We start from the raw sequence: 288,358 nt of genomic DNA, 5'->3' as shown, positions 1-288,358 counted from the left end.
GGGAACTGCCCTCATATACCCTCCCAGGTTATTGGGACAATGGAGGTTTATGCGCATAGTGCTCGTTTCAGGTAACTGCCTCTCCACACACATTGGGCACAAGAACTTAAATGTTACAAGTTAAAGCAAAACGAAAAAAGTTTACTACCAGGTTAGCCAGTAGAGCAAAATGTGACTGTTCTCAGCAAGTGAAGCCAAATACAGTAATCTTGTAGATATGATACCTTTTAATGACTAACGAAAATACATGAATCATAGAATGCTAGAGTTGGTCCAACCCCCTGCTCAATGTAGGATCACTAAATCATCCCAGACAGATATTTGTCCAGCCTTTGTTTGAACACTTCCATTGAAGGAGAACTCATCACCTCCGATGGCAACCTGTTCCACTCATTGATCACCCTCACTGTCAGAAAGTTTTTTCTAATGTCTCATTTGTGTCTCCTCCCTTTCAGTTTCATCCCATTGCTTCTAGTCTACTATATATATAAAATTGAATGTATGTCTGTCTGTGTGTCTGTCTGTCTGTCTGTTTGTCCTTTATGCGCTACTACACCATTCATCTGATCGCCATGAAACTTTGGGAAGTTGTTGAGTACACTCCTGGGAAGATTATAGGCATAGTACATTTATGCTATGATAAATGACGTGTGTGTGAGCGTCGTCGACAGTTACGCCCCCCCCCCACATAGATCGTTTGATTTCCATCATTGACACTAATTCTCTCACTTCCCGATGTCGTAGAAACATGAAATTTGGCACGAGCATTGATTATGTCATAATAGAAAAAGCTAATAGGTCCCAACTTGATTACTCAATTCTAAGCGCAAAAGAATTAGCATACAAATTTTACGTACGGAATCTAATTCTGTCACTTCCCAATGTAATAGAAACTTGAAATTCGGCATGAGCATTGATTATGTCATAAATAGGAAAAGTTAAAGGGGTTGTCCCGTGCCGAAACGGGGTTTTTTTTTTTCAACCCCCCCCCCCCCCTCCCCCGTTCGGCGCGAGACAACCCCGATGCAGGGGTTAAAAAAGATCACTGGACAGCGCTTACCTGAATCCCCGTGCTCCGGTGACTTCTTACTTACCCGGTGAAGATGGCCGCCGGCATCTTCTCCCTCCGTGGACCGCAGGCCTCCTGATTGGCTGGAATCGGCACGTGACGGGGCGGAGCTACACGGAGCCCCATTGAGAAGATAAGAAGACCCGAACTGCGCAAGCGCGTCTAATTTGGCCATTAGATGGCGAAAATTAGACGGCAACCATGGAGACGAGGACGCCAGCAACGGAGCAGGTAAGTGAAAAACTTTTTATAACTTCTGTATGGCTCATAATTAATGCACAATGTACATTACAAAGTGCATTAATATGGCCATACAGAAGTGTATAGACCCACTTGCTGCCGCGGGACAACCCCTTTAATGGGTCCCAACTCGATTATTCAATTCTAAGCGCCAAAGAATTAGCGTCCAAATTTTACGTATGGAATCTAATTCTCTCACTTCCCAATGTCATCTATATATATATAAAAAGGAATGTATGTCTGTCTGTCTGTCCTTTTTACGCTACTACACCATTCATCTAATCGTCATGAAACTTTGGGAAGTTGTTGAGTACACTCCTGGGAAGATTACTGGCATAGTACATCTATCCTACGATAGGTGGCGCGCGTGTGAGCATCATCGACAGTTATGCCCCCCAGACAAAGATCGTTTGATTTCCATCTCAAGTACAAAAGCAAAAGGCATTACGAGCAACGGGATACGTGTTCAACTACAAAATGATGCATCCGCCGAACGTTTCGCAAGACAATTGCTGGATATTGAGAATGCTGAGGTAAAATGAAAGCTGTGCTGTGATTGGTTGCTATTTCTTATACTGCTGAGGCGACATGAAAGCTGTGCTGTGATTGGTTGTTATATATTATACCGCTGAGGTAACTTGAAAGCTGCGCTGTGATTGGTTGTTATCTAGATATATAAAAACAAATGTATGTATGTCTGTCTTCGCAGCAACGCGCGACGGGTAAGCTAGTTTCTTGTATAAATTGGAATAGGGCTGATCCCTCTGCACTGTGACAGCCCTTCAGATATTTGTAGACAGCTATTATGTCTCCTCTCAGCCTTCTCAGCTAAACATTCCCAGATCCTTTAACCGTTCCTCATAGGACATGATTTGCAGACTGCTCACCATCGTGGTAACTCTTCTCTGAACTTGCTCCAGTTTGTCTGTGTCTTTTTTAAAGTTGGGTGCCCAGAACTGGACACAGTATTCCAGATGAGGTCTGACTAAGGAAGAGTAGCTGGGAATAATTACCGTACATGATCTAAAAGTGATGTAGACTGTATGATGTTAACATGATGTTATAGCGAGCTTTCAAACCTACTTCGGGTTCTTCTTAAGGCTTAATGGAATAGATCTGAAGATGCATACATATAAGAGTATATACACATACATATGAAAAGGATGAGACACACAAAAAGGAACTTATCCGTGTAATGTAAGGAGCTGCAAGACCTGCTCATATGAACTGATCGCGGACAGGATGCAAACCCCCAACACACAGCAGGACTATAAGATACCGGGGACATTCACATGTTCCATGTCCAATGTTTTGTACCTGATTCTGTGCAGTAAATGTCCTGTTGGGGGCCTTTTTGTTGGAGAAATGGGACAAAAACTGAAAGCGAGGATGAGGTCTTATCGCAACACAATTAAAGAAAGACAGAATTACCTGTGGCGGAGCACTTTTCTCATCACGGACACAACATAGAACATATGAAAGTTACTTTATTAAAAGGCAACTTCAAATCTCAACGTCATAGAAGAATTTGGGAGTGCAAGTTTATAACCATCTTTGACATTCTCAAGACAGGAATCAACATAGCAAAGTGGCTTCCATTGAAGAAAATGAGAAATCTATAGCAGAGATAACACACAGTCCTGCTGACCCCCTAACACCAATTCAGTGACAATAAAACTTTCACATCCTTATCAGTGGACTAATTAAGTATTTACTCCTCTACTCATCCTGTTCTAGTATTGTTTTAAGTGCAAATTAATCACACCATGTCTGTGCCTTTTCATATACATATACATATATACACACACACACACACCTCTTCAGATCTATTCCATTAAGCCTGAAGAAGAACCTTAAGTAGGTTTGAAAGCTCGTTGTAACATCATGTATTTTAGCCATTAAAAGGTCTCATATCTACAAAATTACTTGGTTTCTCTTGCTGAGAACAATCACAAGATAAAGCAATAAACTATAACAGACATGGCATTAATTATCATTAACAGACAGGCTCTAACCGGTACCCCTCTACTCCAGAAAGTCCTACAAAAGAAGCTTTGCGTGTGTTGAGGGACTACCAGCTGGAGCAGTATATTATGTGGCTTTGTTGTATCTCCAAAATTAGAGCTGATAGGACAAAACTGGTGCTATTTTTGTAATCAGGACCTCAAATACTGTATTCCCCCAAAACAGGTCTACCTCCCAAGGCACCAAATAAAACATTAAAATTTCTTGGGCTGTGTAATCAGAATCGCAATAAGTAAGAGAAGTCAAATTAATAATGATCATAATTACAGAAGTTTGACGATTTGGTAAATTTCTGCAGTAAAATGTCATTTTTTGCTGTCACTTTCTACAGGCGACCTTTGTGAGCTGATGACTGCCGCTGCTTTATGTTGTTGATGTTATGTGATTAATTATTGTAACTTTCCTGGAATTAAAGGGAGGGTGTGATTGATTATGTCACCGGGATAACAAATGTAATTAGTGCTCAACTACTTTGTTAAAATAGGAAGATGAAGGTAATTATATCAACACATTTATCAAATAAAATAGAAAAAAACCCTACAAAACATGCATATAGTGCGGTGTTAAATGCTATATAAGAATGAGACAAATGCAACCCTAGAGAGCAATGTACATGGTGCAATGGCCTGGCGTGGTACTGCAGACAGAGCTACCATTCCCTTCAATGATTGCTATGTCTTCAGTACCATTCCAGGCAGTTTGCTATCTGCTCCTTGCACCAAAACAATAGCCCAGCAAACAGCTGATCGGCCAGGGTCCTGGGCGGCAGACCCACGATAATGAGCTACTGATGACCTATCCTGAGGATATTTAATTATTGTATCAGTTTGAGCTTAAAGGGGTTGTCTCGCGGCAAACCTCAAAATTTTACCTTACCCCATTCCCCCTGTCACCCCCCTGGCATAAAATAGCAAAGAAAAGCGGTTTTTAAGCCGCTTGCTACTTACCGATCCGACGAAATAAGGACTTTAAAAAATCTTCTCCCAAGATGGCCGCCGGTCCTTTCCCAGGGATGCACTGCGTTTTTCTCCCATGGTGCACCGCGGGTCTTCTCCCATGGTGCACCATGGGCTCTGTGCGTTCCATTGCCGATTCCAGCCTCCTGATTGGCTGGAATTGGCACACGTGACGGGGCGGAGCTACGCGATGACGCGTAGAAGGGGGCGGAGCCAGAATGCCGCTCGTGCCTGGACCGAGCGGAAGGGGAGAAGACCGCACAGCGCAAGCGCGTCTGAAAAAGCAAGAAGACATCAGAATTAGACGGATCCATGGAGACGGGGACGCCAGCAACGGAGCAGGTAAGTGGATAACTTCTGTATCGCCAATATTTAATGCACGATGTACATTACAAAGTGCATTAATATGGCCATACAGAAGTGTATAACCCCACTTGCTGCCGTGAGACAACCCCTTTAAGTATGCATTTGGTCTTCTATGACTCTGATAATAATATTGACACCCCCCAGCGGCCCCCCAGCAGTAATAATAGTGACCCCCCAGAGCGGCCCCCAGCAGTAATAATAGTGACACCCCCCAGCGGCCCCCCAGCAGTAATAATAGTGACACACCCCAGCGGTCCCCGAGCAGTAATAATAGTGACACCCCCCCCCAGGAACAACAGGGACACCCCCCAGCGGCCCCCAGCAGAACTAATAGTGACACCCCCCAGCAGTAATAATAGTGACACCCCCCCAGCAGCCACCCAGCAGTAATAATAGTGGCACACCCCCAAACAGTCCCCCAGCAGTAATAATGCCCCCCAGCAATCCCCCAGCAATAATATTGCCCCCCCCTCAGCGGTCCCCTAGCAGTAATATTGCCCCCCCCCTTCACCAGCGGTCCCCCAGCAATAATAATGCCCTCCCAGCGGTCCCACAGCAGTAATAATGCCCCTCCCCCAGTGGTCCTGCAGCAGTAATGCCCCCCCACCAGCAGTAATATTGCCCACCCCAGCAGTAATAATGCCCCCCCTTCCCCAGCGGTTCCCCAGCAATAATAATGCCCCCCCAGCAGTAATAATGCACACCCCCAGCGGTCCCCCCAGCAATAATTATGCCCCTCCCCCCGAGACCCACATACTTACCCCTCCTCCTCGTGGAAGCGACTTTCCTCTTCTGTCTGATCACTGGTGCACACTGACGTTATTGTGCTGCCAGACGCTTTCTCCCCCTGCTCTCGTGGAACCAAGTAGGAGACGTCGGGGAATGGGGGAGGAGGATCCCGGCTATACACTGACATCACAGTAATGTAGTGAGCGGCCGATGGTGACGCGTGCCAGCAGGAAGGCCTCTACGTGCCGCCTCTGGCACGCGTGCGATAGGTTCGCCACCACTGCTCTAGAAAGAACAGAGAAATGGAAAGTCCTAACAGAACCCTAGCACAGGTGTGAATGGGCCCTTAGACTACTGATGCACTACACCTGATCTCTGATTGGCCAGTCCTGCAGATATGATCACTGTTGGCCAATCAGAGACCTGCACAGTAGTTAGTTGGTAGGAAGTTCGAAAATTGCAGTGGCCACCTTAGATGACTAAAAACAGGGTCCGAAACTGGCGTCTTGGTGGGACAACGGCACAAAGCAACATACCCTTCAGACAGGGGATACAATTTTATCCTGGGCCTGGAAGGTCATTTTTAAAATATCCCAACAACTGCTGGGCCACATTGTATTCACTAAGCCAGCTACCTCTGCAAAAAGGAATGCAACTAGGACTGGCTATTGCCTTAGATCTCTTTTCTGTCTCATTCGCTCTGTCTTGCACTAAACATATATAGATATATAATGCAACGACCTTGTGTTCTGACCCAGCACATCCTGCACATCATAAAATTTACCAAAGTAATGAAAATGAGTAGGCAACAGGATAATAAATCCCGTGCAGTGAGTGCTGAGGAGCTGAGTAATGCTGCACGCCTTGATTTCATTTTATTATATTACTAACTATATGCAGAGTATTTATCTTTGTTTTTGACAACCAAGACTCTAATAACCACAATTCCAGGAAGCAATTTATTACTAATTCATTGCACTGCAACAGTATCTCGCAAGTATGATAGAATCTCTGGGGCATATCAGTTTTACAGTCGACATGAAAAGTATTTTGTAGAAGTCTTTAAACTTTCCTCTTGCCCCTGTGCCTTGATGCTGCAGAGATGACCCTTTCACGCTCCGACCTCTAGCCACATGTGTCTTTATGCTCTGAAGTTCCGACCAGCGTTATCATCACACATCTTTGCTGTACAAAAACATTAAAGGACAAGGGACTAGTGGGACGCTGCCACATCAAGCTTATCCGTGCACAGCAGGTGAGCGGAAAGTAGGAAGATCCATTCCACTTGCAAAATATTTGTCCAGTAGTCTGCATGGTTTAAGTATATACCGTAGAGCGTTTACTTTTAATGTTTCCATTGGTAATAATATAGTCTTCATTCATTCTGGATTTCTATGACTATTTGTTACGGTATTGTAATACAGTTTTATAATAAGGTTAGTAAAAGACACAGATCCCCAGTGCAAATCCAGTTAAAAACTATGGCGGAACAGAGAGCCATTGACTATGCTGCTAAGTGTGATGTAGCAAGTAGTTGTCTGATGTCACTGCATCGCGCCACCTGAGCGTGGCTACAGACAGCAAGAAGAGGACCTGCTCACTGTGGGAATGGAGTAGGTGAGTTTCAGTTTTTTTTATTTACTCCATGGGGTAGAATGGGGGCACTATTTTTCTATGGAGCACCATGGAGGCGCTACTGCTCTATTGTGACACAATGGGTACAGATGAGCAAATCAGACCAGTAGAACCCGAATTCTGCAAGAACCCTAACTTCAGCTGAACTGACAGTTCATTAAAACTAGCAATAAACAGTAATGGCGGCAGTAGTGGTGGTGACAGCAACGGCAGTGGTGGTTCTTCAGTGGATGCAGCCAAGTGGTTAGCACTGTTGCCTTGCAATTCTCGGTTCCTAGATTATAGTTTGACAGAGGACAACATCTGCATGCAGTTTGCATGTTTTCTTTGTGTTTCTTCTCCTTTTTTCACCTCCTCCAGAGACATAAGAAGCATGGTGACTCAGTGTTGCTTTGCAGTGTCTGGAGTACTAGGTTCAAATCTGACCAAAGACAACATCTGCATGGAGTTTTACAAAGTCAATGCAAACATTGTCCGTGGTCAGATTTGAACCTAGGACCCGAGCACTGCAAGACAACAGTGCTAACCACTGAGCTACATCCATTGAAGAACTGGCCTGGCCAAACCAAACTTTTGAAAAGTTCACCCATTTCTAATAATGGGGGTACTGTTAATCTATGGAGGCACTATTAACATATAGGTGTACAAAGTAGGTAGTATTAGTGTGTGGGGCACTCAGAACAACATCATTACTGGGTGGAGTCTATAGAGGGAACTATTACTGTTTAGGGAGTAATATTACTGGAAGTGGTACTATGGAGGAAGCGTTTGTGTAGAGGTGGGGATGTACTGAAAGAGCGAGGAGCCAAAAAGGTCTGTGTATTAAATTCTAAAAAGATGAGTTGTGGCTGAAAAAGGTCATCATGGCAACCTGGGCCAGATGGAGAAAACTGAAAGTGAATGACTCCAATCGGGGTAGACGTCTCCCATGAGTCACTGAATTTAGCTGCACTGTAATCACTAATAAGGTCTGCAGAACATATAGAATTATGCATATTTGCTTTTGTTTTTATGGGGATTTATATCTCTACAGACCCAAACAATGCCACTGGGACAAGTGTCTCCAAGCAGCAAGGAGGAGGCAAGTTAAAAATTGGCCCTGGGCCTATAGGACTCTAGTTATGCCTCTGGTAAAGTAGGGTATGTGAGGGGTGGATTCTGTTGTTTCCCAATTCCTCACCTGTGGATCAAAATGGAAGTTACAAAGTGACCAAAAATGCTCTGGGAGACAGATCTACACATGGAGGTACAAAGGTCCACATTTCCCTAGGACTAATACATAACAGCCAACCTGATTCAGTAGAGCTGCAGCATACATTGTGGGAAGCAGAGTTTCAGCATCATCTAATTTATGAAGCATTCCAGGGAAAAGCCAATCACCTATCTATTGTGTATGGCTCTTCTTTCAATACTATAGACTATGAACGGAGCGGTAGGACATATGCTTCACTTTCACTTCATTCAATGATACTACGGTAGTTGTGAGTATGGGGCTGTGGAGAACATGTGGCTGGCAGTCAGAGCCACAGCAATCCACCATTTATTACCTATCCAACAAAAAAGTGATGAAAGCTGTTAGCTCGAATACCCCTTTAAGCTTGTGCCTGAACAGAAGGGCACCATTAAAAAAAAAAGAAAACATAAGACATCTATTATAAAACTAGAAGCAGATAAGACTCGATCACACCATTGGTTTTACAACAAGCAATCGGAACAGCTCACCTCCTCCCTCTCTCTGTACATGTCAAAGAGCATGCCCACTACACTCTCTGATCAAAGTCTTCTTTTAGTCTAGGTGTCTTCTGTAAAGCTAATCTATGGAATTGTCAATTTACAAACTTTTAGTTGTGTGCAAAAAAAAAAATCACACGAACAATTTAAATAACTCAACACAACTAATATAACAAGTGGTTTCTCCATGTTTAACACAAAATGCTACTTCTAATGACTGCTGCAATCTCAGAATTATTCAGTCCCTTCATGACGAGTGTCTTTAGTATTTAGTAGAGCACCTTTTGCTGTTATAACCTGCTGCTAACATGATACAAAGCTAGACAGCTGCTTCTGGCAGTATTCTTGAGGATTCCTAGCCCATTTCTCATGGGGAATGGCCTCCAGTTCACTAATATTCTTTGGTTTGCATACTACAACCACCTTCTTCCCATCTCTCCAAAGGTTTTGTATAAGGTTCAAGCCAGGAGACTGTGACAGCCACTCCAGACTCTTCCAGGTATTCTTCTAAAAGCAAGCTTCGGTGGACTTTGAGGTATACTTCGGATCATTGTCCAATGACGCCCAAGCTTCGGTTTCCTCACTGATGGCATGATATTTTCTCTTAGGATAGCCAATACTTGATTGCTCTCCACACGCTGCAGGTTTCCAGTGCCAGAGGAAGGAAAGCAGCCCCCGAGCATCATGAGCCACCGCCATGCTTCATTACAGGCATTCTGCTTCTGCCTCCTCTAGACTTATCACTGATGCATAGGCCTAAAAAGTCCTAGTTGTGTTTCATGGTTCCAAAGAACAGACTCCTAATACTTCTATGACTTATTTATGTGGTTTTGAGCATATTGGAGCCACATTTTCTTGTGCTTTTGGGTCAGTAGAGCTGATGTCTTGGAGTTTGAGCAAGAAGACCTCAGTGCCTGCTGCCACCAGATCTTGCTGCAGATCTTTTGCGATCACGCAAGGATTTTTCTTACCACCTGCCAGTGATAGCTTCCTCTTTCTACCAGAGGAAGTGTTTATTCAAAGGGGTTTTCCAAGGAGAATACTATTGATGACCTATTTGGGACCCCAACCAATCAGCTGATCGTGCGCCCGCAGACAGCACTGCAAATGCACAGGGGTCAGAGCAGAAGCAGCGGTGAAGTGGCCGGCGCTTGTAACTGCAGACAAGGCTCCATTTGATTTCAATTGGACCTGTACTTGCAGTTATACACAGAGGTTGGAGCAGAGACATCTGTTTGGACCCCTCTGTAATTACTGCACTGTCAGCCTGCGCACAATCAGCTGATCAATCGGGGTCCCAAGCGACAGACCCCAGACGATCGATTATTGAACTTCTTCCAACTGTATCTATAGGAACGTTAAGCAAAAGCCGCTCCTATGTTTTTTGCACACGAGCGAGCATCACTCACTGCATGGAAGTAGAGCAGGCCAGGAATTCTCTTGCCCACCCACTTCCATTTACAGCAAACAGGCAGTCGTTCATCTATGAATGACTGCCTGTTTACACAGGCCAATCATCATTTGATTTTTAGATCTGTGCAATCCGAATGACAAACAAATTATCGTTCATAGATTCCTGCGATCCAGTGAAAATCTAAATGATAATTGTTCAGCCTAAAAGGGCCCCTAGCCACATTTCTAACATGCAATTAAGCATCACAGTAAACAACACCCTATCCAGATCAGGTGTTTATGTGTTTTATCTCAAGCACACCTGATGCAACTAATGAAGCTCTTGATTAGTTACAGCAGGTGTGCTTGAGACAACACCTGATTCACAAATGTGTGCTTTTATGAGAAATTAGGTTTAGAATAATTCTGATACAGCAGTAGGAATTTTAAGTTGACTTTGGAGAATCCACTTGTGATATTAGTTGTGTTGAGCAATTTAAATTTATTCTTCTTCTTTGACTGTTTTTGCAAACAGCTGAAAGTTTGTAAATTTGGCAAAAAAACCTAATGTGCAATGGGGGTTGAATCATTTTGATTGCAACTGTATATTAGTATACTAGAATATATATAGTAATTTGTTCCCGTTAAGAAGCAAATTGGCTGCATTTGGACATACTAGCGGTGCAGACCGGACAATCAGTTAAGATCCTCGTGAATCATTTCTCAGCTGTGTTGTTTTTACAATAAGCTCAAGAGGACATTTATGCTGATAGGTCCCAAAAGGAAGAAGAAAGCTGCAGACATTTATATGATAACATCTGTTAGGCAACGATAACAACCAGTAAAACTCATTTTTCTAGTGATCATGAATCGCAAACCTTTTCTGTTTGGGTTCATTCCCTAATTTTTGTCATGTACAGAGGATGACATGCATCACAGAGCAGCATACTAGATGTGACCATATGGAATATTACTTAAAACTAATAGGCATTTGCTAACAAGGAGCCCAGTGGATAAAGTTTCTTTAATTGCATAACCAGATGAAGATTGAACAAATGAACACCTCTCATACATACATCACATCCAGGACTATTCACTGGTGTTTTAGTGATTCCTGTCACTTTAAGATTATCCGTGGAAGCATTAAATATAGAAGGAACAAGAAGGTATTCTTTCGAATGTTTTGTCAACGTTGTATTGAAGGTGAATTCCGTATCAGCAATAAATATTACTTTTTGTATAACGAAAAAGTTATACAATTTTCCAATAAACTTGTTTTTGTATCAATTCCCTACGGCATTCAAGATCTCTGCTTGCTGCTATACAATAGGAATTTGCATTGTTTAATTCCATAGGCTAAAAATCTATCCTGGTCTTTGATGAACACTTAGCACGGCTCGAAACAGAGAGGAGCTCTAATAACTGTAACTGAACCAAGCAGCGCACCTCAGCGTCTATCACATGACCAGGATTGGTTCTCGTTAGAGATGAGCGAGCATACTCGATAAGGCAAACTACTCGAACAAGTAGTGCCTTATGCGAGTACCTGCCCGCTCGTCTCTAAAGATTCGGGTGCCGGCGGGGGAGAGCGGTGAGTTGCGGGAGTGGTCAGCGGGTAGCGGGGGGGAGAGAGTGAGAGAGAGATCTCCCCCCCCCCCCCCCGTTCCTCCCCGCTCTCCCCGCCCCCCGCCGCTCCCCGCATCTTTTGAGACGAGCGGGCAGGTACTTGCATAAGGCACTACTTGCTCGAGTAGTTTGCCTTAGCGAGTACGCGCGCTCATCTCTAGTTCGCGTCCATTTAGAACTAAACAATGAAGGGTCCAATTTAATGACAGCAAGCAGAGTTCTTAAATATTAACATTTGTTAGCTTGAGGCTGCATTCACGCGGGCGATTTTCACGCACAACATCTGACTGATTGTAATGTGGTCAGATATTGCACATGAAAACCAATAATTGATTTAAATGGGGTTACTTGCTAGAGCAATTTTTCTTTCAGATTGATGGGTCCTATTTTTGGGTGATTCTTGTGTATCTTATGGCAAACAAAAAGTAAAAAATTGCATCACGCTGGCATGTAACTGTGAGTTTCATGCAATTTTTCTATCTTTACTTTTGAAAAAACATGCTAAACATGCGCGTCTAATCCAGGCAGAAGAAGGCTTCGGTCGGCGCCATGGAGACGGGGACGCCAACACCGGAGGGGGTAAGTGTATAACTTCTGTATGGCCAATATTTAATGCACGATGTATATTACAAAGTGCATTAATATGGCCATACAGAAGTGTTTAACCCCCCTTGCTTTCGCGGGACAAACCCTTTAAGGAGAGATGATACCCCTCCCAACCCTTATATAAAATGCATCACGCAAACAGCAAAAATCACAGGTTAAAGAGTGCGAGATCAGTCCGAGTTTCTCAGATCCATATCTCACTTGTCTAGGTGAATGCACCCTACACTTGAAAAACAATTTAAAGACACTACGGACAAAACAAATACACTGTGTTATTAAATGGGTTCTCCATGACTTTTAGTATGGATGATATGTCCTCAAGATTAGCATTGAGGGATTATTGAAATATTTGGGTCAGGAGTACCCGAGTAGCTGACCAACTGATCCCAAATCCCACTGATTTCAATTGCAAAAAGTGAATGTGTGTCTTTGTGTATGTGTGTCTCTTCTTCAATGACTCATGGGTGACTCCACTCTGAGTGGTGTCATTCACTTTCAGTCTTCTCTATCTGGCCCATATTGTCATGATGACTTTTTTCAGCCACGATTCCTCTCTTTAGAATTTAGTCCACAGACCTTTTTTGGCTCCTCGCTCTTTCAGCACAGCCTCACCTCTACACAAACACTCCATCTATAGTAGCCCAGCCAGTAATAATGCCCCCCAAACATTAATAGTGCTCTGTATAGGCCCCACACAGTAATAATCCTCCTCTGAGTGCCCCACACAGTAATACTATCTCCTTTGTGCACCTATATGTTAAGGCAACAGTGCTAACCACTGAGTCTCCATGCTTCTTCCTTCTATGGAGGAGGTAAAGAAGGAGATGAAAGACAAAGCGAACATACAGACTGCATGCAGAGTGTTACATTCCTGTTTCAAATTCTATCAAGGGTAACATCTGCATGGACTTTGCAAAACCCCATTCAGATGTTGCCTTTGGTCAGATTTGAACCTACAACTCCAGCACTGCACAGCAGCCATGCTAATAACCGAGCCACCAAATGTGTCTGTTCTACTCCAGAGGATGAGAAGAACAACAGTAAGAATAAACACTAAGAAAACAGAAAAACCCCATCCAGATGTTGACCTTGGCCAGATTTGAACCAACCACTCCAGCAGTGCCAACAACTGATACACCAGCGTGCCAGCAAAAGAAAGTCGCCCTAGGGCAGCAATAGACTTCGGTTATGACCCCATTAAACTATTACAACATTATATTTATTAGCAAACTATTAAAATCTGTTAAGACCGATGAATTTAAAATCGCTAATGCATGCTAAAGTGTGTGAGAGCGCTAGACATGGAGATAATCCCCATGCACAGTCAGCGTGTAGAAGCAGCCTCACAGATCAATCATAAGGCTACTGCTGAAAAGTAGCATTAAGTCCTTTATCCCACGGCGTATTTGCGCACGCAATATGCAGAAAATAGAACTCATTGATTTCAATAGTTTCATTAGCAAGCACATATTTTGCGTGCGCATTTGTGTTGCACAAAAAAATGCAGCATGCTCCACTTTACTGCGCATTTGCACAGGAAAAGAACATATCTTGAACTCATTAACCCCTATGCAATCCAATTTTGGATTCAAGGTTTCCTAGGGGGCTTCCTCTTTCTGCCATTATACAATGGTGCCATCTGCTAGCTAGAGCCAGTACTACAGTATGTGATATGCTGGAGAGGCCCCTGACAACAGAGCTGCCAGTAATCTACAGTAAGAATACCCTGCCGAACGTCTTCCGACATCGGAGCTGTACAGCCTTCAATCGGAATGTCTTTAGACGTCCGACAGTGGATTGGAAAGGGTTAAACGAATTGGCCATTTGAATGGCTGAGAGCATCGGTGCGTGTTTTTTGCGTTTGCAAAAAGTACAGAAAAAAACGCTGTTGCCCATGCAAATACGTAACGCCGCATGCGCAAAAATGTCAATGCGCTTGGAAATCTGTATGTGCTTCTGTGACACAAGCTTAAGGCCACTCTCACACTCCCCCCCCCCCCCCCCCCCCCGGGGTATTTTTACAGCATTTAGCGCAGTGTTTTAAATGCCGCACTAAACGCTATAAAATGCCTACATTGATTTCAATGGGGCTTCTCAGACAAGCATTCGAACACCGTCTGCTCATTGCAATGAGGGGGTGCATTTAAAAACGCTGTAGAACGTGTTCGAAAATCCCGTTAGAAAACACGTTAAAACGTCGCAATTAAAACGCAGCATTTTAACAGACGCCTGTGTGAGAGTGGATTAAGGCCTCACATCCACGAATGTATCAATCAGGGGCGTAACTAAAGGCTCAGGGGCCCTGATGTAAAACACGAGCTGGGGCCCCCCCTCTATCTGTATCTGTACCCGTACCCATACCTAAACCATGCTGCACAGAGACATAACATGAAGCTTCTGGGCCCAAATGCAAAACCTGTAGCAGGGCCCCCAACTATAATGCATTATTCATAGAACTGGGCTCCCTATATGGAGAAGAGAGGCCTTATGGGCCCCCAAGGCTCCTGGGCCTGGGTGCAACCGCATCACCTGCACCCTCTATAGTTACGCGCATGGTATCGATTAAACGCTGTGGGTCTGCCGGCAGCACTTTACCGATTTTGTAAACACGGGGTCTGCCAGCAGAGATCCGGCAGAGATCAATCATGTATGGCTGCAGACTGCACTGCGCATTACGCTTACATGTGTCTACACGCCTGTGTGCATGGATCAATGAAAGTCCATTGACTAGTAGACTACGAGAGCTGTCTTCTGTGTACATAATGCCTATATCACATAGGGCCATTTAAGGCATTCCTTTGGTTTTCTACATATCAGCACTCGGCAGTAGATCAGGCTCAAGCTGCGCCAGTTTTCTTCTTTTTAGAGGAAAGGCTTTTGAACATCAGGTCATTCTGAAAGACAGAGCGCTGGCAGGTTCAATAAATATTTGTAACACAAACTTCTAGATTGACTGGCAATTTACTTTCATCCTTAGTAATTAGGTAAGTATGAAATTTGAGTTCAATTATGCGCCGTTCCAACATCCCTTTTCAGCTATAAACAGCTCCGTAATTTTACTTTTGTATGTCAGAAGAGTCTTCCTAAACCATGGATTACAGGAAAGTACATTTTTCCACATCATGCTCCTTGTACAGATCATTTCTAGGCATACAAAACAGCTTTTATTTTCCTTACCGGCACTTTTTTTTTCAGTTCTGTGCTTCATAGTATCTTGAAAATCTTTTAACCACTTGTGAGGAGTCCTCTGATATATTATTGGTGTATTAGATTCTTTGTTACTAATATACTAATTAGAGATGAGCGAGTATACTCGCTAAGGGCAATTACTCGAGCGAGCATTGTCCTTAGCGAGTACCTGTCCGCTCGGAAGAAAAGGTTCGGCTGCCGGCGCGGGTGACAGGTGAGTTGCGGCAGTGAGCAGGGGGGAGCGGGGGGGGGGGGGGAAGAGGGAGAGAGAGATCTCCCCTCCTTTCCTCCCCGCTCTCACCAGCCGCTCTCCCCCGCCGCTGGCAGCCGAATCTTTTCTTCAGTGCAGGCAGGTATTCACTAAGGGCAATGCTCGATCGAGTAATTGCCCTTAGCGAGTATGCTCGCTCATCTCTAATACTAATTAATGGAATCATTGGTTTCCCTGAATTAATTTTTCAGATTTTACGTATTTATTGGATAGTCCACATAAATAATGTTAAAAAGTGTTTTTTGTAGGTCTAGGCCGATACAAGCAGCAGATAACAAACGTTTTTAAAGCTGACGATAGCCCCCCACTGGACCACCAGGGGTCTTGTCTTACAAAGCCAGTAGAGATCAGGATACTCTGAACTAACACATTATGATTTCCGCACATGCGTTGTCAGTGCTTCATTTAGTTCAATGGGGCTGACGGAAATACCCGAGTGGGTGCCGCTAGGGAATTTCGGCAGTCCACTGAAAGTAAATGGAGGACTGGTGCACTGGCACGGCCAACACTTCATTTATGTTCCTATTCATTGCAGGGGTGCAGTAAACCTGCAGGGAGGAGGACTGGGGATACGAGATCCCTATTCTTGAGCTCGACGTGGGTCTCAACCACCACCAAGCAGCAAGTTATCCCCTATCCTTTAGATAGGGAATAATTTGAAATTCTGGTACAACCCCTTTAACCCATTTCTCTATCATCCCGGAGGACCTTATCACGCACAGTGGTGATTCCTACTACTTCACGATCACTCTAAACAATCAACCACCTGAAAATCTGCATTAAGTTCCTGACTTGACCAAGAGCTGGTCATCCAGATAAGATGGACATATGAGCTGAACAGCCATGTCTTCACTCCATCTCACTCTGGTTGAGCATTCTATTCTCAAGGACCATAAATCAAGTACATTTCCCCTTTATCGAAAATATGACATGATTGTGTAACTGATACTTGTCTTGTAAAGCTGGAGGGTGCGTCCTATGAGTAATTTCCTCTAATGGACCCAAGATGCCTCAATCAATATGTTGGAAATTCTGACTCTTATCATTGATCTCACTAACAATCTGTTCTGTATTGTTGTAAGACGTAAGAGGAACATGACTAATATCTTGTATTCTTCAGTATTTAGGTTAGTTTGGAAAGGAGTGTAATATCCTGATCTCATTACTGGGTTCTAGAACATTCTGTGTTCATCCTTGGATGGATGCTCAGTAACAACATGACGCTTCACATAAAGCTCAAGTAGATCAGGATGTTTTCTTGGATCCTCAAACATATGTGAAATAAATCAAATTTCTGCATCCAAATTTGAATAACACAGAACCACAAATGCTTTGTGTAATATTGTCCAAAAGCCCCAAGTGAAGAGTTGGAGAAGAAGCATGTTGCTCTGACAACCATTGTCATTTATTAATCATTCTCATTCCATTTAATTAAGACATTACATCAAAGTTATGATTTTTCAAGGAAATATGTCCCATTTGTACGACTGCTAACAATAGGCTCTACTGTGATTTCTTGCTAATTTGTCCAAATGATAACTAGTAGTTACCCTGCTCACAAATTTGTTTACTCTGCGTTTATTTTACTTGCTGAAGCTGCAGTTTGAGCTCCAGAGCTGCTGCTCCTACTCGAAACCGCAAACTATACAAGTATGCATAAACTTTTTCTTGGTCCATGTCTTTCAAGCTTCAGTGTGTTACCTCCATAGCATATAGGAGAAGCAGGTTCTGCTCCAAAACGCGTCACACAAATAAAGCAATTTACGTTACAGAAGTCTGTTGTTCTAGTCGTTTCTTCTGCAAGCATCTGCACATAAGGTATATTACAGTGTTTCTTCTGTACCTGCTGAGCCATTTCCATGACTAATACATTTGGATATCAGCTGTGCGTGCCTTAACCCTTTCCATTCCACTGTCTGACATCAGAAGACATTATGATTTAAGGCTGTACAGCTCCGATGTTGGAAGACGTCCGTTGGGGTTCTCTTACTGTATATTTACAGCCTCTCTGCTGTCGGAGCCTATCCAATGTGTCATCTCATGCAGTACTGGCTTTAGCCAGCAGATAGCACCATTGTGTAACGGCAGAAAAAGAGTAAGCCCCTTAGGAAAACCAGGATGCAATTTGGATTGGGAAGAGTTAAATTAGATAGCACCCTGTGCAGAATTGTTTTTGGCACCCCTGTCATAAGAAAAAAAACTATACATATTTTACTGATAGGCAGTCTGTCTGTATTTTATGCGTGCAGAAAGCAGAAAGATAGCAGCATACCCACACCAGAACAGCAAGGTGAATAAATACTGTACCAGAACCAGGTCATAATATATGTACATCACCAGTACCAAGTTCATAATACAGCACCAGAACCAAGCTAGTAACAATACATCATTTGACCCAAGCTCATAATATATATAGACCTATAACCAAGTTCAGCACATAAATACAGCACAAACCAATGTCAGTACAGTACCAGAACCAAGCTCCTAAGATAAATACGGCATCAGAACCAAACTCGGTATATAGAAACAATACTAGAACCAAGCTAGTAGCATAAAGACAGCTAGTGAATAAATACTGTATACAAGAACATGCTTGTAAAGTAAAGTCCTGTGTGTGCAGCTGAAGAGCCAGCAGGATGAAGTTTAAAGGGCCAGGAGGCCGAAGTCTTTGGTTACCATGGGCTAAAGACGACAGCGGGCGGCGAGTGCCAAGAGACAGATGGACGGTGTTGTGAGGTGCGACCATATGGACTGTGGTGCGCCAGAGAATCCAGTGGCCAGGAGGCCAGTGCAAGTGGAGGTGAGAACCTGCCAGCTAGTAGTGGGTGGGATCCCACTGTTGGTGGAACTGGATCCACAGCAGGACAGGTCAGCAGTTATGCCAGACATCTTGGCATTCCTTCATTGCGGTCCAAAGACTGACAAAGTGGTGAGTCTAACCTTTGAGACCCCATGTGGCGCTGTGGCATGGAACTTGACTTAATATGAGAGTCTACAAGTGGAGTTTGTGTTGGACACAAACTTTTCCCATTTTTTCAGCTGTGGGAGGGAAAGGATCCACTGCAGTTGCATACAAAAACTGCAGGTGTGAACAGGGGTCAAGGACTGTCACCTGTGTGTCCAGAGGAGCAGCTGCAGTGCCACACATCAACTCGGGGGAGTGAGGAGAGCACTCCAAGGACTGATGAAAGGGGGCCAAATGGACTGGAACATTCTGATAATGTGGTTTTCTTGCAGGATAGGGGAAAACATGATGATGCAAAGTTGTATGAAGTACCTAATATGTCTTTGTTGCAAGTTGGTGCAGGGAAATGTGCACAATATGAACACGTCTAGTAGAAATGCTTATGATGATGAAGGGGAATCTGCACAATGTGAACTGGTGTCTAAAAATGCATATGTGGGGAATTGCTCAGGCATGGTTAGACTAGATAGTAAGCATGAAAAGGTGCTGTGTGGCACACCTAGAGTTAAAAGGATTAACCCCTCAGGTTCTGACACTTCAGCTGCAGGAAGAAGAAAGGTTACTTTCTGCTGCTAGAAATAAAATTGCTTTATTGAAGGGTCAGTGTAGTCAACTCAGGCAGGAGTTATTAGTGGAGAAACAGGAATCCAACATGGTGGAAGCAAATGCAAGAGAACGCATCAGCTGGTTGGAGGAAGTATTGAATAATAAAAACAGCCGCTTAGGACACAAGGTTGTTCGTGTGAATGCGGTATGGCAGAAACGTATGGAGGTTTCCAGAGAATCCTGGGAGCAGCAGACTGCTGGGCAAGAGCAGAAATGGAAAGCTGAAGTTGCGCTGCTGAAAAGAAGTCATGAGCAAGAAGTGCAGCAGTTGTGTTCAAGACCAAACATGGAGGAACAGAAGCAAGAGAGGTTTCTTGAGAGAAAGTCAGAAGACTTAAAGGGACAGCGTGCGATTGTCCAAGCATTGCAAGAAGACCTAGCTCAGGTGAAGCTCCAGCTGTCACAGGTACAAGCAGAGATGGAGACTGTCAAAGCTATGGCGGCAGTGTCTGAGAATGCTAGGCAGGAAGCTGAAGGTAAAGTGAAAACCCAATGGCAGGATGAGGTATCCCAGCTACACAAGAGCTTATATGAGGAAGCTAAAATAGGTGAAGCTCAAGTCCAGGGGTTGAAACAGAAGCAGATGAAACAAATGGTGAATTTGCAGCAGGACATACGTGTTCTACAACAAGAAAACAAAGGTCTTAAGGAGTCTGTTGTTGACTTGCAAGACAAATTCAATCAAAATCTAGAAAGGTTTGCTTTCACTCAGAATGTGTTTTTTGCAAAAGGATAGAGACCGTGTTCTAGAAGAATCGAGAACATGGAGTGAGACATTCACAGATGCAATGCAGAAAATGGAAATGGAGATTGGGGTATTGAAGCTGAAACTTTCTGACATTGAAGAGTTGAAGAGAGAGTTACATGAAGTATGTCGTCCTCTGGAGCTGGAGAGGTGGCAGCAGAATCAGTTGAAAGAGACCTGGCAAGAATCTAGTGAACGGTTTGCAGAGACTCGGGGCTTGATGAAGTGTAAAGAGGCTGAAGTCCAGAGGTCGCACAGAAAACTGACAGACATGATGGTGGCCAACCAGTAGATGGAAGTATAGATGACCCGTATGCAGGAAGAGCTTGCAACGGCAGAATGTGCCAGAAGATAACCTCAACAGGAGACAGATGAACTCACTGCTGAGACTTCAAGTAGCAGAAGTAAAGATGCTCTAGTTGTGAAGGAAAAGGGATGGTTAGAATCCAGCATGGCACAACTAGAGGAAGATGGAGTAACTGGGAGAGTGTTAGCCATTCTCACTATCTCATATGTGGATACAATTCATAGGGGAACGGTTCTCTATATAGCGAACACAGAAGCTGTGCAAGACGCACTCTCAATGAATGAGTGTAAACATGGCCTGAAGACACAGCAAGGGTTCCTGAACATACACAGGGAAGGCGAGAAAGAGGCCATTGAAGGGTTCTTGGCCATTCATCAACTGATTAGAAATATCAACAGCGGCTGAAGGGACTGATTGAGAATGAAATGAACGTATCGTCTGCAGAGAGTGAAGAGACTTCAAGAAAGTTGTGCAGAATACTTCTCCAAGAGCTAAGTGTGACTATAGAAAGTCACATGTTGGAGAAAGCATGTTCCATGCCTGGACAACGTTAGAAGTACTTAAGGGAGAAGGTTAATGGAATGGAAGCTTATCATATGAGGTCACAAAAAGGTGTAAAAGCTTCTGAAAGAATAAAGAAGTATGTCTGTAAAAGAGACACTGAAGCTGCCACCATTCAAGCTGCTGAGGCCCTGCCTGAGCCAGGGGAAGAGATTAGGTACCAAAATAACAGAGAGGGCTGGCAACGTGTGAGTGATGGCCGTCAGATGATGGAGAAGAAAGCCATGCCTGCTGAAGATGCAGAAGAATCTGACCTTCTGGAGCAGATGGAGAGAGAAATGGCTGACCAGTATGAAGCTGGAGCAGAGGCTCCTGAAAACATAAGCAAAGCACTTGTCTTGAATGTACAAGAAGGAAAAGTGAAGATGCAGTTTGAGGATGAGTTGCCAGTTGCAGGGAATGCCAAGTGGCACTGGGAACTTAACCCAAACCCTGTGAGGGCGAAGTTTGAGAGAGATGTGCAGAGACCTGATAAGGCTGAAGAGAAGAAGAGACAGCTTATCAGGCAAATGAAAGAAAAAGTTGCAGGACAGCATAGGCCCCTTGTTAGAGTTCAGCAAGTATTTGATCCTGGAGGGTCTAAGTTGCTTATTAAAAGACTGGTCTTTGTCACGGGAAGGGGGATATGTGACAGTGCAGTAGCAAGAGTGGCCTGTAGAGGGCTTCTGAGCACAGTCATTGTGTTTGATTTAGTTAACCTGCACCTGCGAGGGTGCGGCTACACAGTTTAAATTTTCCCTCCCTCACAAACTCAGGGTCCTTGAAGCTGTGGGGCTTAGGTCCATGGAGGCCCGTGGGGCCTGAGGTCTATGTAGACCTGGTGCTGGTCTGTGAAGGACCTGAAAGCACGGAGCAGACAGGGGGTAGTCGGCCCCTCGCCTGTCGGGGCAAAGTCACCTTCCTGTAGGGTCTGCTGGAAGAAGCGGTATGCGTTGGTGTGTGCACTGTGACGGATAACAATGTGAAGTTGCATATGACATGCTGGACTGTATATATAAAATAAATGCTGGAGGAAACAGCATTTGGACTTTACCCTGTTTCTCCGTGTCATTGCGGTGCTTCCACCCCTGGGCAGGAGAAAGTGAGCAGGAGATCCCGGGCCATAACCCCAACTTGCCACAATATGTGTTAGCAAGCAGAAGTTAACAAAGCCAAAACTACTAAATAAACATGAAACCTTTACTACGACGTAATGATTCATGTCTGGTACAAAAGGTGGGGGGACATTCGGGACTCAGTATTCCCCTCTGTTTATCATTCGCTTCTGTGCTCTTATCCAAGTGTCTCATCTGAATTCCTATTTGTTGATACATTTACAATGTACAGGGCTAAGTACATAATAACTTCTAGTGTAAGAGGTGCCCTTCATGCTATTACAACCAGCGCCGGCTTTATTATGGTTAGTAAGAACCTCCTTGAAAAAACAAGATGCATTTGGTGAACCATGACTTGTCCTTTGTTCTGACGAAGCCGTAATTATTTTCCTTTTATTCCTACAAAAGCAGCCGGAGAAAAGGATCCTGGGAGCTCTTAGAGGTATTATATGAAAATGCTAAAAGAGGCCGTAATAATGCCAATGATTATTTTTCCCATAATTACACTAATGACTTCTACACAATCATTGTAGGAAGGCATCATTCGTATTGCAGCTTTCAATGGCATTGATCCTGTGTTTTGCATACACAGCATCGCTTCCAGGCCGTGCTGTATGGTCGGCCATGACTGACAGGGTCTATGTGCTTGATAATCTCTATCTCCATGGTATGGTATAATTAAATTGGACAATCAAAAAATTCTGTATGTATGATCTAATAAAGTTTTTATAGAAAACTGCAAGTCAGGAGGGGTAATGGTTCCCCTTGTGAAGCACCAAGTAATGAGACTTACAAGTCATGAAGTGCTTTTCTGGGAAAGTTGGTATGCAAATAGGAGATCATCTCATGCCTCTGTAGCGCCACCTACTGGAAGGTACTGTAGCTTCCCTATATGTTAATAGAGCTGATTTGTACAGGAGGCAGACAGATCGGTTCCCACTGTAGTGGCTAGGATTGTATTGCAGGTCAAGTTCACATTCATTTTAATGGGAGATCTGCCTGTAATACCAAACCTAACCACTGCAGTGAGAACAGAGCTGTCTGCTTCCTGCAGAAATTAACATAGTGCAGTGGTGACGAACCTATGGCACGCGTGCCATAGATGGCGCACAAAGCCCTCCCTGCTGGCATGCGCCGCCGTCGGCCACTCACCACGATAGTGATTACCAGCTGGCAGCACTGATACCGGTGCACAATCTGACGTCAGTATGCACCTGGGAGGAGCAGCGCTGACTACAAGGAGAAGGTGAATTAAAATCACAGAGGTGAGGGAGAACACAAAAAAAAACATTTTCACTGGAAAAGAGCTAGAAATGCAGTACCTGATAAAGTGCAGAGCAGGCACAATCGCCATAAGGCCGGCACAATGGCCGTAGAACCCAACAATATGCAGCAAGCCAGGCTATAAACCAGAGGAGCTAAATTGTCCACTGCAGACTTATATGCAGTCACCCACTCAACCCAGCCCAAATTGGGGAGGGGCGACTGCAGACAACCAAATCTGCAATGTGAACCATACCACAGAAGCCAGCCAATACATGGGTGTGTCCCACAATACAGGATTACAAATCGGTGGGGTACTGTGGGGTTATTATTACTGAGGCTATTGAAGTGAAGTAGTGAATATTACTACTGAGGGGGTTACTATTATTACTGGGGCTGCTGAAGGGGTTACTATTATTACTGGGGCTACTGAATGGGTTAGTATTACTGAGGCTGCTGCGGGTGTTATTATTACTGGGGCTACTGTGGGGTTAATACTGCTCCTGAGGGGGTTATTATTACTGGCGCCACTGTGGGGTTAAATTACCACTGAGGGCCACTGTGGGGGTCACTATTACCACTGAGGCCACTGTGGGGGTCACTGTTACTACTGAGGCCACTGTGGGGGTCACTGTTACTACTGAGGCCACTGTGGGGGTCACTGTTACTACTGAGGCCACTGTGGGGGTCACTGTTACTACTAAGGCCACTGTGGGAAGCACTATGACTACTGAGGTCCATGTCGGGGTCACTATTATTACTGGGGCCACTGTTGGGGATACTGTTACTACTGAGGTCACTGTGGGGGTCACTGTTACTACTGAGGTTACTGTGGGGGTCACTGTTACTACTGAGGTCACTGTGGGGGTCACTGTTACTACTGAGGCCACTGTGGGAGGCATTATAACTACTGGGGTCACTATTACCGGGGCCACTGTTGGGGTTACTATTACTAATGAGGCCACTGTGGGGGACACTATCATTACTGAGGCCACTGTGGGGGACACTATTGTTACTGAGGCGACTGTGGGGGACACTATTACTACTGGGGCCACTGTTGGGGTCAGTATTGCTAATGAGGCTACTGTGGGTGACACTGTTACTACTGAGGGCCACTGTGGGGGACACTTACTACTGAGGGCCATTGTGGGGGACACTGTTACTACTGAGGCCACTGTGGGGGACATTGTTACTACTGAGGCCACTGTGGGGGACATTGCTACTACTGAGGCCACTGTGGGGGTCAGTATTGCTAATGAGGCTACTGTGGGTGACACTGTTACTACTGAGGGCCACTGTGGGGGACACTTACTACTGAGGGCCATTGTGGGGGACACTGTTACTACTGAGGCCACTGTGGGGGACACTGTTACTACTGAGGCCACTGTGGGGGACATTGTTACTACTGAGGCCACTGTGGGGGACATTGTTACTACTGAGGCCACTGTGGGGGATATTGTTACTACTGAGGCCACTGTGGGGGACACTGTTACTACTGAGGCCACAGTGGAAGGCACTATGACTACTGAGGCTATTGTTGGGGTTACTATTACTAATGAGTTTATTGTGGGGGTCACTGTTACTACTGGGGCCACTGTGGGGGTCACTATTACCACTGAGGCCACTGTGGGGGTCACTGTTACTACTGAGGCCACTGTGGGGGTCACTGTTACTACTGAGGCCACTGTGGGGGTCACTGTTACTACTGGGGTTACTATTACTAATGAGACCACTGTGGGGGACACTATTGTTACTGAGGCCACTGTGGGGGACACTATTGTTACTGAGGCCACTGTGGGGGACACTATTGTTACTGAGACCACTGTGGGGAACACTATTGTTACTGAGGCCACTGTGGGGGACACTATTACTACTAGGGCCATTGTTGGGGTCAGTATTACTAATGAGGCCACTGTGGGGGACATTGTTACTACTGAGGCCACTGTGGGGGACATTGTTACTACTGAGGGCCACTGTGGGGGACATTGTTACTACTGAGGCCACTGTGGGGGACACTGTTACTACTGAGGCCACTGTGGGGGACACTGTTACTACTGAGGCCACTGTGGGGGACACTATTACTACTAAGGCCACTGTGGGGGACACTATTGTTACTGAGGCCACTGTGGGAACACTATTGTTACTGAGGCCACTGTGGGGGACACTATTACTACTAGGGCCATTGTTGGGGTCAGTATTACTAATGAGGCCACTGTGGAGGACATTGTTACTACTGAGGCCACTGTGGGGGACATTGTTACTACTGAAGGCCACTGTGGGGGACACTGTTACTACTGAGGCCACTGTGGGCGACACTGTTACTACTGAGGCCACTGTGGGCGACACTGTTACTACTGAGGCCACTGTGGGGGACACTATTACTACTGAGGCCACTGTGGGGGACATTGTTAATACTGAGGCCACTGTGGGTGGCACTATGACTACTGAGGCCACTGTGGGGGACACTATTATTACTAAGGCTACTGTTGGGGTTACTATTACTAATGAGTTTATTGTGGGGGTCACTGTTACTACTGGGGCTACTGTGGGGGTCACTGTTGTTACTGAGGCCACTGTGGGGGACACTGTTACTACTGAGGTCACTGTGGGGGTCACTATTGTGACTGAGGCTACTGTGGGGGTCATTATTATGACTGAGGCCACTGTTGAGGTCACTATTACTAATGAGGCCACTGTGGGGGACACTATTGTTGCTGAGGCCACTGTGGGGGACACTGTTACTACTGAGGCCACTGTGGGGGTCACTGTTACTACTGAGGCCACTGTGGGGGTCACTGTTACTACTGAGGCCACTGTGGGGGTCACTATTACTACTGAGGCCACTGTGGGGGACACTATTACTACTGAGGCCACTGTGGGGGTCACTACTGGGCCACAGTAGGGGTCACTGTTTCTGATGAGGCCACTTTGGGGGACACTATTATTACTTAGGCCACTGTGGGGGACACTGTAACTACTGAGGCCACTGTGGTGGTCACTATTACTACTGGCGCCACTGTTGGGGTCACTATTGTTACCGAGGCCACTGTGGGGAACACTATTACTACTGAGGCCATTCTGCATGTGGCAGCATACCTCAAGCTGAATCAGTGTATGTTTACACATGGTGGAAATGCTGTGGAATGTCTGCAGGAGAAATTTCTTTAGGAATTTCCGCATCAAAAATACAGTCAAAATCCACACTATCGCTATGGATTTTGACAAGAAATCAGTTGTGTATCAACAGCTGCTTTTATACTATGCAGTGCCCCCTTCCCCCCTCACCTCCCAATGTCAGCGCTCAGGTCAGGTGCAGCCACTACAGGCCGCTGAGAACCAGAAGCTGGGGAGCGCTGACAGCCGAAAGCCTGTGGAAGTGAGGGGGAGCGCCACATCTAATATAAATAGGCATACATGCTTTTCCTTTGCTGTACCTTTGGTGTATGATGTTGGTGTCATTAGATGACACACATGCTCACCACTGCCGTAAAATCATCAAATGTGAGCTTAATACATTCAGGGACCTGTCAGGCGGGTGGAAAGTTACAATGTTAATTCTATGGGCGGCGCTGCTGTGCTTCAAGCATGCGCTGGAATGAGTGAAGTGTTGCTAAGCAACACAGCATACACTGCTAAGCTGCAATGTACATTGCCCAACCAAGAGCAATAGAGAGACAGAGAGAGACAGCGATAGAGAAAGCAATAGAGTGAGAGAGCGATACAGAGAAAGACGATAGAGAGTGAGAGAGAGAGATGGAGATAGAGACTGAGAGAAAGAGTGATAGAAACACAGAGAAAAAGCACTAGACAGGAAGAGAGAGATAGTGAGACTGACAATGAGAGAGCGATAGTGAGACTGACACAGAGCGACAGAGAGAGCAATAGACAGAAAGAAAACAATAGAGAAACAGACACAGGGAGAGTGATAAACAGAGAGAGCAATAGAGAGACAGAGACAAATAGACAGAGAGCAATAGAGAGACAGACAAACAGAGAGAGCAACAGAGAGACAGAGTGATAGAGAGACAATATAGATAGCAATAGAGACAGAGAAACCGAGAGAGAGTGATAGACAGACCGAACAAGAGCAATAGACAGAGAGCAATGGAAAGACAGAGAGAGATAGCGATAGAGAGATACAGAGAAAGCGATGGTCATAGAGAGAGCACTAGAGAGAGTGATATAGAGAGAGCGAGAGACAGATAGTCGGAAAGAGACAGAGAGACAAAGCAATACTGAGACAGAAAGAGAGAGAGACAAACAGACAGAAAGACAGACAATGAGAGACAGACTAACAGAGAGAAGGAGACAGACATAGTGAGATATTAGATATCTGCTCCAAATACAAAGTGACACTCTAAATAATCACCTAACCAAGCAGATTTAGAAGTTCACAACCACCACTTATGAAATATTTAATGTTCGCTTAGTGAACATCAGGTCAATCTAGTAGTATGAAATCAGCTGCGCGTACACAACTGATTTCCAGTCAAAATCCACACCAATGGTACTCCAATGCTCCAGCTAGGAAATAAAACACAGGGCGTTCCTCTCAGTCTATTTTGAAACGGCCCTGCCGGTTTTATAATGACGGAGGTAAAAATCATACGTCACAATTAGCCCTGCCCCCTGACGTGTTGGTACTTTGCTATAAATAAGTGGGTTTTGGGTAGCAGCTTGTCTCTAAAAGGCACTAGCCTGGTGAACAGCTATCAGAGAGGGTCTCAGGCAGCAGACTTCCACTGCATGAGAGGTTGTGCCAGGATGAAAAGTTATTCCCTATTCATAGGAAAGGGAAAAACTCTGAGAATGGTGGATGTCCAACTACTGGTATCTGAAAAACGAGGGTCCCGAAAGCCCCAGCTGAATGGAGCAGCAGTAGTCGAGCATGCGCACTGCCACTCCGTTCATGCAAATTGGACTGCCTGAGATAGCCAAGTGCTGGAAATCATCTATTTCCAGCAGTCTCATAAAATGAATGTAATAACAGGGCACACATTTAGTTGCTGCACCGTTCATTCTTGGACACATTGGGTATTTGGAGTGTCCAAGAATTAACAATGGGTGTTTTAGCAATTGGAGTTTCAGTAGGGAAACCTAAGCTTGTAGTGTTAGGGGTTTTCCAAGTAATGAAAACACCAGTGGCAGCAATCAGAGGAATTGAATAAAATAAGTAAAACCACAGTACTCATATCTCCGCTCCCCCCACTGCCGTTCCAGTTTTCTGTTTACATACGGCTATAGTGATTACATGATTGTTTACCCACATGACTGCTCCAGCCAATAGAAAGCCCAACAGGGTCATCATCAATAATGTCCCATAAACCTGCCGGGGCCTTCTAACATAGAAGCCAACATTTATGGGACATCAGTGGGTCTTCTGGTCCGGTGAGTTCACCTGCCAAATGCTGTGGAGCCTGAGTGTCTGTCATAGCTGGTGGTGCGACACAAGTACAGAATAGCGCGGCGGTGACAGATGGAGGAAGAAGTGGCATGTTTTGGGTTTTTTTAAAATAACTTTACTGAACATTTGCATAATGAATGGTAATATGCTCCATAGGAGCGTTTGTGTACTTTACATTGTGGAATAATTCGGCATCAACCCACTTAAAGCGACAGCACTCAAAATAGCTACTACGATCCAAAATATGCATTTTCTTCAAGTGGTGTTCCTCACCATCAAATACATGTGAGTCCACCACTCCTACAGTGGCCAGGAATTTAATCTTACGCAGTCCTAGGGTTAGCAGTACACACACTTGTACAATACAAATCACATGCTAGTGGCATCACCACTACATCACTGGGGGAAATAAAGCCTCTCTCTTTAGCCCCCAGAGAGGCTATGAGAATAAGGCACCATCCAGCACCCTTCAAAATGGCACCCTGTGCCCTGTACTGCCGCTCTCCTCATGAGCTATGGCCAAGGCCAGCAGAGGTGAGGCTCCCTACAAAGCAGAGTAGTGCTGTTCTCCTCTTCCAGTGCTCAGCCAGTACTCCTGCCTCCCATCCTCCTCCCATCCAGTTTCCAGATTGGAGGGATCGAGGCTTATCACAGTGGCCATCGTCTGTTTCTGTCAGCAGTTGCTTGCTGCTGCTGTGTAAGGGGGAACTCTGCACAGCACTACTCCCCTACTTGCCAAAGTGGAGATTTGGCGACATGCTGAGTATATTGATGTTATATAGTTTAGGGCACATGGAGTCCAAAACTGTATTTTAAAAAAGTCAAAAGATAAACCCATTCAACCATATTAAGCCCTACCTGAAGCAGGACGTAATATATGAACATTTAAAAATACAATATACTGCAATATTTAAGATGTTGTAGAAGCGATCACGAAATCTCAAGTTCTAGTCCCCTTAGGGGACAAAAAAAAAAGTAAGATAAAGTCCAATAAAATTAAATTTATTTTTCCCACAAAACAAACTAAACATAAAAAAATAAATATAATTGGTATCACCGCATCCAAAAAAGACCAAACTAAGTACCACATTATTTATCTCACATAGTGAATGCTGTAAAACAATACATAATGCCAGAATTGCATTTTTTGGGGTCACTTCATCTCCCAATAAAAATGAAATAAAAAGTGATCAAAAGTGGTGTATACCTCAAAATGTGTTTGTTCTCCGTAAGAGAAACCAAGAAATCTTGTAGATATGATAGCTTTAATATCTAACAAAAATACATGATGTTATAGTGAGCTTTTTGACCTACGTTTACCTAAAAATGGTAACAAATAAAAACTAAAAATCTCACTCCACAAATATAAGCACCGACACTGCCTCATCAACAGAAAAGAAATTATCTGAATATGATGACAAAAAGCTTTTTTTAAATAAAAGGGATTTACATTTTAAAAAAATCTATAAACCTAGTGCTGTCATATTGGTACTGACCCATAACATGTCTTGTCATTTTTACCACACCATCGACACCTCAAAAGCACACACACCCCTTCCGAAAAATGGCACAACTGCATTTTTTTCCATCTCGCCCGACCTGAAAATGTTTTGAAGTTTTCCAATATATTTTATGGGGCACTAAACTGTACCATTAAAAAATACAAATAGTTCCCCAAAAAACAAGCCCCCATACTGCTATGTTATAGAAAAAAAAAGAAACGTTATAGCTCTTGAAAGGTGAAGGTGAAAAAGCTAAAATCCTAAAAATGTCTGGTAGTTAAATGGTTGAACGGCATTTCTCCCTGAAGGAAAAAAAAGAGTTCCCCCAAGTCACCCTGTTATGGAATGTAATGGTGCCAACTTCCAATACACACCATTATAGCACTCATTGAGGTGGTTGGACTGTTTACTACTTATTACCAGCTGCTATGTGAGGGACCGCAGGCAGCGAGTTCAGGCCTTTCCCAGCTTTCTGGGTCGATGTCAGTCTGATGGACAACAACTAGAGTTGAGCGAGCGTAGTCGGTAAGGACAGATACTCGAGCGAGTATAGTCTTTACTGAGTACCTGCCTGCTCGCCCGCTAAGATTCGGATGCCGGCAAGGGGCAGGGAGCGGCGGGGGAGAACGGGAGATCTCTCTCTCTACTCCCTGCTCTCTCCTGCTCACTCCTGCAACACAGCGCTCACCCCCGCCGACACCCGAATCTTTGCGGGCGAGCAGGCAGGTACTCAGTAAGGACTATACTTGCTCAAGTATCTGTTCTTACCAAGTACGCTCGCTCAGCTCTAACAACGCTTTATTACCTGTAAAACAGGAGAACGGTAAGGATCCTTTTAGACAAGCCAATTCTCGTTTGCACGAGTGAGTGACGTCACCACCAGCTCATCCGCTCTCATGCATCCTGTTAATACAGGCAGATCCATCATTGACTTGTTCAACGAGAATCGTTTTGTATCGTTCAGTCTTACAAATTAATGAATGTGAAACACTGAACGAGCACAGATTAAACAGAACGATAAGTGAACGAGCCAACGACGATTTATATACCTGCATAAAATGAATGATGAGTGAAAAACGAACCATTCTCGTTCTTCATTCAGTTGTTGACTCCAGTTTAGATTAAATTTCACTTTCACTCATTTGAACAAATGTTTGGATGATAATCGTTCCATCTAACAGAACCTTAACTTGTGACCCAGTGGTCTGAAGTATCATAGTCTGTCAATAACCTTCAAGAGTCTGTCAATCAAGGTTAAGAGTTGTTAAAGGGATTGTCCAAGTTTAAGGAAACCTCTCCCCTTGGTCCCCCATGCAATAGAATAAAAAAAATCAATAGTTACCTCTCCCCGCTACCCTGTTCCTCCTCCGCCACCAGCTCTCTTCTCCCTGTGACGTCAGCTTACATACTGAGCCCGTCTACAAACAAGCTGCAGCAGCCAATGACAGCACCCAGCGATCATGGCTGAGCACTGTCATTGGCTGCTACAGAAGATTTATGGAACTACACAGCTGTCTGTAAGCAGAGTATGGAGACCAGAGCTGGTGGTGGCAGACAAATGGGAGAATGGGGAGATTTGAGTAACTTCTGATTTATTTTAATGCATGGGGGACCCAGGGCAGGGGTTTCTCTTAACTTGGACAACCCCTTTAATCAGAATCCTGGCCCGGTTGACCAGGATCAACAAGAAATTATATTTGTCTTACTAAACAGTCTGTCAGCAGTGAATACCCATAGCATCTCTGTACCCAACCGACCGGGAATCAATTTCTCTCCAGTTCTCCAGTATGAACAATCACAGAAAACGGCCATATACTTATTGACTAAGGAGTGCATATAGCTGCATCCTCTCACCATGCAGGTAGCAAACTAGTATGGGTTCAACTTACTTCACCAGAGGACAACTGCCATTAGGACAATTGCTACAGCCCTGTAGCACAAACCAGCTCCCTTCTTCCCCTGTCAACAGCTTAGCTGTGCTCCCCATCAGTCCATACTTCCTGTTCCTTCAACTTAGTTCTGTTCTTCTGTTCCTATTCCCCCTTAAGGAAACGGGACCAAAAAAACTCCAGCATTTAATATGGAACAATATCAACTTATATCTCCCCCCCCCCCCCCATCCCCTTTACAGCTGCACAAGAGGCAACTACATGACTTAGTTTATTGATTTGTTATTTATGGGGCAGAGGTGGCTTCAGTAGAAGGTAGTGAGCACGGTACAAACTAACCTAAGGCTGGCCCTGATCAGCATCGCTGGTCCTCTATTCCCAGTGGCTTAAAAATGACAACTATAGGCCCATTTGGTTGCTATTAGTGGGTAAAAGAATTGTGCCATAGTGCCAAAACATTTAGGGGGCTTTTTTTATGTCTTCCACATTTTTGTTGGAATTTCTAGCTGTAAATATGGGAGCAGAACATATTTGGCTCAGCATAACGGTTCACCATGGAAGCTGCAAAGTCCATTTCGCATGTTAAATTCTATTTTTTCACTCCACTGTCATCACATCTCAGGAATGAACATTGATTTAATTTACTTCAACTTAATTTACCTGAAAGATACTTTACCCGTCTGCCGGAAAAAACATCTCATATACCAGCCGTAAATTACTGTACGCTACTTACAAATCAGGAAGAAAGGAAAACCGTCTAAGAAGGAAAAAGTTCTATGGGCCCAGCAGCTGGACTGGCATCTGTTATATGCTGCCATCTTTTATATATTTAGCTACTGATTTGTGGGATAGGTAGCATCCCTCTGTGACGTAGTAATACCTTGTAATAGGCGTCTAGCAGACTCCACAGATGTTCAACCCATTAACGATGTTTATGTACGTCTTTGGTCACCATAGGGGCTTATGGAGTGGACTGGCAGGTTCGCTGTGCAAGTCAACTGATGCCCATCCACAATGTTGACTATTGTGCATTTAAGGCGTTAGCCTAGGGGTGTCCCTCCCGTCACTTTATCACCCCCTATTACACTGGAGGGGTGCACATGGCAGCCTGGGTTCCCATTGAATGCTCCCAGGCCTGTTGTGTATTCAAGCCTCTCACTGCCTATAGCAGGGCTTTATAGGCAACAATGAAGAGTACAGTAAAACTACTATCAAGTGATCAGCTGTATAATATACTGCAATATTTCTATATTTGATCACATGTTCACTTAATGGGACTGCCAAAAAAACCATTAAATTAAAGGGTTTCTACCACAATTGGAATTATCTACTATACAAAGGATAGGGAAAAACTTGCTGATCGTTGGGAGTCCCACCGCTGGGAGGAGGAGACGGAATGGAGTGCGGGTCGTGCAAGTGCACTAGTGCTCCATTCACGTGCAATAGAAGTGCACAGAAACTGCGCACCAACCAATCGGGTATTTACGTCAGCTACCTTGAAATGAATGGAGCGTCATAGTGGGGTGACTTGTAATTGTGGCCCAATCTCATTAAGTTTGGAGTTAAAATAAAGCAAAATCTTTCCGCATAAAAATCCAAATTTTAAAATATAATTGAAGTTGTTGTATCCATAAAGGTCTATTAATATTAAACTATTAATATAGCGCTTTATTTATCCTACATGGTGAATGTCGTAAAAATGACACAGAACCAGAACTGTTTTTTTTTTCAATGCCCCCCCCCCCCCATCTCCCCCAAAAATGGAATAAAAAGTTGAATGCAAAAATTGGGTAAATAAAACTGCAGCTCGCTCTACAAAAAACAAGTCCTCACAAAGCCCCACAGATGGAAAATGTACTAAGGTTTGGATCTCAGAATGTGGCGACAAAGTAATTTATGAAAAAAAAGAATTTTTAAAATAATAATCTGTATTTCTAAAGCATCAGCACTTTACAAGTCAGAGGGAACGTGAAAACATAAAATAAGACATAATATATAGTATAAAACCAATGGAAAATGTTAACAATTTTACCAATAGCAGTGAGGTACAAGTACTTGTTCTGTGCAATAGTTCAGCCATCTGTTATAATAAAAAGGTTAATAATATACATAAAGCTGTGCGCCACTTACCAGCCAGTATCAGTGTATATATAGATATGAGGTATATTGGGGTGTATGAGATGTGGGAGAATGCAGTAGCATAAGGGAGTCAAGTATCCAAGGGGGAATATAGGAACAGAATAAATAGAGAAGAGATAGATTAGAGAATATGGTAGGCCTTCCTAAAAAAGATGTGTTTTTAGGACACACATAAAACTGCGGATATTGGGAATTAATCTGATTGTCTTGGGTAGCGCATTCTAGAAAGCTGGTGTAGCTCAGGAAGACTGAAGTGGAAGGTTCAAATTAAAGAGTCTAAGGTCATTAGCAGAATGGAAAGCACTGATAGGGTGGTAGACAGGGATAAAAGAGGAGATATAGGGTGATGTAGTACTGTGGAGAGCTATATTAATGAAAGTATAAGTTGTATTCTATAGTGGATGGGAAACAAGTGCAGTGACTGGCCCAGGGGGGAGCCATCGGTGCAGTGACTGGCCCAGGGGGGAGCCATCGGCGCAGTGACTGGCCCAGGGAGGGAGCCATCGGCGCAGTGACTGGCCCAGGGGGGGAGCCATCAGCGCAGTGACTGGCCCAGGGGGGGAGCCATCGGCGCAGTGACTGGCCCAGGGGGGGGGGAGCCATCGGCACAGTGACTGGCCCAGGGGGGGAGCCATCGGCGCAGTGACTGGCCCAGGGGGGGAGCCATCGGCGCAGTGACTGGCCCAGGGGGGGAGCCATCGGCGCAGTGACTGGCCCAGGGGGGGAGCCATCGGCGCAGTGACTGGCCCAGGGGGGGAGCCATCGGCGCAGTGACTGGCCCAGGGGGGGAGCCATCGGCGCAGTGACTGGCCCAGGGGGGAGCCATCGGTGCAGTGACTGGCCCAGGGGGGGGAGCCATCGGCGCAGTGACTGGCCCAGGGGGGAGCCATCGGCGCAGTGACTGGCCCGGGGGGGGGAGCCATCGGTGCAGTGACTGGCCCGGGGGGGGAGCCATCCCCGCAGTGACTGGCCCGGGGAGGGAGCCATCCCCGCAGTGACTGGCCCGGGGAGGGAGCCATCCCCGCAGTGACTGGCCCAGGGGGGAGCCATCCCCGCAGTGACTGGCCCAGGGGTGAGCCATCCCCGCAGTGACTGGCCCAGGGGGGAAGCCATTGGCGCAGTGACTGGCCCAGGGGGGAGCCATTCCCGCAGTGACTGGCCCAGGGGGGAACCATCCCCGCAGTGACTGGCCCAGGGGGGAGCCATCCCCGCAGTGACTGGTCCAGGGGGGAGCCATCCCCACAGTGACTGGCCCAGGGGGGAGCCATCCCCGCAGTGACTGGCCCAGGGGGGAGCCATCAGTGTAGATGCTGGATAAAAAGATCAGCCTGGCTGCTGCATTCAAGATGGATTGGAGAGGGGAGAGTTTAATGATAGGAAGTAGTACAAATTATGTGTTAGAATTGGGCAGAACTGCAGAATGCAAGTGAACCTCTCTCTTTTTACCACACTGTAAAGGCTGTAAATACAAAATCATAAAAACAATGGTGAAGTTTTTTTTCCACATGTTGAAATGTTTCAAAATTAGAGATGAGCGAGCGTACTCGTTAAGGGAAATTACTCGAGTGAGTATGGGCATTTTCGAGTACATGCCTGCTTGCCTGAATAGATTCGGGGGGCAGCGGGGGGGGGGGGGAACGAGGGGGAGATCTCTCCCCCCGCTCCCCCATGCTCACTCCCACAACTCACCGCTTACCCCTGCCGGACCACAAATCTTTTCGGACGAGCAGGCATGCACTTGGAAATGCCCATATTCACTCGAGTAATTTCCCTTAACAAGTACGCTCGCTTATCTCTATTCAAAATATTTAAATACATTATATAGTACATTAAACATGTTGTCCTGTTACTAGGCAATCCCTTTTCAATAGAACCCCCTGTATGAACATAATAAACAGAAGTATACTTACTCCTCCATGGCCACCGGGATCCAGCACTGCTGTTTGCTGTAGTCCCGGTGATTGTTTCGCCAGACGATGTAACAGGAAATCACATGACTGCTGCTCATCCACCTGGCAGAGGCGCTCACATCCTGGGCACCATGATGCTAGGAGTTCAAAAACATGACACTGCAGCCTCGCACTGACTGCAGCAGTCATATGATTCCCTGTGACATCATCAGGCACAACAATCACACAGGGGTCCTATTGAAAAGGGGTTGTCCAGTAAGTGGACAGCCGCTTTAAATGGTACCATTAAAAAAATATGACTCGTTACACAAAATACAAAAGTCATACAGATATGTCAATGTAAAAACAAAATTATGACTCTTGGAAGGTGGGGATAATTAAACAGCAACAAAAAATTAATGTGGAGAGAAGAGGTTAATTCTTCTGGGTGTAATTAGGAACACAAGTAGGATTGCTATTTGGGCGGTAGGTGACCAACCTTCTCAGCATTTGACATGGGAGCTCCATGTGCTTATTACATTTTTACATAATAATTGGCATTTTATATGGCCCACCAGACATTGCTTACTAAAGGGGTTATCCAGGAAGTGCCCAATGGGATGCATCAAGATCAGCACAGAAGCCACTGCTCCAACCCCTACGTAGCGGCCGGCACTCATAATTGGAAGTGCAGCTCTCATTGAAATCAATGGAAACTGAACCTGCAATTACAAGCTCAGGCGGTTGCTGCCTCTACTCACCCTGCCTGCAGCTGCGGTCCGGCGGCTCAGTGCAGAGTTTTTAACCGCTGATGATGAGGTGAGAGGTCAGCGGTCACACACTAAGCAGCGGCTGCTGCTGGACCGGGCTGGGTGAGTATAAAGCTTGTAGGGATGATGCCCAACGAGAGGCCAATAGGGAGTTGCTATTGGTCTCTGGCTGAGACCAATAGCTACCTTACGGGACCACTATGGGGGTCACTGTTACTACTGGGACCACTATGGGGGTCACAATCGCTACTCCTAATAGGGGTTCTCCAGGACTGGAAAAAAAAAATCATGCTAGGGTTAATCTTAACCCCCAAAATATCCATTCCCATGTCTTTGTAATAATCTCTATAATTAAGAACATTTTTGACATGCTACGGTAAAATTTGTGAACCTGCTTTTAATTTTAAACAGACCTCATTCACCAAGCCAATTAAAATTTGCAAACAAGACGTCAGTGAGAATAAAATGAAGAAATACGTCAGCATACCTGCATAGCAAAACACAGAAGTGTAATAATAAAAGTGCCTCAGGTAAGAATACAGAGTAATACCAAGATAATCTATGGAACAGCTCCTGGGACTTGGACTTCACACATATGAACGCAAACCACTAAAACCCTGTAAAATAAAATGCCTGTACAGTCTGGGAGGACTTTGTATAATCGACACATTTTGTTTGTTTTATCAGCTGTAATGAGCTATATCGCGCTCTTACATAGAATAGACGACCCTGTGCATGCAGGGCAAAAATCGAAATATCCAATTATCCAAAAAAAATCCCAAAATTCTATTGGCTGTGTTGACAGTGTGGGCGCCAGATGTTGGCATTACTGTAACTTGATTTCTACTGTTTGACTGGCAAGGGCCCAGGGGTTACCTAGAGACTGTGTTAAAATAGAAAACTTGGCACAAAAAATAAACCAGTGATAACATCACAAGTGTTGGGTTTCATTTCCACCTCAAGACGGGAGGTGTTCAGCGATTCTCTATTTATTTATATTGAGATTTTATGATTTGAGTTTGCTCAAGGGTCAGAAAAAAAACTTTCTGTAGTAATTACTATACTGATCTGGTCTGCTGCCGAGAATGTTTCTGCAAAGTGTGGGCGAGAATTGGTAGGTGGCGGTCTCTGGGCCGTTGGCCCTTTTTGCCCTTTCTATGCAGTAAATGGAAACTTTATTAGAGAAATCAGTCGTTCTCTCTATGGAAAATAGACCGGTGACCCCGGAATGCAGCATTCAATCACGTGATTAGTGGATCAGTTTGTGTGTGCCTCCACACTACAATAAGGAAACCAAGTGATTTGAGCAACTTTCAACGAGGCAGGCTCATCGGTGCTAGACTAGAGGAGCCAAGATTTCACTGCCATCCTTCTGGTGTTTTCTTATGCAGCGGTGTGGCGTGTATCATCCAAAGAAAGTGGATCCTGTCAATATAAACAATGCATCGACAACAAGAGTCAGAACAGAATGTCAAGAATCAGGAGCTTAGCTAAAGGGTCTTGTACCCAGATGCAAAAGTTCAGCTTCCCCCCTTGCAACTACTTTCCTTGTGATCCGCCCCAAAAAATACACTAAATATATTATATACATACATACACACAATGGCTCAGCTTTAGCAATGTCTAAATAGTGCAGTCAACATGTAATAGTCAGGTACCAGTTCTACACAGTGATAGTGATTACAGTGCAGTTACCTCCAGTGATCATCTCAGATTGATGACATACACTTTCTCTTTTCTTCTTCATTTGGTCTAGACAACCATGAAGTTTTCCAATATCTATGACTCATCTCTGCACACTTTCCATCCTGCCACTACCCCCAATGCCCCTTCACAGTGTCTCCCACAATAAAAGTGCCCCCTCTTGTGCCCTACAAAGTAATGCTGCTCAAATAAAGTAATAATTCACTCATATTGACCACTACAAGACATTACGCCTGCTCCCTCCCAATGTAGTAGCACTTATTATTTATACCCCACATAGAAATAATTCTTTTCTTTATTCTGTGCAAAGTAATAATACCTGCAAAGTAGTAGTGGTGGCTTTGTGCCCCTTAGAGGGGATGCTTGAGTTTTTTGTTTTTTTTGCTGCTCCTCATGTATAGCAATATTAAATAATGGAATACTCCTCTCTCCCAGCTGCCGACAGCAACTCCATTCTCTCGGTCAGGACTGTGTTGATAGGCCGCAGCAGCCTGTGACATCCCATAAAAAGGCCGACTGCAGCCTATCTCATGTCAGCGCTTGAACACTGAAGTCTATGATTGGCTGCAGCAGCCTGCGACATCTTGTACACAGGCTGACTGCAGGCTGTCCATACAGCGCCATAGTGCAGACTTGAGTATGTGACACTGCAGCTGCGGGGAGATGGAGAGGTGCGTATGCGACTGTTAATCAGTTTTATAGACGGGAGGCAGGTTTTTTTTTTTATTTATTTAACTTTGACAACCTCTTTGACATAGCCCTCTACAAATAGAGCCCCCCCCATGTGCCCCTTTAAAATAATACAACCTCCCTGTGCCCCTTTAACACCTTAATAACCAAGCAAGGTAAATATATGGCGCTTTGTCATGGGCTTTAATCCCAGACGATAGCAGAAGTACAGCATGGGATTAAAGCATCTGTTCCTGCAATCAAGCAGCAGCAGGTCGGGTCCTTAGCTGTCAGACACAGCAGAGGACACGAAGGAGAAGAGATAATCGTTTTTTAACCGCCTTTGCTTTCTCCTTTCCAGGCTACATGGAACTTAATGAGCGCTATTTACTAAGGAATAAGGATTAAAATCGGAAGTGTTAGTTTCTGCTATGCGACCCAGCGATCACGTGACCACCGGGCGCCCTTTGTCACAGCAGAGCTGCAGGGTTCTAGCAGACCCTAATCAGCTTTGCCAGTGACTATTGTCACAACCGGGGGGAACCCGTTCCTGTACTTTATTTTAGCATTTATACTAATTTTTAAAAAACTATAAATGTTAATAAAATTATTTTAAAAGCTGAAAAATAGTCAATGAAAAAAATATTTAAAAAATAGCCCTATATGTCATGGGGGAAAAAAGCACCACAAAAATAATTTTGGTAGCTGAAGAAAATAAAAACAGGGCAGTAAAACCACTACATGGGTAAAGATCCCTAAAAAGCGTCTGGTCCTTTAGGACCAAAACAGCCTGGTAGTTACAAAAAAGTCCTAGAATATCTCTTATTATCACTATTGATGACTGGTGGGGACCCACTGCTCAGATCCCTGCCAATCAGCTGATTTCCGAGACTACTGTCATTGCCGTCAGGGTGGCTTCACACGAGCGTGTTTTTGCGCATACGTAGGTGCGCACCTATGTACGAGCAAAAACACGAGTGTATGCAGCTGCGTGCATTGTTTTCAATGGAGCTGCAACTGCTGCCAGCCCCCTGCATTCTTTTTCAGGGAAGGGCTTTACATATAAGCCCTTCCCTAAAAAAGAAACATTTTAGTGGAAAAAATAAATAAATAAATACTCACCTGCCTTCAGCTCCCGGGGCTCAGCCATGACTTCTGGCGCTGTCCCCGGTTCTGTAGTTCTGATATATGAGTAGCCGGGGATCTAAAACCCCCGCCTGCTGGTAGCTCTGATTGTGATTGGCTGAGTGCTTCAGCTAATCACAGTCAGAGCTACCAGCAGGCGGGGATTTTAAATCCCTGGCTGCTGATAGCTCAGAACTGCAGAGCCGGGGACAGCGCCAGAAGTCGCGGCTGAGCCCTGGCAGCTGAAGGCAGGTGAGTATTTTTATTTTTATTTTTACACTATTTTTATTGGATTTTCAGGGAAGGGCTTATGTTTAAAGCCCTTCCCTGAAATCCAATGACGGGGATGCCGGCAGCAGGATTCTCTACCGCAGCTGTCATGTGTGACAGCTGCGGTAGAGAATTGAAGAATTCCTCTGCTGCATCTGCCACAGATGTAGCAGCAGGGAATTCTTTTAACTAGCGGGGGTGAAGGAAACATCTGCCGCATGCGGCAGATGTGTTCTCCATCCCCACAGGGGTCATGGCAGCGGCGGAGAGGTAAGCATTTTTTTTTTTCGTTTTTTTACACTAAAATGTTTCTTTTTCAGGAAAAAGCTTATATGTAAAGCCCTTCCCTGAAAAGAATGCAGGTGTGCCAGCATAGCATTGTATTCAATGGAGCCGCCGGTAGCAGCCGCGGCTCCATTGAAAACAATGCGTGCATTCCCAATGGTGCACGCATATCCTATCTTTGAAGGCACGCACCTGCAAAGTACGGACATGTGCACACACCATAGGGAATGCATTGTTGCAAATACAAGCGTGTTTTTGTGCGTGCGTATGCTTCGTGTGAAGCCACCCTCAGGAAGTAGAAAAGCACTGACCACAGTACAGCGGCCCGGGTTGGAATTGCAGGTGCAGTTCTCATTCAATTCAATTGGAGCACGGCTCCTCCTTCCTTTTCATGCTCACTTTGTGACATCAGGAGAAACAGGAGGAGCCATGCTACACTCTGACTGAACCGAGCGATGGGTGACACGTGAGAATGGGTAGCGCTGCAGGAGTCGAGCGACAAGCAGGATGTGAGTGTGTGCAGTGCTGCTGTGTGTGCAACAGATGTTACTGTGCACTCATTGTTCACACGGATGGATAGAGGGTGGTAATATAAGTGATGAGGGGGCCTTGCAGTGATTTGTGATGTTTTGTAGCCCATATTTCTCTATGGAGCCGTCCTATGTGTGGAATCACACGAAAACACGGTTTTCATGCGGTGCAATGCAACTTTTACAATTGGAAATCCTACTGTAAAAGCCCTAAAATAATCCCTAGCTACATTAAAAAAAATCACCTTGGAGGCGCTGTCCAGCACCTCCTCTTGTGTCTGGCAGACTTGCCTGAAGTTTTCACTCAGCGCTTCCTGGTTATTCAATGAATGGCTGTGATTGGTTCACTGACCGCTGGCTCTGCTTGGCTGACCCGCGGCACTCGAGACCAATCACAGCCAGTGCTTCCTGAAGGCAGGATTTTTCAAACTTCTGACCAGGAAGCGCTGAGGGAAAACTACAAGCAAGTCTGCCGGGGACCTGGGGATACGAGCAGTGGACCTGGACAGCTCCACTTAGGTGATGTATTGTTTTTTGTGTCTTTTTGCTTTTTTTCATGCAGCTATGGCTTATTTTCAGGGTAGGGCTTACATCTTAAAGCCCCCTGAAAATCCCATCAACAGAGCGCTACAACGTCGTTCAAGTTTGTAGTTTCACAAAATCGTGATATCGCACAGAACACATATTTGCTCTCAGCGATATCGCTGTCGTTCGTGTGAAAGAAGCCTAAAGGATGAGATAAATAGAGACTGCATTATATTTCTACAGAACTTGGATGCCTCACATTTTTTGCCATATATTTCAAATACAAAAAACTATGTTTTTTCCCCCAAAAAAGAGCGCCACCCTTGTCCATAGGCTATATGTCGTATTGCACCCTAGTCTTATTCACTGGAATAGAGCAGAGCTGAAATACTATTTCAAGAGTGCTGTCATTTCTGATCTCCCACAACATCCACAGGACTACGGCTGTACATTTCTGTGCACTGTTGCTGTGAACTGAGAACCATTAGACAGGAAAATCTGATTTTGTTTTGCCTCTCAAAATAATTTAGCAAAAAGATAATGAATGAAATCTATTTTTTGATAACATTTGAGATGTAAGATTTTATAGTCCTTCCACTGTTTTCAGCTACACTTACACTTTTACTCCTTCTCTCTCCCCTTTGACTATTCACCAAGCAACTTTGAAGCTCCTCTTTGGAATTTTTTGATCTGGCAGCTTTCAGACATTTAATGCATTGGCAGAATAAAATAATGACTTCAGTTACTAAGTGCATACATAATAAACTCCGTCTACCCATAAATTCATACACTCGCAGGCCAAATTCATATCCCCATTTGGAATTCTCCCAGTTGAGACAGGTCTGTAAAGTGTTCGCCCATCGGCCGTAAAAACCCCACCAGCCAGCCGAGCCGGACAAGCGTTGATGGATTCTACCCATACAGTTAAAGGCAGTAAAAGCAGAAGGAGTTTTCGAGGCGGATATTAGTGGGTGGGCCCCCTCCTCTGTAGGGACAGCTCTCAAAAAGCTCAATATTTTTTACATTAACAAATTTTAAAAGACTAATTACAAGCAAATGGTCTCAACCGATGACACAAAATTGGACAGACATGAATACACAACAGAAATCCAGTGATTGCAGGCTTATAAATCACGAGGTTTGGGAAGAAAAAAAAACTCCCCTGATTAGAAAACAGAAGACGTTATAGACCAGAATAGGATCATTCTTATTTTATTGCCTCAATTATACGAAGGGTTAAGCGCGACCAGATGGAAAGTTTTCACTGTAAAATGCTGAATTGTAGTTGAGGTATTGATTTTATGATTCAATTACATATTTCTGTTTTTTGTAGCCTTTCGTACCTACAAGGGCTACTTAGATTTAACAAACAGTCCTAATGTAGTTATGGCACAAACATCACCGACTACAAGGGCGGTATCAGTCCTCATTTTACCCAACGAACAGGAAGTTATGAGACATTCTACACAATATACTATACACTGAGTAACTTTATGCTTGGGTCTTGCCGCTAATGAGTTTCCTAAAAGGAATGCTTTGCCCGTATAAGACAGTGCAGTAGGGTGTGTGCTTTATGGCAGCTGCAAAGAATGGGAGTCAATTGACAGTCAAATGTCAAAATACTGCAGTCACAGGGAAGTGAAGGAGTACGCCAACCCCCCCCCCCCCCCCCCCCCCCCCCCCCCCCCCCCCCCCAGAGACCAGGGTGAGCTGCATACAGAGCCTTATCTATTCATCACTACATTAGGAACACCTATTCAGTAGCGGGTTGGTTCGACCACCTTTTTGGACAATAGCAGCTTTCAGATGACGGGAAACAGATTTCACAACGTGGTAAACATCCTCCATACTCAACTTGACCCATGCCCGCTGCAGCAGCTCCGTCATTTGGAGCATGTCTGACAGCTCTTTCCAGCATATCCCAAACATGTTTAATGGGGTCACAGTCCGGTTAGTTTGGGGGCTGAAGCAGTATGGAGAATTCATTGTCACGTTCCACTAACCACTCCCTAATGATCTGAGCTCGAGGACACAGAGCGTTGCCTGTTGAAAGTTAGCACTGTGGTCAGGGAAGACTTTCTGAAGATTTGCGTGCTTATGGCTAGCTAACACATTTTTGTAGCGCTCACCATACCGTGGTTCATTACTTCTCAAGTGTGACTGTGAGAAGTACTGGCACCACACCTGGCACACACAATCTGCTAATGGTCAACGTCACTGAAGTCACCACATTTACCCATTACTGACAAATGTTGCCTTCTGCTGGCAGAAGAAAGGTCATTGCATTATTGGAGAACAGATTGTGACACAGCCGTCACATGATACCACATTACTGATCACAAGATGGCACACGCCAGCTGCTCCTAATGCAGCGATCATTCAGTACAGCCACTATGTTACCTTAATCAGTATGTTAGAGCTGTCATTAACTTGCCCACACTCTAATGATGCTGAGGTAACTGTTCAGATTATTCCAGTCTACACAGCAAAGCAAAGCTGACAAGTGAGCTACAGGAAGCATCAATCTACTGTGACTGCTCTAGTGGCCAGTGTGAGAATTGCAATATTTAAGTTTTTTTTATACCAATGGTTGTATAAAAAAAAATATTTTAAAACATAATAAAAATGTATCTATGCATGTCATTTTCGGAAATGCAGTTTAGTGCAAACGAAATGACTGCACCCCTCTCTGATGCTTTGAGTGCCAGAATAAAATTAGCACATCCCTTTAGCAGTAAAACTACATGAAAAGGGTGAGCATCAGAGGATCACAGTTTATAGCAAATTATTTCCAAATGTACCTCTTCTAAAAACTACAAATCCTTATTAATAACAAAATGTAGTCTCTAATACAACAAACATTCATATATACCTTTTATAGACGCCTTGATAGATCGCAGAGGTGGAGGAAGGCAAGACAAGACTTAACAATAGAATCATAGAAGTGACATATTACTGAACCACCTTATCACATGTATGACATACTTCTGAAGATCTACAAGTTGTTCAGATCAATATATGTAAATCATATTCTCACTGTATGACTTGTAAATAACCTCCCAAAATTGTCAACAGATGCTTCCAGGATATTCACGTTAAATTATCCCTAGATGATTCCTGCTCTTTCCCTATCTAATAACGGGGTGGTCGCCCTGAAAAGAGCGACCCCATTAATTAGTGGCTCTCCACTGGATTCCTCTAGCATTACCCTTACCCCATAGCCTGTATTCTCCAATACAAAACAGAAAACAAATCCCACCACAAATCCCCCTAAGCGTTATACAGGGTTCATCAAGGGAGTAACATTGGAAAACAAAAAATAAGCACACCTAGATAAGCAGCATATAATGTGTAAAAGATACATGACATACACAATGTTCTGGACACACACACACACACACATATATATATATATATATATATATATATATATATATATCAGGGGCACAGCTAATGGCTCAGGGGCCCGGGTGCAAAAGTTTTTCTTCGGGCACCCCAACTTCTCTAAACCCTTTTAATATATACACATTTTTGGGGGCCCCATGAGTTTTATGTATGCCCCTGGAGCAAGCACTGGGTAGCAGTGCCTATGTGTAAGAGGGTGATTGATGAACATTTCTCCTCTCTTTACTGTAATGGCTCTTAGTCATGTAGATGGGGGGCAATGCTAGGCTCCGCCCCCTGGTCAGACAATGCAGGGAGAGCGGAAAAGGCACTAAAGGAGTTAAGCCCAATCCCAAACCACAAATATTCTTAGCACTGCAAATGCCATATAAAGAGGAAATCCTGCTGCACCACAAGGAGGAGAGCAGCTGCTGGTGATGGGCAGCGGCATTGCTGAGAGCATAGAACTGTGGCCTGAGGAAAGAGAAGGAAACAGAAACTGCTTGCTGTCAGAGGGAGAGACTGTGTGACTACCCCAACCCAATGGGTCATCTGGACTCTGACAGGCTACAAGGGGAATAACAAGGTAGAGTTGTACTCCTGTCCTGAAGCAGCCTGGGAAACGGCAACTCCCATGCAACACAATTGTTAGTGGGGCGGGCCCCCAACAGATAGTTGCACACACTGCCAGGGAAAAAATAGATAAAAACCTATGCTTTTATAATATATAAAAACTATATATTATAATTATGTATTAATTATGTCTTATTATATTTAAGTAGCAGCCACGGTCTGTGTCCTCTCACTGGTCTCTGGAGCTCCGGCACAATTAATTGTACTCCTCAGCCATCGACAGAAGATTGCTCCCTGGTTCCGGGATTCATAAATCCCGCCACCAGGAAGCGATGGCTCTGATTGGTTCTCGAGTGCTGCAGGCCAATTAATGCAGCACTTGATGAAACAATGCGATGGCTGTGATTGGTTCATCGAGCACTGCATTCATTGGTTGAGCAGCACTCTAAGAACCAATCAACAGCCATCGCGTTGTGCAGGTGGGATTTTTGAATTGGTTGAGCCAAGTCGTCACTGCATCCCCGATGCCTTCTACTACATTTCTGGCTCTGACCACCGATGCGAATTAGCTGGGATCTCGAGCGGCAGACCCCCACTGTGAATACCCCTTTATGTGAAACAGTCAAAGCCCACAGGTTGGAAATTATTGCCATAAGCAAAAGGCAGACCAAGGAAATTTCCCAGATTTAATAGCATTGAGTAGACCTCATTTTTACAATAAGAGCCTCGGTAAAGATATCCGGGTGATGCTGACAAGATTGATACCTTGAAACACTATGTGAATTTAAAGCATAAATTTTAAGCTCGGCCAACACAACATCTTCCCCTCGTGACGGTGGTCGGCTCTTTTTTAGGAATGTATTACTCTTGTGATACCTGTGTACTAATATTTTATCCTCCATTGCTCTGACAGTTTAATCAGTGTGTTGTGGTGTAGAGAACATTCGATAAACTGGTTCCTTTCTTCCCGTACTGAAACCATAATAAATGTGCTCTTGTTTGAGATGGTAATAAGCAGTCTGCCGTTATTGCACTTGTCCAACTGTAATAGACTGAACTAATGTGTATTCCAAAATGTGTGAAGCTGCCAAAGGGCGGACTGTGCTGTGTATGTGTAAATGTACTCTTATTGGGAAATATTGGACAGAAATCTAGCAGTTCTTTGTTTTTTAGATATTGAACATTTATTAAATGAGACATGAGTATTATCCCTATTTTTTTTTAGGGGGACACAATGAATGGCACTGTGATAACATGAGGCCATGAGTTGGAATCCAACCAGGGCAACATTTGCACGGGTACTTGCATTGAGTCAAGTGTCTCTGTTTCCATTTTCATAGTGTGATTGCTCTCAGTAAGAGATCATTAGGTCAGCAGTGTTATCTGTGTTATAGATGTCTCTTACTTCCCAGTCACACATGAATCCTTTTGAAGAATTTAACCCTATGTTGCAAGTGTCAAAAGTTGTTATACAATTGTATTCCCAAATTCTTCTTTGCCGCTGATTTAAAAATCCCTTTCAATATAATAACTTTCATGTCTTCCAAGTTGTGTCTGTGACTAGAAAAGTGCTCCGCCACAGGGAATTCTGTCTTTCTCTGTTTAATTGTGTGATGATGAGATCTCATGCTCACTTTAAGTTTGTGTCCTGTTTCTCCAACATAAAGACCCCAAACAGGACATTTACTGCACCGGATCAGGTATACAACATTGGACGCAGAACATATGAGTGTCCCCGGGATCTTATAGTCCTGCTGAGCGCTATGTACCAAGGAACAATCACAGAAAATGGCCGTTACTTACTGACTGAGGAGGGCATATAGATGCATCCTCTCACCATGCAGGTAGCTGACTACCAAATGGGGGAGCGAATTACACCTGTGCAGGACACCGATGAGACAGACACTCACACTGCCTCCTGATAATGAGGAGGGGGACTGCTTGGCGTATACTCCCTTCATTTGGTAGTCAGCTACCTGCATGGTGAGAGGATGCATCTATATGCACTCCTCACTCAGAAAGTAACGGCCATTTTCTGTGATTGTTTTTAATTTTTTGTTTCCCCTTCTGTGCTGCATTTATATTAGTGTAGGGACCCACTACAACGCAAGGAACCGTGAAGTGGTTAGTGGGCTCATGTATCTTGGCCAACATCCAACCAATGCCTTGCATTTAATATCTATCATTCACATGCAGTGTGGCTTTAAGACTCCAGGGGGAGCCCAGGGTTGCAGTACCAATGTGGTTCACTGATGGATATGCAGGGCAACCCGCCGAATTATCATGGCGTCATTAATAGGTTGCTGGTCCGCATGGTGAACTACATATATCAGAATGGTCTGGCACCCTGTATCCACTCTGTGTGGGAGTATACACCAAGCAGCCACCCCCCTCATTATCAAGAGGCAGTGTGAGTGGTTGTCTTATCGGTGTCCTGCACAGGTGTTATTGGCTCCTCCATTTGGTAGTCAGCTACCTGCATGGTGAGAGGAGGATGCATCTATATGCACTCAGTCAGTAAGTAACGGCCATTTTCTGTGATTGTTTTTAATTTTTTATTTCCCCTTCTGTGATGCAGCTATGTACCAAGGAAAGGAGAAGGCAGAAGTGGTTAAAAAAATAAGATTTTTAACAGTTTAAAAAAATGTACAAAGCCCCCCCCCCTTATAATTTCTTCTATTAACCCCTTAACTCCTTCCCGCTCCTGGACGTACCTGGTACGTCATGGCAGCCTGGTACTTCCCGCAACATGACGTACCTGGTACGTCCTGGAGATAGCGCGGGATCACATGTGATCCCACGCTATCCCGCAGCGGGAGCCGGCTGTCAGTCACAGCCGGCGTCCCGCTCCAACAGCGGGGGGACATCGGAGATGCGCCCGCCGCTGTTAACCCCTTCCCTGCCGCGATCTAAGTAGATCGCGGCAGGGAAAGAGTTCACAGAGGGGTCGCGATCCCTGTGTGTCTCCGGCCGGAACTCGCGATGTTATCGCGAGAGCCCGGCCTGTCACCATGGCAACAGGACGCCAGACACTGGCGTCCTGTATTGCCTGTGCCTATAATCGCTGTACAAGCGATAAGGCATGGCAGAGCAGTAGCTCTGCCATGCCTTATGACAGCGATCATAGGCACAGTGATGTAAGTCCCTCAGAGGGACTCAAATAGTATAAAAAAAAAAGAAAAGAAAAGTGTAAAAAAAAGAAAAATGTAAAAAAAAAAATGTAAAAAACCCCCTTTTTATGCTTTTTCTAATATTAGCATAAAAAAAGGGAAAAAAAACTAAAACCCCACATATTGGGTATTGACGCGTCCGTAACGACGTGTACAAAAAGTTGAACACGCTTTTTATTTTGTACGACAAAAAGCGTTAAAAAAAACGCTAAAAAACAGAGGCAAAATGCTAATTTTTAGCATTTTGCCTCACAAAAAATGCAATAAAAGTGATCAAAAAAGCCGTACATTTCCCAAAATGGTACCAATAAAAACTACAGCTGGTCTCGCAAAAAATAAGCCCTTAAAGAGCTCCGTACATAGAAAAATAAAAAAGTTACAGGACTTTGAATGCAGCTATAGAGAAAAAAAAAAGATTTCCAAAAAAAGGGGGTTTTATTGCAAAAAAGTGTAAAAACCTAAAAAAAATATAACAATTTTGGTATCGTTGTTACCGTACCGACCCGCAGAAAAATTTTAGTGTGTCATTTATGCTGCATGATTAACGCTGTAAAAAAAAAAAAAAAAATCTATGGCAGAATTGATGCGTTTTCTCTCCCTGTTATCATTAAAAAAAAATAATAAAAAATTTACGATATTGTCTATATACCCAAAAGTGGCACCGATAAAAACTACAGATCGCCACGCAAAAAACAAGCCCTTACACGGCCGCGTCCACGGAAAAATAAAAAAGTTATGGCTTTTGAAAAATGGAGATGGAAAAATACCAAAAAATCGCTTGGTCCTCAACGCCAAAATAGGCCATGTCATTAAGGGGTTAAGGACCAGGCTGTTTTGTAACTTAAGGACCAGACACTTTTTAGTGATTTTTACGCATGTGGTGGTTTAACTGCCCTATTTTTTATTCTTTTTTCGTTCAGCTACCAAAATTATTTTTGCTGCGTTTTTTTTCTGTGACGTATAGGGCTATTTTTTAATATTTTTTTCACTGATTCTTTTTCCAGTTTTTAAAATTTTATTAACATTTAGAGTTATTTCTTCTAATTAGTATATTTATGCTAAAATAAAGTATGGGAATGGGTTCCTCATATTGTTTTGGACATTTTGATATATAATATTTATGGTTTCGGATTACAGAATGCATACGGCGACTGTCTTGGTTGGCATCGGCTTTGGGTTATTTTCTTTTTTATGTATATATTTTTATTTTATTCTGTAATTTTGTTTCACTTATTTATGTAATTGTGTTTTTTACTATCCATGTTCCCCATGATGTCATATAAGACCTCTGGGGGACATTCACATGTTTTGTTTTTGCAATTAAACAATTTTCCACTGTAGCATCCATAGGAGCCCCAGTTACAGGGGAAAGCATCCCCTTTTAGTGACAATAGTCACTTGCAGAGCTGATCATAGTCTTCTAGGACCCTTCAGCTCTGCTGTAACAGGGGGATCCCACTGGTCTTATAACCGCCAGCTCGCGTAGTGGAAGTAATACTTCCACTTTCACTTCTTGGTACATAGCACTCATTGAGTGCTATGTACTAATGAAAGGAGAAGGCAAAAGTGGTTAAAAAAACGCTTCTACCTTCTCTTTTGGGTTCTCAGCTGTGGCTAACAGCTGACAACCTGACCTGCTTCTGCTTGATTGCAGAAGCAGAGGCTTTAATCCCGTGCTGTATTTTTACTATGGGCCGGGATTAAAGCCCAGGACCATAGAATGATAGAGTTGAAAGGAACCTTCAGGGTCATCGGGTCCAAGCCCCTGCTCAATGCAGGATCACTATATCATCCCAGACAGATGTCTGTCCAGCCTTTGTTTGAACATTTCCATTTTGAACATTTCCCAAGGAGAACTCACCACCTCCCGTGGTAACCTGTTCCACTCATTGATCCCCATCACTGTCAGAAAGTTTTTTCTAATGTCTAATTTATGTCTACTCTCTTTCAGTTTCATCCCATTGCTTCTAGTCTTTCCTTGTGCAAATGAGAATAGGGCTGATCCCTCTGCACTGTGACAGCCCTTCAGATATTTGTAGAGAGCTATTAAGTCTCCGCTCAGCCTTCTTTTTTGCAAGCTAAACATTCCCAGATCCTTTAACCGTTCCTCATAGGACATGATTTGCAGACCACTCACCATCTTGGTAACTCTTCTCTGAACTTGCTCCAGTTTGTCTATGTCTTTTTTAAAGTGGGGTGCCCAGAACTTGACACAGTATTCCAAATGAGGTCTGACTAAGGAAGAGTAGAGGGGGATAATTACCTCCCGTGATCTAGACTTTATACTTCTCTTAAAATATCCCAGAATTGTGTTTGCCTTTTTGGCTGCTGCATCACAATGTTGACTCATGTTCAGTCTATGACCTATTAGTATACCCAAGTCTTTTTCACATGTGCTGCTTAGCCCAATTCCTCCCTTCTATATGTGCTTTTTTTGTTGTTTTTCTTGCCCAGATGTAGGACTTTGCATTTCTCCTTGTTAAATACCATTCTGTTAGTCGCCGCCCACTGTTCAAGCTTTTCTAAATCTTTTTGAATACTCTTTCTCTTCCCTAGTATAGTGGCCCAGTATATCCCTTTTTGGCCCCCTCCATAATGTTATACATGTCATGTCTTTTGTAGATGTGCTGTGCCAATTGTCTAGTCATTCTGTTGTGTGTGTGTGTGTGTGTGTTGCACAGCTGCAGCAAGTGAGGAGTTAAGTGGTTGCATGAGCCTTGGAGATGTTTGTAATGTATCAGTTATGTCCTGTCACGTGATCCATGTTGACTGTTAAGGTGAGTGTTTTGGGTGTGGTAGTTAGTCCATCACAGAGGTAGAGATTCAGTCAGCGAGAGTTCCAGCCTTCATGGCCATCCTGTGCCTTGGGATCACCGTATAGAGGTACTTTTAATTCTACTTTTCCTATGTTGCCGTCCTGTGCCTTGAGTTCACCGCGTCAAGGTACTGAAATTCTACTTTTCCTACATGGCTGTCCTTTGCCTGGGCTCACCATGTAGAGGTACTATCCTATTGTTGTCTGCCTCCTCCAGATCATTTATAATAATGTTGAACAACACTGGGCCTAGGACAGAGCCTTGTGGTACCCCACTTGATACATTCTTCCACTTGGACATATAGCCAGTTATGACCACTCTTTGAGTACGATCACTCAGCCAGTTGTGAATCCTAACAGTTGCCTTGTCAATCTAATATTTGGTCATTGTTTCAATAAGTATGGTATGAGATACTTTGTCAAATGCTTTACTAAGGTCAAGATATACTATATCCACCGCATTTCCCTGATCTACCGAGTTGGTGATTCTTTCATTTCTTTCATAGAAGGAAATTAGGTTTGTCTGGCATGACTTGTTTGTCACAAACCCATGCTGGCTTTGGTTAATTACTCCATTTTTATCCAAGGACTTGCATACATGCTGTTTAATACTTTGTTCAAAGATCTTTCCCGGTAATAAAAAAAAGGATTGGATTTCAGAATTGTGATATTTCTTGTAATCCTGGCCCCTAAAAAATTAGGATAAAAAGTTATCAAAAACATGTATGCACTCCAAAAGGGTAATAAAAGCTAGAGCTCGCTCCCCCCAAAAAATGAGTCTTCACACAGCCCAATTGATGAAAAACTAAAAAATTTGCGGATGTCAAAATATAGCAATGGAAAGCAAACTTTTTTGTTTAAGAATTAAATTTTATTCACTTTTTAAACATAGAAAAACATTAAAAAAAACTATATTAATTTGGTACCAAAATAATTGTATTGCAACATTTACAGGTATTGGCCACCACTGAGGGTGTTATCGAGGAAGACGGGGCCTGTGAGTTTGGTGCCCTAAGATGCCACACCATGCCATGACTTTGTCACCACCCTGTGAATTGATAAAGACAATCCAGGTCGGGTCACTCCAGTACCACATGTTCGGACGATTTACCACATGAAAAATGAAGTCGTCTGAGAACAGGATCTCGCTGGAGAAGTGCAGGAAGCTGGTGCTCATTGCTACAGCCCAATCAAAAATTGCACACAACTGTCTAGATCATTCTCATCTTGTTCAGATGCCACTTGTTGGTGTGCATGATGTGTACCACTCTTGACTAACTCACTCCGATTTCATGCGAAACATGTCAGGTGCTCTTCCTTGGGCTCTTGGCAAGAGTTGCCAGAATTATGGTGGCCATGCCTTCACTGGTACCTGTTTTAGGGCACCCTGATGTGCTGCATCATCCACATGTTGCATCTTCTTGAACTTTTGAAACAGTTTAGCAATAGTCATGCGTAACTTGAGTGGCATGTATCACACTGAATGTCTGGGACACGTGATGTGTTGATCCCGTCCCTCCTTTATCAGTTGCATCGCTTACGTGGACCTACCAAACACACCTGTATGGAGACTTTTGACTCACTCTGTACAATCCTATCACTATATTGAAGCAAAAGTCGTTCTGCAGAACATAAGCCTACTAAAAAATCTGACACTAAACCTGGCATCACATCATACCTATCCTCGTAATACCCTATCGCACCGGCATCACTCACATACAAACTGCACACATCTTCAGACATATAATAAAGGCTCAGATCCACATAACACATACATTACACTGATACCATTTGGCTCAAAGACTCTCATTTTGGGAATGGACAAAGGCTTGAACTTGTCTATAACAATTGTCCTGTCCCCATGTTAATTGCTAGAGATGAGCGAGCACCAAAATGCTCGGGTGCTCGTTATTCGGGACGAACTTTTCGCGATGCTCGAGGGTTCGTTTCGAGTAACGAACCCCATTGAAGTCAATGGGCGACCCGAGCATTTTTGTATTTCGCCGATGCTCGCTAAGGTTTCCTTGTGTGAAAATCTGGGCAATTCAAGAAAGTGATGGGAACGACACAGCAACGGATAGGGCAGGCGAGGGGCTACATGTTGGGCTGCATCTCAAGTTCACAGGTCCCACTATTAAGCCACAATAGCGGCAAGAGTGGGCCCCCCCCCTCCCAAAAACTTTTACTTCTGAAAAGCCCTCATTAGCATGGCATACCTTTGCTAAGCACCACACTACCTCCAACAAAGCACAATCACTGCCTGCATGACACTCCACTGCCACTTCTCCTGTGTTACATGCTGCCCAACCGCCCCCCCTCCCCCCCACAGCGCACACCAAAGTATCCCTGCGCAGCCTTCAGCTGCCCTCATGCCTCACCACCCTCATGTCTATTTAGAAGTGCGTCTGCCATGAGGAGGAACCGCAGGCACACACTGCAGAGGTTGGCACGGCTAGGCAGCGACCCTCTTTAAAAGGGGCGGGGTGATAGCCCACAATGCTGTACAGAAGCAATGAGAAATAGAATCCTGTGCCACCGCCATCAGGAGCTGCACACGTGGGCATAGCAATGGGGAACCTATGTGTCACACACTATTCATTCTGTCAAGGTGTCTCTGCATGCCCCAGTCAGACCGGGCTTTTTAATTCATAGACACAGGCAGGTACAACTCCCTATTGTGAAGTCCCTGTTGACCGACAGCATGGGTGGCTTCCTGGAACCCACCGGCGGTACATAAAAATATCCCATTGCAGTGCCCAACACAGCTGAGGTAGTAATGTCGTGCTTAATGCAGGTGGGCTTCGGCCCACACTGCATGCCCCAGTCAGACTGGGGTTCTTTACAAGTGGACACAGATGCATTTATAATTCCCTGTGGACCCACAGCATGGGTGGGTGCCAGGAAGCCACCGGCGGTACATAGAAATATCCCATTGCATTGCCCAACACAGCTGACGTAGTAATGTCGTGCTTAATGCAGGTGGGCTTCGCCCACACTGCATGCCCCAGTCTGACTGGGGTTCTTTACAAGTGGACACATGTAGGTTAAACTCCGTGTGCACCTACAGCATGGGTGGCTCCCTGGAACCCACCGGCGATACACAAAAATATCCCATTGCATTGCCCAACACAGCGGATGTAACGTCAGCTGTAATGCAGGTGGGCTAAAAATTCATTTGATTACACTGTAGGCGAGGGCCCACAAAAATTGCTGTATCAACAGTACTAATGTACATCCAAAAAATTGGCCATGGCCAACCAAGAGGGCAGGTGAAACCCATTAATTGCTTTGGTTAATGTGGCTTAAGTGGTAACTAGGCCTGGAGGCAGCCCAGTTTAACGAAAAATTGGTTCAAGTTAAAGTTTCAACGCTTTTAAGAGCATTGAAACATATAAAAATTGTTTAGAAATATTATATGAGTGAGCCTTGTGGCCCTAAGAAAAATTGCCCGTTCAGCGTGATTACGTGAGGTTTCAGGAGGAGGAGCAGGAGGAGGAGGAGGAATATTAGACACAGATTGATGAAGCAGAAATGTCCCCGTTTTGGATGGTGAGAGAGAACGATGCTTCCATCCGCGGGTGCAGCCTACGTATTGCTTACGTATCGCTGCTGTCCGCTGGTGGAGAAGAGAAGTCTGGGGAAATCCAGGCTTTGTTCATCTTGATGAGTGTAAGCCTGTCGGCACTGTCGGTTGACAGGTGGGTACGCTTATCCATGAGGATTCCCCCAGCCACACTAAACACACTCTCTGACAAGACGCTAGCCGCAGGACAAGCAAGCACCTCCAGGGCATACAGCGCGAGTTCAGGCCACGTGTCCAGCTTCGACACCCAGTAGTTGTAGGGGGCAGAGGCGTCACCGAGGATGGTCGTGCGATCGGCTACGTACTCCCTCACCATCCTTTTACAGTGCTCCCGCCAACTCAGCCTTGACTGGGGAGCGGTGACACAGTCTTGCTGGGGAGCCATAAAGCTGGCAAAGGCCTTGGAGAATGTTCCCCTGCCTGCGCTGTACATGCTGCCTGATCTCTGCGCCTCCCCTGCTACCTGGCCCTCGGAACTGCGCCTTCTGCCACTAGCGCTGTCGGATGGGAAGTTTACCATCAGTTTGTCCACCAGCGCCCTGTGGTATAGCATCATTCTCGAACATCTTTCCTCTTCGGGAATGAGAGTGCAAAGGCTCTCCTTATACCGTGGATCGAGCAGTGTGTACACCCAGTAATCCGTAGTGGCCAGAATGCGTGTAACGCGAGGGTCACGAGAAAGGCATCCTAACATGAAGTCAGCCATGTGTGCCAGGGTACCTGTACGCAACACATGGCTGTCCTCACTAGGAAGATCACTTTCAGGATCCTCCTCCTCCTCCTCTTCCTCCTCCTCCTCCTCTTCCTCCTCCTCAGGCCATACACGCTGAAAGGATGACAGCCCAGCAGCATGTGTACCCTCACCAGTGGGCCAAGCTGTCTCTTCCCCCTCCTCCTCATGCTCCTCCTCCTCCTCCTCAACGCGCTGAGATATAGACAGGCGGGTGCTCTGACTATCCAGCGACATACTGTCTTCCCCCGGCTCTGTTTCCGAGCGCAAAGCGTCTGCCTTTATGCTTTGCAGGGAACTTCTCAAGAGGCATAGCAGAGGAATGGTGACGCTAATGATTGCAGCATCGCCGCTCACCACCTGGGTAGACTCCTCAAATTTTTCAAGGACCTGGCAGATGGCTACCAACCAGGCCCACTCTTCTGTAAATAATTGAGGAGGCTGACTCCCACTGCGCCGCGCAAGTTGGAGTTGGTATTCCACTATAGCTCTACGCTGCTCATAGAGTCTGGCCAACATGTGGAGCGTAGAGTTCCACTGTGTGGGCACGTCGCACAGCAGTCGGTGCACTGGCAGATTAAACCTATGTTGCAGTGTCCGCAGGGTGGCAGCGTGCGTGTGGGATTTGCGGAAATGTGCGCAGAGCTGGCGCACCTTTCCGAGCAGGTATGACAAGTGGGGGTAGCTTTTCAGAAAGCGCTGAACCACCAAATTAAACACATGGGCCAGGCATGGCACGTGCGTGAGGCTGCCGAGCTGCAGAGCCGCCACCAGCTTACGGCCGTTGTCACACACGACCATGCCCGGTTGGAGGCTCAGCGGCGCAAGCCAGTGGTCGGTCTGCTCTGTCAGACCCTGCAGCAGTTCGTGGGCCGTGTGCCTCTTCTCTCCTAAGCTGAGTAGTTTCAGCACGGCCTGCTGACGCTTGCCCACCGCTGTGCTGCCACGCCGCGTGACACCGACTGCTGGCGACGTGCTGCTGACACATCTTGATTGCGAGACAGAGGTTGCGTTGGAGGAGGAGGAGGAAGGTGCTTTAGTGGAGGAAGCATACACCGCCGCAGATACCACCACCGAGCTGTGGCCCGCAATTCTGGGGGTGGGTAGGACGTGAGCGGTCCCAGGCTCTGACTCTGTCCCAGCCTCCACTAAATTCACCCAATGTGCCGTCAGGGAGATATAGTGGCCCTGCCCGCCTGTGCTTGTCCACGTGTCCGTTGTTAAGTGGACCTTGGGAGTAACCGCGTTGGTGAGGGCGCGTACAATGTTGCGGGAGACGTGGTCGTGCAGGGCTGGGACGGCACATCGGGAAAAGTAGTGGCGACTGGGAACCGAGTAGCGCGGGGCAGCCGCCGCCATTATGCTTTTGAAAGCCTCCGTTTCCACAAGCCTATACGGCAGCATCTCCAGGCTGATCAATTTTGCAATGTGCACGTTTAATGCTTGAGCGTGCGGGCGCGTGGCGTCGTACTTGCGCTTGCGCTCAAACTGTGGCGCTAGCGACGTCTGGACGCTGCGCTGAGAGACATTGCTGGATGGGGCCGAGGACAGCGGAGGTGAGGGTGTGGGTGCAGGCCAGGAGACGGTAGTGCCTGTGTCCTCAGAGGGGGGTTGGATCTCAGTGGCAGGTTGGGGCACAGGGGGAGAGGCAGTGGTGCAAACCGGAGGCGGTGAACGGGCATCGTCCCACCTTGTGGGGTGCTTGGCCATCATATGCCTGCGCATGCTGTTGGTGGTGCCTCCCCAGCTGATCTTGGCGCGACAAAGGTTGCACACCACTGTTCGTCGGTCGTCAGGCGTCTCTGTGAAAAACTGCCACACCGTAGAGCACCTTGACCTGTGCAGGGTGGCATGGCGCGAGGGGGCGCTTTGGGAAACAGTTGGTGGATTATTCGGTCTGGCCCTGCCTCTACCCCTGGCCACCGCACTGGCTCGGCCTGTGCCCACACCCTCACTTGGCCCTCCGCGTCCTCGGCCGCGTCCACGTCCTCTAGGCCTACCCCTACCCCTCAGCATGCTGTATTACCAGTGATTTGATTTCCCAGGCAGGAAATAAATTGGCGCAAGCCTGCAGGTCAAATATAATTTTTTCGCTTTTTTGCAAAGCGAAGGCCCCACTGCGTATATTCAATGAACAATACGTTTAATAACTGTGGTGTGGCCCTGAAAAAGTGTCACACAACTTTAGTGTAGCAGAGTTATTAACTCTAGCAGAGCAGGTATTTGCCAGGCAGGAAAGACAATGGCGCAAGCCTGCAGTAAACCGTAGCTGGTTGCGTCTGATTTTTGTACGTTGTCCACGCAGCACACACGTACACGGAGACCTTAGGACTGACACAGGCAGGCCAAATATAATTTCTTTTCCTTTTTTGCAAAGGGAAGGACCCACTGCGTATATTCAATGAACAATAACTTTTAGAACTGTAGTGTGGCCCTGAAAAAGTGACACACAAGTTTAGTGTAGCAGAGTTATTAACTCTAGCAGAGCAGGTATTTGCCAGTCAGGAAAGACAATAGCGCAAGCCTGCAGTAAACCGTAGCTGGTTGCGTCTGATTTTTGTACGTTGTCCACGCAGCACACACGTACACGGAGACCTTAGGACTGACACAGGCTGGCCAAATATAATTTCTTTTCCTTTTTTGCAAAGGGAAGGACCCACTGCGTATATTCAATGAACAATAACTTTTAGAACTGTAGTGTGGCCCTGAAAAAGTGACACACAAGTTTAGTGTAGCAGAGTTATTAACTCTAGCAGAGCAGGTATTTGCCAGTCAGGAAAGACAATGGCGCAAGCCTGCAGTAAACCGTAGCTGGTTGCGTCTGATTTTTGTACGTTGTCCACGCAGCACACACGTACACGGAGACCTTAGGACTGACACAGGCTGGCCAAATATAATTTCTTTTCCTTTTTTGCAAAGGGAAGGACCCACTGCGTATATTCAATGAACAATAACTGTGTTGTGGCCCTGCCTACACAATTCTGTCCCTGTAGTATCAATGGAGGGTGCAATGCTCTGCACAGACGATTTTTAGAAAAAAAAAAAATATGCAACACTGCTAACAGCAGCCAGCACAGTACTGCACACGGTTAAATTTGGCCCTAGAAAGGACCGTTGAGGTTCTTGAAGGCTACACTCACTCCTAACACTCTCCCTGCCTATGCACCACTTCTGTCCCTAATGCCGGGTGCAATGCTCTGCACTGCCGATTTTGAGAAAAAAAAAAAAAAAAACACTGCTAGCAGCAGCCTGCACACAGGTAGATGTGGCCCTAAGAAGGACCTTTAGGGTTCTTGAAGCCTACACTGACTCCTAACGCTCTCCCTACAGCAGCACCAGCACGATAGTACTTTCCCTCAGCTAACTCACAAGGCATGTGTGGCGAGCCGCGGGAGGGGCCGACTTTTATACTCGGGTGACATCTGATCTTCCCAGCCACTCACTGCAGGGGGGTGGTATAGGGCTTGAACGTCACAGGGGGAAGTTGTAATGCCTTCCCTGTCTTTCAATTGGCCAGAAAAGCGCGCTAACGTCTCAGAGAGGAAACTGAAAGTAACCAGAACACCGCGTGGTGCTCGTTACGAGTAACGAGCATCCCGAACACCCTAATATTCGCACGAATATCAAGCTCGGACGAGTACGTTCGCTCATCTCTATTAATTGCCTTTGGACTAATGTTATAGCGATTGTCCAGTTGTATACTATTGATGGCCTATCTTTAGGATAGGCCATCAATAGTAGATCAGAGAGGATTTATTGCCTGGGACCACGATTAATAAGCTGTTCGCTGGGTTAGTGCTCTTGTGCACTGAGTGGTTTTCTGCAGGAAGTAGACAGCGCCATTCGACCTGCAGTGGCTAGGTTCGGTATTACAGTAAACAGAGAATGAACTGTAATACCAAGCCTGGCTACTGCAGTGAGAACAGAGCTCTTTGCTTCCTGCAAAACTCAGCTCAGTGAATAGCTGATCAATGGAGGCCCCAGGTGGTGGACCCCTGCTAATCTGCTATTGATAAGCCATCAATTGTTTACACCCAGGCAACCCCTTTAAGACTTCCAAAATACCTTCCCATCACCACTAGCCCACTGTGACTGTCCTTAAAGGGATAGCATATGTATTTGAAAGGGAATCCCTCTCGACAGTCTTGGAAATTCCAATATACTCTTCTACAGAAGAAAAAGCTATTCATTTCATTAGCCGCTGACTTCGATCTGTCCAGATAAAGAACCTATTAAAAAACACCCTGGAGATATCTCTAGAAATATCAGTTTTTGTCAGGTGGAAACAAATAGACTGTGTTATCTCGGCTACTAGAAAAACACAACCTAGAAGAAAGTGTGACGTGAATATCTTCTCTAAGCTTGTCCTAACCCAATACTTAGCAATTTCACCATTGTGTTAGTCACACAGCAAGAATGTAATGCAATTATCCCGAGATTCAGATATCATTTCCCCCCCCCCCCCCCACTCGCACAAGTTGACTTTGAAGAGGCAGCTCAGCTCTCAAAAGGCTGCAAAACCAGAACATCTAATTACTTTTCTCATATCTGAAATTGTTTTTTGTTTGGGGCTTCACATATTGTGTGCTGGGAAGTTGCATCCTTATTACTTTATCTAGTTTTTTAGCTTTTTCTGGAATCGTTCCTCCACCCTCCAAAATCTGACAAATGACTCACGGAGAGGGCAGCAGATAGAGTGAGGATGTGCTGTAATGACATAGCGGGTGAAGTTTCAGACTAACGAGGTAGTTTATGGGAAGAAATAGCATCCGATGATCTCAGCCACCAGTCTGCCAGCTGTGAAGAGGCTGAAACTTTTCTTAAACAGAGAATTTATTGGAAAGAAACAAAGAAGTAGAATAAAAATCTCCGTCAAATCTAGAATTTTTTTTTCTATTTCCTTAGTGACGTCTTGTTTTTATTTTTACTTTATCAACTTTTTGGGTGGGAAGAGAAGTGTCAAGGGAATTATCCAGATTTAATATAACCACTTCAAGACCCGGTCACTTGGCTCTAGGGATAAACACAAAGTTGTATGCAGAATTTTTATGTGGTCGTTAGTCAATGGATAGACAATGCCTTAGATATTGCAGCTCCTACCTATCTAGCTCCTGACACTTCCTGGCAAAATCAGTAGCCGCAGCCAGCCAGACATTTCTCCTGCATTGCCCAATGAACGGCTGGTCAATGTAAAACTTTCATCACTATAGCTTTAAGAAGTTTGGAATGGGGAATCCTGCTCTATGATGTCAATGTGCAGAAAAGAGGTTTCCAAGGAGGTGGAATCCACAACCAGACCATCAGAATCGGAACTTCCACTTCCAGCCTGGTTTGTTATGGAATTGGTCTATGCTCATCATGTCATCGGAGGGGGTTGACTATTCGGTTCATCTTAATATGTAAGCCAGCCTATAATTCTCTTTCTTTACATGGGCTATGACAGCTAAAAGCACGGGTCTATACCAACAACGTAAGATGATGGTAGCTTAACTCCTATGTAACTGCAATACATCTTTTTATTGACCTCACTAATGGGCTTTAAACCTGAACATACATCTTTCTTAAGGCGGTGGCTTGCTAACTACCAACCGCCAGGCTCCTGCTCTATCTACCAGGAATGAAGAAACCTCAGATCTTGGCAGTCTAACCCCATGCCACAATCAATAGTAACCAGCATGTAAGCAGATCACATTGGAAGGAGGCTCTTTCTGTCACTCATTGGCACCACGCAGTGTGATCGCAATGTACCAATGGGTTCTTACGGGCGGCAGAAGACTAGCTAAGGCCACCTTGTCTGCCATGTAAGTCAGCCTATTAGGCCCCGCCTGCCACAGAGTCTAGTAGGCTGCTGTCATGTGCTTAGAAGAATGCGCAACAAGTACTGCAATATAATATCCTAGTGATCAAATGATCGCATCTTCAAGTCCCCTTCAGGGACTAAAAGATAGTGTTAAGGCAAGTTCCAAAAGTTTAATTGAAAGAAAAAAATCCAGGTTTAAAAATATGCATTTTTTCCCACAAAAAAACAGTTTTGCATGAATAAAATACTCCCAAAATGTTTGAAAAAGCAAGACATAATAAGTATTACCATGTTCGTAATAACCCAGACAATGAACATAGGAATTTATCCTACTATTAATTCCCCTTCTTGAGTCATGAATACACATTAAGGTTGTTCCCTGGACTCCTGTAGGGACAGGAAGCAGAAGAGTATAAAAGCACCACCTCCCCCACCTAATCACCAGTGTGTCCCAAATAACTACAGTGACTACGTCCTTAATCAGAAGGTGTTCTTTATTGTGCTCAGAACACCTTTAACAGAAAACAAAACACGTTAATCTCACGTGAGAAGATCTGAAAACTGTACAGGCAGGGAGAGAAAGCCCGTATGTTGTCATGATGACTCAAGAAGGGGAGCTAACGGTAGGATAAATTCCAATATTCCCCTCGTCATCATGACAGCATACCATGGAGGAATACCAGATCAAAAGGAAGGGCTAAGGGTGGAACTACAGCCTGTAACACTTTCCTTCTGAAGGCCGTATCTTGACCGGCCTCTGGATCTAGTCTATAGTGTTTAACAAAAATGTGGTTATTAGACCACGTGGCAGGTCTGCAAACCTGATCGGTGGTGGCGTGAGCTTTTTCTGCCCAGGAGTAAGCTATGGACCTGGTGAAGTGGGTTTTCAGTCCTTCAGGGGGGAAAACACCCTGGGATTTGTAGGCCTCCTAAATGGCTCGTTTGACCCATCGGGCAATCATATCTTTTCTCTTGGCTTGCCCATGAAATTGAATAAAGAGGTTATCAGAATTTCTGAAGGAATGTGTTGCCTCTAGGTAAAGTAACGCTGCCCTCCTGACATCCAAATTATGGAACTTCCGTTCCTTCTCATTCCGGGGTATAGGCAGAATGAAGGACGAGTTATCGATTGCCTCCTATGGAAGTCCGTTAGGACCTTTGGTTGAAAGAAAGGATCTGGCATAAATATTTTATCTTGATGGATCATCATATAAGGAGCCTTATGGGAGAGGGCTTGTATCTCTCCTACTCGTCTAGCTGACGTATTTACTATTAAAAGAGCTACTTTATACATGAAGTGGAAACTGACAAATCCACTATAGGTTTAAAGGGAGGATCACAGAATGATTGCAGAACTAGGGTTAAATCCCAAGGAAGAGGAGTATTCCTGACAAAGGGATAGAGTCTACTAGCTCCTTTAAGAAATTTCCTGACCCACCTGTGTTCCGCCAGGGAAAGGTCAATGAAAGCCCCCAAGGCTGCAACCTGCACTTTCAGAGTATTTGGGCTTAAACCCTTATCTAATTCCACCTGTAGGAAGTCAAGGATTTTAGGGATCTCTGTCTGAGTCAGCTCCTTGATATTCTGAATTATCCACTCGGAAAATTTCCCCCAGACTTTTGACTAAGTTTTCCTAGTTGAGGGTTTAAGGCTTTCGCAGAGGGTTGACACGACTCTTATTAGATAGGCCTAGATCTAGGAATTTTACCCTCTCAGCATTCAGGCGGTTAGCTTGAACCTCTGGGTACTCTAGCGGTCCCTGGAGTAGAAGGTCCAGCCACATGAGTAGGTGAATGGGATCCCTGACAGAAAGGGAGTTTAGCAGTGGGAACCATGGCCTCTTGGGCCAAAAGGGAGCTATCAGCATCACCGTAGCTCTCAACCTCTGTACCTTTTTTATTACAAGGGGGATTAGAGGCAGGGGAGGAAAAGCGCAAGCTAAGTCCCAGTCCCATACGTTTGAGAGGGCGTCTGTGTCTACAGCCCGAACATCTACGCCCCAGGAAAAGAATAGGGGACACTTGGTGTTTCTTCTGAAGGCGCATAGGTCTATTTGTGGGGTTCCTCATTCCATAGTGAGCATCTTGAACACTTGGGGATGCAGCTCCCATTCTCTGGGATCCACTTCCCTCCTGCTGAGGTAGTCCGCCGTGATATTCTTTGATCCTTTACGTGAAAGACTGACAGAGATAGTCAGTTGTTCCGCCTAGAGTAGGATCTTCACTGCCAACCACTGAAGGTGAAGATTCCTGGTGAACCCCTGTGGCGAATAAGCAATATAGCAGTTATGTTATCTCAGATTTTAAAATGTTTCCCTCTTATCTCTGCTTTAAGGTTGCGTAGAGATTCCCTGACTGCGTTTAATTCTTTAAAATCTGAGGTCTGAGCTACTTTGTGATAACTCCAAGTCCCCTGTATCACTTCCTGTGCAGGTGGGCCCCCCAATCAGTGGAACTGTCATCAGTCGTAATGATAACTGAAGGATCTTGATTCCACTCTGTGGTTTTAGCAAGGCTACCTACTGACATCCACCAACTAAGGGCGTCCTTGACCTTAGGTGACATGGAGACCATATGATTTAATGAAGACTCGGTCCTGTCCCAATTTTTGAGAATAAAGGCTTGCAGTCCTCTCTTATGGGACTGGGCCCAAGGCACAATACCGATACAGGAGTTCATCAGGTCTAAGACTCTCATGAACTCCCTAATAGATACCCGTGGACCCCTGTAGAGGGTTACACAGGCTTCTAGAATATGTTGCTTTTTGGAGGGGGGCAGGGAGGAGCTTGACCCCTAAATATTTCTTCCTGAACTTGGGTTCTAGTCTGGATTTCTGTGTGTTAATGAGCCAGCCCAGCTTCTGCAGTAAAGAGAGTGTAGATTCTAAATGTGAATTTAGACCTGCTAGGAATTCTGCAACAAGAAGGAAATTATTTAGATACGGGACAATGATTATGCCTAGTCTGCGTAAATGTGCCAGCATCTCTAAAACTACTTTGGAAAATACTCAAGGGGCAGAGAAGATTCCAAAGGGCAGACAAACAAACTGGAAATAGCGGATCGAATTGTCTATTTGTAATGCGAAACCTCAGATATTTTTGAGAGTTGGGATGGGGATCTGATAGGAGGCATCCTTTAAATCGATGGTGGACATGACACTGTGTACGTTAATTAGGGGGTTGTTTTTTTAATGGTTTCCATCTTAAACTTTTTGTAAATGATGAACTTATTTAGGGTCTTTAAGTTTATTATGGTTCGATAAGAACCATCTGGTTTCTTTACCAGACAAAATGGGGAATGAAAACCCTTTCTGGTAGTCTTTTTCGGGAAGAGAGCCTATAGTGTTAACAGATTTTGGATCCCTAAAAGGGAGGGTGACTGGTGGGAGGTTGCCACAAATCTCCTAGGAGGCAGCAAGGAGAATTCAATCTTATAGCCCTCTGTTATTAAACGCAAAATCCACTCTTTAGACATACTACTTTCCAATGCACTATGGAACGAGGACAATCTCCTGCCAACTTGTTGAGTGGTAGGAGTAGAGGGACCTTTGGGGATCTTACCCCCTTTCTCCTTTAGGGTAAGACCATTGTCCTGTTTTCTCCTTTCCCTTGTATCCCCTAGATTAGGGAAGGGGTATGTGTGGTCTCTTGGGGGGGGGGGGGGGGGGGGGTCTATCCATCGATAACCCCTGGCTTTTATCAGCTGCTTTTTCCAGTAGGCATTCCAAGCCTGGGCAAAACACGTGTTGGCCTTGGAATAGCAGGGCGCAGAGACTGCTTTTCGATGAGCTATCCCCAGACCAGGCCTTTACCCAAATGGCTCTTCTGGCGGTGTTAGCAAGAACTGCGGTACGGGTCCCAAAGCGGACTGACTTCATAGAGGCATCTGCTAGGAAACCAGTGGCCATTTGTAAAAAAGGGAGATAATCAGAGATTTCCTCCCTTGTGGCTTTTTGGTCTATCAGCATGGTGAGCTGATCCAGGCATATTGACATAGACCTAGCCACTGATGTGCCTGCAATGTTAGATTTGATCGCTAGGGCTGACGTAGTCCAGGCTTTCCGTTTTACACTCTCTACTTTGTTATCCATAGGATCCGATAAGTGGGAAACATCCTCAAAGGGTAAGGTCGATCTTCTGGTAATTTTGGAAATTGATGTATTCATTTTGGGGATATCTTCGAAGACTGCTATGTCCTTCTCTGAGAATAGAAGTCTATCTACAAAGTCCTTTGATAGTACAGGACTATGCTCAGTATACTACCATTCTTTTTGAATTAGGAATTTCAGAGTTGCATTTACTGGAAATACCGGTTTGCGCCAGAGTATAAGACCAGCAAACATCTCATCCTGTATAGAACAGAGATGCTATGTCTCTTCCTCTACTTGCATGGTTTTTCGAACCACCCAGAGGAGTTGATCCATGTCCAAGGAGGAAAACAGATATTTTTTTCTCTTCCTGCACCTCGTGGCTGAACCGGGATAATTGCCCCACTAAGAGGTTGTCCCCTAACTCGGACTCTGAATCAGGAGTTGCGAGCCTTTCCTTTTTTGCAGAAGTACAAGGGACTGGCTGTTTGAGACTGAACATAGAAGATTGGACTTCCTCACATACTATGGTGCAGATATCCGCCAATAGAGAGGTTCTTTCCTCTTGTAAAATTTTTGCGGTACAAGAGGCACGAAGGGATTTTGTGTATGTATTGCCCAGATGCTTTAGGCACACCAGACATTGTTTTGCTTTTCTTACTAGCCTCCTTAAGCTTTTGTGTGTCCTTGCCTGCAAGACAAGAAGTGCAGATGTGATAGTGTATAACATGGTGATAATGTGCATTAGTCAGCCCAGTGGACCACTCACTGTTTGTGGGAGAACCGGAGGATTGTGAGCTTCTCCCTACGTCCATTTTTGAATCTTCATGGATTCCCTGTTAGGCCACGCTCCCTCCAACAAGTTGCAGCTGAAACCCCACCCCCATGCGGAGCGTGTGATGTCACTCCGGAGTCAGACCTGGAAGAAGCTCAACGTTGCTGGATGGAGACCCACAAGGTGGCCTCTGCGGGATAGTGGGCGCAGCAAGCCGGTGGACTACTCCTTGAGCCCCGGCCCACACAGACACCGGTGAGGCCCAGGTAGGACACTAGCTCCTGGGGAGGCCCAGCTGCCAGAGAAGGTGACCGCTCCAGATAACGGTCCCGGCAGGCAGGGGACCCTTCCTTGGATACCCTGCCCATGCTGACACAGGCGAATGGTTCGAGAGGGTGGGCCTTCCACGGCAGCATCCATGGAGGTTCTTCTGCTATAGTTGTCTTGTAGGGACAGGAAGACGATGGTGATTAGGTGGGGGGAGGTGCTTTTATAGTCTTCCGCTTCCTGTCTTACAGGAGTCCAGAGGACAACCTAAATTGTATGCGGTCATGACAACGAGGTGAAAATCTTTTATTCATCTCGCATGGTGAATGCTGTAAAAATAAATGTAATACTAGAATTGCTATTTATCTTTTGTTCACCTCTAAAAAAAAACTTAATAAAATGCAATCCAAAGTCACATGCACCTCTTCCCACAAATACGAGCCCTCATAGAGCTCCGCTGCCAGAAAAATAAAAATACTATGGATCTTAGAATGTGAAGATGCAGATTTAATCGTTTTTCTTTAAAAACGTTTTTTAGTATGCAATAGTAGTAAAAAAAACTAACAAAAAAATGATATAAACTTGGTATCGCAGTTATCATTCGGAACCAGATAAGAAAGTTATCAGGTTATTGTTACCATTCTGGGAACGCTGTAAAAACAAAACCCCAAAACAATGGGGGGAATTTCTGGATGTTTTTTTCTATTTACCACCTGCAAAAAAATGTAATAAAAGTTATACAACACAATATATGTTCCCCAGAGTGGTGCCATTAAAATATACAACTTTTGTGAAATGTGTGAAATGTGCATTAGGACATTCATTCATTGACTTCATAAAGGGGAGTCTTGTCGGACCTGATCCATCCATGTAGGAGTTTGTTGGCCATACTATTACAGCGAGCGGCAGTTTACCTGGTGCTAACAGCTGATTGCTGGACTGGCTTCTATTGAAAAAAAGGTTTTTGAGTCCAAGAGAGTCAAGATAACTTCCATATGAATAGCAAAATTTAAAATCCTCTTAGCCCCTGGAGGGGAGACTCATCCAGTGCTCATTATCACCTCCCTACTGAATAATTCACCTTAAGCTTACTTAATGCAGCTCTCCTGGCATATTTATTTTAGTTTTATCAAAAATCGCAAGTAACATTATTCAGCTGTTTTATAAACATTTTATTCCCATCGTTACAAAAATAAAAATAATTCACTTTTTTCAATCTATTGTTTCAGAAGATCCTGCAGATGTCATCCTGAAGATAACATATACTAACTTACCCATAACAATTACAGACTAGGGTAAGCCATTGGATAATACCGCCCCCTATCTACAATAACATACACTCTTTGAACAAAAAATAAAATCCCGCCCCCTAGAAGTAGTTGTCATTTTGCTGCAAAACTCGGCATGCAGTTACATCTCAGGCAGATATTCAAATGATGAGAATTGTGGTGTGATTAGATGAATTGTTTTGCCACCTGAGGCCCTAAAAGTGGCTCCACCCTTGGCCTTTAGAAAGACTTACAGAGGTTACTGGTATGTAACGACCTCTTTTTTGTGTAGAGCTTGTTGACCACTAGACGCTTCTACATAGCAATCAAAGAAATGTTGCCAAGTTAACAGAGTTTGAGAGGGGGCGCATTATTGGAATGTGAGTAAAGGCCCATTAACTCTGGACGAATGTCTGGCAAACGATGCACGGCACTTTTTCCTGTGTGTACAAGCTACCATGCTGCTACACAGGAACGAGTATCGCTGGCTCGCTCAGAAAGCAGCCAGCAAAGGGCCGGGGCAGCTGGAGATTTCTCTGCCCGCTCTTCCCCGCCCCACTCCATTCACTTTAGCAGCAGCCGTTCAGTACTGAACGGCTGCTATTTACACTGAACGATCATCTTAAAAGCATCTTATGCAGCTTAAAAGATGGACGATGATCGTTCAGTGTAAACAGCAGCCGTTTAATACTGAACGGCCGCTGCTAAAGTGAATAGAGAGGAGTGGGGAGAGCAAGGAGAAACATCTCCTCCAGCTGCCCCACCTCCCTGCTGAGCAAGCCAGCAATACTCACTGCTATGCAGCAGCACAGACGGGAGTACACACAGGGACGAGTGCCGGCCATCGTTTGCCCAACATTCATCCAATGTAAATGGGCCTTAAGGTGACCAGATTTTCCAAGGGTCAAATCCGGACAAAGGTGTGGTCAGGGGTGGGGCTCATCGTGACATACGATTTTACTTCCGTCGTTATAAAAAGTACAGGGCCGGTTCAAAAAAGGACAGATCAAATACCGCAGCATCTGTGCATCTGAAAAACAGTCAAAATACATACTATTGGTGTGAATGTTGACTGGAAATCAGCTGCGTACCTGCAACTGATTTCATACGATCACCACCTCCAAAGACTTCCAGCTGTCAGAGCTCCCCAGCTTCCGTTTTCCAGCGGCCTGTAGTAGGCCTCACCTGACCAGTTTCACTTGACCAGCAGTGCTGCATCAGGCTGCTGCTAAACCGGAAGTCGGGAAGCGCTGACAGCGGGAAGCCTTTCGGAAGAGGTGAGGGGAAGCGCTGCATAGTATGAAATCAGCTGCGAGTACACGGCTGATTTCCAGTCAAAATCTGCACCAGCGGTATGGATTTTGACTTTTTTTAGATGTGGAATTTGCTGGGGAAATTTCCACTGCGAACATTCTGCTGTATTTCCACCACATGTAAACATCTTCTAAGTCAGCTTGAGGTATGCTGCCACGTGCAGAGTGGCCCCAGTAGTGATAGTGCTCCCCTATACCAGCTTCTTCTCATGTATATTCTCTAAGGACCCAATTCAGGTTCCAACTGGGGACTAGGTTAATGGTTCTAGGTTTTAACCCATCTGCAGCTTTAAGAAACCTAGCGATTCAGCTTAAGGCCCATTTAGACAAATGATTCTAGTTCAAAAATCGCTCAAAGACGTCTTTTGAGCCATAACTGTTGCATCTAAATGCACAGACTTCATGCAGTTTTCGTGCACGATTCGTTCCTCACTCAATTCTAGTTTTCTAGCAGGTAGGTAGGCACTTAATAAAGGAGGATAGACAATATCCATGGTAACAACTTTCCTTGGAAATTTTTTCCACAAGCAGCGTGGGCTATTTTTTATTATTTTTACATTGTTGATCCAGTGGGTCCCACAAGGCAGTGGGACACAGAAGCCCAGCAGCTCTCCTGAGGATCCCATCAGGATTTTTGGAAACAGAGGGATTACCAATTAAGGACTAATATTGATCCGCACTTGGATGTGGAGGTACAATAAAGATGAAGAGGTCCTACAGCACCGCTTTCAATGCCCAGTCATGGGGAAGAACTTCTGCACAGCTGATCAGAAAAGGTGAACCAACCTTTAAATATTGCAATCCAAAATAGGAAAAGGAGATCCGCAGCAGATCAAAGGATGATGTAAAATAAATTCTTTTATTCCAAATCCATAAAAGCAAGCAGTACAGGCAGCGACGTTTCGACCATCTCTGGTCTTTAGGTGATAGCAGAGCTCCCTGAAAAGAGCCCCACTATACACCGGGTGAGTCCAGATTTGTTTTAACCAATTTGGGATATTCCTTTGCCAGAATGAGCGCTACCCTAATATTTTCGAGCAGGTAGGTGGACAGGGTCCTGTTGACTTAGATTTTTTTTTTAATAGGCCAGAAGGGGGCTACTAGTATAAGAGTTTACCTTTGATAATGGAACTTTTGCAGGACCTTTGGAATTAGTGGGATCAGGAGAAATGCATAGACTAACCCCTTGCCCAATCTTGGGTTAGAGCATCCACTGCTGACGGGTGGTCCCCTGGGGTGAGAGAAAAACCTTTCCACCTTGCGATTTTTCCTTGTCCTTAATGCGAAAAGGTGTGTCTGTGGAGTTCCCCACCTGTCTGTCAAGATTCTAAAAGCTCCCTGATAGAGGGACCCCATTCCCCTAGGTCTATGAGCCGTCGACTGAGGTAGAGCTTCCCTCAAGTGGGTCGCTGAAATTGGTAAGGCATGCTATTCTGCCCCGTGGAAGATCCTTTGAGAGATGTTCTGCAAGGATGGGTACCTTGCCCCTCCTTGATGCCGAATATGGGCTACTGCTTTGATATTGTCTGACTTTCAGGTGTTGGTTGTGGGCGGAATCTCCCGACCGTTGGAGAGCTTTCCAGATTGCGAGAAGCTCCTTGTAATTTGAGGACTGTTTGCTGATCAATGTGGGTCAAGAATCCTGGAGGTTTAAGTCTCCTATATGAGAACCCCAGCCCTGGGCGCTGGTGTCTGTCGTAATGTACACTACCGGATTTTGTAGCCAATGAACCCCTCGAGAGGTTCGAGATCGACAGCCACCAACATGGGGATACCTTCACTGTGTTTTCTATATGCATTTTCCAGTGAGGACTGTCATCTGTGCAAAGCTGAGAGAATTGCCCTCTATAGGGTTCTTGTGTGGCACTGAGCCTATGCCATTGCCGGGATACATGAGGTTAGTTTCCCTAATAGTGACATGGCTGTCCGAATGGAGCATGTCTTGTGCTTCAGAGATGTTCTTATGTGGAGCTCTAGCTCCTGTATCTTGGTTGCGGGAAGAAAGGAGCATTGACTCTTTGAATCAAGTAAGACACCTAGAAAGGACTACTTCTGGCTGGGGGTTGTGTTCGACTTCCCCCAATTGATAACTACTAGAGATGAGCGAACATACTCGTCTGAGCTTGATACTCGTTCGAGTATTAGCGTGTTCGAGATGCTCGTTACTCGTGACGAGTACCACGCGATGTTCGAGTTACTTTCACTTTCATCTCTGAGACGTTAGCGCACTTTTCTGGCCAATAGAAAAGTCAGGGAAGGCATTATAACTTCCCCCTGTGACGTTCAAGCCCTATAGCACCCCCCTGCAGTGAGTGGCTGGCGAGATCAAATGTCACCCGAGTATAAAAATCGGCCCCTCCCGCGGCTCGCCACAGATGCATTCTGACAGAGATCAGGGAAAGTGCTGTTGGTGCCGGAGCTGCTATAGGGAGAGTGTTAGGAGTATTTTAGGCTTCAAGAACCCCAACGGTCCTTCTTAGGGCCACATCTAACCGTGTGCAGTAGTGTGGAGGCTGCTTTTAGCAGTGTTGCACTTTTTTTTTTTTTGTATATCGGCCGTGCAGAGCATTGCGCCCTGCAGTAATTATACATACTACAGGGCCAGTAGTGGTGAGGCAGGGACAGAAGACATATTTATTGAATATAGGCAGTGGGCCTTTCCAAAAACATTTGGGAAAAAAAATCTATTTGGGCTGCCTGTGACCGTCCTCAGTGTTCTGGGTCTGTGCTGGGGGTAGTTGTCCTCCTAATTCATACGCAGCCAGCTAAGTGTTAAAGCAGGCTTGCGCAAAATTATTTCCTGGCTCTGTGTTGGCTGTTACATCACATTCCAGTCCACAGTGCAACAGTCTGCAGTTATTTTACATACTCCAGGGCCAGTAGTGGTGACGCAGGGACAGAAGACATATTTATTGAATATAGGCAGTGGGCCTTTCCAAAAACATTTGGGGAAAAAATCTATTTGGGCTGCCTGTGACTGTCCTCAGTGTTCTGGGTCTGTGCTGGGGGTAGTTGTCATAATTCATACGCAGCCAGCTAAGTGTTACAGCAGGCTTGCGCAAAATTATTTCCTGGCTCTGTGTTACCTCTTACATCACCGCTGTATTCCTGTCCACAGTGCAACAGTCTGCAGTTATTTTACATACTCCAGGGCCAGTAGTGGTGACGCAGGGACAGAAGACATATTTATTGAATATAGGCAGTGGGCCTTTGCAAAAACATTTGGGGAAAAAAATCTATTTGGGCTGCTTGTGACTGTCCTCAGTGTACTGGGTCTGTGCTGGGGGTAGTTGTCATAATTCATACGCAGCCAGCTAAGTTTTACAGCAGGCTTGCGCAAAATTATTTCCTGGCGTTCCGTAAGCGAAGTCAGCCTCCAACCACAGGCCAATAAGCGGCACATTTAATTACAGCGTTCTGTTTCTGCACTACTGGTAATACAGCATGCTGAGGGGTAGGGATAGGCCTAGAGGACGTGGACGCGGGCGAGGACGCGGAGGCCCAAGTCAGGGTGTGGGCACAGGCCGAGCCAGTGCGGTGGCCAGGGGTAGAGGCAGGGCCAGACCGAATAATCCACCAACTGTTTCCCAAAGTGCCGCCTTGCGCCATGCCACCCTGCAGAGGTCAAGGTGCTCTACGGTGTGGCAGTTTTTCACAGAGACGTCTGACGAACAGTGGTGTGCAACCTTTGTCGCGCCAAGATCAGCTGGGGAGCCACCACCACCAGCATGCGCAGGCATATGATGGCCAAGCACTCCACAAGGTGGGACGAAAGCCGTTCACCGCCTCCGGTTTGCACCACTGCCTCTCCCCCTGTGCCCCAACCTGCCACTGAGATCCAACCCCCCTCTGAGGACACTGGCACTACCGTCTCCTGGCCTGCACCCATACCCTCACCTCCGCTGTCCTCGGCCCCATCCAGCAATGTCTGTCAGCGCACCGTCCACCGTCCCCCCGGTTTCTCTTTTATGACGTTAGCTATGTATAATTGGCACAGTGGTCCATATATCTTTTGGCTTTTGCTGGTCCATATATCTTCTTGTCCCCCTAGCAAGAACAACAAGGAAAGGATGTATAAATGCATACGCTTTTTGAAAAAACAATTGTTTTAGAAGAGGTTTACCCAACGGGCTACTTATGATCCCAGAGGTAGCTGCCAATTCAGGGATGTCAAGTACTCATGCTGATTAGTCCTGCATACTAACTTGGACAATGATTCTGTACACAGCACGATCTTGCTTTAGTATCCACTTTCTGTCTTCTCTTGGATTCCTTTTCTTTTTTGCCACTTGGCTATGCCCCCCAACGTGATTGTGTCATTGCGACAGCCACATGGTTCTGCAGGCTCCGCCCCCAACAGCGCCATTGCCTAAGGGAATGTCGAAGCGCTGTACCTGCTCTTATGGGGGCCCACAGCATTAGGAGAAAGAGGAGAGGATGGATGGTGGTGGGGAGGAATTCGTCCTGGGGTGAACTGCCCCTGCGGTGTCCCAGGAGACTATCCTCAAGAAGGTAGATTAGCCACTACTGACTACAATCCTTTGTAAGTATATCTTTGTTTCTTCATGCCAGGAGTTCCTGTTCCCAGCACCTCTCTGGACAGGAAAAACAGTGAAGAAAGTGGGAGAAGGGGGAGCTTTAAACCTCTCTGTGTGTTCCTGTCCTATCAGGGGGAGGCGTTCTCAGGTGGTACTGTGGTGGAGACAATAGGAAAAATATAACTACTATAATACTGCCCCCTCTCTACAAGACTATAACTACTATGATACTGCCTCCTATGCACAAGAATATAACTACTATAATACTGCTCCTATGTATAAAAATATAACTACTATAATACTGCCCCCTATGTACAAGAATATAACTACTATAATACTGTTCTCCTATGTACAGGAATATAACTACTATAATATTGCTCCCCTACGTACAAGAATATAACTACTATAATACTGCCCCCTATGTACAAGACTATAACTACTGTAATACTGCCCCCTATGTACAAGACTATAACTACTGTAATACTGCCCCCTATGTACAAGAATATAACTACTATAATACTGCCTCCTATGTACAAGAATATAACTACTATAATACTGCCTCCAATGTACAAGAATATAACTACTATAATACTGCCTCCTATGTACAAGAGTATAACTACTATAATACTGCCCCCTATGTACAAGACTATAACTACTATAATACTGCCCCCTATGTACAAGACTATAACTACTGTAATACTGCCCCCTATGTACAAAAAAATAACTACTATGATACTGCCTCCTATGCACAAGAATATAACTACTATAATACTGTTCTCCTATGTACAGGGATATAACTACTATAATACTGCTCCCCTACGTACAAGAATAAAACTACTATAATACTGCCCCCTATGTACAAGACTATAACTACTGTAATACTGCCCCCAATGTACAAGACTATAACTACTGTAATACTGCCCCCTATGTACAAGAATATAACTACTATAATACTGCTCCCCTATGTACAAGAATATAACTACTATAATACTGCCCACTATGTACAAGAATATAACTACAATAATACTGCCCCCTATGTACAAGAATATAACTACAATAATACTGCCCCCTATGTACAAGAATATAACTACTATAATACTGCCTCCTATTTACTAGAATATAACTTCTATAATACTGCCTCCTATGTACAAGAGTATAACTACTATAATACTGCCCCCTATGTACAAGACAATAACTACTATAATACTGCCCCCTATGTACAAGACTATAACTACTGTAATACTGCCCCCTATGTACAAGAATATAACTACTATAATACTGCTCCTATGTACAAGAATATAACTACTATAATACTGCTCCTATGTACAAGAATATAACTACTATAATACTGCTCTCCTATGTACAGGAATATAACTACTATAATACTGCTCCCCTACGTACAAGAATATAACTACTATAATACTGCCCCCTATGTATAAGAATATAACTACTATAATACTGCCCCCTATGTATAAGAATATAACTACTATAATACTGCCCCTATGTACAAGAATATAACTACTATAATACTGCCCCTATGTACAAGAATATAACTACTATAATACTGCTCCAATGTACAAGAATATAACTACTATAATACTGCTCTAATGTACAAGAATATAACTACCATAATACTGCCTCCTATGTACAAGAATATAACTACTATAATACTGCTCCAATGTACAAGAATATGACTACTATAATATTGCCCCTTATGTACAAGAATATAACTACTATAATACTACTCCTATGTACAAGAGTATAACTACTATAATACTGCCCCCTATGTACAAGACTATAACTACTATAATACTGCCCCCTATGTACAAGACTATAACTACTGTAATACTGCCCCCTATGTACAAGAATATAACTACTATAATACTGCTCCCCTACGTACAAGAATATAACTACTATAATACTGCCCCCTATGTACAAGAATATAACTACTATAATACTGCCCCCTATGTATAAGAATATAACTACTATAATACTGCCCCTATGTACAAGAATATAACTACTATAACACTGTCCCTGTGTACAAGAATATAACTACTATAATACTGCCCCCTATGTATAAGAATATAACTACTCTAATACTTCCCCTATGTACAAGAATATAACTACTATAATACTGCTCCAATGTACAAGAATATAACTACTATAATACTGCTCTAATGTACAAGAATATAACTACTATAATACTGCCTCCTATGTACAAGAATATAACTACTATAATACTGCTCCAATGTACAAGAATATGACTACTATAATATTGCCCCTTATGTACAAGAATATAACTACTATAATACTACTCCTATGTACAAGAATATAACTACTATAATACTACTCCTATGTACAAGAATACAACTACTATAATACTGCCTCCTATATATAAGAATATAACTACTATAATACTGCCCCTATGTACAAGAATATAACTACTATAATACTACTCCTATGTGCAAGAATACAACTACTATAATACTGCCCCCTATGTATAAGAATATAACTACTATAATACTGCCCCTATGTACAAGAATATAACTACTCTAATACTACTCCTATGTGCAAGAATACAACTACTATAATACTGCCCCTATGTACAAGAATATAACTACTATAATACTACTCCTATGTACAAGAATACAACTACTATAATACCGCTCCAATGTACAAGAATATAACTATTATAATACTGCCCCCTATGTGCAAGAATACAACTACTATAATACTGCCCCCTATGTATAAGAATATAACTACTATAATACTGCCCCTATGTACAAGAATATAACTACTATAATACTACTCCTATGTACAAGAATACAACTACTATAATACCGCTCCAATGTACAAGAATATAACTACTATAATACTGCTCCAATGTACAAGAATATAACTACTATAATACTGCTCCTATGTACAAGAATATAACTACTACAATACTGCTCCAATGTACAAGAATATGACTACTATAATACTGCCCCCTATGTACAAGAATAAAACTACTATAATACTGCTCCAATGTACAAGAATAAAACTACTATAATACTGCTCCAATGTACAAGAATATAACTAGTATAATACTGGCCCCTATGTACAAGAATATAACTACTATAATACTGCCCCCTATGTACAAAAATATAACTACTATAATACTGCCCCTATATACAAGAATATAACTACTATAATACTGTTCCAATGTACAAGAATATGAGTACTATAATACTGCCCCCTATGTACAAGAATATAACTACTATAATACTGCCCCTATGTACAAGAATATAACTACTATAATACTGCCACCATGTAAAAGAATATAACTACTATAATACTGCCCCCTATGTACAAGAATATAACTACTATAATACTGCCCCCTATGTACAAGAATATAACTACTATAATACTGCTCTCTATGTACAAGAATATAACTACAATAATACTGACCCTTATGTACAAGAATATAACTACTATAATACAGCCTCCTATGTACAAGAATATAACTACTATAATACTGCTCCCCTATGTACAAAAATATAACTACTATAATACTGCCTCCTATGTACAAGAATATAGCTACTATAATACTGCCTCCTATGTACAAAAATATAACTACTATAATACTGCCTCCTATGTACAAGAATATAACTACTATAATACTGCCTCCTATGTACAAAAATATAACTACTATAATACTGCCTCCTATGTACAAGAATATAACTGCTATAATACTGCCTCCTATGTACAAGAATATAACTACTATAATACTGCTCCTATGTACAAGAATATAACTACTATAATACTGCCCCTATGTACAAGAATATAACTACTATAATACTGCCCCCATGTAAAAGAATATAACTACTATAATACTGCCCCCTATGTACAAGAATATAACTACTATAATACTGCTCTCTATGTACAAGAATATAACTACAATAATACTGACCCTTATGTACAAGAATATAACTACAATAATACTGCCCCCCCCATGTGCAAGAAAATAACTACTATAACACTGCCCCTATGTACAAGAATATAACTACTATAATACTGCCCTTATGTACAAGAATATAACTACTATAATACTGCCCCCTATGTACAAGAATATAACTACTATAAAACTGCCCCCTATGTACAAGAATATAACAACTATAATACTGCCCCCTATGTACAAGAATATAACTACTGTAATACTGCCCCCTATGTACAAGAATATAACTACTATAATACTGCCCCCATGTACAAGAATATAACTACTATAATACTGCTCCCTATGTCCAAGAATATAACTACTATAATACTGCCCCTGTGTACAAGAATATAACTACTATAATACTGCCTCCTATGTACAAGAATATAACTACTATAAAACTGCCCCCTATGTACAAGAATATAACTACTATAATACTGCCCCCTATGTACAAGAATATAACTACTGTAATACTGCCCCCTATGTACAAGAATATAACTACTATAATACTGCCCCCTATGTACAAGAATATAACTACTATAATACTGCCCCCTTTGTACAAGAATATAACTACTATAATACTGCTCCCTATGTCCAAGAATATAACTACTATAATACTGCCCCTGTGTACAAGAATATAACTACTATAATACTGCCCTTATGTACAAGAATATAACTACTATAATACTGCCCCCTATGTACAAGAATATAACTACTATAAAACTGCCCCCTATGTACAAGAATATAACAACTATAATACTGCCCCCTATGTACAAGAATATAACTACTGTAATACTGCCCCCTATGTACAAGAATATAACTACTATAATACTGCCCCCTATGTACAAGAATATAACTACTATAATACTGCCCCCTATGTACAAGAATATAACTACTATAATACTGCTCCCTATGTCCAAGAATATAACTACTATAATACTGCCCCTGTGTACAAGAATATAATTACTATAATACTGCCTCCTATGTACAAGAATATAACTACTATAAAACTGCCCCCTATGTACAAGAATATAACTACTATAATACTGCCCCCTATGTACAAGAATATATCTACTGTAATACTGCCCCCTATGTACAAGAATATAACTACTATAATACTGCCCCCTATGTACAAGAATATAACTACTATAATACTGCCCCCTTTGTACAAGAATATAACTACTATAATACTGCTCCCTATGTCCAAGAATATAACTACTATAATACTGCCCCTGTGTACAAGAATATAACTACTATAATACTGCTCCCTATGTACAAGAATATAACTACTATAATACTGCCCCCTATGTACAAGAATATAACTACTATAATACTGCCCCCTATGTACAAGAATATAACTACTATAATACTGCCCCCTATGTACAAAAACATAGCTACTACATATAAATCTGCTCCTACAGGCTCAGGTGGAATGTGTCGGCCATCTAGAGCAGGCAGTGGGGCTCCTGACTAATCAGTGTCGCTCCATCTAGTTAACACGTCTCATATATCTGCACATGTTGATGTATGGCTCTGATTTGGCTCTTCCTACAGCTGATAACAGACAGCTTGATGTGCAGTTTTCTTAAAGGGAAATTATACTGAGCAAAAAGCGATGGCTGTAATTACCTTTAAATAATGCGCAGTTTCTCTTGCCACAGTCTGCCTGATGTACATCGCTACAATCGTCTGGCACTGAATCACAAAACCACCAAAATGAGACAGAATTGCCTTGATTGCAGATGTCAACTGATGCAGTCTGTTCCTCGTTAAGCATCACACTGACATCTTAAGAATAAAGTCGTGTAAAAATATTACTTCCCCATCTAAATTTATTTTCTCAGCAAAGCGGTGATTGAAGTGACAGGTATGTGTTTAGAACTACGGATGCTTTTCAACTTGCTAAATGCCTGCACTCAATGCAAACTTCTAACATAATGCAGCCTGGCTGCTATGAGCCGCTCTCTAGCACCACCCGGTGGATAGAAGAGTTATAAACAGACAGAACAAGCAGTCACTGCTCTATTGTTACCAAGGCCGGATTCACACCAGCTTAGGCGTATTTGCACAGGCAAAAAAAAACACAAGCATGCTCTCAGCCATTGAGACGGTCAATTAGTTTCAGGACTTGAAGAAAATAGAAAATACTGCTTTTTTTTTTGCAAGACGAAATTAATAGGTTCTATTCACTGCGTATTGCAGGCGCAAACACGTTCATACGAATCCATCCTAAGGCTGTATTCACACTTGCCATTTTTTGTTCCACTTTTGAAACTTTTTTTCTCTAAGGCCGCCTGCACACGAGCGGAAATCCCGCCGCGGGATTTACCGCGGGATTTCCGCCGCTGAAAGTTTGCATAGGAGTGCATTAAAATACGCACTCCTATACAGACGGCCGCGGTTTGGCCGCGCGAAATCTCGCGCGGCAAACAAACCGCGGCATGTCCTAATTTTCTGCGGGGCACGCACTCACCCGGCCGCCGGCTCCGGTCTGCGCATGCGCCGGCTGTGCGGCAGCCGGCACATGAAAGAGCCGGAGCCGCCAGGCGCGGGAGAGTACGCGCTCGTCCCTGCAGGCGCTCGAGTCGGATCGCGCGGCGAGAATTCTCGCTGCCGGATCCGACCCGCTCGTCTGCAGGCGGCCTAAGAGCGTGTTTTTATTTTATTTTATTTTTTGCTGCAGTTCAAAAACACAAAAACAGCCAAGTGTAAACGCAGACAAAGGGTTGTTCACACCAGCATATTTGCGCAGCATCATACGCTCATGTGTGAGAGCCCTTAGGCTTCCTTCTAGGCAGGCGTCACACGGGTGTACGCATATTTGCCGAATGAAGGATGCTTTTTTGCGTACTTTACTGTGCTTTTTCCGTGCGCCAGACACATGCATTATGCGATGGGAAAAAAAAACAAAAAACTACGCACCGATTAAAATGTCTCCAGATGTGTCGTTTCCTGCGCAATTACAGTGTTTCACGCATTTCCTAGCATATTGCGTGCAAAATATATGGATGTGAATGAACCTATTGAAACCCAGCTTATAATACGCAGTGTGCATATACACCCGTGCGAATGAGCCTTTTCATGCGTTTTCCGGATGGATGCGCATTTTTTATATCCGTGTTGCAAATTATGGGTTAGCAGATTCACAAAAAGACACGAGGCGGCCCAAGTGATGCCAGTTTTAGTACAACTCACAGAAACCGGCGCACAAAAACATCCGCAGCGAGCGCATATGTAAACGCGTAATCGCTTTTTTTTCTTTAATGCATCCATAGAATTTAATGGGCAATTATTGAATTCTAAAGCGGCTGTGAGCGCTGCCGGCGACCCTGCGTACGGCACTAAACGGTATTGCGGATGGCCGCGGAGGCACGCAGGCGGTCATGTGCAGTACAGGGTTTCTTTTGTTTGTATTTCCCTTCGCTTAGTGATGACATCAGTACCCGCAACCCGTACAGCAATCTTAACTGTGTATGGACTACAGGTGGCACACCTCCCTTGACATCAATGGAGGCTGACCAGGCAGAATTGCGGTAAAATAGAGAATACTGCGATTTTTCTTCCACTTGTGGAATCTGCAATTTATATCTGCGAATGTCAAGGAAAATTCAACAATGCATGCCTTTCAATGCCCGCATTTTACCACAGATAGTCTACACGGAGGCCGATCGTGGAATCCGCAATTCAAATCTGGTCGTATGAGTCGAGCCTTAGATGACAGACAGGCGGAAACCTTTCCACTTAGTTCCATCACGCCATGACTAGAAAGGGAACAAAAAACTGAAGTGCACTCTGTTCAATTTTAGGGTATTAGTGTACCTTGACGCCACCGGAAGCTAGGGGTTTGACAGGAGGAACCCCCCTCTCACACCCCCAGCTCCCGATAGGGTGAAGGCACAATCAATGCACACGCTGCAGCCTGTGTGCTTCGGGCCGCCCCCCATTTCTGGCAGCTCACCTCTCCTTTTTCTGTGGCGGCTCCCTCCTGGCCACATATATCTAGATTACTCTCAAGCTCGGCCCTAAGAACCAATCAGGTAGAATCAGGGTACCCAAACAACCAATCAGGTTGATGGAATTGTGAATCAGAGCCAATGAGGTTGCTGGAATTGCTCCATGGTACTGAGCTTGAGTGTATGAGGCCAATATGCCTCCCAGCCAACCCAAACAATCAATTAATGTGAATCAGCCAACCCAAACAACCAATCAGGTTGTGAATCGAACAGAAGTGTTGTGGAATATAAATATATGCCTCCTGGCAGTGATGTCAGCTCAGCCAGCCACATTACAGTCACAGCGCAGCGGTGCGCCTATGCGGGCTACGCGCGCATGGCCGCTCATCTCTTAGTTGGCAGTGGCACCTCCCGCCCCCGGCACTGATCTGCATTCCAGCGGCCACATCACACCTCAGTGAGGCCGCTGACTGTAAACAAATCTGTTGCATTTGGCCTCCCTTTTGCCTATGGGGTGCATCTTTTCTACTGTGAGGGGGAGGATCGGCTTTCTGCTCCCTTCCCACCACTGACTAGTAAATCACTTGCTTCGTGTAGATCGTGGCTGCAGAGCAGGCGGACGCTGTTTTTTTTTTCCAAGATTTTTTAGTGGGCTTGCAGGACCTGCCGGCCAGCAGCCTGTGAACCCAATCATGGACAGGGGGTGTCAAACCCCTGTCAATTTTGGCTCCACAAGGAATACCAGGTGGCATCAACATACACTAATACCCAATTTTAGATGAATATTTTTTTTAGTATTTGAAGGGGTTGCCCAGAAATTCAACAAAATGGCCCCCCTCCATGCATCTTGTGGAAATCCATCCTAGGACAGGAGAACTCATCTCTAGACTGGAAGAGGAAGGGGTCACAGGTGGAGCCTAACACCCCACTGTTTAGTAACCAAGTAGGCTGAATAGTAATAACCTGACAGGAAGTGTGACATTAGGCTCCACCCCTTCCCCTCTGGTCTAGAGATGCGGTCACCTATCAGAGGATGGATTATTACAGGCTGCATGGCCAATGACCATTTTGTTGAATTCCTGGACAATCCCTTTAAGAAATCTCCACACTTCTCTAGTGGAGCAATTAATTTGGTCCTACTAATCTTCGATCCTGCGCTGGACATAGTACAAGGCAGGAAGAGGCGTCCTTTGGGTTTTTGGGAAACTGCTCCCCTGGATGGATTTTTCTACCTCCTCATTGCTGGAGACATTAGTGGGTCTTACTTTTACATGTTTCCTGGGAATCAGAACAATTGCTCGTGGAATGATTACAGATAGGGAGGGGCTGAGGGCCATTTCTGAGAGGATCTGTGACTGCCAATATAAGATGCTTGGTCAATGGAATGTGTCATCATTCTGGCTACTGGAGTCCTAATTCAAGAGCATTGTGTTGGGTAGGCTTCTCAAAAGTAAACAAGTCCAGCTTCTAATGAGCACCAGGTACAAATGAATCCCTCCATACGCTAGACCAGCAGCAAGCCTACCGTTGACCTCTTCACTAACCAGGCACGATCCTCATTTGAATGCAGGTACCATGCCCCCCCTGTCCCCAATAGAGCAACAGTTGAGCATGTGAACTGCACTTGACTACAGACGACTGGAACAACGAACACCATGTTTGACTGCTGCTCTATATATACAGGGCGACATGGGACACATTCTCGTGATCTGTGGGAATGCCATCGGTCATTCCCCCACAGATTGGATACTTATTCCCTATATTGTGGATGATAAGGGATAGCTTTATATCTGGGGATAACCTCTTTAAATCCACATTAAGCACCCAAGACCACCAGGAATGTTGACATTAACATCAGTTTGTCTAGGGTGCTAAAGGACTAAATGTCAATGTTCTTCGTGATCTAGCCTAATGATTGTATCCAACATTAACTCACAATGTACACTACCAAAAATGTTGGCATCAACCCACAATCATCAGTCTAGACCACCATGATTGTTGGCATTAACCAATTTACTACCTGGAAGGTTGGCATTAACCCATTTACTACCTGGAAGGTTGGCATTAAAGGTGTTTTCCTAGCAAATACCATTGATAACCTATCCTCAGGATAGTAACAGTATAGCAGGCTGAAAAAAAAAAAGACACATTTGTCCTCGCTCAGCATACTTCCGGCTGACTCTAGTGTGAAGCCAAAAGTGTAATAGATGGCTTTGCTCGCACTGATATTAGGCCTCCCTCACACAGGCGTTGCAGTGCCACGATTCTAGCCGGCTTCTAGCACCCCTCATTAATAAAGAGGCGGGGTAAATGCCTATAAATAGAACAGACACTGCTCGAAAATCGCGGAGCTGAAAAGTGCCGCGATCGAGCAGCTCCCATTGAAAACAATGGGAGCCTTATACTGCGATTAGTGTGGTGCTGAAAGCGCTGTGCTAATCGCAGTTAAAAAGGTCTGTGTGAGGAAGGCCCATTTACACACGAAGATAATCTTTCAAACGACTGAAAGATTGAAAATTTTAGTGATCTTTTTACATAAAGTGGTAATGGCCACTAATGTCCATTAACACTATCATTTTCATTTGCATGTAAAAGCCCCTCCAGTAGCTCTGTTGCAGAACTCAGCATGTGATTAATCAGACGCCCAGCTGTGCGCACAGCTGCATTGTTGTTTGTGTGGCCCCCCTCAGAATACAATGTAATCTCCTGACTCCTGCGGAGAACACAGCATGCATTCCGCTGAGCGATACTTGACCTCTCTGCGGCTGAATGATGGATTTTAAGTTCACAATGGTAGCATTTACACGCAACGATTATCGCTCATTTTTGGTCATTTGAACGAATTTTGAGCGATAATCATTGTGTAAATGAGCCTTAGACTTCCTTCTTCAACCCCAGTGATTATGTCCGGCCGTGCTGCACTGACAGCAGGCTGGGCAACCAGCTGATCTACTTTGAGTGACCTTAGGATAAGTAGTCAATAGTATTTGCACAGAAAATCCCTTTAACCTGTAATCATCCATCTGGCCCACTAATGTTGGTCTCAATCCAGTAAACCTATTTAAAGTGGCAAACCAATGTGTTTTTTTGAGTGCACACTTGGAGCACAACTGCGTGGACACCGGATCTGTACGCAATCTTCACAGATTTCACTATTATACAATATAATGTATATATGATGGTTATTAGTGTTCAGGACTGAGTGATGGCGGAGAACTACAGCTTAAAACGGACAGATCTGGGTCCTTCAATGATATAGAAACTTTTCTTCACCAAAACTAATGAAAAAAAAAAGGATTTAAGAATCCAAGGCCGCTTTCTAACTTCCAGAAGACAGAAATAATTCTAATTAATAAAGCGCTGCCTGGTTTGTGTTACTCTGGAAATTATTAAGCATTCTGTAATACGAATTTATTGCAGGGACCTCCAAGGCTTTATAACCGTCTCCAAATCCCTCTGCTCTATGAGAGAAGGCGCTCTGCTGGAGAGATTAATTTTTCTTTAGTTTAGCAGATATACCTCCAGAAGATGTTCACGGAAAGTAATAGGATTGTCAGAGGCGCTGAGTAATAGGGCAGTGTGCATCCTCATTAGCACACCATGCTGGGAGTTAGCGAAATAACAATGACTGCTACAGTTGGCGGTGACCTGACAGCGACCATGGGACTTCCATTTGTTGCTGCTAAGACCAGGGGCAACTTCAAAGTAGAACTAGCCCAAGTCTATAGGATTCCAACAAAGGGTTACATAGGTTGTCCAGGGTTTAACCCTTTCCAATCCACTGTCTGACGTCTGAAGACATTATGATTTAAGGCTGTACAGCTCCGATGTTGGAAGACGTCCGTCGGGGTTCTCTTACTGTATATTGCCAGCCTCTGCTGTCGGAGCCTATCCAACGTGTCACCTCATGCAGTACTGGCTTTAGCCAGCAGATAGCGACGTTGTATAACGGCAGAAAAAGAGTAAGCCCCCTAGGAAAACCAGGATACAAATTGGATTGGAAAGGGTTAAAAGGAAACATGGCCGCTTACAGAAACCACACCACACTTCTGTATGGGTGATGTCTGGTATTGCAACTCAGTTTCACTGAAGTGAATGGTGCCGAGTTGCTGGCTGTGCGTAGATGTAGCAGACTTTTTTTTAAGACTGGGAGGAATCTAGTTTCTCCTCGTGGAGAGCACCTAGTAAGCATGAGGAGACATCTATGGCCATGCATGCTCCTCTGGGTAATTAGGTATGCAAATTGAAGATGGCACAATGCCTCTAGGGCACCACCTACTAGAAGATAGCATTTCTGCAAGTCAAAGTCCAACCTTTTAATCGGCCTTGACCACAGATTTAACCTAGTTGTAGATATTGACTCCCTAAACAAGGGTTCAGGATGCTGTAACCTAATAAAATGTCCCAGTGGGAATCCCTACCCATCAACCGATGGCCAACACTGCTCTTTGCTGCAAATGGGACATTTAGTCTCCGCTCACCAAGGATTAAATGTACACCAGCTATTTTCTATGAATGCTTACATGCCTAAAATGGCCAAGACACTCCTTCCTTCCCCAAAACAATAGAAGTGAGTCAACATGTAAGATGTCCTCTTGCTGCTAAAATGGACTTAAAGGGGTTGTCCAACTCGAAATGATTGATGTCTATTCATATACTTCAACGGGAGCTGTGCTTGAAATACCACGCCAGGCCACTTCAGTATGTATGGAGCTGTGCACCTCCAGCTCCATACACTGACGCAGTGGCCCAGTGAACAAGATCAGCAGGGAACCCCTGCCGATCAGCTACTGATGACCTATCACAAAGAAAGGTCAATCAATGATTTAGAGCTGGACAATCCTTTAAGTACCAAGCAGCTATTGCATAAAGAAAGCCTTGAATATTATGACAAAAATAAGGACCTTCAAGCAATCACAGGTGATGATGCAGCAATACATGGTTGCCTGAGGCCCCCAGTTCTAGGTCAGTATAAACTTAAATGGGATATGGAAGGTGGTTTGCCAAGTGGCATATGCCAGTGCTGCTAGATGATCAAGCAGTTATGGTTGGCAACGACCTCAGCTGCAGCCTACTAGAGAACAGTGAAGGATCTCCAGAATAGTGGCAATTAGGTAATTAAAGGGGTTTACCTACCCTTAGGATCAGACATCAATCGGTAATTGCTGAGGACATGTCCTGATGCCCAGATCAGCTGATTGGCCAGCGGGTCAGATGTCATCATCAGGGATGGGAGCGGAAGTGCCCTAGCCTGCTTCACTCCTATTGAAATTAATGGTAGTTGAGCCAGCTTTACACTTCCGACACGCTCTCCTCCGACAGTGGGGTCAAATGCGGAAGTGTAATAGGAGGCTTCAATGCGCATTGATTTCAATGGGAGCGAAACCGGCTATGGCACTTCTATTCCTATTTCCGATAACGCCCAGCCCAACTGCACTGACAGTGAGCCGGGCGATCAGCTGATCACCAGGGATCCCGAGTGCTGTGTCACTAGCAATTAACTTTTGAAGACAAAGGTTTTCACCCAGAAAACCCCTGGTGTATGTAAAGCCTCGTGTGTAACCAAAATAGGAGCTATTTTGCTGGAAATTTCACTTTATTCTAGGGTGGGACAGCTTATGGAGGGTTCCTGGGCCAAAGAGGGTTGAGAAATGCCAACTTCATAATACACCTTCAACCACTTTTGAGTAACATGGATAACAAAATAGTCCACACTGTAATATTACAGAAAGCCAAAATAAAAGTTCAGAGTGGTGTATGTCTAACACATTTGAGGAACCTTCTAATATATTAAAATGGGTGTCCAGGCCGAAAAAAAACATTTCTACTTTCTTGCAAAAACAGCACATCTGTGACAGGTCATGTGTGGCATTGTAGTCTACCCCCACTAAGTTTAATGGAACTGCAACAACACACACATCCTATGGACAGGTGTGGCGCTGTTTGTAGAAGAACGCAGCCATGTTCTCCTAATCCCAGACAACCCCTTTAACTAGTATCTAAGTTAGCAATGACAAAGGAAATTGGAATAAACTGTTCATATTTAGGATAGAAACATGAATACAGAACAAGCTGCTCAGTTTACGGCTGTCTTATGGGGAACTCAGCGTCCTATTACTAGAAAACAGCACTTTCTTGGGAGATGTCTGCAGAGGTGGAAGGGATCAAAGGAAACTAGACAACACAGCCAACATAATGTTAAAAGATGTTTATTGAATTTTTATGGAATATCTTGCTATGAAGTCACGGCGATGTTACTCGAAAGATCTGCTCGGTGGCGTGGTTAGTTGGCCTGGTCCTGTAAAGCTTCAGCCATGAACAGCTTTCCTAGATTTTGAGAGGTGAATTCTTTGATATTCTGGATGTACGTGTTAATTTGACCTGTGGACATAACATACATGCAGTCAGAAAGGAGTATCCAAGAGCTTGGCAATACAGTAACAAATACACATTACAGAAATTAAATGGCAAAAAAAGTTGCAGGTTCTTTGGATCAAGGGTAGGAAAACCAACACCTGCTCTTCTGGACTATGCATAGGACCACCAGCATTTGGTCCTCGAGACCATGCATAGGAGCTTGAGCACCGAGTCTACAAGACCATTCAGAGGACTACTGTCGTGTCCATGTATAAGAGCACCAGTACAGGACCCTTAAATCTATGCATAGGAGTACTGACAACGGCTCTTCAAGACCATGCATAGAAGTACTAGTAATTCAAGTCCGTGCCTAGGAAGCCCAAGTAACGGGTCTTCAAGACCAAGCACTGAAGTACCAGTAATTCAAGACCATACATAGTAGCACTGGTACCCTAGAACAGTATTTCCCAACCCCAATCCTCAAGAACCCAACAGGTTATGATTTGAGGATATCTTATAGGGAATACATCCGTGGCAATGTCCAATGAACTGTGAATTACATCACCTGCGCAATAATATGGAAATCCTGAAAGCATGACCTGTTGGAGGACTTGAGGACTGAAGTTGGAAAACACTAGCACAAGGCCTTCACATGCACAAAATCACCAGGCCTTCTACACCATGCATAGAAGCAGCAGTATTGGGTCCTCATGACCATGCATAGGAGCACCAGTAGTGGATCTTCTAGGCCATGGTTTCTCCACTGCAGTCCTCAAGTAACCCCAACAGGTCATGTTTTCGAGGACTTCCTTAGAATTGCGAAGATGATGTAATTATTGTCAGTGCATCAGAAATTGGTTTTCTGTGTAAGGATGTCCTAACATCATGACCTGCTGGGGGACTTGAAAGCCGGAGTTGAGAAATGCTGGTCTAGACAATGCATGGGAGCACCAGGTCCTCTAGACCATGCGTAGAATCCTAAGCATCGAGTCTTCTGGTTCTGGGAATGGGTATCATATAAATCTACTAGTATAGCTGAGCTACTCATCTAAAGAGAACAACAGTACATCTGTGAGCCTACGGTTTTCCTTTAGTACATTACCCCCTTAATCTAGCAGCAAAGTTTTCTGCGGTGGCATTTGCAGGTGCAAACTCATGTCTATAGCCATAAACTGCTGCCCCACCACAGGAAGCCTCTAATGCACAAACTATAGCAAGTTTCCCTCCCCCATTTTCCACTGTGCATTTCATAGCTCAAAAATACATATATAACTTTTTGGCAAGCTCAATAGCCTATAGATGACGAGGCATAATTCTTTAGACAGCAGCTGTACAACTATTAATACTTTCTTGATCATCAGATGCTTCGGAATTGATCCAATGCCCCTTTCCAATTTCCTAAGTGATCTAGGCGCAGCGGCGGCACTTGACTTTGAGCCTGTGACATCATGTAATCTTTTCGTACATGTGAAGTCAGGACAATGAGGTCCGTTTTTCTCTTAATGGGCACAGTTGCTAGCAATTACCAGCCATTTGTATATATACATTTGGGATGATGTCACGAAGGAGAATACTTTTTGAATAGGAGTCTTTGTATTTTTTCCCTCCGGCTTCAGAAACTTGTCATTTTAGCAGGAAAGCAAATTAGGTTCCAATTTCTAACTCTGCAGGATATGAGACGTTGCTTTGTCCAGATTTATGAAGAATAACTAGGTGTCTGGAACGTCTTTGATTTCACATGGGCATAGAAAATGATTAATATGTTCGTGGCACGACTGTAGGAGAAATGGCAGTTATCTGGGTATGAAAGCCGGCTCCATACCAGCAATGTGAACCCACAGAATGGAGATACCATATGACAGTCAAACCTATATCTGAAGAACATTCTCTAGCCAATTCACCAAGGTGTACATTGTACAACCCATAATGGCTGCATCTGGCAAGCAAATGGCAAACTGCACTGGAGGTCTACATGGGGATCCTTTGTGTACTGTTGCCTTCATTCACATCAGTCGATCTCTGTAGGATAAGTCCAATGTAGGCTTGCCCTACTTTAAATGAAGAATAAGGCTGTCATGTAGAAGTGCGGCTTTTTAATCTGGCAATAGCGCAGCACTACCCATAGTAGCATTGCTACAAGAGAACCAGAACGAATGTGCCATGCAGAGCAAGGTCCGTACAAATGGAGTAAAAAAGTGTACTGGAAGTGGCTGCCTCCTGCTACGATGGGGCAGATCATCCATGAAGTCGTCCATCACCATCTGCAAGAGAGTCAGGTACCGATCTGTGTTGAGTTGTTGGAATAACCACAGAATCAACGATGGCTTCATGCATGTATTGTAGCAGAAGGAGGCCACTTCCAGTATGTCTTCTTTACTTTCGTCATAGCGGTGGTCCCGTAGGGACATAGACACGGAAAGCAACCTTCTGCTTCTCACATGCTACTCTTCAACTTTCCAATTGGGTTTTATGCTCTCTCTTTTACCGAGACCATAACTCAAAATTGAAATCCAGGTTCCCAGGGTCCACAAGAGACCGTGCGCCATTCCATGATGTAGCCTTGCTATTCAGAGTGCCCTACTGTAATTTCAATATACAGACCGGTATTGAGAGCTAGCGCTGGATCAGCCTTTTTGACTCCACCCTGTATACACTGAATGGCCACTTATTATTCTGTTGCACCGTGCTGATGGGAGGCCAGAATTTGCCACAAGCAGCATGAACTGATGACCCTTTCCTGTCAGCTGGTCAGAACATGGCAGCACCTCCATCTAAGAGGTTTGCTGTCCGCAAGGGCCGATATTCCTGCGAAACAATTTCATCATCTAGTGGAGTCTATACCACGATACATTGCTGCGGTTCTGAAGCTCAAAAAAGGTCCAACGGCCTACTAGACTGGTCTGTCTAACAAAGTGTCCATTCACTGTACAAGGGCTTCTCTACAGCAATGTGACTAGTTTAGCAAACCTACAATCTATGCTTTGGAAGGTTGCCCAATCCTTCCCGTTTGCCCCCGGTTCTCTCCTTGCCCACACAATGTATTAACAAGCCGTCGTTTGTCCTCGTACAGTGATAGGTGGGCTGCCCCGGCACGATATGTGCTTTACCAGTGTCTAGAATGTAAATACACAATGTAATTACAGCACAATAATTGATTTCACTCACAATGTATCCCGGGGTCTCAGAGGTGCGTGAAAAGCAACGAAAGCATAATTGAGATTTTTTTTCTTTTGCTATCCCTTATAAACACGCAGCTAAGACATCCTCTGTAGTGGCAATCCGGAGCTTTATTTATCAGAAGCTGAACAAATGGTCTTTATTTACCCATAAAACCTGCCGGTGGTAGTAGAAAATTAATCTGGGGTCTCACAGAGCATCGTGTGCAATTATACATGTATCAGTGATGCCCCCTGTATGCAGCCACAAGAACTGCAGGGAGGAGGAAACTACTTGATGAAGAAAATTGGTTGATTCAAGGGGGTTAACGCATTAAATCTAATTTGCTTTGTATATTCGAGTGACCCTGCATGCTTTCCTTAACCATTACGTGTAATTAGGCTGTAATTACGGAGAAGCAGAAGACCCTCAACCTCGGCCAGGAAGGAGCGGAGGAGTGGATGGGCTGGGGGATTCGCTCTCTGGAGGGCGACAATCAGACGGAGAAATGAACGCGACACAACTGCGGCGGGGACTCCAACAGTACAGAGACACCGTTGCAAGGAAATTAACCCTTTGGAATGGCCTGGCTTTGATAACTAATAGAATGTGATCGGATTATTATCCAAGTCACACTTATGGTAATAGGTTTTAGAATGGCCAAGCCAGAGTCCTGACCTTTAAGAGTACCTACACTTTGTCTGCAGCGCTCGTGCTCCGCCGGCACTTATCGGCTACTCCCGGCAGCTGAAGATTGCCCCATATAGCTCTTATATAGTACTATAGGAGGCAGCCTTCAATTTCAGGGAAAAGCCGAAAATTGCAGAGGGAGCACTAGCGCTGCAGACTCAAAGTGCAGGTACTCTCCAAACGTTTTGATATGCTGTGGCATGGCTTGAAGAGGGGCTGTGCATGCAAAAGCATCCCAGAAATATTGATTACCTGAAGCACAATTACAAGGAGGAATGGTGCAAGATTCCTTTCCAATGTTGTGCAAATCTTATTTACAGCTACAGTAAAATGCTTAGTGTTGATATTGCTGCTCAATAGGTTTTACAGGTTATTAAAGTCAAGGGTTCACTTACTTTTTCTGTCTACTGTGGATGATTACTCAGTGTGCTCAACAAGAGACATGAATTGTACAGCTGTTTGTAAGGTACTGGTATCTACACACGGGGCGATTATCACGCAAGTTATCGCTGGAAAAAGCTAATTTCGGCGATAATCGTCCCACGTACACACGGCAGCCAACCGGGCACTGAGCAAGAAATCACTTTTTGGGGCCCCCCTTATTTTTTAGGAGAACTAAAAACTAAGCGACTGTAGAAAGTACATCACAGAGAGTATCTGATGTCATTAGGGCCAAAGGAGCCCCACTAAGTGTTAACATATGGAAATAAATACTACTTTTGATAAGATCATGTAGATTAGTCCCTATTGAGGACCCCGATTGATGGAACATATGGTAAAGCAGTTTAGTACAACCAGTTGTGAAAGATTTGGGATTCATCCTTCATCATGGTGTTCCTTCATTACTTACCTGCCATGGCCATCTAGAACCAAATGTACCTATTAGTCTATCATATATGGGAGCGACCATTACCTGAAATGAGAAGAGAGTCCATTCTGGGTGGAGGAACAGGCGGCTTAAACAGCTTACTAACATCTTCTTCAGGCAGAGATGGCTCTCCACGGCTCTGTCGCTGAATGTTTTCTTGCTGACGCCTTTGAATGTACTGGAAGGAAATAAATGACATGGATTATACGCAAAATTAACGTATCCATCAGTGCAGCACATCGCCTGGGGCTCCGAGCATCCTTCAATCTTTAGTACGGGTGTGACGCTCCGCTCCGACATTGCTGTGACGGGAGCCATCGGCCCTGGGAATTACCTACCGTAGCGGTGGATCATGCTGCATTAAGACATGTCATCGTTTTAATTCTCGTTCTTATTAAAACATAATCAACAGCAAAATATGAGCAGACATCTCCATTATAGCGCAGTCTAGGCGTGATGGACGCGTTATCGTGAAATGCAAACATGTAGGTCAACCATGTGTGAGGTTTCCAAAACTGGTCAGGTTAAGCACGGCTGCCCAGTGTAACGGGGGGCATCAGGGGTGCAAATAGTGGTAAGCAACGTGCAGTCCTCATGTTCACCTCAAACAGGTCCCGTAGGGGTGGTCTTTAGATCACCTTCTGTCCATATGCACCATTATAGGGGCCCCCCCCCCTCCGTTATGCTCAAGCAATAGTGCCTTCTCACACCAATGATAGCGGATCACTTGAGGACTTCACTCTTGAACCCCTGATATACCAGCCCGGTCAGATCCACTTTCTATTCTTGGAAAGCCTCTCAAAGTGAAAGGTATGAGATTGGTGGTGAAGGGATGAAGAGATGGGTGGGGGGGGGGGGGGGGGGGGTAATATTGGTATTGCAGCCCGATTCATTCAACGATTAAGTGGTCTCCCTAGCGTTGATCTGCGCTCTTTACGCCTCTATTGACCTAAACGTGCATGGCCCAGTCTGTGATCAGAACAGACCTCTTTCGGCAGTGGTACAATTTGCTCGCCAATACGATCTAAAACCCACCAGAAAAACTGCAGAGGACATTTTGGGACCCTAGGACTTTTACAACATGAGCTCTCCATAGGATCAATCAGTGGGCTCCTCACCCCAGTCTACAGAAGAGAGGGGCCGGGACTATGGCTCCGTCACGGTTTATATAAACACAGCAACAATAGGACTGAGCGGCAGTACCAGGGGCATCCGTATGTCTATGAACGCCATTGGAGCCGGTTTACTAACACTGCCAAGTAGTTAGTGCAACGTACACTAGACAGTCTTAAAGGGGTTAGAACAAAACTGACTTTAATCACCCATCTTCAGGATTAGTGACCAAGAATCTGATCAGTGGTGGTTCTCTTCTGGTCCAGGTCCCATTTTCAGCCGGTTAAGATGGCTGACACAATCTTAGCACTAACTAATCTCTGCAGTATTAGACTACTAATACAATATATACCTGCTCTCTGATTGGCCAGAACGCATACCTGCTCTCAGCATTGGCCAATCAATGATCAGTACACAATGTACATTAGTTAGAAAATTGCTGCAGCCATCTTGGGCAGCTGAAAACGGGGGCCAGGAACCAGTGGATCACATGGGCGGCAGAGAAGAACAAGTACAGTTAATATAACCCACCCCCTCAATCCTGAGACAGAATTTTGTCCAGGGGGTAGTGTTAATGACATAAATGGGTCATGGACAATCCCTTTACCTCTCCTCTAAAAGGGAGAAAACTGTCTGTCTTTACATATCGGGTAGGTTAAAAAAATAAATAAAAAAAATTATATATATATATATATATATATATATATATATATATATATATATATATATATATATATATATATATATATATATATATATATATATATATATATATATATATATATTTACTATACATAATATATAACAAAAATACAAACCAAAAAACCCTTTAAAGTGACCTTTCATTCCTGCTTCTCTGACTACTTGATGCAAGGTGTATTCGTATGCACTGGTAGTCAGTCACTACATGATTGGCCAGTGCCGATGTGAGCAGCCATGGCCAATCAAAGTAGCCAATCAAACTAGCAATGAATGCTGACCCACCATGTGCAGCAGGTAGTCAGAGAAGCCGTGCGGCCATCTTTGTCTAGGAACGGAGGGTCGCTTTAAGTTATCTTCTACCTGGAAAAGTCCACTAGGATCCAATATGGCTACCATGATAGCTTAGCCAGCCTTATCCCTATCTGGCAAGCGTCAAGTCCTGCAGGCACTGTAATGGACGCCAATACTGGCTGACTCGGAAGTAAAAAAAAAATAAAAAATAAAAAATAAATAGAGATCTTATATTAGAATTCTGACAGATAATTTTACAGAAAACCCCAACCCCCATCAGAACGGCCGGCGCCTGGGCACTGGGAGGCTTACAGCCGGCAGTAACAGGTAATAACAGCGTCTGCATTACATCTCCCAGCTAACAGAGCAGTAAAACAGGTTCTTCACCTCTCGCAAAATTAAGTTTGATCTTTTAATTACCTTCAATAATGATTTAAATTTACTTTCCCGGCTGCTCCTGGAGGGATTGCGCTCGGCTGTGCTTCGCAGGCTCCTATAAATGCTGCTTATTATTTGCTGCTCGCCGACGGACGATACAGGCATTATTGCAGGGAGCGGACGTGGCTGTGACAGGCATTAGGACGCAGAAATTGGCGGTATGACGAGCCGTGGGACCCCGCACCTGGCCGCTGATGCGCGGGGTATTGATGCTCTGTATATTACTGTGTCGCAGATGGAACATTACACAATATAGAATTTATCATCTGATAATATGGATGTTATTTAATGCTAAAGAACTCCGTTACAGAGAATACACGCGGGGATGTGAAGGAAGGACGGGCACTGAGGAGGGGGAGGGGGGGGGCGTAGTCACAACACAGAACTGCTTCATCATCTAGACGTCCGATGGACAACACGCAGCATGTAGCCAACTAGAGGGTGAGAATACTTGTGTATTATTATTATTAAGGGGTATTCCCATGAGTTGCTAATCAGAGGCGATCTGATCGCTGGGACCCCCACTGATCCTGAGACATCAGCTCAAATCCATTGCGAAGTTTAGGCAGCGCATGCACTACATTCACTTCAATGGGACTGTCGGAGATAGCTGAGCTTAAGCTCAGCTATCTCCAGCGCTTCCACTGAAGTGGATGGAGTGGAGACATGCATTGACTCCTTTGTACACACTTTGGGGCTGAAATCTGAGGATTGGTGGAGGCCCCAGCTGATTAGTAAGTTATTTCTGATCCTGTGGATAGGAGATGACTGCCTGCAATGGGAATACCTCTTTGATGTTCCAATGCATTCAATCTAAAAGGAAGCAACTTAGCAAACTCTTACCGAGCAAATCTCCTACAGACCTACACCATCATACCAAAAGTCCCACTTCTAGCCATTTTCAGACTACTCCGTACATTGCGCAGTGGCCAGGGTTAGTACTGCAGGCTGAATCCTATTGCAGGGAATGGGACTCTGCATGCAATAGCAACCCTGGCCACTCTGCAATGTACAAAGCCGCTAAAGGGGTTGTCACACTTCTAGCTGTTTTCAAAAGGGGTTGTTCCACTAATACAAGTTATCCCCTATCCACAAGATAGGGAATAACCAGCAGACTGGGGGGGGGGGGGGGGTCCATCACCTGGGATTCTGCTTGGCTAACTGTATTCCACCTGTCCAATTAAAATGAATGCAGCAGAAGCGCAGAGCATGTGCAACCACCTCTCCTTTCATTTGTGGATGCATGACATGCCTGTTCTCAAGATTGGTGAGAGTCCCAGCAGTTGGACACCCACCCCAAAGGCATCATCTGTCGCAGGAGATTTAGAAGGTCCCCATATATCTTTTCTTTAATGTAAACAGGGAAATGAAAAAAGGATCACTAGCATAAAAATGATGACATATCCCTAGGAGATATCACTTTGTGAATAGTGAAGGTCTGTCTGTCCAGCACCCCACCGATCCTCAGAATTAACTGGCACTGCAGACCCTTAAGTTTTCCACTTGACGCTGAAGGGCACAACTGTAGGGGAAAACTGAAGTGGCTGCTTTACTAAACTAGCCATGCCGACCCTTTATTTTCCGGACGGGTTGGGGTCCTAGTGGTTAAATCTCCATGGCATCTTACTACTACATTATTCTCATCTTGGCACGTTATCCCCCATCTACATTATAGAGGATAACTTGCTAATGCGGCCGGGGCAATTTTTCTGGATTGATGGGGATCCCAGCAGTTGGGCCTCCACCAATCGGCAAGTTATTCCCTATCCTGTGCACAGAAGATAACATCCGAAGTGGGAATACTCCTTTAAATTGACTGATCTGGATTGATCAACCACCTAATCTTTGCAAGTCTTCCAAAGCCCCTGACAGCAGATGTTGATGCAGAATCGGCCATGTTGAATTTTTAATATGCCCGATCCTTTGTTGCTGCTGGAAATAAGCAGCTGCCACATGATTTGGCAGCAGCTTACTTGTCACTCCCCAGTGAATTATGGGAGCAGTTGAAGTTTGCCGACAGCTCTTCGACTTATGTGGCCAACATTATTTCTGCCATTATACACCCATTATGGGATGTGCTATAAACCTCTAAACGGGTTTTCCAGGAAAATACTATTGGCTGATCTATCCTAAGGATCGGTCATGAAAAGTAAATGGATTGGGTTCCGCCGCTTGGGAACAATAAGCAGATTGGGTGCCCACTGTCAACACCGCAATACACAGGGGTCATAGCAGAAGCTGCTGTCCCCTCTCTGCAACTGCAGGCACAGCTCTTATTAAAATAAATGAGAGCTGCACCTGCAGTTACAAGTGCCGACCACTACATCCGGGTCAGAGCAACAGCTTCTGCCCTGAGCCTTGTGCACTGCGGCCCTGACAGTGTGTGCCCGATCAGTTGGGGTCCCGAACGGCAGACCGGAGCTGATCAACTATTGATGACTTATCCTGAGGATACGTCATCAATAGTATTTTCCTGGAAAACCCCTTTAAGGAGATTAAGTAAATATTAAGCTCACTGCTCGGAAGCATAAATCAAATATAAAGACACATACATTACAGGAACAATTAGTAAGAACTATAAAGGTTTCGCCGCTCGGCCATTAGAGCGATGCAATCAGTGCCGGATAGGAGGTGTTTACGGTTGGTATTTAGACCATGAAACAAGGCGGCCATCACTTGTATAAATGACATTTACAACAGAACACAAGATTTCTATTGGAATAAACTTCCCCGGAAGAAACGAGAATTTGGCTGATTGATGTTGGAGATATTAAGCACGTTGTAATAAACCAGAACCGGAGCAATTAGGAATAAATGAAGTCTGCATGGATGAACCTTCTCCTCTGGTTTCATACGATAAAATTCTATTCTTCTGAGTGATATTCTGCGAGAGATAACGTTGTAAACATATTTAATGACTGTGGTTCCGCTCGTCTCCAAAGTGCCTTTAAAGAGGTTGTTGTTTTCCAGAAACAAATCCTAAAAAATAGTTTATGTACTTCTGGCAGGATTGTTTCATTATTCCACATAGGAGATGAGGGGAAGAAGTGATCATAAAGAAGGAGCGAGGAAGACGGGACCTCTGGTGAAGAACAGGTCTCCAGACCAGCAAACGTGGAGCGCACATAACTCCACCTGACACCATCTAACCGACATAAGGTCCGACCAGTAACCTTATATAACCTGAGTAATGTCACCAGAACCTTCTCAGGCTACAGTATAACCCGAGTAACAATGTCAGACCCTTCTCAGGCTACAGTATAACCCGAGTAACAATGTCAGACCCTTCTCAGGCTACAATATAACCCGAGTAACAATGTCAGACCCTTTTCAGGCTACAATATAACCCGAGTAACAATGTCAGACCCTTCTCAGGCTATAATGTAACCCGAGTAACAATGTCAGACCCTTCCCAGGCTACAGTATAACCCGAATACCAATGTCAGAACCTTCTCAGGCTACAGTATAACCCGGGTAACAATGTCAGACCTTTCTCAGGCTACAGTATAACCCAAATAACAATGTCAGACCCTTCCCAGGCTACAATATAACCCGAGTAACAATGTCAGACCTTTCTCAGGCTACAGTATAACCCAAGTAACAATGTCTGACCCTTCTCACGCTACAATATAACCCGAGTAACGCTGTCAGACCCTTCTCAGGCTACAATATAACTCGAGTAACGATGTCAGACCCTTCTCAGGCTACAATATAACCCGAGTAACGATGTCAGACCCTTCTCACGCTACAATATAACCCGAGGAATAATGTCAGACCCTTTTCACGCTACAATATGACCTGAGTAACAATGTCAGACCCTTCTAACGCTACAATATAACCCGAGTAACAATGTCAGACCCTTCTAACGCTACAATATAACCCGAGTAACAATGTCAGACCCTTCTAACGCTACAATATAACCCGAGTAACAATGTCAGACCCTTCTCACGCTACAATATAACCCGAGTAACAATGTCAGACCCTTCTCACACTACAATAAAACCCGAGTAACGCTGTCAGACCCTTCTCACACTACAATATAACCCGAGTAACGCTGTCAGACCCTTCTCACGCTACAATATAACCGAGGAATAATGTCAGACCCTTCTCACGCTACAATATGACCTGAGTAACAATGTCAGACCCTTCTCATGCTACAATATGACCCAAGTAACAATGTCAGACCCTTCTAACGCTACAATATAACCCGAGTAACAATGTCAGACCCTTCTCACGCTACAGTATAACCCAAGTAACAATGTCTGACCCTTCTCACGCTACAATATAACCCGAGTAACGCTGTCAGACCCTTCTAGGGCTACAATATAACCCGAGTAATGAGGCCATATCCTTCTCAAGCTACAGTATCACCTGAGTAATGTTATCAGACCCTTCTCACACTATGGTGTAACTGGAATAACAATGCCAGACCCTTCTTATACTACAGTGTAACCTGAGTTATGACGTTACATCCTTCTCGGGCTACAGTATCACCTGAGTAATGTCGCCATACGCTTCTCATGCTACAGTATAACCTGAGTAATGATGTCAGATAGGTTATGCTGCTACATGAGAAGTAACGTCAGACCCCTCTCGTGCTACAGTATAACCTAAGTAATGATGTCAGATAGGCTGCATGAGAAGTAATGTCAGACCCCTCTCGTGCTACAGTATAACCTGAGTAATGATGTCAGATAGGCTGCATGAGAAGTAATGTCAGACCCCTCTCGTGCTACAGTATAACCTGAGTAAAGATGCCAGACCCTCTAACACTACAGTATAACCTAGCTAATGATGCTAGGCCCTTCTCAGGTTACAGAATAACCTAAGTAATGTTGTCCGATCCTTCTCATACTATAATCGACATATTAAAATCTTTCAATGAGAATATTCATTGGTTTATTACACTTGCTAAAACGTGCTGCTAGTGGTATGACCTACAGCGATCAATAAGTCACGATCACTGGGTTACTGGTAGGAGACCGCTTCTGGACCTCAGCGGACCCAAGTCAGTTCACTAATGTGGGCGAAGAGCAGCATCTTCTGCTTTAACAACGGTAGCTTAGCACATAGACACCCCCATGTCAAAAGGGAGAACTCAAATGGATAGTTTTAGTTCACGCTTATGTCAGGGCTCGTTCACATCACAGGTTTTGATTTCCATTCTGCATTTCCATCAAAGGAGCTGCAAAATGGAGAAAAATTGATCCGTTTTGAAATCCCGCTGATTCCTGAGCTTCAGTTATACTCAGGTCAATTCTGTTCGCTTTGTGTTTTCGAAGTGAAAATTATAGTGCAGACTGCTGCGTTATTGTTCCTGCGAACAAAACCGAAAACAGAAAGCACTCCTACTTGTACGTTACAGTCAATAGGTGATGGAACTGAACACGGTTGTGATGTCCCTTTAACCGATCGGTTTTTAAATGAGCATGTGCAGGTTAGAAAGACAAGAATACAAAACAGATCGGTTAAAAACGGGTGCAAACTGAACAAAAACAAAACAAATACTGGTTAAAAGAAACACAAAGTTTCTAACAAATTCGTCAAAGCAAAAAAAAAAAGGATCTGTTCAAAAAGGAAATCAAAACGCTGATGTGAACGAGCCCTTTAGGGGGTTTTCCGGTAAGTTTTTCACTCTAGGCTATTCTGCACACCCACTTGCCAGTCCAGGCGAACGATAATTATTATTTCCATGGCAATACCAAGTGATTCTCGTGTTCAGGCGCCCAGTTACGCGATGCCACTTCACCTGATTCTTCGTCCGGTGACACACCATTCCGTTCGGAGCACAGTTTCCTTCCATGACTCGGAACGGCACATTCAGGACGATGGATTTTCTCGTCCATTCTCATTGAGACGCGAATGCGCAGATTGTCGCTGCTACTGTACATGCGCCAGCGCCACTATCAAAGATTGCTGGGTGAAGTGTTAAAGTAGTAAGCAAAACCCATTGATCACAAGGTCGATCAGGAGACTGATGGAACGACTGCACAACCTGTGAGAGGTAATCTTCAGTATTAAGGGGCCCTAACAGCACTAAGTGATGGGCGTTTAAGGTTTGACATGACAACTAGAAAACCCCTTTAATATCTAGAATCTTAAAAGGGGCTGTCTACTGATTCCATTTGCCAAAGGTTATGGGGGGTGGAATCTGGGGCAATGTGCTAATCGTCTTGTAGGCCATACTTTTAAAGGGGCTGTCTCTGATGCGAAAGAAAAGATTAGTCCTGCCTGCATATACTGTACTTAAAAAAAAAAAAAAAAAAGTAAAATAAAAATAATGCGTACATATTAACCCCTTGCAATCCAATTTTGGATTCAGGGTTTCCTAGGGGGCTTTCTTTCTGTCATCATACAATGGCGCCACCTGCAGTCTAGAGAGCTAGTACAGTGGTATGTGACATGCTGGAGAGGCCCCTGACAACAGAGCAGCCAGTAATACACAGTAAGAATACCCTGCCGGACGTCTTCTGACATCGGAGCTGTACAGCCTTCAATAAGAATGTCTTCAGATTGAAGACAGTGGATTAGAAAGGGTTAAAGGTCAAAAATGCCCTAGCAATAAAGTTGTTAAAAAGTTACAAACACAAACAGTTACCAGAAAATAGAAGAAAATGTCAAATGCATCTGATGTGAGGTTATTCTCTTCTAGCCTATCTAAATATAGTAAATAAATTACTGGTAAATGAAAACCTTAGTTATAGACATCTGTGTCCACACACTGAATGCAGAAAGCTTCCCCTCTCACAGCGGGAAACCCCAGCATAAACTGAGGAAACCATCAGCAGGTGAGATACGGGCAACTGCCAAGTCTCTCTAGAGAGTGCAGCTTGGCGAAGTTTTGATGCAGTTTCTGAAGCCAATGCCAGCAAAGTGTCATAAAGAGAGGGGAAACATATAGGAATGGATGCCTTTACACAGCGGGAAACCCCAGCACAAACTGAGGAATCTATCAGTTACAAGCAACAGCCAAGTCTCTCTAGAGAGTGCAGATTGGCGAAATTTTAGAAGCCAATGCCAGTAAAGTGTCATAAAGAGGGGGGTAAAACATACAGGAATGGATGTCTCCTTCTCACAGCGGGAAACCCCAGCACAAACTGAGGAATCTGTTAGCAGGTATGTTACAAAAAACTGCGAAGTGTCTCTAGAGAGTGCAGCTTGGTGCAGTTTTCATGCAGTTTCTGAAGCCAATGGCAGGAAAGTGTTGTAGAGAGGTGAAACCTATAGGAATGGATGCAATGTGATTTAAATGCGACGAGCATACAATTATCCATCAGCACTTCTATAGTGGATAAAAAGTTCACCTAGCTATAATTTTATACTGAGGTCACTGCTCTTGCTTCTGAGCATGGGTATTCTACTGGAGCACGGTCAGGTACCTACCTGATGTTTTTGTTGCTGCTGCTTGCTGGCGTTCCTCAGGTATGTGTTGTACTTCACAATGTCCTGGCTCATTTCATCCACTCGGTCCATAAGGAGCTGAAGACTCTTCTCCAGATGATTACTGCACAGGGAAATAGGACAAGCGTTAGGATTCAGAAGAACTCAGCGGACACCTACAGATGTGGCAAAGTTCAGCTTGACTGATAACTTTCTGCAATAGGTTATCTTATGCCATTGAAAAGCTAATCTCTAAATGCAACAAAACCATTGTAAAGCAATTGAAATGGCAAATACAGTTACCGTGTTAATAGTTCATTGGACCTTTGTTGTGTCTGTAGTGATTACACAGTCCACCTCTTGAGCATTTGATTGCAGGAAACGGTGGCACTATATGTGATGGTGTCACTGAACACGCTAAGGAGACAGCGAAGAGCACTTCACTGCAGCTGACTATACAAAGGAAAGTGAAGAGACTCTGAACATGAAAGCCCCCGAACACTTGCTGTCTAGTCCGGCCCTCAGACATATGGTGTAAACAAGCATTCAAGATAAAACCGCATCAGCTGCGACACAAATGAAGAGGCAACGCTGCTTAATAAAGGCGGAAAGCCAAGGAGCATTACTGGGTGGAAAGCCTTCAACATAAGCCATTCCGCAGCACTACACTCAAGGGCCTTGTGGGCGGAGTCAGTGTTCGATGCTGAATCGGGACAGCGGTTCATTTTGGGAGACGTAGTTTTCTTAACCCCTTTTGTGTCCTAATGACCAATGCACAATTTTGATATACAGTTTCTTTATATTTTGCCAATTTTGTACACTCCAAGAGCCGTAACGTTCGCATTTTTCCATCAACACAGCTCTTTTAGTCTTCCTTTATCCCATATTTGGGTCCTGAACATTTTGATCATTTTTTTTTTTCTACAGAAGCAAGGTTAACAAAACCTGCAATTTTAGCCCTTTTTCCTCTGTATTCATTTCTTTGTATGGTGTATGCTATACCGAGCGGTATAAACAGATTACATCAATTCTGCAAGTCAGTAAGATTACAACAATACCAAATCTATATGGTTTACTATCTTGCTACTTTTTCACTTTTTTTTTTTTTTTTGCGCATTTCATTCGAAGAAATGATGCGCAAAAAAAAAATAAATATTTTTTCCGTCTACTGTGCTGTTTGAGGTTTTTTGTTTTTGCAGGACAAATTTTACTTTTTATCGGTACGATTTGGTAATCAACATGACTTTCAATTGTTTTTTATTCCAATATTTGTAAGACAAGATCTATAAAATTAGCCATTTTCACCATTTTTTTTTTACTGCGTGCACTGCACAGATTAAGTAATGTATTTCACTTTTTTCCTCTGGATCAGCACGAACGCGGCGATATCAGATTCGTGATTTTTTACTTATACACTTTCTTTTATATTTGCCCCACTATAGGAACTGAATATCTCTATTTTTGATGATTCTTGTAATACACCGCTATACTTCAGTATAGCGGTGTATTATATTGCTGATGAATACTGAGCCACATAGACCACTGTGCATGGCAGACCAGGAGGTCATCTTTAAGCCTCCAGGTGCCATGGCAACCGATTAGGACCCCATAATTGTGGAGTCCAATGTGTGACAAAGGGAGCCCCCGCCATCTGTCAGCCTATTAAATGCTGCGGTCGCACTGACATCTAAAGGGTTAAACAGCAGGATCAGAGGTTTCTCGGGTCCCTGTTAGAGCAGATGCTGGGCTGTCAACTGTAAAAAGGCGCTGCAATAGAATAAAACCTATTAGTAACCGTGGTCAATAGGCAGATGGGCAGTCACTAAGGGGTTAAGGCATCTTTACACGGAGCAAATCATTCAGATAGTCGTTCAGAAAAGCCGTTGAAACGTACAAACGACAGTTGCTCGTTTGCTTCTACATCATTTATTGGTAAGCGGAAATAAAACGACCAGCGAGTGATGTATTGCTCCTCACCCTCTCTGTAGCCGGGTCTAGACTGAAGACTATTGCTTGCATCTGCCCTTTCGAGCGATTATACAGCCGGTAGTCGTCCTGTGTAGCGGTACCTTTATGTATAGGTTTTCACTTTTGTCACATTCATTATTGCATTGCTCGATGACTGCATCCTCGATGGATCCTTCCCCGGCTGGGATTCCTTTATTCTGTTCCAATGAAACAGGGTGACAGAATCCCCCAAAAGGGATTTGAACATCCTCTTAGAGGTTGGCCATACACCCTCTAGCCTGATCTTACATCCGGTAAGGAGAGACACAACAGCATGCAACTATCCGACAGCCAGCGAGTATCATGCACCGGTCCCATTAATTAGGGAAAAGGGCCCCAGACTTGTCATCATGCCCAATCGTGGGAGTGTAAGCATGGACACCCCTTTTCAGTAAATGGGGCCAATTCAGACATAACGTGAACAATGCTTCCTCCCCCATCCCAACCTCATAGAAGCTTCCTTTATAAGAGGGCTTCTTCCAAGAACAAGTTATCCCCTACCCACAGATTGTCTGATGGGTGGGGGCCTGAGCACCAAGACCCCCACTGATTAGGAGAACAGGGGTACCGAGGTGCCCTTACTGAATGGATTGGTGATTAAGCATGTTCCAATTCAAGCGATTGGCTAGCAGCAGCCCCATTAAAATAAATGAAGCGCCAGTGCACATGCTCAACCATTACTCCCTCCATTGGGGGACGCTCTGGACCCCTGTCCGCCCTTATGGTTGGAGCTCAATCGATCAGACAATTATCCATATTCTGTGTATAGAGTGTTTTCTTTGTAGAGGAAAAAAGAAAAAAAACCTTTTATGGGTGTTTAACCCCGTAACAGTAAAAGGGTATACATGTACGCCAGCCAGTTATAAGGTCTGCATGGAGCAGGTCTGGGAGTACAGCCAGCTCCATACACGGCGGGTGCCAACTGTCACCTTGGCGCAAGAACCACAATCAGTGATCACGCCGACCGATGCTGTTAACCCTTTAAATACTGCTAAAGGAAAAAGTAAGAGAAACACCATAATTCTGCTTCTTTGCTAACCCAGTCTTCAAAAAAAATGTTTTTTTCTTTTACAAACTGATCAAAAACTCACATGTACTACAAAGCGGTACTAATAGAAACCACGGGTAGTCCCACAAGACGACGGGCCTTCACACAATCCCACACAAAACCGTTATGGTGATCAGAAGATGGTGGCAACATTTCCCTTAAAAAACACTTTTTTTTTTAAGTAGTACAAGAAAATAAACAAAAACCTAAATTTGGTTAAACATAAATCGCACTGACCCAAAGAATAACTTTATTGGGTCATCTCTGTCACAGTGTGCATGCTATAAAAACACTAGCCCCCAAATATGGGGAAACTGCATTTTTTCCTTCATTTCACTGCCCTTGGGAAGTTTCCCAGTACATTAAATAGTAACATTGAAAAATACAACTTGTCAGACCAAAAAAGGCCCCAAACGTCTATCAATGAAAAAGTAAAAATATATCTGTAAGTGAATTGGGGGGGGGGGGGGGCAGTGGAATTGAAAATGGGGACCATCCTTAAGGGGTTAATGAAATTCAAGAAGGGTCGGTGTTGTCCATGGACTGTCTGGTACTCCGCATGTCTTGTTACCATCCACTTAAGACAATGCTACTCCTGTACTGAACACTGCGGCTTCCATTCCCACTGCTGCAGCGAGCCGCAGACTTGGGGACGATCCACGAGGTTCCCATGATGTATCCAACACTCCCCCATCCTATAGAGCTCAGCACACAGCTGCGAGCCTCGTAATATACAGGGCGGACACAGCGAGCCAAACAGATGCTTCTGGGAGCCAACACAGGAGCCCGTCCAAGCAGGTCTACAATATAATAGCCAAGAGTGGGACAATGGGACGGAGCGGCCAAGAGGAGGGACTACTGGGACCTACAGAAACATTTAATGATGTGCTGCAAGTGGAAAAATGTATTTGTTATTAAGGGACTCCCCTCCCTCGGTATCTGTGCCTCTATACGGTAATGGATGTAACATCGCGCTCGCTAACTGCCAAGTCCGTGTGTCCAGTCCCATTACACAGGTCAGCTGCATGGGATATTTTAGGTACATTTGGTGTTTTTTAAGGTGCCGAATCCAAAAATGGCCTTTATTTCCCCCCATTACGTACAGCGTTTTTTTGCAATATATGAGGGGTTTACATTATAAATGCAGATGAGCAATGAAAGAAAAAACCACCACAAAACCAAAAACACAATTACAATAATTGTATAATAAATGATTATTTTCAGGACGTTAATGTAGAGAAAACTAATATCGCAGAAAACCGATAACGCAGGCGTACATGAGGCAACGTACAGACCGGGGGGCCTTAAAGACTGGCTGATGCCCGACAGTCTTCAAAGACGAGGAGTGGTCCGCTCTGTTCTAATTAAGTCAGGGGCATCTTTAGGCCCGCTGCACACGGGCGTATTTGAACTGTGGGATCTGGAGCGGACGTTCGCCTCCGGATCCCGCAGCAAATACTGCCCATAGGACATGCGGACCCCTTCTGTATCAGTCTATATCCCCCCATTATCTGTACTATGTAAGCTCGCTGGAGCCCCTCACCCCTACTGTCTCCAACTGATTACTACATGTAGCCGTGGTTTGGTTTCTGTTCCCCGTCTTGTAAGCGCTGTGGAATATGTTGCCGCTATATAAATATTATTATAGATGGAGATAGTCTTATCAGATGTTGACCGTGATAAACCTGCGGCACGCCGGCTTTTTTTTGCCATCTGTGTAAAGTCAGTTTAAAAAAAAGACAAAAAACCCAGACCATACACGGTCCCATATTATGGACTATAACCCAGACCGTACACGGTCCCATATTATGGACTATAACCCAGACCGTACACGGTCCCATATTATGGACTATAACCCAGACCGTACACGGTCCCATATTATGGACTATAACCCAGACCGTACACGGTCCCATATTATGGACTATAACCCAGACCGCACACGGTCCCATATTATGGACTATAACACAGACCGTACACGGTCCCATATTATGGACTATAACCCAGACCATACACGGTCCCATATTATGGACTATAACCCAGACCGTACACGGTCCCATATTATGGACTATAACCCAGACCGCACACGGTCCCATATTATGGACTATATATAACCCAGACCGCACACGGTCCCATATTATGGACTATAACCCAGACCGCACACGGTCCCATATTATGGACTATAACCCAGACCGTACACGGTCCCATATTATGGACTATAACCCAGACCGTACACGGTCCCATATTATGGACTATAACCCAGACCGTACACGGTCCCATATTATGGACTATAACCCAGACCATACACGGTCCCATATTATGGACTATAACCCAGACCGTACACGGTCCCATATTATGGACTATAACCCAGACCGTACACGGTCCCATATTATGGACTATAACCCAGACCGCACACGGTCCCATATTATGGACTATAACCCAGACCGCACACGGTCCCATATTATGGACTATAACCCAGACCGTACACGGTCCCATATTATGGACTATAACCCAGACCGTACACGGTCCCATATTATGGACTATAACCCAGACCGTACACGGTCCCATATTATGGACTATAACCCAGACCGTACACGGTCCCATATTATGGACTATAACCCAGACCGTACACGGTCCCATATTATGGACTATAACCCAGACCGTACACGGTCCCATATTATGGACTATAACCCAGACCGTACACGGTCCCATATTATGGACTATAACACAGACCGCACACGGTCCCATATTATTGACTGTGACAACACAATAGCTAAAAATAACTTTTTTTTTTCTTTTTTTTAATGCAAGTGTGGACCTAGCCTCAGACCGAGCAGGAACACATTCTACTAGGCAGGGGTACCCAGTTGTGAATTTCTTCACACATTTCCAGGAGGTACAACAGAGGAATAGCAAAACTCCAGCATTATTATTTCCGGTGGACACACATTCACTAAAACAGACATGTCCCAGAGAGGTGTAGGATTCTCAGATTCGCCAATCGCAAACCAGGCGAATGAAATCATTAAGGAGACTATAAGAGGGACAGACGAGGCCCCTGTTGGCGTGACGGCAGCACGGGCGCACAGGTAAGATCTGAGGTAAACCAGAATCTGGCGCCCGAGTGGGGTCAGCTTCCCCCATCTTGCCGCCACCTGAATATTCCAGCCCGTTTCCTATCCTCCATCTAACATTTACCTCATAGAGGTGTCTGTCGGGAACAAGTGTGACAAGGGACAATCTGCGAGGCCGGCGCGAGGAGCCAGCAGCCCCCTCACGTACCGCAGCCATAGATCACCATTTCCCCCCTCTCTTTTACGACGCTAACACTCCGAAAGAAAACGAGCTGCATGAGCGGATTTTATATGAAACTCTGGGACTCCGGCCGTGGAACAGGGAGTTATTGTTAGAACTTTGTGGTAACGCTGTGTTTGCTTCCGTCGCCACGGAAACCGAGGCCTGGAAACAGATAACTAAAACAGATGTGGTGCGAGACATGAAGTAACTGATAAGTACGGTCCAAGTGTACAGGCCCTTTTTATTTTCTTTCCATAGATCTCAATGGTGCGATACGCCCCCGTTGCTCCTATATAAGGGACGCCGCTGATTGACACGCCGCGGGTTTAATAAAGGGAAACCTGAACGAGGCACAACAGCGGACATTAAAGACACGAGACGACTCCCAAAGTAAAGAAGAAATCCGAAAACTCAGCATGCCTGCAACGTACTGAAAAGACGCATTAACAACGCCGCAGACACGAAGAGGCGCAGACATAGCAGAGGCTAACTTGACATTTAACTCTCAGGGCGAGTGAGGAAATAGACCAATACAGATCTTGTCGCAAATTAAAGGCGATTCCGCAAATCTGCATGCATTATAGAAAGAGCGATTTTGCTTTTACACCCATTTTCCCCCCCATACATTGTACCCATAGTTTGCTGTGGAATTGATGCACGGTATGTGCGCCACATCTGAACTGCCCATAGTCAGTCTACGATCCATGCATCAATTAAAACAGTTTTCCAGAGCTATGGGGGTGGGGTGGGGAAATCAATATTTAAGTTGTGAAAAACTTTTTAAAATGGCCAGGGGGTATTCCCAAGACTAACCATCACCTCTCCATCATCCTATGAACGGGATCCATGCTCCCCGCCATACACCCCAACAATGCCATGGACTGTGAATGGAGCAGCAGCTGAGCACGTGCAGTACCGCGCCATTTATTGCTTTGTGGCTGACAGAAACCGTCAAATACAAGCGCTTGGCCATCTCCAGTAGTCACAATGAAAATGAACGGAGTTGCACAACCAATGTCCTGCTTACCGTGGGGGTGTAATGAGGAGGGAGAGGCAACAAGGGGTCCCCATTCTCTGGATTGGTGGGGGTCTCAGCAGCGAGACCTCCACAGATCAGACTTTTATTACCCATCCTATGGAAAGGTGATTAAAGTCAATCTTGGGAGTATCCCTTTAAGTTTCCTTTTTAACATGTATGTTTCGCAAGCAGAACATGCAAGTCAAGTCCACATGGCGAGGGAGAAGACCGCCAAATGTGGAGATTCTGATGCAGATTCTTCCACTGAAAGAATTGTTAGAAGTATATATATGTGCCGAAATAATCGCTCATCAACTACGGGGTGTGAGGGTCCCGGGCGGGCATGGATTTGGTATGTCAACCCTTCCCAACCGCACGCTCATTGGTTAACAAGTCCGCTGAACGCACATAAATAAGTACGAATGGTCTTCGAGTGAACACTTGCCGCTGCGGTGTCATGCTGCGCCAAAAGCAGCCATACATAATAGCAGCGAATGTTCTTTCGAAGACCAGGAGGGACTGTTCAGTTGAAGATGACTCGCACGTATTTATGCGTTTTCAGGAATCAATGATCATTAACCCTTTCCAATCCAATTTGTATCCTGGTTTTCCTAGGGGGCTTACTCTTTCTGCCATTATACAACCACGCTATCTGCTGGCTAAAGCCGGTACTGCATGAGGTGACACGTTAGAGAGGCTCCGACAGCAGAGAGGCTGGTAATATACAGTAAGAGAACCCCGGACGTCTTTCAACATCGGAGCTGTACAGCCTTAAATCATAATGTCTTTAGACGTCAGACAGTGGATTGGAAAGTGTTAAGTGAGAGGTGCGCACCGAGCAAGTGTACACCTCTGTGCAAAGCGTGACAATGGGATCCGTCCGATGCTGTTCAGCCACAGCGACGACTCTTTCCTGTTCCCTGAACAGCCCAGGAAAGTGGAACCCGAGCGCAGATGTGAAACCACCCTAAGAGTCCTTTTACGCCACGCGATTATCATTTGAATGAGTGAGTGAACTACATCAGAGTTAAGGTCCATTTACACGTAATGATTAGCGGTCAAAATTCGTCCAAACAAATTTGAGCGATAATCATTACGTGTGAATGCAAAAAAAAATTGCTAACTTGTCGTTAGCGGTGTTTAAGCTGACTTTTTCAGTCAGCTTTAAAAAAAACCTCGTTAGCTCGCTGGCTTGTCGTTCCATGTAAATGCCCCCCGCTCAGCGCTTCCCATAGGAGGTGAAGCGCGGACGAGAAGCCAGCGATCCAGCAGCAAGACTCTGTGTGAATGCTCTACACGAGCGGCGACCACCTTAGCGGTGACGTCAGCACTCGTCCTAAATACTGACGGCCCATGTAAAAGGGTCTTCCGCTCGTCTGCTTGGGGCAGCCTGTTTAGATAGGCAGACACATCATTAGCTCACTGAAACAAGAAAACATTCAGAGCCACAGTAATAGTGAATGAGGACGACTGACTGAGCGCTGCTTGAACTGAACGATAAGTGAATGAGCCAACGATGATTGTTATGTCGGACTAAAATGGCCATCAAAAAGTAAACGATTATCGTTCAGACCGTAGCCCGGCACCGCACTCCTATACAACCTGTCTAAAAGGAAAATCTGTCTCACAGTACAGCTAGAATCTCTTACGAAAGCTGCTCTACGATTGGTTGAAATGGGCAACAAATACTGATTCTTTTAGCCGTTTTTTTTTTTTTTTTTATTATTACACGTTTGCGGTGCCGGGCTACTTTTCCGTGGCCGACCCTCCAGAATCCTACAGGAATCCAGATGCTGACGTGCAGCTGTAATAGAAGTGAAATAAAATATATTACGAGCGCAAAACAAAGTAATGAAACACGAAATCATAAAATTAAAAAAAATAATAAAAAAAAAATGAACAAACAATAATAATTAAACATATAAACAAGCCCTGCACGTGCGAACGGCGCCCTCCGGCTTGATTTATAACTTGTCGGCGGTGGCCAGCAGAACGGTCCCGGGTCGTGAGCACTTTTATTTAATGATCATAAATATCCTGTCAGAGCGGGTCGTTACTTTAACAGCGCTAACCCCACTTACATAAAACAGTTGCCGGTCGGCAGCAACAAGAAATGTTGTTAGGGGAGAGCCGATGTGTGAACACCGTCAATAAAACCTGCCGCCCCAGGGGGAGGGCGAGGGGCTTTAGGAAAAGTGGCGAGATGAATTTGTGTGTAGTTAACGTCTGTGGGGAATTTACGGCGGGCGCTTAACCCTCCAGCTGCTGGGCTTAATGGAATAATAGACAAAAAAAATACAAAAAATACAAAAAAAAATACATTTTTGATATTTTAATGAAAAGCATAAAAAGCGATTGCGGTAACCCGACCCATCAATGTGTACATAGAAGCAGCATACGTTATGCATTACCCAGGAACACATACCCAGACGGGAAAGCTTTATAGTGTGTATCATGACATTCTATTACCCCGTTTTATAATGTTACCGGATCAGCTGAAGTGTTACGCCTGGCCTAACGCCCCACCTTCACCGGAGGTTTTATACATTCGCAAAAAAAAAAAAAAGCAGCCATCTGACATTTTTCCTGAGCCAATGAGATGATATATAGCGTGTCTGTCCGACGCGGCGGAATAACAAGTACTTAATTCAATGTATGCATTGTGTGGAATTTGATTTCGGGAGATCTGAAAATGGCAAAATGTCTTTGGCAGGCTGCGAAATTGTTTGCTACCACTACAAAGTAATAAATGTGAGCGGCGCTGCCCTGAGCTGAACCGCACGGTCATCGCTTTATCCCCCCTTGTTGAGTTTAGTGTATAAAAGCTTCATGAATCAGGAAACACATCTGTGGCTGTCAGGGACGCCGGCCGTTATTCGGAGGGTAAAGCTCGGCCCCGAGTCCCACGGCCGAGGGAGCGCAATAAAAAATAATAACAAGGTGATGTTTAGAAGGCTGTGTGATAAGGCGGGAACATGTCCAGGAAATGATGGAGACTGAAACGCTCGCTGATTGCGGTACATTACGAGCTTGCTCACAAATATGTTGGGTGATAAAATGTTCCCGGCGACAGACATTAGAAGGAGACTGTACCGCGCGGTGGTGTGCAGGGAACCGTACAAATACTAATGGACGTTAACCCTTCCTGACAGCTATATACATCCTAACTGTATCTGCCCTGTGCGGTTAGGGCATATATAGACTTCCACTGTACAAGTTGTGTATGCAGCGGCTCAGGAGTCGAATCGCGCTACTTCACCTTCAAATCAGATGAAGGTACCCGGGTGTAGAGGAGGACTGGGGAACGTCTTTTGCCTGAGTATGTTGTGCCAACAGTTAAAGCGGTTTTCCATGCAGCACCCGCTGTAAGTGCCAGGCAACACCCGGATTGGAGCAAGAAACGTTGCTCCGACCCCTTTCACACTGACCCTGGATATCCTGGCACTGACAGCGGGTGCTGCACGGAAAATCCCTTTAACTCTTGGCACAACATACTCAGGCAAAAGATATTCCCCAGTCATCCTTCACACCCGGGCACCCTTTTCTGATTTAGCTCAGACTCCTGAGCCCGCTGCATACACAAATTATACTGTGGAAGTCTATGTACGTCCTAACTGCATGGGGTATATGCAGTTAGGATGTATATAGCTGTCAGGAAGGGTTAATGTACATTTGTACAGGCGGAGGCTCTGCTATGGTCTGGGGATGTGTTACGTGGCATGATCTCGGTCTGTTGGATGTAGTGACAAGAACCATGAACACAGAGGTGTGCCTTGACATTCTAGACAATATTGTGCTCCCCACGATGTGACAATATTATGGGAATGGTCAGCCATACTTCCAACAAGACAACACATCTGGTCACAAATCCAATGCTGTTTTACGATGGTTTGAGGATATGGATTGGACTGGCTGCACGGACCTGAACCCTACTGAACATCTTCCATCTACTGTGAGAACGTGCCAGACATTTGCAGGGTGAATGGAGGGAAATACCAGCTGAAGTGCAACAGATGTTAGTAGAAAGTATGCCACAGAGAGTATCCACTGTCATTAGGGCCAAAGGAGCCCCACTAAGTGTTAACATACGGAAATAAATACTACTTTTCATTCTTGATCAGGTTCCTATTACATTTAGTAGGACAGTGTAAAGATAATGGCTTCCTCTTACTGACAGCAAGCCCTACAATCCAGGTCAAAAGCAGTGCTTCTAGAAGAGAATGCCTCCTTGGTACGGTATCTGAAGGAACACGTCCAGGACTGATAGGAAGGGATGAAGAAATACTCCGATATCTTACTGAACATTCCTCCTTCTTACCTGCTGGACAGACTAAGGAGTTCGTGCTTCTCAGCGACAGGCGCCTTCTTGTCCAGTTCCCATATCAGCACATTGATGAGATGGGAGTCCTTTATGACAATAGGCACCTCTTCAAACATGTGTTCGTAGGCGATGCTGGCCTTCTTCAGTCTGTGGAGAGGATGGGACGTTCATATCAGAGACAGCAATGATCAAGCTACAGCGGGCTTAACACTAAACATGCTTACTGTATAGCAAGGAGCGTAATAAAAACCTGTTGAGGCGTAATCCCTTCTGGAAGAGTAATGAGAATATATATATATTATCTCACACATATACACAAGGGTTAAACCTCAAAATAAGGTTTTAATTCCAGCTCTTGCTTCACAGTAGTATGTGTAGTATATACATATGTCATGTGGGTTGTATGCTGTGGGTTTCGAGAGCCAAGCCTGTTATTGACCCGGCGGGTATGAACTGCTTACGACAGGAGTCAACAGAAGACCTCCAAGTGAGATGTCTATACGCTCTTTGGGGACATACGGAGGTCATTAAAGGTGCTGTCAGCTTCATAACGGACGATCAGCGGCTCTTAGAATGGCTGTCTGTGTCTATGAAGCCAGATGCTCTGCACACATGGCAGTGCCCGCGGTTGGTAAGGCCCATTGAATTCAATGGGAACAGTTACACAAGCCTAGGACGCTCAGGTGTATACGGTGCAGTCAGCTTCCAGCTCTGTACATACGGGCAGCCAGTTGATTGCCAGGGGTGCTGAATGAAGGACCCCTGCTGATCAACTGGAGAAAAAAAAAAGGGGGGGGGGGGGTCAATGAAAAATAGAATTGTGGGAAATCCCCTTTAAGGGTGACTACCAACTTTTCCCAATTGTCAATGGGACTTCCTAATTTTAAAAACGCGACGCAATGCAACTTTGCGTTTTTAACATTAGAAAGTCCCAAAGGAATCTAGAAAAAAAAAAAAACGCAGCAAATTTGCAGCGGAAAAAAAAAACGCTAGTGGGTAGTCACCCTAAAGAAGTTGACCACTTACTAAAGGGGTATTCTGGGCTTTAACTATTGATGACCTATCCTCAGGCTAGATCAATAGTTGATCAACAGGGATCCTGCTGCTTGGGATCCTTGTCAATCAGCTGATCGGCGCCATCAATGGTCAAGGTTGGAGGATGGAAGTGTAATTGACAGCATCAGTCCCACTGAAATCAATGGGAGCGATGTCCTCTATTACACTTCCGACACTGTGGGTATAAAGAAGGCAAAGCTCCCACTGATTTCAATGGGAGTGATGCTGTCTATTACACTTTTGGCCCTGACCACTGACGACGCCTGGCCTGACTGCACATACAGGATCAACTCATCGGTGGGGATTGTGAGCGATGAATCCCTGGTGTAGTGGTGGTCTAGTAAAAGCGTGGTATACCCTTTAAGAAACATCGACTTCTTTAAAGGGACATTCCCACAAGCCCATTTCTGCCTTGGCCCCCACTGTACAGTACATAATGAACATCTGAGTAATTACGTCATCCTTCCCCTATCTCAGAGCACAGTGGATGGATGGACCCCCTACATGACTGATGCACCAATGAGACGCCCTGATGAGACCTTGCAAGTAGGTTCGCTGCTCTGCTTAGAAAACTATTGCAACAATTTAATAGTGAACGGAAAATGTCAAAACTGCCATTATCAATAAGCCGAGTGGTTACGGCAGTCCGCTCGTAGCACCGGGTCCGTGGACGGACAGGCTACAGCTTGGGAGTGAAGAGTCTTGGAGCCGGTACACGGTAATCTGTTTACCCTCGCCTGCTGAACAACGTGTTCCCTGCCGCTTACCTCACACCTCCACGACTCAAGAAACAAGACGCCTGCCAAGTTCCACACACACAAGCGACACACGTACCCTTCCGCCGAGAAGTCTTTTTCCTTGCAGACGTCCATCAGTTTTGGAGTCAGTCGATAAGCCTTGAGTGACAGCGAACCCTGCGCAGTCTTAATGGGATCTAGAAAAAAAGTCAATGGAAGAAAAATGAAAGTCAGCGACGGAAGCAGAGAAGAGAAGAACGCAGTGAATGAAGAGAGAAGGGGGTAGAAAACTGCAATACTAACACACAAGATAGAAACATTTCGAACATCATCTCCGCTGACAACTGCAGTTTGCGTTCTCCCCACTGGCTGGGGCACAATCTAAACTCAGGTTGTTCTTTTTTCAATTAAGGAACCATTTATACAAAAAAAAAAAAAAAAAATTACAATTTTAATATAAGACGCTACAAAATAACCAAAGTTGTTTCCATCCTAGTAAAACCATGGGCTGCGTGTGTAATAACAGAGCAGCCGATTCCATACAGAAGAGGTATAAAACATCTCCCTGACCAGCTGATCTCTCGTCCAATCACGTGTCTTATCAGGGCACAGGCTGGAAGCCCACACTGACTCCATGTCAAATCCACGACAAATCCGTATCCCATTAATGTAAATGTTGTGGTCTATACTGGGCAGATTACTTTGCGCAATTCACGTGTGGGTAAAAAAAAAAAAAAAAAAAAATCATAAGTGACATGTCAATTCTTGATGCCGATGCCACGCAGTTTCCATGTGAAACCCACATCAGAAGTTCCGAACACTAAGTTGGTCATTAAAAAGGGACAAACCCACATGCAGATCCACAGCCAACTAGCTGTGTAGCCGCAGCAGAAATCTACACAGCTGCGGATTTCAGTGGCGGAATGCACATTGGATTTCATCAGGTGAACATACCAAACGCAGATGTCGGGTGGGGGTTGGTTTGGTTCTACACCGTTACGTTGCATGCATGTAGGAGCCTTCGGTGTGCCATTCTCCTGCAGTACAGGGGCACAGATTGTGAGGGGGTGGTACATGCCAGCTGCTCCTTGTTGCCACCCTGTAGAGGACAGTCTGCTCCAGCCGCCTGTGACCCTGCTGCCCGGATCAGAGAAGAGGTTGTGTCATACTGCGGCTCACCCCTGTGAGTAAGGGCTCAGCCCTAATTTTTTGGGAACTTTTCACCAGATTCTGCTAATTCCCATAAGTTTTCCTTTTCTCCGACTACCTGGCAATTTAGCAGAAACTATCTGTGTTGGGGAACTTGGACCAATTTTTATGCTCTGATCTGTCTCATCCACCCCCTCAAATATATCCTAGCAATTACAAACGGCCCTTTGAAGGCAACCATAATGTTGATGTGACCCTCGGGGAGTAAATCATCAGCCGCCTGGCCACCCTAGAACTGTCCATGTGCACACAGACAGAAATTACACCCGTTCTAATAAGCCCTACGGCTGGATTCACATCACAGTTGTGACGTACGTTTAGAGCGCGCTCCGGGGAGTTTCTGTGGTTACAGCGATAGGTTTCATGAGCACACCTTGATGCACACGTCTGTGATATTAGGGATTTACGCAAGTATGTGTGATGGTTAAAAAAAAAAAAAAAAAAAGTAAAAAAAAAAAAAATAAAAAAAAATATAAAAAAAACGGAAAATAAGCAATTAGTTAATCTTCTTGTCTCCTGTCTGCGGCTGTTGCTTCCACTAGCGATAAGAAGGAGAAAGGCCGAGAGCTGAGAAATGACTACAATGTGAATGCTTGGCTTATTAGCATGCAGACTACAAAGCCCTCCGCCACACTGCATGCATCCGCTGCATCTCAAATCAGCAGCACAATGACCACCGAGCTGCTCTACTAGTTCAAGGAACACCGCCACCCCCAGCGCACCACTCCTGTCCGCAGGGTCACATGTGGCTGGCATGCACAAGTCGGGGGGGATACATTACCCTACAGAGTACGCCCCACTGTGGGTGATGGGTGTCAGTGCGGCGGGGGCTGTAGGAATATACCACCACCCATCCTGCCCTAGAGGGGTCTGCTCTCCAATTCTCATCTACATTGTACAATCACAAGAGAGACGGATTATTCACACCAGTGATTTCACCATCCGCGTTCAAAGCACTCGCACCCATTACAGTCAATGGGGTTTAATTTCTATTGAAAAGTTCAAGTTTTACTATGTTTAGGCACTTTCGCACTTTTTCCATGTTTGACAAACAGGAGGGGCTTCGTTGAAAAATAGTAAAATTAAAATCGCATGTCCTATTGTGGTGCAATACTCCGATCAGAACCGCCAATTTAAGTAAAAGGGTGCAAAAAAAAAAAAAAAACCGGCTGCGGTCACATGGCGTACTTGTGCGCTTTTTTTTCTCCTGCACTCAGTGACTTCAATGGGAGTTTTAAATGAGATCAATGGGGCCGCTTCCATTGTTTCCTGATGCAAATGGAAAATGCGGGGCAATCGTGGTACAAAACGGGCATGCGAGGGCGGCTTAGGCTTCCTTCTGGGATCTGTTTTTCAGCATGTACGCCGCCATCTTTTGTCATGTGTCTTTTTAGTGCCGCGTGTTTCTGGCGTTTTTTGCAAAATTGTGTTTTGGTACTCTTATCTTTTACTGTCCGGGTCTTCGTGGCGGAGGTGTGCGGAAGTGCCGGCTTTTTTTTTTTTTTTTTTACCCTCCTGCATTCCCATGGAATTGACATTTTGGACGGGCCGCGGATCAGACGGCGTCCATTGACTTCAATAGAAGCCGTCCGGGTTAAAACTGCAGCAAAAAACAGAACATGCTGTGATTTGTTATCCTGCTGCGACAGCCATGTCTTCTTATGGGCGGCTTAACCTGCGGCTCGTCCGACCGGCTGTCCTGCAATTCACATTTGTCCGTGGAAACTGGGCCCAACTGTTCTCCTTGCGATTTTCATATCTTTACACTTCCTGCATTTCTAACGTGGCGCCCACATAGTAATACACATCAGAAAGGGAAAAAAAAAAGAATAAAAAAAAACAAAAAACGCATAAAAGCCGTTTGCGATCTGGGTTTTTAATTTTTTTTCACATTTTTATTCAACACTCACATACAAAAAATTTGGGCAATCCTAGAACTAGAACCGCACACCAATAGGACATTTCAGACTACAAGTCTGAAAGAAAAATCGCCTGTGTGAATTAACCCATTCAGGTGAAGGAGTTTTCACCCATGCGAGTTCTGTCCACACAAAAAAAATAAATAAATAAATAAATAAAAACCGGGCGGCGTGTAAATATACCGTAACATTTTATTTTTGCAAGACCATTTAAAAATAAAAATATTAAAAACATTGGTCTACAGGTGAACACTGCCAGTGACTGGCCAAAAGATGAGACCGTATTTACACAGCCAAGTGTGCAAATCTCTGACCGTAATCGCACTCCTGAACTTGTGTTTTTTTTTCTGCGAGGCGACGACTTTGCAAGAAAAACGCATCGCTGCCCGCATTATTTTTACACGTTTCAATAGTAAAAAAATAAACTTGTCGCTCTCGCAGGCAAATCGCATTTTTCACGCAACCATAGGAATGAACGGTAGATATCGCCCAAAAATAGGACAGGCTGCCATATTTATACCCCCGGCTCTCGGCCCGAGAGAACAATTGCCATTGTGTAAAACAAAGCGATGTGATATTGTCTCGTGCGAGCGCCGTGCAAATCACAATCGGCTGGAACTTGCGTGAGGAAATCAGACGTGTGAATACGGCCCAAGTCAGAGGGAGAAAAACACATTCAGAAACAAAAAAAACACAACGCAGCATAGTGCGCAATATTGCCATACTGACCCGCAGCCAGCGAATGGCCGGGCGCTTGCTTCACAACAAAATGCAGAAAACACATCGGGCCGAACCGCCATAAACCGCCGTGGTTTTAATGCAAAATCACCCTAAACGGCAACTGCTGCCATTACATATGAAATCACAGCCTTTTTACATGCACCAAAAAATGTATTGATTTACACATTAATTGGGGTAGTGGGGGTCATCTCCATAGGCGCTCCGCTACGCCATGCGCTGGAGCAAGTCCCCATATAGACCCCGAGGCACCGGGGCTACACGACGCCGGAGGAACCTCATTATGATCCTTTCGTCTGAACGCGACGGGAGAAGGAATGGGAGACTTTATTCCTTACCTTCTATTTAATACAATCAGACAAAAAAAAGTAGCTATTACAAACCCCAGAAATGCGCGGACGGAGCTGTCAGCATGAAGAGCGGCAGCGAGCCAAAGACCACAACGTTAACGCCCGGCGCATTATGATGGAGACTAAATTTCCTTCTCGCACATTACAACAAATATTAAATCACATCGGTAAGAGCAGCCAAACCCCGACACCTGGAAGTGACTGGGGGCGCTGGAAATATCCACTTATTGTACGGCGGGGATATAGAGGACGGCCGCGCAGATCTGCACCGCGACGTCATAAGACGCATTATTAGAGCAGTCCTGCTGCTCCCTGGGATGCCAGCTTACAGGCTTTGAAGGAAACCTTAAAAAAGGATCAGAAACCTTCCTTTTATGTATGACGAGTTTTTTTTTTTATTTTATTATTTTTTTTTATTCATATGAGAGAAAAAATGGGTAGCTTGAAAAAAAAAAAAAATTTAATTAGAGATATATATCTATACATAGCATGATTTTCCAGAATTTGAGGATGCAAAAATCATTTTTTAGGCTTTTTGAGGATGCTTGAAATAAAAGCCCTACTCCAAAATTAAGCCCTGCTAACGGTTATTTAAAAAAGTCAATTAAAATAGTGTCCAGGTAGCTATACATGTAAAAAAGTTAAGCCTTTTTGAACAAAAATTAATATAAGACACTGTCTTGTTTTCGGGGAAACGCGGTATATTTATTTTTTAAACTGAAAATAAATAAAATTAACTTTTTTTTTCTTTGCAATGTGGTTAATGGTGAACAGATGCTAATGGAAAGCCTTCCCGTTTAATGGATTAATCTTTTATCTGCGCACGCTAAATAGGAAAAAAAGAATCGCACACTGGATTTATTCAAAACGGAAGCTAATAAATCATGGTTAAAAAAAAACAAAAATAAAGCACGAGTATTTAAGAAACAAAAAACACAAAAAAGCCCTAAAGCATTAGTTGCTGTAGGTTTTATTTTGGCATCTGTTTTTTCCCTGTTTACGGTAAAATAAATTAAAAATGGATATCTGAATAAAGGACCTTACAATCTCAAAATCACATGACCTGGAAAAAATAAAAACACCGGATGGAATTGGACAGAGACTCCGGCCCCCTCTGTACAAGGAACAGACCTGTCTAGATACGGGGAAAGCTCACATCATGTAAGCAAAACACACAACACAGCCAGTAATAAAGACGGAAGCATGCTATATAAATGCAAATACATATAGGTGACTCCACGTATGCACTTCTGTATACAGACACAACCCCCGGCATCGGCAGAAGCTTCCAGACAGGCACAACCCCCGGCATCGGCAGAAGCTTCCAGACAGGCACAACCCCCGGCATCGGCAGAAGCTTCCAGACAGGCACAACCCCCGGCATCGGCAGAAGCTTCCAGACAGGCACAACCCCCGGCATCGGCAGAAGCTTCCAGACAGGCACAACCCCCGGCATCGGCAGAAGCTTCCAGACAGGCACAAACCCCGGCCGCGGCAGAAGCTTCCAGACAGGCACTACCCCCGGCCGCCCCGGCACCGGCAGAAGCTTCCAGACAGGCACTACCCCCGGCCCCGGCAGAAGCTTCCAGACAGGCACTACCCCCGGCCGCCCCGGCACCGCCAGAAGCTTCCAGACAGGCACTACCCCCGGCCGCCCCGGCACCGCCAGAAGCTTCCAGACAGGCACTACCCCCGGCCGCCCCGGCACCGGCAGAAGCTTCCAGACAGGCACTACCCCCGGCCGCCCCGGCACCGCCAGAAGCTTCCAGACAGGCACTACCCCCGGCCGCCCCGGCACCGGCAGAAGCTTCCAGACAGGCACTACCCCCGGCCGCCCCGGCACCGGCAGAAGCTTCCAGACAGGCACTACCCCCGGCCGCCCCGGCACCGGCAGAAGCTTCCAGACAGGCACTACCCCCGGCCGCCCCGGCACCGGCAGAAGCTTCCAGACAGGCACTACCCCCGGCCGCCCCGGCACCGGCAGAAGCTTCCAGACAGACACTACCCCCGGCCGCCCCCGCACCGGCAGAAGCTTCCAGACAGACACTACCCCCGGCCGCCCCCGCACCGGCAGAAGCTTCCAGACAGGCACAACCCCCGGCCGCCCCGGCACCGGCAGAAGCTTCCAGACAGGCACAACCCCCGGCCGCCCCGGCACCGGCAGAAGCTTCCAGACAGGCACAACCCCCGGCCGCCCCGGCACCGGCAGAAGCTTCCAGACAGGCACTACCCCCGGCCGCCCCGGCACCGGCAGAAGCTTCCAGACAGGCACTACCCCCGGCCGCCCCGGCACCGGCAGAAGCTTCCAGACAGGCACAACCCCCGGCCGCACCGGCAGAAGCTTCCAGACAGGCACTACCCCCGGCCGCCCCCGCACCGCAGAAGCTTCCAGACAGACACTACCCCCGGCCGTCCCGACATCGGCAGAAGCTTCCAGACAGACACTACCCCCGGTCGCCCCGACATCGGCAGAAGCTTCCAGACAGACACTACCCCCGGTCGCCCCGACATCGGCAGAAGCTTCCAGACAGACACTACACCCAGCCGCGGCAGAAGCTTCCAGACAGGCACTACCCCCGGCCGCCCCGACATCGGCAGAAGCTTCCAGACAGACACTACACCCAGCCGCCCCGACATCGGCAAAAGCTTCTAGACAGAAACTACCCCCGGCCGCCCCGACATCCACGGAAGCTTCCAGACAGACACAACCCCCGGCCGCCCCAACATCCGCAGAAGCTTCCAGACAGACACTCCACCCGGCCGCCCCGACATCCGCAGAAGCTTCCAGCGTAGTTCATTCTGACCATTAATTTACTCATTAAAGTTTCATAAAACGTCCTAAAAAGCAGCATAAAACACATAATCCGTTTTTCGCCTCGTCCTCTCAGACAAGGGTTGTTGGCTACCTCTAGCCGCTGCGAGCCTCTACGTTCTCCGGAGCTGTCCCTAACAATAAGCTCGACTCCCGGCCCCCCGACCGGCGTCCGCTCGAGCAGAAAGGTGACAAAACGAGACACAAGACATGGAACAAGTGGAAAAGTCATCAGGCCATGATGTCATGTTTCCAGCCAATCTAAGTCTACTTTAACAACTTGTTCTCTTACTGTAATCCGATTGTTAACATACTGAAATAATTTGGGGGCAGCGTGCAAGATTGATCGTGTTCATTAGGATTTTTTCTGACAGATACGCGGGACGTTTTTTTTTTTTTAAAACATTCGCCTCTCAGCTGGAAACCATATATGCTGGACTGCCAGATATGGCATAGCGAAGAAAAAGGAGGGGGGTTGGGGTGGGGTAGGGGAGCTATAAAACTGTTAAATTGCCTACGGTTCTGATAGAGCGCAGAACATCTGGTCTGGAGAGCTTGAGGAAACACCATTAAACCGGCGAAAGAGGAGAAAAAAAAAAGTTTGCATTTGGGGAAACAGAGCCGTATTTGTGCGCCCCTGTCAGGTACGAGAGGAAGAAGGAAAAAAATATATATATTAATAACATAAAATAATAAAAAAAAAATCTAAAAAAATGGAGATATTTGGCAAATTGCTTTGTGATTGGTCAGTCACGTATTGCAGAGCCAGACGTTGTAGTAATCGAGGTTTGTTAGACATCTGGTCTAGTTCCACCAGCCTTCACCGAGGGAGCGAGTCTGAGGAATAAAAATGAAGCGACCACTCTCCAGCATTCCTGAGCGTACACATCAGGTCTCTGATAGCAAGAAAAATAAACACGGAGAAGGAAACGCTGTCTAGACGGAGCTGCTGCTCGGGCTGCTGCGCACACACACTTGGTATTTACTTAAAAGGGACTGCCAGGCTACCTCAGACAGCTATCCCCCCTGACCCCCATCAGTAGGAGAGCACCTCCGCACCGCCAATACAGCGACAGATATCAATACGCAAAACAAAAAAAATTCGAGAAGGAAATTAAAAAAAAAGAAAAAGAAAAAAAAAAAATTATAATTCTATCCCTTACCGTAAATGAGCACCACAGACTCCTCAATGGCGTGCTGGTAGCTGAACTGGGAGTCCAGGAGGGCCCGGCTGACGAAGGTGCCGTAGTAGGTGGATTGGTACCAACCGACGTGGAGATGGTCGATGTTGACGTGACGGAGACTTCTCATCATCTCCATTTGATATTGAACTGTAAGGGGAGAGAAAAAAAAAAACGGATCACTTTGAGAAACTTAACCCACACTGGAAGTTATTATGTTTTTTACACAAAGGATTTTTGCAATATATGTCTGGGCTAGTACTTTTGTTCTTATGGAGACTTATATAGGTAATGCAATGCTCCCTGGGAAAAAAAGCCATGCAAATGAGTAATGAATAATCCTCTACAGCACCACCTATTGGAATGGTAGCTACTCTACGAGTCGATATCAGACATTTTGAAGGGGTTTTACCACAATAGGATAGGCGATAGTTTAATGGGAAGAATGGCTGTCCCTGACCACCTCCTCTCATCACCGAGGGCCTACTGCACCCAGATTGAATAGAGCGAAGGTCGCACATGTGCGGTGCGGGCCATTCATTACAATGGGGCTGACAGAAGTAGCCAAGTACAAGTGAGCCCACAGTAAGGAGCAGAGGGAAATACAGAACGCCCGTTCTCGTGACTGGCAGAGACCCGGACTCAACAGAACATCTTTAGGTACTCATCCACAGGACCATATGGTTGAATGGGTGTAATGTAATACTAGGTTCCTCCTGGAATGATTATTAGTAATGTGACTGGTCACAAGGAGCTTTTCCTGGTAAATGATAGTGAGACTGTCCAGAAGATATACTTCCAGCGATGAACTGATCTACAACCTATATTCTAAGGAGCCTTTCATACGCCCCAACGATTGGGCAAGAACCCTCCTAGGAACGTTTAGCCGATTCACTAGGCCATGCGAAGGTGCCACTGATCACCCAATGAACAAGCGCTACCTCCTCAGGTGATCACACCAAAAATCACTGCTGTTAACAGTTACCAACAACGAAGAAACTATGGAGGACGAATTGAATGAATAATCATTCATTCTTGAGAGTCTGAATCGGCCTGTGTGGAGGGGAGGTAGACCAGCCCCAATCTCTGTAACCAATGCTTGGCCACCACAACAAACTCTTAGTGTTAAAAGGACCATCAAGCTGGCCAGATAAACTAGATAATTGTCGCCGATGTAATATAAAGAGGAATAAAGTGCCCACCACAGCTGTCCAGTATCAGTCAGCTGCCATTCAGGACACTAGGAAAGTGGAGTTGACATCCTTTCCCCTTGAATTTGCCCTCACTAGATGAGATGATGAATAGATAGATATTGGACATATATCCATCATCTCATCTAGTAAGGGCAAATTCAAGGGGAAAGGATGTCAACTCCACTTTCCTAGTGTCCTAAATGGCAGCTGACTGATACTGGACAACTGGGGGGGGACACTTTATTCATCTCATCTCCTTATATTACAGCTGAATCCTCCGATTTCAGTGGGACAGACCGGCCATTAATTTGAATGGTCGTCCCCAAACTTTCAAGCAGGTGTCTGGGGGAAAAGAAGGGTTGGTCAAAGTGGATTTGAATATGCCTGATCCCTATGCTCTCAGAGAAGGTAAGCAGCTGTCTGAGGCAACCGCATTATGGCTTTTCCCCATTCAGAACACATGCACGCTCAACCAAGTCAAGTCTGCATGTCTACGGAGGGTTTGGTGGGGCTAGCTGTCCTCCAAATGCAATATAAAATATATGGCCAGCTTAAAGGGGTTTTTCTAGGGAGATGATATTGATGACCTATCCTCTGGACAGCTCCTCAATAGTTGATCAGCTAGGGTCCGTTACTCAGGACCCCGACTGATCAGCTGATTGTGCGCCCGCTAACAGTGCTGCAAATACAGTCTCTGCGCCGACCTCACATGTAGTGGCCGGCGCTTGTAACTGCAGGCACGGTTCCCATTGATTTCTATGAGAGTTGCAGTTACAAGACCCGGCCACTTCACAGAGGTCGGAGCAGAGACTTCCATTCAGACCACTGTGTAGCTGCGGCATGGTCAGTGGGCACAAAAATAGGTAATTGGTTGGAGTCCCAAGCGGCGGACCTCAGCCAATCAACTATAGATGACCCATCCTAAGGATAGGCCATAATTAGTATTTGCCTAAAAAAAATTAAGTCCAGGCTCACATGACCTTATACTCCGCTCTTGCGTGCATAATACACAGTGGCAATCACCCATACACAGTAATTGTACCACTCACACAAGCTTTACGAATACGCACGTAAAAACAAAAATCGCAGCATGCACTATCTTGGCGCATATTACAAAGTAGTGTATGGGGCTTGGCGGCACTGCATGTGGCATGCCAGCAATGGCGGGTCGCCAAAATTGGGTATTGGTCCCTTATATTTTTACAACCAGTTGGCAACAGAAAAATGATTGTACGCTCAGGGCTACAGCGGATAATATCAGTGACTGCGGTACTTCAACTATGGATGGATGGAACGCGGTTTGCTACAAAGTAACACTGCATCACAGCGGTAAATTAACGACTGACCCGCAATAGAAGCGGAATGCAGATCTGTGATTGCGGACTTTGAGCTGAAGTTGTTGTGTTTTGGACTTTTACCTACATTTCGCCGCCCCTCCTGGAGGTAAGGAGCCATGGAGAGCTCATCTAAGCCGTGAATGAAACGCTTTGTCTGATATTAACAGATCGCAGCGGTGAGGCAGGAAACCAGAGCTGGTGAGACGGAGAGGAGGAGAGAACAGCCCAACGTTCCTGCCTGATTTACATCTATATGTATGGCAATATTGTTATGCGAGCGGCTCGGGAAGAGTTCCTCCTTCTTACGGCAAGACAGCAAAGTTTTTGTTTGGCAGGAGCCGGCGCTCCAATCACACGGGCATCTGCTTTTGTTTATCCCTAATCTTCCCACACGTTTTAGATTTGTAAGTCGCCGGAGGCAGGGAGCGCTGTATCTCAGATCCGTATCATCAAGATGTCCATTCGCGTAAGTGAAGCATAATTTGTTTCAACCATGTGCCGAGTTCAACTCATGCGGATACTGAAGATACGGCTGCTGGGGGAAGAAGCCAAGTAATAGTTCACTTATTATCGACAAACACTTCCTAAATTTGGGGATGTTTAAACAGTACCATGTAAATTCTCCAAGACGCCAAAAGAAAATAAGTCTGTGCCTGACCAGCCATCCTGTAGGCCACGTGTAGGTCATTGCGTGGGCACTCCCCGTTATAAAGCCAACTGCTTCTGGAGGACTGGCATGTTACCCATCGTGAGAAATGGACATGATGGATGGTCATAGAGGTCACTGTGTGTCTTAGGGCTACCAAGAAAATGTTGTGTATACATTGCGAGCACTCCACAATAAGGGGCTGGCAAACGGGTCCACACCACCAAGTGTCTCAATCATGGCCAACCAACAGTAGCAGTACAATCACCAACGACGGGGATGCTGAACATGATGTCCAGTGTCCTATCGGGAAGGCAACGTTCCCACATCTACACTCTTTATGGGCTACTGACTCCCTGCAAATATATGACTTGTGGACACCATCATGGTCCTGACTGCACTATATACCATGTTTCCCTGAAAATATTAATTTTTGCCCCAAAAGAGGCACTAGGTCTAATTTTACTTACCCAGCAGACTCTGTCCAGCTCCCTCCCGCTGCTCTCAAGAGCGCCATCATGGTTCTAGTAGTCCTTCACCACACACAGAAGAATAATTTCTGGTTACGGGATTCATAAATCCCGCCTCCACAAACCGTTGGATCCGATTGGCTGAGCAGTGCTCGAAGAACCAGTACAGAGCTCAATGAACCAATGCAATGGCTGCGATTGGTTGTGGAGGCGGGATTTATGAATTGGCTGAGCCGCGGCTGCTTCATAAATCCCGTGTACACAACGCGATGGCTCCGACTGGTTCTTCGAGCACTGCTCAGCCAATCAATACAGCGCTCGAACCGATGCGATGGCTGCTTTTGGTTGTGAAGGCAGGATTTATAAATTGGTTGAGCCACGGCTGCTTCATAAATCCCGCCTGCACAACAGGATGGCTCTGATTGGTTGAGCAACGCTCGAAGAACGAATCACAGCCATCACACATTGGTTCATCGAGCGCTACATTGATTGGCTGAGCAGCAGTTGACGAATTAATCAGAGCCATTGCTTCCTGGAGGCGGAATTTATGAATCCCGTAATCAGCAAGTGATAACGTATGAGCGTCCGGGCGTGCAGGAACCGTGACGGAGCTCTGGAGAGCAGCAGGAGGGACCTGGACTGAGCCTGCTAAATAATGTATTTTTGTTTCTAATGTAATGCAGCTAGGGCTTATTTTTGGGGTAGCCATAGTTAAAGAATTGCCCAACAACCAGACCCCCACTTTAATGTGAGATTGTAATGGAAGATAGAGAAGGCTTCCACACCAGAGATGTTTTTCTACCAGGTTCCCTTTCGGGAATGTTGACACGAGACTTCTGGTTTTGTCTTCTTTAAAAAGAAAAAAAAAAAACGCTGATGTAAACTTTCATTCTATTCGGTTTCCAGCTATTTTTATTAGCACTTTGGATCTATTATAATCACTTATTACGATTCATAGTTTTATATTTCAACATAGGAACGCATTAAAACATAAAAACCCACGCAGAACTCAAAACTACTAGCCCAGAGATAAACTAATGTTTTACTTGACGTGCTAATTATGAGGCGCTCGTTGGACCGAAGCAGCTAATAAGCACACAAAGAAACTAAAACAGATTTTGATGCAACTTCAGATTAAAGCAGACAAGCACAAGAGCTCGTATATACTGCTGTACTATGGCCCCGTACAGCGTAACCCATAACAGGGCACCGTAGACTTCTAGAGGGGGTAGAAAAATTGGGGTTTTTAACTTCAGAAAAAAGAGGGCTGACTGCATATAACTATATCAGGGGACAATACAGAGATCTCTCCCATCATCTATCTATAGCCAGGACCATACCTATAACAAGACAGCACCCTCTACATCTAGAGCAAAGAAGGTTTCCACACCGACAGAGAAGGGGGTTCTTTACTGTAAGAGCAGTGAGACTATGGAACTCTCTGCCTGAGGACGTGGTGATGGTGAACTCACTGGAAGAGTACAAGAGGGGACGGGATGCCTTTCTTGAGCGATACATTACATGTTATAGTTACTAATAACTTCAGAAGGGTCGGTGATCCGGGGATTATTCTGATTGCCAGATTGGAATCAGGAAGGAATTTTCTCCCTTAAATGGGGGAAGACTGGCTTCTTCCTCATTGGGGTTATTTGCCTTCCTCTGGATCAACATTGGGGGGGGGGGGGGGGGTTAATAGGCTGAACTGGATGGACATGTGTCTTTTTTTGGTCTTACATACTATGTTAAGACTATAATGTGTCTTTACAGGCGTACAACTTTATATGGAGGCCATTTCTGTCTGAATCGGTATGCATCAGAGATATGATATACTCGTCGTACAGGCATCCCTCAAGTTACAATGGCCTCAGGATGTAATATAGTCAACATACAATGGTTGTCCCAGAACCAATAAATATTGTATTTTGAGAGGCCGCTGTATTACGCATGTATTTTCCCTAACAAGGCATTACGTCTGAGGCTTCCATAATACGATTTCTCAACAAGGCCCCATACAGAGGCGTATATGAAGTGTCCTACATATCCGCAGAGCTCAGTGTGCCTTTGTAAAGAATTACTGCATAAGGTCTAAGGCACAAATCAGGAAAATCACAGCAGTATCATAAAGCAACGCAAAGGATGGTTGATTGCTGGGGTCCGCAGCTCAGGACCCCTGCTGATCAGCTGATGCAAGAGGCCACAGCATTCGGGTGAGCCCTGCGGCCTCCTCCCAGGCCCGTGATATCGCGTCTATCGGTCACATGGCCTGGAAGCGGCTCAGTCCCATTCCAGTGAATTTCATGACTGAGCTGCAATACCAGGCACAGTGCTATGCCTGGTATGGACTGAAGAGGCTGGTGGCGCTCACCCGAACGCTGCTGTCACTTCTATCAGCTGATCGATGGGTATCCCAAGCAGTACCGATCAGTAATTGATGACCTATCTTGAGGATAAGTCAATAGCTTTCTGCCCCCCAAAAACTTTAACCTTTTCATTTAAAATTTACAGCATGGTGGTGGTGCAAAAGTATGGGACACTGAGCCGACAGACTTAAAGGGGTCGGGCCAACATGCACAACCCCTCAGAATGAAGGGCCACGGGCCCCTCTCCCCAAACCACCAGCAAACCGCTCATTCTGTCAGGGAAAAGCTGTGGCCATCAATACATGCCGGCTGCAACGCACGCAGCGTCACATGATGGCCATGCCCTGTAATTACAAGGACTGCAGGCCGTCAACTCAGCAAACAGACGCTCTGTAAGAGCGGCTCTTCATCAAAGAGGTCATACCAGAAACTCAGGTTATCTGCTATCCACTCCCTACTATGAGCTTACAGCGCCCCTACAGCGAGGAGGTGACTGAATGGAGTTCTGGTCATGCAATCACACTGCGCTCTATTCATCTTCAATGAGACTCCCAGAAATAGTCGAGCGGCAAGCACTCAATTATTTCCAATCGCCCCATTGAAATAAATGGAGTACCAACGGCACACGCTCAGCCAGCACTACACTCAATGTGATGTCCCTGCTGGGGAAGACGTGACCCCGGAGTGACAAGCAGATGGGGGACACAGGTGAGACCCCCACTGTGGATAGGGAAGAACTTGTAATTCTGGCACCTTTAGGCTTGCAGTCCACGGGCTATCCTTCAGTGACAATAATCCGCACGCGGATAACTCATGAACCGCTTTCCATAGGATGACTAAGGGAAGCGCAGCCCGATGTACAAGAGCATAAATCCATCGCGATCTTCAGCACACGTATAAAAAAAATCACGGCATGCCACCATTTACCCATCATGATAGGTTCGGCACGGAAAAAATAACAATCGCAGTGACATTCGTGTTCTCCAGCAACGTAAATCCGTTGCATTACAACCCAACACCCGTGGACAGGCGGCCTTAAGGTCAAAGACGGGGGTCTCGAATATTGTGTTCATGTGCCCTGACTGGGCATATGAACAGGCCATGCCCCTTTAAGACATCTCACAATTAAATATTTTATCAGTTATAGATTTGAGCTTTTTCATCATTTTGGGCCTAGTCCAATTTTTGGATTATGGCTTGCCGGATGACGTTTTAGTCTATATGCGCATGAGGGCGAGTCTCACGAGTCTTGTGCGTTGTCAGACGCACAAAACTAGAGCGAACAAAAACTCCGCCCATGCGAAGAACTCCGTTCAAAAGAATGGTTTTCTTCCCGCGCCGCTGCAGGTCCTATTTTCTCGCATTGCCCACGGTTTTCAACGGGACAGTAAAACACACGACATACAAGTGCGATGTGAGGTTCCCCATTTAAATCAATGGGAAACACTTGCCAATTCTCCCACGTGGGTGAAACACGCGCAGGAGGATCGCTACTTCACAGCGGCGATGCAAGGCGGTTTGGAATGAGATCAATATGGCGCTCGTCCGGTGAATGTAGCCTTACTGCGGATATGTCGGTCTGATACATGCAGTGTGATACAATGCTGGTCACATCTCTCTGGATGACCGCTGCAGGTCTGCTCTGAGACGGTAATGTTCACGAATCGGCCCGATCATTAGATGCACAAGGATGAGTAATGGCGATTAAGCGAGTCCATGAGTGATGGAACGAGTGCGGTCCTGGTAATGAGTGCGTTGGCTTGGAGGACATAATCTTCACAAGGACTCATCCCTTTACATTGTGCGCTGCCGCTATAATGACGCTCATTACCCAAAGTACGGTGTGTGCCACAGGACCTCATGTTCTCTCCGAACTCCAGTAAGAAGGACCGCCGCCGCTAACGTCTCCAGATAAAGCCATTCCATCTCTTCCGCTCGCCTCCTCCTGCTCTGCTGCAGGAAATGCTTACAGACACTTATGAGACTGAAACAATCCCACGCAAAGTTATCAGCAGTAAGGTTAATCCATTTTTAATGATAAGAGGCACATCTGCTCAAGGCATCAAGACACATCTGAGCAGATTCACTGAAAACAAGGGGAAATCGGAACTGTGTGTGCGACTGATGCAGAAAACGGCGGGCCAGGAAAATATGGATGTGAGCACAGAGACCGCCATCCGCAGATAGTTCACAGATCCATCCAGGGGTCCCGTCACGGGGATCTGCTCTAAATCCCTCCCCCCGGATGGAACCTCTATGGGCCTGCGGAGGACGGTCAGTGACCACTCCAGGAGGTTTCCGTTCGTTGCCTTAATTCTGCGTGGAAAGTAACGTACGATCCAACAAACCTTCCCTTCCGGCGCAGAATGAACAGATCCCCATTGGTTCTGTCCAGGGGGAACGCTTTAAGGATGTTGCACCCTGGACAAAGCTGAAGACTAGGTGTGAACGGAGCCTCCTCCAACAGATCCCGTAGGGGGCGCTCATATCTCCATTAGGGCTCCAGGAGAGTTTTCTGTCTGTTCTCATTTTGGAGCAGAGAAACTACATTAAAACAGAATCAAGGCGCTTTTACAGGAACGATTTTCATTTCGGAATTGCGCGATCCAGCGAGAATCTGAACGATTGTCCACCAGTGTGAATGCAGTCTTTCCCTTCAGTTTTCTACACTGAACGTGTCGTTCCGTGTGAATAGGCAGACGCTCACTTACGAACGACTGCCTGTTTACTGGGAATGAGGCGGGCCGGCTGGAACGACCTCCGACTAGCTCCGCCTCCATTCACTAGCCGTGGTGCTCGTTTCTGTATAAAAGCACGGGAATGATCATTGCTGGGACGACCTGTTGGGCAACTGCAGCCGACAGATCTACCCGTGTAAAAGGGCCCATAAAGGTTTAGCTTTTTTCCTGCGTTGATCACAAGAACAAGAAGTTTCCAGCTTACCTCTGTTCCGTTAGGTTTCCCTCCTAAGCAAACAGCACTGCAGACTGCCAAGAAGTACTGCGGTCCAGATAGCGCTCTACGCTCTAGGATAGAGGTCCTTTCTTCTAGATTTCCAACATGTATATGGGGGGGGGGGGGGGGGTTACAGAAGTGTGCAGCCTGAGTGTTACCAAATACACCCCCCCCCCCCCCATCCAACCCTGTCCTTTGGGGACCATCAGCTATCTGCTCGCCCCACATGTAGGATACACAGAAGCATCTATGGCTTCAGCGGACGACAAACATGATATTACAAGTCCACAGATCATTCAGCACACAATGATGAGGGGTACTTTTACACGTAAAAAACGTTTGCCAGAGCAGTGGCGGCCGTGCGCTCAGGCGTTCAGTCTAAACACAAAGTTAATCAGCTTATTTTTTGCCTTTTTCCAAGGGTCACTGAGTCGGCTGTACCAGTGAGTGCGAACAACCGAACGATTGGCTGTTTAAACGGAACAATTAGCGAACGGGCCAACAATGATTTGTATGCTTGCAAAAAATTGACGCGTGAACAAACTATCACTCAATTGTTGCCCGTATTTACGCCGACCGATCATCGCGCAAACAGTCCGGCAATTATTTGAATAATCAGCGTTCCGTGTAAACCCCCCTTAGACCTCTACAGGCTCCACCAATAAGTCTGCAGGCAGAACATGCAGGCTAATTATACGGAGGTGATGGCGATGGATGGCCGTCAGCAGCTGCATACCGAAACGTACCTTTATCTGAATACCCAAGGCCGGCGTCACACGAACGTAAGTGGGTTTAAGCGCGCATTTGTGCTGCTGATTTGACTGCAATTTTGCGAGCCCATGTTCTGCATGTTTGTGCATGCAAAACAACCACGCACATGTGCTGCCATTGATTTCAATGCGGAATTCAGATTAATACGCGCCATTTTCATGCACACAAAAATAAGTCCTGCCGGAGGTACAAAAAACGCACATTTAACCAAATTCATTGAAATCAGGTGGTTATATACCAGGCGAGCGCAAAGTTTGCCCAAATAATACACAGCGCAAATGCGTTTCGTGTGAATAAGCCCCCGAAGTACAGGACAGAAGGGATCCCCGCCTTTTTCATCTACGCAGCCGGCCTATAGAATCGCTGACCGGCCCCGGGGAAATCTAGATTGGAGAAACTACAGTCTGGGATGAATTTGTGCAGAAACGCAAAAAAGAAGTGTGGGACACCCATGGGGGACAATATCTCTGGACCGGATCACAGATTTATGGATCTGATAGTTTTGATACCTAAAGGGGTATTCTGGAGAGGAGAGGTTTTTCAGTTTTCAAAACGGGTAGCTCGGTAGGGATCGAACCGCTGGGACCGCACTGATCCCCAAAGTGGGGGACCCATGCCCCCCCTATTTCACAGTTCAATTCACAGTCTTCCAATTCTGTAGTGCAGAATGGAGCCCCTGGTCGCACACGCTCAGTAGCGCCTCCGCTCTTCCCAATGGCGCACACAGGTACAATGGAGCGAGTCCGCTGCCGTACGCCAGAAGCTTGAACTGCTCGCTATGAAGGACTAACAGATGAGGGCGTGAAGAGGAAGGCAGTGAACAGATTGCAAGCTCCTGTGGCCACATCTCGCACAGCAGTGAACAATGTTTATCTAACTTCTCCCCGCCGCCACAAACTATGTCAGGCGGTTCATACATAATGTATAGCGCTGCGGCGACTCTGGAGGGAAGACGCTCTCCTGGCCGCCCTCCGCAGACATGACTGCACAGGCTGCGGCGGCGGGGCTCTCCATGCTCACATGGCCCCGGTGTCAGGGACACGCCGCAGCGCCGTCGCAGCGCCGCCGCTCAGTAACACAACTAGAGGACAACTTCTCTCATTTGAAAAAAGTTGTGTCCTGAGGAGTCTGGAAAGTTATCAAACGGGTCCATCCAGAGAGGAAAACCCCGGATTGTGTTCTTGCGGATACAATTAGTCCAACGGGCCATGTTTTTTGCATGTGGAAAAAAATGTTTTTTCTAAATCACCTGTAGTTCCAATAGTTTACTGCGTTGCACTTGGATGTAAATGGCGCGACACGTGAAGGAGGTGTGGGGGTTATATGCTCCATAAACAGGCAGAATCCCAATAGTACAGGACAGGCTGCGATTTTTCAATCTTTGACCGTCGGTCAGAGGAAAAAAAGAATGTGCTCATGTGTATTAACCCCTTGAAGCCAATAGGTTCTGTTCCGGCGCAGGTTCTGTCCCCCTCGAAATCAGACAGAACTCGCCTAAGAAAATCACCCGTGTAAATATACCCCAAGGCCGGCCTCACACGGGAAAAAAGGAAAAAAAAGAAAAGATTTGTGCGTTGAGACGCACAAATCTGAGCCCCATTCTTTTGCGGTCATACACACGAGCGATGCTTTCCTGCAAGGCACCGCAGTACAGGAAAACAATTGCGCCATGTTACATCTGTGCGTCCTTTCGCTTCGCTGCGTCCACTGTTGGCAATGGGGCCAGAAGCAGCATCACAACACATGCTGGGAGCACACGATGCAATGTCTGCCATAGAGAACCATGGGAGAAACTCTGTGATCCTCCACCATGGCTGACAGCCGCGGCAGAGGATCGCTACATCCACAAAGTGCTTCTGGGCCGCTCGCCTGTGTGAGGTTAGCCTTAGTAAATAATCGTATCGCCCATGAAATTATTGTGAAGCATCTTTTCTTAGAACTCCGTTATGCTATTCCTCCGTTACACCTCCTGGAAATGTATGTGCAAATTGCCAGGAGAAAATGATAAGTAAACTTCAAAGTACTCACCCCTCCCAAGTGGTTTAGGGCTGGGATGGTGGACGCTAAAGGTCCTTTTACACGGGATGAGTGCGCTTATGGTCCTTTTACACGGGGCGTGCTGTTGGGCAGACAATCCCCGACAATCATCTCAGTGATGCGCATGGCTGCGCTATTACACAGGAGCGAGGATCATTTACAGCACTGCAGGAATGGACGCGTTCTCCGCCGTCCGCCTCCAATCACAGTAAGGCCGCGATGCTGATCTAATGCCCCTACAGTGTCGTAGCAAGATGTAAGTATTACTGCGCTATGGCCGCAGATACGAGGCGACGAACACGCAGACACGCTGCTCTCCATAAGAATGCGGCGGCCGCCTTGCGCACTATCCGCACACAGTGACTTTGTATTAACCCATCCAGCACCACGCAGAGTAACCCGGACCGCTGCCAATCTAAGCTCTGTTGGGTAAAGTCTTACATAGGAAGGGCTGGAATAACGGCGGCGGCGGATTAATATATCCGTGATGTGCGCGGTCACAGCGGAGAGGTCTGCTGCCATTAATCGGCCTCCTTCCTGCGTGTGAAGCACATGGAGCCGCGGCCTCAGCGAGCACGGAGATGATCTGAGCATACTAATCTACCATCTCATCATGGCAGTAACGACCCCCTACCAGGCAGCCTCGCCGGCAGGGGCTACACTTCATGGTTCCTGCGCATTAAATCTGGGAAACGGCTCCGAGCCGCAGCTTCTCCGGCGCTGGAGACGCCGAGGTATAAATCATGACAATTATACACACCTGGCGCCGAGGCCGAGCGCTGGGAATAGGAGCTTGTGGAAGGCCGTGTTCAGGCCGCACGTCCGGGGGATTCCAGGTCATGTACAGGACCTTTACGAACGCCGCTGTGCACACATATAGCGCCAATTAGCCGCAATTACAAAAGAAAAGCATGATGTGCAGTGATCCATTGGATAGACAAGCGTAGGCGATGGCCGGGCTACCTCGAGCGCAAGATTGGCGCATATTATGCACGCAGTAATTCGCAGGCGAGTACATTTCCTCACACTGTTTCGCTCACATTCGCAGGAATTGTGTAATACGCTAGTGCAAAAAGACCCGCTGCATCCTCAAATCTGGAAGAGTAAGCGCCATTTAGAAATGGTGGTCAAGTCGTGGTCACTTGAAAAAGCGCCGCAAAATTCAGTGTGCCCTCGCATTAAAGTCACTCCATTCATATGTATATATGAACAAACCAAAATCAACAATCAGGACTCCTTCACGCTGGCGATCGCGATATTGCTGCGAGAAAATTGCGACTCTTCCCACGATTTTCTCACGTTGGCACTGCTTTTGCGCACTAAAACATCGCTGCAGCTCGCGATTTTCTTGTGCGAAGTCAATGGAACCTTCTATTGTTAAAAACGCATTGCACGAAAATTGCGAGTTCATGCGATGAATAGGGGGCTCCATAGGGAAAACGTGGGAGATAAAGAAAACGAACGGGAGGAGGAAATGCGAGCCCAATGGTGCCTCCCCCCACCTCCCTGCCTGGTCTCCAACCAATAAGTATCCACCTGTAAATCTGCAGTGCGTCCGCAAATGCTTTTGCGGATGCATTGCGGATCGTACGCTTCCATAGAGATCAATGGAACCCGCCCGCACGGAATCCGCGCTAAAAGGGAGCGTGCTGCGATTTATTTTCCGCACGGTAAATCCGCATGTGTGCAAGGAGGTTCGGACGCTCCGGGCTTCCCTACGGGCGGCTTGAACTGCGTATCTTCTGCGCAGGTGCAGATTGCGGATTCCGCAAATCAAATCCGCCCGTGGACAGGAGGACTTTTTTTTTAAAAATGGCCGCCAACCGGACGCCTTTAAACAATTCTCATCCACACACACTGTGGGGAAATAAATGGACATGGGTGCAGATTATAAACCGGCGGCAGTCATGCGTTTGCTGCTACGCAAAGCGAGAAATCAGCGGCGGATCTGCAGCATTTTCACACGGAAATCCCTGACAAAAAAAAAACAAAAAACCAAACATTCTATACATCTTTTTCCCGAAGATTTGATGCCCCCAGTTGGCAGCAGTCCAGCGGGGCCACATGTTACCGCCCTGCGGAAGGCGTAAGACAACCAGAACGTTCTATACATCTCTGGAGGTGATCCCCTTGTAACGCTCTTGGCCAGTAAGGCAGCGGTTAACGAACGGCGTGCATCTGTCCGTCACATGATGCGCTCACATCATCCCCAGTGTACCGTTTATGTCGTAAGTCAAGTCTTGGCGGACCTGAGAAATGCGCAGCCCAGCTGTCCGGGTATGACGGAGGAAGGAATAACTACCATATGTAAGCAGTCAGCCCAGACGAGAGAGAAAACACACGGCACAAATGATTCCTGGTTGCCTAGCAGGCGAAGGCTGAGCTGACGATGAGTAATGACATGTCGGCGTCTTGTAAGGATTCTGTTAACCTGCTACCAGACGTAGATGTGGAAGATGATACACGCCGGTAAAACACCGCCACTAACACGCCAGGACGTGCCGTCCCGTGGCTCGCCCTCAGCGCCCCGACCTATACTGAGTGGCGCACATACTGATATGCACCTCGATTTGCCACCGCTCTTTCTGGAATGGATTTCCGATTTACCAACTAGGAAAAGTGGAAGCCATGAAGGATTCTCTACGGAGAAAGCAGTGTACCGATGCAAGGTCATTGGATTTTTTATTTTTAGGCTACAGCAACATGGCGACGTGTAGTGCGGTGAATGATCGCAGCGTTGCGCGGTTTATGACTATTGCCATTGTCGTGCCGCTTGCGGGTTACAATGCGCCCACACTCACTTTTGTTGCATGCCATTTATCAGTGCGACATTGTAGTCTTTCGCCGCAGAACAAAGTTGCTGAGTATTTGTACCGCTAAGTGGGGTTGTGCCAATATCACAATGCTTCCTGAAAACGGGGTACGGGGCGGGCAGCTAATCACCCTCGATCCTTTTCACGACACTCCCATTAATCATATTCCCTGCAGCGGCCACTGCAGGCGAGATGCAGTATTACAAGACAGACATTCGGATGAACAGTCGTCCTGCTATAAGACGGCGACACAAACGCAGCCGGAACGGGAGCTGCTCCTGCTGAGTGTCTCTCTACTCTGGGACATTGAGGGTGGCGAGTAGAGGACCCCGCTCTATCACATTCATGTGCCCAAATAGGGTATATGAACAAGGGTTGTGCCCTTGGTGCAACCCCTTTAAAGAAAATGCTCTAGTTTTGAAGTCCCTTTTACCCTTTCACATTGTGCCACCGACACTCCCCACCAATCAGCAGTACAAGTAAATGATTGTGCGCCTGCTCGCACGATCGCAAATTTGTTTGAAGGACCGCACAATTGCGCGTTAAACTTGCGAACGCACAGTAAACCTAGAATTTCAGTATGTTTGCTCTATAAGACGTACTGACTCCTCCCCTCCTCCCCACCCCTACACCCACAATTTTTTTTTGGGGGGGGGGGGGGGGGGGGAAGAGTGCATCATCTATAAAAAATACGGTAATTTTTTCCCCATGAAGTCATTTTGAGGGTCTTCCACAAAAAAAAAATATTGCCAAAAATTTAGACACCAACTTTTACGAGAGATTTCCCTTCACTGGCAATAAGACACCAGATAAAACCATAGAAATGCTCCAGCTCATTGCTTCACCACCAAATGGCAAAATGTATTTGGTCTCTAGTCCTACAGTAGGCATCTACCACCCCAAGACTCATCCCAATGGCAGTGAAGTGGGACAATACTACGAGTTGCTCCAGAGTCTCTCCGGTCTTCTTCTGCTTTCCATGTACATCAAGTAAAAGTTGAAGAGCAAAAAAAAAAATGAGCTAAAGTGGTTCAAAATCGAAAGCAACCCAAGGCCCGATTCCACGTAGTCCGGGTCATTGGTGCGCTACTTCAAATCTGTAAAAGTCTACGCTAAAATGAAGGTGGTAAAAGTTGCTAACCAAATCGACAGATCACATGACACCATCCTGAAGCCCTCATCACAGGTAGGGATGGGCACTGGGCAACACTCGCTCATACTGGCCCCTAGGACAGCACTCACGTAATGCCATAATGATGCCCACTGCATGAGCTTTGATTGGGACGTAGTAGAAGTCACCTTAAGCCAACTCTCAATCTCCAAACCAGAGCTTTGTTTTAGAGAGACCTGACCGCGGGGGACTGGGGGGCGATGCACACGTTTTAAAGACACAAGTAAGCAGAGTCCAATGATACGGTAAAGTTTCCTATTAACACCTTGTTTTATTGGGCCGGGCACGAGGCCACCAGATCTCTACAAGAGCAGTTCGGTCTCACTTGCTCTATTTACACAAAGCCATCTACTCCACGGAAAACGCCATCAATTAAAGGGTGGAAAATAGCTGGGAACTGAGAACGAGGGAGAAGGGCTATGTAAGACGAGACAGCCGCAGCGCCGGCAATAAAAGGGAAGACTTAATAAAACCGTATCCGCAGAACTAGAGACTCGGTTACGCTGAAATAAATCTATACTGCGCCGTGTCCCGGGCTCTTAAAGAGGGACTTCGGCTAGTTTAGAGGATAGATGTCTTCCAGGTAGGAATCGGCTTTTTTTCCAGTTGTGGTAAAATGGTGAATTTAGTGAAAAAAGTCGTAACCAGCCTCACAAACACAGCAAAACTAGACACTTTTCTGCAATGGTCACTTTAACCCTTTTTTTCACCGATTGGCAAGAATTAATGTTGTAATTTTACCCCAGAATTCGACAACCTCGTGTCACTACGTGGATTGTCAGTTCGATCTGCAGAAACTTTTTCTGCCACGTGTGGACCCGGAATGTCAGAGCCGATTACCTTTGGAACTGGGCTACGATGGCAGCAGAAGTCAGGGATTTTGTAGCATTCTAGTCAAGTGTATAATTAGCTAATTATACTAAACAGGTGATAATGATCATCATTTTGATATGCAAGTTGAATTACAGTCATTAACTCAAATAGCTGTGTAGGAGAGTTAAAAGTGGGTGAGGAACAGCCAAACAGTGCTACAAAGGGGAGGTTGTGGAAGACAGTTCCAGGTCACATATACCATGGCAAGACTGAGCACAGCAAAAACAAACAAAAAAGTGCTTATACAACATCAACAAGGTCTTTCCCAGACAAAGATTTCAAAGATGACCTATTAAGTTTGACACGCTCCGACGATCTTGTTTCCAGACGCAGCTGTACATCTAGCACAGCTCTGTACGTTGTGCAGCGGTCCAGAAAGGTACGGCGGCTCAGTGCTATACAACTCCCCGTAGCTGCAATGTACAGAGACGTACACGTTATGGCGCAACAGCAGCTCCGGGAAGCAACCGATTGGCGGAGATGCTAGGTGTCACTACTGGCAATCTTTTATTAACGGCCTATAATGAGGCTAAGTCATCAATTAAAAAATGAGCTCCTTTAAAAGGCCAAAAACAGCCTATGTAATCTACACTTTGTACTATGTTCGGCGCGGTACAACCATGTTTTTGCGCTGCTGTTACTGCGTACTAGTTTCAGCGACTCCCTAATCTGAATGAGGAGTTTTAATTAAAGCGCACACGTTGCGGAAGAGTAAATGCGCAACTAAGCCGAATTCTGACATATAGGAAATATACCACGGCGACATATGTACCTCGCGGAGCGGCCGTTTTTTTCCCCCTCTTTCCCTGAACCGATAAACAAGTGAAATCTGTTTATACGGGACTTTGAAATATAAACTAGAGTAGAAGACAGTCTTAAATATAATGAAACATCTGGTGAAACATGCAGAAGGCTCCAGGCACACATCTGCTACTGGATCTGCGCTGCTCCGTTATCATCTGAGACATGGAGCGCATCCTGCAAGACGGCGAGGAAATTACAACATGGCCTGCGTTCTCCACTCTGAAGGTTCAGTGTGGGCTTCAGAAACTACACGTCAATGCTAATGGACAGACAACATGCCGGTCTGACATCCAGAGGTCCTCCGTGGGCAAAAACAGAAAATTCTCATTTAACGAGAAGTTAAAAAAAAAGTAAGAAAAAAAAAAAAAAATCACTTACACGCCACATAAAAGTAAAATAAGAGCCTTCCAAAAAAGACAGAAAACAAACAGCAGGAACAAGAGAGGTAGAGAACCGATGCCAGCCGGTCTTTGACTTAATGGGGGAACTGCAGGGGAGCACTTTGGAGGTTGTAACTAGGTTGTAAAGGGCAATCCATTCTTCACTCCAAAAGCCACTGTAGGGAAGGAGTCTACAGGAAGGCTCGAAAGGCTTAGGGTAGGCATTAAGGATCAGAAAACGGCTCACACTGGGAAGGAACACTAAGCACATGGGTTGAGGGGGTCACTCCATAAACCAGATCAGCATGTGAGGGGGACTAAGTGGACATTAATTCTGCACTTACCGAGAAGTTGCTAAGTGGGCCTGGTCCAGGTTACTGGCCAGTAAAGTATCATTTCAGCGTTTCACCAAAGACTGGAAGGCAAAATGCTATAACCAACTTTAAAAGTGTGACAAAACAGAACAGGGAGAGGCAAAAGTGTGGAAAATGCTACACTACCCGGCACTCCAGAGAAGCCGAAAGGGCAATCAGCTGATGACTGCGGCTTGGGCTCCCTCACTTTGACATCCATGTCCTATTAGGACATAAGCAAATTCGATCAACTTGGCCATTTCACACAATGTGCTTGTTGGAGGAAAAAAAAGTTTTTTGTTTTTTTTTGAAAACCCATGTTTTCCACTACTGAAGGGGGCAAGTCAGCTTTAGTCGCTACAACATGCCGACGAATGCGGCCTTTCAGATCGAACACAGGTATGTCACGGTAGATCTGGCCCACCACAGCGCCACCTATTGGTGAGAGTTATTAAAATAATTTTCTCTCGTAACTGGCGAGCACATCGTCTGAAGTGGCCGTTGTCGAAATATCTCATTGGCAGCAGCAGAACGCTTTTGAGTTCTACTTGATCAGACCGCTTTTTCAAAGGACCTGCTAGCTTTTCAGACTTGGCCAATTTAGTAAATACGTGAACACCCCATGACCACAATTCTGGAGCTCGTCCGCACACACAAGATGGTCACAGCAATGTCCCCACAACATTGTCACACTTCCATGGCCGCCCAGTCAACAGATTTATCATCAATAGAACATGTATGGGGCCATCTGGGATGCCAACCTCGTCAGCCTATGAGTTTGCACGATCTAGAGGCTCAGTTATAGTAAATGCGGAGAGATATGCCGCAGGATACCATATGGAACCTGTATGCCTCCACGTCCGCCTGCATCACATCTTGTATCTTATCTAGAGATGGTACTACAGGGTACTAGAGCATCCATACCCACCCGTATCGCATCTTGTAGCTTATCTAGAGATGGTACAACAGGGTACTAGAGCCTCCATGCCTGCCAGTATTACATCTTACATACAAGCCAGAAGCGGTACAACAGGGTACTAGAGCCTAGAGCCTCAATGCCCACCGTATCGCATCTTGCATCCAAGCTAGAGGCAGTACAACAGGGTACTAGAGCCTCAATGCCCACCATATCACATCTTGCATCCAAGCTAGAGGCAGTACAACAGGGTACTAGAGCCTCCATGTCCGCCTGTATCACATCTTGCATCCAAGCTAGAGGCAGTACAACAGGGTACTAGAGCCTCCATGTCCGCCTGTATCACATCTTGCATCCAAGCTAGAGGCAGTACAACAGGGTACTAGAGCCTCCATGCCAGCCTGTATCACATCTTGCATCCAAGCTAGAGGCGGTACAACAGGATACTAGAGCCTCCCTTCAAATGGTTAGTTTTCGGCAATACATTTTATTGCCCTGTATTGTAATCACTTGCTTATAACAACGTTACAAATCACAGAGAAAGTTTCACTCCATTCCGACAACTTCTAGTTACGTGGGTGTGAAATAATGATAATCTTTATTTATATAGCGCCCACATATCCCGCAGCGCTTACAATACGGGGAACAGAAACAAAACTACAGTTACATCTAGTAATCAGTTGATGTAGACAGTAGGGGTGAGGGTCCTGCTCCAACCAGCTTACATACTACAGATAGTGGGGTGATACAGAAGGGAAAGGGGCTGGAGATGTGCCCGGTATGGCGGGGTGGAGAGTGAGGGATGCTATACACACAATGGTCAATTGGTCCGTAAACTGTTTGAATCGGTATGACTGCAGATGCTGGTTGATTATGGCTAGCAGGGATTGCAGTTAGTAGGACAGGGAGCATTTTAGTAGGGGGGAGTACAGAGGGGTTTGGTTTTGGAGATATGGTATGCCTCCCTAAAGAAGTGCGTTTTTAGAATACGGATGAAGTTTTGTGAGTCCTGGATTGCCCGGATAGCTTGGGGTAGTGCGTTCCAGAGGTCTGGTGCTGCTCTGGAGAAGTCTTGGAGGCGTGAAAGAGGTTCAAATGAAAGGGGCACTTAAAGGGGTTGTCTCGCGAAAGCAAGTGGGGTTAAGTACTTCTGTATGGCCATATTAATGCACTTTGTAATATACATCGTGCATTAAATATGAGCCATACAGAAGTTATTCACTTACCTGCTCCGTTGCTAGCGTCCCCGTCTCCATGGCTCCGTCTAATTTCGGTGTCTTCTTGCTTTTTTAGACGCGCTTGCGCAAATGGGTCTTCTCCCTTCGGCTTGGCTCGGCAGCACCGGCGTTTTGGCTCTGCCCCCTTGTACGCGTCATCGCGTAGCTCCGCCCCCGTCACATGTGCCGATTCCAGCCTCCTGATTGGCTGGAATTGGCACATGTGACGGGGGCGGAGCTACGCGATGATGCGTACAAGGGGCGGAGCCAAAACTCCGGTGCTGCCGAGCCTCCTGATTGGCTGGAATCGAAATTAGACGGAGCCATGGAGACGGGGACGCCAGCAACGGAGCAGGTAAGTGAATAACTTCTGTATGGCTCATATTTAATGCACGATGTATATTACAAAGTGCATTAATATGGCTATACAGAAGTACTTAACCCCACTTGCTTTCGCGAGACAACCCCTTTAATCTGATTTAGTTAGAAGAGCTGAGGGCGCGGGCTGGGTGCTGAATTGAGATGAGGGATGCAATGTAGGGCGGCGCGGTGCTGAGGAGAGTTTTATAGATGGAGGTAGTGAGTTTAAATTGAATTCTATATTTGACGGGCAGCCAGTGCAGTGACCGGCACAGGGCAGAAATATATAGATGAGAAGCAGCACACCAAAAAAAGAAAAAGAAAAAAAAAATAAGATTCTTCACAGCACTCTCTTCAAAAAGTAAAAAATACTTAGCTTTATTGGGACATCCAGGGTAAAGTTCTTCTTTTTTTGGTGTGCTGCTTCTCATCTATATATTTATGGTCTATTTCTTTGGCCTATTGAAGTCCGGACTCCTGATGAAGTTTGCACCCAGTTGGTTTTTTGCACCCCCACGCAAAGTGGTATTTATTTAGGTGTGCTGCTGCTTATATATATCCTTGCCTTTGGCACAGGACAGAGGCGTCCAAGTAGTGGCTGGACAGGAAGATGAGCTTGGCTGCAGCATTTAGGATGGATTGGAAGGGTAGAGTCTGGTGCAGGGGAGGCCGATCAGCCGCGAGTTGCAATTATTGAGCCGAGAGTGGATGAGGGCAAGAGTGAGAAAAGGGCGGATTCTAGCAAGGTTCTTGAGGTGCAGCTGACATGTTCAGGCCACATTTAGTGTATCTTGACGCCAGCGGGAATTCCTGGTGGAGTCAAGATTGACAGGAGGTGATGCCCCCTGTACCAGATTGGCTGAACAGGGTGTAAGCCAGCAGGTCCTGGAAGGACACTAAAGATGATGAGAAGAGAGCAGACGGCGGCACTACAGCCGTCCACCCACATGATGAAGTGATTTCTCCGGCGGCGGAAGCCCTGAATCAGGAAGCCCATTTAGGGGTCCCTTGCGCCGGAGGGGCAGAAGGTGAAAGGCCCCTCAGTGTTTCCGGCAGTGGAGGGGCAGAAGGCTGAAGCCCCGTTCGCAGCAGGGCACACACTTAACTGTTTCTTTTCCCCACTGCGGCCGTAATGGAACAGGGATACGGCCAGCAGAAGGGAGAGGACATCCGCCACACTGAAGGGAGCCGTGATTCGCCAACCGGAACTGAGGCGTGACGCATCGCTCGGGGCGGAGAGTTGAGCGGGCGCCCGGGAGCAAAGCAAGCATTCTTGAAATCAGGGCAGGCACCGAAACACACATGCTGCACCCTTTGCATACACGTGTCAGAACGCTGCAGCCTTACGCTGAGGGTGAGTATTCTACTTTGCCGCTCGAAGTATACTCATCCTCAGCCTAAGGCTGAAGCGTTCGAACACATCGAGGACCTTCGTACCTTGGCCCTATCGGGAGCTGGGGGTGTGACAGGGACTTTACTCTTGTCAAACCCTTCGCTTCCGGTGGCGTTAAGATACACCAATACCGACTGGATGTAGGGGTTAAAGGAGAGATTGGAATCGAATATAACCCCAAGGCAGCGGGTGTGCTGGGAGTTATGGTGCCACACACTGAGATGGAGATGTCAGGATGAGGTTGGTTAGTAGAGGGCATTAGTTGCTCTTATTTTTAAGCTTTGTGCAGCTTTAACCTGGACAAAGATATACGGCAAAGTGGAGCCAGCAGCGCCCGGACAATATAGTGTGATCACAGCTCCGGGGTACATCAGGCTTGCGGTACAGTAGTAGCATCCAATCATCAGCACAGGTTACAATGTGCACAAATGGCTCGGCATATCTGACACATTTAAGAGCCCCTGTAGTCCCATAAACTGGCTGAGGGAGATACAAAGACCGGCAGGGCAGGGGGGAAACTGATTTGTTTGCATTTGCTAACAGCTGTGAAAGATCCATTCTCAGGAGTAATTGAAATTATCGTCCACCTGAACAGGGTTTAGAATATAAACCGTCGCCATCAGCCTAAACGTCGATTAGCAGAGATGGAACAGAACAATGGCGTTCTGACGGGCACGTAGCGAGCGCCGAACCAGGATGAGTCACACCGCGGTCAATAGGTCCAATCTCCCCGTCCTCCAGGAGCCACCAGACACTAAACATACGTTGCACATGGACATATAGCAGAATTACATATTGTTTTAAAGAGTTTATCAGTACCTTTACAAGGGGCGATGATCGCCCGAATAATCTCTCAAATGAGCAATTATGGGCGACCGCCAGTCCGTGTACACATGGCCCCCAACAGACTCTGTAGTCACTGGTTGTTCCATCTCACTGAAGCACAACGACTATTAAGCCACTTCTCAGTCAGTGTGAACAGGAGTTGCTTAATCTCTGTTGACTGTTTGCCGTGAATAGAGGCGGTCGGAAGAGATCTCTGGCACACTCTGCCCCCACTGGCACGCTCTGCCCCCCACTATCTGAACCACTATCGCTCCTGTGTGAAAGGTGGTGAAAACAATGCAGACAGCCAAAAGCATTCACTTCTTCAGACCTCGACGTTGGCGTTTTTAGTTACCGGGAGGAGCCAAAAAGAAGTGAAGACCACCGTGTGGCGCGACCCTTTTTAGCCTCCTGTGTGCCCATGGAGATCAACGAGAGCGCGTGCATCTAGAGCCGGCTGAGAGGAGTCACTGTGGGCGCACCATCTGACGACCGCTCCCTGGACTCTGTTCCTGCACCTATGAGACCCTTAAATGTCCTTAAAGGTGATGACCGGTCCGTCCCATCAAGGCATATAGATGTTCGGGTAGATATCTTTGCAGCTGCTCACACAGCAAATATGGCAGCTTTTCCTATGGTAACTACAATATACTAATCAGAAGATAAAAACAGATTAGAGAAAATTATATTACTAAAATTGCAAAAAATAAATAAATAAAAAGAAAAAAAATGAAAAAATGGTCAGGAAGCTTTGATGCCGCATGTATAAACTATTAAAGTAGAGGCGGGCCCATTCTGGCCATGTCTGATCCACAATTTCAGTCACAACAGTTTCTGTTCACTACTGAGCCGTCCGACCAATCATATCCCACTTTCTCATTCCAGCGATCGGCCCTCTTCATTTTGAGCCAAAACATTAAATTACTGCAATTATCTGTTACAAAGGCCTCATGTCCACTGGGAAAATCAGGCCCGCCGCCGATTCTCCATGTAGAATCCGTAGCGGGTCCCTCCTGCCCCGCGGACATGAGGCCTAAAAATCAGAATACACTCACCTGCTCCGGACGATAGGGGATCTTCCTTGCCTCGCGGCCGGATCTTCTTTCTTCGGCCCGGCGGATATGCTCGGCATGTTGGCGGTGTGCCACGCGCATGTGCCAGGCCGAAGAAAGAAGATCCAGGAGCGAACAAGGGAAGAACCGCATCGTCCGGAGCAGGGGAGTTTAATTCTGGTACGGGTCTCCCGCGGATCCGGACGGCTTCCATAGAAGCCTGCGGGAGCCGTCCCCGCGGGAGACCCGCACGAAAATGGAGCATGTCCATTTTTTTCCCACACACGGATCAGCGCCTGACAGAAAAAATGACATCCGCAGGTATTTAACTACCTGCGGTGTCCAATGCATCCCTATGGGGTGCGGATCCGCGTGCGTGAGAAACGCTGCGGATTTTAAGCCCGTGGACATGAGCCCTAAAGTGGCATCACCTAACCAGCGGAGCTGCGCTCACTAGAGGACGCCGGATCTCAGTGCCCCTAGGAGGCAAGGGGAGCTCTGTATCTGCCAAAATCAGCTGTGGGTCAAAATCTGGACCGACTGTGTGGATTTTGATTTTGTTTTGGAGACAGAAAAGCTGCAGAATTTTCCGCTGTGGATATTCTGCAGTATTTCCGTTAGGTGTAAACCCACCCTTAAACACCACAAGACCCGGTAACACGATTTGTTTTGGGTGCCTCTACCACCCTGGCAGAAGGACCAGTTCTCATTGTACCCAAGACAGTGATTCTAGAATGCATCGGTCAGGTCTCCTTGTTGGAGCATCATCGTTGGCTCGCTGCAGCAGGGGCCAACGACACTGGAAGAATGGGAGTGACAAGGCATTGGTTAATAAGAGTATGGCTCCTTTTTTGCTTTTTCTTCACTCTGAGCTTATTTCAGCTTTTTTTTTCTGCCCAAATAACCCCTTTAAGTTCCAATGATACATAGTAATCGGATGGGCAATTATTCTTCATTTAGCTGCCCTCTGTTGTCTGACCTCCCCACCAATCCATAATGTACTTTTACTACTAATTTTCCTCCATTTCCATCATTGAAAGCAGAGCATTCCATTTATAGTGACCCCGATGTCCCTCCGATCCACCAGTTCCGGATCCCGATTTCAGCCATAAATGGTGACCACTGCCTTTTTCTAGCTACCTGATGCCCACTGTGCCCGGCTCTCTGATCAGTGCTGGACAGGTATAGTGCATTGCTAGTCCAACACTAAATATGTACTGTGAGGATTAGGTAGTCTAAAGATTGTGTCGGCCATCCTGGCCAGCTAAAGACGTAACGGTCGGATCAAAAAGGCCTCAGCACAGAAGACCAATAGCAGGTAACCCAACTGCCCCCCTCCAGTCACAGGGCAAAATTTTGACCCGAAACTAGACGGTTGCTCTAATGCATAAACTACAACCCCCTTCCCAAAATAATGGCACCTTAGATCGCCACCTATGGTTCTCGTCTCAGGCATGCTCAGAGCACCATATGAAGCAATGCATTTCCAACAGAGTACATTCCTGTAGACCAAAAGCAAGACTTTTCCTTTATTCCAAGAAGGTCAGAATCATTCATGAGGTCAATACAAATCCCTGCCCTGGAACACGCCGAGATGTATGTAGGCAACCCCCATGTGATCGGACTTTCTAAAATTCTGCATTTTAAGTCTAGGATGGAGTTAAGATAGAAGAGTCCTTACTTAGCATCTTGAGGGCATCTCAAGGGCCTAGATATACAGGGCATTTTCTAGGACACGTTATGCAATACACCATAAAGCATGCAAGACGATGGAGATATAAACCCATCTTTTCATGCATACCCACCCATTAACGCTTGCCATAAGTAACTGAGTATTACACCAACACAAAAGCCTTCAAGAAATCAATACTTTACTGAAATGTGAATTCATTTAGCCGACGGTCTGACCTTTGCTGAAAGGTTTGCTGGAGAAAAAAAAAAAGGCAACTAACATCTAGATTAAGGTTTTAACTTGACATCAAGGAGAACGAGGCTTCCTCGCCATTCACTATATGTGAGAGATGGGTTTACTTGTGAAAGCCGCTGAGAGGTTTTCTAAGAAACAGTGAGGAACATTGGAGATTAATTGTCGGCAAAACACCATTTTCGATTTACATGTGGAGTTATTACAGAGCGGTGTTCCTCAGCCAGTGTGCTGCAAAATTAATTACCGTCTCTCAGACAGTGCCGATACTGTCAAATAGTGAAGCGCAATTCTATCACGCTGATCCATTGCTCACCTGCTGTGCCCATATACCTATCTATAATGCATACATTACTTGACATACTGAAAATCGAATCTAAAAAGGTTCTAGTTTTCACCCCGAGATCAAAACTTTGTACATTACTATCCAATCCCAAGTATGTTATTTCTGCTTGACTGCAGAGATCAATCCGAGGAGGACTGTGGTGGGTGTGATGTAGAACCTCCCGAAGGATACCATCCATCGTATTCTCAATCAAATACCCATTTCATATCAGACAGATACATTTTAAATAGTTGAAACGGACTTCAAAGAATAAACCTGGGATGCCGGTTAAAGCAGACATGATCGGTATATCAAGTAGGCGAGAGATCATCTCCAGTCAAGACTAAGGTGGTCGAAGAGGCGATTATGTACTAGACTCCAGTATTTGATGGAGAAGTGGGGGATCATTATGAACTAAAGTCAAATCTAAATGATCAGATGTTGCATAGCCTTCAGCTTTAATAGGGTCATAAGATTTGGTCACCATGAGGAGATCAGTTATTGGCACCAACTATGTGCAATATCTGCACAAACTTTGCACATTTTCCATGTACTCTTGTGTTTCATGTGTTCTCTCCAGTTTAACCTATCTATGTTTTTGGTAATTGGAGGAAAGTAACCCTCTGGTTATAGGAAAAAAATGGTGTCTGGACCAGAGGGGTATACTACCTGTAGTTTTTTGGGGGGTATTTTGTAGTCTTTGATCCACTAGTTCAAGTTCTCGTTTTGGGGGCTTCCAAAACAGCTGACGCAGTCTTCAGACTACCTAATCCCTAGAGGGATGGGACATTAATAGTGTTAGACCAATGCACTATAACCTGCCCTCTTGATTGTTCAGAGCTGATCACATGATCAGCACTGGCCAATCAGAGATCAGCGTGCTGCCTACATTAGGCAGTTAAAAAAAATTGCTGTTGACATCTTGGATGGCTGAAATGAGGCCCAGAACGACTGAAGGTAATATACCCCCAGCTGACCTGGGACTGAATTTTATCCCAAAAGTGGAGGGTCACTTTAATGGCCTGGCTCTGAATATGCTGTAGGACGGAGAAATTAGACAATGCGCCCCTCGGGGGTCGAGTCTATAAAGTACCGTGTGTACAATACCATAGAGCATTTCAACTACATGAAAGAGGTTTCCCATTTTGGACAACCATGTTCATATAAAAGGTCTACTGACAATGTGTTGATAGCACTGGGGCCTGCTGACGGCTGACCGTGATCAGCTGCTGTCGGGGTAAACCGGCTGACCGTGATCAGCTGCTGTCGGGGTAAACCGGCTGACCGTGATCAGCTGCTGTCGGGGTAAACCGGCTGACGTGTTCATTACTGGCCAAAGCATTACACAACGCCCAATGAAATCAAAAGGCATCCCAGTGCTACGGAGGGAGCGAACTCTCTGCAGCAGGTCTCCACTCTGTTTAAAGTTAGGGGAAACCGTGAGGCGTTTAATTACCCCAAGCAGAGGACATTCTGTCCTATACCTTCATATGTCCGAACGGGTTTGAGGGTGTATTTCACACACAGCAGATTTTGGTGTGTATCCACCCCAATGGGTGCAGATTTTGACACGGATCCATAGCATCTTTCACCTTTTCAGTGGAAGGGGTGAAATCTACTGTGGATCTGAGGCAAAATTTGCACATGCTAAAAAGGTGCAAATTTCAATACGGATTTGGATGTGGAATTTTCAGCTGCACAAAATCCACAACAAATCTGCCTTGTGAGAAATGGTCCTCATGCAGACAACCCTTGTAGGAAACAGGAGTACACTTTAAAAAAAAAAAAAAAAAAAACAAATCATTGATCCTTAAGATGGATGAGATTCAGAATCTGTTCAGCGATAGACCGTATCCAGCAAAAGGGGAACCTGTGGACATATATAAATTGTCCTCAAAAGGGGTCGGAGTAGGATGTTAAGAATCATTCTGACAAACAGGTGGTGCAACGTCAAGGAAATTGCAGCAGAATACAATGCTGATGCTCCAACTAGTGTGTCTGAATGTAGACTTTGCCAATTCTTAGCACGGGGCTATAACAGCAGGTGACCAGTTCTAGTATCATTACTATCTAAGAGAAACAAAGACAAGACTCCTATGAGCAAAAAAAGAGCAAAAATTGGATCACCGAGTAGTGGGAAGAAGAAGAAGAAAAAAAAAAAAACAGATGAATCCAGATTTGTTGCACCGTGCTGATGGGAGGTCAGAATTTGGTGTGAGCAGCATGAAATCGATGAACCCTTCCTGTCAGCTGATCAGAACAGGTCAGCACCTCCATCTAATCTGCAACATCATCAGGAAGTTTCCTGTCCGCATGAAATCTACACCCCGACGAATTACTGCATTTCCGAAGGCCAAAGGAAGTCTAATGCGCAGTGGCGTACATAGAAGAGATGGGAACCCAAATGCGGCATATAGTTTTAACACTCATGACAGTAGGGCACGATGTTTGTTCCCAGTGCCATGCCCTTTAAAATGACCATTGGGCATAGTCACCACCTCCTATTTTGCCAATAATGCCGTTCCACTTTGGGAGGTAGGTCCTACATATGGTCTCGCTATCCAGTATGTGGAAGGGATGGCACAATCACAGCTGGGGCCCCCTCTCTCCAAGGGTCCGGCAACAGCCGCATGATCTGCCTCTACGATACGCAAGTACGTCTTTGCCAACGCGCAGCTACTAGATGGTGGTCTCTAATGCAGTAGCCTTTCAGCGTACAAGGGTTTTGTAGCACTGCCATCACAGGCATCGCTTTGCTTGGAAAGAGTGAAAAAAAAAAATACAACTTAACAGCCGTCCAAACGCTGCCCGTACGGTCAGCTCCAACAAAAGTGACAGCAGACGGGGGGTGAGCGACCAAGAAAGACGAAAAAGCTCTTCAACGGCTAAAATACTCATTTGGAAAATACAACGCTTCGGCGCCCTATGACTAATCCTGCACAACAAATACGGATGGAGTCAACACATCAATCTCCTGGCAGGGAAATGGGGCACCGCGCGCCATGAATGTGCCACTGCTACTTTGGGTTCTCTGCATGGAAAAAACGAAGTTGTGGTCAGTTCCAGACAAAGAAGTAAAGAGAATTGTGTCCATTAGAAAAGCTCAAACACAACCCGCTTGCAGCTTATTGCTTCGGTGGGATTTAATATAGAACTTCATTATTGGTTGACATTTCCAAGTTTGAGAATCCTGGCGAGCTTCTGTGCAAGAGGCGATACACGAACACGTCATGCCACTTATACTCTGCAATCATCGGTAAATGCTCCATCACAAACGCAAAAAGGGTCAACGGGCCAGTTAAAGAATATAGTACAAGCAGATAATGCCGGGTGGAAAGGATTGTGTGCTTTAGACTGTATGCTAGCAGGGAATCGCAGCTGTAATATGTAAGGGACTTGACAGCAAGTGTTAAATTCTCCTGCAGTGCCTCCACAGGCAAAATAGAGTATTGCAGTTTACATAAAAATTAAATGGACCGTCTGGGGAATGAATGGGTATGATGGGCTCTCACAGCAAAAGGCATTTTGTAGTTACTCTCTACTCTGGCTACAAGATTAGGATTTTAAAAGGGGGTTCTCCAACTATGCGAAGGGTGTTTAAGAAAGTATCCAACCTTCATTTTTTGGCGTAAACAAATGTAGATAGGGCGGCGTGGTTTGGTGCACGTATTTAGGTGACCCTAATGTGCATGCTTCGATTTTTTTTTTTCCCTGCGTTCAGTAGCTTTCAGTCGCCGGCAGACATCCAGCATTCGGGAACGAAGCAATGAGCACCACACAGATAAAGGAGTGGTAGAACCGCTTTAGAGATGGGCACACATCAGTGGAGAGTCAGGTTCCCTACTCTCACGATGGCTCCATGTGACTTCTGGATTTTTCCCCATGCTCAAAATACCCTGAAGGGAAGCAGATTTCAGTGCAGAGAAAACGTCATGCAGAATGCGACAGCCCAGCTACGCGCAATTTCAAAAGAGGTGTTTTCAGCACGGCCTCCGACAGTGGCAGAAGCGTTGGTAGAAGCAGTGGCAGAAGTGTGCAACTGCCCAAAAGAGGAGGGATTGGTTGTCTGCTTGAAATATCAGCCCTCCCCGAAAATAAGCCCGAGCTACACTAGGTGAGAAAAAAAAGGAGCAATACTCACCTAGCAGCCAGCGTCTTGGTCCTCGCGCTGGTGATGTCATTCACTTAATGGCTATGAATGATTGAGCGCCGGCACTGATTGGCTGGCGCTCGATCCAATCACAGCGCTCGCTTGCTGGAGGTGGGGGTATTCAAAGCTACGTTACCAAGAAAAGACTACTCTGTCAGCACTGAGGACTACACTGTAACCTGCCGTAACTCTGGGGAGACCACCGCAAGGGACCAAGACGCCGGCGGCTGAGTATAAGACACCCCACGAAAATAAGACACTGCCTGTTTTGGGGGGCAAAACATATAAGACAGTGTCTTATTTTCAGAGAAGCACAGTGGGTAAAATCCCTTGGTGCAAGCACCGAGTCATGACTGACTAGGGTGACATCACATCGTGACATTTCCTTGGCCAAGTGTTTTTACCCCCCAGCTGGGTACTCATTTTACCGACCTCAGAAGGATGGAAGGCTGAGTCAAGCTTGAGCCGGCTACCTGAACCACACGGGGATTGAATCCGCAACCTTCAAGTCATGAGCAAGAGCTTAGGACTGGATTCCTGCTGCCTTAACACTCTGCGCCACTCGAGGCTCTTCAGACCATGGGGTACACATACATTTCAATGAACGGGACCCAAAAAGAAAAAGTATATCAATAAAAGGTGTGTGTTGGAACAGTGGTAATCTATGGCCGATAAGTATAACCCAAAGGCATACAATCCACAAGTCAGGCCATATGTTTGTACGGTCCGAGCGCAGCTCTTTACTCCCCCTATTGCAGTGAAGGTCTGTAGTTAAGAGCGAGACATTAATACAGGAGATGAAGAGGAAGAAGTAAAAGAATCAAGCATGTCCTTCCAGCAGCAGAGGCCCAGCCAAATGTGTATAAATCCTATCTAACTAGTGCATCTGGTGACACGGCATGCTGTGACATGTAGTTCGACAGCTTGAGCTAGTTGAACAGCTTCGCCTCTTCCAGGCACACTGGAACCAGCGCTGTGACAGGCGCTGCTGGGACGTACATTTTGCACCATATGTCACGGTTTCCTCTTGATGTTGCCGTCCTGCAAACATTTGTAAACATTTAAGACAACGGAGAAGAGTGAAATTTCAGACATGTCACTGCAGATGTTGGCTGGAGAGAAAAAAAAGGGAACGGCGAGAAGCAATGAGATTTCCATTGTGCAGCTGGGAAATCAGCGAATTGTCAGCGTGTGCGAGGACGCCAATCAATAAACCGCCTTGATAAAATGATGCATGAAGAATGGGGTCGTGTGGAGCGCCTACATTTAGCAGCACATATCCCGAACCACTACCATCAAAGGAAAAGGAAAGCGTTTCTATATAGATTCACTTACCAAACACGGGAATATGGAAGGGGGGTGCCACTAGAAGTAGAAAGAGCACAACTATTAAATAGGCGGCAGCGCCCGGCAAAGGTCAGCGACTCCTTAGGCTGTGTTGTAACACAACTTCAGACATGTGCAGCATGTTCTAGTTCGGCGTCAATATTAGTTTACTGAAGCAATGTTATGTTTGAGCTGCCGTCTCACCGATTATACACAATATGAACGCTTTTAATATGAAGCGGAAAAAAGTTATTGGTCACCGAGAGTTATAAAAGTTGCACTAAGTTTCAGATTTCAATCGGCATTCTTTCATTCATTTTTCACACCTCACCCCTACCCCACCCTGATATACATTTGGCAACCGGCTTCTAGTTTCAGACTTTGCTTATATATCCGTGTCCATCCCAATTATACATACTGGATGTGAGGTCTGTGTGTCCAGGATGCTGCTGCCTTCACTAGCTCTCAAGTACTAGAACAGCTCTATCATTGCACCCCTTTCACCTTCTACAGCCCATGAGTTGTGTTTTCTCCCTTGTGCTGTCAGACATTGAGAAGGGTGTGATCTCTCCTGATTTCACATCCTGTAGAGTCTTGTGTGCGTTTTCTCTTCCCTACATACACAGATATACAACCAATGTGATTCAACTGTGCTCCTACCTATACGCTGATACAGTAGATTAGTCTGTGTGATCTACCCTCCCTGAAGACGTGGATGCTTTGCTCCTTCTCTACACTATGATCTGCCCTGCACAAACCTTCGTCCTACCTTCTTGCTGCCATCTTAACATGGTAGGGGAGAGAAGAATGGATATAGTTAAATTCAGCTTAAGCAGATTGAGGTCAAAGCCAGCTAAGTGAAGAACCTACAGGCTCTATAGGAGCAAACTGATAGGAAATGGCTTAAGACTATTTTTAAAAAGTTGCGTAAATTGGCATTAAAGGCTCTGCACACCATTGCACTGTCTTTTAGTCTTTTAAAGGGGTTGTCCGATTTGTAAGATCATGGGACAACCCCTTCCACATGCATTAAACTAATGATATACTCCCCTCTCTCACAGCGGCGCTTGGTCCCCCGTTCTGGTCTCCCTTTACAGCTGCAGTCCCGCCACGTTTACAGGACGTCACAGGGGCTGCAGCCAATAACAGAGCTCAGTGATCAAATCCAACTTTGCTTGTATCCATGTTAGGATACCTACTAGTCAGCTGCATCACACAATCTCATTTCACACAACAGTGCATTCTGCAAATGGTAGAGAACCGAGAGACACAGGGAATAAAAGAATCAGCAAATTCAAGCCGGCTGGTGATACATCTGCGGGCCGACCCTGCAAGGTAGTCATGAACTCTATGCTCGGTGACTAACAAGTAGGAGATAACCTGCTATTACTGCTTGCTGACCTGCGAAGAGCTGACACCGCAGCCAGGTCACTCGTCCTCACACTCACTGACATGCGGAGGTTTCTGAAATATCAGCTAATCTATACAGACACAACAGCAGATCATGGATTTGCAATTTGTTGCTCTGTACAATGTTATCAGGTCCAACACTTAACCCCTTTAGTGGCACGCCCGGAAAATCTCCTTCCTTCAAAATTTGGAAATTATTTTCCAAAATTGTTATAATGTATTCATTACAAAAAATGTCGCAATGCGATTGTTGGATTCCTTAAAACTTGTGCGATTAAATGGCATTGTTGACTCTTATTTAAAAAACCTGCCCTGTGAGGCATGACATGGTAATAAGCCTGCCACTGAAGGGGTTAAAGCGTACCTGTCATTTCAGGTGGCTTCTCAGAATAAGGCCCCCTGTCCACAGAAGGCGAATGACGCCATGTGAAGCTTTTCATAGCGTTGTTATGGAAAGCGCCGCCCCCTGTCCATGAGCGGAGAATCATTGCGATTCTCCGCTCGCGGCTGGTAAGTCGCAGCATGCTGCGAATTGCCGCGATTCTCCGCGGCCAGCCTATTATGTCAGATAGGCTGACTGGCGGAGTTTTGTCTGCCGACTCCTGCTCCCGCGGCGGCTCAAGATACTGCAACGCCCATGGACAGGGGGCCTGAGTGTCCTGCAGCGCTCCTCAGACTATTTATCAGGGGTCCCCGCAGCGCTCCTCAGACTATTTATCAGGGGTCCCCGCAGCGCTCCTCAGACTATTTATCAGGGGTCCCCGCAGCGCTCCTCAGACTATTTATCAGGGGTCCCCGCAGCGCTCCTCAGACTATTTATCAGGGGTCCCCGCAGCGCTCCTCAGACTATTTATCAGGGGTCCCCGCAGCGCTCCTCAGACTATATATCAGGGGTCCCCGCAGCGCTCCTCGGACTATATATCAGGGGTCCCCGCAGCGCTCCTCAGACTATATATCAGGGGTCCCCGCAGCGCTCCTCGGACTATATATCAGGGGTCCCCGCAGCGCTCCTCGGACTATTTATCAGGGGTCCCCGCAGCGCTCCTCAGACTATTTATCAGGGGTCCCCGCAGCGCTCCTCAGACTATATATCAGGGGTCCCCGCAGCGCTCCTCAGACTATATATCAGGGGTCCCCGCAGCGCTCCTCAGACTATATATCAGGGGTCCCCGCAGCGCTCCTCAGACTATATATCAGGGGTCCCCGCAGCGCTCCTCAGACTATTTATCAGGGGTCCCCGCAGCGCTCCTCAGACTATTTATCAGGGGTCCCCGCAGCGCTCCTCAGACTATATATCAGGGGTCCCCGCAGCGCTCCTCAGACTATATATCAGGGGTCCCCGCAGCGCTCCTCAGACTATTTATCAGGGGTCCCCGCAGCGCTCCTCAGACTATTTATCAGGGGTCCCCGCAGCGCTCCTCAGACTATATATCAGGGGTCCCCGCAGCGCTCCTCGGACTATATATCAGGGGTCCCCGCAGCGCTCCTCAGACTATATATCAGGGGTCCCCGCAGCGCTCCTCAGACTATATATCAGGGGTCCCGCAGCGCTCCTCAGACTATATATCAGGGGTCCCGCAGCGCTCCTCAGACTATATATCAGGGGTCCCGCAGCGCTCCTCAGACTATATATCAGGGGTCCCGCAGCGCTCCTCAGACTATATATCAGGGGGCCCGCAGCGCTCCTCAGACTATATATCAGGGGGCCCGCAGCGCTCCTCAGACTATATATCAGGGGGCCCGCAGCGCTCCTCAGACTATATATCAGGGGGCCCGCAGCGCTCCTCAGACTATATATCAGGGGGCCCGCAGCGCTCCTCAGACTATATATCAGGGGGCCCGCAGCGCTCCTCAGACTATATATCAGGGGTCCCGCAGCGCTCCTCAGACTATATATCAGGGGGCCCGCAGCGCTCCTCAGACTATATATCAGGGGGCCCGCAGCGCTCCTCAGACTATATATCAGGGGGCCCGCAGCGCTCCTCAGACTATATATCAGGGGGCCCGCAGCGCTCCTCAGACTATATATCAGGGGGCCCGCAGCGCTCCTCAGACTATATATCAGGGGGCCCGCAGCGCTCCTCAGACTATATATCAGGGGGCCCGCAGCGCTCCTCAGACTATATATCAGGGGGCCCGCAGCGCTCCTCAGACTATATATCAGGGGGCCCGCAGCGCTCCTCAGACTATATATCAGGGGGCCCGCAGCGCTCCTCAGACTATATATCAGGGGGCCCGCAGCGCTCCTCAGACTATATATCAGGGGGCCCGCAGCGCTCCTCAGACTATATATCAGGGGGCCCGCAGCGCTCCTCAGACTATATATCAGGGGGCCCGCAGCGCTCCTCAGACTATATATCAGGGGGCCCGCAGCGCTCCTCAGACTATATATCAGGGGTCCCGCAGCGCTCCTCAGACTATATATCAGGGGTCCCGCAGCGCTCCTCAGACTATATATCAGGGGTCCCGCAGCGCTCCTCAGACTATATATCAGGGGGCCCGCAGCGCTCCTCAGACTATATATCAGGGGGCCCGCAGCGCTCCTCAGACTATATATCAGGGGGCCCGCAGCGCTCCTCAGACTATATATCAGGGGGCCCGCAGTGCTCCTCAGACTATATATCAGGGGCCCGCAGCGCTCATTTAACCAAGAGATGCAATGACGATAAGCCCTGTATCCCGATGCGGTTATGTGGCCTGGAAAAACCTGCAGGACCGGCTTCTGGCTCCCATCAGCTACACAGAAGAGGTGAGCGCGACAAAGAATGATGTGCAGGGAAATATTACCCATAGCAGATAGAGGGTCTGCAAGATTCAACTCGGACCCCCTCCCCAGAGAGTGCAGTGGAAACACAGAGTCTATTAAGATTTCACATTACAGGCCCCACTTGTATATTTGTGTTAAATGGCATTTACGAGGTTCCTCGCTGAAGTGGGTACAGAACGCTTCCGCCTCTTGTGCTTGTCAGAGAGCGGTCATTACAGTCACTATGGAGAAGACATTCCAGGAACACTCAGCAACCATCCCCATATACAAGGTAGTTGTAGCGAAAACCTACATGACATCAGCATGCGTGTTCTGCGTAGTCCGAGAAGGAAACCCTGTTCCATCAGTGCGCTGCCATTACCTCTCAGCGGAAAGAACTCCAATATGAGCACGAAAGTGCTGACCGCTATAATGGAAGCGTGTATAGGAATACTGCGACTCAAGTAAATGGACAACATATGGGATCAAATGGGGTCAAATCTACTAAAACTGCGGTGAGGGCTTTGCAGAAAGCTCACAGCAAAACCAGTCTTACATGCAGATTTGCAGCAAATGTTGTTGCCGATTCAATGTGGATTTCATCTCAATCATCTGAAGCCGTGAACCCCACAGCGTACCGTAATATGTACCTTAATATGAACCTTAATATGTGGCAGACTCGGGGCTTATTCACACGGGTAAGAATCTTGAACGTTTTTGTTTGTGCGTTGCAAGAGGCACAAAGCTTGCATAGATATGAACTCCACTCTTTGGAATGGACTTAATCATAAGAACATTTTCTTCCCTTCGTAGCGAGTTGGGAGTATACAGATTGCAGCACGCTCCATCTTTGGACGTTCCCACGGAATGCCTAACACCTTCTTTAAAATGGGACGTTTAAAGATATTGCGAAGGGCGCACAAGTGCGATGTGAGGTTTCCCATTGAAATCAATAGAAAAATACGGGACCCCTGTGTTCTCTGAATCATTGGTGCCCCAGTGGTCAGACCCCCTCCAATCAGCAAGTTAACCATTTTAAGTCTTATCAACTTGGCTCGTGTTGTAACCCATTGCAGATTTTCAAATCCTAGGTGGAAAATCTGCAGTACATATGCTATAGCTTTCCTAAGAGTGCAGTGCCAGGCTACTTTTCCATGGCCCAGCCGGTAGTTAGGAGCCATAACTGGCGACCTTTCTGAATTGTAACAGTAGCGTTAATCACTTCATAAACTCTCCCATGTGTGCATGTCCAAACCAAAGCCTGCATAGTCTCTCCTGTCTCCCCAATAGTCTTGGATTACCACCCATACCCATGGGGCAGCTGAGGACTTGCAGGACACTTCCCACCTGAGGTCATCCATCAAAAAAAGATGGATGACAATCACCACAGTAGTAAATACATGAATGGTTGCTTGATTAGAGACCCCCATCTAGTAGCGCATTGGACCTTCTTGTCTTTAGAACCGCAGCAATGTACCATGGCATAGATTCCACTGGGCGATTAAATTGTCCGGCAGGAGTATCGGCCCCTGTGAACAGGAAGTTTCTTGTAGTTGCCAAAAATCAGAAGGCGGTCCTGACCAGCTAACAGGGAGGGGTCATCGATTCATGCTACTTGTGCCAAACTCTGATCTCCCACCAGATTATAGCATTAAGGGGAAAAAAAGGGGGGAGGAAAGAGAACAGCATGCCCTGCGGGTATTCCATGTCTCCTGGTGTGTAATACACACAGTTGTATTATGGTCACCTGGCTAACCAACTAACACTCAGGAGGAGCCATACTCGTTCCGTTCCGATCGTCGCAACAGGGATTATTAAGTATCCTCTGTAGTTGGCAAAGGGACCACGGGCACTAAAATGTTTTAATGAGTGGGCGACATCACCGCTAGCTCGTTTGTTTGGATGTACCCGTTTTGACAGGTACATCGTTGGCTCATACAGCGAATGGGAACGACTGAACAAGTGACTGAGAGGGACGGAACAGCGCTGCTTAAGCCGAACGACAAGTGAACGAGCCAACGATGGTTTTGTGGTCTCGCTCATTTGTTCTATGCGGAAGTGAACAATTATCATACGTCATTCAATGCACGGCTCGCGTTTAGGCGGAACGATTATCGCTCACTTGAAGGATAATTGTCCCGTCTAAAAGCTACGTACACACGGACGAGCGCGATATCGGACCGAGAAACTCAGCCAAAGCATTTCTCCCCTTCAAAACGCGGGTGGAGCTTCACTGATTGCAGCCGGCACCAGCAGTCCTCGGTTCAATGGGGAGCCTGGTTGCAATCGGTGTTTCTCGTGATGCATTATGCAGTTTAGAAGTCCTGCAGTGTAATAGCGCCCCAACAAAAATATCTGCACCTAAACCCTATAACAGCTGGGGAATTGAGTTTTCCTAAACTGTGGTAAGTAAAAATCGACAGTACGCCCCATCTGTTGTGCATTTCTTGCGAGAAGGCTCATGATTGCAAGAAGAACGTTCTGGCTTCCCAGCAATTCATTATGTCTATTTATCTGAAGCTATAACTCTGAAAAACCATTTTGGAGTAGCACAATTTTACCTTGATTACAGACTTCAGGACTTCTACAGTGTTACACGTTATAAGATGAACAGATTGAATGCCTGCTCAACGCCAGAAAGGGGAAGGGTAATTATGTCGTGGCCTTAAAAATTACAGCATAGAAATTCTAAATATACACAGAAAACAAAACACCGAGCAATGTTCTTTCCTCGCCTCTCTGCCCTTAATTACAAATGTTCCTGAAGACCTGTGGCCCAACAAGAATCAACGGGCTTTAAGCGAACCATACGGGGAGGACATACGCCCGTGTGAGGGAGCCCAAAGAAGCTCAACAGGGTGGGTAAACAGCCAAAATGACAAATCAATTAAACATTAGCAGACGAGCCTGACCAGGAGGCACACAATGTGGTGCATGGCCTAGATTCAACGAGCACTGAACACAACAGATAAAAGTGCTGGAGCCCCCAACCTTCCCTGCTCTTGTCTCGTCACGTTAAGGAGGTTCTGCATATAAGCAATGATAAAAAGATATAGACCCAGACAAAGAACAAGCTCGTCAACACTCCAGGAGTTCAGGCCCCAGAACAGTCTGCAGCACGGCAAGATACACGGCCAATAAAACAAGCTCCAACATTCACGGTTCTCTACGGGAAAGCTCTCAAGAACCAGAGCAAACCAATAAACTGAAACACACAAACAAGCTGAAACAATACGAAAACATGGAATATATCGTACTGCTCATTCTAAAACGTCGAAAATTACTACTTGAACCCTTCTATGCCGTCTTAAAGAGGTATTCCAGCCCCAAACATCTACTGGGAAATTTTAGATCCGCGGGAGTTCGGCCACCGAGAACGGCTGGCAAGTTGTTCAACGGTGCAGCGGTCTACCGGGCAGAGCGCTCAGCTTTCGAAGAGTATCGAAAAGCCAGCTGGTCTAGGGAGGTCTTCGGGTACATTCACAGCAAATATTTCCGTGGACCCGGCCTTCCAAGCAATGATCCCTGGGAAGAGTATGCAATAATAGGTCTATTCTTTCCTTCTGTAGAAGTGCCACGTAGCACAGCAGTTTTCCATCACTTCTGAAGAATTTGAACAGAGCTGCATTGCACATGCTCGACTGCTACTCCACTCAAACACCTCCATGCAACGGCCATTGCATTCGGGGAGGGACTGCAGAAAACCCCTTTAGGAAATCAGGTTGTCACTCAACTTTCTACAAATCCCTTTGGCAATATCTGCACCATTATGTCATTAAAGGGGTCCGTCCCAAACAGTCTCCTTCAAAATGAAAGCCAGCTGTTTTGCCTAATCCTCTCCCCCCTCCCAAATCAAGAGGAACCAGACACCTAAAGTGCCTAAAAACTGGTTAACTGGCACCCTTACTTTTCAGATGCTACAGTGTTTCCCCCGAAAATAGGTCCTACCCCGATCGGGTTTTCGGGGGGAGGCTTGAAATATAATGTCATCCTCACTGTGGATTTGCTGTACTCCTTGTAGTGAGTAGGAAACTGAATAGAGCGCTAGTCACGTGAGCGTGTTGACTGCTCCATTCACTTTTAATGGGACTGCGGGGATAGCCAGAAAGCAAGCGCTTTAGTATTTCCGTCAGCCCCATTGAAATGAATGGAGCCGCAGCTGTGCATGTTCAGCTTAATTCCCAATGCGGAGCAAAACCCCACAGAATAGCTGTCTGAATGGATTCTGGCTTGGTTTTCAATTCTGAGTCATTGTTATAAGGCTTTTATAAAGAGTCTGACATTGACTTGCAGAAATGCTGCCTGCCAAGAGGTGGCGCTGCAGAATTATTGTTACATCTTCCTTATTTGCATATTTCCCAGAGGAGCATGGATAGCCTTAGGAGTCTCCTCACTCACCTTTCAGGTGCTCTCCTTAAGGAAAACAAATACCCTTTCCCAACTCAGCTTAATTCCCTAAACACATGATCGCTGGGCAGTGCTTCATGTATACTGGGGAGCCGGTGGATGAACGATCAACACCTTAACCCTTGAAAATCTAACTTGCCTTCAGTTCAGAATACAACTACTTGCTACGAATGCAGGAATTAGGAACACCGACTAGTATTTGAAAGCAAATATCTTTGAAATTCTCCGTATATACTAGTAATATATATATATATATATTTTTTTTTTTAAACTACAAAAAATGAAACTATTAATTCACTTTTCAACTCTGACACAAAAAATGTACAGAAATTGATATAATTAGACCTCAGGATTGAACAAACATCAAAAAAAGAAAAAAAGTTGACTGGCATTGTAATTACAGGCTGAGGAAATAGTTGCCAGGGCGGATTAGAAAAGGCTCTATTAGTGCCCGTAATCTTCCTGACAAGCCAGTCGTCCATCAGTTCCCCCATTTAACGCCTCCTGATGATTGGAGAGAATTAGGTAATGCAGGTGTTCAAATTAAAACCTTCTCAAATCAACCATCAGATTCTCGAATCTGCAAAAACCTGATGTAATGGGAGAAGAAGGCCGCGACTCGCAGGCCAAATGAAGCTATCAGAGATCTGGATTCTATTATTACATTTGAGAAATTCCCCAAGGCGAACTCGGGGCAAGAAGCCGCTCCACACTCCATCTCCTTCAATAAAAAGTTATGAAACACGCCATTCACTGCATTCTCTTTACATTCGGCAACTTTTTTTTTTTAGGCTTGTTGGCTTTTACTGCGGACTAATTACTCTATGGGGAATATAGGAACGGTTGCCCGGCTTAGAGATATTTGTTACAAACATCAGCGGACATTCTCACTAGGCGCTAAAAGTCTTATAAATTTAGGTTTTCTTACGAAGATCCTTCTTAGGTCAAATATTTGGTGCTTTTCCATCTGTTAGATACATTTTCCTATATTGAAACTTTTGCATTTGATGCTAAAATGAGAAAAGTAGAATATCTGGACAGATCGAAGATATAAATTCCTTATGGAGTCCGCATCTTACTGGCAAATTGCTGCTTTTGACACACAAAAAAAAATGTGAAGTTAACTTGTTCTGCTGCAATATGTCAATTTATCGTCAACCCCTTAGTGATGGCCAATGCGTCTTTTTACTGACCTTATTAATGGGCTTTAATCCTGCATATATATCTTTGAGGAGGTGGCTTGGCTGACGGACAGCCAGGCTCCTGCTCTAACTGCAAGAGCAGAGAAACCTCAGATCCCAGCAATCAATCTAATTGCAAAGCCATTGTGCCACAAACGCTGGAAAAGAAACCTGCTCAAATGAAGACCAAAGCTTATATTTTGGAGGATACAGATGGAGCCCAACAAGGGTGGCCAGGCGATGAAACCTGATGTGACCCAGACTTAAGGCCCATTTACTGGTAGCGATTGTTGCTCAAAATTCGCTCAAATTAATAAAAAATGTGCAACAGAATGGATTCCATCCTGCGTATATACGTGCCATGCGCAGTACACCTGTTTTGGGGTTTTTTTTGTTTAGATTTCACTTTTTAACCCTTTGACACAAAAAATGTACAGAGATTTATAATTAGGCGCCCAGGATTGAACAACCGTTAAAGAAGAAGAAAGGTTGACTGGCATTGTAATTACCGGCTGATGAACTAGTTACCAGGGTGGATACCAAAAGGCTCTATTTGTGCCCATAATTAAGCAGGGTGTTTCATGCTACTTTGCCAAGCTGCATCATCACCAAGGGAAGTCATTAAAAGGGGAAATGTAGTACTGGGCAATGAAGACCACCTATGGTTTTGCCACCTATGGTAATGGTACATGCATTTGGTATAAATAGCGGGACGTGGCACACACCGCTGCTACATAGTTTAGGAAAGTAAGTATGTACCTCTCGTAAGGTTGGGTGCAACCAAAGTCATGTGCCGCAAGTGAAGCCCTGGAGCCTGTGAGCTACAGAGAAGTCCTGATCAAGGGTAAGAATGTGCGGTTGGTCCAGACCACCAAGCTGTGGGACCTCCGATTGTATTGCTGAGCGAGTGTAAGTCCACATTAGAGACTGTGAATGTATACAATTGTGAATGTTGAGTATGCCCACAGAGCAACGCCTTCTGAATATGGAGACTGTAAGTTGATCCCGCGAGGGCCAACTAGCCAGGACAGTGTTGCCAGGTTCTAGAGTCTGGATTGAGACTGTACCGCTAGTTTGGTTGGCAATTAAAGACCGTTACTCGTTACTGCAAGATGCGCCCCTTCTTAATCTACCGTTTGTGAGGTCCCACGTGCAGCTACAACATAATGCAGAGTCGGAACCCGGGTTTCTTTGTTTCATTGCTAAGACAGACATCCGGCAGGTACAGCATGGCCATATTACCCTCTAATAGACCAGCTAGCAAGGGGCCTGGCATCGCTGCAAGGCATTCCTGGCAATGAAACGCTTCACATGCCTGTAAGAAGAGGGGGGACTGCAGATTACATAGCAAGCTGCCATCGCCGCTTTACTATACAAGTCTACGTAGTACTTGTAAATAAGAAAAGCAACGTATCGCCGGTCCCCCCGGCTCGTAAGGCGCCAGAGGAAATATTTGCCTTCTTTGGTGCTGACAATTTTCACAAGAAACAATTGCTGCTGCTCTATGAATGGGCTGACGTGTAATTAATCACTGTCCCATCGACGTAGCAGAGAGATGGCTTCCCCTTGCCTGTGCATTCTCTCTCCGTCTCGCTGTACCACGATGACATCACTGCGTGAATGGTATATGCCCTGAGAGACCCGGCCCGACCGTATAGCAAGCCCCTGTTATTCTGTCAACATGAAATATATATGTATGCTCCCGGCCCACACATGTAATACACGGGATTGGAAGAATTAAGTAGAATCCCATATTAAACAAATCAATAGAGGAATGTATATTTACCACAAGGCACACATAGGGGTCCGGAGAACATTAGGAGCAGACCGGATTCTGGGCACTCGTACTGTACGTGGGTGTAAGAGCTCGGAACATACAAGTTCTCCTTATAAGCAGTGCACTGCACATTTTTTGAAATCGCAACTCCCAGAATCTGATCTAAGGGTGATGTATACAACCGCTACGGCAGCGGGTCGCGGTCAAACATGCCTCTACCTACTGTTGGTCACACTCAGCACTGTGTCCGCCAGGTCATGTGTGATAGCACACTGTCGTCACTTCCCTGCCTTCACAGTAGAGCGCATGGCGCCCAGCAGCCTCTTGATGGGCCTGCACATATACCTAGGTTTTCCATTCCCAGCCAATCTAGACATACCTCTGGCTATTTAAGGCACCCTCCCCCACTGAAGGATGCCCAAGCAATTAGTTTTGTGTGATATGCAAAGTTGTTTCTTGACCAACTGGATGACTCTTGGTATGATCCACACCAGTTGCACACAACTTTCCAGTCTTCCCCATTCCTGACCCTGGCTTGTTTCTGGACTATGCTATATCTGCGGCCTGCCCCGTCCCTGGCCCACAGCTAGTCATTCGTTGTGCAAGAAATCCACTTGTCATCACGTCAGCTTTGTATCTCAACCAGCTGTTTGCTGCTGCTGCTGCTACTGCTACTACTACTGGAAGTCCTTGTTCTCCTGGCATCCTGACCGCCATGATGCCAGGAGATTGAAACGGGGACACGGGGACACTACAGTGATCACCTGACTTCTGGTGATCGCAGCAACAAACCCCTGGACCACGGTGGGGCTGCAGCACTGGAATGTGGCAGCAGGGAGGAGGTAAGCACTACTCCTTTTCTCATCTTAGCAGAGTAAGAACTAAAGGCGGCATGCTGTACGATAACTGGACCACCCCTTTAAACACATTCCTTTATACCATGGGGATGTTTTAGCCTGACTTGAATGCATCAGCTATCTTTAATATTAGGCTAAGGCCTTCCGTGGTGGTCTCAGAAGCTAAAAACATACTTAATAGGCCCCAAATATAAAGATTATGATGCTGTCTGCAATCCAAAAGGACCAACTAATACTATAACCCAAGAAGCAATAACATTACTGAGCTGTTACATGGACCACAATCAACTATCGACCAATGGAGAGCTTACGGGCCTCTTTATAGAGCTGCAGGCGTCCCCTTGTATCCACTAATGGGTTACTAAACTTACAATGGATACTTGTCTCTCCACAATGTCAACCCCACAGTCAGGAAGTGGGTGCTCAATAAAACTGCTTCCCCCAATCCTGCGCCTCCTGTTAAAGCTTCTTGTATTACAAGGTATAACGATTAGCACAAGAAGAAAGAAGGGGGGGGGGGGGGATTATTGAAAAAGCAGCCTGCCAACCTACAAGAAGGGACACTTTGAAAGGAGTCTTATCAAATTTAAGAGACCGTTTATTGTGCGTGTATTAAAAATTAAACCTCATCGTCAGACCGGGAGTCTCCGAGGACAGGAACCAGATTAAGGTAAGAATGATTGATTTGTAGGAATCTCTCTATTAGGAGGTTGGGCTGCAGTCATTTGTAGATGAAGCCATTCTAGGGAGGCCGGGTCTCACCCCGTGATATCTCCATATACATGGAACCAGTCTCATGCCCCATGTAGACGGGAGGACAGTACAAACCTCTTTACAAAAACAGACAATAAGGTGACTGACAGGAGTTAGAAGCTCGAATCCAAAAAATACAATATAGCGCATTGTAATTCATGAGGATGTAACTATACAGTCCACCAAGGAAGCGGGGGCTCGTGATGTTCAGCTGACGTGCCCAGCGCTCCAGAAAATGTACATTAGGAGCACATGCAAATAATAGCTCTCAGGGAAGAAGGGGGTTTACCCTCTTCAGAGAACCTCAGTAACCCCCTAAGAATGCGCTTGTTTTTTTTTGTATCTTTGGTTTCGTAGTATTCTTTATTTTTTTTTTTCAATTTCCTTACATTTTTATAGGGGACCAGAACTTGTGTTATGGAGTGATCAGATGAATTGTCCACCACCTGGGGCGTTCTGAGCAGAGAGGTGGTATTGGGACCAGTGGATGTGTGAGGGTACACAGGGTGACCAGGCTCAGGACGCCCCCGACAGACCACCAGTAGAAAGGAGCGTCCGACAAGCACCAGCAGCTCCAATTGTTTCATTCTACGCCATCCACAGACCATCGTTACACCCCAATGTCGGAACCTTTTCCAGAAACTTGGCTGAAGGACATTTGGTCTCACGGCGCATATTTCGTGTACTGCCTTTGACACAAGCAGTCACCTCAGTTTGCAGTGTTCTCATGAATGAGGAAAATGGACGCTACGGAGTGGAACTGGGCTGTCTTCAGTGACAAGTCCAGGTTTTGTTTGGGTACTGAGGACGGCCATCTGTGTATCTGGAGACCTCGGAGTGAGCGCCTCAATCCTGCCTTTGCTGTAGAGCGTCACACTGCCCCCTGCTGGTATAATGGTCTGGTGGACCATCGCATATGACAGTCACCCCTAGTAGTGGTATGAGGGACAATAACAGCTCAGCGATATGTTCAGGACATCCTGCAGCTACGTGTTCCTCTCATAGGGGCTTCCAGCAGGATAATGCTCGGCCACACACACACACACAAGGGGGTCACAGGACGCCCCCACAAGATCGCTACACTTCTGTGGCTGCCTGGTTGCCAGATTTATCACGAAAACAACACATATGGGATCATGTGGGACGCCAACTTCAAAAGCCTGTGAGGTTTACATGATCTAGAGGCTCAGATACATCATATGTGGAGCGCTACATCAGAGGATACCATATGGAACTTGTTTACCTCCATGCCCGTCCGTATCCCTTCTTATATCCAAGCTAGAGGTGGCCCAACAGGGTACTAAAACTCCATGCCAGCCTGCATCACATCTTGTGCCCAAGCTACAGGCAGTACAACAGGGTACTAGAGCTGCCTTGCCCACCTGTTTCACATCTTATATCCAAGCTACAGGAGGTACAACTGGGTACTAGAGCCTCCATGCTCACTCTTATCACATCTTGTATCCAAGCTAGAGGCGGTACGATGTACTAAAGCCTTCCATGCCCACCTGTATCACATCTTGTATCCAAGCTATGAGGTGGTAGAACAGGGTACTAGAGCATCCATGCCCACCTGCATCATATCTTACATCCAAGCTAGAGATGGTACAAAGGGGTACTAGAGCCTCCCTACAGGAAATCATTTTTTCACAATAAATTCTCTATTTATTAAACTTCTATGGGAGGTATTGTTTTGTGACAATGAGTATCTGATCCCTAATGAAGTTTGCCCTCATTATGGCCCTCCGTTATCTTCTGCTGCTATGCTCCCCGTTAGCTGCGCTCCGATTCCCCTCCATCAGACAGGTGGACACACAGGTAGAATATTCCTCTAATCTCCGTCTCAGTGCCGGCAATCACACAAGTAATTTGGAAATTAAGAGAATAAACTCCTGGGTTTCTAGGACACGTAATGAAGCCGGGCCTCCCGCGTCGTCTCATCCATTCTCTTGATGTTCCTTTAAAAGCCGGTTAAGAAAGGTCTACAAGCTCGGGCTCCGACGTGTGCTTGATCTTTCTCTCCTTACACATGTTTCATCTTTCGATAGCTGGGGATGATATACAAGCATTGTCAAGGCACTTATGTCTTCAAATGCTTCTTCACTTTCGCAGGACACATTTGCTTATTCAAAGGCTACAGCCTCACGCTGCCGAGGAGCCGCTTCACTTCTTTTATTTTTTTAAACTAGATTGGAAAGACAATCACTTGGCTGGAATTGTACTTAATCATGGATCACCGGCCATGAAGTAGTTAAAACCACCTCAACAACATAGGAGGATAACAGGCTGAACTAGATGGACATTGTCTTCATTCGGCCTTATATACTATGTTACTACGTTACCTCCTAATTAGTTGCAAGCCAGAGACTTCTGATTCCGGGAGAGATCTCGCTAGTAGTCACCCGAGGCAGGGATGAAAAATTACACTTCCAACCAGCCTGAAACGCTGTATTCATTAGTGGACAAACCCTTGAGGGGGTCTGAGCTAGCAAATGGGTATTCCAGGACATTAGGTACTGATAACCTTCCCTAAGAATAGGCCACCAGTATGGACGGGGGCCTGATGCTTGAGATGCAAGCCAAACAACTGGGTGTCAACTGTCAGTGCCAAACACTGGCAATTCACTGGTCAATGCCGGAATTGTAGTAGATGGCTTCACTCCCATTGAAATTAATAGGAGGACATCTAATACACTTCTGGCTCCTCATTCTGTTCAGGACCGGACCTAAAGTCGAATATGAAGCAGAGGTCCCATCGACTTTAATGGGAGTGAAGCAGACTATTACACCTGCTCCCCTAACCACCTAGGACGCCATCCGGCCCTATTTGACTGACTGCAGGCCGAACGATCTGCTGATCGGCGGGAATCCTGAGCGGTGGGCTCTGGTAAATCAAATATTGATGACCTAACCTGAGAATACAAGTCTGATGTTCTGTCAGTACTTGAAGAGTAGCGCCTTTATGCTGTAGGATACCCAGTTGGGCTCTGGTGAACTGGGGCTTTTAACTTCCCTTTACATTTGTAGCTTTGAGATGTCTGTATGATGTTGCACCAATTCTGGCAAAACTCTACGAAGCAACAGAATCGGCTGCTGCATTTTACACCAATTTTATTGAACTACTATAACTAGATAGCGCCCCCTTGTTCCTCCCTTCCCTTTTCTTGTGTTTCTCCCCAAGTTCCATCCAACCCGATAATAGGTCATCAATAGTTCAGGCCCAGAGGCCCCTTTAAAATTTAGGACATCAAATAAAATTAAGTTGGTTCTCATTAGGACAACCTCTCTTATGCCCCTACTAGGACATATAGAGATCAGAGGTGGGTCACCTGCGCGAGACCCTTCTCTATAGGTTACAGTAGAGAAGCCAAACCAATGCAGGCTTCTAATCTGGAGGACTTTGCATAACAAGGAATTAAACGGTAGGCCATTCGCTTAAGGCCTATTTACACAGGACGAGTGTCAATGCAAACGATACTCCTGCAGAGAAGCTAGCAGAGCTGGCTGGTTTACGAAGCGGCCAGCAGGGGCAGTGCAGGAGATTTCTCTCCTCTCGCTCCCCCGCCCCTCTCCACTGAGATACACAGCGGCTGTTCATTACTGAACTGTGGCTGTTTAAACTGAGCGATGAGCTCATCTTTTATGCAGCATAAACAAAACAGCGATGAAGCTCATCGCCGATACCGGTAGTTCAGTTTAAACAGCGGACGTTCAGTAGTGAACAGCCACCGTTTTCTGTGAATGGAGAGAGGCGGGGGAGCGAGAGGAGAGAAATCTCCTGCACAGCCCCCCTCTTCCTGCTGGCCGCTCCGTGTGCGAGCCAGCTCCTGTCCAGGAGCACAGAGACGAGTGTCGGGCATCGTTTGCCCAACCGTCTTCCCGTGTAAATGGGCCTTTAAAGAGACAAGCCTAATCATAATTACCAAAGTGATCGCAGGAGATCCCAACAGCCTGACCCCATGATCAGCTCATCACAGGGGTTCTGTCTCATCAGGGACAACCAGAAGGGCTTGTATAGCAACAAGATAAAGTGAACCCTTTAGAATCACCAACGGGAAAGGTTAGATGGAGGAGATCTACAGGTTATCGAAATTCAAGAGTTAATTTTTGTTTCTCCCTGCACTATGGATGATTTTATTCACAGTTTGCTCAACAAAAGCTAAGAAAGGTACAGTTGTCTGGAAAAAAATGAATTACACACAAGCACAATTAGCCAATGAGTGAGCATTCTCTCATTCCTTAGATTGGCAGCACCTTCGTCTTGCCCAATGACTGCACAAAATAACCTTCCTATGCAAGAGACCCTTTAGTGTCATTATTTCATGTGGTTATGACAAGTGACTTGTGGAAAGAGCCCTTTATATTAAAAAAAAAAAAGAGTTTCCTGGCATAGTCCAACAACAACGTGTTCCGCAGGGGCGGGGATCTCAAGGACGACCACCAATCAGCAGAAAAAAGGAGCTGTCCCTGGTATTGCAGATAAGTGCCATTCATTCAATTTAATTCGTGGAGGAATTAGCCATTCAGGGTCAACGTGCAGGAAATAAGCTGCGCCGGGAGGGCATATTTCTTGGCCAACTGCAGCGATATGAAGGACAACAAGAACCCTCTACATCTATACAGATAAAGTGAACTATGAATGAACAAACTACGGCGGGTCTGGAAGGTCGGCGTGGGAGCTGGATGGCAGCGCTCATTTGATTACAGCTCCAATATATCGATCAGTAGCGCTAAACCTATTCAACTTTTGTTTGACTTGGGTTTTATTACTCCAGCAATTAGAAAAGCAGAGCGACACATTTTATTGGAGATGCAATAAAGCGAATGCACTCAGCCATGTAAGAGCTGCGCCATGGAGTAATGGCATAGTGTGCTTCCATTAACTGTAACACGGCTCAGAGCCCTTGCTTTATTGCCGCTTTGATATGTTTGCCCATTGTTACAGAGACGTTGATGCATAACAAGCCACTAATCTGAAGTGTTAAAGAGACATTGGATGTAGCTCCTTGGCCTGGCGCAACTCAGCTGAAGGGGATGATTAACGGCAAGAGACGGCCATGTGGGCGGCTGCACCTATCTCCATCATCTCAGTGTTTAGGACTTGATAAGTGAGTATGCATCAAGCTGGAGTGATATATGGTAGCTTGGCATACAATAAAACCACACTGGGCACTGCTAGGTAGGCACAGAACAGCAGCAGTAGTGCGGTCATAAAAATCGCCATGTGTGGCGCTATACTACAGATCTGCTGGACAAATCCCAGGAGCCAGGCAGCTCTGTGTTATTGCGGCGCTGACAGCATGCGCCCGCTTAGCTGATCGGTCGGGGTCTCGAGCGACGGACCCCAACGATCAACTATTGATGACCTATACCGATAGGTCATCAATAGTATTCCACTGAAAATACCTTTAAATGACTAATCGGTCCTGTGTAAGGCACAGAAGGGATAGTCGAGCGGCAGCCTGGGGAACGGCTGTTGAACACTTATGAACCCGCCAGTTGCCCCATGTAAAAGGTACCTTATGGGTAGTTTTACACAGGCTATTGGCCCCCCAAAAAAATCAACAATTCCTCAAACGAGCGACTTTGACTAGTGATTGCCCTTTCTAAATACGGGGCACCTGATGAGCGACTCAGTGTGAACACGCAAGCACTCATCTGTGAATGACTACCTGTTGAACGCAGGCAGGTGACCAGAAGAGATCTCCAGCGCACTCCGCCTCCATTGACTAAACTGTTTTTACTTCTGTGTGATCGTCTCTGGGCCGATTGATATTCTTCTTGAGCGCTTATGTGCCCAACAATCATCCCATGTTAATCCACCTTAATTGTAACCAAGTACTCAATCTCCCTACAGCACCTCCACAGGAGAAATAAAGCATTACATAATTCCCAATTAATTACAGCCTTGGGCAGATGTCCTAAAGCCGTAAGGCCTCATGTCCATGGGCGGGTCAGATTTTGCATGTGGTAGCCCGCAGCGGAATGCGACTCTGGGTGCGGCCGAGGACCCTGCTTACCTGTCCAGGTGGTCTTTATTTCTTTCCTGCGGATGTGTGCAGAAGTGCCAAAGAGGAGTTGTTTTTTTTCCATGAAACTGCTTTTCTGTGGCCCGTCCGTAATTGACGGCTTCCATTGACTTCAACGGAAGTCGTCTGTGCAGAAACCGCATTGAACTGGAGCACGCTGCGATTTGATTTCCGCATCCAAAGAACCGCAAATCAAATCCACAAGCTTTAATTCAGCTGTGGACACCAGTGTTTCCCTATGGGCGGCTTGAACTACGGATCGTCCGCCCGTGGACATTGGGCCTAAAAGCCAGGGCTGCTCTTTGCACATGCTTTCCACTTGGTTTCTGAACAGGCAGACCGACCCATTACCAATCCCTCACAGATGTATTTTAATAGGGTCTTCTACACAAAAAAAATCTGTTTAAGAAACAAGGATTCAAATTATTTAGGAAATGCAAGAAAAAATCCATTGCAAGTATTTGGATTAGTAAAGTGCCGTATGTAAGATTCCGCATAAATGTAAGGATCTGCCCGCAGCAACGTTCCATCTAATGATGGAGTCTGGACTGTGTGATATTACAATAGACCCCATGAAGCCACGGGTAAGAGTGCTGGTAATTGCTTGGCATAGTATGAGGTCTAGTGAGCGGATCGCTGGGACCCCCCGCCGCTCGGCGCCTCTGGCCTCTACATCTCAGGAGTCGCTAGTGAAGCTTCCTAATAAATCGCTGCAGAATGTGATAGTGCAGCAGTAAATGGCAGAGCATCACATCTCAGCATGGGCGATGCAGCGCCCGGCTGTATATCATAGCATCAGCCTGGCAGGGGCCGTGACTTGTGCTTCATGTTCACACAGCCATTCCGCTTGTCTCCGAGGCATTTTCGGTTGTCCCTTCCTTTAAATCACAAGATATATTAACATGGTGAGAGAAATCATTTGGTGCCGAGACCGTGCCAACGACGGATGGGGGAAAGAAAAAGGAAAATTCGGAGCATTCAACTGACAATGGCGCGGCGCCATCTAAGCTTCTCGTTTGCTAATCTTCTCTAGTGTAAGGAGAGCTGAAAGTACAAATGGTCAGCACACGTAGGACAAGCCATAGTACCGTACCTCAGCCTTACGAGATAGAGCCAGTGGCACTTGTGACAGCTAACCATATGCTTATATGCCCCAGTACTTTTGACCAACTCATACCCTGCGAAAATAATATTTAAGAGGGTAGATCTGTCTTTCGGTACCATTTTATAGCTTATGTAACAATATGTGAAAATTGGATTACCTGCACATACATTACTTATCTACTAATCCCAAATCACATCCTGGTTTCTACTTCAGAGCTGCACTCACTATTCTGCTCAGAAACTTCCGTTCGTGAAGGGGGAATGTTGGAGAAGAAAAAAAAAAAGCATCACAGTAGATTTCAGTTTTTGTGCAGATTCTGCGCAAATGGCTTCCATTGAAGTCAAAGGAAGCTGTCCGATCCGCGGGCCGTCCGCAATGACATTGCAGAAAGGTCATCGATTCTGCATCATATCTAAGAAATCTGTACTGCGCATGTCCAACGGCGAGCCGTGCGGACCATCCGCAGTACAGATGAAAACAGAAAGCAGGTACGCGCACACACGGCCGAATTCCGCTGTGGAACCCGGCCGTGTGCAGGCAGCATAAACAGGAATAACTCAGACATTGGGCGGCTCCTGTTCAGGCGGCCCGACAGTCGCTTGGCTTTTAGGTCTGCTATAAAAAACGAGCAACTACGCCAGGTGAACGATTTCTCGCTCGGTGCCCGTCAGCGGCTGCACGGGCGCGATACGACTATAGGCCAAGAATGTGGGTGATCATCGCTCCGTGTGAAGCTACCGTTACACTTGAAGGGGATATCCAAAAACTGACTTCTCCGCATGCAGAAGATAGGTGATAAGTTTGATCAGTCTACTGACTTTAATGGAAGCCATCCGCGCCGAATCCGTGCAAAAATAGAATATGGTACGATTTTTCCTCAATTGATTTCAACTCGTGAACAGGAAAAAGTCCTTCTCCATGGCGTGCTACGGAAGGGGTTTGCTGCAGACCCCGGTGGTGGACGCTTGGCTCCAGGTTCCGCAACGCAAACTCGGTTGTGCGCAGCCTTTTCATCAGTACAAGATGTGTATTTCAGGCCGGCTGCACACGGGCGGGTCAGAGTCTGCATGCGGAAATCCAACCCCATGCCCAGCCGGCATCCGCACATACCGGCCTTTCTTTTATCTTCGCTGTACTGCAGATGGTCCACACGGCGAGCCGTCGGACATGCGCAGTACAGATTATTTTTTTTAACCTCTGCTTTTCCCGTGTCATCATCCAGCGATTACGCAGAATCCCTGACTTTTCCACAATCTCATTGCAAAAGGGCTGCGGATCAGACGACTTCCTCTGACTTCAATGGAAGCCATCCGAGCGGAATCCGTGCCAAAATAGAACATGCTGCAATTCTTAAAGGGATCCAACCCTTTAAACACCCTGTAGGTACCCACATGTAGTACTAGATTATATATTGGGTTGGACTATGCAGACTATTCCAAGTGCTATCCAATCACTATAAGGGAGACTTCACACGGGCAGGATTCGCTCGCACTGCGCACCCAGATTCGCATCTTATTCAGCGGCTGTAAGCTACGCACCAAAACCCGTAAGCCTCATTTGCAGATTTCGATGTGGAATTGCCAAGGAGAATGAAGCCAATTTCAATTCCGCACCAAAATCCGTACGGAGCCATGTGGATTTTGGTGCGGCACGTACCACGGCTTACCGGTGCATCCTACGGGCTAAATCCACCCTCGTGAAAGCACCCTGATGGGCACACACAGCAAGAGCCGATTTCATTGGATGCCAATTAATGCATGCGCAAGTTTCTTGATGGCAGCTAGAACGTCGAGAGAACATGCAAACTCCACACAGATGACGCCCCCATCAGGAACGAGCCATGACTACACTGCTGAAGAGTATCAATGATAAGTATTGCCCAAGCTGCATAAACATATGAATATGTCCCCTAGCTTTTTATTTAGCCAATTTGTGATTGCAGCCATCATAACTCCACCCTTCTTTCCAAGAGCCCTGACTGGCCCCATTATTATGCCCCCCTCTCCATATGTTCCGCTAGAGCATATGAATATCAGGGAGGATTCCCAGCTCTGGACCACCCTTTGACAATCCAGAAGAAAAACACTGCCACATATAGCACGATTGGCCATTTATCTGCCTAGCCTGCATGTACATGTAACACTGCATCTGCCCAGTAGTGGCCGCTGCAGGGAACAGCTCACCTCGAAAGGAAAGATAGATCTGTAGTGATCACTTGATTGGTTGCTTCTTTGATACAAAATACCATTTTCAGGCTATTGTGACAGTAGTTAGGAGATGTAATACTGATGAACACCCAGCTTTCCTAGGAACAGATAACTATTCAAGGGCCACTCCAGCAAAAAACACATTTGTCTATCCCTGTCCACCACACCTGATTGCCTATCACAATCTGTAGGTGGTCTCTATATATTGTAGCCACTTCCATGCAGCGTCTTATGCTCATCAGCCACCATCTTGATGGTGAAAACTTTGCCTATATTTTTCCACATCAATCCCATGATGCTTCAGCACAACATTAGCTACAGTTTATACTACCATTTCTACCTGCTGGGGGGGGGGGGGGGAGGGGGGAACAGTTTAATAATCATTACCTTTTATATTCGCCTAAATTAGCTACAGACCATAATTAGGCAGTCCAGAAGATGAGATGTGATGATCTCTATTATAACTGTGTGGCAGGAACTACGTGATCATTATCAGTTACTGTGATAAGAGTGTCTGTCCACCCCTCTTTAGGCAGTTTCTGTGGTCATGTCCATGTAACAGCATCACACAGACAGAAACTGACTAGAAACTGAACACATGAACCCAAGTAGGTCTGGGCTGGTCAGAATGAGATCACATGACCATCTGAGGAGGCGGCTAGGCGTTTCAGATAGAAAGGAAGAATTAACCAAGGTGACACAAACTGACATATTGGGGGGGGGGGGGGATAGGTGTAGCTATGCAATGAATTTTAAAAAAAAGTATTAACTGCAGTGGCCCTTTAAATTTAAAAAAAAAAAACACTAACATTCTTAATCTTTACTTTTTTTTGAGTTTTATTTGCATTTAAAATTGGAATTATGGGAATTTTTCATCAACCATCTGACTGAAGAATCGTACGGTCTGCCTCCTTTTCCAAAAGGCTGCTAACAGGGAACAATGGCTCACATTCAACGGCACCAGGACAAATATTTAGGGTTTTACTTTCCCTTTAAAGGATGGAAGCCACAACTTGAATAAAGGTTGCCAATATGAAGTAATAAGTGATGAATGAACAATGGGGATAGGCCGAGTCACGCAGCGCGCCGATCACAATGCTGCATTCACCAGACAGAGGCCGAGTCCTGGCTTCTCCCCTGCTTAGTACTAAAACATGTGGCTGACAAAAATGACATTCATCTGCCCTAATCCTCGCCGTCTCTTCGTAGCGGGAGCAGGCGGGGAGCAGCATCTTCTAGCCTCACTTCATAAATCACCTAACACGCTGCTGACGGCCAATGGCTCTTCTTTTATTGTTGGTGGCTGTAAGAGACCGGGGGCTCGTCTGCTACATGCTTCTCGAGGTGTGGTCTCCTCCGCCGAGTGGAAAAGCAGAGGGAGAAGGGGAGTCTGGGTCCAGCGATCTGTCAGGGTCTGTTTTAACACTCCTCGTACCCCGGCATGTCAAATCAGACACGAAGGACGCAAGCGAATAAATCCTGCGCACCTGGCAAGACATCAACTCCGACAGCAGCGGGGAGGACCGGCTTCACCCTCGCTGATGGTATCCATTTATTAGAACGGCGAGGATGACAATTCTAGAGGTGGGAGTGTAAATCCAGATTGTGTGTCGAGATGACAGAACGGGTCAGGTGCAGAAGACATAACGACACATCCACGCTCCGGGAGCCCACGCCTGCGCCTCCTACTGGGCTACACAGGAGCATGCAAAAGGCTGCAAAATTAAAGGGGTCATCACAATAAATATCACTTAGACTGGGTTCACACTGGCCGGATTTAGTCACGGCAAATCCCCCTGCGGCCGCTAATGCCGGGATTAGCCGGCCACGTGGACGAAATTTCTCAGAAATCCGTCGTGGCAAAGCCGGCGCTGCAGCATATATTCGCTGGTCGCAGCATGTCCGTTTTTTCCGGCTACGGCCACGCTCTCCTCTATGGGAGCGTCAGCCGCAACGGAAAAGCATGCGGCCAGGCCGCTTCAAAACCCGCGGTTTTGAAGCAGAGCTTTCCCGGTGGAAAGCTTGCGTTTTTTTGCTGTGGCCAAACTGCAAAATTTCTGCCCGGAATCCGCCCAGTGGGAACCCAGCCTTACTGTGTTAGATCATAAAAACGAATGCTTGCCATGTACATACTGTTCGACCAATCATCCAGTAACGAGTTAGGATATTTAGTTACAGAGTATGGCGCCACCTGGTGTTCAGAGTGTACAATAATAAGCACGTCCACCTAAAGAGCTGAGTGCTGGACAACACACAAGCTCAGTCTCTCCTCACACCCAGATCTCTACATGGTGAACCTCTGTTCACTGCAGGGCAGTCAATAGAAAGCTTGCTGCTTGTGAGGAGTAGCAGCCTCTGCAGAGAGTGGCGGTATAGCCCGAGAAGCAATGGGGAGCAATTCTGGTGGGAGGGGGTTGTTCTGGCCGGAATGATTCTTGCCAGAGGCACAGAAGTAATTTCGCCAAGGAGAAGGGAGAAAAAGGTGAGCAATTCTGGCCAGGCAGTGAGCGATTCAGGGGAGGGGAAAGTTTGCTAGTACATAGAAAGTCCTATAATATGGCATCTGATCATCCAGAAATTCAGTGTTATAGTGAAAAAGCAGAAGACCAAGTACGGATCTAATTGGGAAGCTCTTAAGATTTAGGTAACGCTCAACTGCAACTTTTTGGTGCCCATAAATCATAGTAAACTACTACATTGCTGTGAACTAAATACATACCTGCACTTTAATCTCCGGAGCGCTTCTGCTCTGTCAGCAGTTTTCGGCTCCTTCAGGCAGCTGAAGACGGCCCCATATGGCCCTATACGGGGGGGGGGGGGGGGCTTCAGCTGCTGGAAGGAGCCAAAAACTGCTGACGGAGCAGAAGCGCTCCGGAGATAAGAGTGCAGGTACTAAGGTTTAAGAGTGATCTAGCGGCAGGCGACACCGCGGTCATGAGAATTTGTGCCATGCTGGAATTCTTGCAATTTCCATGCAATTTTCCTTCCCAGAAGGCGGCAGCTGGGTGCCAATAATGCTGCAATTTCACCAAATGTCTTTCCCAACCAAATATTGTCTTGGAGTTTTTGCCGATTGTTTCTTAACTTGTATTTAGCCTTTTGAAGCCCAATTTTGATGTACTTTTCCAATATTTCAGAAAATCGGATAAGGGCAACAGATAAGATCTCAATGAGGTTGGATTAAGGAATGTTACTGTAATTCAAGAAAGACCAGCAGAGTCTCGTGTAGTATTCCCTATAAAGGAAGTAGATGGGTGAAGCAGAAGTGCTGTCGCGCCCCTTAAGGAAGTAATGCAGATGTACCTTATGCTGCTACAGACAACATATCTTAGGGTGATGGTTTCAAAATTGTTGCCCTTAAACTTATGCAAAACGACATCTCCCAGCATGCCTGGCATCATGTAGTCACAGTTCTGCAACAGCCAGGGAGCCACAGGTTGGAGATCACGGACCTGCCAGGACCTAAAGGCCATAAAAACTGTTGCTACGAGTAAAGGCCCTTTATAAAAAAAAAAAATTTAAAAAAAAAACGGACCAACCATCTCCCACGAAGGTTCCTCTGAACGATTCTTGACCCAATCATTGGGCGGTGTAAGAGCCAGAACGAGCAAAAGTAATAAACTTAAGTCACACACAGAAAAGCATTAGGCTAGGGTCACACAGGGCGGATTTGTTGATTTGTTGTTTTTCCGTTGCGGTTTTGACGCAGAAGAACTGCTTCTGCGGCAAAACCGCTTCAGAGGTTAATTTGGGCTTGCGGATTTTGCTGCGGGTTTTCGTGCGGAAAAATCTGCAAGCGTTTTTTTCCGCAGCGCTTTTTTACTTTTGTCGCGTATTTGGTGTGGTTTTGGCTGCGTCCATAGAGGTCTATGGACAAAAAAGCGCTGCGGAAACGACCAAAGAATGAACATGCTGCATCTTTTAAAACCGCGCCGCAGTTGCATTTCCGCACTGCGGCTGTGCGGAAAAAATCCGTCCTGTGAGAACAGCTTTTTGGCAAATCTCATTTGTGCTGCATTGCACTGCAAACGCAGCGGTTTTGCCGCAGTGCGGATATGCAATGGAAATCCGCGGCAAATCCGCCCTGTGTGACCCCAGCCTTAAATAGAATATCAGATGTTTAGAACGTAAAGAAACATCTCACCAGTCACGGCCCGGAGCCCACACACAACCCGCTGTACTGCTGCCTGCAGCGTCCTCAGGGGTCGCCTCCCCCACACACAACCCGCTGTACTGCTGCCTGCAGCGTCCTCAGGGGTCGCCTCCCCCACACACAACCCGCTGTACTGCTGCCTGCAGCGTCCTCAGGGGTCGCCTCCCCCACACACAACCCGCTGTACTGCTGCCTGCAGCGTCCTCAGGGGTCGCCTCCCCCACTTTTCATATGCATTAGTTTTAGTAAATCTAAGCTAATATGTAAACATTCTTTGAGATTCTAATGGAGTTTTCAAACCACTAGTTAGCCATAATCTGAAGGTACAACGAAACGTTATGAGAGAAATGTAGATGGAGAATACATTGTTCTTATAAAAGTCAAGAAGAGATGAAGTCCTCAGTGGGCCCTTCATTCCATTCAGCAGCGGAGGATCTCAAATTTGGGCCCCCACCAACACGCTGACATATTCAAAATGGAAGTAGCTTCCTAAAAATCACACACTCTTAAGACATTCATGTCAGACGATTCCATGTTTCACCACTTCACAAACATAACGGCTGGGAGTTGTAGTTTTGCCCCAATTAAAGAGCAGGTCGAAGTTATAAAAACGTGCAGTTTCTTTTTTTTTTTTTTTTATTATTATTATGCTCCGGAAAATCCTGCCTGCATCTAAAAAAATAAAGGTTTCCGAGTCCTAAACAAAGCAGCTTGTTGAATAGAGTAAGACGAGGAACAATGCATTAGCATCTATGCCGCCGGGTTATGGAGACGTCTTCTATTTACAGGCCGGTTGCAGCCGCTCGTAAGATAATGACAGAGGATTCCTCATTATCAGCTACAACCTCTGCTCGAGCTTCATCTACTAATCCAGTGGCTGCGAGGAAGACTCCTGCTGGATCTCAGATAACGGCTCCAGAGGTCGCCGACGAAACAGAGAAGGTTCTCCGAGGAGGACTCGCCGCGAACACACCACATAAAGACGCCACGTCTCAGCGCAGAGATTTCCTTCTATTCTCCTCTCCTACGGTGACCATTCCTGAAGGTCGGATAGCAGAGGTGCAGCCAGTCTTCGATGGAGATCGTTGCTCCTCGCTGTAACCTCTATACCCGGTTATAACACAGCCCCGACCACGGTGACCGATCCAAACAAATCCCAATGACTTGAAGTCCGTCGAGGCTCCGGTATTTCTGATACAGAACAGGAGCGTGCGGCGGTGTGGGATTCCTACTGCCAAAAATATTGGAAAGTCCGATTACCAAACTAACTCCTTAAGGTGGCTTTACAAGGGACTATAGTCTGAACAGTCCCTCGAAACGGTCTCTAAAGCCCATCAATAATAGGTTTACTTTTGCGATCGCTGAAGGAATCGTTGGAGCATTTACATGGGCCGAAATAGGATTGGTCAATCAGTCGGGGGGTGTGAGGGTCCTTGACGGGTGTCCATTTGAAATTCAAGAATCGCGGTGCTGAAAAGCGCCGTGATCGAGCGGCTGTCTGAGTGGCTCCCGTTGAACAATGAGAGCGTATACCGCGCTAATTGCGGTAAAAGCCGTCTGTGCGAGGAAGGCCCTAAACCACTCTTAGTAGTTGGAAGACGTCAGATAGGAAATGGAGGGGCTTGCCATATGTAACCAGCCTACACCTGCTACCAGCAGAACATGCTTAGGTTAGTCTAACATAGGTCATGGAATAAGGCTCTGTTCACACTGGATGTCAGAGACTCCGATATGATTGACAGCAATAATAGCATATTGCGCTGTACTATTCTTGGGGTCAAAATAGAGGAACCTGCTTGGTGCAATAAAGGTCAATGAAGTCTATTTTAAAAGAGCAACTCCGGCGAAAACACATTTTTCCATCTCACCTGCCTGTCACACGCTGGAGGGCTCCTCTGTGGACTGCAGACCCCCCGTCTGATGCTTATCAGGCACCATTTTGAAAATGAGGTTCGTTTTTTACTTTCACTTAAATCAATCTTATGACGCATTAGAACAGCATTTGTTAAGGGCATACCGTTTAATTCTCATTACATTCTATATCCACCTACATAGGTATACAGTCAAGAGGATGAGCTGTGATCTCCTCTATTATTACTGTGTGATCATCAGTAACTGATAAGAGTATCCGTGTTCCCCTCTAGACGGTTTCTGTGGTAGAGCCATGTAAAAACATGACACAAACTGAGAAACACACTAGAAAAGGAATCCAAAACCCCCAAGAAGATCTGAACCAGCCAGAACGGAGATCACATGACCATCTGAGGGTAACAGCAAGGTAACACTAACTTACTTCTATATACTGCGGGATAGCTGTAGAATGAATGACAAAAATAAAGTCCCTGGCGTAGCCCTTTAATTGGAAAGCTGATCCATCACAGCCTTCAAACCAACACGGAAAACTTTACACTATTGTGAGGATCAAACTAAACCCATCCACGATCTCAACTGGTCTAGGGTCCTGACTGATCTCCGTTATCCAGAGGACACCTATTCGTGGTAGGAGGGGCGTAGAAGTACCAGTTTGTCACCTTTACTTTAAAATTGCAGTGATGAGCGCCAAAAAGGAAGCAGCATAAGAAAAAAAACACTATAAATCAAATTCCCTTAATCTGGCATCAGATATATCTAAAAAAAATTATAAATTTATCACTTTCAAATAAAACTGCAAAAAAAAATAATTTTTTTTATAGAATAGAAATAAAACAAAAAATAGGGCAATACTTTATCCACCGTATGTCTGAATTCCATCCACGCCCCTCTGCGCTATATTTGATAATCCAGCATCTCCCCGATTCCCTTGACGCCAGATTAGTAGAACTTTACGGCGCTTTGCTTACTCCTTTAGTCGGCGGTCTGATGACATCATCAGTATTACATTCATGACATGCTTGTTCTCCCCTTCCACTGACTGTCCCGTTTTTGCCCGGAGGGCGTCCTGCACGGGGTCCGCACACAAAGCCCCCCACTGGATGGCCGTTGCACCTCCACAGGTGACAAGCCAGGATGTTGCAGATGAGACGTATGCAGCAACACAATGCGGCTTATGATGAATGAGCGCAGCGGAAACCCCTGCTGAGACCATATTGTCAGCACATCAGATAATCCTCTCCGTGCTTCAAAGGCGACAGCCAGCCTCCATCATGTAGAGCCGTGCGGCCAGACCCTCCTGATAACACCCCGCCATGAAGAGGGACCCCCAAGACATCTCAAAAGGGGTTAATAATCCCCCAAATGATGCATCATAGCCTAGCTGCATGTACATAAGAAGGTGAAGACGACGCACTCTACATTGATGATGCAGTGGCAAGGAGGGTTAATTGATTCTTCTGAGCGGTAATGTGCAGAGTAGCAGCGGTGTCATCTATGGAATTGGCTTTAGGTTTGGTGTGTGCTTCACTAAGCAAACAGTCTGCCCATTATAGCGGAGGGCTGCTACATACACATTAGCCTGACCCCAAACGCTAGCTCTCCTCCTAACACTGTTTGGACAGTAACGAGGCACTTGATGGAAGCACAGGGTGACGGGGGTTAATATCCGGCTAACTTATTTTAAAGTTTTGCAGGATCATTACTGAGGAAGCCGACTAGGATGCAGTAAACTTGCAATTATAATGCCCCCTACCCCCCTCCAGTAGATTGCATTAAGACACGGCGGAATAGGTGTTTCTTCTTTCAAACATTTGACAACAGTGCCCTCTAGTGGCCGCACGAGAACTGCATCTCATGATTGAATGCACTGATTTATACCGGCTGATTGTACGAAAAATCCATTTGAGGAAAAGCAATATTCCACCTCGAACAATCCTACGTTGTACCGCTGTCGCTTCCGTTAAAACTTCTCTGCTGTTTATTACATATTCGCTCATTTTAGGTTTTTTTATATTTGATATACAGGCTTTTTTTTTCAGAGATACCAGTGCTTCCACGATTGGCAATTCCCTATACAGAAATGACCCCCGTGACCCCGGAGTGCAGCGTAAAATCAGTTTTCCGTGGATCAGTTTCAGTGCGAATCCACATTAGATGGGAAAATCCAGCGATCGGAGCGACTTGCAGCGAGGCAGGGTCATCGGCGCTGGACTAGCCGGGCCTCACTGACAGTCTCGTGGAGTTTTTCCGTACAGCGGTGTGAAGCGTGTACAGAGAACATGTGATCGAGGAAAATATCCAGCGAAGGGGATCCTGTGAATGGAAGTAATGCATCACTGAAAGGGGTCAGAGGAGGATGTCAGGAATCCCTGATGAACAAGCGCCGCGCAGTCACTGCCATTGCAGTCGAATAAAACACCGACGCTCCAACTAGTCATGCCTTAGCATGGATGATCTATAGCAGTAGTGTTAGCGCCAACAATGGCTAAAAAAAAAAAGACTCAAGGGGGCAAAAGAGCGCAAAAACTATCACTGAGCAGCGGAAAACCATCATCTGGTCAGATGGATCCAGGTTTCTGTTGCACCGTGCTGATGAGAGGTCAGAATTTGGCACAAGCAGCATGAATCGATGAACCCTTCCTGTCAGCTGGTCAGAGCAGGTCAGGACCTTCATGTAATCTGCAGCAACTAGAAGCAGCTTCCTGTCCGCAGGGGCCGATATTCCTGCAGTACAATCTCATCACCTACTGGATGCTACACCGCGATGAACTGCTGCAGTTCTGAAGGCCAAAAGGAGCTCCAATGAGCAACTAGATGAGGGTTTTATTAACCCTTTAGTGACAGGCCCATAGTGTTTTTACGTCCTGCAGCTATAGGACGTGTATGGAGGGAGCTCGCGCTACGATCTCTCTCCATACATCGCGGGTGTAGGCTGTTTCTTACAGCTGACATTCGCGGGCAACAGCCCCGGCAAGCTGCGGCGGCCGATTGGGGGTTAACCCTTTAAATGCTGCTGTCAATTCTGACTGCAGCATTTAAAACCCCCAAACAATGTTCGGGAGTTCCGTACGCCCACCCCCTCCCCCCCGGGATGAGATTGCAGGGAGCCCTGAGGGTGTCATGGCAGCCGGGGGCCTTCTGAACGGCCCCAGGGCTGTCTTGGCAGTATGCCTATCAAGCCGTCCCCATGGGGTGGCTTGTTAGACTGCCTGCCAGATTGCAGTATGATGCAATAACTGCAGTGTGTGCGTCCTCCTCCCCTGACCACCACCTCTTCGTTCCGCAGAAGAAGAGGTCAGGGGAGGAGGTGCTGCTGTGAATGCACAGACTTCCACTGGCAGCAGCGGTGCTCAGAAGACCAGGAGGGTAAGTATATGGGTTTTAGAGGGGGTTCTATAGCTCCTGGGGCTACAGTGGGGGTCACTTTTACTACTGGGGTCGATATAGGGGACTATTTGTAATAGTGCTCCCTATATCAGCCCCAGTAGTAATATTACTACTGAGGCCACTGGGTGTGGAGGGAGGGGGGTTGGTGTCACTATTATTAAGGTGTGTGCGTGCCCACCCGTCTACATGGAGCGTATGTGCGACCCCAAGGTGAATGTCTTCTGTGCTATAACCTGTAGGAAATATGACCCCTTCATCCATGAGGAAACAAGACTGGGGGTTCCGTACCCGGACGCTACAGATATGGTCTCTATCACAGCAGGAACAGGAGATCCCAGGTTCCATCTTCCAATGAAGTCAGCTCAATAGACGACTATTAAACAGATTGGATCGGCCATGCCGGTGGGGACGATATTGAACTTCTTCCTTGGCCTCCATGTTGCCCGGACCTTACGCCTTATGATTCTACATGCCCCCCTCAGCACCCACCATACATGATCTGCGGCATCCCAGAAGCCATTGCATCAGTCAGTCGTGAGACGCTACAACTTGTATGGCAGGAACTGGACCACAAACTCCATGTGTGTCCGGTGACAAAGCGGGCCGCACAGACCACCTCTGATGGGGTAAACACTTGATATTGTGCAACAAAACTTTTTGAGTTTGTTTCTATGTCCTTAAAGGGATTGTCTCGTGAAATCAAGTGGGGTTAAGCACTTCTGTATGGCCATATTAATGCACTTTGTAATGTACATCGTGCATTAATTATGAGCCATACAGAAGTTATTCACTTACCTGCTCCGTTGCTAGCGTCCTCGTCGCCATGGATCCGTCTAAATTCGCTGTCTTCTGGCGTTTTTAGACGCGCTTGCGCAGTCCGATCTTCTCCCTGGTGAATGGGGCCGCTCGTGCCGGAGAGCTGGTCCTCGTAGCTCCGCCCCATCACGTGTGCCGATTCCAGCCAATCAGGAGGCTGGAATCGGCAATGGACCGCACAGAGCCCACGGTGCACCATGGGAGAAGTCCGTGGTGCATCGTGGGTGAAGATCCTGGCGGCCATCTTGGTAAAGGAAGAAAGAAGTCGCCGCAGCGCGGGGATTCGGATAAGTACTAAACGTTTTGTTTTTTTTTAACTCATCCCTTGGGTTTGTCTCGCGCCGAACGGGGGGCCTATTGAATAAAAAAAAAAAAAAAAACGTTTCGGCGTGAGACAACCCCTTTAAACATGATTTATGAGGGGATATATTACACACATATACATAAATATTAAATGAGTAATATAATGATATAACAGTCAGCACCCCCTGCTGGACCAGCATGGCATTACACATGAACTTCCAGACCCGGCACATTCGATACGTACAGAACAGACGAGTAATCAAGAACAAAAAAATTACATGAAAGAGAAAACAAACTGATGAGCTGAGCGCAGAGGGGATCGGCGCAGCGTGGCATCTCGGGCCGGGGGGGGAAAAAAGCGGGATGCCCTCTAGATCTTCGGCTCGGATAAAGTCGGCGCGGCAATACTGTAAACCACTTAAAATTTTTAATCCATTCATCAAAAACAAAGACTGTTTGCAGGAGGAGAAAAGGCTGTTTATCATCCTGTCACATCACGCGGTGCGGCGCGGCCCGCAGTTTGCTTGAGGTAAATTGATTTACTCTTGTTAAATCTCGAGCAGAAGAGGGGTTTTTTTTTTTTCATCAAATCTGATTTTTATCATTGTCTCCTTGGCTGCATTATTAACCCTTAGCGGTACTGTAGAGAAGACGAGCTTATGTAACACACGACCAATGCCTAGCCGATCGTGTTATGCCCGAAGGATGGCCCTTTAATCGTGTGGCATCCGACAGAGCAGCATCCTGCGGGGAGCGAGGCCTGTCGGCCTTTGTAGGACCCTGCTGAAGATATAGCGGATTACAGCGGCCGGGGTTTGAGCTTTTCTGCCTAGGGTCACAAACCTCCATAGAAAGTATATGGGCACACAGAGTGCCCAAATGGCGATGTCTGGGTGTAGACGGGCAAGTAAAGGGTTTGCCCAAAATGCAACAATCTCAGTAACATCAAAATTTTTATTCCAAAACCATAAAAGCACCATCTTGTCTTAACGAGGACCCTCAAGACTCATGACCACAACTACTGTGCTGCGGGTGGCCACACATTTCTCCTGCAGTGACCACTACAGGAGAAATGTGGAATTACATACTGAAATTAGAGAGGTTGTCCAATGATAAACAGCTTACGCTGCTTTAAAAAAAAAAAAAAAAAAGTATGTTATGGCTTCCCTATATACCCCCGCCAGTCTGTGATCACCAAGCTCCAGCGATGATAGGTTGACATCACACGTGACTTCCATATCAATGTCACCTCTACATCAGCCACATCTCTCAACAGGTCATCGTTGACGGGCTGGTAAAGGTCCGGGGAGGCCTCGGCATTGAAACAGCAGGGAATTGGTAAGGGTTAAGGCCCCATAATGCAGAATGCCAGATGAGATAGGGTAGCAGCGGCCATGCCGTTTGTCCAGCAGTATACCGGGGAGAATACTGGAAGCCAAAACAGACCATAATACTCAGTGGGGTCTTATCGAATTCAGGATGGGCCCAATAAGACAAATTTGGCATTTTTGTTGGCCAGTTCAGAACAATGGAAATCCGGACCTGCAGGGCACAGGCATAAATGGGGACCTACTACTATTCTTACGTGCTGAGGCCTTACTACTATCCTAGGCAGGTCATCAATATTTGATCAGTGGGGTCGTCCGCTCGTGACCCCTGCCGATCTGCTGACTGAAAAAGCCACAGCACTGGGGTGAGCGCTGCATCCACTTTCCAGGAATGTGACGTCACGTTCATCAGTTGCACGGCTTCATAGCAGCTTAGTCCAATTCAAGTGGATGGGAAGGAGTTGCTACATTAGACATGGCCGCTATACAATGTACCGAGGCACGTCTGATATGGACTGAAGTGACAGCGCCACTCACCCAAGCGCCGAAGCCCCTTAAGATAGCAGGTCAGCGTAGATCCCGGGTTACCAATCCCCACTGATCTGATATTGATGATCTATCCTGAGGAGAAGCTCATCAATATTAAGGCCCAGAAAACCCCTTTAAAAAAAAAAACTGCAATAGACCTCAGATTCCGTAAAGCCCCCAATATTGCTTACTGGCCTAAAAGTTAATTTGGTCAGTTCTTCAGTTTGGAGGGAATTCACGAAACCTTTTATGGTAGTTTTATGAGGTTTAAAAAAATATATATATTATATATAAAAATAAACAGAAATTTGCGACTTTTGTGCTCCGCTTGGAGTTTTCTAAAAGTGGGTGGGGCTTAATAGTCATGGCCTCATAGGATCCAATTGACTATCATTTACACCAGAATATTATAGCTGAACTCTACAGCATCTTGGAACTGGTGTAGATTTCAGTCTTGTACAAGGACTGGCCAGACATGTGCAAGTTTATTAAAAGGGTATAACTTAATGCAACCAAGATGCCCCTATGTGGCACAGAACCCCAGTTCTGGCGATCGTTGAGGGTTCCAGTGGTCAGACCGCACCGATCAGCTAGTTATAAGTAACTAGATAAAGGGGTATTCCGGTGACCTTGTTAAGAGGCGTGCACTTTACGCCGGGTCGGTCTTTACTTAGACGGGTGTATAATATGCGGGTCTACATAAATTAACACTCCTCGTTTCCAGTACTAGATCCAGTGATAGGTAGACTACTGTGCGTCACATATGGATATAGCCAAATAAACAGGTTTTTCTTCATACCTTCATCAAAGTCCACGTCATCCTCCGTATGCTGTGGGAAGGGGAAGCAATTGGTTATTTCCAGACGATCATCGACCACAAGGCCCAGCAGCACTCCCTGCACCACTTCGCTGCCATGTCCTTCCTCCTGATAGTGCTTAATGATCTTCAACACCACCTACAGGGAGAAAGAGCAGAGATGTGTTACATTCCCAGCATATGCTTATATCTCATTATCTCCTCCCACTAATTACTGCCATCACAAGCACTGAAAAAAGGGACGAATTTATTTAGAAATCACAAAGGGCGAAATCACAAAGGGCGGCCATACTTACAGATCTACTGAGGTACAATCATCACTTCCCAGCAGCATGCAAAACAGGCAAGGTGCTATATGGAGAGCGCAGAGGTTTTAGGGGGATCCGGGGGTGTCAGTACATTGGGTGGTTCACTTATAAGGTGCAGGATACCTTATCTGATGTAATAGTATGGTTGTCATTACTAGGTTGTAAGCCTGCATGGTGCACTACATGTATCTGTGGGACTGGCACGCATTCTATGCCTTATCTAAGCATAATACTAAGCAACTCGCCCAATAAGTGGTAGGTGTTCATCAGTATGCTGTACCTGTGCAATGCTCCTCCATATAGTATTTTGCCTGTTCAGAGCGCTGCTGGGAAGTGATGTTTTTACCGATCCTTGTATCAGTTAGTCCGTAAGTATGGCCACCCTCTGATTTAGATGCAGCAGTCAGCAGACACTTTTGATCCCAGCTGTTCGTGTAGAGTGTCAGAGGTTGTGTAGTTGGCACCTACAAGTTGTAGTGTGCCATCACCTCCACCTAATAGTACGGTGACTTGTGTGAGCTATATAGGTCACACAACAAAACTACAACTGCACGAGTTGTCACAAGGGCTGATGGTCCGTGCAGAAAAACAATACAAAACAAAAATAAAACACAGCAGCATGCACTATTGTGGTCCACATCACAAATGCCCTCGCTCTACTATAAACACAGCGCAGTAGAAGGCCTCTTTCACACGGGCGACAGTGACACCGCCGATAAAAAAATTAGTTATAATCGCAGTGATATCGCATCGGTGTTCTGTGTGATATTGCTATGTTTTCTTCCAACGATATCACCATTTAGTGTTGCTACAAAGTCGCGCAACTCTGTAGCGCTCTTTTGCTGGGATTTTAGGCAGGGCTTGAAATAAAAGCCCTACCCTGAAAATAAGCCCTAGCTGCATTAAAAAAAAAAACAAAAAAAAAACACAACCCCGACAGCTGCTGTCTTCTCTGCAGATCCCCGGAACACTTGCTTGTAGTTTTCCATCAGCGCTTCCTGGTCAGGGGTTCAAAATTCCCACCTCCAGGAAGCTCTAGCTGTGATTGGTTCTCGAGTGTTGCAGCTAAGCAAATTAGAGCTAGCGGTTGATGAACCAATCACAGGCATCGCATTGAATGGCCGTGATTGGTTCGCTATCTTTTCTCCTTAGGGAGAAAACCTAGAAGGTGAGTGAGGAGACTTATAAGGCCATTTATGCTCCTCTGTGTAAGGAGAAAAGATAGCATTGCTGACCCACGTCACAGGCCTCTCGCTAGCCAAGCCAGATCATCAATGTTGCAAGTGAAAAGTCCCGCAGCACACCTTTATAATGCAAGTCATATGCAGAGGTTCCAGCAAAGGCAAATGCAAAGCCATCTGTGGTACCACGGATCTCCAGTCCCAAACTTGATAAAGATTCACCTAGTTGAAACGTCGCCATTTTTATGGAGCAATAAATCTTTTTTTCTATTTTACTACACCATTGATACTGCTACTTCATTGCTGACTGCTGGACTAGCCAAGCCAGAAACCTATTGCACGATGAGGAGGAGCAAACACCCTGAAAGAGCTGTCTGTGTATGGATTCTGGCTTGGCTCTCAACTCCCAGTCATTGTTACAAGGCTTGTATAAAGAGTAACATTGACGTGCAGGAATGCTGCCTTCCAATAGGTGGCGATGCAGAAGTATTGTTTCAACTCACTTATCAGAGAAAGCGACCCTTTGCCAATCAGTGCTGGTCCAATTCCAATGCCGCCGTGCAAACTGAAGCCTTTTCTCCCGATGCACCTTTGTTATTATAGGTGCAGTGACCACTCACCTGCTTCGGAGCCCCGTACGCAGTAGGGTTCACTAAACTGTTTCAGACACATCTGGTAGCCCCCTGGTTCATTATCATGGGGAGCTGCTCCACTGTAACTTATTGATTGGCCCTCACACATCTTAGTAGATGACGTTCACCTCTCACATCAATGGCACGTGGTGCTCCGCAGTCTTCACATCAGTTATTCACAATGGTACCATTTGTTCACCCATGACTCATGTGTACCACAGCAACACGCCAACGGTTCACAAACTGCACTGTCTGAGAAATCCCGCCACCCTCGCCTGAAAGCCCATATTCATCCTTTTTTGCAACTCTGCTAAATGGCCCCTTTTGCTCCTGAAGACAACGAGTGATATGTGAGCAGAGAGCTCATCGCACACCTTATATACCCACCAAGCCAACCTATCTCACGTCACTTCCTTCATGGGCTAGACATGTCGAAAAGTAAGAGGTGGTCATAATGTGACTCTACTGTGTATAATATAACTCACTGTTAGTAAGGCTCCTCTCAAGGGACAAACCGTTTCCCGAACCCATTGTTTAAAAAAAAAAAGGGCCTAATGAGATATTTTTACCCCGGCTCTAAGACAACGTACCACGAGGCTATGGGATACATATTGCTGCATTCAGGCCGATGTGCACAGAAGCTTTGAATTATCTTGATGCAATTTGAAGAGATGAGTCAGTGAAGACCACATACTGTCTCTACTTCCCTCTATGGCTGCCTTGGACCGAGGTTAAAGCCCCCGAACGATACCCCTTTATGTAAAACAGTAGCTTCTCTTACCATTGCTAAGGACAATTACAAATACCCCTTCGCCACCCTCCTACCGGTACTTTCTGGTGTCTATTCACTTACTACAGTCTTAGTTGGCATTTGATGATTTTGGTAGAATTCTTAAAAATTTAGACATCTGATTTCAGCTTTTCTGGAAAAAAAAATACACACGCACACGCACACGCACACGCACAAAGTGGAGGGAAAAACAGTTAGTGCATCTTGTAGAGCGAAAGTAGGGAAATTCAAGGTTTCTGGCGCGATCAAGAGTTTAATGTGCGATTGTGCCGACTAAGTTGTGGTCACACAAACAAACTTGTGATCGTGACAACAAAAGCGCGATCATTTACTTGTACCGCTGATTGGTGGTGAGCGCCGGCGGTAACTGCTGCTGCTCCCCCGCCTCAACTAATCGGATTCTTCCCTTCCTCGGCTGATACATGAGTGCCGCTGTTATGGAGCTCCGGTGTTTCAGAGCTCTGCTGCTCTCTCGACCGGTACTATCCCCTGTACTGTCCCTATATCTTATGTGACCACTCGGACGGATTTTCAAAGTGTATCAGACCTCTTCAGAGAAGGGTGTGAAATCTGCCCCAAAACCCCCAGCGGTTGTCGGCTACTTGTATACATAGCCTTAAAGGAACTCTCAACCTATAGAGAAGAGTCCAAGTTGGCCATTTTGCCGAGCATTTGAGATCTTACATGAAGTCCGACCCCACCCAATACTGCCATCTTCTACTAGGCCAACAGAACTTTGTACAGACCCGAGGGTGATCCTACACCTCCTTTGCAATCAGTTCTCTACATGTTCTCCATCATTTACCGCATAGCTAACAGGTTTTACCCACGATACGGTTGTGAGATACTTAGTTCACATTTGCACAATGACTTTCCGTCAATGAATGACAAGAATAGCACAGGAGGTAAGAAAAAAAAAAAAGAACCGGAAACTTTGACGGAAGTAATTATGTGTCAATGGGGGTCCAGCAGTCAAGTTTTGGAAGCCACAACGCCATTGTGAAGGGAGCCTCGGGTGGATGTGTCACGGTAGTTCTTGCAGAGTGTCGAGTTTCTGAAGTCACACTCTGTCCACTTAGATATACTTAAATCCACATGGTCTGGTTCTCCTTGTGCACGCGGCATGCAAGTTCGAAGCTTACGATGAATAAGTCTCTATGGCAACACAATTTCAGAGAAACGAAGGTAAAAAATAAAGAAATTGTCGATCACTACTTTTTTATAACTGTGCAGGTAAAAAGCTCTTTGCTCGTATTATTCCTCTAATGTATGTATGATTTGCTATTGTATCCCAGTAAAATGCCCCGATTTGAGAGTGCGGGAGACGTCCCTTCCTTTGTGGCTGGCGGGCACCGGCTGGTTGTGTTCCTCCGCAGCTTTCCAATCAGTGTAACCTCTGCCCCGAACATCAGTCTTACGAGCCTCGGCTTTCTACATTGCTCTACTCTGAAACAGCTTGATTTCGGCAGCCGCAAATATGATAAGGGAACATTAAATATAGAAATCGCTTCACCCATTGTCATCCCGCGGAGATATTCGGCTTTTTAACTTGCAGCCATTGTGCTGCCTCCTTTATCAGCTTACCTGTCCAGCTGATGGGTTTTGTTTGCTATTTGTTAAGGACGGTGATGCCGGGCAGGACAAATGCCAATGCCCCAAAAGTCATGACGCACTGCGGGGCAAGACAAAATGCCCCCCAACAGGATGGGGGGGGGTAATACTCAAAGGTAGCTTTACATGGGACACCGATTGCCTCCCACTTTTTGAATATTGTGTCCCCTTACTTAATGTTCTTTGGCTCCAGAAAAAAAGGCATGCGAATGATCAACTGAGCAGCGCCCGCTTGTCTTCCAAGAACAGTTGCCGCTGCGGTCTCCTAGTGGTCTAGCCTTTGACAAAGAACTCATGCTGCAGCCAAACACACCGTTAATGGTTCAGTCGAAGACCGCTTGTCTATTTATTTGTATTCAGTGGACTCAGCAACCAATGAGGGTGTGTAGGAGAGGGGTTGAAATTTCAACTACACACTCACCAAAAAACCTCACGCCCTGAAACTAGTCAGCAAATGATATTTTGGCCAATGCAAGCTCTCCCAACTAGTTCTACGATCGAATGAATCAGAGGTCTAGTAGGCGCACTGCTCTCCATTCATTTCAATGAGAAGACAACCAAAAAGATGCACGCAGGCTCTAGAAAGTCAAGAGGATCAGGGTTCACTAACTCAGAAGAGGGGAGGAATATCAGCTACGCTGACTATGCTCTCTGCCTTGGACATCTAGGATGGCCTTGTACAGAAGCAATAAGTCCAATCCACGTCCTCTTCAGAAAAAAAGTAGGTCCAAGTTTATTCACAAAGATGGCAGGTAAAACAGACCTCTGGGTGAAGACCTCAACAAACAATGCAACGCGTTTCGGCTCATTCAAGTGGAGCCTTTTTCAAGCTTGAAAAAGCTTTGTGAATAAACTTGGATCTACCTTCTTCTGAAGAGGACTTGGATTGGACTTACTGCTTCTGTACAAGGCCATCCCGAATGTCCAGGGCAGAGAGCACAGTCAGCTTAGCTGATATTCCTCCCCTCTTCTGAGTAAACCCTGATCCTCTTGAATTTCTAGAGCCTGAGCGCATCTTTTTGGTTGTCTTCTAATTGTTTTACTTCCACCATTCTGAAGGGGGGAGGGGTCCATTTTCTCTCCTGCATGCAGATCTCCACTGAGGTGGATCATGTGAGGATCTGGCAAAAATCGCTCCTAAGAACAGTGTCATACCCATACCATTTGCTGATTCATTTCAATGAGAGTGTCGAGCACTCGGAAATCTTCGATGCTTCATTGAACGAATGAAAGGGAAAGGGGGGGGGGATGTTGCAAAGTAAGACTTTTTTCAAAAATAGAAGGCTCCCGATGGACTTGTTTTTTTGCAGCAGAACAACCACCCCAAACATACAGCCAATGTCATGAAAAACTATCTTCAGCATAGAAAAGAAAAAAAAAAAAAACACAAGGAGTCTTGGAAGTCATGATATGGCCCTACAGAGCTCCGATTTCATCATCATCTAGTCTGTCCGTGATTTCATGAACAGACAGAAGGATTTGAGCTGAGCAAGCTGATATCCACAGAAGATTTGTGTCTGGAACAACCTTCCTCACAAGTTCCTTAAAAAAAAAGACAAAAAAAAACACAACTGTGTGCAAGCGTACCAAGAAGAATTAATGCTGTATTGAAGGCAACGGGCGGTCACACCAAATATTGATGTGATTTAGATTTTTCTTTTACTCATTCACTTTGCATTAATTGACAAAAATAAGCTATTAACAGTTTATTTCTGAAAGCATTCTTACTTTGCAGTATTTTTTCCACACCCGCCTAAAACTTTTGCGCAGAACTGTATGTGCTCTTCAAACACAACAATCACCAGGAACAGCTGCCGGAAACCTTTTGTCATCCAGAAGCGACACCTGACAAGCCTCTATAAATCCAAATGAAACGTCGAAAAATGTTTTGCCGCGATGAATCTTTTACTCGGTGGAATAATTAAAACTAAATTTTCTACTTTATTTGATGATTTTTGCAAACTTCAGGAAAATACCATCCAAAACTACAGGCCTAGAAAAGCCCAAGTACGGCCAGTGCCAGAGCATTGCAGAACACCAAACCCTCTGGAGGAAGCAAGTAAGAACAAATAAAGTAAAAGTCAGTGTACTGGCACATACAACCGATGCCAAATGGGCAGGAGAGGCATGGTGTGGAAAGTGAGTTAATTAAGCTAATCACCACCATTTGGTCCAATGAGCCGACACAAAGCCAGACCCAGGAGCAGCTGTTATCGCCGCTTACGTTCAAGTACTTCACACGTCGCCCTCGGAGCTAGAAACGTGAAATCTCTCAAATTGGGCGAAGGGGAAGGGGGGTGGACTTAAGACACAATGTGATGTGAGAACCGTTTCTCAGGAGCTTCAATTTACCTTAGCGTATGTGAACATATCAAAAGCATTCTTTAATTATCCAATTAAGCTTAATTACAGGAGGAACACAAAGGAGTCCTGAGGGTATTTTGTGGGTTGAGGGCTTTGGAAAATTGGAGCTTTGAGTTACATGGCGTAAAAGTATAAATACAATTAAATTCTCTGCTGAGCAATGAAGAGCTGATAGAACGGTGACAGGTATCCTAATGCCCGTGTAGTGCCCTTCACCCAAGGACGGCCAACAGTGGTCAACAGTGAGAGGACAAGCTACTGTAGACTTAAGGAGCCCCCACAACTCCAGAGGTCAACTAGGCTTTTTTGGTGGATACAAAGAAGAACTTCAATAGTCATCAACAGGAAACAAGGCAAAGTCTAGGAGCCGACAGACAGGAACTCAATGCCAGTCGGGGTCTTTTACCCAAGTAGAGCCAACTATGGTCAGCAGTCCTAACCAGGAGTGGACAAAATATTGGGGACTTCAGGAGCTTCCATCACGTGAGGAACCCAGTAGACAGAAAAAAAAAGGAAATTCCATAGTCATGGACCAAAGCAATTCTAAACGTTTGGAGCCAATAACAACTTTTTGTGCTATTGGGCTCTAAGAGTTTGTAATCAAGTTTTTTGAGAAGATCAAATTGAAAAGTTCTGTACAGTATACAATACTATGAAATTATAAGTGCCATCCACATAGATCAAGCAACATGTCCATGACAAATTGGCACTTGGACACAGGAAGCCTCATGATAATGCAGGGGTGGACACAGGAAGCCTCATGATAATGCAGGAGTGGATACATTCCTATCAGCTTTGACCATCATAAATTAACTCCTGGAATAACCTATGTGGTGTTAAAGGGATATTGCCAAAATTACATTGGGGTCTCAGTAGGTTCTTTATCTGAAATCATTTAACTTTGCAAATACATCAATCCTGACCTCCTATCCCCCTTCAAACATCCCATCCCGGCCTTTATTTACCACTGGTTGCACGTGGACACATCTTCCAGCAGTTCACCACTGACGTCGGAGATGCTCAGTTCACTCCACTTTTACGTCTATGTAATTACTCTGTCCCTGCCTCCAGCAAATAGGGTGGGGGAAAAAATGCAGAGCGGGCTGTGTCTCTGCTCTCTCTTCCCTGCATTCAGTAAGCACAACTCTACTCCCTCCTTAGACAAAAGGTAAAGGGGGTTGGTCTCACTTCCATCTGCAGGGATCGGCCAGCTTTGTACATTGCGCAGTGACCCGGGTTGGTACTGTAGGCAGAGTTCTATTGAAGTGAACGAAATGCTGTTTTTCAAAACATATTAGCTATGGCCACTTAAGATATTTTCATAGTATTCCCGTGGCAGATGAAAATGGAAGTAGAGTGGTCCTTATACAATGGACAGGTTCCACAAGAAACTGTTCTAGGCATGTTCTGTGACATGTGCAGAGGTCACTGTGCAGGGAGGGGGAAGTGGTAAGCTGTGCCCATCACCTACTGAGAATGGTGGATCCTGTGCCACCTACAGATAAAGGCATCACCTTTCATTGTAACCCTGCATGTGCTGATAAAAAGACGACTGCTGAGACGTTCCTTGTACAAGACAGTAAATGCTAGACTTGTTTCAGTGTGAAAACTGCAAGATTTTAGTGTTTTTTTCAAAGTACAGATTGTGGTAACGAAAAAATAAATAAAATCGCCAAAAATACTGAAAATATGCTTAACAAAACTTGATTCATACAACATGATTTTCTTGATGACACATTCCATTTAATTCCGTAGAGCATGAGGAAAACTACTTTAAGTTGCTCGGAATGGATTCAAAATTGCACCACCACAATGAACAGTCATTATCCTGCCGTTTGACCCAACGAGGCGGCTGTAATCATTTGTGCACATAGTGCTGGAAAACAGTGTTGTATATTCAATGCAAAGCCAGAGTAAAAATCTAAAAAAAAAGTTTTTAATATGTTTCACCAATTTGGAAAATGGTAATGATGGTAATAATGATAATACTCATGGTTTTAGAGTGGCTTCAAGATGAATATCAGATTCCTACTTGCAGCTGCTTGTTACATGGCCATTAATATAGAGTTTGGCCCTCTTCCTACGAGGAGTATTTATAGTCAACTTCTTCCAAACTAGTTTTAATTCTTGTTCATGAACCTCACTTTCTCCGTTCACTGATAGGTGAAAAGGTGAAAAGTAAAAGATTGATGGGGGTCCGCCCACTGGGATGCCCTCCAGTTCCTGCTTCTCCCACCTGCAGTGATGTCAGATGGATTGGAGCCGCAGGCATACATGCGCAGTACTTCTTCATTAATTTTCAATGGGACTGCAGTAGATAGCGGAGTGCTTTATCCTCGGCTATTTTGGTCAGACCCACTGAAATGAATTGGAGTGGGAGCCATGCATGGCCAACTCTGCCTTCAATCTGATGTCACTGCGGGTGGAAGTAGCAACCCCACAATGAGGGAGAACATAGATCCCCTTTTCAGAGGATCGGTGGGGGCCCCGATTGTCAGACCCTTATCAAATCTATCAGTTTTCACCTATGCAGTGGATGGATGGGGAAAAAAAAAAATCAGTCTCCAGAATATCCCTTTAAGATATCCTATAACTGTAACGGAAGGGGCTATAACCACCAATACTGGAGACCAGATGACCATCTAATGTGTACAAGGGTGTCATGACTAACAGCAGATGTCAGAGGAAGGGGTGCTGATCCCACAGCATGGGTGCCTCAGGTGGGCCACGAGAGTTTCCCAAGCCCAAATAGGATCATCAGGTGGCCAGACCTTTGCGAGGGTGAAGAAGAGGGACAATGACTGCTATGTCTTCTGCATGTGTCTACCAGACCAGTGAGGAGTTAGTTTCTGTGACCAAGTTACAACACCTAGTCCTGGATATGGACTGTTATGGGGTTCTGTGGCAAGTGCTTCATGTTATGCTCGTTCTTATGCTACAAAAATCATTAATTGTGGTGAGTTCATATTATCGGGTCGATTGCAATAATTCATGGTAAAACACTTTCTTTTCCCAGTGGCCACGTTGCAGCATTTTATCTTACTTTACTGTCAATGTGCAGCCTTATTAGTACCTTATTGCTTACGTTGCAAGACCTGTTAAAGGGTCGGGCATTGGCCTATAGGACCCCACTATCTTTTAATAGGCGGCACAGGAAGGAAAGCTTACTTGCATACCTTTTTCCCAGGAAGCATTGCACGGCCTATATGACTCCCTACACCGTCTTGACACTCTCCAAGACTCATGGCTAGATTCAGAATTTTATGCATCTGGGTGTGACTGAAACAATCAAAGGGTGCCTTTACATAGATCAGCTATCATCTGAATAAGGTGTGCTTTTACACAGAGCAATTCTTGTTCACTTGCTTTTCAACTTCATGAATGAATTGTTGGGAGCATTGACGTCGACCAAAACACCATTCATTGACTAGTTAGGCGGCACGAGGTTCTTTGGTGGGCGTATATCTGACCCTTGCCCCAACACACTCAGTTGCCGAGGCCACAGAACATACAACAATAGATGCGAGAGGTCTTCAAATAAACACTCAAGGCCGCGGTCTCCTGTTGGTTTGAACAAACTGCGCTTCGAAGACCAAAACCAGCCCAAGACCGTAACGCCGAGTGCGTCTTCTAACATCAGCATGGTCTGTTCAGTCGAAAATCACTAACTTGTGTTTATGTGTCTTCAGGAACCAATGAGTATTAACTGGGAGGTCAAAGCATGAAGCGTAAGCAGGAGCCAGTGTTCGATGGAAGGCGCACACCAAATAAGCGCACAACTCCCTGCAAAGTTGTTGGCTATTCGTTGGACAACAATTACCTGTGTAGACCAGACGCTAATCAACCAACCAAAGGGAGCCGAAATGAAGCAACCAGTCAACGAATTCTCACTCGTCACATGATTGGCAGCCGCATTCACAGGAACATTTGTTAACATTTGCTCTATTGAGTGACCATTTGGAGGATAGTTGTCCACCGTAAAGCCACCCTAAGGGTGTCCACCTACCTGCTGACAACTTAGGGACTTCTATTAGCATAGCCTTCACTTCAATTTAAGGAAAAAATATTGTGAACGTCCTCTCAGCTAAAAAGGTTTGAGAAATTTCCAAGAGTTCGCCGGGTCTGAAAGCATGAGATTCCATTAGCCGGAAGAAATTAATGGTTATACTGCAAGACACTAACGTGATTAAATTCAGCTCGAAAATATCAAACCCTGTATGCATGTGCATGAGCCTAAAGAACCGCGCGGCCGAGAGCAGAAAATTACACCGAAAACCGTGTCACAGTCTGTTTCCCAGTATTCCTAGAACATACGCTACAGACCCGACGGAGGAGGTTAACCATTGAGGAGCCAGGACTATTGGACACCAAACGAGGCTTCGTAGGGTTAAACCGAACAAGAGCGATTATTCCCACATCCAAGCAGACAAGAACACTGTGAAATAAAGACCAGGACAGAGCGAGAAGCTATTTTATTTCTGACTGTCAAGCTAGCGGTTGTAATTCTTATAAAAGGCTTCCCTATTACCCATCAAACACACTCAAGGACAGCGGCAAACAGTTTTTACAGTCTGGAAGCTACCAGGCCATCAATCACATTTTATACCACCATGGTAAGTGGAGAACTTAACCAAGGATGAAGTCTCCCAGAGGATGCCGCTTTCAGAACCGGCAGCGGTAATATCAGAAACAACCAGAAACAGGTTAACAAAACCATGAAAAATTTTAATTAAAAAGGATTCCTCTATGTAAAAATAATCTACATATAAAGTAACTTCCTAAATACATTTAGATCCGGAGTTGCAGTATATGTTATAATCAAGAGCTGCATTCAGAATTCTGCTTCTCTAACCCACAGGGATGACAGATGATCGTCAGGACATACAGAAGCCTACACTACAGCGGCCACTGCTGGGGGAAAGTAGTATTACATGGTTAATACTCAGAAAGTCTAGGCTTGCAAAGAGAGGAACCATCTTAAGGCTGGTTTAGATACAACAATTATTGCTTAAAAATCTTTTGAGCGTTTTTGGAGCGATAATCGTGTTCTTTTTACAGGGCAAGATGATCGCTCAAACATTGAGCGATCACCTTGCGCTCAGAGCGGAGGATGCAGAAGACATACGGGTGCCCCTGCTTGTCTTCTGCATCCAGCTGTTCTCTGCTCGGAGTGCCTAGCTGTTATACAGCCAAGCACTCCAAAAGGGGTATGAAGAACACAGCTAGACCGCTCTTTTCTTCATACCCCACCTGTCATCAGGGAGCAGGATACAGCTGAAACAATAGTATCAGCTGTATCCCGCTGTGAATTCCTGATAAGGCTCATCGTTGTCTATCAGCGACGGCTTAACGAAAACTGTACAATGTCAGCGCAATAAGAACCATTATCGCTCAAAAGACGGCTTTGAGCGATTTTTGAGCGAAAATCGTTGTGTCTAAAAGAAAGCTTACTTAGGGCTGGTTGCACCAAAGTTTAGTTCTAAGGTCTCCATCAGTGCGTATTTTTGTCTGTGTATGTGCAGAATATTCACGGACCGAAATACACTGGTTAGTCTATCGGCAGGTTAATCATGCAAGTACGCAGTGTATTTCAGCAAGCTCAAAAATGTAAGACATCCCACTGATTTCTCGTATATATACACAAGAACTGGACATGCTGAGGGTTTTTTTCACGCAACCGAAAAGAGTGTGAAAAATATGCAGTTCCTAATGAACCTATTGGGAAAAAAACGTGCATAATACGCTGTGTATTTACGTTTGTGTGAATAAGCCCTAAGATAAAGTAGAAAAATGCTGCGCCATCGCGGATTAGCCTGCGATCCTGGTTCAAATCTAGGTTCAGTTTGATCCTCCGATTTGGGCAGATCAAACTAGCTGAACATAGTTTAGAAGTCGAAATCCAAGATGATGTGCTCGGCTGATGGGCTTTTCCTGGAGGGTTGAAGTTACGCCCACATTTGCTGCTGGCGGCGGCCATGTTTTTACCATCACTATGGATTCTGGGAGGATCCAAATCTCGTATATAAAGCGAATTTGGTTTTGCAAATTTTTGATCACACTGTTCTACAGTTGATCGCAATTTACAGTCCCTTACGCCTGGATCTACTGTGTGATTGATGCAACCAGCCCTTATTGACTCCACTCTGATCAGAAGGAGCCCCAAGCAGAGGAATCTCAGGTATTTTGGTAGAAATGAGTCTAGGCCATCGGTTGGATTTCATGCAGGAGGTAAGCGGCCTCTACATGTCAGCAGTTTATCTATACACATAAGGGAACTGACTGTTCAGAGACTAATAAGCCTGACCCAGACGTAAACAGAAAAGATTGGAAGCTATGAAGAGCATTTGGAGGTTTTGAACCCACATTAAAAAACAAAAAAAATTATATCTATCTCTATATCCTGAAATCTTGCAGTTTTCACCCTGATCATTTGAATAGTCTGAGATGTCCTGTTCTGTAGAGAACACATCTCAGCAGTTCGCTCATCATCATAGGCATTAGGGGACATCTATGCATAGAGTTCCACCATTCACAATAGGTGAAGGTCAAAGTTCACCTCCACCCCCTTCCCTGCACAGGTTGCAGAGCATACCCGCAATCTCCCGTATAAATCAATAAGGCATCTCCAGTCTACAGTTTTCCTGTATGTCTTTGTAGCTGTTGTAAAAAGGTGCCCATGTACCTTCACAGTAGCTTATGGTTGAACCTTTGTTCAGCTGACATATTTCTGCTGACTCCTCTAAACACATGACCACCCGGTATGGCCAAACGTTCATGTATTTTACATAGGGAGAGTGGAGAAAGTCACAGACAGACAGCTCTGATGGAGGCTTAAGTCCAGGGTAAGCAAGAGGATTGGGCACCAAAATTCAAAGATGTCAATTCATATGATGGGGAGAAGGTCGAAATGCCTCCTTGTGCAATCGAATCGACCGGTCCTGCCGAAATCAATAGGTTCACACGACTATAGCAGCTCAGACAAAAATAGGAGAAAACACAAGCTGACACACAGTGCCAAACCAGCTCCAAAAATTAACAGCTTTTTTGTGATGAGGGCAACATGTTTCCACCCGGGAGCAGGGCCTACCTCAGACATGTCAATTCAAATGATGGGGAAGAAAATCAAGATGCCCTTATATACAGATATTAGGTAACCAATCCTACTGAACTCAGTTGGTCCGTTTGACTATAGTAGCTCAGACAAAAATGACAAACCCCAAAAACATACAAAAACAGGAAAATCTACAAATTATAAAGAACGACTTTGGGTGCTCGTTCGGTTATCATTCCGTTTCAGTGGTGCTCGTTCCGTCTTTTACATTCAGTAATAGGGAAGACTGACCGATTCTCACTGAACGAGTCAATGATGAATCTGCCTGTTTAAACAGACTACACAAAAGTGAACGAGTAAGTGGTGACTGCAAACGAGAATCGGCTCGACTAAAAGGGCCCTTATTTTCAGGGTTTAAACTAGGACCATCTCAGCCTCAGGATTGTGGAACATCCAGATACTAGACCAAAGCAACTTGATTTTAAGCATTCCCTCATTGTCAGATCATAAAATTGTACTTTGGGCCAATCCCGTTTAGGTCGGTTTCACATCTGTGTTGGAACCGGTTGGAGGTCACGTTACAGATCCGGCTTAAATCCCCCAAAGAAAAAAATCTGCATGCAGCGCTTCTTCCATCCAAAAGCCAGGCAGCTGGGGGGAAAGTGGACGGATCCCATTATAGTCAGTGGAGGTCCGCCCGGCGCTGTTCGGTTCAGAGACAGCCATTCGGCAACGGAATTTCCCTTTCCTGCTTCCTAAACGGAGCAGGGAAGTGGAATTCCAACAGATATGAAAGTACCTTAAGAGGAGCCAACTGCTGTGCCACTACAAAAAGTTTTTGCTTAATTTCCAGTACAGAGAAGGTTTCTAAATACAGACACTTCATGCATGGTGAAGAGAACCTAGCGTGAGCCTTCAGATTTATAATTTCTATGGAGGAGAAGAGCTCCGTCTAGAATTCAGAAATCAGAGTATTAAGCCTATCTGGCGGCTGCAGATTGCAATCAATAACTAAGGAGAGACTAACAGGGGAAACCTTATCTGCCTCATGAAGGGTTGATAAGGAGAAGAATAACTGGAGCATAGAACATGAATGAAGAGGATGGAAGCGGGAGGCCGGGCCCAACTCCAAGCGCTGGCATTATAGGATCTACACAATTATCCTGACCTTTATCTACAGGCACACAGTAAGCGCTCTGCCAGGAGGACCCGGACAGCAAATGTCACATCACTACGTAGGAAAGTGCAGCCGTTGGTCAACATGCTGCTCAACGACGAGCACCAGCGCATCACACCATGCAGCTCTTGCCGGCAAAACCGCGCAGCTGTTACCAGTGATATACAGCTGTCTGACCACCAGCCATCACATTCAATTATTCGGGCATGGCTGACCTTAAACTACAAAGTTGCTCGGGATGATAGTAAATTGAATACAACATCTTCTCTATAGAAAGGTTCTGAGAGTACAGGGGTGGTGGTGGTTGGGAGGAGGGGGGGGGAGAGATTTAGGCTGGATACACACGGGCGAGAGCGATACAAGAATGACGAACTCCAACTTATATTGCACTCTTAAAAACTTGAAATTTTGGAAGTCCGATGGGTTTTTGCTTAAACAGATGCATCGATGTACTTGCAGTTTTTTCACGCCAGTGCTTCCAATGGCAAAAATCGCATTGCACTTACATGCAAACTGCACGGCATGCGAGTGCAATTTTTTCATTTTCTAAAGATCACAGAAATAAAGGGATATTCCTTGCTAGGGAATGGCGCAAAAATACGAACGCAGCCAATTTTCTATCTTGCAGCATTGCAGGAGGAGAAGAGGGGAAAAAAAATAAATCACTCATGTGAACACATTGATATGTTATTTCACCTGAAGTAGGCTGATAAGTGAAGACGGACGCCCTGCTGTCTTATAAGATGCATTATATTGTTTCTTCTAGTCACCTGTATTATTGCTTTATGCAAACTTTGTTAAGGTTTGTGACCATTTAAAGGGATTGCACAGTTGTAAAATATTGATGGCCTGCCTTCAGGATCAGTAGGCGTCCGCCATCAAGGACCCTCCTCGATCAGCTGGTCCACAGGCTAATGCACATGACGAATGAACAGATTTCTGATAGAAGACGACAGCTTGGCTCCCATTGCATAATTTATGAAGTTTGGACCTTTACACGAGTCAGAGGTGCAGAGCAAGGAAAGCCGAGACTTCATTGAATCTTGCTGAAACACATCGTAATTAGTTGTTTGTAACAATCCCCCATAAATCCACTGATTGGCCTATGGGGTCATCTTGCCCTCGTTGTGTTCATCTCCAGAAAGCCCTTCCCTTTATTCAGTCTGTTCCAGGTTTCAGAGTTCTGATGACTTTCCCGTTAATACAGCTTTCTTGACATCTACTGACAACAGTGTTAAATTAAATGCAGTTTTTCCCATGGGGTTAGCTTTATGCAGGAAATCAAAAGACTAGGAGTCAAAGCTGCCCCCGGTGTGAGGTCTCATCACTAAAATCAATGTCAAAACCAAGAAGCCCACCACTTGAGAGCACAAACCCTGCTGATCATGAATGGAAGCTCTTTACAGAATCGCCCAAGGAGGAGTGGTAAGTACTGGCTTGGAATATCTCCATTGTCATGAATCAATGCCTTCACTCTAATCAGTGGAAGTACTCGGGCTCCATCTATTCTCCGCTTTGATAACTTTCTTTAGAGAACTCCTTCATCCTTCCAGAATGACAGCAGTCGGCGTACAGTCGAGGTGCAGCCCGTCTCCGATGACTGGCTTAGGCTGTTTCTGCACAACTCCGCATTTTATAAATACTCAGGAAAAGTTGGCTTGGGCAAACAAAAGCTGACCTTAAAGGGGTTGTCCCGCGGCAGCAAGTGGGTCTATACACTTCTGTATGGCCATATTAATGCACTTTGTAATGTACATTGTGCATTAATTATGAGCCATACAGAAGTTATAAAAAGTTTTTCACTTACCTGCTCCGTTGCTGGCGTCCCCGTCTCCATGGTTGCCGTCTAATTTTCGCCGTCTAATGGCCAAATTAGACGCGCTTGCGCAGTCCGGGTCTTCTGCTGTTCTCTATGGGGCTCCGTGTAGCTCCGTGTAGCTCCGCCCCGTCACGTGCCGATTCCAGCCAATCAGGAGGCTGGAATCGGCAATGGACCGCACAGAAGAGCTGCGGTCCACGGAGGGAGCAGACCCCGGCGGCCATCTTCAACCGGTAAGTATAGAAGTCACCGGAGCGCGGGGATTCAGGTAAGCGCTGTGCTGTTTTGTTTTTTTAAGTCCCTGCATCGGGGTTGTCTCGCGCCGAACAGGGGGGGGGGGGGATTGAAAAAAAAAACAACCCGTTTCGGCGCGGGACAACCCCTTTAAACCCCATTGAGCTTTTTTGGCATGAACTGGACAGAAGGGGGGGGGGGGTTGAAAAAAAAAAAAAAACGTTTCGGCGCGGGACAACCCCTTTAAGTAATTATTGATGTGGCTCAATATTTGCTAACACTTTCATTGGTGTAGAGATGCCACGTCATCGAATCCAGTGAGCCCTGGCACCAATTAATGGAAGACAAGTAGGAGGGACGGTTCATGTAGAAGTTTTGAAAAACCCCAAGTTGCTTTAGAATTATCCAGTCGAAACGTGAACACTTAGATTTGTAGAAATTCACAACACTTCCAATATTTGTACACCTTACAATCACAAATTGTAATTTACTGCAGCCATTGACGGGCAAGGTGGCCAAGGCCTCATGCCCACGGCCAGGTCGGATTCAGACTGCGAAATTTCGGGACCAAATCCCAGAGACCTCATACTCACCGGTTCGATCCGCCGCAAGCGTCTTGGCCGGCGAGCAGTGCAGGGCGTGACGCGCCAATGCTGAGATATGATGCAGATTCCCAAGATACTTCCACAGCGCTCACTGCAGTAGTGCCGCGGGACGGAGGGCGTCCACTGACTGCAATGGAAGCCGTCTGTGCGATTTCCTGCACTAAATAGAGCATGCTGCGATTTTAGCCCGCGAGCGGGGAAGAAGAGGGGAAAAAAGAAACTGCAGCAGATTTCCACTTGCGGGCTGAGAAGATTATTTTAACACAGCATGTCAATGGATGAACATTGCTTCGGAATTTGCAGCGGCCGAATTCCGCCCGTCGCCATTGGGCTTTAACAAGAGACTGACAGCTAAAGCAGAAGCTAGACGGCATCAGCCAAAGGATCATTTAGGTCGACAGATATCTCCCTCACCTTTTCCAGTCGAGCCGAACACGCGTGTTACTTCTATGCAGGGACATACGTGACGGCCGGACACCCCATGTCACTTCTTAAATTTACAAACTCTGGATCAGATCTGTTGATATCAAACCCACCTAGTTTCTTCCTCTACACAACACAGACCGAGGATATTCGGGCGGCCATCATACATGCAGTCCGTTAGGAGACCGGCAGTCAACCATTAATACCTACGGACAGTTTGCGCATCTGATGCAACGTACATAAGGTCGTTCCTACATGTAGCCAACTGGCACTGCACAACCACCAGGCCACATTTGTACTGCCGCACTCCTGACATGTCCATTTAGGTAAATACATTGCGCAAAAAATTAAAGGGATCACTCCGGCCGTACGGTAATCCGCTGCATAAAAAAAAAAAAAAAAAACTACTTACAGTGTTTAAAAGGCACGGGAACAGCGCATCCCTACTTATGGTCGCGTTTTTGCCTGCGCATGAACAGCTTATTTTACGCATGCGGTCATGTACCGGGTTCCGGTTCTGTTTTTTCATGTCTCCTAGCATCATACATAAGTAATGGCGTACATATGCAAGGATATCGCGCTTGTGCGATGTACTGGTGGGAAACCAAGCCTCACACGCGGTGCGATGCATTTTCTATCCTCATTGAAAGCAATGGGCAGAGTGTTCCGAGGGAACTCCAAAAGAAAGGACATAACGGGATTACTTTCCCCCACTGCATTGCGACACCAGGAGAGAAAAAAAAAACACTGATGTATATGACCCCATTCTTTTGTGTGCGAGATTTTCTCGGCCGTGTCAAGTGGCCTTAAGCATCACAGTATGAACCCGAGTCACTCAGTCTGTCCAGTCGGCTGTAATTACAAGAGCGCTAGCAGCAGTCACTAGTATTTTACAGTAATTGTTGCGCTGAACCTGCAAGTGCGGGACAGCAATTAGCGCTAGTAAAATAGCGTTAATGGCACTAAAGTAATATCAGCTTTCACAGCCCAATATTGCCCTCGCAATCCTTCTAAAACCCCTGGATACGTGGCATTTTCACATGGAAACAGACTTACAGCCCCGCGGGGATTCCCCCCACCGAGCCCCTCTGCAGCAGGAGATCACTATGTTCTCCCACTGTTTTCAACAGGGCTGCTGCTGCCGCCACAGGCCCCGTTGAAGATATATGAAAACCCCTGGATGCGACACTCTCGCACCCTGTCGGGCTGGAGGAATCCCCCGCAGCAGGGGATCGCGATGTTCTCCCACTTTTTTCAATGGGGCCGGCGCTGCTGCTGCCTGCCTCGTTGCAAGCAATGAGCGATATCACAAAAAGAAAAAGAAAATGTTGCATTAAAAAAAAAAAAAAAAAATTAAATTGCAGCTTCACAGGAGTAAAAACATCCCAAATGAGAATAAAACCATTGAAAAACATTGGTTTCATAATCGTGCGGTTTCACTCACTCTCACACCGAGCGAAAATCGTGTGATTTTCTCACCAGCGTGCAGCCGGCCTTATAAAGCACAAACTGCCATTTCCAGCCACGGGGCACAGAGGAGGATTGCCATCATGACCACCACAGTCCGAGATGGGAAGAGTCCTTCAGCGGGGAACCACCAGGAATCCCTGTACTTCCAATGTAATTAGGATGGAGTGTAGCATGTCCTCAAAACACACTGGACAGCGGGAGTAACAAGTCACAGACTCCCTTAAACTCACAGTAACATCTGGTCGGTGCAGAAAGGAGATAAAACGCAAAGCCAAGACCGAACGCCCACTAATTGTTAGTTAACAATCATGGGAGAATCCGAGGAAAACTGCATTTAACAAGCAGAAACATCACCTTTGGCAACTTGTCCACAAAGTGCTGGCAGGAAGGAGACGCAACTAAAAACTAAAGCTGGATCTACAACTTGGCCCGGCTTCCAGAATCATTCACATTGATCCGTACGGCCGGCCAACTCTCAATCCATCTGCTCCACTGAGCCGTTTCCAGAGAGCGCAGGGCTAGCCCGACCATGGATCACAATGACCGCCAACTGTGTCAACGGGAACGACCTGCAAGGTAGAAGGGACAGCTGTGGGGTAGAACGGGACCCCAACCAGAAGCCGGGAACTGAAGGGCTGTAAAGAAGGAGAAATTAGGTATTACTTAGGGCGGTTTCACATCTGGGTCGGAACCTTCGGCTGGAGGTTCTGTAGCAGATAAGGCTGATAATAGCAGAAGGCACTGCATGCATCCAAGAGACGGGCAGATGGGCAGAAAGCGGGCAGAGACCATTATAATCAACAGGGTCCATCCGGCGCGGTTCGGTTCAGCCTAGAGACAGAAACATTCGGCCATGGGGATTCGCCTTTTCTGCTCCCCAGAGCATAAAGCAGAATTCCCAGCAGAGATGTGAAAGCCGCTTTAGGCTTCATCAGAGCCACGAATCGAGCGCCAATCACTTCACACAATGTTGGGGACAAAATTGTATCCACGATCATTCGCCCCTCTACCGTTTCATCACATATTGGTGTAATCAGACATGCGCTTTTCTACAAAGACCACTGATGCGTAGCAAAGAAAAAAAAATGTTTGTGCCCCTCACCCCAGAGCCCCAGCCCTGCTATCCTCCTAGTGTTCAGTGTGACACAGACACCATGTGACGGCGGGAAGCCACAGCATCACCGTTCCAGAACAACATGGCGCCCAGGATGCAGGCGCTGATGTCCAGAGGACATGCGTTGATCCTGCGCCTCCGACCGGTCGTGGTTTGTTTCACATCAGGACAGTGCACACATTTTTTGCCCCTGCAGCCGGCTGTAGGTTTGGTGCTCTTTTCTTACATTTTTATAGAGACTTCAAAGGACAAAAAGTTGCCAAAAAAAAAAAAAAAGTTGGGCCCTGTTCACACAGGCTACAAGATCATCGCTACGTTTTGTAGCCTGAAAGAACCCATTGGAAGCCACGGGGCTGCATATACAGGCGTTTTTTCTAGGGCTACAAAATTACGCAATTTTGCAACCCGTGTGAATAAGGCCTTAGGGCTCGTTCACATCAGCGCTCAACCTCTGCCCGAATAGGGCGGTAATATAACAGAACCAAATGTGGCCAAACGAACCCCACTGACTATAATGGGGTCTGGCCCGTTTCTGGCCGGCCCATCAGCATTTTTGCTTGTTTCGACAGGACAAAAATAGAGGTGCCTGCAGCGCTATTTTGCCCATTTTGTTTTTTTTTTTAGCTGAAATTAGTGACAGAGGTCTCAAATGGGGGACATGAGGGAACACAACGTGTGTAACGGACGCCTGAGGGTACATTCACATGCCGTAACTTGCCACAAAATTTTCCACTGTGAATTTTGCCTCAAAACCTGTGGCTTTCTGCTGTTTTTTGTTGTGGATCTGCGCACGGAATGTGCCACATCGGTGCGAAAAATCTGCGAGCGGAAGTCTGCTGCGGAAAATTGTGTCTCCATGTCAAGTAGTAACAGGCCACTTCTAGACGTGGAAACTCATGGAAACGCGATTTTCCTCATCTGCATTCTGCACGTGGATTTTACCCACTGACCACAAAATTCACATGCGGATCCACAACAAGAAACGCTGGGAAGCCAGGAAATTGACGTGGAAAAACCCTGTGGGTACGTTAATGAATTGCTCCGATTGGCTAATCCAGCGCCAATTACAGCCATTCAATGAATGAATGGCTCAGCCAATCAAAGCAATCTCTGGCTGGAGGCGGGCCTTCAAACCCCGTCACTAGCAAAAGATCCTCTGACGAGTGCCCGGAGCCCCAGAAATCAGCGCCAGCATCAGTGAGTATACCTTTTTTTTAGTAGTGCAGCTAGTGCTACATTTAGTGCGGCCCAGAATGCGGCACCAAGTTGTGCCACACTTTCAGTAGCGCTGCCCATTCATTCCAATGGGCGATGCAGGGCTGAAAACGGCCAAAGATAGAACATACATAGCTGTTGAAGACACTGCGTTTTGACGCTTCTCTGAACAGCCCCATTGAAATGAATGGAAGAGTTAAAAAGCCTTTAGCGCTGCGCTGAAAAGGCAGTGCTAGACGCTGCAAAAAGACGGCCGTGTGAGGCGGGTCTAGTTCCGCATTTTGACGTAGATTTGGGTGCGGATCTTCTGCGCAGATTCCGCTACATGTGAACTCCCCCCTATACAGCACAATTCTAATTCTAGGTTAGTGATGAGGAGGAGCGGTGGATACAAGCCAACATGTCCTATTTGTTCTACATTAGCCGGCATAGATATTATACACAACCTCCGATGATCCTGGCAAGCGCCAAACATCAAGTGTCAGAAATACACATCTGGCCTTGGTAGATTTCCTTCGGCGCCCGGACCAGACTGTTGTGTATTTGTTAACTTTACAGCCCTTTTAACAGAAGCGCCGCGTTTTGTGCTGATTAAATCTGATTTTTTATGGGCCTGTTGAAACGGCGGAGATAGTAGCGGAGTCAGCACTTTTACGACGCCGTAACTCCATTTTATCCAGTAATATTTTAGCTGTGAATGAGTCCTGCAATCTGCCGTACAACAAGGAGCCGAAGACAAGAGGGAAAATAATCAGTTCTGCATCCTTGTAGGATAAGACGCCGGAATTGTTTTCTGCTGCCGTGCCGTCTATAACCCTCACCGCTGACACACCATCATCGTATACACATAAGCAATACAAGAGAGCAGCCGCCTCCATTACCCGCACCGCTTGGGGTTACAGGTGACCGCACACCGCAGCTATTTAAAGGGACAGTATTGCAGATTTTTTTTCCCCTTTTACTAATAGTGATATTTGTTAAACTTCAGACCTTTTTTATCTAGTCTTGGGAAAGATTTAAACGAATGGAATCCACTTTTCATGTCTTGGTGCGGTACAATAAACTCCGCTAAAATGGACTGCCAAAGTTTTCGTATCTATGTCAGGCACTCCCTGATGCGCATCCGCGCTCTAATAACTAGGATTGTTGGGGGGGGGGGGGGGCGTAGGCCCAGATTGAAATACAGTATCCTCAGACAACCTCGGACCTCAGGTTGTCGCAGGGGGCGTTTGGGATTCCAGGTAGTTTGCTCAGGGACGTTCCTAATTTATCTCCTCTACTTTCTCAACTAATGGTCCCGCTTTGCCACGAAGAGCTCATTAGTCTCCATCCCTGGTCCTCTTACTCCATTGTTGGCCAATCCCATATTACAGCCTTTGTAGACAGCACGCCACGATTATTTACCCCAACAAATTCTTCTCCGCAGGTGAGAGACGCGGTCGGCACGTCGGGGGTTGAGACCCCTGGCAGAGTTCTTCGTAAAGACTCGTGCCCCTCCTGCAGCGTGGATGAAATACTTTCAGCTGACACCCGGGGCAGGTACAACTAAAACACTCACTCCTTTTGAGGAAATCTTAACCACCACGGACCCCCCTAGTCAATCTCACTTTTGTACTAGGGAGAAGGTCCTCCGGGGGTCCTTGGTGAGCTGGGAGAGGGAGGGTGGAAGGCAGGAATTTCAATAGAATTAGTCCAACAGCATCCAGTGATGTGCAGCAAGATCCCAAGCCGGGTTCCTTTATTTCATCGCAAATATTAACAGCACTACTTTAAGGCCTCATGTCCACGGGCAAAAGAAGAATTAAAATCCGCAGCAGATTCTAACTCTTCTCCTGCCCGCGGATCCGCACCCCATAGGGATGCATTGACCACCCGCGGGTAGATAAATACCCGCGGATCGTCAATAAAAGTGATTTTTAAAAAAATGGAGCATGAAAAAATCTGGACCATGCTCCATTTTCGTGCGGGTCTCCCGCGGGGACAGCTCCCGCGGGCTTCTATTGAAGCCTATGGAAGCCGTCCGGATCCGCGGGAGACAAAAAAAAAAACAAAAAAAAAAAAAACGGATTTTACTCACACGCTCCGGTTCTTCTCTTCGCTGCGGCGCCATCTTCTCTCCGTCGCGGCCGGATCTTTTTTCCTCGGTCAGGCGCATGCACGGGCACGTCACCGACGTCATCATGCGCATCTGCCGGGCCGAAGAAAGAAGATCCGGCCGCGACGCAGAGAAGATGGCGCCGCAGCGAAGGAAGTATCCGGAGCGGGCAAGAGGTAAGTTTATTCTTATTTATTGTTATTTTCAGCGCTCATGTCCGCGGGGCAGGAGGGACCCGCTGCAGATTCTACATGGAGAATCCGGAGCGGGCCTGATTTTCTCCGTGGACATGAGGCCTTAGGCTTATGGAGGGTTACCCATTTCTGGCTTTAAACCTCCATTCACTGAACAGGCAGTAGTTCAAGGAGAACTTTGTTTCAGTGAACTGAAACGACTACTGAGCAATTTCTCGCTCAGTACTCCTTCGGGTCCAGTGTTCACACAACACAACTATTGCTGAAAATTGCTCATTTGAATGATTCTTTCAGCCGATATCTGTCCAGTGTAAAGCCGCCCTCCCCTTTAATCCAAACCTCACTTTCGTCTCCAAGACTCCTCCCGAGTTGCACCAGTTCTCTGGAACGCGCTACTGCCAATTACTAATCAACGCCCTCAGTTCTCAGCATGCCTGAAAAAAAAATTCTTCTTTTTAGGGTGGCCTACCATATTCCCTAATCTAAGGATCCTTTTACACAGGACAACCTGTCGGGCGCAGATGCCCAACGAAGTCACAGCGATAATCATTTCCAGTGAACGCTGGCAGAGTGGACCAGGGATCATTCCTGCGCCTCTGATTCCTTTCACAGCAAACAGGTAATCGTTGATAAGTGAACGACTGCCTGTTTATACAAGCTGATCCATCATTCAGTTTTCTGCATACTGAAACTCAGCAACAAATTCTCATTCATTGTTAAATTGGGGCATGCATTTACACTGAACGCTAATCAGCCCCTGTACGCTTTGCCATTTACCCCACTTTTATATTGCCCCTGGAAAACTAACCCCCTTAACCCTTTCCAATCCAATTTGTATCCTGGTTTTCCTAGGGGGGCTTACTCTTTTTCTGCCGTTATACAACGGCGCTATATGCTGGCTAAAGCCAGTACTGCATGAGGTGACACATTAGATAAGCACCAACAGCAGAGAGCCTGGCAATATACAGTAAGAGAACCCTGATGGACGTCTTACGACATTGGAGCTGTACAGCCTTAAATCATAATGTCTTCAGACGTCAGACAGTGAATTGGAGAGGGTTAATCCCACTGCATCCCCCCACACCCTAAAGCTCTTTATATCTGTATATACACAGATACCAGCAGGTGAGCAGCTCATATAGCTTTATGTATAATACCAATTCATATTAAAGATGGCCGGACCATCGTACAGAAAAAGCACTGCTACCTCGTATCACCCCTATTTCCTCAGACTAAGTTCTTGTGAGCAGGACCCTCACTGCCATTACCTTATAATCTGTGAGCAGGACCCTCACTCCTAATACTTTATAATCTGTGAGCAGGACCCTCACTCCTAATACTTTATAATCTGTGAGCAGGACCCTCACTCCTAATACTTTATAATCTGTGAGCAGGACCCTCACTCCTAATACTTTGTAATCTGTGAGCAGGACCCTCACTCCTAATACTTTATAATCTGTGAGCAGGACCCTCACTCCTAATACTTTATAATCTGTGAGCAGGACCCTCACTCCTAATACTTTGTAATCTGTGAGCAGGACCCTCACTACTATTGGTTTAATATCGTATGTTATGTCTTATTTTGCATATGTTCCCTCTGCCCTTGAGGAGTGCTGTGGAATATTTTGGCCCTATATAAAGATTATTAAAAGGCAGTAAAATTAGCTCAAGGGGGTCTTGATGTTGAGACCACAAGAGACACACAAAAAGACACTCTTTACAAACAAGGCGCATGTCCCAAAAAAAAAAAAAAAAGTAAAAAAGTGATCATTTGACTTGGCAAACATCCTCAGTCTATAGCGATACATAAAACTTATTAAATGCTAAATGTTTATAAAGGGAGGGGGGGACTTCAGAAAGAGTAAGAGCTGGGTAAATAAGTGCGTGCCTTCACCTTCGGTGTATCTGCAGATTCGCAGCTAAGTATCCATCCTTCTTTCTCTGAACTATTTTGTGAAATTGAAGTGTGTGTGAAGTTCACCCGAGGCCTTTGTAATCTGTCCCATCTTTTCAGAGTCGCTTACATCAGGTCTCCGTGTGACAAACAGAGCAGTACAGCTATACCCTGCAGCAGCTCCGCGGCGCCTCTCGCTGCATACATAGCACAGCACCGATTCAATCCTGATACTTCAGCCTGTCACAGCAAATAACTCTTGTGATATCGGCGCAGGCACAGAGACGGCAGCTAATGGGAAGTGCTTTATTTCCACCCAGGATTGGTCTCGAGCTGTATGGTCATTACAAGCGGTGAACGTGGGAGCTGTTAGCTGCAAATGAAGCCCTGGCTTTGTAGGAGGCACATTAGGCGATTCAGCCATGGTGGAAAATTATCCTCATGGGTTTCATTTCGGAAATTTACCCCGGACAGACTAACACGTGTAGAGTTAATATATGCCCTGCTCCTAGACGAGCATATAGAGGAGAGCTTCTAGAAAACCGATGCAATACTCAAGGTAAATATACGGCGCTTGGTCCTGGGCTTTAATCCCCGCCAATGGTAACAATACTGCACAGGATTAAAGCCTCTGCTCCTGAAATCAAGCAGGTCGGGTTTACAGCTGTTAGAACCTGAAGGAGGAGAAGGAAGAAGTGGTTTGTATCTAAGTCTGCCTTCACCTTTCCCTGGTACATAGCCCTCAATTAGCACTATGTACTAAAAAGTGAAAGTAAAAGTGTTTCTCCCACTATGCGAGTCGGCAGTCACGTGACCACCGGGAGCCCCTGCTGCAGCAGAGCTGTAGAGTCCTAGGAGACCCCGATCAGCTCTGCCAGTGACTACTGTCACTACAGGGGATGTTTTCCCCTGTAACTGGGGCTCCTATGCCCCAACTATAGTGGAAAGTGTAACTAGAAGGAAAAAAAACAGTGAATGTTCCCCCATAGGTCTTATATGGCGACATGGGTAGTAAAAAGAATGATTACATAAGTAAAAAACAAAATTACAGAATAAAATAAAAACATACATAAAAAAAAAATAAAAAATAACCAAAAGTGGACGCCAACCAAATATTCGCTGTATGTGCCCTGAAATCTAAAACCATACATATTATATATCAAAGCATCCAAAACAAAGAGGAACCCATTTCCATACATTATTTCAGTGTAAATATACTAATTTAAAAGAGAAATAACTATAAAAAAATTAAAAAAAAAAACTTTTTTAAAGTTTTTACTCCCAACAAAACAACAAAAATGGGAAGGTGGGGGGGGGGGGGAGAGTAAAGTTAGTGAAAAAGATATAAAACCATAACCCTATACGTCACAGGGAAAAGAAACATGGCGAAAATTTGGGCAGCTGAAAGGGGGGGGGGGGGGAATAGGGCAGTTAAAGGGGTTGTCCCACGCCGAAACGGGTTGTTTTTTTTTCCAATAGCCCCCCCGAAGCATGTGTTGAAAAAAAAAAAAAACGGATAGTACTTACCCGAATCCCCGCGCTCCGGTGACTTCTTACTTACCTTGCGAAGATGGCCGCCGGGATCTTCACCCTCGGTGGACCGCAGGTCTTCTGTGCGGTCCATTGCCGATTCCAGCCTCCTGATTGGCTGGAATCGGCACACGTGACGGGGCGGAGCTACGAGGACCAGCTCTCCAGCACGAGCGGCCCCATTCAGAAGGGAGAAGACCGGACTGCACAAGCGCGTCTAATCGGGCGATTAGACGCTGAAAATTAGACGGCACCATGGAGACGAGGACGCTAGCAACGGAGCAGGTAAGTGAATAACTTCTGTATGGCTCATAATTAATGCACGATGTACATTACAAAGTGCATTAATATGGCCATACAGAAGTGTATACCCCAACTGTTTCGCGGGACAACCCCTTTAAGCCACTACATGGATAAAATCCCTAAAAAGTGTCCTTAAGAGGTTAAAGATGTCAGAGCAACACTTCCAAACCAATCCGGATGCATTCCAGCTTTCTAAGGTTAGAACTATAAGGCCCCTTTCCAGAATTTTGCTAGCGATATTCGACCGCCGGGAACAGGAGAGAGAACTGTCAGTTCTCTGCGGTGAGCCTTATCTGACAGATAGGCTCACCGCTGAGAGTCAGGGCAAATCGCAGCATGCCAGGGTTTGAGTCCTGTGAGCAGAGAATCGCTAGGATTCTCGGCTCGTGGGCAGGGGGCTGCAGCAGGCACCATCGTCCGTGGACAGGAACCCTAATACTTGTCGAGGTTGGCTAAAACAAAAAAAAAAAAAAAACTAGCTACTTTAACATAAGCTAATCCTCTCATTTAAAGACTGCAGACACCTATAGGGGCAGTTTTTTTCTTCACTTCAAGGGGTTGTCCAGTTGTAAACCATTGATGGCTAGGCCACCAATAGACGATCAGAAAGTCTGCCAACAGGGACTCCCTCTGATTAGGTTGGTGTGCTTGTGCATCTAGCAGATTTCTGCAGGAAGCAGACAGCTCCGTTCCACTGCAGTGGCCAGACTTTAATACGGCATTCACCTGTAATATAAAGTGAATGGTCTGTAATACCAAACCAGGCCACTGCAGTACAAACAGAGCCGTCTGCTTCCTGCAGAAATTAGCTCAGTGCACCAAGCTAACAAATAGCTGAGCAGAGGGACTCCCAAGCCGCAGACCCTTTCTGAGCTACTGCAGATACACCATCCAACTGATCCAACTGGACACCCCCTTTAAATGCATGTATTTTGGGTTAACAACTCATTTTGTAATGGTGTTTTATTAAAAATGTTGCCCCCTTTGTCTTCTGCAGATTTATATATTACTGTATACAGACACTGCAGTCTAAGGCTCCTATTACATGGAGCGAGAAATCCTTGGCATGAGTGAATGATGACCGTTCGCTCGGTTGGCAAGTTTATACAGGCAGATAAAGCCGTTTGATTTTGTCCGCTCGATCGTTCAGTTATCCCCAGGTACAGCGAATATGAACCATAGCTGCTCACATGCAACCAGTGTGAACGAGCAAACGATTATTATGTCTGCGATAAGCAACAAGTTATCGTTAGTCGTTCCGTTGTTGGTCGCAGTTACATTGAATAAGATGTAAGCGCATTTTGGCCGGCCATGAAAACGTGTATACGCTCGTGTAAGTAAGCCCTAAAAGAGGCTTTAACCCCTTAATGACACGGCCTATTTTGGCGTTGAGGACCAAGTGATTTTTTCGTATTTTTCCATCTCCATTTTTCAAAAGCCATAACTTTTTTATTTTTCCGTGGACGCGGCCGTATAAGGGCTTGTTTTTTGCGTGGCGAGCTGTAGTTTTTATCGGTGCCACTTTTGGGTACGTAGACAATATCGTAAAATTAAAAATTTTTTTTTTATGATAACATGGAGATAAACCGCATCAATTCTGCCATAGATTTTTTTCTTTTTTTTACAGCATTAATCATGCAGCATAAAGGACACAAAATTTTTTCTGCGGGTCGGTACGGTTACAACGATACCAAAATTGTTATATTTTTTTAGGTTTTTACACTTTTTTGCAATAAAACCCTTTTTTTTTTGGAAATCTTTTTTTTTTTTCTCTATAGCTGCATTCAAAGTCCTGTAACTTTTTTTTTTTTTTATGTACGGAGCTCTATAAGGGCTTATTTTTTGCGAGACGAGCTGTAGTTTTTATTGGTACCATTTTGGTGAATGTACAGCTTTTTTGATCACTTTTATTGCACTTTTTGGGAGGCAAAATGCTAAAAATTAGCATTCTGCCTCTGTTTTTTAGCTTTTTTTTTTACGCTTTTTGTCGTACAAAATGAAAAGTGTGTTCAACTTTTTGTACACGTACGCGTCAGTACCAAATATGTGGGGTTTTCATTTTTTTCCCCTTTTTTTATGCTATTAGAAAAAGCATAAAAAAGGGGTTTTTTTACATTTTTTTTTTTTACAGTTTTCTTTTTTTTTTACACTATTTGAGTCCCTCTGAGGGACTTGCAGCACTGTACCTATGATCGCTGTGATAAGGCATGGCAGAGCTACTGCTCTCCCATGCCTTATCGCCTATACAGCGATTATAGGCACAGGCAATACAGGACGCCAGTGTCTGGCGTCCTGTTGCCATGGCGACAGGCCGGGCTCTCGCGATGACATCGTGAAAGCCGTCCGGAGACACAGAAGGATCGCGATCCCTCTGTGAACTCTTTCCCTGCCGCGATCTACTTAGATCGCAGCAGGGAAGGGGTTAACAGCGGGGCGGCGCATCTCTGATGCCCCCCCGCTGTTGGAGCGGGACGCCGGCTGTGAGTGACAGCCGGATCCCGCTGCGGGATAGCACGGGATCTTATGTGATCCCACGCTATCCCCAGGACGTAGCGGTACGTCCTGTTGCGGGAAGGGGTTAAAGCCCCATTCAGACAACGATTATCGCTCAAAAGCCATCGCTTCAGCGCTAATCGTTGCGTCCATCTTGCGCCCATCGTGCAGTTTACATTAAAGACTCGTTTGTCTTTCAGTCCGCTTAAAATCCATCGTTCGGCCGTTTGCTTTTTGTTGGTCAAAATTACATCGTTCAGCGATTTTAGGGGAGTTTTCAATGCAATCATCACACAACAATACAATGACTGAAGGGCCGACCGCTGCGCCCCTCAGCCAACGATCTGCGTTAGGATACAAAAAAAGTCCGTCTTTAAAAGCAAAACCATTGCTCACTTTTATCGTTATAACGAATGTTGTGCGACAATCTGTGTGTCTAAATGGGGCGTAACCGTCAACAGCAGATCTGTCAGTGAGGCCGGCCTGCCCAGCGTAGGGCGCTGTTACAGGGGGGAGGAGTCAGATTCTTGCATCCAGCGGGATTCTGAAGGATTATTAGCGTTCGGTGTAAATGTACGTCCCGACTGAACAACCAACGAGAATCCGTTAGCTTCTCATTCATGTTCGGAATGCAGGAAACGGAATGATTGATCAGACCGCCCAATCATTAACGACTACGTGCTTACTATGACTGAAGGCGGGCGGGATCGATCCCCGGCTGCTCCGCCTCCGTTCACTAGCAATGACCTGTGTAAAAGCACAAGAACGATTATGGCTGGGACGACCCATGGGATTATCTGTGCCCAACAAGTAGTCCTGTGTAAAGAAGCCCTTCGTCTCCTCCGCTCTCTCCTCTCCTGCACTTTCTTATCTAGTCATCTATGGCCACAAAGTTGATCTTTGTTGCGGCCTTAAACTAGCTGATAAGCGGGTGCAGGAGAGAAGGAGCCGTTATGGGCAACTGAGCTCTGTTATTGGCTGAGGCCCAATGATGTCCCATAAACCAGGCGGGACATCAGCTGTAAACAGAGACCGTAGTGGGATGGTGGAGAGGGGGGGGCCAAGTACCGTCGTGGGACACAGCGGGAAGAGGCGAGTATTTGACAATTCGTTACGTTATTCAGAGGGGAAGGACTTGTACTCCTTTTAAGTACCTGGAGTCATCAGGGAGGGCTGAACAGTGAAGGCTTGTAAATCACACTTAATTCTGTGCGATTGACAACTCCCTCTTGCTGCCCGCCAACAGTCCAAGGGTACTGGTGTATCTTGGCGCCACCAGGAGTGGTGGGTGAACACCAGGGTTGGGCTGCTTGACAGCCAGGTGACGCTCCCACTTCCAAATTGGCCGCTTGCAGAGTGGCCGGACTGATTGATAGCGGGGGACGGAGAGCAGGGAACCAACTGGGGAGATTCCAGCAGCCAAAGAGCGAAGGCTCCTGTGGCACCGGGGACATTAGGGCGACATTAACAGCAGGGGATGGAGAGTGGAGGAGCAGCAGGGGAGACTCCACAGCAGCGTCCACAGTTACAGCTGACAGCCACCAGCAAAACACCGGAGGTCGGCATGGTTGGCACGGCCAAGTGCACATTTCACTCAGTGCCCTGTTGCCGCTGGTGCAGTCACTAGTCTCCTGGCGCCGTAATAGCGGCGGCCCCGCTATCAGATGGGAGGCTTGCGTCCTGCGTTGTCTCGCTGTTGCTGACCCCGCTCTTGTTCTGCGGCATCTCACAGTTGCCGATCCCCGCTGTTGTCAGCTGCTGTCACACTAGTGCCCTGGCGGCATAATATCTTCAGCGCCCCCGCTCTCACGGTCCCATCTGGGATGTTGGGGAGGCTTTCTCATTTCTATGCTAAGTGTCCCCACCGGCCCCGGCGTCCTTTCTACGCTACCCTCTTCCTCCCTGCAGCCAGGTACTGCTGTATCTTGTGAGCCAATGCAAAGCTAGGGGCGTGACAGGGGTGTTCACTCCTGGTGACAGCTGTCACACCCCTAGCTTCCGGTGGCGTCAAGATACACCAGTACCCAGTCCAAGCTCCTTACGGGGGACTAAAAAAAAAAAAAAAAAAAAAAGTGCTATAAGTTGAAGTATATTATTATAATTAAAAAAGTTATTTAAAAAAAAAAAAAACATCTTAACATCTTATAAGTAGTAAGAATTTTAACATATTTGGTATTGCTGTGTCCATAAAAGTCCGACCTGCCAAGATTCCCTATAGGTTTCCTGCATTCCCATCTATCAGTGGATGTGAAGGATTCTGACACAGGAGGAACTCATTAAACACAAGAATTAGCAGGAGACATAACTAAAGATCTCGCAGGAGATAAAGCAGCAAGGAGAGATGGCAGATAGATGTGTAATTACGGTTGGGCTTCTACTAGAAGTCAGTCAATAGGAAAGGTGACAGAAGGAAAGTAATGGTAAAGCGCAGAACACATCAAGGCATGAACACACCGAGCCTGTCCAATCCACCAAACAAAGACATAGAGTCGCATCTTTTCGTGTCAACTCATTTTGTAAGCACTGTTCCCAAACCTACAATTAACCCACTAAGGACGCCGGCATTTTTTTCCCCCTAACTGAACTTTTGGTTCCGCACCCCCAACTTTAAAAAAAAATCATAACTTATTTTTGCATTGACGCAGCGGTCTGATGGCGGACAACTTGTATTTTTCAGCAGCGATACGTAATGTACCAGAGAATATACTGGAAAACTTTTAAAAATGTCGAAGTGAAAGGGAAAGGGAAAAGAGAAAGCAATTCCACCATATTGGGGAGGGGGGAGAGGCCTTTGTATTTACACAGTCCACACTACTGTAAGGCTGGATTCACACACGGCAGATTAGCCGCGAAAATTCAGTTCTGAATTTCACCGCGGCGAATCAGCCTGCGCCCGCTAATCCTGTGATTAGCCAGCCATCTCATCCACACAGGACGGCGAAGCCGTCGTGGCAAAGCCGGCAGAAGTCGGCGCTGATTTGCGGGTCGCAGCATGTCCATTTTCTTCTTATTCAGCTGCAGCAGTGCTCTCCTCTACGGCGGAAATCTCATTTTTTCGCTGTGGCCAAACTGAGATTTCCGCCAGGGTTCCGGCGTGTGAGAACCCAGCCTAGAGGTGACATCTTTATTCCATAAGTCAGTACAACTACGACAATATCAAATTTAATCTTTTTTTTTTATTGCTGTGCTATTGAAAAACTAAAAATTTTTGAAAAATTCTCTCTCTCTCTCCCCCAGACAAAAAAAATTTGTCAATGATGCGCGCTGCGTCGCAGTCGGGAGGGGCCAAAAAAGGCAAGTCACAGCGGGGTCGAACACGGCTTGATGCTTGTTCGAGTAAGGAGCACCATCGAGTACGCTAATAATCGAACGAGCATCAAGCTTGACAGAGTATGTCCGCTCAACTCTATTCAACATGTCACAGTTAGTGATGAGCGAACCTACTCGGCCACGCCCCTTTTTCGCCCGAGCGCCGCGATTGTCGAGTACTTCCGTACTCGGGCGAAAAGATTCGGGGGGCGCCGTGGGTGAGTGGGGGGTTGCAGCGGGGAGTGGGGCGGGGAGAGAGAGGGCTCCCCCGTTCCCCGCTGCTACCCCCCGCACCGCCACGCCTCCCCCCCCCCCCGAATCTTTTCACCCGAGTATGGAAGTACTCGAAAATCGCGGTGCTCGATCGAGTAATTACTCAAAACGAGTAGGTTCGCTCATCTCTAGTCACAGTAAAAAAGCAAAAATAAATTTTGTCAGCTGAAGGAGGGAAAAAAAAATTAAAAAAAAAAAAAAAAGGGCAGTAAAACCACCACATGGGTCAAATCACCAAAAAGTGTCTGGTCCTTAAGGTACAAAGCAGCCTGGTCTTTAAGGGGTTAAGGATAGCGCCCTGCCATTGCTAGTGTAGCTTGCTTTCTCTGTCCATCTACGTCACCCTTCTGGATCCTGGACCTACACCGTGCAGACAGCTTCTCCCAGTCACCCGTACTGCAGACAGCTTCTCCCAGTCACCCGTACTGCGCATGCGCTGTGTTAACACAACACGCCACTAAGTTATTCAACTTCAGCGCTATGCATGCTCAGCCACCAGAAGGGAAAACACAGCCAGACAAACCATCAGCACTGTTACCAGCAGGGGGCGCCATACGTAGAACAAAAATATCTTTGCAATGGAGCTACTTTTTTAATAGATGAAAGTTGCAAAAATAATTTAACAATTTCAGCAAAAATACAAGTTCTCTGACTGCACAAGCCTTTAAAAAGGGCTGGTTAGAGGGATACGTCAGCTGGCTACATAAACCTGCAGCGGCGGCTCTGCTGACTAGCCCTAATTTATTTTCTCCCACACTTCACTCCAGATGAGCTCCTAGGACAGTCAAGTGTTTAGTCCCCACCACCCACTGATAAAGGGGGATGTTGAACTGTCAATCAGGTCTGACACCAACCGCTGACAGTGAGCAGTGCGGACCACCCACTTGACGCATTGACAAAGCCAAGAGCCAAACCTGAGAGGAGCCCAACAGAGACAAGAGAGGGCAGTATGACGCAAAAAGAATGGGGACAGAGTCAGCGGGGCCACCAATGCAGAGCCATCTAGCCAGCAACGGACTTTATCCCATGATCAATCCTTTGTAACCAACATGTGTTATTTCTGATGCCAACACGCTGTACAGAGGTTGTCAGTAGGGCTCAATCTAATTCTCCTATCCCAAACAACCATTAAACGGGGCAGTCAAATGTCAACTGAACCAATCCAACGGACTTCAGCAGGACTGCCCGGCGGTTTGTTGACACAGTCAAAGGCAGATGTCTGGGGAAAGAAGAGTTGCCATGTTGAAATTCAGCAAGCCTAACCCAGCCTCGAGAGAGAAAGGCATCCGACAGCGGTTTAACCCCTTAGTGACAAAGCCTGTTTGCGCCTTAGTGACGGAGCCAAATTTTGGAAATCTGACATGCGTCGTTCAACGTAGCATAACTCCGTAAAGGCTTTACATATCCAAGTGATTCTGACATTGTTTTTTCGCCACATGTTGTACTTCATTTTGGTTGTAAAAAGAGACCGATAGAATTTGTGTATATTTATTAAAAGTACCAATATCGGAAAAATTTTGAAAAAATTGTCTTTTCAAATTTTCAACTGTAATATCTCAAATAAGTCCAAACATACAGTACAAATTTTTGATAAGATATAGATTTCCATCTGTTTACTTTATTCTGAATGCACACTTGAAAAACTTGTGTTTTTTTTTTAACCATTTATAGGACGTACAAATTTAACATTACTTTTCAGCATTTTGAGGAACACTTTGTTTTCCTGCACCAAGCCAAGTTTGCAAAGGCTCATAAGTGTCAGAATAATAGATACCCCCCCCCCCCCAAATGACCCCATTTCAAAAACTACACCCCTTAATGTATTCACTGAGGGGTGTCTTGAGTATTTTGACCCCACCAGTTTTTCTCAGGAATTAATTCAATTTAGAGGAGAAAAAATAAAATTTCATAGTTTTGCAAATATGTCATTTTAAAGACATATTTTTTTCCTATATTGCCCATGAAAATGAGGATTTACACCCCAAAATGAATACCCCCGTTTCTCCCGTGTTCAGAAACATACCCATTGTGGCCCTAATCTTATGTCTGGATGCTTAACGGGACCCAAAATGAAAGGAGTAGTCGGTGTCTTGCAGAACATAAATTTTGCTTGAAGGCGTTTTAGACCCATAGCACTTTTGTAGAGCTCTTGAGCGGCCAAAACCAAAGAGAACCCCCACAAGTGACCCCATTTTGAAAACTAGACCCCTTAACGAATTTACCTAGGGGTGTGCTGCCCATTTTGACCCCACAGTTTTTGAATGAATTCAAGCAAAGCAAAAGGAAAAAAAATGTGATTTTCGTTTTTTTGGCAATTCTGTCGTTTTAAAAACTGCTATTTTGGTACAGCACACACATGAATGAAGATTTGCACCCCAAAATGGATACCCCTGTTTGTCCCGTGCTCAGAAACATACCCATTGTGGCCCTAATCTTTTGTCTGGATGCACAACGGGGCCCAAAATGAAAGAAGTAGTCGGTGGCTTTCAGAACAGAAATTTAGCATGAAGGTGATTTAGGCCCCATTGCCCACTTGTAGAGCCCTTGAGCGGCCAAAACGACAGAGAACGCCCACAAATGACCCCATTTTGAAAACTAGACCCTTAACGAATTAATCTAGGGGTGTACTATGTATTTTTACCCTACAATTTTTGAATAAATCTAAGCAAAGCAGTAGGAAAAAAATTACAATTTTCATTTTTTTGGCAGTTGTATCAATTTAAAAGCAGTTTTTTTTGTACAGCACACATAGGAATGAAGACTTTCACCCCAAAATGGATACCCCTGTTTGTCCCGTGTTCAGAACCATACCCCTTGTGGCCCTAATCTACTTACAGGACACATGTCTAGGCCTATAATGGAAGGAGCACCCATTGGATTTCAGGGTACAACGGAATAAATTCCAGGCCCCATTGCCCACTTATAGAGCCATTGAGCGTCTAAAACGATAAAGAACCCCCTCAAATGAACCCATTTTAAAAACTGGACCCCTTAATGAATTCATCTAGGGGTGTACTGCGTATTTTGACCCCACAGTTTTTGAATAAATCTAAGCAAAGCAGAAGGAAAAAATTACGTTTTTCTTTTTTTGGCAATTTTGTCAATTTAAAAACTTTTTTTTGTACAGTGTACATAGGAATGAAGACCTTCACCCCAAAATGGATACCCCCTTTTGTCCCGTGTTCAAAAACATACCCATTGTGGCCCTAATCTACTTATAGGACACATGGTTAGGCCTGTAATGCAGGGAGCACCCGTTGGATTGCAGGGCACAACTGAATAAATTCCAGGCCCCATTGTCCATTTGTACGGAATAAAAATTGACTCCCTAAAAATCCCCCGCCCCTCCCCCAAACACTCCGCGCCCTTTTTGGCGTTCCCCAAATCTTAGATAAAAGTAATAATGTGAACTGTGTGGTATTTCCGAAGACAGGGGTAATTACAGAGGCTGGTTGGGATGGGTACATGGGGCAATAAAACAGTGTATCCCCCCTCCTCTCATGCTTTTTGGGGGTCATTTCTTGACCTCAGTGGTGGGTATAGGGTGTAAAAAGTGGCACTCTGAGTCTCCGTAAGCTTGATGAGGTGCGGCGGTCTCGCACAGAAGACGCTCAACAAGCTGCTCCTGGAACTGCAGGAAGGCGAGCATTCCCAGGGCTTTTTGTAAATTGCGTATTACAGGTAGCGGTCTGAATAACGCCGGGCTCACACGGCCGTAGGTGGAATCCGCTTGCGGAGGCCCGCAGCAGATCCCAGCTGTGAGCCCGGCTGTGTCCCTGCGTACGGCCGCCTATTGTACTGCGCATAACTGCCTACTCACACGGGCGGTCATTCACAGTACTTTTTTTAAATTTGTATTTCCCGCACAGTCGCTTAGCGATGACCCGGGTACCCGCAGCCCGTATACAATGTAGTTGCGTATGGGCTGCGGGTATATCCGGGACCATGGAGCACAATTGGCTCTATGTTGCGGATATCCGCGGTAAAATAGAACCTGCTGCGTTCTCTTTTCTGCAAGTGGATTACGCAATTTCGACCCGCTAATGTGAGCGGAATTGTGTAATCCAATGAGCTTCATCTGCGTATTACTGCGGATCAGACGCATGCGGAATCCGTAATTCCTATCCGGTCATGTGAGACCGGCCTAAGGTAGATCGCTACCTTTTTATCACATGATCGGGGACCGCTCAACGAGGCCACCCGTCACTGCTCCAGGCTCTCGGCAACCGTTGGTCGCTGGGAGCAAGGAGATTTTAAATTTCTTGGGCTCCCCGACTCCTGCACATGTGTTCGCTGTTTTGCCGGCGGTCGCATGTGCAGAATCCGGGTAAGTTCACGGAGGAAGATCGCGTCGGGGTGCAAATACGGACGCCTCCAGTAAAAAGTTTCATCTCCTCTCACCGATCGCATCGGTGAGGGGAGATGAAGCTTCATCTTTTTTTTACTTTTACGTGATCGCCATTATCCATTGGATAACGGCGAACACGTGACGAGGAACCGCTCACCGCGGCCCCCGTGAAATCTCCAGGCTCTCGGCTAAGTTTTGTAGCCAGGAGCAGGGAGATTTTAAATTATCCTGGCAATCCACGGCTTTTGCGCATGCGTCCGCCATTTTGGTGACGGGCGCGTGCACAGAAGCTGGGGTAAGGTCCGTGGATAAATCCGAGATGAAACGCAAGCTTTTTTAACTTTTTAAAAACTTTTTTTTTTACTTTTACACTTTTTTTTACTTTACATGATCACTGTCATCCATTGGATAACAGTGATCATGTCCCCGGTATAATCTCTCTGTTCCTGGCTACACATGGCAGCCAAGAGCAGAGGGATTTTAAATTTCCCGGGGCTCGAGCCCGTCTGTGCACGCGCCCGATGTCAATCATCCAATGGTTAGCGGCGATCGCGGGCCCGGGGACCGCTTACCGCGGTCCCCGGTAACACCTCCTGGTTCCCGGCTACCTTCAGGAGCCAGGAGATTTCAAATTTGCCGGGGGCTCCCGGGCTTCTGCGCATGCGCCTGACGTCGTCGCCTGGCGCGCATGCGCAGAAGACCGCCGGCGGGTCCGGGAGGACCCGATCTCCGGGGGACACCGCCGACAAGCCAGGTAAGAATTTTCAGCTGCTCTGATGGATCCGATCTTTTTAGGCACTTCTCTTAACTTTTTTGCGATCGGCGCTATCCATTGGATAGCGCCGATCGCAATACCGGGGGGGGGGACTGCCCGCATCCTGGGATGACAGTTCCATGCTGTCGGCTACCTGCGGGCACTGACAGCATGAAGCTGTCACGTCCTCAGGCCAGTGGGCATTAATCCAAAGAGGATGCATAAAACTACGTCCTGTAGGATTAAAGCCCACTTACTGAGGACGTAGTTTCCCGATGGGGCAGTCGTTAAGGGGTTAATCCTGTGTCCCCAATGAGAACACAGCATCACTTTTTGCTCAGGAGAAGCAGCAGACGGCTAGATGAGCCACCAAAGGTGTTTGGCAAGCCTGAAGGTGCTTCTAGACAGAACGATTAATGTTCAAAAGATCGTTCAAACGACTAACTGCGAGCCGACCACTGAACGTCAAACAATAATCGTTCGCCATCCATTTTATGCGGGCATTATAACCATCGTTGGCTCGTTCGCTTAGTGTTCAGTTTACACAGCGAATGTTTAAGTCCTTGTGGTCACATATACATCAAAACGGGAATAAATAAACGATTAGCTTTTTTTGAGCAAACAACGCCTCTACCTGTCTAAGAGCCAACGAGCCGGTGATGACATCAGTCGTTCTAATGAGAATCGGCTCGTGTGAAAGCACTCTTAGACACATCCCTTAGGAAGACAATTAACCTAGAAGTCAATTTTTTAAAATATGGGAAGAAACCGGAGAGCGCACAAACTTCATCTAGACATCCTTGGGCCACAACTGAACCCAGAAGCTGCAAGGCAACAGTGCCAACCCCTGAGTAACCACGCTATCCATAAAGAACCTATGATTGCCAAACACAGGAGTGATACTTTTGATTGAACTTTTCTGCTTCATAGGTTTGCATTACAGACAGGCTAAGGAGCCATTTCTACAAGGAGGTTATACATCAATAGACCAAATTCAGGTTAACGACCAACATTAGGAAACCACTATGAAATGCCCAATCTACCAAACCAGCACCAAGTAAGCAAACGACTGATAACAGACACCTCACCAAGAGATGGTCTGATAAAACATCTGCCCACATCCACTTCCAGCATATCTTGGGTCTACCATCTTATTTGTTGCAACACCAAGATGTCAGAACACGAGAAGTTTCTCCAGTTTTTGACCTTTTGAGATTGCAAAAGCTTTCCAAAATGTAAGGCCATTTTCTATAAAACACGATATAATTTCAGACCTACTTGCCGATTTTGCATCCCTCAAGACCTTCTCCACCGGATCTTTGTCCTTATACCAGAAGCCACATCAAGATCCCCCCCCCCAAAAAAAAAATCTGAGTCATGAAAAAGACCAATGCGCTCTGTACATTGTGTCAACGTTCAACACTCGCCGCCAAGTGCTTACGATGAAATATCTCCGAGGTAAAAGGATAAGAACCATCTTGTATACACAAGAAGCAAGTCATCAAGGCTAGAGTGAACTCAAGAAATATTTCGACACGAGAAATATGTTTCTGCTAAAACGTTTCTTCCAGGAAAAAGGAAAAAAAGGAAAAAAAATAAAGCAGGCGAGAAGTACTTACAAAGGTACAATTTCTCGTTCCGCTCGCACAGAATCCCCCTTGTAGGATGCAGTCATTTTTATTAGTAAAGGTGCGGGTTGAGCTATGACTTGCTCGCCCTCCAAGACACTGTTTCGTTTTCAAGCAAGTGCTCCTCTCCAGATATCGCTAGCTCGCCGGGGAAGCGTGCCATTTATCTGCCGGACACTTTGTCCTCATCTTGCTCCCCAGGGTTGTCAGAGGACAAAAGGCTCAATTCATTTTCGCTTGCGAAGACGAGGCCTCTGTAACTGCGTCCCATCGCTCAGACGTTTTGGCAAGCAGGGGAGGGAGAATCTGTCTTGAACTTAAAAAGCCATGTTCTTCATCTTGCTAAGACAGAGTCCCATGTTCCCAAAGCAGTAAGTAATACCGAGAGATCAGAATCCTACTAAATCCATCAAGCTATTTAGCAGGCAGGCATGCATATCCAGCCGGAGGGGGAACAATACCGTACAGTATCTGCCTCGTTCCAGGGGCTCTTATTAATAGGCAGGCCTTACACACAAGTATAGGCTGTGGAGAGTCATTCCGCGGATACACATTGGGCATAGCCAAACTACTCTTTCATGGCGTGTCCATACGGGGAGGGAAGGACAGGCCTGATCTCCATACAGATGGCTGCATGGCCGCTGCTTCCTCAAGGTTTACTAAAAGGAGTTATCGATCAACTTTGACAATTACAAACTTTAGTAAAGCCAAAACAAGGTAGTTGTGGAACAATCCTGGAGAGATCTGATCAATGCAAAGAAAAAAGCAGTAATATGGGATTTGAACAGGAGTCCGCTGCTCAAGCCCCGCCCCGACTATTAAAGGGGTGAGCCCACAGATCATCTTCATACCACAACCTGAAGTGTTGTTAAAGGGCTTTTCCAAAGATATAGCGTTAACCATCATCCATTGATCTCTATGGGAGTACGCGCCCGCAGCTTGGAGTCTAACGGCATGATCCGCGGCACGACTATCAACATCGTAGGTACGAAGACGGGCAAGCATAAAAACTACCTCCCCGGGCTAAGATTATGATGTACATAGCCGGGACAAGTTCCTTTTCATTTTCTTTTAAAAATGTAGAACAAACATTAAAGACTTTCTTAAACAAAAATTGCTTTTTGTGGTCCGCGACTTTAATTTTTCATCCATTGGGCTATGAGGGCTCGTTTTTTGTGGAGTGAACTGTAGTTTTTATTAGTGAAATTTTGGGAAACAAGTCTTTTTGAGCTACAATACCAACCCCCCCCCCCCCCCCCATCTCACAATTCTGTTGTCATTTCATGTAATTTTTATATGGCAGTCACCGTGAGGAATATTGATATTTTAATAGCGTATGAACTTTTACGTAGGTGGTGATACCAAATGTGTAATGTTTTTGTTTCAATTTTTTTTTTATGGATGTGGAAGGGTTTAACTTAATATTTTTAATTATCTTATTACTGTTAAGGCCAGCTGTCCACGGACAACGCCGCGGGAGACGCCGCCTGGGAGCAGAAGCTGCCGCATCTCCGTCGGTTAGCCATATCTAATAGATAGGCTGACAGCGGAGAATCGGGGCAATTTGCAGCATGCTGCAAATTGCCCGCCGCGAGCAGAAAAATCGCAGTGCTTCTCCGCTCGTGGACAGGTGCCGGCGCTTTCCATAGCATTGCTACGGGAAGCATCGGCCGGCGTGATTCCCCGGCAGTTTACCGCCAGCGAATAAACTGTCGTGGACAGTGCGCCTAAGACAACTTTATTAATTGTTTTTTATTTGACACTAATTTAGTCCTCACAGTAGACTTGAACTTGTGAACATCTGGTTACTTGTACTATAAAACGCAATACTTCATTATTGCAGTCTATAATGATTTTTAATGTTGCCCATCAAGCCTTGCCATGGGCAGACCTGGAAGCCTTCAGTAGTCCATCGGCACCACCCCGATCATGCTGCATGGGGTACCGATGGGGCCCCTCCTGCTGACTATTTAGACACAGTTACCTTTGATTGTGGCATCTAAACAGTTAACTGCCGTAATCAGAGACAGCTTAAATCGCAACAGTTGCCAGCTGCTGTCAGCTGGCAAAAACAGTCGGCAGCCTTTGGGTATTGAGCGAACTCTGCTCCTGAGCGTGCTCCATACACCCTTCAAGACCACATGACCTAAGGAGTTAATTTGAATATTTCTATTGTGATGCCACATGAAGGGGTCTACAGATATACTGTATGCGCCCATTTCTCGACGGACCGGATCAGTCACCCACGTAATTTACCAGACACAGGTATCTCTGCTGAAGGCCGAAATTCTGTAAAAAGCCGCAGCCTGGCGCTCCTCGCCAACGGCTCTCCTGTAAAGTGTCCATATAAAAGCCCACGCACACGACGCTCTCCAGCTTTATGGCACAAATAAAAAGGTAAGCTAATATTTAGTGCTGCCGAATGGTTATTGCCCAGAAGAGCGCGGCCGTCCGCGAGAGACACGACGGACAGCTCTGCCGGAGTTCAGTGTGAATGTTAAGCATCCCGCCGTTTGGGGAGCGGCGCGGAGGAGACGCGATGCGGCCATTATCAGATGTACGTGGAGAGAAAAATGTGCGATTACAGGGGTTTTTAAATAAAGAATAAAGTGCTGACCGGAGCCGCGGAAGTAAAGCAATAAAGCGCCAGGTTTCTGCCATCTGTGAAGCCCTCCGAACAGCAATAACGCAGCTACTCGCCGGATACGTGAAATCTTCACTACTGCCGTCATAAAAAAGCACTTACTCATCACTTCTCGGGCACAGAGGAGTTATGATCGGGTAGGCGCCAGCTGTCTCCATCACTAACGTTCTTTTCATCCGGCATTGAAGGGGTGTCCCGGCTTCACACTATAAGACTCACCGGCTAACAGAAAACCGCTAGTAATATACGTGGCGGCTGTTCACTTACTGCGCGGCGGCTCCACTCCTGCTTAGAGTACATGGCGAGTGGTCCGTGCGGCGTCAGACGTGCCCAACATGACTGCAGTGACTTTGTAGGACGCCATGTTATCACGTACAGAGAAGCGGACAAGTCAAGAGTGGCGAGACCCAAATTGGACCATAGTGATAAAGTTATGATTTTCCACCGATGGAGCCCGAATATCTGAGGTCGGTGTCACAGCTGCATCCAAACTTCTAGCCGGAGGTCCTAGATTTAAATGTAGATACCGGAAGAAAAAGCGCAGCATGCAGCACTTTTTCTTCCGTCCAAAAGACGGGCAGCTGGGCAGAAAGTGGACAGACGAACCCCGTTATAACCAGTGGGGTACGTTTGACGCTGTTCACATCCATCCAGAGATGGAACCGTTCGGCGGCAGGGATTCCCCTCTCCTGCTCCCAGAAAAGCGAAATCCCCACGGGAGATGTGAACCCACACTAGGGCCACACAGCCGAGAAATTCGTGCGAGACACACGAATATGAACCCCATTGTGGGAAGAAAATCGCGGCATGTCCTTCCTATCTTTGGGCGCTCTCTCGGCGGCATGTCCTTCCTATCTTTGGGCGCTCTCTCGGCGGCATGTCCTTCCTATCTTTGGGCGCTCTCTCGGCGGCATGTCCTTCCTATCTTTGGGCGCTCTCTCGGCGGCATGTCCTTCCTATCTTTGGGCGCTCTCTCGGCGGCATGTCCTTCCTATCTTTGGGCGCTCTCTCGGCGGCATGTCCTTCCTATCTTTGGGCGATCTCTCGGCGGCATGTCCTTCCTATCTTTGGGCGATCTCTCGGCGGCATGTCCTTCCTATCTTTGGGCGATCTCTCGGCGGCATGTCCTTCCTATCTTTGGGCGATCTCTCGGCGGCATGTCCTTCCTATCTTTGGGCGATCTCTCGGCGGCATGTCCTTCCTATCTTTGGGCGATCTCTCGGCGGCATGTCCTTCCTATCTTTGGGCGATCTCTCGGCGGCATGTTCTTCCTATCTTTGGGCGATCTCTCGGAACGCCTCGCCCACTGTTTTTTATGGGGTTGGAAAAACGGCGCGGCACGCCGTGCGAGGCGCCAATGTAAGGATTACCATTTCAGCCACGCCGCAGGATTGCTAGTTCCGTGAAGGGACACAAACGCCTCACATACGCGGGGAAATTGCATGTTTCCAAGTGTAATATCGGGCAGGTTTCACGGCCCGATATCGCGCTCGCCCGTGTAAAATTAGCCTAAGTCTGCAGCTTTTATCACAGTTTTCCCCCGGCCAATCAGGCTGCGGGGTTTCCTCATACCGACCCATTTATTTTTCTAGCTTATTTCTGTGCATAATAAGCTCCAAAATAGGGCAATATGTATTTTTTCACGTAACCGGAAGTTGCGCGAAAAATACACACATGGGAATGAACCCATTGAAATCAATTGGTTCTATATACGGTGTATTACTCTCGTAATAAGTGGCGTAAACACGGCCGTGTGAACAATCCTTTAGTATACAAGACATTTAAATTGGAAGCCACACTGTAGTCTCCACAGCGCAATTTTTTTTTCACTAACAGTTAAAATCCGCATGAGTTAAAAAAAAAGTGACGTTTTACTTCTTGACACAGAATCAGAATTGGGAAATCTGCATGCAGTTAAGCACCACTGAAAAAGGGCCGATCACCGGCAACGGTACGCGCAAAACCACAGCGGAAACCAACCGCAGCTGAGGCGCGGATCATGAGGGGGGCGCGGATTTCACTGTGTGAACTAATATCATGCTTGCGGTACAAGAAAAAACAAAAAGCAAAATTGAACGTGGTGCGGATACCAAATCAATTTAAGCCAGGCTCAGATGAGTAACTTACTTGCGTATTACGTGCAATAGAGCCCTATTGTTCTCTAGATGTGCGTACAAAGACGCTGTATATACACAATTACACTGCTTATGTATGGCGGTTTTGTTACGCATGTTGCTAGGGTACAGGACTTAAAAGTTGGAAGAAAAAAAAAAAAAAGAAACCAGTGCATGAGGGCGCGCGTAAGATACTCTGTCTTGGGCAGGGCTATGTAGCACAGGGTATTACCATACGGTCGCATGAGCCCGGCCTTCTACTCAATCATCTCTGGCAGACCTTCTGTGAGTGCAGCGGCACCGCACCTACATCCAGTCTCCAGAGGGGGCAGTAAGCCAGCAGTGAGGAGCGGTAAACTTGGCCCCCGGTCGCAGGATCAGTGAGGGTCTCCGTGGTAAGACCCCATCTTATCATAAAGTGATTCCCTATCCTATAACTTTAGATTTTGGGGTAACCCCTGGGTGGCTCTTCATTCACCCCTAAGCAGGTGCTTGAATTTAGGTTTTGTAAACCAAATCCACTATGATGTGAGATCATTTGCTGTAATAAGAAGTCCCCAACCTGCAGACACCAAGCAGAGCGAAGACCGACATCATGGGGTCCTCCTAAAGTTCTTCTGCGTGTCCTGCGTGGGACAAGCGAGCGTTCTCCAGAAAATAAACCACTCATTTCTACAGGACGGAGGGAGATCTATGCCCTCAACAACCTTCCTCCATGAGCCTGGAACGGCGGTGTACATGGGTGACCTCATGCCACTCACTTCTACGGGATGGAGGGAGATCTATGCCCTCAACAACCTTCCTCCATGAGCCTGGAACGGCGGTGTACATGGGTAACCCCGCGCCACTCACTTCTACATGACGGAGGGAGATCTATGCCCTCAACAACCTTCCTCCACGAGACTAGAACAGTGGTGTGCATGGGTGACCCTGCGCCACTCACTTCTAGGGGACGGAGGGAGATCTATGCCCTCAACAACCTTCCTCCATGAACCTGGAACGGCAGTGTGCATGGGTGACCCCGCGCCACTATCTTCTATGGGACGGAGGGAGATCTATGCCCTCAGCAACCTTCCTCCATGAGACTAGAACAGCGGTGTGCATGGGTGACCCTGCGCCACTCACTTCTAGGGGACGGAGGGAGATCTATGCCCTCAACATCCTTCCTCCATGAGCCTGGAACGGCGGTGTACATGGGTGACCTCATGCCACTCACTTCTACGGGACGGAGGGAGATCTATGCCCTCAACAACCTTCCTTCATGAGACTAGAACAGCGGTGTGCATGGGTGACCCTGCGCCACTCACTTCTAGGGGACGGAGGGATCATCTATGCCCTCAGCAACCTTCCTCCATGAGCCTGTAATGGCGCTGTACATGGGTTACCCCGCGCCACTCACTTTACGGGACGGAGGGAGATCTATGCCCTCAGCAACCTTTCTCAATGAGTGTGGAACGGCGGTGTACATGGGTGAGAGGGAGATCTATGCCCTCAGCCATCTTCCTCCATCCCATAGGAGTGGCAGTGTCACCCATGTACACCGCACTACTTTCATGGAGGATTGGGATTGCCACGGAGCCCCATTTACCCCTCATCCAGTAGCCAGCAGATGCCATAGTGGTAATACCCTGTAAGGGGCCGTTCACACATGATGTAATTGGTGCGGAGTCTCCACGGCAGAAAATCCACCACAAAATCTGTCAAAATCCACCCCTTCAACTGAGAGGATGAAATCTGCTGCTAAACACACCAAACGGTACGGATATGGGCGCAGATTTTGGTGCGGAGGCCGCTCCGATTACATCATGTGAGAACGTACCCTGAAAGTGACCGTCCGGGCCTGGAGAAACAAAGATGGCCGCATGGCTCTGACTACCTGCTGCACACTGTGTATGACTATGTATCGGTAGTCTAAGACCGCTCATGTGGCCAGCTCTGGCCAATCCAAGCAGGGGTACTGTCTTAGACTAATGATGTATATTAATGCACAGTGTAGTCAGAAGCGGAGCGGACATCTTTGTCAGGCCCGGAGGGTCGCTTTGAAGGGGTTGTACCAAAACATCAACTTATCCCCTAGTCACATGATAAGTTGCCGAACAATGGGGATCGTACGGCTGAGACCCCCGCCGATCATGTCCCGCTATCCTGCCCTTGTGGGGGTCACTTCTCCCCGCAGTTATATCACTGTGAATGGCGCTGAGGATGTGCGGTCAGCACTCCCTTCATTTCAACAGTAGTGACAGAAATACCCGAGCGGCGCTGCGAGGGCGCCTCACTAGTCCCACCGACGGTGAATGGAGCGCTGATGCACTTGTACAACCAGCACTTCAGCCAGTCCGCTCCTCACTGTAGGGGGCACAGCGGCCCCACAGTGAGGAAGACGGGGAACACGGGACCCCCATTTTTGAGATCACCACCACCTGGACAGTCCCTTGAAGTAGTCTCTTACACGTACGACTATTTCCGTGCTTCTACAGAGCGGTCGTTGCCCGCTGGCTCGCTCGCTGATTGAATTGTCGGGAAGCTTCACATGAGCCAGCATATTGTTGGGCAGCTAGTTGGGGTGTGAGGTCCGTTGGCGGGGTCCCCACCGCACGCTCACTGGCTGCCGCGTCCACTGAACGCACATAAATACGTGTGAGGTGTCATCGACTGAACGAGCGCTGCTGGTCATCACATGAACACTCACCGCTACGCTGTCTGGCGGGACCACAACCAGTGTGAGACGGCGGCGGCGAGCGTCCTTCCGAGGACCACTTGCGAATTGGTGTGCTTTCAGGAATCAACGAGCGTTAAGCAAGAGGGCGAAATGTTAAAAAAATGGAGGCAGCAAATCAGTGAGAGACGCATGCTGAACAAGCGCATAACTCCTGCAAAGTCGGGGGGGGGGGGGGGGGCACTTTTTTTTTTTTTTGAGGGCGCGCAAATACAAAATAAGATTTGCTTTTTGTGCGCATCTGCACACCCAACGCCCCCATAGCAGTCTATCAGGGTGCGCAAATGTGTACACAAGGCGGAATGTAATACAGCGCAAAACTGCGGGGAAAAGTACACATCCGGCCCTCATTGGGCTCGACGGCGGGAGGGAAGGGGTGCGCACACGTGAACAAGCCCTGCAGCGCAAGAAACTACAGTAAACTGTGCCGATGCGCACACAAAGGCGCTGCGTTCACAGAGCAAATGTGCTGCACAGAGCCTCGTACGCCCGTGTGAACCCGCCCTTATCAGGGCGTCGATGAAAGACCGACGATTATCTGTTTACACCAGATGGTTATTAATCAACCAGCGACTATTTATAGACCAGACAAAACAGAGCGACTAATGAATGAATGCTCGCCTCCCCCAGGTTGGGGCTCGCATGGAATAACCATCCCTTACATTTACTCTACCGAGCGGCTGTCCGGACGGTCGTCCCGTGAACCGTCACCCTAATATCACACACCTATTAGCAAACACAAGGGGCGGCTAGAGCTGTGCCCAAAGAGCCACAGAAGGTGAGGGAATGCTGGGAGTTGTAGTTTCACAGGTTGCAGATGTTTACTGTAGTCTTTGTTTGCATTTTACTCATGGAACTACAAGTCCCAGCAGTCTAGCTCTAGAGCAGTGACCAGGGCGGCACTCACCAGTCCGTCTATCTGTACTTGCTTCACCGGGAGCTCAGCAGTGGCCGCGGCCGCAGTGCCGGGTTCTCTACGAGATGCCATGTTCTCAGGAGCCGGAGAGAAAGAGCACGCACAGCGGAAACAGGAAGCGGTCGCGCGTGTGACGTCACTCGTTATAGCGGCGGGCGCACGGGCGCCATCTTAGTTGTGGGCACGTCCAGGGTAGTTGCCCAGCGGTGCAATGCAAGTTGTAATGTATTATTATTTTATGTCTATAGTCTACAGTAGACCCACTGGGATTCTTACATCATAACTGTCTAATAGTAAGAAGATTCTTGTTGCCCATAGCAACCAGTTACAGCTCAGCTTATATTTCTTACACAGGTAAAATGAAAGCAGATTGGTTGCTATGGGCAACAAGGGCAGTCTTTGCTAGTAGGGTATATTTACACAATGTGGAAGTGCTGAGGAATTTCTCTGGCAAAATCTGCAGTATTTCAACATTTAAAAAAAGAGTCAAAATCCGCAATGGGTTTTGACTGGAAATTAGCTGCTCCCCTCCCTCCCTTCCATGGCGGATGTCAGGAGATACTGCGCTCCTCAGCTCCAAAATCTTTGCTCTGCCAGCGCACCCCTTCGCCCCGCGGCCTGTATAGCACCACTGGTCTGGTGATGCGGAGGTGGCATCACCTGATCTGTGGCGTTGCACTAATTACAGGCCGCCGGGTACGGGGTGAAGCCCGCGGAGGTGAGGGTGCGCAGCTGATTTAGAGTCAAAATTTTGTGGACTTTGACTCTGTTATGGATGCAGGAATCATGTGGAATTTGGCGCGGTGGACATTTCGCAGCATTTGTACTGCGTGTAAACATATCTTTAGGCCGGCTTCATACGGGCGGATCTGCACACGCAACACGCAGAGAATAGAACCCATTGATTTCAATGGGTTTGTTTACATGCGTGTATCTTTCCTGCGCATTTCAGTCAAGCACAAAAAAAACAATGCAGCATGTAGAATTTTTCTCTGCACTTGTGCGCTAAAAGTTCCCAGACAAGTCAGTGGGGATGCGCAAATGCACTCAAAAGTTCGCTAGAAGATGCATGAAACACTTTAATTGAGCAGGAAAAATAACACATCTGGAACTCGTTAGGCTAATTAGTGATTTCATTCTGTGTCTATAAATGCACATGCCTCGCCCGCTGAAAAAGTAGTAAAATACACCCATGCGCACGCAAAAAGCATTGTTCATTCCACAACATGGCTACACTCATGCGCACACAAATATGCATACGCTCGAGCAAAGGAGGCCTTAGACCTTTCTGATAAACGAGGCTCAGTGTGCCCCTATGGTATATGTTTGGGTGATATGCCTCACTTTTTAGCACATAAGAGTTAGTGGTAACAGTATTGGGGACATTTACCATCCAGCGCTGAAGCCCCGAGGCCCGCCAATCAGAACAGGAGGAAGCAGGAAGTACGTGAGCGCTCAGCCAATCACAGCCTTCAGTGGTTATCCTCCCACACTCCTGAAGCCTACCATTGGCTGATGAGTGGTCATGTGCCCAATGTACGCCACATGACTGCCCACCAGCTTCTTCCTGGTTCCAAACAGCGGGCATCGGGGCCCCAGCGCTGCACAGGAAGCCTCTGAAGTAGGTGAATATCCATTTTTTTTCTTTATTTTATACAATTTTAAAGATTCCCGACGATCGACTATAGATGGGCACTGAAAATAGGAAATGCCCAGAAAACCCCTTTAATCCAAGAGATAACAGCTGATATTACTCGCCTCTTGTCCTCAGGATAGGTCATCAATAGTTGATCAGTTAGAGCCCGCCACTTGGGATCCCCTCCAATCAGCTGATCCTCCGGTCGGCTGTCAGTGCAGCGGAGCTAGATGGTCACATTGGTGGTCAGAGCAAGGAGTGTAATGGAAGGCTTCACTTTTATTGAAATCAATAGCGATGATGCCTTCTATCACACTTCTGGGCCTGAGCACAGGGGGAGTCGATTTCAATGGGAGCCAAGCCGCCTATTACACATTTTCGGATCTGACCATCAATGTGGATGATCGGTTCCCCTGCACTGACAGAGGCCGGAGGATCAGTGGATTGTTGGGGATCCTGAGCGGCCAGAAGATAGATCATTAGTAGTAAATGCCGAGAATGCCCCTTTAATGCAACAGATATTACTCACCTCTTATTGCACCTCGCTCCTCTTTGACTTTAGTGACAAAGTCCTGCGCCAAGACTTTGTGTACGGTAGTATTCGGGGCCAAGGTGGAGTTGGTGAGCAAGAAGAGGTTATTATGGGGTCTAAGCTCGGAGTGCGGTCAAAATTTTGGGTTCTGGAGTAATTTGGGGTTCTGGTCTAGATGAAAGGGGTTATCCAGGTATTATAAAGCTGACGACACAAGCACATAAAACTCAAATGTGTTACGTGTCCAGAAATCTGACCTGCCTTTTACTTCCATATTTCATCCATTTTTCACATCCACGAAAAAGTGAAACAGCCCCTTTTTTCTGTTTCTCTTAGCAACAGATCAGTGAAATACAAATAGCGCTTGGACGGCGGCCGCATGTTGTTGGGGTTTTAGGGCTTTTTTTGCCCCCTCATTGACTTGAATGGGCGAGTCTTGTGAATAATTCAGATCAGAATACTCATGCTGTATTTTTTTCACACTATTCGATGTATGAATTGGCGCATTGACGACCGTAGGTCGGTGTTCTGTCAGAGCGGTCAGTTGTAGAATCAGACAGCACATGGGCTAAAAATGCAGTTATGTGAAGAAGCCATAAAAATCTAATATTAACTGCAAATGGTCTCCGAGGTCTCACCATAAGGACCTTGTGAAGGGGACATTATACAAGGACTATTCAGAAACAATGTATATCATTTGCCGACTAAGCGAGCCGTTTTTTGAATCAATATAGCAAATCCGCCATATAAGATGGTATCACGAGATATAGATATATTTCATATAATATGTGTAAATAGATGAACACATAGCGATACATATTTATAGCATATACCACGTGTGTCAAAGTAAGGTGACCAGATTTTCCCAGGGTTAAAGCAGGACATAGGGGTGTGGTCAGGGGAGCCTTGTAGTGGCTTGCGAGCTTAAGTGACTTGGCCAATCCACGAACCAATACCTCGTACTTTCATAGCATTCCAGTATCAAAAAAGGGGAATTATTTTACGTTCGTGTGGGCTAGTGAGCACCGGGCCCACACGAACATTACCAGAGATAGGGATTGCCAACAGGATTCAATCACTCACCTTACATACCAGCACACATAACAGATGGAAATGCTATGAAAGAAAGAGGTATTGTTCGTGGATTGGCCAAGTCATTTAAACCCGCAAGCCACTATATGGCTCTTCGTTGTCTTGCGGATCCATATACTAGCAAGACAACTGACCCCAAGCTGCAGGGAGAATGGCAGAACCCTAACTCTAAGCAAGGCGATCGCCTCGATAAAGGCGGCCCAATACAGAAAGGCAGAGAGGATACAGATCAGCTATAGCAAGCATGCAGGAAAACCAAACCAACCAGGCAAAGGGCGGATATTTATCTGCAAACAGACCGGTGGTGATTGGCTAGCAGGAGAACACTACACCCAGCCAGCTTAAACATTCCACACCTGTGGGGCTCTGCTGCTAGAAACCTATGTGGTACAGCAGATCCCAGCCAGCACAGCCCTTACAGACCTACACAGTAGCCCCAGCAATAATAGTGACTCCCCCACAGAAGCCGCATAGTATTATTGCATCCCCTAAGCCACTTACCTCTTCCTTGTCTTCACAGCATCGGCTCCCCCCACAGCGCTGCTGCCGGCAGGTGGAAGTGTGCGGGCCCGCTGCAGCGCCTCCTCCCTTCTTCTCTCCTTTTGTGGAACCAAAGAGGCAAGGTGAGGGTAGAAGGGGATGAAGATCTCGGATGCACACATTGTCATCATTGTGTGCATCCGACCTGCAGTGCTGCAGAGTGATTACCGCCCAGGGAGCCACTGCCCTCTGCCGGTAAACACTAGAATGGCGACTCGACCTCCCAAAAGCAGGGCAAATGGCTGTCCGTATTTGGAGAATTGCTACTTTTCTTTTGTTCACCGCCCCAAAAAATGTAATAAAAACATCCAAAAGTCACATATACCCCATAATGGTATCAATGATAACTACAACTCTTCCTGCAAAAAACAACCCGTCATGTAGCTCCATTGCTAAAAAATAAAGATGCCATGTGTTAGATTGTACAGGGTTCAAGGAGCACAGGTGAGGGTTAATTTGGCTGCTGGGTGTGGTTAGCTGTGTGCAGCCAATGCCCTGGGTCTGGGTGTGTATATATATACTCCTGCCTCTTTGCTAGAGAAAGCTGAATCTCCTCAGTCTTGTCTGCCTGTGTTGGTGTCTGGTCAGCTTGCTGTGTGTGTAGTGTCTGGTCAGCTTGCAGCTTGCTGTGTGTGTAGTGTCTGGTCAGCTTGCTGTGTGTGTAGTGTCTGGTCAGCTTGCTGTGTGAGTAGTGTCTGGTCAGCTTGCTGTGTGAGTAGTGTCTGGTCAGCTTGCTGTGTGAGTAGTGTCTTGTCATCTTGCTTTGCAGCTTGCAGTGTGTTCTGTTGTGTTTGGGTTTCAGGCTGTGTGAACTGTATCCTGTGCTGCCTGATCTGGTGTCCTGCTAGTGTAGGAACTGCAAGACACGAGGAGCCTTGTTGCGGCCTTGCAGCTTAAGTTCATTGGCCAATATATGAACTAATACCTCGTACTTTTATAGCCATACCATCTGCTGTAGTGTGCGAGGTTGTGTGATAAGTGAGCTTGTGCATTTTGTCAGTTCCGCCGGATTGCGAGTATCACCCTTTTAGGGAGAGCAGGGCTGAGGTTCCAGCGAGGGGCCATATTTATAGAGGCGATCGCTATGCTTGTAGATAGGGCCAAGTCATCTTCCCTGTAGCACTGGGTCAGTTTTCCCGAACCTGTGTTTTCGGGTCACGTTTGTGTGGGCCTGGTGCTTGTTTGCCCACATGAACTTAGCACCACGGGTCTTAGAATGAAATGGTCTTTCTTTAAAAACCTGTTTTTATTGTGAAAAAATAGTAAAAAACAAAAAAAAATTATAGAAACTTGGTCTGGCCTATTCGATCAGATGATCAGTGAGGTTCCCAAGCTGTGGAACCACACCAAACCCACCACTCAGGATCCTTAGCAATCAGCTGATCGTCTGGCCCGCTGTCAGTGCAGTGGGGCCACACATCTTCATTGGGATCAGAGATGTAAGCGTGATAGAAGACTTCACTCACATTGAAATCAACGAGAGCGCTGCCTCCTATTATACTTCCACATCCGACCCTGGTGTAGAAGCCAGAAGTGTAATAGGAAGCTTCAGCTCCCATTGATTTCAATGAGAATGAAGCCCTCTATGAGGTTTATACCTCTGACCCAGATGACAACACCCGGTCCTGATGCACTGACAGCGGGCCGGGCGATCAGCTGATCGCCAGGGATCCCAATTGACAGGTCCCTGGCCATCAACTATTGAAGACTATCTTAAGGATTGGTCATCGATAGGATTTGCCTGAGAAACCCCTTCAGTATTAGAGTTCCAGAAAACCCCTTTAAAAGAGTTGTACCATAGTCTACTTTTATGGCTTCTCCACGGAATGGGTGATAAAACTCTGATTGGTTGCAGTCTCATTGCGGAGACCCTCACTGATCCCAAGAACAGGGTTTCTCTACCCCCTTCCCCTCACTGCACACATCCACAGTGACGTGCAGATTGTAAAGAGTGATGGTTGTGCATTCATGACCACCGCTCTATTTATTCTCCCCACCCGCTACACTCCCACCCCCCGCAGTGGAGGAAAGAGGACCTCCATTCTTGGGATCAGGGGCGTAACTATAGAGGGTGCAGGTGATGCGGTTGCACCCAGGCCCAGGAGCCTTAGGGGGCCCATAAGGCCTCTCTTCTCCATATAGGGAGCCCAGTACTATGAATAAAGCATTATAGTTGGGGGCCCTGTTACAGGTTTTGCATTGTGGCCCAGAAGCTTCAAGTTATGCCTCTGTGCAGCATGGTTTAGGTATGGGTACGGGTACAGATACAGATAGAGGGGGGGCCCCAGCTCACCTTTTGCATCAGGGCCCCTGAGCCTTTAGTTACGCCCCTGCTCGGGATCAGTGGGGTCTCAGTAGTAAGTCTCCAACCGATCAGACTTCAACACCTATCCTGATATCTTGATATCAGCCCTTTAAATAAAACTGGAAAACCCCCTATAAGTTACATCCACATGGGGTCCACTTTCCGCAGCAGAAATCTACTGTTGATTTTGCCAGAATTCCACAGCAAAATATAACTTGTGGATTTGTTCCAGATATTGCCGCGGATTTCATCCTACTTCTTAAAAGGGAATTCCGTAGTTAAATTCCATGACCCCTGCAGCTTTAAAATTGGCACTAATCTACGTTGCAGAATTTTTTACGCATTTTGCGGATGATTTTTTCAACGCATTTTGCGGATGACATTTTTATAAAACTTCAGCCCCTTCGCTGTTACTGTGACACGTTTCATATTTGCATCATGTGACCATTTTGTTTTGCCCGTCATTTCGATCGAATCTACTCCCCGTCGCGGATAATTTCCTGTAAACATTAATATGTCCCAAACAGCACAAAACAGAATAAATCTAAAAAACCTGCGGCGGCGGCAATATAACATGATAAAATATATCCCGGCCACCTTGTAAACCGTGGAAGCATCTTGTTTTCGGTGTGATATACAGCTCTGTACATGATAGCGCTGCATACACCACCCGGGGGACTAGCAAGAAATGTAATCACGGCACGGATATACGGCTGCCATGTCACCCCGATGGGGGGGAGGCTTCCAGCTTCACGTGGATCTACATAGATATATACGGATCAATGCAGTTCTTGGGTTGCATTAACCATGCTCACTTAACCCATTCCCTCCTGGACTCGCTACAAGACAGTATAGCGATCCGTGTATGAGCCGGCAGTCATTAGTAATATTACTTGTGTGCACATTAAAGGTATCCAGCCCTCACTCCGTCCTCGCCTTAATATTGACAGCGCAGCGGCGCGCCAGCTTCCAGATTTTATTATTTGAAGCTAGACAAATTATATTTCTCGCTGCGCCAGCTCGACTGTATAACCAATCCATAATGATAAACTACACAGCGCCATACCAATCATAGCTCCAAAGAGACAGACTCCCATAATGTCACGGCCCATTGACACCCAGCAAAATAAATTACATTCTCCTCTCCTGGTCTCTAATGCAAAATAGACGTCGCCATCCTTCCAGCTTCCTTCGCTCTCCAACTTGCTTGCTGTGAAATGTATATGACTCATCCGGAGGGCTTATTTATCTCCTCGCACTTTGCACGTCCATCCATGGCTGCCGGAATATAGCCCGCTTATAATCAACGGGCATCTGCATAGATTTCAAGGGGGGTTTTAAGGCCTGTGTCACACGGGCGCATGCGTATCTACGCTTGCACTTGCACCACATTTTTGCGCATCAAGCGTTGCATATTTGTGTGCGCAACAAAGTTTTTATGGTACTCTTCGGACACAAACACATAAGCGGTCCTGACCCTGTAGGATGGCCATCTGGGTAACAAAAAAAGTTATTTTCATTAGTTTGCATTAGTTTTTAACAGATACATTTCTTTCTTTTTCAGCGCTGGTTTTACAATTCCACATGCACTATGTGATTTAATGGATCCGTTAAACGGAAGCCTGAACGGATACAAAGCAGGAAACCAGATGGAACAGGAGCAAACGGAAACAAAATAAGTCCCATTGAAATCAGTAGAGATTTTACTGGATCTTTTTTGCTCTTAACAAAAAAATGGGAAGCGAAATGCTGATGTGAACTCGGCCAAATGTGTATATTAATGGTGCACACAAAAAAAAGTGCAAAGGCGCTCCATGTAAAATCCCCAAAGGCCAATTTCAGAGGAGTATATTGTAAGACGTCCGTAGTTCCGGATCCGTATGTCATCAGTATTTGATCTGTATTCACCTCCATATTTGCTGTCGTTAGTGACTACAGATCTGTGTTTGTCCAGTAGAAGAAAATACAAATACAGAAGCAAGAGCCGACAAAAATAGGTCATGCTGCGTTCCCAAAAAAATAGCAGTGAAAAATACGGCCATGTGAATAGATACATCGTTAATGTAAATCGATGTAACTCAGTCACTGGGAACGGGCAGTTACTGGGGAACTTTACTGTAGTTTTGCAAAGTACAGTTTTACACAACAGTGCAAGCAAAACAGAGGAGATGAGGACAGGGAGGAGACACAGGATGATGGCAGTCCTACAGGCCAAGTTATCTGTAAGGTACCGCTCCTGGAAGGGAACACTCTGGAGGAGGATGGGGGTAGGAACACTCCACAGACACTCACTCTGTGTTTGAAGAGAACTTTGCATGGTGGACTTCTCACTCCTTTCTCTCTTCTATCACTTCACCACATAAGGGTTGAAGGTACCCCCATGTGGCTGGCACTCTCACTCCCTTCACTGCCATTGAAGATGACAGAACTCCACTATCACACCCCAATCACTCATATTTATAGGGTACAGACATCATGGGACTAGACAGATATTGATACTTTTTCAGACATATCCCAGCCACTTTCAGACATTAACCTCCCACATGCTGCAGCTGTGCAATACACATAACAGCAAACAAGACAATTTGCACAGTGCATCCACATTGAAGACATGACATTTACGGAGGGACCAGAAATAGGTGTTTTGGGACATTACGATTGCTTTCTGAAAAGTAAGACTTGCTGTGTGTGCGCTGGCTTTGCACATAGGAAAGACAGACACAAAATTCTTTCACAGGACTGGAGGGCACGCAGGGTGTTTTTCTCTGCCGTCAATCTAATCCATAGCCTTCAGTGCCGATTTTAAACTGTCCAAGATGGCCACTGCAATCCTCTAACTACCTAATGCATACTGTGCACTGCTCTCTGATTGGCCAGCTCTTGCCAATCAGAGGGCAGGAATTGGCTGGAATCGGCACACGTGACGGGGCGGAGCTACGCGATGACACGTAGAAGGGGCGGCGCCAGAACGCCGCTGATGCCGGACCGAGCCGAAGGGAAAAGACCCATCTGCGCAAGCGCGTCTAATCGGGCGATTAGACGCTGAAGTTAGACGGAGCCATGGAGACGGGGACGCCAGCGCAGGGAAGGTAAGTGAATAACTTCTGCATGGCTCATATTTAATGCATGATGTATATTACAAAGTGCATGTATATGGCCATACAGAAGTGCTGAACCCCACTTGCTTTCGCGAGACAACCCCTTTAAAAAAAAAATCACCAACATCCGGAAGGAAGCAAGCTCCCAATCCCAGCCAACCCCCCTGAATTTAGTCTCTTCAGTACTGCATCTAGCTCTTGCTCACTCTCTGTACTCAGACCAACAACAGAAGAAGTGATTGCTCTCCTCTACTCGCCCTACCACCTGCACTAGAGACCCTTTTCCCTCACACCAACTACCGACCCATCCCAAATCTCCCCTTCATCACCAAACTATTAGAATGCCTGGTTTACTCCCGCCTTATAAGCTATCTATTAGAAAACTCTCTTCTTGACCCTCTACAGTCCGACTTCTACCCTCTGCACTCGACAAAAACCACCCTGACTAAAGTGTCAAATGACCTCCTGAAATCAAAATCAAGAGGTGACTATTCCCTACTGATCCTCTTCAACCTCTCTGCAGCGTTTGGCACTGTTGACCACAAACTCCTTCTCAGTATGCTTCACTCCATCAGTCTAAAGGACACTGCTCTCTCCTGGTTCTCTTCCTACCTATCTGACCGCTCCTTCAGCGTATCCTTTGCTGGCTCTACCTCCCCTCCTCTTTCCCTTGTTGTTGGGGGCCGAGGACCGAGCCATGGGGGACCCCTTCTCTTCTCCATCTACACAGCCTCTATTGGACAAATCACCCTAAGATTTGGCTTTCAGCACCATCTTTATGCTGACGGCACCCAGTTATGCACCTCATCCCGACTGTCTGTCCGCTCTCTCTAACACTATGTCCTCCCGACCCGATCCTGACATCTCCATCTCAGTGTGTGGCACCACCATAACTCCCAGACAGCATACCGGCTGCCTTGAGGTTACATTTGACTCAGATCTCTCCTTCACCCCCTACAATCTCTTGACTGAACAGGTCAGCTCCACCTCAAGAACATCACAAGAATCCGCCCTTTTCTCACCGTGGACACGCTAAAAACGCTTACCGTTGCCCTCATCCACTCTCAGCTTGATTATTGCAACTCGCTGCTGATCGGCCACCCCTGCACCAGACTCTACCCCCTCCAATCCATCCTAAATGCTGCAGCTGTAGTGACCCAGAGTAGGGTCCCTCCATCATTTGTAAGTTTGTTGGTCTTTAAGTAAGTTTGTTTGTCTCTCTGTCTTGTCAGTGTGTTGCGATTGGTGGTTTGAGTAGAATAGGGGAGGAGTTAGTTAGTGAGAGAGTGAGGTTCTGTGGTGTGTGTCGTCGGAGAAGGGGGTGCGCACAGGAGAGACGGGCTGATACTCCTGCTGGGTCTAGGCCGCAGCTAAGTCTCTGCTGCTGGAACATTTGTTTTCCCTTCGCAAATGAAAGCGCAGGAGATGCTGCTCCCTCACACAGTCGTTTTTTTACAGCGTTTAGCGCTGCCTTTTCAGCGCAGCACCAAACGCTGTTCAATGCTTCCATTCATTTCAATAGGGCTGTTCACAAAAGTTTCAAAACGCAACGTCTTCAACGCTGCGCTTCGACAGCGATGCATGTCATATCTTTGGGCGTTTTCAGCCCTGTGTCGCCCATTGAAATAAATGGGCAGCATTAGCAGCGCCCCTGAAAATGTGGCACAACTTGGTGCCACTTTTTGGGCAACGCTAAACACAGCGATAGCTGCACTATCAAAAAAATAAAGTTATACTCAGCTGGTGCTGTCTAGCTTCTTGGCTCTCCTTTCCGGGGCTCTGGGCACTTGCCAGAGGATCTTTTGTTAGGGACAGGGTTTAAAGACCCCACCTCCAGCAAGAGATTGCTCTGATTGGCTAATCCAGCACCAGGCACAGCAAGCGCTGGATGCATCAATCACAGCCATTCAATGAAGTAATGGCTTGCGGCTCAGCCAATCAGAGCAATCTCTTGCTGGAGGCGTGGTCTTGAAACCCCCGTTACTAGCAAGAGATGCTCTGCAGGCACAGGGAAGTGCCTGGAAGCCTGCAGGGATAGCGGATGGTGCCTACTAAGCATTTGATTATTTTTTTCAGCTGTGCTGAAAACGCTGGCATAATGCATGAAAAACGTTGCGTTAACTGCAAACGCTTGTGTGAGGGAGGCCTAGGAGTTGGTATGGGAATGCAAGAGTTGTATGCGCCCTCGCTGAACTGCATATGGAGGGGAAGTGCAGAAGTCTGTTACAGTGTAACCCAAACAAGTGCCCTTCAGATAACAGCGACTGAGGATGTGAGTGCTTTGGGAGAACCGTCTCTTGTCAAATGTGTTCAGAGAAGTAGAGTTCAGGAAAGTGTTTTGAAGTCTGTAACTTCATGTTAAGAAGTACCAGAAATGTGCTTGTATTTGAAAATTAAAGTTGGAATGTGAGTAAAAGGAAACCGCGTGTCCCTAGTTTTGAAAAGCATTTTGTTTGTTTGTGAACTCATTTATTCATTGCGAGTAACCGATGACTCATCCAGAGACACTGGCGTCACGACTATAATCTAGAACTGAATGGCAGTTATCAAGTCGGCTAAAATCTTATCTCCCTTGCTAGTGGCTCAGCCGACTTATGCTTCAGCCTTGAGATAAGGAGACGGTAGAGCCACCGTGAACTGCTGCCATCTTGTACCCTGCTGTCTCAGGCTCATCTTCCTATTCAGCCACTACTCGAACGCCTCTGCCCTGTGCCAGTCACTGACTGGCTGCCATCAAATGCAGAATTCAATTTAAACTCACCACCCTCATCCATAAAGCCCTCCACAGCACCACGCCACCCTTTATTGCATCCCTTATCTCAATCCACCACCCAGCCGGCACCCTCCACTCCGCTAACTAAATCATATTAAGTGCCCCTTTAACTTGAACTTCTCATTCCCACCTCCAAGACTTCTCCAGAGCAGCACCAGTCCTCTGGAATGTGCTACCCCAAACTATCTGAGCAATCCCCGCCACACAAAACTAGAGGCTTTCTCTAAAAACACACCTCTTCAGTGAGGCTTACTATATCTCCTAAACCAAACGCCTCTGTACTCCGCCTGATAACATGCTCCCTGTCCTAGTGACTGCAATCCCTTCCAGCCATAATCTACCGCCCCCTACAGTCACACTGATTCAGCCACTATACAGCCCAATTTGACCATTGTTTATGTGTAAAGGACTCCTCACCCTCCACCGCGCCATACCATGCACATCTCCCTTTACCATCTGTATCACCCCACTATCTGTAGTATGTAAGCTTGTTGGAGCAGGACCCTCACCCCTATTGTCTCCAACTGATTATTACATGTAACCGGGGTTCTCTTTTTATTCCCCGTCTTGTAAGCGCTGTGGAATATGTTGGCGTCATATAAATAAATATTATTATTATTATGGAGGATCAGGTGCAGGAAATATACCCCCTCCGTGCCCGACGCCCTGGCTTTTTCAAAAACCGTGTGTTGGATGTGAAAAAAATGTCCGACACACGGACAGCATTTGGATCCATTATATGTAGTGGGGTAGCACACATTACTGACTGTATTCATTCAGACACAGACTGCGTGTAAAAACTAATCGCATGTCCTGTTCTTGTCTGTGTCACCGCCTGTGTAACCCCTTTAACCCTTTCCAATCCACTGTCTGACGTCTGAAGACATTATGATTTAAGGCTGCACAGCTCCGATGTTAGAAGACATCCGTCGGGGTTCTCTTATTGTATATCGCCAGCATCTCTGCTGTTGGAGCCTATCCAACATGTCACCTCATGCAGTACTGACTTTAGCCAGCAGATAGCGCTGTTGTATTACGGCAGAAAGAGAGTAAGCCCCCTAGGAAAACCACGATACAAATATTGGAAAGGGTTAAGGACTGTGATACATATGCTATTAATAATAATGCATCCTCACATCATGGTGTTACAGGTGGCATTTTGTACAGCCCGTCACGGCTTTGGTGGGTGAGTATACAAGGGAACCTGTCATCGCCCTTCAGTCTCAGACTCCGGGGAAGTGGGGTTTCATACCCGCCAGGCTCCCCATACCTGCGCTGTGCCCCTGCATGCTTGTCGCGGGCAGACCGCGTGAGTCTTTACAGCCAGCTGTGTGCGCTCTCATCTCTATAGGAGAGCATGCACAGCCAGCTGAAGAGTCACACTGCGTGCACACGGCAACAAATCTCGCACAAATATGCACCCCATTTTTTTGAATGGCGGTCATACACATGAGCGATTTTTTTCTGCATTGCATCACACGGTGATGCAGTAAACAAATCGCGGCACGTTCTATCTTTGGGCGTGCCCTCGCATTGCATTGCCCACTGTTTTCATTGGTGCTGGCGGCAGCCTCGGACCTCCAGCTAGGTGAAAACATTGAAAACGGGAGAAATTTTGCAATCCTCCAAGTGATGTGTGACGGTTTTGAGATAAAAACGCCTCGCACCCGTGGGGAAATCGCAGGTTGGTGAGCGTGATATCGGGCCATGATGCACACACTTGCCTGTGTGAAGTTAGCCTTACCCCTTCAGTGGCAGGCTCATTATTACCATGTCACGCCTCACAGGGCAGGTTTTTTTTAATGAGTCAACAATGCGATCTAATCTCACAAGTATTTGCAAGTCCTGTACTGCTTTGAAAGATGGTATTATGGCAGGGATATCTCCGGGGCTTGCTGCGCTGAGTATGCAGTAAACACCCCAGAAGATCTCATATAACAGCTCAGTGTCCTGCACATTTCAGCACTAGAGCTGTCCACAGAAATCTTCCTGGGTTTAACTGCATGTTCAGTGCAGCAAGTCCCGGAGATTTTCCTGGCGTGCCCAAAAAACATAAGAAAAAGCAATCCAAAAGTCACATGATACCAATAAAGACAAGACTTCACAGAGCTCCATTGCCGGACAAATAACAATGCTTTGGGTTTTAGAATGCCGCAATTCAGATTCAATTGCGCTTCTTTAATCTTTATTGTGGAGTCCAGCCCTGGCAGCAGTGGCGTCTGCCCATATCTAGTTTCTTTTCGCTTCACGGCTCGCCGTCTGACATGTGTAGTACAATTTTTTGTTTAAACTCCTGCGTTTTCTGTGGAATCTGCAGCCCATCCGCAATGTCAATTGCTGAAAGGCTGCGGGTCGAATGGCTTCCATTGACTTCAATGGAAGCTGTCCATGCGAAATCCGCAGGAAAATGGAGCCTGCTGCGATTTGTCATCCGTGAGTGGAAAACGCAATCGGTTTCCACTCGTGTGCATGAAGAATCACATTTGCATTGCACGCTTTGGGCAGTATTGGCTGCGGAGTGCCCGCTCCGTACCCCGTAATTCAGATCCGCCCGTGTGCATTCACCCTTAGGGATCCCGCACACTGGCGGGAGTGATATGCGGCTGTGATTCACGGACTGATGTCGCCCTCGCAGTCCTTCTGAGGAGCCCTGGATGAGAGGCGTTGTCGCAGGGAAACAGCCTCCCATCACAGCAGGGCTGAAGGAATCCCCCGGCGCAGCAGTCCCAGCCGCGGCAGGAGATGGCGATCTTCTCCCACTGATGTCAGTTATCGCAGTGCCGTGCAGGAAAGCATCCCAGATGGGAGTGAACCCGCTCAGAAGAATGGCTTCCATATATGTGCGAGATTTGTGCGTCTCGCACAACTTTATTACCAGTGTGAAGGAGCCGTGACATACATGGCGGATTGTCTGCTGGTGTGTGCTTGTCTGCATGAAGGAACGCCAACAGTCACATGTCTGATTCACCTTCATGCCAACAAGCGATCACGGGCGCAACCCCGATTTCCGGAATAAAAATGTGTTATCTGCAGCGTCATGACTTTTCACCGCACGGAACCTGAAGGTGAGCCTGGGTTCACACGAGCGTGCGCGCATCTTAGCGGAATGGAAAATGTGGTTTTGTGTGCGCATCGGCGTATTTTACTTTTTCATTTGTGTGCAGCAAAAAAAAAAAATGCGCCCAAATTGAATAAGGCTAATTAGTCTGAGATCAGATGTTACTTTTCTTGTGTCTCACGCATCGACACTAATATCAGAGCTGCTGAGCCTTGTATTTCCCTCCACATGAGGGAGGTCACGTGGCTCCTATAGAACGGACGTTCTCTCACTAGCAGGTCACATGACCCGTCAGCGCCCGCCCTCCGGGGGCGTGGTGTGTTGGGGGAGTGCTGGTGACGTAATTCCGGAACGCGGCACCCACGTGGTCAGAGCTGGTCGGGTGGCTGTGACGTCACGGTGCGGCTCCGGGTGACCCGAATCGCTCGCTATGAAGATCACCCGGCAAAAGCACGCCAAGAAGACGCTGAGCTTCTACAAGCACAACTTCGGCACGCGGGAGCCCTTCCAGGTGCTGCTGGACGGGACCTTCTGCCAGGCGGCTCTGAAGAACCAGATCCAGATCAAGGAGCAGCTGCCCAAGTACCTGATGGGGGAGGTGCAGCTGTGCACGACCGGGTAGGGGGCGCTCTGCTGCAGCGGCTGCGTTCACACTGGGAGGTGTTTGATGTGCGTTAAAAAACGCATTCCTTTATAGAAACCACGTGCGTCAATAACTCCCCCCCCTTTTTTTTTTCTCCCCATTTAAAGGGGTTGTCCCGAGGCAGCAAGTGGGTCTGTACACTTCTGCATGGCCATAATAATGCACTTTGTAATGTACATTGTGCATTAATTATGAGCCATGCAGAAGTTATAAAAAGTTTTATACTTACCTGTTCCGTTGCTGGCGTCCTCGTCTCCATGGTGCCGACTAATTTTCGCCCTCCGATGGCCAAATTAGCCGCGCTTGCGCAGTCCGGGTCTTCTGCAGTCTTCTATGGGGCTCCGTGTAGCTCCGTGTAGCTCCGCCCCGTCACGTGCCGATTCCAGCCAATCAGGAGGCTGGAATCGGCAATGGACCGCACAGAAGAGCTGCGGTCCACGGAGGAAGAGGCCATCTTCAGCGGTGAGTAGAGAAGTCACCGGAGCGCGGGGATTCAGGTAAGCGCTCCGGTGAGCTTTCTTTACCTCCCTGCATCGGGGTTGTCTCGCGCCGAACGGGGGGGGGGGGTTGAAAAAAAAAAAAACCCGTTTCGGCGCGGGACAACCCCTTTAAAAAATATCCCAATTTTTCTTTATCAGTCCCCGCAGCGGTCTGAGGGCCGCGTTATATGTAATGTACCGGATGGTGTGTTGGGGAACTTAGTGGAGTGAAGTGGGGAAAATAACTCAATTCCGCCATCTCCTCTCTAAAAAAAAAAAGTTATTTTGGTCTGCTGTCTTCTGGCAGCTGTAACTTTAAAAAAAAAAAAATCTTTCCCTCGATTTAGTTGTGCAAGGGAAAATGCAACTTTTTCATAGTTGTGTTTTTTTTTTTTTTTCTTGGGAGACAGACAAAAAGTGCAATTCTGACAGTGTATTCATTGTTTTTTTGCATTGCCACGCAGGATAAATAATGTGTTACTTTGGAAGATTGGAGTCTTATGGGTGCAATCATAGCAAATGTTTCCCCCTTCCTCTTGCCTGTTTACCCTATTTCTAATTTAAAAAACAAAAAAAAATTATATATATATATTTTTTTTCCTAACATAGGTAGAAGGCCCACAGTTGTCATGCCAACCTAACTGCACCCCATGATCTACATGCAGCACTTAAAGGGGTTGTCTCGCGGCAGCAAGTGGGGTTCAGCACTTCTGTATGGCCATATTAATGCACTTTGTAATGTACATCGTGCATTAAATATGAGCCATACAGAAGTTATATACTTACCCCCTCCGGTGTTGGCGTCCCCGTCTCCATGGCGCCGACCAAAGCCGCCTTCTGCCTGGATTAGACGCGCTTGCGCAGTCTGCCCTCTTCTGTCCTGCTCCGGCGTGCTCGCGCTGCAGACCTGTGCGGCGCGAGCACGCCGGAGCGGCCCCTTCAGCGGGACAGAAGAAGCAGACGGCGCAAGCGCATCTAATCCAGGCAGAAGAAGGCTTCGCTCGGCGCCGTGGAGACGGGGACGCCAACACCGGAGGGGGTAAGTATATAACTTCTGTATGGCCAATATTTAATGCACGATGTATATTACAAAGTGCATTAATATGGCCATACAGAAGTGTATAACCCCACTTGCTTTCACGGGACAACCCCTTTAAATGGTTAACAGCCAAGATCGGTGTAAGCACTGAGCACGGCTTTTGCGGGTGATGTCAGCTGTCAAAGACTGCCATTAACCTCATTGTATTGGGCGGGATCAACCCAGTACAAACCCCGAACCTCCATGACATAACTGCACACAGTGTGAGCGCACCCTTAAAGGGGTTCTGTCATTATCAGTCGCCAACAAGCAGACTCCTTACCACATCTCCGTCAGCCCCCGGGTCACCTGACCTCCAGCCGGCCGGATCCTCTTGTTATGAAGCGTGCATTCCTCGCATTCTTCTTCCTGCAGGGCTGCGTACGCCTGGCGTAGAGTGCGTAGTGGGGAGTAGGTCATAGTCGGACCCCTCCAGCCGCCAATTCATACATCCAGCCTCCACGGCTTTCTTCAAGCGCCCTAACTCAGCCAATCAATGCAGCACTCGGAGAACCAATCGCAGCCATGGGTTTGTGGAGGCGGGATTTATGAATCTCGTAAACAGGAAGTGATTCTGGGTTGGTGGCCGAGGACTGCAGGAACCGCGCCGGAGCTCTAGAGAGCAGCGGGAGGGACCTGGACCAAGCCTGTTAGAAAAGTAAAATAAGACCCCGTGCCTCTTTTAGGGGAAAAATTAATATAAGACAGAGTCTTATTTTCAAGGAAACACAGTATGAACTCGTCTGAGACACCACGTCAGGCTTGTTTACAGTCTGTAACCATGGAGACACATAGGCCTGACTAGGAGCTGTTTACGTAAACGAACATCCAAAAGTTAGGATATGAAAAGATTTTTTTAACCCCTTCCCTCTGCAGCCCTTTTTTTTTTTTTCTCTTCCACACTTTCAAAAAATCCTAGCTTTTATATTTTTCTGGTGACATATCCGCACGAGGGCGCGGTATTTGCACGCTAAGAGGTATTTTTCAGTGGTACCATTTAACATACCATGTGATGGATTGGAAAAGTAGGAAGAAATGAGGAAAAAACACAACTGCCATTTGTGGTGGGGGAGTTGCTTCCAACCAGCAGAATAGTGAGTGCAGCTCTGGAGTATAAGGCTGGGGTCTCACGGGGCGGAATCCCGCCGGAAATCTCGCGGTTTGGCCGCAGCAAAAACTGCGAGATTTCCGCCGGGAGAAGTGCCACAGAAAAACCCGCGGCGGCTTTGAAGCGGCTCGGCCGCTCGCTCTTCCGCTGTGGCCGGCGCTCCCGTAGAGGAGAGCGCGGCTGCAGCAGAAAGAAAAGATTGGACATGCTGCGGTCGGCAAAGCCGCGCCACAGCTGCGGTTTCGGCCGTATTAACCGCAGCGAATTGGCCGTCCCGTGTGAACGAGATTTCTCGTCCACATGGCTGGCTAATCCCGAGATTAGCGGCCGCAGACTGATTTGCCGCGCGGAAATTCCGGACGGAATTGCTGCGGCAAATCCGCCCTGTGTGAACCCCCCCCTAATACATGATGTAACTCAGGATAAGTCATGTATGTACACAGTGACTCCAGCAGCAGAATAGTGAGTGCAGCTCTGGAGTATAATACAGGATGTAACTCAGGATCAGTACAGGATGTCATGTATGTACACAGTGACTCCACCAGCAGAATAGTGAGTACAGCTCTGGAGTATAATACAGGGTGTAACTCCGGATCAGTACAGGATAAGTAATGTATGTACACAGTGACTTCACCAGCAGAATAGTGAGTGCTGCTCTGGAGTATAATACAGGGTGTAACTCAGGACCAGTACAGGATAAGTAATGTATGTACACAGTGACTCCACCAGCAGAATAGTGAGTGCTGCTCTGGAGTATAATGCAGGATGTAACTCAGGATCAGTACAGGGTAAGTAATGTATGTACACAGTGACTCCACCAGCAGAATAGGGAGTGCAGCTCTGGGGTATAATACAGGATGTAACTCAGGATCAGTGCAGGATAAGTAATGTATGTACACAGTGACTCCAATAGCAGAATAGGGAGTGCAGCTCTGGAGTATAATACAAGATGTAAGTCAGGATGAGTAAAGCATGTACACAGTGGCCTCACCAGCAGAATAGTGAGTGCAGATCTGGAGTATAATACAGGATGCAACTCAAGATCAGTACAGGATAAGTAATGTATGTACACAGTGACCCCACCAGCAGAATAGCGAGTGCAGCTCTGCAGTATAATACAGGATGCAACTCAGGATCAGTACAGGATAAGTAATGTATGTACACAGTGACTCCACCAGCAGAATAGCGAGTGCAGCTCTGCAGTATAATTCGGGATCCCTACAGGATAAGTAATGTAATTTCTCTGTATGAACCAGAATATGGCGGCCATGCTTTGAATCTCTGAGTATAAACCCTCCTTCTGTATTATACGTGCATCTAATAACTCCTCTGCTTGTTTTCCTAGCTGTGTTATTAAGGAGCTGGAGTCCCTGGGGAAGGAACTGTATGGAGCTAAATTAATTGCCCAAAGATTTCAAGTGCGGAGCTGCGCTCATTTGCAGAGCCCTGTCAGCGGCTCGGCGTGCCTGTTATCCATGGTTGCAGATGACAACTCGCACCATTATTTCATCGCCACCCAGGTACCTGTGAGAAAACAATTTATTGCAAGGGTGGCTCGCTGCCTGGTTACCTGACTGGTGTTCATTTGCTATGGAGCAATGGCAGACATGGTAAATTAGAGCGGGACTTTATGTCGGCAGTAAACCTGTTGAGAGAAAATGATATATAAAAAGTCATCATTTCTAAAAATTCTGTGTATTAAATTCTAAAAAATGTGTGATGCAGCGACTAGTCGGGGGCAGGAGCTTTAAAGAGACGGTCACCTACTTCATACCTATGGGCTGAAAGTAGGTGACCCGCTGAGTCTTGTAGTTGCCTTCCCCGGTATGAGTGCTGAAAGCCGCCATTCAGCGCATTGAGCTCCAAGTTGTCAGCTGCAGACGGGCCGCGGATCAGAAGGCTTCCATTGACTTTAATGGAAGCCGTCCCTGCGGAATCCACAGAAAAATAAAGTATGCTGGCAAAAAGAAATGACACCCGCCGGTATTTAAATACCTGCAGATGCCCAATGATGGTCTGTGGGCATATTGGACTGTGGATCGTCCACACCGGTGACCCATGTGGATTCTGCAATTCAGTTATGCCTGTGGACATGAGGCCTTACATCCCCGGACTCAGCGGGTCACCTGCTGTCACCCGATAAGCTTAGCTAGTAGGACTAAAAGTAGGTGACCGATTCCCTTTATAGCGCCTGCCTGACCTTTTTTCCTCTGATTGTTCCACTGAAAAGTCCCATTTAAAAAAAAAATCTGTCTCAGTTGTTCCCATAAACTGCAATAGCTTGTAAGCATATTTTTGTGTTTAACCCTTTCCAATCCACTGTCTGACGTCTGAAGACATTGTAATTTAAGGCTGTACAGCTCCGTCCGTCGGGGTTCTCTTACTGTATATTGCCAGCCTCTCTGCTGTGAGAGCCTATCCAACATGTCCCTTGATGCAGTACTGGCTTTAGCCAGCAGATAGCGCCGTTGTATAACGGCAGAAAAAGAGTAAGCCCCCTAGGAAAACCAGAATACAAATACGATTGGAAAGGGTTGAAGGGCCACTCTGCCAAAAATTAATTTTTTCATAGCTGCGCCCCTCACCTGATTGTTACACTGCATATGTCAGTTACTTCCCTGCAGTACAGCCTCCTGTCTGATGCTTATTAGCCACCATTTTGTGTGTGAGATTTATTTTTGTTTCCGTTTCACATCTGTCCCATGATGCATTAGTGCAGCTATACCATTTCTTTTTGTAGGGGGACAATTTAAAGGGGTTCTGTCATTAGAAAACAAAACTTCTATACTTGCCTATTCCTCTCCCGTCAGTCTTCTTACCGCTTCTTTTCCTGGCCAATCTTCTCCATTCCCCCGGTCACTGCACTGCAAGCCGGCCAGATCTTCTATTTCCGGTGATATAGCGTCTATTCGCTAGATTCGCCTATTAAACCCCATTTACCATTTAAACGGTGATAAATGGGCATTTACATGGCTACATTACTACTTATCAAAGGCTATCATCATAGTTGACAGATGGGGTCTCACCTCTGGGACCCTCGTCTAGCTCGAAAACCAGCTTTTGTGATGTTGGAACTTTTTTGTTTTTGTCCCAGGACCAAGAACTTGCAACGAAAGTGAAAAAAAAAGCCGGGGTCCCCCTGCTGTTCATCATTCAGAACACAATAGTTCTTGACAAGCCATCCCCCAAGTCGGTGGCCCACGTCCAGGCGGTGCTGGCCAATCAGATGTTTCCTGAGCATCAGAAACACAACATTGAGCATTTGAAAGAGGAGCAGGGGGTCTCACGGGTCACAGAATGCAAAACAAGGAAGAGGAAACGTATCGGGGGTCCTAACCCCTTAAGCTGCTTGAAGAAAAAGAAGAAAAATGAACCAAAATCCACAACAGCAGCTCCTGAGCAGAAGAAGAAAAAACGGAAAAGGAGGAAGAACAAGCCGTCCGTAAATCCCACTGCATAACCAGGCGGGGACCTCCAAGTCATTCATCGCAGATTGGATACTTTTATTATAAAGATGTTAAATGAGAGTCAGAAAAAACATGGCTGCCTTCATGCAGACAAGCGGCGCCACCCTTGTTGATGGCTTGTGTCTGGTATTGCAGTTTAGCCCTATTCAAATGAGCTGCAATACCAGACACGACCTACGGACAAGAGTGGTGCTGTTTCTGGAAGATTACATTATTAAATCTTGGGGATTTTTAAGGAATTATATTTATTGCAATAAACAACTTTTTTTTTTATATGCACTGAAATTGTGTTCACTTTATTTGTGCAGATTGACTGCTTTATTGGTTCCCTGTTTTTTCCTCTTCTCCCCTAATCTAGGCTTGTGGTCTTCCTGGTTGGAACAATATGACTCTGCATGCCCTTGGAGCTTTCTGGGAGTTGTAGTATTATTGTAGCTGGGACATTCCTCTGGGAACTAAACAGTTAAACTCCACAGTGGTACATTTAACCTGCACTGATACATTGTAACAAACTAGACCAGAGTGAGATTTGTGCCCCTACTGATGTATTTAGTTGAGGCTCGGCTCTCGTTTTTATTCTTTTGTTCCGTTATAGAAGAGAAGAAAGGACATAAACTGCTTTTATAACGCCTCTTCTGTTTATGTATAGCTCAGTATGCAAAGGAGAGATCCAACGTCTGAGTTCTCTTCAGTCCGACGACATAACTCACCCTGCATACTGAAATATACAGAAGAAAACTCAATGTCGGTGCTCTGAGCTTCAGCATAGTGTTAGAAACATGTTGGCCCTCGTCCGACAGCGGAGTTATGCAGGGAAATCTCAATGTCGGATGTGGTCTGAAAGTGGATAGGAAATGGTTAAAGGGGTTGTCTACTTGTAACAATAGTAGATCCCCTGGGATCCTACTGACGATGTTCATGCGCTGAGCTGACTTCTGCAGGAGGCAAACGGCTCCATTCCCTCTGCAGTTGGCCAGGCTTGGTACTGCAGGCAATGTTGTCATTGAAGTAAATGAGAACTTAACCTTTAATACCAACTTTGGCCACTGCAGTGGGACCGGCGCTGTCTGCTTCGTTCAGAAATCATCTCAATGCATTGAATGCACCTGCCCAGAGAACAGTTGATCCACAGGGTCCCAGGCAGTGGGTCTATGGATGGCTTATGGGGGGTATGGCCAAAAATGGTTTACAACTCGACAACCCTTTAAAAGCGACCCTCTAGTTTCTGGACAAAATTCTGTACTGGGATCGGAGGGTGATCTATTACCTGCACTTAGTTCTTTGCTAGTTTTGGTCATGGTTTCTTCCATCCAAGGTGGATGCAGACATTTTCTATCTAGGTAATGTATACTGTGCACTGCTCTGCTATTGGACAATGAAGAACACATGAGCAACCCTGGCCAGTTAGAGTGCAGGTATAGTGCATTGGAAGTCTAATACTGCCAATGTAGGGGATAAGGTAGTCTGGAGCTGATGTCTGCCATCTTGGAGAAATGAAAATGACACCTGAAACCAGCAGATTTGACAGATGACAGAAGAACAAGTACAGGTACTATGCCATCTGCTCCCAGTATAGAATTCTATTTAGAAACCAGAGGGTTGCTTTAAATAACCTGGATATCTAAGAGGGCTTCCTATGTCCTTTCATATAAATGGAGTTTAGATGTTTTGTTGAAGACCCGATTTCTAGTAGAAACATGTATGGTTGCACAATAAAGGATTATTTCCATTGTCCTCCCGGTGGCTCTTTGAGGCTTGTTGTTGGCTGTTTAGCAAGAAGTGCCACAAAGGGGTGATCTTTTTGGGTATATCCTGCTGTTGGGTATACATGCAGCCAGTTTGAGGCCTTTGGCTAAGACCACCTGGCTTTCATCACTTGCCACCCGCAAGGACTTCGGGGTCTAGGAAATATCCCTGTGGTCATTGGAGTTGTCCAATTAGCACAACTCAACTAGGTGAGAGTTTTTATATTGATCCATTACTGTTGTGCATTTCTTATTCTTAGATCTATGCTCTTTCTTTCTCCACTTATTGGGGGGGGGGTCTGTATTTCACTTTGACAGTTTTACGTCCTAGAGCGTTAGGGGTTAATTTACATCAGTGTGTCCCAAACTCCAGGTCATGTTTTCAGGATATCCTATAGTAAGAACACCATGACGGATTCCACCAGCGGAATATCGCAGCGGGGTCGACCACGGCACCCCCAAAAACCCCTCTACTTACCACTCCGGATCCACCGTACGCGTCCCGCATGGAGGGCCGCCGCGCATGCGCAGTACAACGCATGACGTGCCGGCTGTGTCAGATGACACGGCCAGAGGTGGGCGGGGCCGTGTAGTCACATGATACCTCCGCAGTACTGACGGCGAAAGTATAGCGTGACGGCCGGCTTCCATTGACTACAATGGAAACTGGCCACACGTATTCCCGCGGCATTTAGAACATGTTAGTTAGTTTATCTCATGCTGCGGAATTCTGCAGCGTGAACATTGAGCTATTAGGTTCAATAGAACCTAATAGCTGTGGGGCAACGTCGCGGATTTCTGCCGAGTAAAACGCGGCAAAAATCCGGCTGTGGCCATTAGCCGTAAGGGCTCTGTTTTTTTTTTTACAATGGCATTGATGTGTTTTCTCTCCCTGCCCTTAAAAAAAAAAAAAAATATATATATATATATATATATATATATATATTTACAATACATTATATGTATCCAAACTGGTACCAGTAAAAACTACAGTTTGCCCCGCAAAAAACAAGCTCTCATCCAGCCGTGTCGGCAGAAAAATAAAACCGTTATTGGTTTTTGAAAAGTGGAGATGAAATTCCCCCCCCCCAAAAAAAAAAAAATTGTTGCACCTTATGCCCAAAGTATAAAGAAATGCCACGTACCCGGTGAGTAGATTGCTTTCTATTTGCACCAGGGATTGTAAGTCTACAGTATGCTTGAAAAGGGCCACTTGCAGGCTGAAACGCGTTGCACACACATCGGCCACTGTATGTGGTCTTTTGTTCATTTCCTTCTCTGACATTTGGAATAATAAAGGGGATTCACCCTATTCCTGTGAGAACATGGATTCATCCGAGGAGTCTCTCATAAGTTTCTGAGGAGCCACCCCGGGACATCAAGGGTGGAGGTTCACCCCACAGTTTTCAGCAAAAGGAACCTGCCCCTTTGGAGTGAGTATCTATTTTTCATCTCTTTGATCCTCCTACTTGAGCACATAGGTTCACATTCTAATTTTCTCTTAGCCCCATTATTTTATATTCTGGGGGGAATACATTTTCTTTGCATATGCTGCTCTCCATCAAGGTGGATTGTTATGAGGATTTAAGAAGACACACCATTTGAGCTTCCTTTAAGGCGCTGTCCACACCAATCCTTTTAGGCCCAAAATAGGCCATGTTGGGTTTCACCTTAGAAGGGCTGTCTGGCTCTTCTGCATCTTCCTCCTGGTCTCCAGCACTGTTCTTCATTGTCTCTTCTGGCCGGGGAATAAAAAATCCCTGCCTCCTGGAAGCGCTGGCTCTGATTGGCTGAGTGTCAATCAAAGCCAGTACTCGATGAAGCAATCACAGCCATTTAATGATTCATTGAATGGCTGTGATTGGTTCATCGATCACTGGCTCTGATTGGATAAGCATCACAGCGCTCAGCCAATCAGAGACTGCATGAGACCGGGAAAAAGATGCAGCGGACCTTACAGCGCTTCTGAGGTAATGTATTCTTTTTTTTTTCCCCTGCAGCTAGGGCTTAGGTTAGGGCTTTGACAGTAGGATTTCCTACTGTCGCACTGCACGAAAATCATGCGATGAGATGCAATAAAGAGGAAAGCTCCATAGGACACATGGGCTACAAAACCTTGTGAGTCACAAGCATAACGCGAAACCCCCAAGGTTTTTGACTCACAATGTTGCATGCTACAAAACATTGCAAATGTGAAGGAACCCATAGGAAAAGCATGGGCTTCACATGCATGCGATTTGTAGCATTGTCGCAAAGTGTGAAAATCGCACAACTTTATCTTCCGTGTGAAGGAGGCCTTACTCCCATGTGGCTGATGTCGCCCATCCCATTCTCCCATTGGTCATGTGATTGTAGCACTGGCGGAAGATCACTGGTCATCCTTGCCAATGACTACCTATGCCTCATTTTACCATGCTGTGCACGCCCCTAATTGTTGTGTCACAGCATTAGCTCACCGACTGGAAGTTCAGCCTGTCTTTTCCGATGATGGGAGGACTAGTGTGAGAAATGGGATATTTCAAATAAGTAACAGCAAAAATCAATAATGAAAACCGGAATGAAATAAGGTGCGTCTCACACCCATCGAACGTTCAACCTTTCTGTTCCATTAAAGGAGCAGAAAAACAAAAACAATGAGGTGTTGAATCGGTCACATTGACATGACTTATAATTGGGTCCTTCGAATTGTGTCATGGAGTTTGCCCACCCTCTAATGAACAATGAGATGTCTCTGCTCCCTAGATCCCATTCTATGCAGCAAAGCAAAGCTGACAATGAGCAGCACAAAGCATCAACCCATCGTGTCAACTCTAGTTACTAGTGTGAGAAATGCCGTATTTCAAGTGAGTAGTCATAGAAAAAATATAACCAAAATTGTTTTAAAAAAATTGTTATGAAACCCTGAATTAACGAAGGGTTGGTTCACATCTCCGTCGGGAGCTTAGTCTTTCTGACCCTCCAGAGAAGCAGAAAAACCAAAATAATGGAGTGTAGTATCATCACATGTACATGACCTATAATGGGGTTTGCTGAGTTCTATCGTGGAGTCTGTCATTTTACCTGAAAAACTAGTACTATGTGCGTTAATTTTCTATAGTAAATATGACGGAGATGCGAACTGCGCCGAATATGTAATATGTGACCTGATTAGACATTTGTTGAACCAGCATCTATTTCTATAAAATGTGGATTTCGTCCCCGGATCAGATTCGAACAGTCTCCAAAAAGTTCAAGTATTTTCATGTACTTTGAAACTTGATACTGAACTTCGGAGACACGTATTTTGCTGTAGGTTGGTGAAAACTTGATATGTAGAGTTAACAATACAATGAACCGAACCTTGAAAACTACTTTCTACTTCCAGATTAATGTCACAGTACAGCGGTTCAAGGCCCAGCAGTAAGTCTAGATGTCTGCGCCATCAGCTGTGAAATAAAGTTTGTTTGTTTGACCGAACTAAAAAGTACAATGATTAAATGAGGATGGTGAGCGCTATAAATCTGGGAGCAGCGTAATTATTATCTATTAGGGCAGCTTACCGTCAGGCTGCTTGGCAGCAAATTACATTGTACAGATGGTGTATTATTAATTATATGTTTAATATGGAACATTAAAGCAGTTTAGACTTTTTTAACCATATTGTGGATTTTTTTGTTGCTTTTTTTTTTAACTCATTCAGAAAGCAGGGGCTTTAATAAGGACTTTCCATTTCCACACCCCAGTACTCTCATCGTTCTACTGACCTTCACTCCTGTACCTTAGATTAGAAATTGGCTGTAGGATCTGAAGTCCGTGGAAGAGATTGGAAAGGTGAGGACTTTGGGTGATGAGACTGGGCCTACAATCAGAATTCATTCATCCAGAAGCCAAGGGGGTTGGGGCTTCCTCAGGTCCCACCTGGTTCTTCCACGTCAAAGCTGTATTTCATTCTTTTTATGGGTGTTACTTTGCACACGGTGCACTGGCTGCAACGGGACCTTCTTGAGTTAGTTGCTGCAAAGATGGAAGAGCATAATTTTTTTAGAATTTCATAGTATGTTGAAAGTTTTGGTTAGGGTTAAAAAACTGTGTGGTTAAAGGGGAGTTGCACAGCTGTAAATTATTAATTGCCTATCCTCAGAATAAGTTATCAGTAGATCAGCGGGAGTCCACTAATCGGTTGGTTTCTGGGCCAATTCACTTGTGTACTAAACTGATTTCTGAAGGAATCAGACAGCTTCATTCTCACTGCAGTGGCCAGGCTTGGTATTACATGCAAATTTCCCATTCATTTCAATAGGACCTTGGCCTGTAATACTAAACCTCACCACTACAGTGAGATTAGAGCTGTTTGCTTCCTGCAGGAATCAGCTCAGTACACAAGCGTATCTGCCCAGATATCAGTTGATCACTGGGGGTCCATAATGACAGAACCCCTCCACTGCATTATTAATAACCAATCAATAGTTTACCACTGGCCAACCCCTTTAAGGCCTCTGGGTTCAGCTTCCTCAGCATCATGGCTGTCCTAGGTCCTCTGGTGCTGGATGTGCTCAGAGACTCCTCTTAGAAGGCCAGTGCATACCAGTCCACCCGTACTTCAACCTATTCCCAGTTGGCCAGACTTTTTAAGAACCCTTCCCCGATCTTCCTACGCCTGAGCACTAAAGTCTTTTAGGATTCTTGTACCCTGCAAAGGTGTTCTGCCATTCTGTCTGATCCAATAAAGACCACATCTACTGCCTACACTGCCCGTTCATCGTTGTAAAAGAACTTTGCCTTCCCTGGCCATCGGTCTACATCCTCTGCATACTGTTTGGTGCTGCGTTCTGGTGTCATCTGTCAACTCATGTCAGTTATTGCTCACAAGGATTACTCCTGGGGTAGCAAAACAGGAATTTTTTGCTGCGAAGTCCAAATACCTGCACTAGTTTAAAGGGTGAACCCCCGAAAAAACCCTAAGGGGGGCTTTACATGGGACAGCTTTTGGTTGAAAAATCACTTAAACAAGTGATTTTCAGCAATACGTGTCCCATGCGAATATGGGTCCTGAGAGGGTAGTGTGCAAGGAATCGCTCAGTAGTCACGAGTCCCTTCATTTCAGCTTACTGATACAAAGCAACTAGTTTGCAATTCTTGCACAGTGTAAACAGGAGTCATACATATGTGAACGACTGCCTGTTCACAGTGAATGGAGGCCGGTGGCCAGAAGAGATCTCCCACATGCTTCACCTCCATTCACTGAACGACTATGGCTCCTGTGTGAAAGCACCAGAACGATGAGTCTTGGGATGACTGTGGACATCTGTTGGGTGCTTATATGTCCCAATAGACTCCACTTCTGGGTTTAGCCTTAAGCCAAATCCATTGTCACGCTGCGGATCCATATCTCCCACAAAGTGTGTAAAGTGATCATTATCTGAAAGTCTAAGGCTATGATCACAGGTTCTCACCTCATCCAATATCGCTGTATGACCCCACAAATGCTCTTTTGGTTGAATAGGCATAAGTTCCCACAGGCACATTGAGAAAATTTGTGGAAAACCTTCCCTGAAGAGTGGAGGCTGCTATTACCACCCATGTTAAAGGGGTTTACCAGAATGCTGATCAGTGGAGGTCTCGAAGCTGAGCCTCCCGACGATCATGAGAATGGAACTCCCGTCTCACCTTCTGGCTGTCACTGTGACGGTGGCTTCTGCCCCCGGAGTGACAACTCTGAATGGAGCACTGGCCAAGCATGTGCGGTCATTACTTGATTTATTTCAATGGGAGTGATGGAAATACCGGAGAGGGTTGAGTAAGCTTCTATCAGACAACTTTGGTAGCGACCTATCTCCCCTACGAACAATATAATCAGGCTTATTGAAAGCCACGGCTCCACCCTTCTTAGCCCGAAATCTGTTGACAGGGGAGAGTTGGACATCAGAATAGCCATTAGTTGGTCGGTTCTGAAATCGGTGGGCTCTGCTGACATTCATCTAATATGTATGACCAGCTTTACTCTCCTGCTGGAACTGATCCTGAATTTGGCAAAGAAACCATCTGTAGTAAATACGCCAAGACTGCTGGCTATAAATGCCATTCATGGAAGGCCAGTGTGCAAATATCAGATATGTGCTTTATAATTTACCTGGAACTGATATTTAAGGGTTGTGTTCTGTCTACTGTCTGCACTCCCAAACCATTACTCCACCTGACAGGAAGGGGTCATCGATTCATGCTTCTTGTCCCAAATTCTGACTTTCTATCAGTACGGTGCAACAGAAATCTGGATTCATCTGACCAGGAGATGTTTCTGCTCTACTCAGTGATACACTTTCTGCGCTCTTTTTCCCACTGGAGTCTTGTCTTTCTGTTTCTCATAGGCAGAATGCTGCTGGAACTGGTTGCCTGCTGCTATAGCCTACAGTGCTAAGAAGCGACGAGTTGTGCATTCAGACACTCTAGTTGTCTTATATTGTATTGCAATTGTATTTGGCTGCAGTGCCTGTTCATTAGAATGATTCCTGACATCCTCTTCTGACCCCTTTCGACATCAAGCTATGTACACATACTCTGTATACTCTCCACCCTGCTGCACAAGAACACCACAAGGATGGCGGTGAAATCCTGGCTTCGACTAGTCTAACACGAATGGCCAGGCCTTGTTGGAAGTCTCTCAGATTTCTGGATTTTCCCACCTAATGTGGATTCACAGTGAAACTGATCAACGGAAAACGTATCTCGTGACTTTGTGCTGCACTCCGGGGTCACAGGGATCATTTCCATACAGGGAAGCTCTAATTGTGAAAGGGCTGGGGACTCTTATGAATTGGCCGCATAGTGTGTTTACGTCATATATAAGTCTAGGTGCCCACTAGCCTTGGTGTAAAGCAGTGTGCTAACCTGGAATCGTGTTAGGACAGACACAATGTTGTGAGATGTAGCCCATCCTGCAGCGGACAGGCAGACGCCTCTGCACGGTGCTAAGGGGTGTACTCATATGGGCGTACTTATATGGACGTACTCATGTGGACGTACTCATATGGGCGTACTTATATGGACGTACTCATATGGGCGTACTTATATGGGTGTACTCATATGGGCGTACTCATATGGGCGTACTCATATGGGCGTACTTGCGTGCAGCTTTGCACGGGCAATTTTTGTGCACTCAATACGCAGCGAATAGAACCCATTGATTTCAATAGGTAAATTCTCACAGTTCTTTTTTGCTTGCAGGAAAGAAAACGTGACAGACCTTTTTTTTTGTGCGCATGTACAAAACACTGGGCATGCTCACGAACACCGACACCTCGTGAGGCTAATTAGCCTTTTAAATCAGGGCGGAGGTGATTTCCCTGCCTGTGTTAATGAGAGATGGTTTACCAAATACGCTCAATATTTACGTAGGCATGGGCACAAAAGACACACTCCTTGACTGCGCATCTACGTTCCACCAGCGGGGGGCTAAATGGTATTTTAGTAAATTTGTTAGCAACGTTCCGTGACAAGTAATGTGCCGGCCTATTGGTGGGGCAAGGTCACATGACATGCGTGCTCCCACGTGAGTTCGCGAGTTCAACTCACTACTGCCAGAATTGAAAGCTGAACCCGTGTGCTCTGCCCTTCAACAAAGTTTCTTTGTTGGAGCATCATTCCTGGCCTGCGAGGTATAGCTGAGTGTCCGACACCCGACCTTGTAGTGTGACATGCCGCTACCCTTGTGAGTCCCCAATTCTAACCTGTTTGACACTCACAGCAGCTGCGCCAAATCTTCCCTGCATTTACTCCTCCTCCTCTCAATCACTAGAAGAAAGCATTGATGGAGCTCCACCTAGTGGTGACCGCAGGCAGCCAGAATGTGCCGTGTGACTATTTGGAGGATTCTGAGCTCTGTATCAGGAAATGTAAAATCAAGATCAATTAAAAAATTAGCGCCGAATGTTGGATCTCAAAACAGGAAGGTTTTAAAAAGCAGAAATTTATTTTAAAGGGGTTGCAGCAGGATCACAAGACATCCCCAGGATATCCACTGGTTTGGGGATAACTTGCTGATCAGTGGTGGTCCCACCACTGCTGAGACCCCCACCGATCTGGAGAATAGGTCTCCTGGGTCCCGTTCTCCGCTCACTTCTCTCCTGTAGTGATGTCAGCACTGGGCAAGCTTGCATGGTCAGCGCTCCTCTTATTTCAATGGGGTGGACAAAAATTTCCCATAAGGGTGCTGCTTAGGTATCTCGACAATCCATTTAAAGGGAATGGTGCGCTTGTGCAACCAGTTCTTCGTTCCGTCTTCTCCTCACTAGGGGGGTGTAGTAACCCTGAAGTGAGGGAGGTGGGGAACACAGGACCCCCATTCTTGAGATTGGCAGGTGTCTTAGCGGTGAGACCTCCACCGATGAGCAAGTGGATAGAAGATAGTTTGAAATTCTGATACAACCCCTATAAGCCTTGAAACGGTGTCCCTCCGAAACCTTTGCTATGCTTTGTCAGCACTTTTTTGCTGATTGACTGTGGCTAAAGTAAAGACCTGTACAGTGCAGAGACACAACACATTATCATCTCCATCACGGTGACTTACGGGCCGCATAAATCATACTTTCATTTCTCTAAACCCATTAACAGTATGAAAACGGACAAAATGCAATGAATGGGATTTGTGTATAGGAAACACATAGGGGGAGAAGGCAGCGGCATGCTAGGGGCTACCGGGTGACATATTTCAAGCAAGCCCCGAGTCACTTGTAATAGATTTACTGCCATTGGCAATGTTCATTGCGTTTCCTGGACTGATCAATCCTGCGGATGATGACAGTCCTTTTAATACCATGTGCTCTATTAATACAGTCCGGTCATGGCGGTGCACTTGGAAGGTCCTTGCAATATATCTCCTTGCTGCTTTTGTTTTTTTTTTTTTCCCCAGTGTGAAAGGGTTAAAAGAGCCGGATTTTCTTCCCCGTCTTGCTTGTCAAAGCTGTCTCCTTTTTTGTGCACTTGCTTAATGCTGTCTGTGCTCCGCTGCGTTCTGGAGAGAGCCGCCAGCGCGTTACAAGTATACATCTTCTACACGGGCGCAGTGTTAAATAAGAGATACTATTACTTGCAGACAGTATAATGGAGTGCGGCCCGATCTCCGGGGTAATTTACACAGTGTTCCCCACATTGATTCAAGCTAATTGAGTTATAATTCTCGCCGTTAGCAGATAGAAATCCCGCCAAGTATTTATCTGCTTGTCATAGCCCAACGCAAACGGCATATATTGTGGGGGAATGTCATATCTGTCTGTTCGGCTTCCTGCAGGGAGCTTTGTAAATCACGGCATCTTATGGGCCCCGCTGCTTTGTTCTGAAAAGTGGTAGACTCCGATTATCGTTAATTCAGCGGCGGCCGTTGGATTCAAAACTTTTGTGTTCGCAGCTTCTTGATTAGTTTAGTGTATGCAGGGTGATTCAGAGGGAATGGAGCAAAAGGAACATAGCTTTCACACCTGCGTTAGGGTCAGTTCAGGGTTTGCGTCGCTCTGCTTCGTTTTTGGAAACTGATATAAATTGGGGAAAAAGGGATCTGATTTTTCCCCCATTGATTTCAATAGAATAAAAAAAAAAAAAAAGGAAACAAAAGGTTTTAATTTTTTTTCTTGATGGGAAAATAGCGCAATCTGAAGTGTTATTTTTATGTCCAAAAACCAGAAAAAAATACCCTGTTCATGCGCTACTACCATCTGCAGTGGTGAGTAAAGTTGCACGTACAGCCGTCTGTTTTTGTCCTGCGCCTTCAAACCTGTTGTCTGATGTTATAGCCTAACCATTCTAGGGAACACTGAGTTGTGTGTTTAGAGATGGTAGTTGGGGCATTAGGCCGGCTGTCCTCGGGCGTTGCGAAGTCCTGCGGCAGATCTCCACCACGGGAGCCGCCGCCAAATCTCCGCCGGTCAGCCCTATCTGATAGATAGGCTGGCCGCGGAGAATCGGGGCAATTCGCAGCATGCAATCACAATGATTCTCCGCTCGTGGATAGGGCCCAGCGCTTTCCATAGCAATTGTAATTGTGTTTGGCTGCAATTAGCTTAACCCCTTTAGTGGCACGCCCGGAAAATCTCCGGCGCTTGCTGCACTGACCATGCAGTTAAACGCCGGAAGATTTCCATGGACAGCTCTAGTGCTGAAATGCTGGCCAGGACACACAGTTATTGTGCCACTGTACACGTTTGCCACTTCGAATTACCCCCCAAAAATCTCAGAGGCTTGCTGCACTGACCATGCAGTTAAACCCCGGATTTCCGTTGAGAGCTCTACTGCTGAAATGCTGGCCAGGACTCACAGTTATTCTACCACTGAACATGTTTCCGAAAATCCGTTTTCTGAAAATCTCCGGGGCTTGCTGCGCTGACATGGTAATAATAAACCTGCCACTGAAAGGGGTTATTAGTGCAGCGCCTGTTCGTCAGAATGATTCCTGACATCCTCCTCCGACCCCTTTTGTCTACAAGTTGCTCATGTTCACAGTATCCCCTTGTGCTGAGTGTTCTCCCTTGATTCCACCGTTCTCGATATACTTTCCACATTGCTAGGTCTCTGTCACACAAGCGTGTTTGTGCATGCCTGACACTGTGTATTTACGGAATGCGGTCTTGAACAGATGGGCGTCTTTTAGTATGTAGCAGTGATAATCATAGCCCATAGCAGGAGGAAACAAAACAATTGATTTTAATAGTTTTGTTTTCACTAGCTTTCTTCTCAGGCATGAATACTACAACCCCAAAAAAGATAGGACTTGCCCTATCCGTCCCCGCAGTTTTTCTCAAACTCCTGTACTATGTTCCAGAGTTTATACGGCCTGAGAAGAAAAAACAAAATCCCCGTTCATGAGCAACTATGGTCCGTAGCGGTGCGCGTAGTTGCGCATAAGCCTTTGTGTTTTTGCCCTGACTGATGCTTTTTTACGTACACATCAGCGTATTTTGGTCTCTTTCACACGAACGTAATTGCACCATGTATCACGCTCTTGATGTACACATGCGTAATACGCGTTGAATGGAGTCAAAGTACATTGATTTTCATTGGCCCACTCACACTAGCGTTTTTTTAATCGCATATCATACACCGGTGGAAAAAACGTGCACAGAGCTCGATTGTTCTGTGTGGACGCGTAATAAACACCACCCATACGCAATCACATTGCTCATGGGCAGCGTTTATTACGCAACTCCGCTGTGAGACAGAGTGGAGAATTAAAAAAGAAACAGTCACATGACGTCGTGCGTCAGATACTTCGCTGCGTAATATATGCAGTGTTTTACGCATATAGCCGTAAGAATGTGCCCTTAGTTTAATGATGCTAAGTGTTTTGCGCATCTCCTAGCATATTTTGCGCGCATTTGCCCATGCTCATTGACTTCTGTAGGAACTTTTGGTGCGCAAATGGACAGGAAAATACACGCGCTGCGTTTTCTGTTTTGCACGACTGGAATGTGCAGGAAGAATCCGCATGTGTGAAGGAACCCGTTGGAATCAAGGAGTTCTATTCTTTGTGTATTGCACACGCACAAATATGCATGCGCATACGGCCACGTGAACGGGGTCTTACAGGAGAACCCCCCCCCGCATTTGGCAGTGACAACCCGGCCCCGCCTAGTCTAGCACCGATGACCAGACCTCGTTGGAAGTCACTCAAATCACTGGATTTTCTCATCTGAGGCCGGCCTCACATGGGCAGATTTGAATTGTGAATTCCACGATCAGCATTTGCGCGAACGATACGCAGTAATTCACAGACATCGAAAGGCATGAGCTTTTGGTGGTTCGCTCAGACATGCGGGTAGGAATTGCAAATTCTGCGAGCGGATGAGAAATCACAGCATGCTCTATTTTAGCGCGGCTTTCGCATGGATGGCATCCATTGAAGTCAATGGATGCAAGTGTTCCGTCGCCCATACGCAATTACCATAGAGTAACGCTCGCTACTTCATAGAAAAAAAGATAGAAAAGCCGGAATACTGTCTGGAGAGGAGCGAGAGATCTTTCTTCCGCACGGACGATACGTTGTGCATCGCGTACCTTCGTGCGGAAAAACTATTGTATCCGCGATGTTCTGCGACCAATCGTAATTACTTTCCGTGATGTATCGCAGGTCTTCCGCATCCGGAATCCGACCAGTTCATGTGAGCCCGGCCTAAGGTGCATTCACACTGAAACTGATCAACGGAAAACTTATAACGTAACTTCATGCTGCACCCTGGGGCCACGGGGAGAATTTCCACACAGGGATATTCTGTTCGGGAAAGGGCCGGGGTCTCTAATAAAGTGGACATTCAGTGTATATGCATATACTATACATGACTAAAAGAATGAGGACACCTTGATATGACATCCATATGTTAATAGTGTCGCTGCAGAACCTCTCAGCAGCTACGGTAGTCATCAGTGCAGAAATCCAAGTAATTCCAAGGCTGTTCCTCCGTCTTCACAACTGCGCAGAGACGTAAAAGGTAAGATGATATATGGTACCATGATAGGATAAAATATGGAGCAAACGTGTGAACGCATACAAAACTCTCCTAATTTGCATATTTTTTTCCCAGGCGAGCATTGTCTGTACAACTCCAGCTGGATCTCCCCAAGGAGAATTAGTACCTTGAAGACCCTTAGAAGCCGCTAACCGTTCCTTAGGCTTCCGTTAATTCTATTGCAATGTGATTAATGTCAGTTAATGTAAATTAATAGCTGTATTATAATAACATAAATATGTGTTAGTACAACGTGGCGGTGTTCACCCTCCGTAATCAGTTGATGACAGCGTAAATCCATCAGCGCGTCTTGATCGGGACCGGTCCATGTCAGGGTTAGCCGAGGGATTGGGATGTTTATGACAGCAAGAAATATGACAAGTGCAGATAATTACAGCCATTGGATTATAAGAAATTAGTCAGAATTAATCCACTCCCATATGATATATCGCACTATCCATCACCCAGTGTTTGGACACATTGATTACCTGCAGATTTAGTTTGTACGCCCCCATTATTTGTATGGAATTTCTTCAGAATTAACCCAGAATTAGAAATCTTAAAGAAAACGTATCATTAAAAAGTGACCTATTATATAATGCCGAATGCACACAGGCGTGTTTGCGCACTACATAGAAAATAGAAACTTCTTATTTCAATGGGTTCGTTCTGTGCATTTCAGTGACGCAAAAAAATATGCATCAGACTGTTTCCATGTGAAAATTGCCTTGCATCACTGCGGGGAATCCCTTCATGCCTGCAGGGATGAAGGATTCCCCAGCCAACGATGAAGTGATTTCCCAGCCGCGGCTGAAAGGGATTCCCATGCCAGGCATGAAAGGGAATCCCTCTGCCGCAGCTGTCACTCCTGCAGCAGGGGATCACTGAGTCCTCCCATAGCTTTCAATGTCACCAGCGCTGCTGCTGCCAGCCCCATTGAGATCAACGGGCAATAACGCAGGAAGATAAAACATGCTGCGATGTGTTTGCTGCATAGCATCGCGGTGCTATGCAGGAAAACATCGCTCATGTGTATGACCCTATTCAAATGAATGGGGTTCATATTTGTCTCGCAACGCACAGATCTCACACGATTTTCTCAGACGTGTGAAACCAGCCTAACGCAGAGAATAGAACCCATTGATTTCAATGGGTTCATTCTCACTTTTTTTTTTTTGTGCCCGCAAAAATATAGGACCTACCTTATCTGGTGCGTGTTTGCATACCAAAGAACTCCGACATATGTCTTTGTGGGTATGCGCTAAACACAAATTAAATCAGGGCAGGATGATTCACTTGCCAGTAAGAACGAGCGGTTCCTGCGCTAACACGCTCATATTTGTGCAGGCCGGAGCGCTAAATACGTTTGTTAATTGTGCAAAAAATTTGCTCAGGAGCGAGCGTATTACGTTACACGCTCATTTGTCGAAGCTCTCTTTTTATGCGCAGGAAAAGAACACAATTGGCACTCATTAAACCTATTGGCCGTTTCAATGGCTGACAGCATTGGTGTGGGGCTTTTTTTTGAACATGCAAAAAGTACAGTAATAAACGCAGTTGCTGCACAAATACACAACTTTTATCCCACAAAAACACTTATTTTTGGTGATTTAAAAAAAAAAATTTGGGGGGTCATAATCTGTATTTTTTTTTTTAGGCTTTGTTCCCACGAGCGTATATCGGCTGCCATTTTCACGGCCGGCCGATATACGCTACGATCTGAGGAGTTTAAGCTCGTGAATGGGGGCACAAATCTAGCGTTTGTGCGCCCGTTCACACGATATGGGTCCCAGTGCATATACACCGAGGCCGCCATGCCATAGCCATCTTCCCCTTCCCTCCCTCTCGCCAGCTCACCTCCTCTCTCCTCCACTCCGGCTGATTACAGTGGGTGGGGGCAGAGCTAAACGCTGCCCTGTCCCGCCTCCTCCCATTGCTAGCTGCGGACAAGGGGTGGGGAACAGGCAGGAGCTTAGCTCCACCCCCCCCCCCCCCCTTGCAATCACCCGGAGGGAAGGAGGGAAGAGGGAGGGAGTTTAGCAGTTTAAACTCCCTCCCACCTCCCTTCTCCGGCCCCGTCATTGGCTCCCATAGAAGCCCATGCAGCGTCTGGCGTATTCCGGCCAGAAATGTAGTTCCAGGGCTATCTTTTAGGCCAGACGTAAAAACACCCGTCGCTGTATTGGCCGGCCGGGCGCTTTTAAAAGAATCCCTAATTAGGCATTAATTGTCATTCCAAGGAGTTCTGCCCTTGGTGGTTTCCATTTCTTCTATGTATTATTTAATATTCACGCAGCAGTGGCCTGGCTTTTATGTCACGGAATACAGCCATGTGATCTGATGCATTGGAATCCTTTAGTATCCTAGGATGTAATTCATCTGGACCTTGAGACTTGAATTCATTTAAGTTAGCTATGTGTTCCTTCACCATCTCTCTGCTTACAGATAGTCTGCATTTCCCCAATAGCATCAGGAAGATCAGTTGATGTTACATCTACTTTCTGAGGGAAAACAGATACAAAATAGGAATTTAAAAGTTCGGCCTTCTCAACAGCATTCTTAACCAATTCACCATTTTCATCTTGCTCCCTTCCCGCCACATGAAAAACCTCCCCTTTCTGTTTCAAGGGCAGCTTTAGACGGCTGTATTTCCGCACACGCTTCATTTCTATGCACATTTGCGCACATAAGGCACCATTGGAGTCTATGAGGGTGTGCAAATACGCACCCGATCTCCGCAAATTTGTGCGATGAACTGCGCAATTTCGCAGGGAAATCAATAACGCTGGGGACTAATTAGGCTGCAAAGCCTTTTCAGTTATGGCGCCAGTGTGTCCAGTGCCGATGTGAATGGTTGCCGGCAGAGCAGAAAGTACAGTAAAATAGGCTAAAACACGCGCAATAGCGCATCATTCACAGCGCAGAAAGTCACGCTACTGTAAGCGTTTATGTGCCTACGGTCATCTGAAACTGCCCTTAGTGGCGTCTCCAACTCTAAAGACATCATGCATTCTACCGCAATGTGTGTGTGCCGTCCTGAGCGATCAGGTGATTGCTTCCAGGCCGCACTGATGTCACCATGCATGCCCCTGACCGCTCAGAGCGCCGCACAGACATTGCGGTGGAACGCATGATGTCTTCAGAGGCTGGAGCTGCAGACGTAATGAAGAACAGAAGGGGGCGGTGTATACTGCGTGGAATTTAAATCCATATTATATGAATTAACCTGTGGATTTTCTGGCTACATTTCACCTTTTCCAATGAGGGGGTACAATCCGAATCAAAATTTGTATAAGGCCTCGTGCGATTTTCCGCGCAGAAAATCAGCTGCTTAAGGCCGCCTGCAGACGGCCTGGTTGGATCCGGCTGCGAGAATCCTCGCAGCGGGACCCGACCCGAGCCCCTGCAGAGAGCAGCGTGTCACTCACCTGCTCCCACGGCCCCAGATCTTTCATGCGCAGACCGGAGCCGGCGGCCGGGGAGTGACATGGGGAGTGAAATGGAGCACGCCGCGGTTTGCTTTCTGTGCGTGATTTCGCGCAAACAAGTCACGGCTGTCTGCATAGGATTGCGTATTGTAATGCAATCCTATGCAGGCGTGTATGGGCGGAAATTCTGCGGGAAATCCCGCCGCAGACTTTCCGCCCGTGTGCAGGAGGCCTAAACCCCAAGCATTAAAACCCTTAGGTTTCAATGGGTTCTCTCACAGGGAGCGTTTTTCCACCCTCATTTTTGTTAGGCGAAAAAATATGCTACATGCTCTATTTTTGTCCCCATCTGCGCCCCCAAGCCTCAATAGGAGTCTGTGGGGGTCCGAAAATGCACACTCGTGCACACGAAATCACTCGAGTAGCTGCACGATTTCACAGTGTTAATTGCTGACACCAACGACTAATTAATCTGCTGAGCTGGTTAAAACCATTGAGGGTTTCTGTCGCACCAATGTGAATGGGCCCAGCAGTGCAGAAAAGAATACTTACCTGCGTAGGAACGGTCGTCAAAAAACATGATCAGGCTCCATTTAGAGCGCAATTTCATCATGCTCGTCTGCAGGGGCCCTTAAAAGTTTTTTAAAGAGTGAGTTGTCACCAATACACCTCGCCTGTTTTATGCAAGGAAGGTCATTCCAGGTGAGTCTGAACGGAGCTGCAGTCTGCTGACGGATATCTGTTCTCTGCATTAGAAGGGGGTTGTAGCCCTTTGACAGAAGTAATGATGGGTGGGGGGGGGGGGGCACATAAAACACATCGCAGGTTGTGCCCCTCTGATCTTAGTTACAGTTGGGCAAACAGAGTTTCTGTAACTGAGAAGAAAGGCTAAGGTCAGGAGTGGTGGTCTATGCGGAGATCATGGAATGGTGAAGTCTGGAAGAGCTCAAGGATAAGACAGGAACAGACCAGACCGGCAAAGACACGAACCATAAATACACCATCCTACCCAAAGTATCAGTAGAATGGATTGTGTCTTATTAGTGTGCCACATGTCGTAAACCATGCTACATAAGATACAGACCATTGGAGGTGTCAGCCGTAGTTTGGGTGTATGAGTTATGCCGTTGCACACAAGCCGTCCATCACGAAGTATTGTGATATATACTGCACTGTATACATATTTACCAGGCATGGCTGTGATATGTACTGTACTGTATACAGTGGCGTAACTAAAGGTTCAGGGGTCTGGGTGCAAAAGTTGAGCTCGGGCCGCCCCCTTGTACCCATACCTAAATTGTGCTATATATAGCTGCAAAACCAATTTCCATACATGATCTGCCCCTTGTCGTAATCTTTCCAAACATGACTCATTTCCTGCACTACATGAAAATTTGTTTGTACCCACTTAGGCCACTCTCACACACACATCACTTTTTACCGCTATTAGCGCAGTGCCCTGAGCATCATGCTAACCACGGTAAAACACTCCCATTGATTTTATTGGGGTTACTCAGACGGGAGCTTGAACACGGTGTTTCTAACACCATTATTTTCGAGAGCCTGTTTTTTATAGTTTTGCGTTTTCAAGTTTCCTAACGCACCTTCTCGCTCATCACAATGATAGGGGCTATTAAAAAACACTGTCAAACGCTGTACCATGCGTTCAAAAATGCAGCTCGAAATTAAGGTAAAAATGCCACGATTTCAAGCTGCTTTTTCTCAACACATGCGTGAGAGTTGTCTTAGTGTGTGTTTATGTTATTTGTTGTACTTTTGAACCACAATTAAGAAAAGCACATAAAAAGAAACCTGCATGCGGTATTCAAAGACCACATACGTTTTAAGAAATTGCATTCACTATTAAAAACCGCATGTGTTTTTGATGCGTTTTTTAGTTGTGTGTAAATTGTGCAAATATATACACTGGCGTACCGTCTTGAGACGCGATGGCAACTGGACCCCAGCGTTGAGGGGTCCCAGAGGACACCCTCTGCTATATACAAATGCACATGCAGTGCATTACCGGCTGGTGGCACTGCCGACCACGTGGTTACTGCGGTGCGGCCAACAGTGTGAAACAGAGAGGAAGCCTGCTGAAGTACAGAAGGAGGGGAGGAGGAGGGAGGCAGGCAGGCAGATGAGGACATGGCACAAAGCAGAGCAACAGAACAAGATGAGGGTGTCATCACCCTGCTGCTCCTGCTGACACAGTGTATAGCATCTGCGTTAACCTGCTGCTCTCCTCACACAGAGAAGTGGTCCGGGGTATCTATCTGTCTATCTATCTATCTATCTATCTATCTATCTATCTATCTATCTATCTATCCCATATCTATCTATCTGTGTACAGCTGGTATAAGTTATACATCTCTCTGTATACACGTTACACACAATTAAAAAGTGCATCAAAAACACATGTGGTTTTTAATAGTGAATGCAGTTTTTTTATGTGTTTTCCTTAATTGTGGTTCAAAAGCACAACCAAAAACATGAACACACCCTAAGGCCACTCTCACACATGCGTTCAAAAAACGCAGGTCAACATCGTGGCATTTTTACCGCAATTTCGAGCAGCATTTTTGAATGCATGGTACAGCGTTTGACAGCGCATTTTAATGCTCCCTATCATTGTGATGGGGGAGGAGGTGCGTTAAAAAAATTCAAAAATAGTACAGACAACTCTCGAAATTTGCGGTGTTAGAAAAACTGCATTCGCGCTCCGGTCTGAGTAACCCCATTAAAATCAATGGGAGCATTGTACTGTGGTTAGCACGGTAGTTGGGATGCTGCGCTAATAGTGGTAAAAAGTGATGTGCGTCTGTGAGAGTAGCCTGAGAGGCTACAAACAAATTTTCATGTAGTACAGGAAATGCATCATGTTTGGAAAGATTAAGCCAAGGGGCTTAGATCATGTATGGAAATTTGTTTTGCAGCTGTATGTACCACGATTTAGGTATGGGTAGTGGGGACGGAGGGCCCGAGCTGAATTTTAGCACCTGGGCCCCTGATCCTTTAGTTACGCCCCTGATATACTCAGGGAGATGTATAACTTATACCGGACGTACATAGAGAGAGAGATAGATAGATAGATTACAATACTTGCCACCTCCTCCGGTCTCCTACGCTCCCCTACACTGCCGGACAAGTGATCGTTCAGTTCACTGCCGGACGGATGAATCATGCAGCCGACAGTGCACTGATAGACTACAGTTCTGACCAATCACCAGTAATTGGCTGTCAGCTCCCCTGAAAACGGCCCTCCCCTACTTGAGTGCCTGCCTGTGGGCTGCGGCGGTCAGTCTGTATATGATAGGTGGCTCACGGGCCGCTGTGGTGAGACAGCGTCTGGCAGGGGCCCCATGGGCCCCCCGTTTGCTGAGGGGCCCAGTCACCATTGCGACCCCTAGTGATACGCTAGTGGCTGTGATATATACTGTACTGTATACATATATACCAGGTGTGACTGCCATATATACTGTACTCTATACATAAAGACCAGGCTTGGCTGGGATATATACTGTACTGTATACATAAAGACCAGGTTTGGCTGTGATATATACTGTTCTGTATACATATACACCAGGTTTGGCTGTAATATATACTGTACTGTATACATATATACAAGGTGTGGGTGTAATAGATACTGTACTATATACATATACACCAAATTTGGCTATGATATATACTATACTGTATACATATATACCAGGTGTGGCTGTGATGTATACCGTAATGCATACATCTATACCAGATGTGGCTGTGATATATACTGTACTGTATACATATACATATCCTCCAGCAGAAGAGAGGATACAAGGAGGCTGCAGCATACTGCAGTACAGTAGTATATGCAGACTTATTGGTCTCATCACTGTAAAAGGGAGATTGAAATTCTAAATCGCCCTCATGGGAGCCCTTTATGATTTAATCCAAGGCCGTTAGATCCAAAGCTTTCAATGGCTATTGATCAGGTGTCTCCATGATAAGTCTGTGGGTAATGGGGCCATTGTTACCAGGCCGCCATTCAGTCTTGTTGCTCTTCACTGCTCATTGCTGTCTTCTTGCCTCATATCAATATCTAGAGGAGTTTTATAAGTGCAAAAAGCTATTTTTTTTTGTTATTTTAAGTTATTTTACTATGAATTACAATGTATTGATGATTAATTTCTTTCTATAGGGCAACAGAAAATCGTATTAGAATCCTGGCCATGATAAGGATCCTTTTAGACAAGCCGAGTATTGCATACAATCTAATGAGCGCCAGTCAACACTCATGCCGATTGTCGCACTCATGCCGATTGTCACACCCTTGCCGATTGTCACACCCATGAAGATTGTCGCACCCATGCCGATTGTCGCACCCATGCCGATTGTCGCACCCATGCCGATTGTCGCACCCATGCCGATTGTCACACCCATGCCGATTGTCACACCCATGCCGATTGTCACACCCATGCCGATTGTCGCACCCATGCCGATTGTCGCACCCATGCCGATTGTTGCACCCATGCCGATTGTCGCACCCATGCTGATTGTCGCACCCATGCCGATTGTCACACCCATGCTGATTATTACTTATGTCCTTTTCTTTTACACGAGCCGAGAATGAGCTTAAGGGGATGAATAACCGCTAGTATAATGTCTTGTCCCATAGGTTGGCTCTACGTCTTCCTGTTCACATGTACTGCTGATCAGTGTGTTTTTTTATGCTTGATGAAAGTGAATGATCAGCCAATTCACTCATTTGTTGGCTGGCCCTTTACACGACCCAATTATTGAGTGAATGAATGTTTGGAGGAATGTTTGGGCCCAGTAATCAACCTGTGTAAAAAAACACTCATATTCTGGGATTCTGGGACTTTTTATATTTGCTATTGATGACCAATAAATCAACACTAGATGATCAGTGGTGACCCACTACTTGGGATCTCTGCCATTCAGCTGATTCCCAGGGCTGCTGTCACTGCAGTCAGCGCAAAGTGCTGATCATAGAGCCGCGGCCAGAGTTGGCATTAAAGGCACAGTCCGTTAAATTCAATTGAATTTGTGATGCAGTACCAACCCAGGTTCAATATGGTCACCCCATTCTGCGCCACCCACAATGATAGTACATTGCAAGATGGATGTCACGGGTGGCTCTGCAATCTCTCCCGACAATGGCGGCAAAGGTGTCCTACTCGGTCGCAGCACAGTGGCACAAAATACACATAAGTCTCTTGCTATAATGAACGGTGGTTTGTGACGTGATGCCAGTCCTGGTCCTGGTTACGAGTCCTGGTAACTGCTTTGTTAGCAAACCGGAAGTGCACAGTTTACTTCAGTATTTTAAAGTAGTTTAAACACGGTACAATTAACTGTAGCAGTCTTGCAGAATGATAGCAAAGCGAAGGGTTATGCAGTACAGTTGATTTCCAAGGAAATACAATTTCCTCTTCAATGCTCTCTCTCTATTTGAATTTGGAAGGTTACCCAATATGAAGATGGCTGCTTTACTAGCCCTTGCTTTGAATTCACCAAGTTTTGTGTAACTCACTGTTTTAGTGGAACGGTTTCAATCTTACTCCCCCACACTCCCAGTAAAACTAAGGGAACTGGTGAATCCTGGCTTCCCTGAATAGAAACACTTGCTTCGAGTGCTCTCACTGCAGACCTCCTCCCTGCACGTCCTCCTCCTCCGACAACCTCCTTTGCAGACTGTCTGCTGAAGACTACTCTGACTCCTCCTTCTTCCCTTCTTCCCGCACTTTCTCTCATCTCCTCCCCCTCAGCATAGAGGCTTACTATGTATTTTTCCGCTCTGAACTCCAACCACATCCCTTGACCAATCAGTGGGGGCATGACATACAGCCAATTAGCAGCCAGCTGTTGCCAAGCTTTTAGCTTAGGAAGGGGTGAAACAGGGTTTCTCTGACGTAAGGCACCTCCTATGCCTCCTTGAAGCACATAGGCAGGTGTGACAGGTCAGTGATTGTGTGGCTATTCTCGAGGACCCTCTGGGCCACTACAATAGTGGCACCAGGAAACAGCAGATCAGTGGGATTCCAAGCTGTCTGTCATCAATAGAAATTTTTTTTAAGTCCTGGAATATCCCTTTAATACTTCAGTTGTTCTCTATGAGAAAGGAGCCAAGAGGACTAATGCAAAAGTTTTGCCATGTTTAGGACATTTGCAATAGTTCAGAAGCTGCTGGTGACAACTTTCTTCATAGGTCTAGTTCAAAAATCCAACTTTACTGATGCAAAAGAATGATGTGTTTTATTAAGATACTATTATTTATTAAAATAGAGCAGAAGCAGAATACGAGGTCATGATAACATTGCATGGTTTTGGGCTAGGAAGGTAATTTGGTTTTTCTTTTTTTTTAAATTAAAAAGAATGAAAAACATTAGGGCTCATTTATTACTGACGTGGAGCCAGAATTGCGGGGTAAATTGTACCTTTTAGAGACAAACCAATTTAGACAAATTTGCTTTTGATTTGTCAGATTTTAAACTGGAAAAGGGAACAAAAATATCTATCTATCTATCTGCCTATCACCTATCTATCTATCTATCTCATATCTATCTATCTCATATCTATCTATCTATCTATCTATCTATCTCATATCTATCTATCTCATATCTATCTATCTATCTATCTATCTATCTATCTATCTCATATCTATCTATCTATCTCATATCTATCTATCTATCTATCTATCTATCTATCTATCTATCTATCTATCTATCTATCTATCTATCTCATATCTATCTATCTATCTATCTCATATCTATCTATCTATCTCATATCTATCTATCTATCTATCTATCTATCTATCTATCTATCTATCTATCTATCTATCTATCTATCTCATATCTATCTATCTATCTATCTATCTCATATCTATCTATCTATCTATCTATCTATCTCATATCCATCTGCCTATCTCATATCTATCTATCTATCTATCTATCTATCTATCTATCTATCTATCTATCGCATATCTATCCATCTCATATCTATCTATCTCTCTATCTATTTCTCTATCTGATATCTATCTAGCTGATATCTATCTATCTCATATTAAACTATCTATCTATCTATCTATCTATCTATCTGCCTATCTATCTCATATCTATCTATCTGCTTATCTATCTATCTATCTTTGGCGAGCTCACTACAATACACCCATAAGATGCATTCGTAAAAGAATTATATCCAGAATCCGAATTTATGGATATTCATTCCAGTGGCATAGCAAGGTCAGGTGGTACCCGGTGTGGAAATTTTTTTTTTGTCACCTCCCTTCCAATTTTGAAATTATTAAAAGAAAGAAAAACAAGACACTTGGGCCTCTCTCACACAGGTGTTGGGCAAAGTGCCACAATTTCAATTGTGGCACTTT

The 288,358-nt window shown here is 46.0% G+C and overlaps 2 protein-coding genes across 2 annotated transcripts; one reads left to right on the top strand and one right to left on the bottom strand.

Annotated features, from left to right (window-relative positions):
- Nucleotides 1-88,498: 88,498 nt before the first annotated feature.
- Nucleotides 88,499-241,633, bottom strand: EIF3H (eukaryotic translation initiation factor 3 subunit H). The gene is made up of 8 exons (XM_066578525.1): nt 241,514-241,633; nt 192,300-192,456; nt 124,973-125,140; nt 116,879-116,978; nt 114,986-115,135; nt 103,304-103,424; nt 93,422-93,554; nt 88,499-88,686 (listed from the first exon to the last, which is right to left on the bottom strand). The coding sequence occupies exons 1-8, from the start codon at nt 241,592-241,594 to the stop codon at nt 88,589-88,591; spliced, it is 1,008 nt and encodes a 335-aa protein (XP_066434622.1). The 5' UTR covers nt 241,595-241,633; the 3' UTR covers nt 88,499-88,588.
- A 15,267-nt stretch (nt 241,634-256,900) lies between these two features.
- On the top strand, nt 256,901-263,610 carry UTP23 (UTP23 small subunit processome component). Its single transcript, XM_066578524.1, has 3 exons — nt 256,901-257,174; nt 261,210-261,384; nt 262,959-263,610. The coding sequence occupies exons 1-3, from the start codon at nt 256,987-256,989 to the stop codon at nt 263,322-263,324; spliced, it is 729 nt and encodes a 242-aa protein (XP_066434621.1). The 5' UTR covers nt 256,901-256,986; the 3' UTR covers nt 263,325-263,610.
- The last annotated feature ends 24,748 nt before the right edge of the window (nt 263,611-288,358 follow it).

This window comes from Eleutherodactylus coqui, chromosome 9, assembly GCF_035609145.1.
Source record: "Eleutherodactylus coqui strain aEleCoq1 chromosome 9, aEleCoq1.hap1, whole genome shotgun sequence".
NCBI lineage: Eukaryota > Metazoa > Chordata > Amphibia > Anura > Eleutherodactylidae > Eleutherodactylus > Eleutherodactylus coqui.
Note: the sequence above shows the minus strand (reverse complement) of the source record. Positions and strands in the feature narration are given on the sequence as shown.

Coding starts and splice junctions, on each gene's coding strand:
- EIF3H (XM_066578525.1), bottom strand. CDS start 241,594: ATGGCATCTCGTAGAGAACCCGGCACTGCGGCCGCGGCCACTGCTGAG. Junction 116,979..124,972: donor GTCTGTGGTGCTCATTTACG/GTAAGGGATAGA, acceptor CTTTTTTTCTAG/ATCCCATTAAGACTGCGCAG. Junction 88,687..93,421: donor GGACTCTCTTCTCATTTCAG/GTAATGGTCGCT, acceptor TTATGTCCACAG/GTCAAATTAACACGTACATC.
- UTP23 (XM_066578524.1), top strand. CDS start 256,987: ATGAAGATCACCCGGCAAAAGCACGCCAAGAAGACGCTGAGCTTCTAC. Junction 257,175..261,209: donor GTGCAGCTGTGCACGACCGG/GTAGGGGGCGCT, acceptor TTGTTTTCCTAG/CTGTGTTATTAAGGAGCTGG. Junction 261,385..262,958: donor ATTATTTCATCGCCACCCAG/GTACCTGTGAGA, acceptor TTTTTGTCCCAG/GACCAAGAACTTGCAACGAA.